This window comes from Eutrigla gurnardus (assembly GCF_963514095.1).
Source record: "Eutrigla gurnardus genome assembly, chromosome: 8".
Lineage (NCBI taxonomy): Eukaryota > Metazoa > Chordata > Actinopteri > Perciformes > Triglidae > Eutrigla > Eutrigla gurnardus.
In genome coordinates this window covers 4076278-4363825 of record NC_139922.1, presented here as the reverse complement: position 1 = coordinate 4363825, position 287548 = coordinate 4076278, and the positions used below count along the sequence as shown (strand labels likewise).

Here is a 287548-nt window from a genome sequence, read left to right as displayed (position 1 = left end):
GGTGCTTGACTGCATTCTCTCTCTCTGCAGCAACTCGGAGAATCTCTGACGTAACAGACGAATTAATAGGATTAAAAGTCGAACCTGGTTTGGTGATGACGTCACAGTGCTTCCCAGCATTTTCTCTCTCTGCAACAACGCGAAGAATCTGTGAAGTAACAGGAGAATCAATAGGATCAAGAGTCGGAGCCACTGGGTTGTCTGCTTCCTCTACCGACCACTTTATGGGGCTGTTGGGCCTTTGTGAGACCTGTGGAATTAATTTTAAATTTGGTGTTGGTCCCTTTGATGTCTTGCAAAGCAACTTGAGCATGTCAAGTACAGAATCACTTTGTGATGTAACACCTTGACTGACACTTGTGTTGGGTGACACGTAGGTCACACCTAGAGAAGAGTTGGTTGATGAAGTAAAAGTCTTTGTTTTGATACCGGCAGGTAGTCCAGATCCCGGGCCTGACTGGACTTGTGCCATCGTGGGACTCTGATGACACCGTCCTCTGGGGAGGGATGGAGTTTTCACTGTGACTGGCTGACTGGGACGTCTTCCTGGGGTCCCACTGTTGGCTACAGGTGTTGCCATCGGAGGCACTATAGCCATCAAATTGACAGTCTCTTGCTGTAGTGGATGCTTGTCTTGCTTCGTGGCAGGAGGATTCAAAGCCTTCGCTTTTGCCATCCAAACATGTGCTGAGGCAAGATTTGTGGTTCCAGCGGTCTGTGGTGGAGGATCCGCTTTGGGTTGGCTATTCCAAGACTTGACTAACTGTCTGTTGACCATTTGTACAGGAATCAGTTTCATTATGTTATTTCCATCAGCTCCAACATCAGGTATTGCCTGGTAGAAGACACTGGTCCCACTAAAAGGAAAAATAAACAGAATCAGATCAGTCAAGAACAGGAACGATCAAAAGATAAAAGGGTCATTCCGTGTCATTTCATCAAATTTCTGAAAATCTTCCCACCTGACCATCTCAGAATGTCCTGAAAAAATTCAAGTACAAAGACACACTTGTAAATAGGACAAATCCAAAATATTAGGTCTCTACTGTCAACAGTTTTCTCATGAAACATCATTGAATGAAGGGTAGTTTAGACAGTTTTTGGCATCATGCTCTGAAAAGCCATTTTTAAACAGCAATATCTGGAAAACTATCTCACCTGTGGCCTTCAAAATTTTTACAGAGTATATCTGTTACTAATAGCCTCCAGACATGAAATATCAGGGGTGTAGCTCAATGATAACCTAGTATGGTAGGTACTTAAAATGTGGCTTGTTGAAATAAAGTAGTACATTTGAAGAGTGGCTGAGCTCCCATTTTTGCAGATAAAAGACTTCTATCACTTCTGCCTCTATCTCTGGTGTTAGCTTAAACATTCTACAAAATATGGTTTCTCTTAGATGATTAGTTTCACAGATATTAAGGCTCAAAAATGGAAGTAAACACATCTTTGCCCAACTTGCCACAGGTGAGATAGTTTTCCAGATATTGCTGTTTAAAAATGGCTTTTCAGAGCATGATGCCAAAAACTGTCTAAACTACCCTTCATTCAATGATGTTTCATGAGAAAACTATTGACAGTAGAGACCTAATATTTTGGATTTGTCCTATTTACAAGTGTGTCTTTGTACTTGAATTTTTTCAGGACATTCTGAGATGGTCAGGTGGGAGGCATTTGATGAAATGACACGGAATGACCCAAAAACATATTTCAATGTGACAAGAATTTATTTTGCAGATGCTTTTGTCCAAAGCGTGAAAACTGTATCTGTCAACATGTCAAACAGGAGCATTTCCTAACTATGACGGGTCGTTATCTTTACAAACAGTTGATCGTTCAACATGAATGAAATGTTTTCTCTCAGAGCGAGATGAGAAGGTTGATATCAGCAGGCCTATACAAACCAGACATTTTAACTCGTCACAGTTGGAAGTGATGTAAATAATGAAAGTTATTTAGCTGCTTCACATTCAGGCTCCTGATACTGTTCATGCTGTCATACTGGAACACTTGAATAGAGGCATCGTTAATGGTATTAGTTACACTGGTGTTGTCAAAATGATTACTGTGAAAAAGGCCTCAAGGGCCGTTTACACGACGTGTTTCTAAATGCATTGCTTTAAATGTAAACCTGCAGAAGGCATGCTCAAAAGCAAGAGCACACAACTTCAACATGCTGCAGCATACGCTGCATGTCATGTGAACGAGAAACAACCAATCACCGCAGGCAGATATCATTTCTTTCCTCTGTAAATATCAGTATACAACAAATATATGGCAGAACAAAGTTAGCTTCATAATTCAAGGTTAACTTTACAGCTAATTGTTAAAGTCGTCTTAGTAGCTAACTGCATTGGTAGCGACCTGTCAATCAGCAGGTAGCCCCGCCCCCAAAGCATCCCCTGCTTTCTGGTCTGTTGGACTCTAAATGGACCATAATGTACTAAATGAACATCATGCTGGATTGAAGAAGACTTGAAACTAGAGATTGAGAACATAAACTCATGTTTACAATGTTTACTGAGATAATACATCAAGAGAGAAGTAGGACCATTTTCTCATAGACTTCCATGCAATCAGAGAGGAGTCGCCCCGACTTTAGCCTTGGCTTCACTTTTCAGAACCGCTGGTTTCCATCTGGTTAGTCCAAAGCTGGGGATTGGACGTGGTTAGCTTATAATAAAGACTGGAAGTGGCTAGTAGAAGCTAGGTTAACCCTATCTTAACTCCAAGCCCTGTTTCAGTATGATCCTCAACAGCACACATGAGGCTGTCTGCTAATCCAGCTGGGTTGCAATGGTGACATTAGGTTATTTTTGTCTGGTATAAAAGTGGTTTTATTTGAATGCACAGAGCCCTGTGATGAAAGGTGGTTCAATCAAAGAGGACCACCTCCATGACACTGAAGACTCCCTTCACCCACATCAACATGAAACGTAGCCTACTTCGTGGTACAACAATCCCCGTGAAACAGACGCTCTATCAGCGGGCTACTTTACTGTAAACGGGGTGACGTCGGGTGTACTTAACGTTACCTGTGAACCGGATCCGTTCCTTTCACTCCGGGATACATAACTCATGAAAACAGGCGGTGATCCCCGTACGGCGTCCAGTGTGTCGAAAACAGCAGCTGGAACTGAATCCCGGGATGATAACGTTATATGAAAGCCACAAAGCGTCACCGTTGCTGTTAACTGACGTCAAAGAAACGCTACTTATCCGTGCAGTAACTTCAGTCCGTCGGACTAAATAAACCACCGTTTATTCGCGTTTATAGTTGATTATTTTCTTCTGACGCTTCGCTTCACGACTTCCGTTTCCGCATCCGTTACATCGGGCTTCCGGTTTGTTACATGATGGGAGATGTGTTCAATAGAGCATCGTTTTTTTTAATAAAACGTCTGTGATATGAATTCGCCAAACAGCCTCTGTGTTTAGCCACAAACCAGCGGTAAAGCCGCTTTGAGATTATTAATATAAATAGAAGACGCGAGGATTGACAGAAACCGTAATGTTTGTGGATGAGTGACAGTGTTGGGAACATAACGGGCAAAGTGAGTGCACGTCTGTTTGCGTGTGACAGAGAAGAAGTCTGGTTTATTACATGTCTCTTCATCAGGAGCTGGTCTCGTTTGATCTGTGTTGCATTACGTGATTAGGTTCGTTGGAGATGAACTGCGCCTCGCCTGGAAAATAGACGGGAGCCGGCGGAGGCGGAGCCTAAAAGCTGCGCTCCAGTCGGACAGTTTCCATTGGCCTTCGAAGTTTCGAACAGGAAGTCATAGAAAAAATGACATCCTGTTGATCTGGAGGCTATCTGTAGTTTGCCCCCACCACATTCACATTTATTTATATTTGTTCATAAATATCTGTGGAAATCAGAATCAGAATACTTTAGTAACCCCTCTGGAAAATGTACAGCTGTAGTTGCTCCATAAGAGTCAGGAAAGAAAGAGTCAAATAAGTATAAAAATATAAAGTATAAAATAATGCCAATAAATAATAATAATGTATATAAACACTATACGGTGTAGTAGTGTATCTTCTGTTGAGGTAGTATCATACAATCTAGTGCACATAAGTAAAGTTGGCAGTTATACTGTATTAAATGTGTATCTGGGTATTTTTTATGTCCGCCTCTTAAAGCACACCATAGGGTAATTGCTCGTTTTGATAAGGTCTATATAAATAACTTATTTTATTGTCGTTATTATGATTATTATTAATATCATCAACAACATGACATATGTTTGTTAACAGATTTAACTTAAATTGCACATCATGAGACTAACAGCCCACGATCTGGTGTTAAATATTAGACTCACACAGGAAATTTGCATTTTCTACTAGACGTGCTGTTTGTTGTCAAAACTAAGAGCCTATTATGACATCGCTCCAAAACACATCAGAACAGCGGACGAGTCTTTAAACATCGTGAGAACGAGGTCAGGTCGCAGTCTCCCCTGAGGGTGTGGGTTAGAATCCCACTTCTGACAGCCAGTCTTTTTCACTGCCATGCTATCCTGAAGACGAAGGATTACCAACGTATCAATCATTTCATCAATAAAATAATAATAATGAATATCAAATGAATACCGAAATAAATAATAAATAATGAATAATGAACAAGTGACAACACTGTTCAACAGTGTATTTACAGGCTGCATACAAAAAAATTATAGTATGACTAAATGACCTGAATATATAAATAATTGATATTATACCAGTTTATATGTATGCATATATCTATTCTTGTTTCAAGATGCTGCTGCTTGTAGTATCTGCACTGAAGTTTTGTACTAATTCTGGTTTTCTTTTATATTAATCAACGGTTTTTGTTGTGAGCCTCGTTTTGTGTCACCATTTTATTATTTTACATTTACTCTTGTATTCTTTTACATTAATTTGTGTATGTTTATTCTTGTTAATTTATTCTTGTACATTTTTTCTTGTATACTTATTATTTTATATCTATTCTTGTATGTTTATTCTCTATTGACAGATACTTTTAAATGTTAATTAAGTGCCATTAGAAAGCATCAAAATATACTGTGTGCACTGTGGTGGAAATCGGTTTATGATGAGAAATAAGAATACTACTCCTAACAGAGATTTAAGTCCCCCCGGGAGACTGCAACCTGAACACATCACCTTAGACTGCTTGGCCATCCTGACTAGGGGATTGTTTGAACCCTTTATTTTCAACTGCAAGTATCTCACTATTGGCTGAATCAATAAGACAAACTAAGGACATAGAAGTAATAAGGGATAAGAGGGGGGTCGAACACAAGATATCCCCGTGTAATGAACAGTAAGTGTCATCTCCTTTGATGACATGTGCAAAAAAAGGCCTGTTGGCCGCTACAAAGGTGAAATAGGTGGACCTATACAAACAACATCAGAGGTGTGACAAGGGTTACCATCTAAACCTAACCTAACCCTCCACTCATATAAGCCTAACCCTAACCCTTGTCACAAGTTGAGCAGCAGTTGCTGAGGCCAGTTGCATGGCGAAATGTCCAGAGCATGAAACTCTGGGGGGGACATCATGAGACTCAACTCGTTCACCTCGGAACGTGAAGATCCGAAACCTCCCACCGATATGGAGCTAGAACAGTCTCATAATTCATAAATGCACACAGAAATTCATAAATGCACAAAAAAGATTTACAAATGTATTTGGGGATTTGTATATACATGTGACTCAAAACACAAATACATTTTCAATGCACACACAAATATGTTTCATTTCATATGTAAGTAAAAAATATTCACATATAAAAAACAAGATTCATAAACATATTTCCAATGCACACACAAATCTAAAAAAAAATCACAAATACATGAATGTTAAAGTATTTGCAATCTTCATCAAATACGCATTTGGGGCTTGTTACATTCATATATGAACTGTTGGACCTGTATTTACAAAGTGCTTTTAATTTGTAAACCTCCCTGCATTTGTGTGTGAAACTTTTGAGACTCCCCTGACGTGACTCCAATCCACAAATGCGTTTTTTCTAAGAGGATTTGTCTGTAGCCAATCAGATGTCTCCCTCCTTTACAGCCAATCACGTGAGTGCGTTGCGTTGGAGGGATATGGGTGCTAGAGCCAGAATCAACCTTATTTCTGGAGATAATTTCCCTTCTTCCTGTGCTCCCTGTCTTTATGCTGTATAGATTAGGTGTACAGTTATATAAATATCTATTTTTCTTTTATAAAGAAGCATTTTATGGAAGTAATTTATTCCCTCATTCTGGGGAAGATGAACCGGTGCGGGCGGAGTTGTGTTAGACTTTTGGGGGAGACACTCACGTGATTGGCTGTAAAGGAGGGAGACATCTGATTGGCTACAGACAACCTCCTCTTAGAAAAAACGCATTTGTGGATCAGAGTCACGTCAGGGGAGTCTCAAAAGTTTCACACACAAATGCAGGGAGGTTTACAAATTAAAAGCACTTTGTAAATACAGGTCCAACAGTTCATATATGAATGTAACAAGCCCCAAATGCGTATTTGATGAAGATTGCAAATACTTTAACATCCATGTATTTGTGATTTTTTTTTAGATTTGTGTGTGCATTGGAAATATGTTTATGAATCTTGTTTTTTATATGTGAAAATTTTTTACTTACATATGAAATGAAACATATTTGTGTGTGCATTGAAAATGTATTTATGTTTTGAGTCACATGTATATACAAATCCCCAAATACATTTGTAAATCTTTTTTGTGCATTTATGAATTTCTGTGTGCATTTGTGAATTATGAGACTGTTCTAGCTCCATACGTGGCCGACTACGAAGCTACTGATGTTGCAGTCCACTTATATCTGATCTATAAACTCTGATATGTGGACTAGCATCATCTGTGATGTCATGGTGCAAACTGATCAAAGGAGCTCATCGTGGAATCAGCAGCTAAACATCTGCAGTCAATACACATCTTTTCATAAGAGTTCAGCTCACCTCCAATCACTGGACCACTTCATCATTCTTTTCTGTTTCATACTTCAAAGTTGAAGATGTACACAAACACCAATATGTTCCATCTTTTACCAAATATTGGTAAAAGATGGAACATATTCAGGAGACAACCTCTGATTGAGGGGTTGCTCCCTCTGCCGCTCACGTTAGGTTGTTTCCTTTCACTGCTCAAATGTCCCCATGGCAGCAGAGTAGAGTTGAACTGGTGATTTCTTCAGTGTGGGTTCTTGTCAGTGCATTAATCGAACTGCTTTTGGGTGAATTTAGAGTGTAAACATTAATATTTTTAACAATGCACCAGGTTTGAGGGCTAATATGCAGCCTTATTTCAGTGAAAATCTCCTTCACGACCAGGCAGAATTGGCATTGAACCAGAAAAATCTCTTTTAACAAGTTTTAATAACTCTTTGTGAGATTCCTCTACGGTTACCGCTGGTGTGCCCCAGGGTTCTGTCCTGGGCTCTCTGTTGTTTTGTATTTACATGCTCCCCCTAGGATAATTGCAGATTTTGGTATTAAGTTCCATTTCTATGCTGATGACACAGCTAAACATCCCACTGCAGCCTAATGACCCCTCTCAAATACAAAATCTGGAAACATGTGTAAGCCGAATCAAGAGCTGGATGACTCATAACTTTCTCATGCTTAACACTGCTAAGACTGATTTGCTGCTGATTAAGCCTAATAACTATAAGCACTTTTCTGAGAGTTTCTGTCTTAACATTGATGGTTGCTCAATCCCTGAAAGCACGCACAACCCTGACTTTCCAGACTCACATCAAGGACATCACAAGGACAGCCTTCTTTCACCTGCGTAATATTGCCAAAATCCGTCCTGCTCTATCCCGGCATAGTGCTGAGGTGGTTCTCCATGCCCTTGTGATCTCCCGCCTCGATAACTGTAATGTCCTTTTTTCGGGCCTTCCCATTTGTTCTACCAGGAGTCTTCAGCTTGTGCAAAATTCAGCAGCCAGACTTTTAACAAAAACAAGTCGATTCTGCCACATAACTCCTGTTCTGGCATCATTACATTGGCTGCCCATTCAGGCTAGAGCTGATTTTAAAGTTCTTCTTTTAACTTTTAAGGCCTTAAATGGACTTGCTCCATCGTATTTAACTGACCTACTCTCTCCCTACATTCCGCCACGTCCTCTTCGTTCCCTTAGCTTAAACCTCCTTGTCATCCCCTCAGCCAATAAAAAATCAGCTGGTGGAAGAGCCTTCTCCTACCGTGCTCCTTTTTTATGGAACGGCCTCCCACTTGACATCAAAGAAGCTACATCCGTTTCAAATTTTAAGTCCCATCTTAAAACTCACTTTTTTACCCTTTGGTTGTAACTAATTCTTCATTGTTTTATCATTTCCCTCTGATGTTTTTATTATTGTTTTATAGTCTGTTATTATTGTTTTTATGTTTTTATTATTGTTTTATAGTCTGTTATTATTGTACTTGATTTGTGGTAAAGTGTATTGAGACCATGTACCATGGTGATTTTGAACTTTAAATAATAAATTGATTGATTGATAAATAAATCGATAGAGAATTGAATAGGTAATCAAATTAAATCAGGACCTTGTGAATCTGAATTTAATACATTCAGGAAATCAGTAGCGATACATACCCAGCCCCATACAAAATAAATGTTGAATGAAATGAGATACAGCTTATATAACTGTCCTTGGAAATCCTATTGGATCATTGGGGCACTGAGGGTGAAACTGGGGAATCATTTGAAGCACATGCTATTCCTTCTAGACTCATGTTTACTGAGATAACAAATCAGAGAGAGGTAGGGTCATTTTCTCATAGACTTCTATACAATCTGACTTCAGATAGAATGCAAGTTTAAGGCATTTCAGCGTGGCTTCACTTTGTGGAGTTTGCCGCCTGGTTGGAACTTGGTGCAGCTTGCTGACTTGTTAGTGAGTGCAGTTTACATCTTCGTGGTTTCCTTTCTCCATCGGCCCATGCAGCCAAGTGAAGTCCAAATAGTCTAACGACGTCAGCGTGAGTGTGAAGGTCTCAGAGTGAGCTCTGACTGTCATATGAGGTTTCCTGGATCGTTGCCTTGTCCTCTACTTGGACACTTAAGTCACTGAGCATCAACATGATATATGGGCATAATGTTACCAATAAAACTTCTTGTTAAGAGATCACTTAAAAACCAGACGTCAGACGGGTGCAAAGCAAAAAAATACATGATTTAATTTTTCATTAATGTCAATAAAAATGGCCACCGGCGGCCTGTTTTATGCAGTAGTATTGCTCGCTCACTCCTTCTTTGTCAGCAGATCATCCAGCATACGCTCGCACATGTACAGGCAGCGAGGCACATGGAAGAACCCTGGAGAAGAGAGGAGAAACACAAATCACTGACTAACAGAGCAAAGCAACTAGTTGGTCTGTTTGGTTTTACTGTCTGCATCGAGAAAGCACAGCGTAAACAGAAATGTCATGCACACATGGGCAACGATAACCTGGAGAGATCGAAGCCATGCCATCCCACGCGATAGTTTCAATGTCTGGTCTATTTTCTCACATTAACCTATGATTGTTTGACACCAACACCCAGGGTTGGCCTTAACAATGCATCATCCCTGCAGTGGGCTCTATGTGAATGTTATTGCTGTGGTCTGCCGTTTTTCATGAGGGGTACATTTGGCATTTAGTCAATTCTTCATTGTCATTATGTTCTTACCTTTAAATGGGCCTCCTTTAAAATCCAGAGCCACTTTCCCTTCTCGTGTCAAATAGCCAAACCACTCGCCGCTCTGTGCATCAGGAAACTGCACAGATAAACACACATACATACACTTCTCACAAAAAGTTAGGGATATTTGGGGTGAAATGTATGTAAAATGTAAAGAGTTCACGCAACAGTGATATTAAATCATCAAGTAGGGCATATAAGTAGAAGCATGCAATAGTGATTTCCTCATCTCAAACGATTTATTGAAACAAAAGCCAGCAGCAGTGGAGGGTATACCACAACAAATGTCAATGTCTCAATAACTTGTCATGTGACCAAAGGACGTCCACTTCTCTGCTTTCTGGGACTCTGTTGCAACCTGCTGATGACAGTCTGTGACTCTAAGCTCAGTGTCCACTTCCCTCTGACAACACCCTGTTTGTCCTGCATTCAAAAGTTTAGAGAAGGTCAAATTAAGTTCACCTGTAAAGGTTATAGTGCATTTTAGGTTCATCCTGAATTTTCACCTGAAAGCCGAATATTCCTATTCACTCCCCCATCCAAATAATTGAAATCAGGTGTTCCATCACTTCCATGGCCACAGGTGTATAAAAGCAGCACCTCGGCATGCACACTGTTTCTACAAACATCTGTGAAAGAATGGGTCGCTCTCAGGAGCTCAGTGAATTCCAGCGTGGTACTGTGATAGGATGCCACCTGTGCAACAAGTCCAGTCATGACATGTCCTCACTCCTAAATATTCCAGTCAACTGTCAGTGGGATTATAACAAAGTGGAAGCGATTGGGAATAACAGCCACTCAGCCAAGAAGTGGTCGACCACATAAAATGTCAGAGGTCACCAACTTTCTGCAGTCAATCACTACAGACCTCCAAACTTCATGTGGCCTTCAGATTAGCTCAAGAACAGTGTAGAGAGCTTCATGGAATGGGTTTCCATGGCGATCAGCTGCATCCAAGCCATACATCAGCAAGTGCAATGCAAAGCGTTGGATGCAGTGGTGTAAAGCACGCCGCCACTGGACTCTAGAGCAGTGGAGACGTTCTCTGAAGGGACCAATCACGCTTCTCCATCTGGCAAACTGATGGTGAGTCTGGGTTTGGCCGTTGCCAGGACAACGGTACATGTCTGACTGCATTGTGCCACGTGTAAAGTTTGGTGGAGGGGGATTATGGTGTGGGGTTGTTCTTCAGGAGCTGGGCTTGGGCCCTTAGTTCCAGTGAAAGGAACTCTGAATGCTTCAGCATACCAAGAGATGTTGGACAATTCCATGCTCCCAACTTTGTGGGACAGTTTGGGGATGACCCCTTCCTGTTCCAACATGACTGTGCACCAGTGCACAAAGCAAGGTCCATAAAGACGTGGAGGAGAGAGTTTGGTGTGGATGAACTTCACTGGCCTGCACAGAGTCCTGACCTCAACCCGATAGAACACCTTTGGGATGAATTAGAGTGGAGACTGAGAGCCAGGCCTTCCCTCCAACATCAGTGTGTGACCTCACAAATACACTTATTTTATAGTATGGGAGAACTGTGGAACCCCAGCACCTCGTTGTGTAAACTCACATGGTTGAAGGTGTATTCATACACTTGAGAGAATCTCTCCAGCAGCTCTGGCTCCTTGGTTTGACTGTAGGCCATCAGGAAGGCGATGAGTGCCTCACAGTGGGGCCACCACAGCTTCATATTCCACTCCAACTGGTCAGGCACACAAACCGTATCAGTCAACCGGATTTGATGCATTTTTATAAAACTTAGTGATCAGCCCAATGCAAAGAATGTCTACTATTAGAAGTGTCACTGTCTATAAGAAAACACAGATGCCTGATTTACCTGTGTTGGGCAATGGCCGTCCACATCCAGGAAGTAGAAGAGGCCGCCATGCTCTTTGTCCCAGCCGTACTGATAAGGAAGCTCCATGAACTTGTTGATGGCGGTCCTCTGGAGCTGCTTGTCATGCTGCTCTGCACTGACCTGCAGCAGGAACCAGCCGGCTTCCAGGGCATGGCCTGAGTCAGCATGAGAGGAAGACCAGAGACAGATGGAAAACGCTGAGGTCAGCAACGAACAACAGGATAACAGCTCCCCCATGCACTCTCTGTGCTAGCTATTATGTGAGAGACCAGTGTTTACCTGGGTTCTGCAGTCGGCCCTGGCAACCAGGCAGCTCTGCTCCCTCCAGGGATACGTTCTCTAAGATAGCTGTGCCGTCTCTCTGGACCAAGTTAGATCAGAAAGATAGAAGAGCTTATTTAAGCTACTGAGGAACTAGCAAGAGTATGCAACATTTAAACATGATCCAACTGTAATCCAGCCCAGTGTTGATAGGCATCACTCGGAATAGAGGACTATGTAGAGGACTGTATAGAGGACTATGTAGAGGACTATGTTAAGGATTATATAGATGACTATATAGTTGAGTACTATATAGAGGACCATATAGAGGATTATATAGATGAATATGTAGAGGACTGTGTAGAGGACTATATAGAGGATATAGAGGACCATATAGAGGATTATAGAGATGACTATATAGCGGATTTATAGAGGATTACATAAATGACTATATAGAGGACTATACAGAGGGCTATGTAGAGGACTATGTAGAGGACCATGTAGAGGAGTATGTAGAGGACCATGTAGAGGAGTATGTAGAGGAGTATGTAGAGGACTATGTAGAGGACTATGTAGAGGAGTATGTAGAGGACTATGTAGAGGAGTATGTAGAGGACTATGTAGAGGACTATGTAGAGGACGATGTAGAGGGGTATGTAGAGGACGATGTAGAGGAGTATGTAGAGGACCATGTAGAGGAGTATGTAGAGGACTATGTAGAGGAGTATGTAGAGGACTATATAGAGGGCTATGTAGAGGACCATGTAGAGGAGTATGTAGAGGACTATGTAGAGGAGTATGTAGAGGACTATGTAGAGGAGTATGTAGAGGACCACGTAGAGGAGTATGTAGAGGACTATGTAGAGGAGTATGTAGAGGACTATGTAGAGGACCATGTAGAGGACCATGTAGAGGACCATGTAGAGGAGTATGTAGAGGACCATGTAGAGGACTATGTAGAGGAGTATGTAGAGGACTATGTAGAGGAGTATGTAGAGGAGTATGTAGAGGACCATGTAGAGGACTATGTAGAGGAGTATGTAGAGGAGTATGTAGAGGACCATGTAGAGGACCATGTAGAGGACTATGTAGAGGAGTATGTAGAGGAGTATGTAGAGGACCATGTAGAGGACCATGTAGAGGAGTATGTAGAGGAGTATGTAGAGGAGTATGTAGAGGACCATGTAGAGGACCATGTAGAGGACTATGTAGAGGAGTATGTAGAGGAGTATGTAGAGGACCATGTAGAGGACCATGTAGAGGACCATGTAGAGGAGTATGTAGAGGACTATGTAGAGGAGTATGTAGAGGAGTATGTAGAGGACCATGTAGAGGACCATGTAGAGGACTATGTAGAGGACCATGTAGAGGACCATGTAGAGGACCATGTAGAGGAGTATGTAGAGGACCATGTAGAGGAGTATGTAGAGGACTATGTAGTGAGTCTCCTAAATGTCCTCACATTATGAAATCTTTTGAACTACATATCCAGACCTGGATGTGCTGTAGAATCTGCTGCACACACCAGCTGCTCAGCTCTGTGTACTTCTGAGCGACCTCCTGACTCCGCCCTTCAGTGAGCTGTTGCACCAGACACAGCATCATCATGGGAACAGCCATACTGTTGGTGGGAACGTCTCCAGGAAGCTGGGGCCGGCCCAGGCCTGACGAGTCCACCTGAACCCAGCAGATCAACTGCTGCATCATCTGTTGGGCCTCGAGCTAGAAACAGAACAGAGCAGATAGCACGTTCAGGGCATGTTTACCCTCTGTGTTACTCATGTAAGCTGAGTCACTGGGGAACTGTGTGTCATTACACACAGCATGCTATCCAACACATCAGCCCCTTACTCCGAAATAAAAACAAACTGTAATACAACATTTATCGGTATGAACTCCCATTATTAAAATATGTACTTACACTGTATCACCACAGAGTCATATTAACGTCATGTTCTCTTACAGTTTTTTACAATTGCTAAAACAAATGTCCTAATCTTTTAACACAGTTATCACAACATCCGTCTGTGTAAGCTGTAGAATTATTACACATTTATTGTTGCTTTGACACAAAATGCATACAGTTAACACAAATTTAAAATGCTTGAACTTCTTTTACACACAAGCTCAACCAAGACCAAAACAATGGATTTTTACTGCCAAATTTACAAATGCTTTCACACTGTATGTCAGAACAGATAACATCATGTTAAACAACAATACAGACAGGCTCTAAGCCAATACCCATTCATAGTTTACCCACCTCTGATTTTACCACTACAGCCCTGCATTGATTTGTGGACTACAGTTCTGAAGCATCGAGTTAGGCATTTTGGTCACCATCATGGATTTTTGCAACCAGTGATGGAAGTGAGCATATTTGGACTGTGGAGGAGCGACGGGTGGATCTGATAAACACAAGCAGCAGAGCGGCACCCCGAGCAGCAACCTTACAGATCTGGATCCATCTGGATTCTGGTGTGAAGCTGCTAACAAAGTTAGCTTCATAATTCAAGGTCAACTTTACAGCTAAATGTTAAAGTCATCTTAGTAGCTAACTGCATTGGTAGCGTTTGAACTCTAAATGGACCATAATGTACTACATGAACATCATGCTGGATTGAAGAAGACTTGAAACTAGAGATTGAGAACATAAACTCATGTAAATGTTTACTGAGATACCGTAAATCCCCTAATATAGGCCTGGGCCTTTATTTACTCAAACGCATCGCGGCCTACGCCTTTATTGGAAGGAGGCCAGAATTAGAGACAGGCCTCTATTTCCATTTGAGCAAAACGGACTACCAGTAGAATGAATAAAAAACAGATTTTGTGTCTATTTGAACCTATAAAAATACTAGGTGCTCCGCAGCTGCCATATTATGGTAAACAACGTTTACCGCTTGCCAGTATTGCAGGCTTGGTGGGCTGCCACTAGGAGGATGATTGACAGGCGCTCTCCTTCATACAATCACGTGCACACTTCATGGCTGCACCTGATTGAATGAACGTTTTCACTGCTGTCCTGTCTGCTCCCTGATTTCAAACCGACCAACATGGCGGCTCGTTTGGAAACTTTCTCTTATTTTACGACAATAGTTCACCGAAACGTGTTTCTGAAAACATTTTATGCGAGAAATAAGCTATGCAGTTGCTGAATCTGTCTTTATTTTAGATCGACAATGGTCAGTTTAAAAGATTTTCGAGAGCTTGCAGCGCCCCGTCTCTCGAAACTCGCCGCGACGCGAAGGCATTGCACGGCTTCTTACATACCGTAAATTCTCTAATATAGACAATGGGAAGTGTGGAAATAACGCTGCCTGTGGACACTTGCCCCGGCCTCCATTAGAGACCGGCCTTTATTTACCCCCCCCCCCCCCCCCGGCAGCGAATGTTAGAGACCCGGCCGGCAATAGAATACAGGCCTAAATTAGAGGATTTACGGTAATAAATCAAAAGAGAAGTAGGCTCATTATCTCATAGACTTCTATACAAGCAGCAACCAGCAGAGAGAATAACATTTTATGTCACTTCAGCCTGGGCTTCACTTTTAAAAAAAATCAGGTGTTGCTGTCTGGGAAGCAACGTAACGCACAATTCAGTTTTCATTATTGCTTTGTACCTGCATGTCCTTGTCACTGGTGACGCGGCTCAGTTCATCCATGGCCATGATGTAGAAACACTCACTGAATATCGTCCTCTGAATCTTGACAGCTTTACCGTCTCTCGTTAGGCAGAAGGCACACTTCCACTGGCCTCCCCCGCCACTTGAGACGCGAGCAAACTTTCTGAGGAATGCTCCTCCTGAGATGCAAACACAACAATATAACATTAGCACATGATGAAACACATCAATATGAGCAAGAAGTGTAAAGCACATTTTCACACAAGAAAACATCAAAGTGCAATATCAAAGCGTCATATATCATATGTGCAATAATGTAAACTCAACTTTCCTCAACAGTATTTTGTTTCTGTCTGTTTAGTTATTTATAATATATTTATTCTTTACATACTTAGATACTATACTTCTTTGAAACTGATGCCTCTATTTGTTGCACTTTCCCCTTTGCTGCTGTAATACTGTACATTGAAAAATAATTGTTATTCAAGAAAACATTTATTATTATTACTCACTTCCAGATTCATACTTGTATTTTGGGTTTCTACCTGAACATGTTTACATGATTAAACCGTTAAAGACACATTTTTTCAGGGGGCCAGAGGATCTGTAGGAGGATATATCAGGTCAAATCTGAGAACCTGAAGATAAATTTGAGCTCAGCAGTGTGTCAAGTTGTTCTAGTCATAAATCAGAAATAAAAAATAAAAAGAAATACTATTAACATACACAGGTTAACATACACACAGGTGCTAAATGTAACCGTTTTATTAAGTTTCAAAAAAATGTCCTCACTACAATGTGTTGGGACCTAACCGTTAGGACTACACAATGCGGCCAGACAAAGGGACAAAGGAGATAAAAAACTACAACCACCATTTTAGTGTCACCTCCACCTGGTCGCGAGATCTGACGTCACACAACTGGGGCCCTATTGGCTGACAACTGCATGGGACTCCAGGGGGTCCCCCGGACCAGCCGTGAGCTATAAATCCTGCGGCCTCCAGAAAACTTTCTCTCTCCAAAGTAACTCGCGTTACGCCAGGAGGTGAACATTACGTCTGCAGCGTTTTCCTTTGTCCTAGGCCGCAGTCTTTTCCCCCAAACTCGCTGGACGAGCAACAGACTGTTTTACCCCTCTTTTTCTCTACTCGTTTTATTTTTATTTTGTTTATCATTTTGGATCCCGAGGAGACCACCGCGACAGCGCGACTCTCCCGTTCCCCGCGGTAAGAAGAAAAACTTTCTTCGTCCCAGCTGCCAGCAGAACGGATAACTCGACCCGTCTTTGTCTGAAATCAGCTGACTAAATCGCCGAAACGGTTTTCTTCAACCAATTGGATCCGGCGCTGAACGAGCGCCCACGAACTACCGTCCGTTGCCAGCGTCAAGGAACGCCATCACCGCACGGGACGAAACCCTCACATCGACGCATCTCACATCGACAAAAGTAAGAGGCTTTGTCTGGGCAGAAGCAGAGATTCGATAGTGTAGGACATGCTTGTAATTCTTGTTAATGTGTTTTAAGTTCTGATCACGGACCGCCGAGTCCGTTTGTTCATGTGCTGCTGTATGTGAATGCTGATCGTGTACCCACGCAGCTGGGTTGATTTCTGTAACAGTGTTTTCGACTTACCTCCGCCATATTCGCGAGCTCAGAAAGCCTCTACTATCAGTTAAAAGACCGGTCTCGCGGAATAAACGCCAGTTCATTCACGCGCGCCCGGGTGATAGCGGCACGCTTTCTGTGCCTCAGAATATCGCTCGCGCATTCTCTCTCTCTTTGTTTGTGTTCCGCTAACACACACACACACATACACGCCGCACACACGTGTCCTAAGCCAGCTGTTCCCGGCGGATGCTAGGGACATAGCTACATCTGGTGGCTACATACGGCTATCTCTCTCTCTCTCTTTCTCTCGCTACTCCATCGGACGTCAGTGGCTCCGTCCCTGAACGCTGCGAGGAATAGCTCCACCTCTCTCTCTCTCTCTCTCGCTACCCCATCGGACATCAGTGGCTCCGCCCCTGAACGCTGCGAGGAATAGCTCCATCTGGTGGCCGCACATAGCCATCTCTCTCTCTCTCTCGACACGCACACGCACGCACATGCACACGCACGCACGCACACACACACATACGCACACACACACTCCACGTGTGTCTCTCCCTTTGTTTAAGCTTAGCTTTGTGTGTTAGGTAGTTAGGTAATAAGGCTTTGTTAATTGCAGTGTTATTGATTGTGATCATTATTACTGATTTTAATAAATCTTATTATATTATAACTAGCGGTCTCTTGTGCTTGTTGTGTATATGTCACTGGATAACAGCAGGTTGTGAAGGCTAGTGCTTGAATTTCACGCCCTTCTTAATTGTTAGATTGTTTTATGCTTCCATGCCAATGATCACGATGATTGGCATGTGAGGATAAAACCTTTATATTGAGACTGAATACAGTTTTAGGTTATCTTTTCCCTGATCCCAGGGTGGTGCCCCGTTTATTCATGATTATATCATGATAATATATTAAAAATAATTATTAATACTGATAATCATATTGATATTGATAGTTAACTGTTGATAACCAAATCTGCTCCTGCTACAACCCCAACAAATGAAATTATTATGTGGACTTACATCACCACTTGAATTAAATTGGGCTGAATAGGAGACAACAACTTATTTATACTGCATGCCAAAAGCTACCTTTTATAGACATGTCCACTTCAAGACTCTTGGGCATCCATAGAACCATTTTCATTCACATTTCACTAGGTCAGAGGTCAAGGGATCCATCCCCATGCTAGTTTCCCTGGACTTTTTTAATCCTCAAGTTTGTAATTTTGGCAGTCACCATCTTGGATTTTTACAACCAGTGAATGAAGTGACCATATTTGGACTGTGGAGGAGCGATGGGTGGATCTGCTGAACACAAGTGGCAGAGCAGTACCTCGAGCAGCAACCTTACTGGATCTGGTGCCAACTTGCATTCTGGTGTGACAAAGTTAGCTTCATAATTCAAGGTCAACTTTAAAGTGCTAATGTCATCTTAGTAGCTAACTGCATTGGTAGTGTGGTAGTGACCTGTCAATCACAACCAAATAAGGACGGCCAGCAGAGAGAATGCAAGTTGGAGATAAGCATGGCTTCTTTTAAATGAGAGAAAAGAAGCCATGCCTGCTTAAAGCTTCCAAACATAAATGGTGCTCTAACTCAAATGCCGTTTCTCTTAGTTCCAGTAAAGGGAACATTTTGCACCCGACAGCGACGATACGTTGTGCACATTAACATTCGCTGATGATGATGATAAGCAGAAAGTGCAGAGCAAACACTATCATGATTATCATTAATCATCCGAGTGTACAAAAGAGCAGTACGCTGCACCATCTGTTGCAGAGATGAACCCGTGGATGTGTGAGGTCATGTTTTCTAGATACTATGTTCCCCCACAACGACCCTGCATTGTGAATTACATTAACACGGAAAATATTTTTGTAGTGGATAACTAATTTGCTTCAAAGGCGTTTTTGGTTCAATGTCATAGTAATTTTAATTACTTTTGTTGCCTGAACCTAAATGTAGTTTTGTCGCATTTTGCGATATGTTTCCCTGTAAACATAATTGAGAGTGTAGTTTAGTTGTTATTTGGATTGACTTTAAGGAAAAAGTACACTGGGGTCCTTAAATCTGAATAAACTGCAAAGAAATACTGAACGTATGTATGAACACGATGAGTTTCTGGTGGGGGTTGGCCTCCACCAGGGCTGTGCTTTTTCACCAATCCTGTATTCACAGACAGGATATTGAGGTGGTAATGAACTTCAGCAAAGCCAACAGAAAATCAAATTTAAAACATTTACAACACAAAACATTAAAACGGCATGGATATTGTGTTTGACAATGTGGCAGCAAAGTTCATTGAGTCAGTGAAGGAAACTGATAAGTGCCTCTTGGTTTATGCTTACAAACTGACCAGTTGGTTGCTGGTTAATGGCTGTCGGGCAACTGACACTCCTATTGGGAACCTATGAATTATTATTAATTGTCCATTGATGATGCAGCCGAAGAGAACAGACAACTCTGAGTAGTGCTGACTAACAGGTTGAACTGAATCAAGCTTTACATTCACACACACCAGCTTTTGCTGCGTCGAGGATTTCCGGCTTGTGGAAGCGGTCCATGGTTCGATAGAGGCGACAATACATCCACACCTGTGAAAGAAATGACCCAAAATATCTTCACATGACTTCTAATAAGCACATTTCATACCGTGGATTATTTGTGAGACTCACCTGTCGACCCTGCAGCCAGACGTACTTCAGCTCATCATAAACCTGCCCGTCCCTCCCGATACAAGTGAAGAAGCCTCTGAAACAAGAAGCAGAGTCCAGTTCATCACAACACACACTGCATGCACACTACAATCAGCTGAAAACAACACGTTGGTTGTATTACTTATTATTTTGCTATGGTGATGGAGGGGATTTTTTGTTTTAATTTTAAACTCCCAAACGACTCCTAAATGGCCACCAAACAACTACCAAACGACAACCAAATAGCCACCAAACAACTACCAAACGACAACCAAACAGCCAACAAAGGTCGGCGAAAGAAAAGTCAACCCTCGTAGGAGGAACAGGCGAAGAGCTGAAGTGGAAGGTAAGGTAACTTAACTAGGACCTAAAGCGACTCCACTTCCCAGCATGCTCCTGGCTAAGGTGTAACGATTCATTCGATGCATCGATGAATCGATTGTCAGTCGATTCAACTAAATTGATCTGCTAAAATAAATAATAAATGCGTTTAATCATATGAATCTGATTCTTACTTATGATTAATGTTTTAATACGTTTAAGACACTCTCTCCACTGCCAGCATGTAGACTATTGAAAAATGTCAAAATAACTGGGCATTACATTTTTGTATTCAGCATAAAATATTATGCAGGACTTTTTTATACTTTTTTATAGAATAAATATGTTAAATAAGTAATTGTTTGGTCTGTTTATTTTTTCACCTTTCAGAAGAATACAGATAGTCTCACATTACATCGCATTATTGCATGTTTATGGATTCAGATTTCATGGATATAGAATTTTGGTGGAATAATGAATAATCGTGGTTTAAAGAATCGAATCGTTCAAAAAAATAATAATTGTCCTTGAATCGAATCGTCAACTACTGTATCATTAATCGAATCAAAGTGAAGCCAAAGATTCACACCCGTACTCCTGGCTAATGACTAGTTGCAAAAACATAAGATGGGTGGAATAAGTCTACAGGCTAGCCCAGCACAGCCCAGTGGTAGACTGGTTACCTGTCCAGGGTGTACCCTGTGATGCGCACACTTTTAATTATAACACTGACAATTACGTGGCTGCCACAGTGTGATGGGAGGAGCTGGGTGGTTGTCAACCAGACAGCATAAAGGGTGACATCATAGGATGGAGCGTGGCCGACGGGAAAACATGAATCAACCGCATGCGAAAGTGAAAGGAAAAGGATTACGTGATTCTGGATTGTCCGATAACCCTTCATCACACCCTCCCAGGTATTTATTTATAGTTATTGTCATGTCAATTTAAATGAACTGAACTCGGAAGTTGGATAAATAACTGGCAGGTATCGGCATCTCCACCCAAACACGGGCGGACTGGGAGCCGAGGGCGGAACGTCGGGGTGACGCTCGGGCTGTCGGCGAGAGCGAGGTAGGCTACGGAGCATCACACAGTGTGGTGGCCATCTTTGAACATTAAAATATGTGCATTGTCCTCAACCCTGAAGCCTAGATAATTAGGAGCCTGTTACACCAACAGACAACACCTGCCTTTGCCCAATGTCAGCCCCCCGCGACCCTGAATACAGGATAAGGGGTAGACGATGGATGGATGGATGGATGGATGGATGGATGGATGGCTAACCCAGCAACGGGAGGTCACTGATTGTTGGTCTCATTTACAGAAACCTGGCTCCATCGTGGTTCCCAGCTCAAGCTGACCTTGATGGGCAGATTGCAGGACAAAGTGTCGGACTCAGTGGGATGACAGGAGGTGGACTCTATGTTTACATTGTAGACTATCAATTAGAAGTGGACATAGTCATCATGATGTCACCCATTGGTTTGTGGACTATGGTTTGGACTGTGGAGGAGCGACGGGTGGATCTGATGAACACAAGCAGCAGAACAGCAACCTTACTGGATCTGGATCCATCTGGATTCTAGTGTGAAGCTGTTTACAAAGATAGTTTCAGAATTCAAGGTGAACTTTATAGCTAAGTGTTAATAAAATCCTTTCTGACAAGGGTGGGGCCGAACACCGTATCGTCTCGTCTCGCCTCTGATGCAGCTCTGTGACGACCTCCGTTGCAGTCTCAGAGGCGTAGTATTCTGTTACGTCTGTATATATATGTATATGTGTGTATATGTATATATATATATATACACACACATATTTATATTCATAATATTTCAGTTAAGAAGCAAGTGTTCTACAGTACCCATATGTTGTGTCATGAGAGTATTTGAGCCAGAAATCCACGGCGTTGTCCAGTTCTTTACGAATCCGCTCTCGACACTCCTCCAGCTTCACCACAGACATGGTTCCTTTAAGAAAAATGTGAAAATCAGTTTGTGGTAGGAAGGTATAATTATGACATTCCCTAGTTTAATAGTATTTCCTTAGTTACAACTTGGGATGCACTGATACCATATTTTTCAGTTTTTGGTGCTACTTAGAACCCATATAAGTACGTAATAACACCATTACAGTTTTAATGACTTTGAAAACTTGTTTTATTTCATCAGATGTTCCTCACTTTACAATCAGAGCATAGTTTGCAACAAGATGTTAATAATTAACAGTGTTATCAGTTAAAAGAAAGAAAAATACTGAGCAAAAGTCAGAGGAGCAGGTTGTCACAGTGCTGGTCCCCCTTAAAGGTCAGTCCACCTTAAAGACCCAGTGAATAGGATTAAGTAGCGTCTAGTGGAGAAGTTACATATTACATCCAATTGACTATTCCTCCACTCACCCCTCCCTTTCCAAGCATGTTGGAGAACTATGGTGGCCTTTAGGTAACGTTTAGTACAGCGTAATTATTTTTTCTCTAGTCGCGCGATATACGGCCGTTAGCTTTGGTTGCTAGTTAGCTAGCTAACGTCTATGTCCCATGCGCAAATATGACGTTATCTTACCGGCTGATAAAAAGAGACACTGGATAAAACACATCAGCTAAGATAACTTTACATTAATGATGGAACGTAACTAAGTTATGAAGCTAGCTAGCAAGCCAAGCTAACGGCTGTGTTGTTGGTGTAAGTTGTGTGAGACGAGAGATGTAGTTCACTGAGCGGTTTCACATGAACTAAATTATATGATGATAAAGATCAAATATGTAATTCATTGTAATATTCACATGGGATCAAAAAATGATATGTCTCACAGTTGACTACTGAAATAAGACCGGAAGGGGCTATGGACCTGTTTTTGTGACTGGTTGACTGTGCTGGAAGTACACTATATTGCCACAGGTGTATAAAAGCAGCACCTCGGCATGCAGACTGTTTCTACAAACATGTGTGAAAGAATGGGTCGCTCTCAGGAGCTCAGTGAATTCCAGCGTGGTACTGTGATAGGATGCCACCTGTGCAACAAGTCCAGTCATGAAATGTCCTCACTCCTAAATATTCCAGTCCACTGTCAGTGGGATTAGAACAAAGTGGAAGTGATTGGGAACGACAGCAACTCAGCCAAGAAGTGGTAGACCACGTAGAATGATGGAGCGGGGTCAGCGGATGCTGAGGCACATAGTGCACAGAGGTCACCAACTTTCTGCAGAGTCAATCACTACAGACCTCCAAACTTCATGTGGCCTTCAGATTAGCTCAAGAACAGTGTAGAGAGCTTCATGGATGGGTTTCCATGGCGATCAGCTGCATCCGAGCCATACATCAGCAAGTGCAATGCAAAGCGTTGGATGCAGTGGTGTAAAGCACGCCTCCACTGGACTCTAGAGCAGTGGAGACGTTCTCTGGAGTGACGAATCACACTTCTCCATCTGGCAATCTGATGGACGAGTCTGGGTTTGGTGGTTGCCAGGACAACGGTACTTGTCTGACTGTATTGTGCCACATGTAAAGTTTGGTGGAGGGGATTATGGTGTGGGGGTGTTCTTCAGGAGCTGGGCTTGGCCCCTTAGTTCCAGTGAAAGGAACTCTGAATGCTTCAGCATACCAAGAGATGTTGGACAATTCCATCCTCCCAACGTTGTGGAACAGTTTGGGGACGGCCCCATGTTCCAACATGACTGTGCACCAGTGCACAAAGCAAGGTCCATAAAGACATGGAGGAGAGTCTGGTGTGGATGAACTTGACTGGCCTGCACAGAGTCCTGACCTCAACCCGATAGAACACCTTTGGGATGAATAAGAGTGGAGACTGAGAGCCAGGCCTTCCCTCCAACATCAGTGTGTGACCTCACAAATACGCTTCTGGAAGAATGGTCAAAAAGTCCCATAAACACACTCCTAAACCTTGTGGAAAGAGTGGAAAGAGCCTTCCAGAAGAGTTGAAGCTGTTGAAGCTGTTATAGCTGCAGGACCAACGTCATATTAAACCCTATGGATTAAGAATGGGGAGTCACTTAAGTTCATATGCGAGCCAAGGCAGGTGAGCGAATACTTTTGGCAATATAGTGTCAGTATTTATCAGTGAAGGAAATGCAGAACAGGATTTAAACTGACACAAGACAAAAAGCTGAGAGCTCTAACCTCAGTGAGTGACAAGAAGAGGCCTTAAAGAGACAGGCGCTCCTTTTTATAAACACTATGGAAACACTTTGTAGCAGAGCACCGACATTTAAAAGTATCCACCTGAAAATGTGCATAACATGTTTATGTTAAACGCTTTAAACGCACAACGCAGATATATCTGTTCTTCTTTATCTTTCGCCATGAAAAATCAATAGTGAATATGAAGCGAGACATATTTTGGACATAGACTGTTTGTTCCTTGGTGTCATTTAAAAGCGAGAACAGCAGCTGCTCCGTGTGCCAGCCGTGTGTGTGTTCACGTCCCTAATCCAGCCGCTCGGTGATCCGTTCAGCCGCAGGGAGAAGAGGACGGACGCTCCGGAAAAGAGTGCAGGTGAAGCGGTCTTACCTTCGGGTCCGAGCGGCGACAGACGGCGCAGAGTCCGTGTGCTGCGGCGGAGTTCAGCTGGCTCTCTGACGGGCTGTCGTATGTCATGTGACCAACGGGGCTCTGGGAGAGGAAGTGGATCCAACAGCCGCTCAAGTCAATGTAACTGCTGGAAAAAAACATTTTTATTTTTTAATTATCCTTCTTATTGTGAATATATCCATAACCGCTTGTCTATGATAACATTCCGTCATTCACCTAAAATTACGTCATTTATTTAATGGACAACCCGGATGCTAGTAGGCTATTCCAGATACTCTACTCTTGTGGTTATTTTAAACAAATATCATATTCAAGTTAACTTGACTTCCTGTCATGTGTTCATTGATAAGGACATTATGCACTAGGAAGATATAAAAGAATACCACTTTTTTTTTTTACATGAAATCCTATTCGTAATTGTGTCCCAGACAGCAACCCTCCGGTTCTGAACAGTGAAGCCAAAGCAGAAGTGCCTTAAACTCTCATTCTCTCTGCTGGTCATTGGAGCTCAAAAAGACTATTTTCCCTGGATGAATACGGAGGTTTTCAACAAAACCCAAGTTGTTTTTATTCATTTCAATTTATTGAGGATTGCAAAAAAAATACTCACAATAAGTTGATAGTTGTGGTTTTCCATTATCAGTATAATCATAAATAAAAAGTTGTCTTGATCGCTTTCATGGTATAGAATTTAAAAAATAGATCCTGATTTTAAAAATACAGAATACTAAAATGCATTTAGAAAGATATTTATCTATGCAGAGATACCTTATGATTAATAATAATCTAATTTAAGATTTTTAATTGTTTTTCACTAAACAGGATACCAACAAAAATGTGTTTTTTATATTTCTTAATAACACAGAGAAAGTGATAGCAATATGTCTGGGTACCATTTTAAGATTTTTAAAGATATTTTGTTTTGACTCGTGTATATTTATATTCAATATTATTTTGCTGTTGACATTTACTTCTTCCTTTTTAAAACAGAATGTAAATGGTTACTTTGCCTTATTTTTTGCTTCATTTTTAAGGCATTTAGCACCATCTAGCTATAAAAACGTGACAGTGCACGAACAGAAAATGCAGCTGTCATGTCTAAACCTTCTAACACATGGTTGTCAGAGTGATCCTAAACATTCACTTGAAATGATGGATTCTGCAAACTTGGAGGATGTTCATCCAGTTTTTAGGAAATAAACAAATCACAGATCTGACACAAAGCTATTTTTGTTTAACAGCTGAACGTTTCATGAAACATAGCTCAAATTAATTGAATATATTTATTTTAACTCATAGGATATTTTTTTCCAGATCAAGTTGTGATGGGAATTGTTTAATTTAATAGTTTATAATAGTATAATTAGTAATTTCAGTAGTTTTTACATATATTATTCCAGTGTCACAAGGTTACCTGTATTCTGCACTTATGTCATGTCATGTGTTAGAATGGATCTTGTGACACCAGGACAGCTGGCAAGTCAATATGGATCTATGGACACTGATGAGTTCAAACACCACATTCTGGACAAAGTTCTCCGTCTACACAAACAACGGAACAATGCTTTTCTAATGACATCACAAACAACTGTATAAAAGCTTTTCTCAAGACTCTTAAGGAGTCTGCCCCTATCTGGCCAGGTAGTTTGCTCTGAAGCTGTATGTCGGTGATGCGGTCCGCTTGGACACCCTGTTTGCGAGGGCTTTGACTTATTAGACTTTGTCTGTTTACAGTCTGTCTGTTTACAGTCTGTCTGTAGCGACTGCTAGCCTGTTTTGGTCTCTTTATAGAATAAATTACTCAAAGCTCTGTTAGGAGTTGTATTCTTATTTCTCATTAGGTGATCATAAACTGATTTCCACCACACAAGTAGGGGAAAGAAATATTAAATCACTCAATGTTTAGGAAAAAAGCATCATCATCATCATCATCATCATCATCATCATCATCAAAAAAAAAAGAAAAAATTCCAATGAGTATGTTGTTGCTCCTCCTTTTATGACAGCCTGAATCCTTCAAGGCATCGACCAATGAAGAACAATATTCTCCATCAAGCTGGTTCCAACTTTTCAACTTTGCAGGATGGAGCCTTGTCATGGACCGTTTTTAGAAATTTCCAATGAGCACCACAGCCATGGCTTGGAGCAAATCTTCTTCTGTGCCGCCGTCAGGGCCGAGGCCCTGTCCTCCTAGCTCACACTATATCTCCCCGGAGGCATTGGATAGTATACGTTGCATCAAGAAGTTCTCTTAACAAACATGGTCTGCTGGGTCCATTTTCTGGCTTGTTCCTTCTGTCACAGGTATAGGTCTACGGAGAAAAGGAGGTTTGGGGATACAGAAAAAAGGGAGGAAAACTAGACAAGAGGTAAAGCATGAGACAACACAAGACAGAAGGACTACAACATAAAAATAAGTAAATAAAAAAAACAACGCTACAAGAGGATACAAACCAAGATTGTGTCATTTTTCTTTCTTTCTTTCTTTCTTTCTTTCTTTCTTTCTTTCTTTCTTTCTTTCTTTCTTTCTTTCTTTCTCTTTCTGTCTTTCTTAACTCTTCAGATTCTGATTTGCACAGATATTTACCAACAAATAAATGAATGCAAACTACAGGTAAGCCTATGACATGTAACAGGAAGTAACTAGTTCTGTGATAGACTGCACCTTTCTCTCCGCCTGCTGATCATCTACGGTCCAGATGAACCAGCCTCATATATTAATATCAAGATTGAAGCACTTGCAGTTTGTTTTTACCTGTCGACTGCAGCCTGAGGTAAGCTGACAACAGGTGTTGTTAACTTTAGATGACAGACTAATATGTTGCTGCTTGTGTGGTTGCTCCATGATGTGGTTCACGTTAGTGCTGGTTTACATGAGCTTCACGTGTGTTCTGTGTGTTGTGTAACGTTGGCTGGCTGTGTCTGGAGATAACATGAAATACACAGATGAGTCAGAAGTAGCCTACACTCATTCTCTACTCAAGTAGAAGTACTTGTCTACTTGATACTTGTGTTCAAAAAGACTCTACAAAACTTTAAGGTTCTACTTATTTACTCAAGTCAGAGTGTAAAAGTACTCTGACATCAAAGTAGGAAGTAAAATGTATCCCTATGAAGGACATTTCTACTGGCTGTTCGTTTAAAAAAAACAACTAACGAGCAGTAACGAGCCTGTTTTGAAAATGTGATGAGTAGAAAGTACAGATATTAGTTTTAAAATGTAGGGAGGAAAAGAACAAGTTAATGAAGACGAGCTCTTCTTTTCCTGTTTAGCTGGTTCACCAGCTGTTTGTGGTTTTACTTGACCCACATACAGTGAATTGGGGTAATGTGGGACACGCCTAATCTCCAGTCTTTTTATTTCCTGTTGTAACTAAATCTAGTCATCGGGAATTTTACTAGGTTTAGCTACACATCATGTGACTGAAATGACGTGACTTCAAGGGGGTGGGGTCACGCCAATGGGACAGGGTCAATGTCAATTAGAAGCTGTCGTTGACATTGGATTCTAACAAACATTAATATGGATTTAAAGATATAAATCAGTCATGAATAAGACAGTGTTCCTAATTGTCAAGCAACAAAATATGCATTGAGTTGTTGAAAATGTATTTTAGTTTGTTGTTTTTTAGTCGTCCCACTTTCTCAAATAAGGTTTCTAATGTGGGATAGCATGCTGTGGGTCATCTGGGTCATGTAGTTCTCTAAATGGGGAAATGTGTATTCAGGGACTTCCTGAAGTAAAACCATACATATGCTCCAACCAAAGGGATGGAGCATATGGCCTGCAGATGTCCGACAGGGCTTCATTAGACCAGTTAACTACATGGTCTAATGCTGAGAAAACTGGTTAATGAAGCTTAACTAGTGAGAATCTTAATTTGTATTCATTGTATCAGAATGCAACAGCAGAGACCAGACTCCCCTGGACCTGGACCAAGATGTATGTCCATAAAGATTGACCAGTCTATGGGTATCCCTGAACACTTTAAATCTGACCAAGCTGCTGATGGAAGGTAAGAACTGAAACTGAACTCTACTTAGAGGATGAATCAGGTCTAGACCAGCCAGAGAAAAGTTAAGTGTCAGAGAGAAGCTAACTTGGCTAATGCCATACAAGTGGAGCTATACTAAGCTAAGCTAAACTGAGCTGGGTTTACATTGGAGCTACTTAAAAACCCAGTGCATCAGCATCAGACGCCAATGGGCTCTGACCAAACTACGTACTTGATGCATGTGAGTGAGACCAGTTTGGCCCCAACAGGTAAAGAAATCCAGAGGAATCCGGAACAAGCAAATATCAAAGTCCAGGAACAGGTTAGAAGGGTGAAACAGACACATATCAGGTACTGCATCAGGCCAGGATTCAGGTTTTCATGGGAAGCAAAGTCATAAGCAATGTAGGAACTTTGATCTTTTCTGACTTTCATCCCACAAGAGGCAGTTCAAGGCAAGCAAGCAGAAATCAGAGAGAGAGGGGGCTACTCCTCTCTGACGTTATATAGAATAATAATAGAAGTCCATCCATTGTCTACCGCTTATCCTGTATTCAGGGGTGCGGGGGCGGGCAGAAAGCAGGGGATGCTTTTGAGGTGGGGCTACCTGGTGATTGACAGGTCGCTACCAAGCTACCAATGCAGTTAGCTACTGAGATGACTTTAACACTTAGCTGTAATGTTCCCCTTGAATTATGAAACTACTACAGCTTCACATCAGAATCCAGATGGATCCAAATCCAGTAAGGGTGCTGCTCGGGGTGCCGCTCTGCTGCTGGTGTTCATCAGATCCACCCGGCCCTCCAAAAATACCAGGATGCCGCTGGCCAAAATGCCAAACCAGAGGCATCAAAACTATAGTCCACAAACCTATGGGTGACATCACCATGACGACATCCACTTCTGATCTACAGTGTGGGTTTAGTTACTCTTGGTTTTCTCCACAGAGTTCAGCAGATCTCAGACGTTCCGTTTACCCAGCCGCATCAAACACACCTGGACTCCATATTTATGGTGAGTACATACAATTAACCACATCAACTACAGTTTCAATGCTGAACAGGTTCTAGTCTCCATGCTGCTCAGATCGACACGTGAATTCCATGTTCATGTTCAGTTTATCCTTCTGTTCCAGCTGCTGGAGGAAAACATCGTCACTTTCGTGAAGAACGAGCTGGAGAAGATCCAGAAGGTCCTAAATCCAGATTACCCAGAATGCTTGGAGAGTGAGTACGAGGAGCTGTTGGGCGGTGAGGATGAAGAGCAGAGGAGGAGCAGCAGAGAGGCGTTTCAGAAGATCACAGTACACTTCCTGAGGAAAATGAAGCAGGAGGAGCTGGCTAACTGTCTGCAGATCAGTAAGAGGATTTTAACTGATTTAACAGGGTGGAAATAAGAGAAGGATTCAACATGGAATAACTTCATATTTCCAAACTCTTAATGGGCTGCATACAACTTTGATGTTTAGATTCTCTGGTTGTCCACAGACCCGATTACAGCTGACATCGTCAAAATTATGCGTACGCATGTTGCCAATGTTTCTGTCATTTGACCTAGCTTAGTGAAAGTCCAGTCTTTCCCTAAATCCTGATGAGTTCTCCTTGTCATCTTTCCTTCCCCTCATGACTTTTTTCCTCACGGTCAAGGGAAAGTGATGGGGAAAAGACGTGAGGACCTTTCATTGACCTTTCGACCTCAGTCGTCGAGTTTCCATCTTTTCTCACCTTAAAAAGCTGATAGTTTATCGTCAGTTTTGATGAATTTTCCTTTCAAAACCAAAATGGCAAATTGAGCATTACAAGAGGCTCTTACTTTCTACTCCAGCGTTCCACTGACATACTTCCAGTTCTGTTTGTCTTGTAAATGTATTTATTTTATATTCTACTTGACTTCATTAGGTGCAGCTGATTCATTTTGTCTCCAATTCTGATTATAGGAATGCATGGCTCTAATACATGGCTTGTTCATAGACTTTAAACTGGTCTGTAGGATCCACTAACTGGTTTCATTTGTTGTTTATTCAGGAACCGCTGGTGCAGTGTACCAACATAAACTCAAGTCTAGCCTCAAGAAGAAGTTCCAGCGTTTGTTTGAGGGCATCACTAAAGCAGGAAACCCAACCCTTCTGAATCAGGTCTACACGGCTCTGCACATCACAGAGGGAGGGACTGCAGAGGTCAATGACCAACATGAGGTCATACAGATTGAAATGGCATCCAGGAAACCAGACATACCAGGAACAACCATCAGACAAGAAGACATCTTTAAAGGCTCACCTGGAAGGGATGAACCAATCAGAACAGTGATGACAAAGGGAGTGGCTGGCATCGGGAAGACAGTGTTAACACAGAAGTTCACTCTGGACTGGGCTGAAGACAAAGCCAACCAGGACATACAGTTCACGTTTCCATTCACTTTCAGAGAGCTGAACCTGCTGAAAGAGAAGAAGTTCAGTTTGGTGGAACTCCTTCATCACTTCTTCCCTGAAAGCAAAGAAGCAAGAATCTGCAGGTTCGAAGGGTTCCAGGTTGTGTTCATCTTTGACGGTCTGGACGAGTGTCGACTTCATCTGGACTTCCACAACAACAAGATCCTGACTGATGTTACAGAGTCCACCTCAGTGGATGTGCTGCTGACAAACCTCATCAGGGGGAAACTGCTTCCCTCTGCTCGTCTCTGGATAACCTCAAGACCAGCAGCAGCCAATCAGATCCCTCCTGGGTGTGTTGACATGGTGACAGAGGTCAAAGGGTTCACTGACCCACAGAAGGAGGAGTACTTCAGGAAGAGGTTCAGAGATGAGGAGCAGGCCAACAGGATCATCACCCACATCAAGACCTCACGAAGCCTCCACATCATGTGCCACATCCCGGTCTTCTGCTGGATCACTGCTACAGTTCTGGAGGACGTGTTGAAGACCAGGGAGGGAGGGGAGCTGCCCAAGACCCTGACCGAGATGTACATCCACTTCCTGGTGGTTCAGTCCAAACTGAAGAACGTCAAGTATGATGGAGGAGCTGAGACGGATCCACACTGGAGTCCAGAGAGCAGGAAGATGATTAAGTCTCTGGGAAAACTGGCTTTTGAGCAACTGCTGAAAGGAAACCTGATTTTCTATGAATCTGACCTGACAGAGTGTGGAATCGATATCAGAGCAGCCTCAGTGGACTCAGGAGTGTTCACACAGGTCTCCAGAGAGGACAGAGGACTGTACCAGGACCAGGTGTTCTGCTTCGTCCATCTGAGTGTTCAGGAGTTTCTGGCTGCTATTTATGTCCATCTGACCTTCATCAACTCTGGTGTCAATCTGATGGCAGAAGAACAAACAACCTCCTGGTGGTCCAAAGTCTCCAGACGAAAATCTAACCTAACACATCTGCACCAGAGAGCTGTGGACAAGGCCTTACAGAGTACAAACGGACACCTGGACTTGTTCCTTCGTTTCCTTCTGGGTCTGTCACTAGAGACCAATCAGAAACACCTACGAGGTTTGCTGACACAGACAGGAAGTAGCTCACAGACCAAAGAGAAAACAGTCAAGTACATCAAGGAGAAGCTTGGTCAGAATCTGTCTCCAGAGAGAAGCATAAATCTGTTCCACTGTCTGAATGAACTGAATGATCGTTCTCTGGTGGAGGAGATCCAACAGTCCCTGACTTCAGGACGTCTCTCCTACAATAAACTTTCTCCTTCTTATTGGTCAGCTCTGGTCTTCATCTTACTGTCATCAGAAAAACGTCTGGATGTGTTTGATCTGAAGGAATACTCTGCTTCAGAGGAGGCTCTTCTGAGGCTGCTGCCGGTGGTCCAGGCCTCCAGCAAAGCTCTGTAAATATAGTTTTTCTTTCAGAAAACAATGAACCACCTTGGAATGACAGGGTTCAATCTATCGATTTGATTGGTTTGCGAACTGCAAAATTTATGGAACACCTCTTTTTCATACATAAAAGTGACACCCTAAATGTAATCAAAATCCTAATGCATTTTAAAAGTTTGTTGTCGAATGCAAATCGGACTTTCTAACCCAGAGATCTTCAACAGGGGGTCCTAGAGTTACTGCAGGGGGTCCCCAAAATTAGCTAATCCCAAACTTCTTCCAAAAAATTTAAATGTGTACATAAATGCAACCTATATTAAGCAAAGTAAATCTTCCTCGTTGTTTAATATTATGTTGTGAAATTATGATGTAGAAATCCAAAAATAGAATTCAAATATTCATCTGTTAACAACTATTATTTTAATGGCTTAGCAATGTATCATTACAAAGTACTGTTATACCTGGCACTAGCTGCACTTCCTGGTTTAAAAACACACACAATTTTATATGATATGTAATAGGGGGTCCCTGGGTGGCAAATGACAAATGCCACAAATAACACCACACGTACAAGGAAAATATGCTTCATTCACACACGTTGAAATATTTCACCTCCGACTAAAAGGAGGGCGTTTTGTTTCCTGGCGTATCTGGTACTTCACACCATGTACAAAGCAGCAAAAGCATTTTTTTCAGCCAACATTTCTATTAAGAGTTACCAGTCTGATGTCTGATAATGCTAGCTTCTCTTCATTCCTAATGTTGTCATAGACACCAGTGTTAGCTGGCTAGCATGGTAGCTAACAATGAATCATAAACTAATAAATAAACTCCTTAGCAAGTCTGAACTTGCTGTTCAGCAACTTCAAGAAACTTCAAGATCAAGGTCTTGTCATAGACGTCTATGACGACCTTGATCTTGAAATTTCTTCAAAGCGTTGCGTTGGCAGGAGATTTCCTCTGCTCCTTGTAGCTGCTGCCACTGAGCAGTGCTCAACAACATGACAAAGAAGCAGAACCCGATTGGTCTTCCTGTGTGCATTTGACATGCTGATTGGAAATAGAACCTTTTTGTTTCCTAAATAAAACACCTCACATAATGTTACTAAGTTGTCACAGAATAAGAATACGTGAATAACTCAATTATGACAAAAATGTTAGTTAGAACCTCATACTTCCAACGTGACGAACAGTTGTTTGTTGTTGTTTTATTACTAATTTCTGATTCCTCTTCAGACTCAGTGGCTGTAACCTCTCAGAGAGAAGCTGTGGAGTTCTGTCCTCGGTTCTCAGCTCCCAGTCCTCCAGTCTAAGAGTTTTGGATCTGAGTTCCAACGACCTGCAGGATTCAGGAGTGAAGTTGCTGTCTGCTGGTCTAGAGAGTCCACACTGTCGACTGGAAACTCTCAGGTCAGATTCAATTACGTTGAGAAGTTTACCCATTAAGCTTTCAACGATACGTTTACATTCACCAAATATTAAATTTGCTCTTTCCTAAAAAGACACTTTTGCTACTAGTCTGTTTACATGGCTGATGAAACACTGTTTCTGCTGGTAACGACTTGATTGGAATATCAATTCTGACAACTTAAATGGGACAAGATGATGGCACTGGCCTTCAGGGCCATCAATGGAACGGCACCCATCTACCTTCAAACACTGGTCAAACCACACGCCCCGAAGCGAGCACTTCCCTCCTCTACTTCAGCTGGCTGGCTGGTACCACCATCGCTGAAATCAAACAAATGTCGCTCAGCAAAGTCCGGACTCTTCTATGTTCTGGCGCCTCAGCAGTGGAACGAACTGAGCGCTGAGAGCAAGCGCAGTGGAGAGCCAGCGTAGCCCGACAGTGGAGAACAAACGCATATCGAAAACAGTGTTGTTGGACCTCTGACAGCTGTGTGAAAAAACAGTATAATGTGTCCCCTTTAACATGAACCAACCAGACATTTCGATGCTGCTAAAAGTTTTAATTCAATGTTTTAAGCTTGTAACTTGTCCGGAAGGTTAAGACAAGACATCATTTTAATGCCAACATGTGCACACACATTTTTGATTACATTGGCTGTAAAATGCTCTATAGCAATGGTCAAACTTGAGTTTCTGACAGTCACGTTTCTATGGTGACGAGACTCACTGACAGCTGACAGACAGATCAGAGAGTCGAGGCGAGAATTACAGCCTTTTTTCTTTGCTAGTTAGTTTAAAATCAATAGCCAGGCCTTTGTTGGCACACCAGGTCTGAAGACAAACCACATAGATGGTTTCAACTTTTGTTTCTTGACTTTTCTAACACTTCAATTTCTTTCTCAATAATTTCAGTCCATTTTCTTTCTTTTATCTTCCTCTCCTATCCATCTGTGTGTGTGTGTGTGTGTGTGTGTGTGTGTGTGTGTGTGTGTGTGTGTGTGTGTGTGTGTGTGTGTGTGTGTGTGTGTGTGTGTGTGTGTGTCTGTCCGTCTGTCTTTAGCCTGTCAGGTTGTCTGATCACAGAGGACGGCTGTTCTTCTTTGGCCTCAGCTCTGGACTCCAACCCCTCCTATCTGAGACAGCTGGACCTGAGCTACAATCATCCAGGAGACTCAGGAGTCAAGCTGCTGTCTGCTGGTCTGGAGGATCCACACTGGAGACTGGACACTCTCAGGTGAGGACAGATGGACAGACATCAGACTGGACTCTCAGGTGAGGACAGATGGACAGACACCAGACTGGACACTCAGGTGAGGACAGGTGGACAGACATCAGACTGGACACTCAGGTGAGGACAGATGGACAAACATCAGACTGGAAACTCTCAGGTGAGGACAGATGGACAGACATCAGACTGGAGACTCAGGTGAGGGCAGATGGACGGACATCAGACTGGAGACTCAGGTGAGGACAGATGGACAGACATCAGACTGGAGACTCAGGTGAGGACAGATGGACAGACACCAGACTGGACACTCAGGTGAGGACAGATGGGCAGACACCAGACTGGACACTCAGGTGAGGACAGATGGGCAGACACCAGACTGGACACTCAGGTGAGGACAGATGGGCAGACACCAGACTGGACACTCAGGTGAAAACAGATGGACAGACATCAGACTGGAAACTCCGTCCCTGACTGAGGAACTGGGGTTTATGTTTAATGGTGGACCTGATTGAGGTCTTTGAATGTCTTCCTGCAGGGTGGACCATGGGGGACAGCAGAGACTGAGACCTGGTCTGAGGAAGTGTGAGTATGTTTTAAGTAACTCAGCTGCACCAGATTTGAACGTGTTAATGACTGAAATACGATTGTTGGGGATGTAGCAGTAGCAGATTTGGTTTGTCAGTTTACGGCATTTGGCCACATCCTCCTCCAGCGCCTTTCTTTTTTTCTCTCTCTCCCTCTTGGCACCACCTTTTCTTTTTTTTTTACCCGGGGGGTTGGGGTCCATGGTTTACAGTACTAGTCGAAGCCTCGACTCTCCCTCTCTGCTCGGCGCTCGCTACACACACACCCCTTCCTCCGCACGCTGTCTGTGTGGTTGATACGGACTGTTGGGGCGGGTGTTAATCAAAACAAACCAATCGCCTTGTCCTCCTCACATGCTACTGGCCTGAGTGGCCTCTGATTGGCCAGGCCTGCATCTCTGACTTAGAAAAAAAAAAGTCAGATAGCCGCGGCGCCGGCTGACCGGCAGACTTAAAAAAAAAAAGAGAGAGAGAGACGCAGGCCAGCAGGCCAATCATAGGCCGGCGCTTCGGGAAACCTCCCGGTTCTCCCGATGGCCAGTCCGGGCCTGTTGTCAGCCAATAGGGGACCAGTTGTGTGACGCCAAAATGGTGGTTGTAGTTTTTTAACCCCTTTTTCCCTTTGTTCTGACCGCATGTGAAGGCTTCTGGGCCTGTGTAGGCCGCTCTGTGTAGTACTGATGGTGAGGTCCCTACACGATGATCACGTTACAATCAGTACGTAGCGTTAGTTTCTTCGTGGCTGTTAAGATGTTTTGTTGTGTTCACACCAAAAGCCAAATTTTCACACTCAATTACATACAAAGTCAATGCAGAGATGCAAATGGACACGAATTCCTGCCAGATGGCCACAAAGTCGAATACGCAAAATTCATATCATCGCCGTGTTTGTGCGAGTTGAAATATTTCAACTCAAGAGATAAATTCTTGAGACTCTGTGGGCTAGATTTACATGACTGTGCCCATTTGAGGCCTAATTATATATTCCCCATATTTACTTTTTTGCAAGATCCATTTTTGATACATGCAGGCACATTCATTGCTCATTTAAAGGCGCGTTAATTACGCTAGTGGGTGGAGTGTGCGCTGATTGCCCGATGGGTGTCAGGTTTGATAAATACTACGTGAAATGAGGAAGCACAGCATGCACTGTTTGCGAACTCACAATAACAAACGCGACGTAAACTGCGCCAGTCTTAGGTAATCTACCCCTGTGTGTCTAAAGAGTCTCAGCGTTGTCGTCCTTCTGTTGTCCTGACATCCCTGAATCCTAAATAGAGGAACCAGATGTTGTCTCCTGGGTCTGTGATCCAGAGACCAGACCAGAGTTTGGTTTGGTTTCGATCTTTAGTCATTTTAGGCAAAACTGTGATATTTTACTAACTATGTCGTTTTGTAGCATTTTTGATTTGTACGTTAACCACGTTTTTTTCAAACTGTTTCAAATGTTGACTGTTGGGTTCAGAAAACACGTTGTTTCCCTGGAAACATAATAGAGAGTGTAGATTAGTTGTATGGGGACGTAGTTTAGTGGGAGACAGACATGGTTGATAACCTTTAGCTGTATTGTGTTGTTCTCTCCATCAGATTTCTGTGAACTGGAACTGGACACAAACACAGTCAGCAGAAAGCTCAAACTGTACGACAACAACAGGAAGGTGACAGGTGTGTATGACTACCAGTCATATCCAGATCATCCAGACAGATTTGTCTCATATCCTCAGCTGCTGTGTAGAGACAGTCTGACTGGTCGCTGTTACTGGGAGGTCGAGTGGGAAGGACATGTTGATATATCAGTGAGTTACAGAGGAATCAAGAGGGGAGGAGACGACTCCGTGTTTGGATGGAATGATCAGTCCTGGAGTCTGGTTTGCTTCGGTGGTGTTTACTCTGTCTGTCACAAAAGCATATCAGCAGACATCTCCTCCTCCTCCTCCTCCTCCTCCTCCTCCTCCTCCTCCTCCTCCTCCTCCTCCTCCTCCTCCCCCTCCGGAGTGGTAGCAGTGTACTTGGACTGTTCTGCTGGCACTCTGATCTTCTACAGGGTCTCCTCTGACAAACTGATCCACCTCTACACCTTCAACACCACATTCACTGAACCTCTTTATTCCGGGTTTAAAGTCTTGTCTGGATCAGTGTCATTGTGTCCTCTTTAGGTCTGAAGCTGTGTTCACACCGAACGCGAAGCTATTTTCACACGATGCAATTACAAACAGAGACAATGCAAAGATGTGAATGACGCAAATTGCAAAACATAGTCATGAATCTGTGCATCTAAGTCTCTCAGTGTTAAGACCGTCCTCCAATCGTCCTGATGTTACATGGAGGAACCAAATGTTGTCTCCTGGCTCTGGGTTCCCCAAAGTTCTACCATAGTAGCTCACATTAGTCCAGCCAGAGACCAGACCAGATTATGTGGAGAAACCAGAGACTGTCTGTGGTCCCACAGAGGTCTACGATAGTAGCTCACATTAGTCCAGAGACCACACCAGACTATGTGGAGAAACCAGAGACTTTCTGTGGTCCCCCAGAGGTCTACAATAGTAGCTCATAAAGTCCAGAGACCAGACTAGACTATGTGGAGAAACCAGATACTGTCTATGGTCCAAACAACAAGGTCTCTGCTGTATTTATGTCTGGATGACCTTATTAGGAGTGTTGATGGAGCAGCTACAATGTTAGCATAGCCTAGCACCCATCAACCAGACTCCATTCAGAAAACCATAATTTTAAAAGTAGTTAGCAACAAGACGACAAGTCTTGCAGACAGACCTAAAACAGCATGACTTCAGACTTTTTTGATCATTATTGAGTTATTTCAGCATCATTTTCATATTTTTTCACGTTAGTATTGTGTTGTTTAAAAATGAATATGAACTTGTTTTTCTTGTTTTGCATTACTCGAGGTCTGAAAACACTGGATCTTTTTTTGCTATTTTGACCAGTTGTTATTTTCTGAAAATAAATGCTAAATATTTGGATTTGGGATGAATTGTTCTAATATACAGCTCTGGATAGTTCTTTCTCTGGTTTTACTATTTACAAAACCAGAGAATGTGTAAAATGAACATTTTTGCTTCATTCTATAAACTACTGAGTTTATAATTGTTTACATGGACTAAGGGTTGTGCACTAACTTCCTACAGAGTAATGTAAACATTGTTTGGTGTTGAATTCAATAAAGTAGTTGAAATGTAATATAATTCTGTGTTCTGTGAGATCCTTTAACCCTAGTGATGCTGAGTTAACATGAAGCTTCTTAACGTTATAACTATGAGGAATTTGAAAAGTTAAGTTAAGTTAAGATGAGTGTTGCTGGATTGATCAGAACGTCATCATGCGTTCTTCTCTTGGCTGCTGGGAATCTTTTTCACTTTCCTCCTGAAATTCAGCACACTCTTGATTCTATTTTTAAAATAGCTTCTTGGAATAAGTATGTCATGGATACATATTTAATGAGCCAGAGAACACTTGTTTTAATTTAAGTCATTAGATCAGAGGTCTTCAACATTTTTCAGGCCAAGGCCAAGACCCCTTGGCTGAGAGTGACATGGTGGAGGGACCCCCTATTATCGTATAAAATTGTGTTGCTTATTAAACCTGGCCAATAATAATGTATAGTGCAGCCAGATAGTATATGCCCGAATCAATCAGGATTCATAGAGGATGGCTCTATGTCCAAACCCTGTTCTCTGGAAACGGGTGTCCCTCAAGGCTCAGAATTAGGACCGCTTCTGTTCTCACTATACACCAGATCACTAGGCCCTGTAATCACATTACATGGATTCTCCTACCATTGTTACGCAGACGACACCCAGCTATTCCCCTCTTTTGCCCCAACCTCTGACACTCACATTGCAACTCACATCTCGGACTGTCTCTCTTCATCCCGGGGAAAGACTGCCCTTGCATGAACCTGTCGTTCACTGTCGAGGGCATCACAGTATTTCCTTCCTCAACTGCGAGGAACCTGGGTGTAATCCTCGATGACCAACTATCCTGCACCCCCAACATCACTGGCCCGATCCTGCAGATTTGCCCTCTACAATATCTGCAGTATTCGGACCTTCCTCACAGAGGATGCAACGCAACTCCTGGTCCAAGCACTGGTCATCTCCCGCCTTGACTACTGCAACTCTCTCCTGGCTGGACTCCCGGCCTCTGCGACTAAACCATTGCAGTGTATCCATAACGCTGCAGCACGCCTTGTCTTCAATCTACCCAAATTCTCCCATGTGACCCCCCTCCCCCGTGACATCCACTGGCTCCCTGTTGCAGCACGCATCCAATTCAAGACGATGGCACTGGCCAAACACTGGTCAAACCTCATGCCCCGAAGCGAGCACTTCGCTCCTCTACTTCAGCTGGCCAGCTGGTACCACCATCGCTGAAATCAAACAAATGTTGCTCAGCAAAGTCCAGACTCTTCTCTGTTCTGGTCCTCAGTGGTGGAACGAACTCCCAACCAATGTCAGAACAGCAGAGTAATTTGCCATCTTCCGAAAAAGAAAACTCACCTGTTCAGACTTCACCTCGAGTCTACATAGCATGACCCACTAACACCCCCCCCCCCCCCCCCCCCCCAAAAAAAAGCACTTCTATGTTCTTACCTATAGCACTTTGATCATAGCACTGTTGTTCTTAAGATATGTTTGCTGAACAGCTACTACTTTACTCAGACGAGGACCTAACACTTGTTCATATTTTTTAGCTCTTACTTTTATCGGTAATGATGTTGTGGTTTCTTTCTTTTGACAAATGTACTTATTGTAAGTCGCTTTGGACAAAAGCATCTGCTAAATACCCTAAATGTAAATGTAAAGTAATTTGTAATGATGTATGTATACAATGCTAAGCCATTAAAATGATCATTGTTGACAGATTCATACACTTATAGAACATAATTCAATTGATTAGATACACCACAACAGAAATGTACATACTACACAAAATACAATACAAAATGCAAGACAGGTCATATGTAACCTCACATCAGCATACAATACAAAATAGCGTTAATCCATCCATATGAATATGCACATGCATAAATAAACTATGAGCAACACTGCTAATATGCATACAATTTATACTTCAAGGCACAACATTTTTACAGAATAACTTCATATCTCACATATGAGATGGTTGGTAGTTGGTATAATTAATATAATATGTAGCTTAATCGCGATATATTTTTACTATTCATTTTATATTTATTCATCACATTGCAAGAAAAGAAACAAAGATCTGCCAAACACATTTGAAAGCCTGAGATAGCTTTATTGACCATTACACCTGTTCTCTAATCCTTCCTGTACACACACACACACACACACACACACACACACGTAAGGTTGCTGACATTGCAGTACAACTGAGGCAGAGGTTGTTAGTTTGTTGATTACTTAAGGGCATATCAGCAGGGATGGCATTAGCCCTCACAGCTCTCTTGTCTGGCAGGATCATCATTTTGTGGTCAATGATGATCCTCATCCTTTTGTGGTCATCATTATCATCTGTCTGCAGTCCAAACTTTCTCCTGTAGTAGGTTGAGAACCACCTCTAAATAGGGGTGTATGGACTCTGTTGTTGGTGTTTCGTCCCCTCCCACCGCAGAGTACAGCTGGGTATCAGTACAACTGACGGAAATAACCCTGCACCAAGAAGGATTGAAACCACCCACTTCTTCAGCAGCTACAACCAATACATCTTGAACACAGAGATGTCTAAGCCAGCGGCAACGGCAGCAGTGCTGGCAGAGAGTTTTAAGCTGAGAGAGAACTGCAGGTTGAGCGATTAGCATGAGCATTAAGCTGGATTTATGCCTGATGCATCTGCATCACATCAGTGAGTGCCTGCATGGCCAAAGTGACATCACAACATCAGACATAGGCCGTTCACAGGGGTTCGACGCAGCGGTTTAGTTTGTTAAACGATCCCCTGTCCTGCCTTTTTGCTGTCATTGCCATCCGGGCCTCATAGATAGCCCAATGCAGAGCTTCTCCGGCTGGTAACTTGGCAAAGCCTTCCTCAGAGATATTATTTATCTTTAGGAAACGGCCCGGTCTGTGCAAAGCCACGCCATGGAGGTGAGAGAAGAGCATCTCTAAGTCACTTGTCAGCAAGTAGTGAGATACCAGCCTCAGCTCAGTGGGGATGTCAGTTTCCTCCGAGTAATCAAAAATGGCTGCCATGTATTTGGACAGGTCCTGGCCTGTGGCTTTGGCTCGGCCAACTTCCTCTCCAATGAGTTGGACGACTGTGTCAGAGCGGAAGGTGTCAGATCCAAAGTAGAGCCGTCTGTCTACCTCCTCTTCTTCTTCATCATCACCTTGTGGAGGATTAGGTCTGTGGTTGAGGCCGTGAGAACAGATCACCAATATGAAGTCACTCTCCCGGATCTGCCGGCAGTGCCAGGCCATGCTGCCCTCCTCACCCACGCTCAGAGAGTCCCAAAGGTCCAGGCACACCTGGGAAGCAAAATAATAATAATAATAATAATAATAATAATAATAATAATAATAATAATAATAATAATAATAATAATAATAATAATAATAAAAATACAGTACACAGTTACAACAAACTGATCTAAAAGTAAAAGTATCTATTTATTTAATAATTAAGATGTGGGAAATATAATAATTCGATTTGTAAGATGTTGCAAAAATATTATTTTTTCCATATTTGTTTAATTTGCTTCTGCCTTGAAACTGTATAAGAGCCAATACAGTTCATGTCCAATACCTGAGTGGCCATGTGTTGTTGTATGAAGGCCCCTAACTGCATGACGGCTTTGACATGAGCGGGGCCATCATTGCTGCTGTAGCAAATCAGAAGACGAGGAGGGTTCAGTCTGTTATTGGGCAATGACATCACTTCCTCTGGAATCTCACTCTCTTGGTGCTGCTTGATAAAATCTGAATGGATGACAAAAACAAATATGGCTGCATTTCACAAGATGCTGGTAATGCCAAAGGGACAGATTGGAAATAGAAGAACATTTATCACAATTTACTCAATGAATCACAGACATTTATTTTAGTAGTACTTGGTTTGCCTTTGCACCTGAGTTTATGTCAAGTTTCTTCATGTGCAGCACAGACCTCCTCCTGGTTAGAGCAGTCAGTAAGACTACAACCATGGCTACCCCGGCCAGGCACAGTGGAAGGATCAGAGCCAATGAGGGAGTGACAGAGAGGGGGGAGGAGCCTTCTGAGGACGAAGGGAATAGTCAGTGACAATTTGAGAAATATGATTATGTAGTGAGATAGGTGAGAAGATTGATACTACTGTCATGTCGGCTGATTACAGACCCCAGAGGAGGAGATTATTTTATATTCCTGTAAGAATTTGAAATAAAAGATCTTTGATCTCTCAGAGGACCAAAAAAAAAAAAAAGCAGCACCTGTAAAACCATCCCAGGTCGTCAAAAACAAATAAAGTTACAGCTCATAACTTTTTGTATAACCACATACTAATGATGTATTCCTGTCTGTGTGCTTTAAACAAATGAAACACTACATGTTTTTAGCTGTGTTTTACAGGAGTTGGTAGTCATCATTTTCAAGTTTGGGGAGAGACAAGCAAGATGAAGCTAATCGTCTCCTGGCTCAAGGATAAAAGACTGATGGGATTGATCACACATGCATTCAACATTTTTTGTTTTATTGCGACAGACACTTGATATCTCCACAACAAAAAGATAAATTACATGGCTCAGCAGCAACATACAACCTTCTACCTTTTTGAATGGGGAAGACCTGAACATTGAATGTTTTCCTCACTGCATCCACTTCGTTAGCTGCAATCTGTAACACAAACAAATGTAGTTGTTTATTCTTGACCTTGGACATTGTAGTTCACAAAATTCTCTTAACGTAGTATCATTATCTTATAAAGTTGATGTAGTGAATATGTTAGCTAACAGCTACCTATTAATCCGGCAAAGCAACACTTGTATTTTTTGGGAGTCGTATGTCTAGTCCAAATTACTCTCCATCAAGTCTTGAGGGTGTCCTTAGCTGCTTAATGCTCCACTATGTTGACAAGCTAAATTGCTACCTTTGATTGAGTGTGTGTGTGTGTGTGTGTGTGTGTGTGTGTGTGTGTGTGTGTGTGTGTGTGTGTGTGTGTGTGTGTGTGTGTGTGTGTGTGTGTGTGTGTCTGTCTGTGACATAATGTGTATTCTGTTCATCTGCGCTAGAAATGATGTTGATGAGAGCAGAACCGAACCAGTGAAGTTTCTGGCAGGAAAACCCAAACAAAGAGTTGAAAGACATTAAAATGCTCTGTAGAGGGGAACCGTGGGTTGGGTAATCACGTGGATTTGTCACCATGAGTGACATCTTTGACATTACACTTGTCATTTCAAACATATTGATTAGTATAGCTTTAGCGCATCATATAAGATTTGGAGGATTCAACATTGCGATGCGGTTCGCAGTTAACATTTCTAGCAGCGCTTACAGTGCTAGCAGTGCTAACAGTGCTAGCAGAGCTAACAGTGCTAGCCGCGCTAGCAGCGCCAACAGTGCTAACAGCGCTAACAGTGCTAACAGTGCTAGCAGCGTTAACAGTGCAACAGCAAAAGTGCTGGCAGGGCACCTGAGAGGGAACCGGAGGGTGGGTTCCCTGCTTCAATAGAAACCATGCTGGTCGGGAGGGCTAATTAGCTGACACTACTACTCCACTATGTTTTAATGCTCTGAATGTCGTATTTTGCTCCTATAACGCAAGGTCCATTTTATTTCTGTTCCATAAGCATGTGAAATAATGCACTGGAGAAGACCAAAAAAGTCATGTTGTTTCAAAACAAAGAAAATTAAAATACATAAATTAGGAAAGCCCAAAACATACACACAATATTGGACACAAAGCTCCCTGAGGATTTACTTAATATCTCATCTGTCAAGTATAGATTACTATTTTGTATAATTTATTTTACCTCACAGGTGTAATTGGTTCCTTCTTGAAGGTCATTCAGCTGATAGCTGTGGTGAGTTTTGTTTGGGCTGGAATTCTAAGGAAAGTAAATGAATACCAAATACAATTATTAAGGTCACATGATCATATTTTTACAAAACATAACAGAAGCAAGGTGTGAATCCATCAAGCCAGCAATCACCGCATATCCCATTAAGGGTCTGGGGGGGCTGGAGCCGATCCCAGCTGACATTGTATGAAGGCAGGGTTCACCCTGGACAGGTAACCAGACTATCACGTGGCTGACGCAAGGCCTTTTTACACAGACCATTCCGCCATAATGGCGGAAAGGCGAGTCAAAATACGACGCAAACCGGAGTGTTTATAAAGACTTTTGCTTTGCGGCGTAACACATCCCGGCGTTGTGGAACGAGTGAGACGTGATTATCTGATTAGCTCTAGAGCATACAAACAACAAAAGTTGAACTTTTGCTCGTCTCGCATATTTACACAAGTCTTCAACAAGCTGTGCATCATAAACATGTCGCGTAGAATGGCGGCCTCGTATGAGCAATTATGGCTTTTTATCTTCTTTGGATCTGCTTTGAGCTTGTTGAATCCACCGGAGGCGCGTCGCACTGGTAATACGTCTTCACGACGTGTTACCAGTGCTCCGTTGCCGTCTCAGAGGCGTAATATTCTGTCACCCCTTTCCGTCTCAGTGAGCGTTTTTAGACTAACAAGGGGCCATAAAGGCGTGATAATCCCGTAACGAAAAGGCAGACTACAGAGACAGAAAACATTCACGCTCACATTCACACGGGCAATTTACTCATCACTTAACCTATCCCCATCCTGCATGTCTTTGGACTGTGGGAGGAAGCCGGAGAACCCGGAGAGAACCCACGCTTACACGGGGAGAACATGCAAACTCCACACAGAAGGAACCCGGACCTAGACCCGAACAAGGGCCCTTATCGCGGTAACAGAGCTACCCACTAAACCACACAACAGCCAAATATAAGGCAGCAGAGGTTAAAACCACTGACAGGTGTGATGTCTGTGTATGTCTTCATGCCGTCTGCGTAACACACTGAGAAGTAGCTTCTGATGCCCAGGTTTGGAGGAGCCAGGTTAAAGGTCACAGTGATAGCAGTCCCTTCCTGCTGGACGTCAACATGTTGGGGGTACCAGTCTACAACAAAAACAACAACAGAAGCCAAGCTGATCATTAGAGGAAACCTTTAATGACAACGTGGCACTGCTATGATGAGACTTACTGAGAGAAAGCCTTTCTCTCACCTCTTTTACACTGCTCAAGACCATTCTTCTCTGCACATGCTGCAAAACCACAACGTGCACATTATTTTACATTTGACATTGTTTTGTAGTCTTATATATGAGGAAAGTGCAATGTTCAGAAGCATGACAGAGCATGATATGTCTACTATAACTAAATGAGAATGTATTTGGAATGTAAAGGTTATCCTGAAGCAACCACAAACTATGTGATCCCAGTGGAACGGTGTGTGCGCCTCTTCTGAAATATTATGAAGATAATATGTAGCTCAGAGATTAAAGGGGTCTCACAGCGTGTAGAGAAGATCTTGCTGTCGTAGAACCTCTCCCACTCCTCAGGCACTGGCAGAGCCATGACGGTCACAGCATACTGGGATCCAAGGGAGAGGCCGGGGAAAGGGTCCGACTTGTACACCTGCAGGACACCATGGCAACCATAACCTTGGATTTATTAAAACACATTGCACAGTTTTATCTGATGAGGTCACATTATTCATGGTTGAGGGAGAACTGCTTTAATATGATGTGTTAGGAGGATCACCATCTCCAACTTTAGTACAATTTCTTTACTTTTTAAGATATTCAACATTCATTTATTTCCTACTTTTTATAACGTAAAATTCTTTTCTGTTGTAAAGTCTCTTGTAGGTTTTCAAACACTATTTCGATACACATATGTGTAAAATGTATTTTAATTTATCATTAAATGGATATCACTTTCTAAACACAATCATTTTTTAATACACCAAGGTGTTCCTTTGATATTGCATTCATCAGAATGGGACATGAGGTCAAACTGACCTTGATCTTTGACCTCCAAAATCTCATCAGATAATTAATAATTTTTGAGTCTTAGTGAAAATGTGTGCAAAATTTGAAGAAATGTCTTCGAGACGTTCCTGAGGTATCACGTTTGCCAGAATAGACCACTGTATGAATAAACAGTATGGGCGGACGTATGGATAAACTGAAAACATAAGGCTCTGAAGCTCAGGATGAGGATGTGTCAGAGAACTTAAAGAACGTAATGGAAAATAAGTATAAGTATACAGCATTCTGTTGCTTCATAATGGACAAATGCAAAGCAATAAACAAATAATATGTAATAAAACCTGTCAGCTTGATCTCCTGTCAGACATCAAATACATTGTTTTCACATGACCATGACTATCACCTGTTAAAATGCAGCCTGCATGTCTACCTGTGCCATAGTAGAGCGTATCCTGGTGCGTGATGTCATAAAGTCCTCCAGGATATTCTCGTTACAAAAAGCTACATGAAATAACAGGCTTCCCTTGACGTGGTCTCTTATCATATTTACAACTTCTGGGAGAAAAAATGTGCAGCTGTTTCCTCTAAGGGTATATTTTATTTTTTGGGGGGAGGATGATGTCACTATGATCTGATATATATCTAGCATAATTCACAATCACCAGGTTATAATTTGTAAGTACTCAAAGATAATGGCCACTTGTTGGAGAATTTAACACATAGGATACACTCTCTAGTAAAAATAACCAAATAGAAATGTATTTATATGAAAATTACTATTTTCAGCTGTGAACATTCCTGTGAGTTAAAACAGTGGGAACAAGCATTTGGATCAAATACAACATACCAGACACAAGAAAAAGGTCAAAGTAAGTGGGGCCCTTCCTACCCTTTGAGCATGTGAAGCCAGGAGCGAGAGGTTACGGTGGAAGAGAAAGAGCTGACAGGCAACACTCGACCCTCCCAAAGCCTGGAGGGACACCTGAAAGCCTCGCAGGAAGGCAATTCCTGCAGACAACACAGAACGGACAGCGTGAAATCCAACATCCAACTGGCAGATATACTCTAATGTTCAGATCATGGTCAGTCCAATTAATCAAACAAGCTGTCTCTTACACTTTGAAACATTTTCCTCATGCGACCCGCAGGGCATTTACCTTTCAATACTAACTGTATTTCATCTGAAATAAGTCGTGGTAACGTCACCCTGATAGCAGAAATCACTTTGGGGAGGCAACTCGTGTCACAAGTGACATTGTGACATGATAAATGACTTTCAAAAGTGCAGAGAGACAATCAAAGGACTTTATGACCTCTGTGACGTGAGACATGCTGCATACAGAAATTGGCTTTGTCCATCGATATCAAGATACCATAGTAGCTGGGCTTCCAGGAGACAACAATGGTGTCCGATGTGGGGTTTAGGTCGTCTACAACCTCAACCGTCACATCATTTGGTGCGTGGACGTAGTGCTGGCAGATTTTGGGGTCTTCTTCTCCTAGCAACTCAAAACATGGCCAGGGAATACAACCTGAGGAGAAATAACACATAGAATGTCAGCCAGTCTCAAGGCACTAAGACGCAAAACATTGTGGGAACATCTCAGGTTTCTCTTGTTGTATTGTGATTTGTTCTGACAGGCGTCACTCATTTTGCTTACGCTCTTGTCATGAGGAATTTACCTACCGGCCTGATAGAGGCGGGGCTAGAAATATCAAGGGGGGAGAAAGCGGTAGTGCTAGGAAGAGGAGAAAAGTAACACGCTACGTTGGTGGAAAAATATTGTTAAATGAACAAAAGTGTTATCGTTCTGAAGTTATGACACAGAGGTTAATGTTAGTTTGTAAGAGGGAACTGTTTCCATTGAGTTTCAACAACGCGCCAACACTAGTAACACAAAGCAGAAAAGAAATGATAAATCTATTAGTAAATTGATGATTATTATTGTTTATTGTTGGTGTATGTTCCCTGTGTTGTTGGTCATTAAGAGAAAAGGGAGAAAAGAGAGCGGAGCCATGTGGTTTTGAATTAAGTTGTTGCTGCTCTCAAATCTTTGTGATGAAATGTTTGTTTCTGCTGATGCTGACTTACAGTATATGAGGTCAGAGCTATAGTCAACTGCATGGGGCTTTAATGCTCATAATAACAGTATGACTACATTGATAAGCTAACCTCTCTCCAACTGAGCCAGAATCATCTTTCAAGTGTATTTATTATTTTGGACATCCAATTTTAATAAATACGTATAGCTCTCCCCAATTCACCTCTCATACAATTGGATTTATAAATTAAAGGGACATACCATGAGAATGAGGTCAAACAGGCCATAAAGCAGGGTATGCTTTAGGGCGTGGCTACTTTGTGACTGACAGGTCGCTACCACACTTGCCTGGTCTGGGAGTTGTCTGTTTTCATTACACAGCCTTCTTTAACTTGTGTGTGTCCTATGCAGTGTACTTAACTCCACCTTCTTGTGTCACTTCTACTTACAAAAAAACAAGATGGTGACGGCTAAAATGTTCAACTCAAGGCTTCAACACCTTAAACAAAACACAAATGGGTGACACCACAATGACAATGTGAACTTCGGATGTATACAGTCTATGGCCCACAGCAACTTGACAAATATCTGAAATGTACCTTTTTCCCTCCTGTCATTAGGTCATGATGACAATTATAGTCAACCCTTTCTGTATTTGCCATTAAAATCCTAGTATGATGTGCAAACAATTTGGCATTTGTTCTTTATGTTTGCAAATCATCAGGTTACGTACATGCAGGAGAATATAACATATCATGGGCTGCCAAAATCTGTTTGTGCAATTAATGAATTCAAAGCTTTTCAGTTTTTCAGAACAATTTTCCGGAAGTCACACAGAATTCAAACTTGTCGGCTGTGAGTTGCAGACTTACTCCCAAACGCTTCTATCGATTTAAAACCCAGAGCCTTCTTGACATCAGTTCTGGTTATTCTGCAGTATTCACATTCAGTTCCTCCCTGCAGAGGAATAATGGAAAAAGCAACAATGAATTCAGACTCAGCACATTAAACTGCATTCTCTTCAAGAAAGTGGAAGAACATACTCTTACTTACTTATATACTTGCATATTGACACCTTTAAACGCACATCTGTATTTTGTCTGAAGCCTCTGTTTGTGTTCTCTTATCTTCATTGTGTGACCTTGGCTGTGCATACACCATCATTTACAGAAAAGTCAGATATTTTCCAAAATGCAATAAAAACAAAAAGTCAGACACATCAGATTTTTTTGGGCAGTGAAAGCCCTATTGTAATTTTTAATTGCATTTTGAAAAAATATCCCAACTTTCCTGGAAATGGGGTTTGTACGGAAAGGTGAGTATGTGTATACATTCCATATGCATACAGTTCCATCCGAAAAAGATGAATATAGAGAGACAAGAGATCAGCTTTTCAACTTATTTTTCCAGGTATTTACATCTCGATCGGTTACACAACTTAGGAGATCATTTATAATGGAAAAACACATTTTTAGGTGCGCAAAATCACAGGAACAGATCAACTTAAAATTGATTAATGTGAACAACACTTAATATTTAGTTGCAAATCCTTTGCTTGCAATAACAATGTCAAGCCTGTGATCTATTGACATCACCAAACTTTTGCATTCTTCTTTTGTAATGCTTTTCCATTTCCAGGCTTTCACCGCTGCCTCTTTAGGCTGTTATTGTTTCTTTAGCAGGTAAAATCAAAGTCAAAGTCAGCTTTATTGTCAATTGTACAACATGTGCCAGACATACAGAGGAATCCAAAATGCGTTTCTCTCCGACCCACGGTACAATATTACAAAATATATGTACAATAAATAAAATAAATTCTCAATAGTACAAGAGAAATAGAAAAACACAAAAAACTGAATAGTGCAAAGAAATAGAAAAACAGGAGATGAAAATGTGCAATGTAATGTACACACTGTACAATATATAAACTATTGCTACTGTTGCTTTGCAGGTAAGGTGGGTTCCATAAATGTCCAGTAGTGAGGGGAGGGGGCTCAGTAGGGTTAAGTCTGGAGATTGACTTGGCCGGTCTAAAACCTTCCACGTCTTTCCTCTAATGAACTTCTTGGTTGTTTTGGGTCGTTGTCTTGGTAGCATCTCTCTTTAAATTGGCAGACAAAATGTTTCTGTAGAATTCCAAGTTAATTTCATCATATGTTACATCATCAGTGAATATCAATGAGCCCATCTCAGAAGAAGCCATGCAAGCCCAAGCATGACATTGCCTCCACCGTCTTTCCCAGACGCGCTTGTGTGTTGTGTGGGATCATGAGCAGATCCTGTCTTTCTCCACACATTAGCCTTTCATCACTTTGGTAAAGGTTCATCTTTGTCTCATCAGTCTCCCTGAACTTTTGAGCCTCGTCTCTGTAAATGTTTGGCAAATTCCAATCTGGCCTTCTTCATATTGCTCATGAGGGGTTTTGCATCTTCTGACGTAGCCTGAGTACTTGTTCCTCTTGTGATACCTTCGTCCCTGCCCTCTGGAGGTTGTTGGTGATGTCACTGACAGTACTTTTACGTTTTTCTTAACACCTCTCACAATGTTTGTCATCAGCTGCTGATGTTTTTTCCGTGGTCTACCAGTTTGACATCTGCTGCTCAGTAAACCAGTGGTTTCTTTCTTTTTTCAGGACGTTCCAAATGGTTGTACTGGCAATGGCCAGTTGGTGGTGCGGTGGCTCTGGTTGTTCTTCCATCTTCTCTCAGCTTCAGAATTGCTTGCTTTTCTCCCATAGACCGCTCTCTGGTCTTAATGTTGGTTACACCTGTTCAACTGTAAATGCAGTCTCCTCAGGCTAAGGCTGTAGCTGAGTCAGTGCGCTTTATTGTTTGAATAATCAACGTAATAGGACACACCTGGGCAACAAAACACACCTGTCAGTCACATGTTCCAACCATTTTGCTCACTTAAAAAATGGGTGGGTTCGGGCGCGCAGTTGGCGGAGTGGTTAGAGCGCATGCCATGTACGAACGTACATACGCAGCCGACCCCGGTTCGAATCCCGGCCGGAGGTCCTTTGCTGCATGTCACATCCCCTCTCTCTCTCCTCATGTTTCCGATCTATCCACTGCTAATAAAAGGCGTCTATGCCTCAAAAAAATCGTAAAAAATGGGTGGGTTCAAACAAAAGGAGCTACGTTGTGTAACAGATCTAGATGTAAATACCTGGACATAAAAGCTGAAGAGCGGATCTCTTGTCTCATATTCTTCTTTTGATGTCCAAATGTTAAAATGATGTGTGTGAGAGAAATGTCCATGTGGAATAGCAAAACTTTCTGAGTATGGGACGTGAGCATGGGCTGTAGTATATAAGAAGTGGACATAGTCATCGTAACATCACCTATTGGTTTGTGGACTATGGTTTGAAGCATTTTGGCAATTGTCATCTTGGAATTTTTGCAACCAGTAGCCATGTTTGGCCTGCAGAGGAGCAATGGGTGGATGTAAACAACACAAGAGGCAGAGCGGCAACCTGATTGACCTTCCATCATTCAAGGTCAACTTTACAGCTAGATTGTATTGTGAAGTATTCGTAGCATCTAGTTACATTGGCAGTCTTGTGAGCTTACTGCGTATACTCAAGTGGACCCACAATGCTTTGTGTCTTGAGACTGGCTTCCACAAGTTAGTGCCTGTGTTCACATAGTACCTTTCTTTGAGCGTACACTGCTGCTTTCAATAGTTTTCTCTCTCTTTGCTGTAAAAGACACTTGAACCCAAAAGGAATAATAACCTATATAATGAGTCAAGTATAGACCACAGGTTATGGGAAGTAATAAACCATAAAATAAATAAAGTCATAGTTTCACCCGTTGCTGGTTTCTCTATTTAAATGAGCGTTATCAAAGGCTATAATCATCAACTGTATTATGATTAAGTAATAATAGAATGTGTATTTCAAACTTTTATTTAAAAATAAAAAAAACTTAGAGACCAAAGAGCTATTGCCGACTCACCCTGCAGGAGAGACATAACTAGACTAACAGGCAAGAAGATTAAAGGGGAAGAGAGAGAGAGAGAGAGAGAGAGAGAGAGAGAGAGAGAGAGAGAGAAAGAGAGAGAGAGAGAGAGAGAGAGAGAGAGAGAGTGTGTGTGTGTGTGTGTGTGTGTGTGTGTGTGTGTGTGTGTGTGTGTGTGTGTGTGTGTGTGTGTGTGTGTGTGTGTGTGTGTGTGTGTGTGTGTGTGTGTGTGTTTAACACAATGGTAGTTATCCTGTCAGTTTGAATACTGGCCGTCAAAAAGTCTGTCTAAATACGTGATTGCACGCAAGCTGAAAACATAATCAACATTCTTACATGACAAATGGTAAGTCCACAGCTGGCTGACTCACAATGTGAAATACTTATATACAGCACTCACATGGATAATTCAATCTGAAGACTCCATCAAACTGAATCTTGTCAACTAAAAATGCCAAAAAACAAAGGATGTCTGTAAATGAAAAGCTCTGCGGTAAGACTCACAGAAGAGATGAACTGAATGTGATTCAGAAGGAGAGAGGTGCCTGAGTGCGTGGTCCATCAAGGGGACTGTAACACACACTTCCTTCTTTGTCCTTATGAATGTTACCAGATCTCGGCCCGAGGCCGACAAACAGTGCAACGAGGCTCCAAGCTCTGATCATAATCCTATTGTCCAAAGCTACCATTTTGACTCGATGTGTACAATAATTATGACATTTCACAGAGAAGTGAAGCAGGCCAGTCCTGGACATGTTGAGCTAACGAGAAGGAGCTTAATCTGACCCTGGAACAGTTCAACCAGCCCTGAGCCCCCTTTTTATTTTTTCCTTTTCTTACCTCATTTGTGTTTGTTTATAAATTATTTGTCATCTTACGTTTTGAGACGTCATACTGTAAATTTGTTTTGGTTTACTTGAGAGATGGGATATTGTTACATTGAATTTTAAAAAAGAATACTGCTTTGGGGAAAAGCTTGCTAAGAATGACAGTTTCTGTCTTTTAGGACGGTGGTTCCAAATTGTTTTATTGATGACCCTTTAAATAATATTTTATGTGATTTTTTAACGTGATCTCTTCAATAAAAAATCTATTTCCTTCTCAGATTGTTACTTTTTTTTTAAATGTTAGGGGCTTTAAGACATTCCATTTTACAGCAATTGTCAAGCAAACACACAGAACTACTGTATGTCAACAGATGCAGCAGGTTCTACAGCAGAGCAAACCTCAACAGTGGTGTGTGAGCATGTGTGAATGTTTCAAGTCAGCTGTCATATTGTAGTCGTTTGACATAAATATCCCCCGACCAGAAAAGAGGAGATAGAGATAGATACAACTTTGCTGCAACAGAAGAAAAGCCTGCTTGCATAGTCAACATAACACCAAACAGAGGCAATGCAGGGCAATATTTTGGATTATCCGGTTTACCTGCCGTACACAGTCCAGGCTGCAATCCTGAGGAGTGATATCAGCAGCTTTGACGTCATCCTGAGCCCAGAGTAGCTGACAAAGTGCAAAGAACCAGTGCAAAACAAGAGCAACAGCCACCATGGCACCGGCTGGCAGCACCCAAACTCAAACCCACACACAAACACCCTCACCGGTTGGTGATACAGGTGAAATCGAGTGTCCTCAGTTGTGCGTGAGAGTGAATGACAGGAACCGGGGAGGAGGAAGGCAGAGGACGAGGGGAGTGGTGGCTGGAGGCTATGGGTGGAGGTGCTGCCGGGTGGCCGTACATGTTTAACACTTACGCTGCCAGACTCGTTCATGTTGTGCTCTTGGCCAGGAGGACAACAGTATTGTCATGTTCTAGACAGAGCCAAGAGAAACGCTTTTACATTCAGCAGAAACACATGGAAAACAGGAAAAGTGAACATCTTTCAACAAGAAGCAAAGGAGCTGGTGTCCAGAGTCATAGCCAGGTTCTTTTTATTAAGCATAGATGCTCAGAGATATTTATGAGGTATACACAAATGAATACAGAGTTGTTTTCATGGGAAACATTGCATTGGCAAATTAAAATACATTTGAGAAAACTAGTATTTGAAATACCAAGTAAAATTATGAATCAATACTTTATCAAATCTTAATAAAGCATTGATAACATACATTGTAAATAAAGAAAAATAAGTTGGAAATGAAGTTGTTTTCTTCAAGGACTTCAGAGACGAAGACAGCCGTTTCACCGGATCTGAAAAACAAACAACATCCACGATTCAAAATAGGGATGCCCTGATTTTATCAGACCAAGTACAAGTGAAAGTACTTACATTTGGCTACTTGCCGATACGGAGTACCTATATGAGTACTTACTAATGCCATAACAGTTCTTAGAATAACTGTGTGTGAGTCGTTCCAGCTGTGAATGTAGCAGTAACAGAGAGGCTCAGACGGCGTTACAGCGTGAACCACGTCACGGCTGACATGCTCCCGCTCCCCGCTGACCTGATGTCACTGCCTTAAAGTATCGGGGTGGTAGTATCGGAGCATCTTCATGATTACAAGTACACACGCAGTATCAGACTGCATCAATAATTAAAAATCATGTTCAAACTAAATAAATCAAAATGTAATCACAAGCAGCTATTCCAGGCTCAACCCAACACAGGCCGTCGACAGCTGCGGGGTCTTGACCTTTACGGATTTCTGACATCGCATTAAAGATAATAGATCTTAGGATTACCCCTCAAATCAATGCCCTTCTTTAGCAATGCTGTCACCCTTATTGGTCAATTCTAAAGTCATTTTCAACAGCTTAAATAAAAATATCCACAGGCTTGGAGATATTTGCACCACGCTCAAGCACATTTGGAACTGGTGGTGCCCACTATTGGACAATTTAAAAAGTTATTTATGGTTCAACGTGTATAAATATATCCTCTTCAGTTTCAGAATGAGTGGAGAACTAAATTCAGAATGTATAGGTTATATTGTTGTTTAGGTCCGAGCCATGCCCTTTTAAAGTTCACTGGTCATCAAAACACAATGAGCGGTCACCAAGCCTTTGATAGCTTTGATAAGCCTGGCCCTGTAATGATCCACAGAAACATTCCTGTTTCACACTCTTGTGTAAATAATCTGATCCCATCCGTTTTGGGATCATTTTGTTACCAATAAGTGATTGAAAAACTTCTACAAACATTTTTGCGCGGCATCTGGATGGACCAGAGGTATGCCATAGCGTGCCGATGCAAGAAAAGTTGGCAGCTCCACCATGCTGGGAAGTTCTTCTGTGTACACATACTGCATGCACACAGAGCTGTTCAACCAGTTTCCCTGGAATCATTACGGTTCATACTTTCAATACTTGTATTTAGTTTGGAACATAAACACAACCTGTGAGTGTAGATTGATTTCAGCCTAGCAATAAAAGCCACATGCATTTTCTGAAAACATGTTCTTATCATTGAATTCCAACACTATAAAGTTTTGAAGTTCTTTCCAATATCATAATTTGATTTTATTTGAAACAGATAGGCTACCTTGTTCTTTACTCACACACACTACTTGAGACAAACTTAAAGTGATCGTTTGAGTGTTTTGAAATGGGGTTGTATGAGGTACTAATACAGCCAGTGTTACTTACAGTAAATGGACTTTTGACCCTTAAACCTTTTCAACAGACGATGCCACACACTGTAGAAGTGGTGTAATGCTTCTGAAAGCTTTGAGATGCAGCTTTGCAGTGTGTGTCAAGTTGTTCAATCAAAATTAATTATACAATATATTTATTTATTAATTATTTAATATAAATTGTGAAAGTATAAAATGGCTGAAAAAATAATGATGGACGTATATGATGGCTTCCTATCATCATATTCTATGATCAATCAGTGATTGGAAACTGTTCACAAATCCCCTTATTGTAAAGATATCTAGTAAAGACATCCGTCCTCTGAAAAATCCTCGATTGCTAGTTTGTGGGTGTAACATTCCATGAGGCTGTGATTACCATAGAGGTCACACCAGGGCATTTTATTCAGGGACTGCAAGTTGCTTTTGTTTTTAAATCACACTGGAATGAAATGGCAGGAGGGGGGCGAACATCATCACACATTCATTAAATTGGGCTTATTGGACAAGATTCTCCACTTTCTGGTCACTTAATGCAGGTACAAGAGTGTTTAGGGACCCCTGTAATATTCACTTACACCATTTTCCAATAGGAGAAAATAACACATTTACACCGAATGCAAAAAACTGCATGGCTTTTGACCCACGCTGCATGACCGTGGGTTCTGATGGTACCTTTACAGACACTCCCAGTCTCCCCTTTAGAGACATGTCCACTTTGGGCTCAAGACTTGTGTCCCCATAGAACCATTTTCATTCACATATCTTGAGGTCAGTCAAAATTGTAGTGCCAGTTTTCACTCGCCAAAATTTAGCCTGAATTTGGAGCACCATTCAGCACTCTTCCTGACAAGCTAGCATGCTATGGTTGCTACCAATTGATTCTTTCAGTTTTCTTTAGGTTACCAGAAGACCGAGCCCGCTGCAGCCTCATTTAAACCATCACAGAACAATAAGAACTAGCTCTTTAATTCAAAATGTATATTCTTCTCATAAAAATGGTATCAGCATCATCATGGCTGCTATGCATGGTAGCACTAGACCAACACTGCTGAGTTCTGACAGCAAGAGCAGGAGCTCTGTGTTATAAAATACTTCTTTCCCACAAACCGAGTAGAACAGGCTGCCTTATAAAGGATGGTAACTTCAGAGGCATCGTAACTTCAGACAACGCACACATTCTCATGAAAAGGTGATATTTATAAGGCTGACACAAGACATAAGGAATGTGTGCAGCAAAGAGACACTGGTGAAGAACTTAACAAAAACTAAACTAATGAGTTTTGAATTTTTAAGGTTAATGAAGTGAAGACACAACTGTGTCACAGCAAACGTAAAGCAAATGTTTGCCTTGCGCTACTCACACGAGTTTGACCGGAGGACCGGAGGAGTGGGGCTTACCTCGACACTGACAAGGTTTAATCAATCATGAATATAACCACTATTGCTGCTTTGTACATGTTGTGGAAGGCGGGTAATCAATCTGAGCCGGCGTCCCGTTATCTGCAGCGCTTTACAAATTATTTTCTGACGGGCTAATTACTGCCTCAGTTATGAGATAAGTTAAGCTAATCCTTTATAAGTCCCATTCCTGGGAAATTTACTAAGAGTAAAACTAACTTTACAACCTTTGTCGGTAATGAGCCTGTTTAACAGAATTAGCCTCCTGTGAGAACCTGCTAACCCGTCTCAGTATGCTAACGCTAAAAGATGGAAGTCGAGGGCTGTAAAGACAAAGTGCGACGTCGTGGCTTTTCATCTCTTTATCTTGTCTGACATAAGAAAATAGGTGGGAAATCGGAAAATAATTCATTTTGTGAAGTATTTCTGATATCATACTGTGAATGTTTTCATTGATTAGAAATGTATTTCCTCTCTGCCTCTCGACATCGTACACAGCAAGTCCAGTTGTCTTTGACATGCTATTAAATATGCATGGTCAATCTCTTAAAACACGTTTTTACTATTTCATATCAGCCTTTTTACTTGTTTGAAAGATGAGATTTAAGATTGCGATTCTATTTATGGGAAACATGGACTCTCACCGTATATTTGTCCCATTTCTTCTCAGGATCGTACGGCTCCCAGCGACTAGCAGGGAAGATGTGCTTGTTCTTCTCATACCAGCTCCTCAGCACCACTTTACCTGCATGAGACTTTCAGCACAATAGCAGAACTAAGTTCACTTGGAAATGGACGCCTACCAAAGTTAAAGGTACCTGGTTAGCTTCATAGTCATATCAGTACATGTCTCGTGAATATGGACAGCAGGAGTCGGGTTAGCAAGAAAATGACAGAATAAACATCAATCTTAGATCATGAAGGACCGGCTGCAGCAGCTGATCGTGAAATATAAAAAAACAAAACAGCAAAATTCATCAATTGCTTCCAGAATGCCATTCAACAATAAATCCAGTAGAGATATTTAAGTACTTCATGCTTTAAGCCTTAAAAACTGCATTTCTTACGATATCTTTCATATTGTATTGGTCGTAGCTACACTCGTCTTTTCAATGTGACTTCTGTGACTGCATTCACCAGATCAGAACGCTGTGTTCACATGTGTGTGCTCACACCACATAGCAGCTCTAAACTGTGGCTATCACCCATTTCATTCCTTATACATTCTTCATAATAAAAGTCCCCTGTGTTTTTGCAGTTTACTCTTCGTCACTGAGGTATTAAACTTAATATGTTATTAACTAACAATGAATTATTAAGTATTATTATTAACTGAAGAATAGCTGCTTACAAAGATCCACTAATTAAATGATCAACAAATGTTCATATCAATTCATCCTGTTACCCTATTAATTAAAAGCTTTTATTTGGGCGAACTAAACTCACTCAAATCAGATGTTGTAAATACAGTTTCCCTCCTCTCTTCCCTTTGCTCTCCAGATGATGGAGTCCTACGTTCAACAGCTCAGTGAGATCCAAACTCAATGCAAGCGAGTCCACCTGAGCATTTGGTCTGGCTGATGGCCTCTCAAAGCAACCATAATTAACTTAATGCATACACTGAAGGTGTAAACACGGCCTTTGATTCCTATAACTGGTAAGAAATTGGTCATTGCAATTCTTTTGACATTATGGTTGACACTGGCTCACATCAACTGAAGAATTCTGTTCTTTTCCTCCAACAATCTCTTGTTTTAGCTGCAAAACTAAATGGTTACCTCATCTTTCTCAACAGTGGCGTCGTTCACCAGTCGAATGTCATCGTGGACGTCGAAGCTGAACAGAGGGCCTGTGAACAAAAAGAGAAATGAGTGAAAAGGCAAGAAACTCAACTAAAAATGTAGTCTATGACAAACAAATCATATAAGGCATATGTGAATGGAAAGCTGTTGTTCACTTACCGGATTTGCCTCTGGCTTTGGTGACAATGAAGTCGTAAAAACTGTGGTGCTGAATGACACAAACAGATAAAAGTATGACAAATAGTAAAACGTGTCACAACTGCTGGATATGTACAGGTGCAACCGGAAATATTCCAACCCCCCAACGATTGTACGGATTTACCTATGAAAGTTTGTTTCAAAGAGCTACATTTGACTTTGGATGATAGTAATGGTGTTAGTGATACATACAATCAGCAAAGAAAACGTATGATGTAGTATTCGTGTGTAACAGTAGTATGTAATAAAGCCAAGTCACAATTATTCAACCCCTATGTAATATTGCTGTTTTTGAGACCTTTTCTAGGGTATAAGAAGATATACCAAACATGTGACAGAGACACCATTGGGAGCATTATAAGAAAGTTAGAAACTTATGGCACTGCTGCAAACCTGCCAGACCGCGGGGTCAGCGGATGCTGAGGAATATAGGTCACAGAGGTCACCAACTTTCTGCACAGTCAATCACTACAGACCTCCAAACTTCATGTGGCCTTCAGATTAACTCAAGAACAGTGTAGAGAGCTTCATGGAATGGGTTTCCATGGCGATCAGCTGCATCCAAGCCATACATCAGCAAGTGCAATGCAAAGCGTCGGATGCAGTGGTGTAAAGCACGCCGCCACTGGACTCTAGAGCAGTGGAGACGTTCTCTGGAGGGACCAATCACGCTTCTCCATCTGGCAATCTGATGGACGAGTCTGGGTTTGGCGGTTGCCAGGACAACGGTACTTGTCTGACTGCATTGTGCCACGTGTAAAGTTTGGTGGAGGGGGATTATGGTGTGGGGGTGTTCTTCAGGAGCTGGGCTTGGCCCCTTAGTTCCAGTGAAAGGAACTCTGAATGCTTCAGCAGACCAACAGATGTTGGACAATTCCATTTGTCCTTATCCTTTTGTATCGAGCAGTAAAGAAGTTTTAGTCTGACATTGAGTTAATGTGCCGATATAACACATACTAGGTGTAGCTATTGCACATGAACATATCACAATGTCGATACTGATACGATGTTTCATGCAGCCCTATTGGTGACAGACTTCCAATACTAACTACCTTAATCTCTGACTTCCTCTCAGTTCAACCTTCTTCTAGAATAATACTAACGTTTGAGCTCATGAATCTACTACTACTTGCACACTAAAGAAAGTGAAATTAAACCAAATATAAACAAACGTCATGGTGAATCAGTACTTACATGTGGGATTATCAGATCCTCTTTGATGTACATCAGCTGCTCTACTCCAGCAGACCTGCACAGCGAAGAAATTCAGTCCAACTCATTTTAACATGCAGGGAAAATGAATAAAGGGTACCGATCACATATTTCAGGTTCAAGCTTCTGTGTGTGACCAATCAGGATCTCACCTGAGCTCACTGAAGTCCTTTCTGAGGACCTCCAGGGCCCTCTGCAGAAAGTTCTGGATGGTATTTCCTTTCTTCATCTACAGGTGAAATGAACACACATAATGAAAGCACAAAGACAGTGACAGAGACAGTGTCCAGTACACTGTTTGACTACTTTAATTCCCCTATAAATGTCCCTGTTATCAACGCTGTGTCGTAGCTCATCATGCTTTACCTTAACCGTCTTACGATGTCCGGAGCCATCCCAGTAGCTGAATGTGATCTCAATCTCTTCACCTGAAGACAAACACACCTCATTACTTTGGTGGGAGACCATGTCTGTATGTTTATTTATAAAGCAGGGAAATGACAAAAAGGTTTTCCCAAATTCTCCCAAGCTGTGACATTTGACCAAAATGGGACACTAAAGACAGAATGTCTGCTTGTTATTAGATTTACAGGGCTTCAAGTAAAAAACAGAACTAAAAGAACTGTGTAAACGGTAACAGTGCAGCAGCTTTAAAGTGCAAGCAACTTTGAAAAACAATCATATTTATGGTACTTCAAAGAGACCGGATATCAACACAAATTCCAGAAAAATACATTTCCATAGGACCGAAAGAAATAAGTATTTGATCCCCGACCAAAACATGACTTACAGCCATTTAAGAGGAGTGGACTAACATTCCACAGGCCACAATAAACAACCTGATCTACTATGTGAAGGAGATGTGTTGCAATGTGTGTGAGGCAAATGGGGGTCACACCAGATACTGGCTGGTTTTCTAACCCCGCCCCTTTCAAGGTAAATCTGCACATTAGAGTGGCCATTTAGGACATCTTCACCAAGTTTCATGAATCTGTTTTCCATTTTGAGACGGGCATAACATGCTAACATGACATCGCTAGACCCCACACTTCAACAGCGTTGTCGAGACCAGCCCTACTCTGCTTCTGATTGGCTCCTAACGTTGGCTAGGTCGAGAGCTGCGTTACTTGCATACAATTGGTAGATGAACTCCATTGATAATAAATTAAGAACTGCATCAACAACAAATTCCCACGCACATTTATTTGAATTCTTTCTGCTCACAGCTTCATGCTGGAGATCCGGCACGGTGCCGGGATACTTGAAGCCCTGATTTATAGCGACTTGGATAAACTAGAGAATTTAAATGACTGGACACTCACTCTTAATCTTCTCCTGTTTGAGCTCCCATTCCTGCCTGAGTTCCTCTCTGAGACGATTCTCCTCCTCCTGAACACAAGAAGCAGATCAAATCAATGTAGTGAATAAAGAGAGTTGAGAAGATGGCCATGTTGCAGTAAAAGAAAATTAGACATATGAATGTCACAATTCAATCATGAAAACTTTACCTCTGAATTAACTGGATGACAAGACTCACTCAGTAAGGTGCAAAATGCCACCAGCTACTCATTTTACATGGTTATTATTTGAGGGTGCTCCGATCAATCAGCCACTGATAGTTATCGGCCAATATTCCTTTTAAATAGATCTATAAAGGCTGATCCGAAGATCAGAACAATAATACTCCTATTATACCTTTTCTTAACAGATCCCATATACTCTGGTCATTTTTTAACACATTATGTAAATGACTATCGAGACTGAAATAAATGTTTTTTCTTCTCTTTTCTTCAGAAAATCGACCTACAGCTCTTCATTATGTTGCTCTAGGAGGAGAAGGATAGCCTACAGTTCTCCGGTAGTATGTTAAGCAGTGGCGGCTGGTGGATTTTAGTTTCTGGGGTGGCACACTATTTTGGGTAATCAAAAATGTAGTGAAATAATGCAGGAACACAAGAAAAAGTCCTAATTGTGCTATTACTTACTATCACCAGTAGGGTGCGCTTAAGCACTCATGTAGAAATTGTACATGTTTTATTTTTTATATGTGAAATTTGCCCTTTGTCCTTGAGACGTGGCCTTGTTTTCCATAGAGAGATGGCCAGTGACATTGTGTTCCTGAGAAGTCTTGATTATTATCAATGTTAAACGCATCGTTCAGATTCAGCTGTCATTGGAGTTGTGATGAGGCTCTTCATCGGAGCCACACGCTTATTCAATACATCACATTACCGTTGACGCCCACCTGTTACACTCATGGCCTTTTGTAAAAGGAGACACGAGACAAAGATCGTTCTAAATATCAAGGGTCCTTCTTTCTGTGATTATGTAAAACCAACGTAGACTGAAGAAGTTCCCTGTGAAAAGCTGGTACAAGCTAGTCACAGCACAACTGCACTATTTCTCAACGTTCCACATGACTCGCCTGCTATTTCCTCCTAGTCGCTGCATTCAACATTAGTAGCTTGTCGGTTTTTATGCAGGTCGATGAACGAACCATTTGCCATCTGATGCATCACAACAGAAGTTATCTCAGGACACACATTGAGCAGGGCCAGAATATTATTTTCAGAGTTTATACATTTTCAAAGTCCCAACATCACCAGGAACAAGCGTTACAGCGACAGTGACGAGGTAAAGGTCTGCATCTTCATTGAATATAAACGTTCAACTTCATGTGGGACAGGGGACTTACAGGGCCCAATGAAATACGTTTTCATTTTGTTTGATTTATTCCCCAAATTCCGTGTTTTCTGTTTTATTTAGCATTTTTCCCATCAAATGGTGTCTAGTCATGTGGTTGATGAGTCAAAATTAAGAAATTTACTGAAGAAACATTCTAGTTTCCATGTGTTCCCGTTAATTACACTAAAACACATTAGAGACTCAACAATGTGTTATTTTTCCCTTTTTATGCTTAGGTGCAGTGACAAACACTTATAATGTGAAAGAACACAAAGATTTTTATAAATTGTATCCAGAGTTTGAAACATTCCACAGAATTCCGTGTTTTACAGTTGATTCCATTTTCATTGTCAGATTCGGTGATTTCGTCTTTGGGCCTCATAGGGCCTCAACTTATACACTCTGCCTGGTTATTTTTCCCTACCAACATTCAGCTTCAACTTCATGCCCTAATTATTGCTTGGTTTGTGGTCATTTACATTCACCTCACCTCTCTGTCTCGATCAGGAAGGAAACTTGTGTCCACGTCTGGATTTTTCCCCAGCTTCTTCTTCTTAACTGGAGAGTCTGAGACACAGTCAAACATTGTTAGACAAACTTCCTTGTGAACATGTTCTATCATACAAATAATACTATGTATGTAAAAGACTCCTAGAGGCAGGACTGAAGTCGTGCAAAGCCAGAAAAAAAGCATTTCATAAATGAGAAGCAAAGACGAGCCAGGCTGAGGTTGGGACTGGGCAGCATCTTCTCTGATGAGTCCACATTTCAGCTTTGCCCAACACCTGGTCTCTAATGTTAGACGGAGACCTGGAGAGGCCTACAAGCCACAGTGTCTCACACCCACTGTGTTATTTGGTGGAGGATCATGATGATCTGGGGTCCTTGGGAAGGATGGAATCAGGCCCGAACAAGGTCCTCATGGAAGAAACCTCTGCTCTGAAAATGTTGCCCAACACTCATGATGGGTTCTTCCAGCAGGACAATGGTCCATGCCACACTGCCAGGTCCATCAAGGTGTGGATGGAGGACCACCAGATCAAGACCCTGTCATGGCCAGCCCAATCTCCAGACCTGAACCCCTGAAAACCTCTGGAATGTGATCAAGGTGGGGGTCATAAGCAAACAAAGCCCGGCTGGTTTCATGTTGCACCAGGAGTGACATGAAGTCAATGTGAGAGACTGGTGGAGAGATGCCAAGATGCATGAAAGCTGGGACTAAACATCAGGGTTATTCCATCAGATATTGATTTATGAACTCTTCACACTCATCATAGTATTGTGTTGTTTAAAAATAATATAATAATAATTATGAATTTATTTTCTTTGTATTATTCGAGGTCTGGACACAGGATCTTTTTTTATTTCCTGAACATAAATGCTGTAAATGTCAATTTATTTGGGGGGATTTTGGAAGAATTGCTGTCAGTACTTTATAGAATTAGTTAATTAATTTATCTTGAACACAAACCTTTAAATAGTAAAACCAGAGAAAGTTTTGCAGTGGTGTGTGTGTGTGTGTGTGTGTGTGTGTGTGTGTGTGTGTGTGTGTGTGTGTGTGTGTGTGTGTGTGTGTGTGTGTGTGTGTGTGTGTGTTTTACTGGACTGACAATATGCTGTTCAAGGGAAACTTGAACAGGAAAAACAGATCACATTTAAAAAATGTGCTTTCACATTATTGCATACAATACTCACATTCCTGTTCTTCCTCTTCATTTTCCTCCTCTTCCTCTTCTCCTTCATCCTCGGGGTTAAACGATAAGCTGGCTATTTTCCTTTTCTGTTCCTCCTTTCTCTTCTTCTCTTTCTGCTTCTCAAGCTTTCTGCACAGAATAAGACACAGCGAATGAAGAAAGAAGGCTTACCACAGAGAGCAATGATGGCCGTACAACCATCAGTGCATATAGTGCTTTCCCCCCGCCCTACTGAAATGTGTTTTCACTATACAGTACATCTGCATCCAGTGGTAAGCTGCCATGGTCATTTTGGCTGTGATTGTTGTGACAAGTTAGACATCGCCCAGTGTCTTCATTCATTATAGTTTGATCAGCTGCATCCAAGCCATACATCAGCACTTGCTGATGTATGGCTTGGATGCAGCTGATCGCCATGGAAACCCATTCCATGAAGCTCTCTACGCTGTTCTTGAGTTAATCTGAAGGCCACATGAAGTTTGGAGGTCTGTAGTGATTGACTCTGCAGAAAGTTGGTGACCTCTGTGCACTATATGCCTCAGCATCCGCTGACCCCGCTCCATCATTTTACGTGGTCTACCACTTCTTGGCTGAGTTGCTGTCGTTCCCAATCACTTCCACTTTGTTCTAATCCCACTGACAGTTGACTGGAATATTTAGGAGTGAGGAAATTTCACGACTGGCACACAGGTGGCATCCTATCACAGTACCACGCTGGAATTCACTGAGCTCCTGAGAGCGACCCATTCTTTCACACATGTTTGTAGAAACAGTCTGCATGCCGAGGTGCTGCTTTTATACACCTGTGGCCATGGAAGTGATGGAACACCTGATTTACATTATTTGGCACCTCTTCATCCTGGCTTGGCCTACATGAAACGTATTAAGCCAGGATACACTGAGGAGACTAAGTTCAAGCCTCGCTTTTTGGGTTATCCTGTTTTTTTTATTTTTTTGTGAAATAGCCCCCGTGTCTTTTGAGCGGTTTCCGTTTACTTCTGTAACGCTCCAACATTTTCTGACGTCTAGTTTTATTTGACTTCTCTGATGTGCACCCCTGCATGTGTGCTGCTGCCGGCTTCTTCTCCTCCGCTCCACGTGCCTCAACCTAACTTGACATGGCTGTAACTTTATTCCGGCCACATGATTGGTTCGGCACAGCACTGTTCTCGTTATCAGTTGCTGTTCGTATTGTCTGTCAAAACACGGCAGGAATGAGTTCCATCGTCGTTCTATCGACCGTGTCTTACATTTAGTAAAAGTTGTATTGCGATAATTAGCACTATGGTTTAATCGCCCTCATGCAGATATTACCGATCACAGCTAACGTGTGAAATAACTCACAGCTGGAGTTCCTTGGACTGCTCCTTCTTGGCCAGCTGTTTCTCTCTCTCCTTCACCAGGGCCTCTTGCTTGGCCTTCATGTCATTCAGTGTCACCAGACCTGATCAAGACACACACACACACACACACACACACACATTAATCACATGTACATTTTCTCATAATCATATACAGAATACAGATAATTGAAATATATCTGTGATATGATTGTCCATGATAAAAAATAAGTTTCTTTCGTGAGCAACAGCAAAGACTTACCAACTGTGCTGGACTTCAGCTCTGCCTCCACAGCATCATAGTGAGCTGAGAACTTCTTATCAATGTTGGACTTGACCATGTTGTCCTGTGAGGAAACGGACACACACGAAGACACAGAGAGACGTTTCTTTATTGGGTGCCTATACGGGAGTTAAAGTTAGCCAAACTAACAGGCTGATATTCTGTTGTTATCCTAATACTTGGCTAAAACGTTCACGTTACGTTGATAAGATTTTAAAAGAACTGTTCTGCTGCATCAATGACCGTCGGGGCCTTTCAAGTTATAAGTAGGCAGACACGGGGCATGATTATAATATATAATAAATAACCACTTTGTAATGTATGGAAAATGGTTACAGACCTCTGCAATCTTCTGCTTCAGCTGTTCGAGTTGCTCTCTTTCTTTCTCTCGTTTTTTCATCAGCTGCATGGCTCTCCCCGCCTCACTGGCAGCTCCTTTGTACTGCGCCATGTTGCTGTTATTGTTTGGTTGTTAACGTTTAATATAAAAATAATCAAAACAGAAGTTAGTTAGAAAATAAAACAGATTTTCCAGAACCGAGAGGTGAGACGCAAACCACCACAACAGGAAAAATGGCGACGACGAAGTGCATGCCGGGTACTTAGGGGATAAGTGTGATGCCTTCACGGACTGCATGAAACCTCGTAAAGATGAAAGTAACAGCAGCGACCGAACGCATTAATGCAAAATTGAGAAAGATGAAAATACAAAAATTATAAAAACCCTGTCAGATTTGCCAGAGAAGGTTCGTTCGACATGAACTGCTCCTCCAGCAGGGTTTCCATCGGCCTTCAAAGCTTTGACAGAAAGTCGTAGAAAAAGTTACATCCCTTTAGATGTGATATGTAGGCTATCTGTAGTTTCAGACCACGTTCGCATTTATATTTGTTCATAAATATCTGTCTGTATAAGTCAGAATCAGAATAATTTACTTATCCCTCTGGACATTATAAAGCTGCAGTTGCTTTATAAGAGTTAGGAAAGAAAGAGTCAAATATGTATTAAAATAGTATAAAAGTATAACATAATGCCACGAAATATATGTAATTTAGCCGATGGTCACGGGGGGGGCTGACATGTAGAGACGGAGAGGTAACCAGTCTATCACAGGGAGACATGTAGAGACAGACAGGTAACCAGTCTATCACAGGGCTGACATGTAGAGACAGACAGGTAACCAGTCTATCACAGGGCCGACATGTAGAGACAGACAGGTAACCAGTCTATCACATGGCTGACATGTAGAGACAGACAGGTAACCAGTCTATCACAGGGCTGACATGTAGAGACAGACAGGTAACCAGTCTATCACATGGCTGACATGTAGAGACAGACAGGTAACCAGTCTATCACAGGGCTGACATGTAGAGATGGACAGGTAACCAGTCTATCACAGGGAGACATGTAGAGACAGACAGGTAACCAGTCTATCATAGGGCTGACATGTAGAGACAGACAGGTAACCAGTCTATCACAGGGCCGACATGTAGAGACAGACAGGTAACCAGTCTATCACAGGGCCGACATGTAGAGACAGACAGGTAGCCAGTCTATCACAGGGCCGACATGTAGAGACGGACAGGTAACCAGTCTATCACAGGGAGACATGTAGAGACAGACAGGTAACCAGTCTATCACATGGCTGACATGTAGAGACAGACAGGTAACCAGTCTATCACATGGCTGACATGTAGAGACAGACATGTAACCAGTCTATCACAGGGCTGACATGTAGAGACAGACAGGTAACCAGTCTATCACAGGGCTGACATGTAGAGACAGACAGGTAACCAGTCTATCACATGGCTGACATGTAGAGACAGACAGGTAACCAGTCTATCACAGGGCTGACATGTAGAGACAGACAGGTAACCAGTCTATCACATGGCTGACATGTAGAGACAGACAGGTAACCAGTCTATCACAGGGCCGACATGTAGAGACAGACAGGTAACCAGTCTATCACAGGGCTGACATGTAGAGACAGACAGGTAACCAGTCTATCACAGGGCTGACATGTAGAGACAGACAGGTAACCAGTCTATCACAGGGAGACATGTAGAGACAGACAGGTAACCAGTCTATCACAGGGAGACATGTAGAGACAGACAGGTAACCAGTCTATCACAGGGCTGTATTACATGTATGTGTGTGTGTGTGTGTGTGTGTAACTGGCGTTTTTTTTTTTTTTTTCACGTCTGCCTGTTAAAGCACACCGTTGGCTAATTACATTTTGATAACAACGTCGGGCTGTGAAGCCCTATTGTAATTTAAATGTTTCTTCTTATTATTCTTTTAGAATTCGACGTGCCCTCAGCATTAAAAAAAAACTCACCAAATTTGGTGTGTCCATGCGGCCTGGTGAAAAATTTTAGAATTTGGTGGTTTCGCATTCGGCCACGAAAAGGTAGCGCCACCCAGCGTGGCCATTCACCAGCCCCGCCACACTGTAACGCCAATTGACATGACATTTTGCACACATGTGCAAACAACTGTCCTCTACAAAAAATCCTCTTGGACCTCCATATTGGAGTACCAAAGTCCGTCTACCTAAATCTTCCGCCATCTTGGAATTGATGAAAAACCAGATGTTGCTAATTTCTCCAACATCGTTGATCCGATTTGGACGAAATTTGGTGTGCCTATTCAATATACATAGGTGAGGTCATGGTCCAAAAGGTTTTGAAAATATGGTTGTATTCAGAAGATATTTGCCAATGAACATAAGAGGGTTGTGCCACCAAAACGCAATTAGCATAACTCCATAACCTTTGGGCCAATCATCACAAAACTCAAAACCTATGTTGACATACCTTCAAAGAAGGTGTTGCCTCAGCCTAAACAAGAGTGTGTGTGTTTGTTTGAATTCACAGTGTAAACCAAGAGTTTACTGTGACTGTAGTGGTGCGTTATAGTTTGATACCCAGCGTGTTAGAAAGTAACGCCGAGGGGTCCAGAAGAAGCATCAGTGTTTATCGAGTTGGGAATGAGAATGTGTTGACACGCAGAACACATTAGGATCAGAATGCGATCAGATGCCAGACCATATTGTACTGGATCTCAGCCCGAGGTGATACCTGAATCTCTGCAGCATGATGACACTCGGAAGAAAACATGTCTGTCAACTTGAAAGGTCACATCACTCTGAGTCCTCCTGCCTAGCCGGCAAAAGCTACAGGTAGCAGTGGTCTTCCCTAAAATATATGATTTTATTTTGTACACTGTATTTTCCCAAAATATTACTGCCTATTCTGGGGAAATGCTGTGCCTGCTATTCACAGGCCTATGTATGATTTATTATTATTACACAGTAGCAACACAGGTGTCAGGCATGTAAAAGAGAGCAAGATGGACTTTGAGGATAATAATGTGCTTTTGAAGCAATTTCAATTTTCATCAAAATCGAGTAATCTGGGGTGCTTCCAAAAAAATTGGGGTGCTTCCAAAAAAATTGCCATTTTTGGCCATTCACAGCGGTTGTACTTGATCTAACTTGGACTATACCGTTGATCTTTTGCCATTACCTTATCATCTGTCCACCTGCTCTCTCAGCTGCAGCTCATCAATCAGCCCTATATTTAAGGTGCACTCACTCACTTTGCCGATTGTTCTTTGCCTCCATGCCAGACCTTCCAATACTTACCCTGGGATTGATCTCCTGGTTTCAACCCTGCTTGGTACTCCTCTCAGGGTCACTGTACTGGACAGCTTAGTTACATGAATATTGCATTATGTTACAATTACAGTTTTAGGAGCCACACAGCTTTGCACATGGGTGAAGCTTGCCTTCAAAGCTTTCTGCCAGAAAGTAGAACTTCAACACAAGCCCATGATCTTTTCCTGAGTACGTTTGTGGCCAAGGACATTTCTGGCAGAAAGCCCTGAAGGCAAACTCCCATAAGGGAAAGCTCTGGGAGCAAACCCCAGTAGGACCGGCAGCTGCCCCCACACGACCCTTAGAGATCTGCCTCCTGCAGTTAGTCAATAACCCCTGAATCATTCATAGATTTATCATTTTTATTGATTTCATTTTTTTCACCACATATACAATTGGACACAGTAAATTTAGTGACATCATCAAACAGTGTTTTCTTCATAGAGGCAGAATCAATTGAACTAGGATTCTACTTCTACGTTTCCAATACTGAACCACGACATAGGGGAGGTGTCATATGTAAGAACATAACAAATGCATTTGGAGTCAAAGTCATTTTACACCTCACTGCAACAATGGGACCTTTGGATGGTACCAGATATAGAGGGGACAAAATGTGTGGATGAATGAGACAAAAGTTTCCATATTCACAGCTTAAACCAGAGGAAATAATTGAATCCTCAGATATGAGGGCCATTTTGGCTCTTGAAGTTAGGGCACAGTTCTCAGTTTAAGAGCAGGTCAACCAAAGTCCTGAGTGAAAAACTAACTTATTCCTTTCGAAGCCAAACCTGAGGGAGCCCGGCTCTAACTCTGCCAAAGTCCTGAGTTTTAGCCTGCCTGTCAGGCCATGTATCACATATGTAGGGGAAGGTGTTCTCAGTCCTTGTGAGTGTCCTAACGCTGCATGCTGCTATAAAGTACCGACCACTGTTTACAGTCTTATGAAGTATCATCAGAGCATAGTATTTCACATTAGACATTATTTCAAAATGCCATTTTTTAAAAGTCTAATCTTTTCTCACAGTAGCAGCTTTCCCAATAACACCGTTTTGTCACGTGTCTTCATTTGAATAAAGTCACTTAATAGTGTCTTTGGTGATGAGTAATAGGTACCAAGCTAGCTTGTCCTAAAACTATGTGCTGTGTCTTGTTTATTCCAAATAACACTGGCCTTGTTGTTGCTCTAGCTAACTGGTTACATGTGGTAGCAATTGTTGAGTTTGCCAGCTTAAGAGGCAGGAAAAGGGAGATGGCAGGGCCTGTCATGAAACTGTCATGAAAAGTGACATGAAATAACAATGATCATAATGAAAAACATTATGAAATGAAAGGACACTAAATTAAAGTGTCATCGGGGGCGAATTAAATTATGAAATAAAAACAGGCCACTTTGATGTAAGCATGTATAATGATTGATGTTCTAAAAATGTATAAAGAAATCATTTCAAACGGTGTAAAATATGTTTCACAACATTTTACACAGTTTATTTGTATGCTCATTTATTTCATAATGTTTTAAAAGCTGTGAAGGTTCTCAGGTCCTGGATCAGTTTTCTTTTTTAACAGAAAAAGTAGATTTTGTATCATGACAACCACTAAAAAAAGTAAGTCCGGTGATGTCACATCCCTGATTCCCCTAAAATTACAAAAGCCAGCAGAACAAAAACCGACGGGAACATAAAGACCAAAACCAGTTGGAAACACACACTGGAAGTACAGTAATACGGCACCGAGACTAGTGGCACAATGAGATGGCAGAGATGCATATATTATACACATGTCAAAAATATGAATCAATAAGATCTTCACCAAATGTATCATCAGCATCATCGTTAAACAATAAATCAATAACTTCAATTATTCCATCCTCTTCTCTCAGTCCACCGGTCAGAAAAGGGCCCGTCCTCTGAGGCCAAATCCTACTTTTTTGGCAGCGGGGGCCGTTTGAGGGAGAGAGGAAGAGGAGATAGAAGAAGAGGAGGAAGAGGGAGCAGGGGCGGCAGGGGTGGTGAGGACAGACGGCGGCGCGGCAGGCTGGCGAGACAGGAGCTCCTTGAACACAGAGTTCATCTGACGGCTGATCATGTCCTGCAAGAACAGGAGGACAGTGAGGAGGAGACACACAGAGGAGAAAGAGAATGTAGCCGCAGTGACCTAATGACCTCTCCCGCTGATCAATGTCACCAGGAGGACTCTTCAAAATCTGAACTCATCACTGATCAGCCAGATTATTTAGATCATTTCTAATTGAAGTTCCTTTTAGCACAAGGAAAGTCATTGTGGTATTAAAACTACTCCTTCATCTGTTGGGGACATATGTTCTAGAATCCATAGGTATTAAAGTCATTTTAGTTTTGCTTCCGTTGCACAGGTTAGACCCCGCACTGTCGCTGGCCACAGCCCCTCTGTGACCCCTGACCCGGGGGTTTCTCTGGCTGAATTTGAGCTGTAGCTGCCAAGCTACTGAAGCTGTCGCGGTGACCCTTAATGAAAAGGTTCTAAGAGATCTTGCAAATGTACGTTCCTCCCACCTTCATGTCCCTCCTGGGGCTCCATTCAATAAAAACAACTTTATTTATCCCAGAGGGACAACTCTCAGAAGGTAGACATATTAAAAACAACTTAAAGTTTTCTAGTAGATGAATCAAACCTGCTTCATGGAACAGAGCTTATGTGTATAACGTGCATCCTTCCATAAGTAGGCTGACAGAGTTTCAGTTTCTCATGAGCCGTGGGCCTCGGCCCCCAGAATCCAGGACAGTCTACTAACCTTGTCGACTACTTGTCTGTCTGCCTGACCAAATGGAGGTCTGTCTGTGGGTCTGAAGCCTCCCTGTCTCACAGTATCCAATGTGTGTCTTCGCTCCTGAGACCTAAAACACAAAAGGTAACAAAGGTTAGAGGAAACATAACTGAAGATAGAGGGATATAACTTAACGTGAACCTTGTTTATGTTTTGGCAAGAGAAGCATTTCACTATCCTGACTACAAAGACAATTCATATCATATCAGAGGGGGTGGGGGGGGGGGTTCCCTAACTTCGGTGAGAGAGAACTGTGAAGTACAATTAGCGGAGAGACTGGTTTTGCTACATGGTGATGCTGGAGTTGCATATTGATGGCTGAAAAGCAAAACCTCCGATTTGCAGGATTTTCTGATTGGCGGATTTCATTTTGGATGATGAGAACAAGAAAGGTTAACTATTGTATTGTTAACACATAATATAGTTAAATAGTCCAAAAACAGTGTATTATGCATTGGGTATCCTTAACAAATAGCATTCTCCAAGAAAAAAAACATTTTAGTTTTCTCAAAAAAGTGAGGTTTGCGTTTCAGACATATTCAGAAGATTTCCCTCTGGAAGTTGTTCAGATGTTTCTTTGCAGCCGGCCCCCTGAAACACTGCTGTTGTGTAAATGAACATCCAGAATGTAAAAATTCTAAAACGTTAAGTAATAATTCTAAATGAATATGTTATACAGCACATGCATGTCTCCGAGGTGAGTGTCAGTCTTACACTGGCAGGTTTCTTGTTGCAGGTGAAGTTGGCGGCTTTCGATTCGGGCTCTCCTCACTTACTCTCTGTCTCCCAGGCAACGAAGCGCTGTCGCTGTTCACCCGCATCCTGTCCATAGGAAAACAAGGAAATGATGGTGACTATTTCTGTCTCTGTATTTTGATCTGTTGTGCTTTTCAGTGTAAATACTCGATACACTGCAGTGTGAACACATGTGAACATGTGTGTGTGGGTGTGTACCGAGTTGTGTTCTCCTTCTGTGGGTCCTCTGCTGTCAGGTTTCCAGTGCTGCCGCCGCCGCCTCCTCCTCCTCCTCCTCCTCCTCCTCCGTCCTCTCTTTTCCCTCGCTCGGACCTGAGGGAGGAATGAAGAGAGACACACATTAACAACTTTTATTTCACTACAGAAATATAGGGTTAAAGTGAGTGGCATAACTTTAGGAGGGAGCAGGAGTGATATTTAAGGTCACAAATTATACTCCTTTTTAAACAAGTTAACACTGAACATAAACACTTTTTTGCTCCAATTTTCATGAGCTTGCTGGATAGCCTGGCGCTGGCTGAATATAAATATTCTTTATCTAACCTGCCTTATGGTTAATGTTCCAGAAATTATATAAGATGGAAATGCAACATTTAATTTCCTTAATTCAAAATTTAAATCAAATTTGAACGGTAATGCGTGTTATATTTCTATGAGTGCATCAAACACATGATTTGATTTCTTCTTTTATAGCAGAGAAGGCAGAGAACGTGCATATAGCCTCCCGGCAGTTCATAAAACCCAACTTATTTGCTCTTTGCAAACAGAAATGATGTTTGTGTCTATTAGTATATGGAGCAGTGGTGAGATTTGATCACAAGTCATTACTCCCTGCAGTGGTTGCCTGAATGATTCTGAAGTGTCAAATGTCACTCACCCTTCCAGCACACTGATGTACTTGTGAGGGATGAGACCCTTAACCCCTCCCACTTCACCTCTCCACCAATCACAGGAGGCCTTGCTGTGAAGGATAAGAAGCTCTCCCTGTCTGAAAGACAGCTCTGCTGGAGATCTCGCCGTGTAGTCAAACATAGCCACCGCCTCCCACTCTGTTCACACATGCACAGTCACAATCAACTCAGAGCCTTCAGGCACAATCTCAAACTGTAAACTGTGTGTGTGTGTGTGTGTGTGTGTGTGTGTGTGTGTGTGTGTGTGTGTGTGTGTGTGTGTGTGTGTGTGTGTGTGTACACTACACATACTCACCATCCTCACTGGGCAGATGCTCAGTATCTCCATCTCCCTCCTCTGTGATTGGTTCACTGCAGACGTGCAGAAAAGTGAAAGTCATTGCTCACAGTTCCTCTTGTGTTTGACATACAGACCAACTGTTATTTTGCCAGCTCTCTTAATACAATTCCTCACAATTTCACATATAACATATGTGCTATGAGATTTCTCAAATTACTCTGAAACCTCCAAAATCTCTGATAACGATCTGACAAATGTCAAAAAGCATATTGTATAAATGTTCATGAAGAAACAGTTCATTTCAGTGAATTAGCTGATTTTGGCATGTTGTAGGTTTCCATGAACACTGTCATTAGGCTGGAGGCTTGTGTTCAATTTTAGTGAGCAGCTTATAGCATTAAGCTGTTTTTACACAAAGAATAGCAATCTGCACAGCCTTTGGCATGAAATTATGTTTGGAGAGGATGAGCCATAAAAAAGGCCTAAGAAGGAAGCTCCTCTATGTCATTGGAACCATCTCTGTCTTAAACTCTATCATGACCAACAAAACTCTGGGGCAACGTGAGGCTGTTTCCCAGTCATTCATTTACAAGGACTGGGCAACAGGAGAAGCTGGAGATGACATTATGTTTAAACATGAATGATGGAAGCAGTTTAATCACATATTCAAGTTTGATTCATTCAACCATTCAACCAGATTCAATCAAGCAAGTCTAAAATATTACACAATAAAACATCTACATCAACATATAAAAGAAACAAATAATATCAAGGAATAGAAAGCTTCATACTTTTAAATCAACTTGCAATCAGATGTTTCAAAAGCAAAAAAAATATATTTTTCTCCTTGCCACGCATTAATTAAAACTTCCAAGTAGCATTAGCTAGCTAACATTGTTAGTGTTAACTTGCCAGCTAAAATAATTAGTAGCTAAGCATTTTATTTATGTATTTTTAAATACCCTCCAGGTTAACAGGATAAGCAGTTGACGATGGATGGATGGATGGGTGGGTGGGTGGGTGGATGGATGGATGATGGATGGGTGGGTGGGTGGGTGGGTGGATGGATGGATGGATGCTGGATGGGTGGGTGGGTGGAGGGATGATGGAAGGATGGATGGATGGATGGATGGATGATGGATGGATGGATGGATGGATGGATGGATGGATGGATGGGTGGGTGGGTGGGTGGAGGGATGATGGATGGATGGATGGATGGATGGATGGATGGATGGATGGATGGATGGATGGATGGATGGGTGGGTGGATGGATGGATGGATGGATGGATGGATGGATGGATGGATGGATGGATGGATCGGTGGGTGGATGGATGGATGGATGGATGGATGGGTGGGTGGGTGGGTGGAGGGATGATGGATGGATGGATGGATGGATGGATGGATGGATGGATGGATGGATGGGTGGGTGGATGGATGGATGGATGGATGGATGGATGGATGGATGGATCGGTGGGTGGATGGATGGATGGATGATGGATGGGTGGGTGGATGGATGGATGGATGATGGATATTGGATGGATGGATGGATGGATGGATGGATGGATGGATGGATGGGTGGGTGGGTGGGTGTTTGATGGATGGATGGATGGATGGGTGGGTGGGTGGGTGGATGGATGGATAAGTGGGTGGGTGGGTAGATGGATGGATGGATAGGTGGGTAGGTGGGTGGGTGGAGGGATGATGGATGGATGGATGGATGGATGGATGGATGGATGGATGGATGGGTGGGTGGGTGGAGGGATAATTGATGGATGATGGATGGATGATGGATGGATGAATGGATGGATGGATGCTGGATGGATGGGTGGGTGGGTGGGTGGGTGGAGGGATGATGGATGGATGGATGGATGGATGGATGGATGGATGGATGGATGGATGGATGGATGGATGGATGGATGGGTGGATGGATGGATGGATGGATGGATGGATGGATGGATGGGTGGGTGGGTGGGTGGGTTGAGGGATGATGGATGGATGATGGATGGATGATGGATGGATGGATGGATGGATGGATAGATGATGGATGGATGATGGATGGATGGATGGATGGATGGATGGATGGATGGATGGATGGATGGATGGATGGATGATGGATGATGGATGGTTGTGGGGTTCCATGATTTTGGCTGAATATTTGCAGTCATGTTTTAGTTATTTTAGTTATGTTATATTAACATTTCATCACAACACATAACACATTTACATCAATGCTGCCCATCTCTCACCAGTACTCCTGCTCCAGAGTCATGTGCTTCTCGTAGACGGGGCCTGGCAGTTCTGATTGGCTGGGATAGACAATGTCATGTTGGATGATCATGGTTTTGACAAGATCATTGACCTGCGGTTGCCTAGCAACGGCGTCATCGGAATCTATCCCCCTCAGCAGGCTCGGGCCGAAGCAAACGGCCAGGTTGTAGGGTTGCATCATGTTCTCGTCGCTATACTGAGACACACTGGGGAAATATGCACACAATGAGTTGTTAGTTTGATGAGCATAGCAGATATTTCAAGTGATACAATATCCCAAACTGGGTTATGTTGTAGCTTACTGATTGAGGAAAGCAAAAAGGTAGCGCATCACGATGAGCAGAGGCCTTGGGAAGGTGGAGACAATCGCTTTAATCTGGGCAGCTTTCTCTGTCACCCCCTCGATTTCTGATCATGGCAGAAAGGAAAGGAGCAAGATGATGAGATGTAATTACAAGGGGTAGATATTGTATGTATCCAATATATTGTATTGTATATATTGGAGTTACAATTTATCCACGCTTACACTAAACTGTGTCCAATGCATAAATGACTCAAAGTTCTGAATAAAGCAAATGTGAATAAACTACTGATTGCCGGATGATTTAGTATGCCACTTGCAGAAAGCATTCATGGGCAGTAAGAAACCTGTAGGCATGGTCTCAACAGCAAATTGTAACTCAGATGTTCTGTCTTGGAATCAGGTCCAGTAGGTACATAACAAAAGTAGTTCTGAAATTAGGTAACAAAAGTAAGTTCAACTAAGTCTAGCTTCACTTTTGGTTTGAGATGCTTAGGGTTTTGGCTTTCACTAGTCAGTTAGACTGAAGAAGCCTCTTGGATGAGGGGCGAAACAAACATGTCCAGTTGCCTATGATGAAGCTTTCAAAGATTACCGTGACCTGGATGAATAATAACCTCAACATTTGACAAAAAGTTTGTGAATAGAAGTGAATGCATAGACACTCATTTGACTGAAACAAACATGGAAATAAAGCCTGGCTACTAACAATAAGTCAGAAGCCCCTGGGCATTCCTGTTCTATGTAAACCAATGATCTATGGGCGTTCCTCTCATGTGCCACAGGAATGCCCTGGCACAGCTGTTCAATCAAGATTCCTGATTATTCATCTACAATAATGTTGTACACAAAGATGCAACATTCAGCTAAATTGAGGTTGAATAGCCTAAATAACGGAGTAACAAAAAGCAAATATGAAAACCTGCACAATCTGAAAACAGAAACAGGTAATAGAGAGGGACTTACGGACACACTCCAGTAGCTGAGAGTAGCTGCCATAAGGGAAGAGAGGAGGCTCGAGGCCCCTGAAGTAAAGCTTCAACACACCGGCCACAGAGTCCAGGTCACACTCACTGTCTGACAGAGGATCCTCACCTGAAACCGACACGTGAGATGAATGTGTTCAACCGACAACACAAAATTGGTTATACCTCTTTGTGCAGAAAAGGGTTATTAAATCTACAAATGATTACAGATTCGTCTTTAACAATTAACAATGGATTAAATGTGTAATATGAATTATGGCCATTCTGCGCTATATAGCATAATTTAGCACATTGTTTAAGTTCTCTCTCATCGCTCTCATAACGGTTTGTATCAGATGTTTGGGAGTCTTCATCCCTTCACTTACTTAATATGGAAGGTAACTACTGCCAATATCAACTTTATTAAAATACAATATGTCAGTGTTGTGGTTACAGCTTCAAGTGGCCAGAAGAATCAGTGGGTTTAAGAACCCATTCATTTTTGGAGATGATCTGAATAGTGCAGATACAATCAACAAACTGTGTATAAGAAGTAGACATAAGCCCCTTTTACACGGACGACGGCGGCCTCGTACGAGCTGTGTTTTTTCTTCGGATCTACGCTTTGAGCTTGTTAAATCCACCGGCGGCATGTCGGCCTGTTAACACGTATTCACTCCGACACTTCTTTTCCACCTCGGGTCCTCGGAGCGTTTAGATAGCACGCCGTATCACCCTCTGATGCGGCTCTGTGACGACCTCCGAGTGTTTCAATGATTACTGAGCTAATAAATCAATCAGACTTCAGGCTTCTTTTTTGGAGTCACCCCCTGATGGCCATTAGAAAGAATGTCAATTTAAGGCACTTTAGCATTGGCTTCACTTTACAGACCAAGAGGCTGGCACCTGATACATGCAATATAATTTTTTTATGGAAACAACCTTAGCAGAGGCCTCTGATGTCCAAATGCCCTTATAGTTATGGCACACTCTCACTAGACAATCCGTACCGTGCCCAAGCACGTTTGACTGACTAGTGTGAGTGCTCCTTACCATGCTCAAGCACGGTGCACTTCCTTGGCCCTGGCATGGTTGGAGGAGGTGTGGTTTGGCACGGTACAGTTGCTCATGCACAAGAACAGGTAATCAATAGGCTGGTCCTTTACTTAAGTCCTCGAAGGTATGTGCAGACGCGACTTGATTGCCATGTTCTCTGTGTTGTTCTCCATTGGGATGACTCTGAGACGATGCTTCTTGGAAACTACGTAAGCCCATGCATGTTGTATTATGACGTGATGACATGTATGTACAAGCAGTAACCATGCTTAGGCCCGGGTGGGCCTGAAGCAATGTGAGTGCAGGCCAGCGGGGGGAGTGGGGAGTATTGTGCTTCGGCACAGTACAGAGCAACTGTGGCTAGTGTGAGTGAACCCTTACTCACTGTGCAAACAATTAGTTATAGCCTTCTATTGATCTATTATAAAATATAAAACTGAAACACAGTTATTCAAATATTAATTTAAAAAATGATAAAATCAGGGAACATAAACTTCAATTTCAAAATCTCATTTACCTCTCTCAAACGCATCTCTGATGAGGTTAACCTCCCTCTGTGACCCAGGAACTCTGAAAATCCCTTCATGGTGAAGGCCTGAAACACACACACACAATCATTTCACATGTTCATAGATGCATACTGTTTCATAGAGAAACATGGAGGACTGCATACAATACACACACAAGTAGATCAACCTTCTCATTGTCAGTGTCCAAGCTCTCTCAGCAAGGCTCTTTCTACAGCGTTACAACGGACTCACCATGAAGGTTTATGAAATGGATGCAGCTCTCAACCACCACAGGGATCTGCTGCCCAGAGCTCTGTAGACGAAACATGAGTGGAGAAAGGATGGTGAGAGATGAGAGGCCAGATAGAGATGCAAAGACAGATGACATGGTCAGACTAGGAAATAACAGTCATATCATCAAGAAAATGGGTACAGTGCAAAGCATACAGTAATTATACAGAGAAGGAGAGTTACAAGAGTAAAGGCTGAGGGAGTAATGCCACTAAGTGTTACAGCCATGGCTGAAACCAGTATGTTTGAACTGCTGAGGTCAGAGTCAAAGACACCAAAGTGAGTTTCAAATATTGATCACTACAAGCGGATAATTATTATAACCATTTTGGTTCTTTATTTATTTATTCTGCAGTTTGCCATCTTATTGACATTTACATATGTATTAGGTGATTATAAAATGAAGACACTGAATGCTTCCAGGATTAGCCACGGGAACCTGAGGAAGACCAAGTGTCGCTGTGGTATGTAAGTTTGTCACAAGCATTGAGGAGACTACATTTTTCATCAAGAAAAATAAACTTTCTTTTTGCTGTCATGATTTCAAAACGCACAAAGCACAGCCTCATGTAGCCAGTCAGAAGCAGACTACCTGGAGACAAAGTAAGATGGGAGTAAAGTAAAGGGGATTTTTTTTGTCATTTATCGAAATACCTAAAATGAACATTGCAGACTTCCTGGTTGCTCGTAAGACTTTACCAGCACTGGGTTCCAGTTAAATAAAGAATCGTTTTTAACACCCTGTGTATTTTCACTCTGTTCTGTAGTGGTGTAACGGCTTTCAGTTATTAGACTGCCCACAGCTAGGAACCAAAATATACTCTATTGTATTGATGGTGTCTGACACCTGGGTGCTAATAGTGTCTGCCATTATTTAAAAATAATTTGTAGAGGAACTACAACAGTAGTTTCTGATCACTGTAACCATTAATACTGTACTTACCACATTGCATAGTTCAATATAAGGCAATTGTGAGCATGAAAAACAAACTTTAGTGGAGAAATTCTGCATTGTGTTTTTGCATTTATTTTGTTGTCCTTGAATTCAAAATTCATTTATGAAAAGGTTACTGATGGGCTTCTTCACTTTTTTTGTTGCGTTAGAAGATGAATACCTCCGATATCTGTCTATTAAATGTGAAGCTAACAACAGCAGCTCTATTTAGCAGATTTTTTAAGGATCGCCAAATAAGAATTTCTTCCAGTCTTCCAGTTATATTTGCAGTACGCATTTCAGCCACATGGCTGAATGTTGCTGATGTTCTGAGAATTGTAGCTTCTCTTAACATTAAATATATTATGAAAGACTATACAGTTTGTTTGTTTAACTGGTTAGAGAAAAGGAAAATATTGCCAGCTCCCCTAGGGTTGCTAAAGCCCACATTTCCAGAAAAGAAGGTGATTTCAGAGATACAGTCCTGCATGGTCACTGCAGGAAAAAGCCCACCGGCCTACATGCAGTCCCAAAGCAGTCACAGATGGGGTTTTCTACCTGTGTCCGAGACATTCTCCTTCTTCTTCTGCACCAAGCCAAGCACACCAGAGAGGAGACAGAAAAAGCACAGAGAAATGCAGAGTAAGAAATAAGGCGAATAAAGATTTAGAAGCGGGGGGAAGAGGCGCACAATAAGCACACACACTCAAAAGAGGAGCTGAGAGAGGAGGCAACAAAGAGGCCAGTGCATTTTTAATCCCTTTCACAAGAGAGGAAGAGATAAAGGGGGTGGACTGAAAGGAGAGAAAGCCAGCAGTAAATGATAAGTATCACCATACAGATAAAGGCACAGAGGGGATGTCAGTGGTGCATGTGCTGCAAGAAGCCCCCACCAATTTGTTTGCTTCAGTGTGACAGGATTTTCTAAATCTTTCCCTTTGGAGAATTGAACAGCAGTGCAGTGCAGCAAGCAAATCAGAACAAGGTAAAGACAGGGGTGCATTTCAAAGGGATGTTTTATATTGTATTATTTGCACATGTTTGTGTGTGTATGAGTGTTACCTGTATGTAGGAGATTATGTCTGTGGTGAAGAGTGTGTGACAGAATTGGGAAACAGGTCTGGACTTCCGAACACGCACTGACCGTGCACATTGCACTCTGGGAAATATAATAATAAAATGCATAATGCAATTTTACATGTGGGTATCAATACGCATGATCAATTATGTCTGCTAATTGCTTTTATTGGTTATACTACACTACACATTTCCCCTCCTCTGAAAAACAGCTTTTTTTTACGTAATAGAAAAATTGTCTTAAATGGCATTTTGGTTCATCTCTTTCCTCTTCTTCTTGTCCTCTCTGTTCTCTCCGTGTCTCTATGCATCTCTCAGTCATACTCAATGTATTCTTAGCTGTGTGAATGTACTGTTTACCTGGAAGGGTCACTGTCGACAGCCTCGGCTGGAAGAAAGAGAAAACAGATGCAAGAGTAAGGTTTGGTTGAGGGCAGAGGCGCTGTTTGTGAACAGGCAAGGCAGGCAACTGCTTGGGGCCCCGAGTTGCCAGGGGGCCCCCGAGACTCGGCCCGAGGGCTGTTTTATGAATGTTTAAAAAATAAATTTGATGCCCCCAGCCCCCCGCCGCTGCCGCTGCCGCTAAACACCACAATGGACATTTTGAATATAAAAAACGTTGGTTTCATACATCTTTCGTTGGCGTCAGATTATTTAGAAGATTATTATTGTTATTGTTTAGTCAGAAGGGCCCCACTGAAAATTTTGCTTGGGGCCCCAACAGACTCTAGAATCGCCTCTGGTTGAGGGTCCTGATGCAAAAACAACAACAACAACAAAATGTGCAGGATTTTTAAAGGGGAACTGCACAGATTTTACCCCCAGAGCCTAAGACCTCCCACAGGGTTATCTTGAAAAATGCAAAAAAGTTGACAAGGAGCAGTGAGATGAAACCAATCCCACTTCCGTATGACGAAAGCCTCTATGTCGACAGAAATGACAGCTATAGTGGATTGGAAAATAGCGACATGGCATGGAGCACTGAATTTAATGGACAAGGACGTCGTTGAAAAGACGGGTCCGAGGAATTCGCTGGTGTGGAGATATTTTGGTCCAACAAAAAACCGAGTAGTGCAAACTGTGTCCAAAACATGTTCCCACAAAGTCAAGACCAACACCGATCTTATATTTATTTAAATTCAGTTTTATCTTCACATCTCACTTACAATAGACACTGTGTGGTCGAGGTAGGAAAAGATTAATCTGCTCACAAATGTATTAATTATATATCTATTTATATTGTGATTACTACCTTTCTGTATGGCATCTTGTAGAAGGTCATGTTTGGCCTGAAGTTTGAAGGTCAAAGAACTGCTGATGAGGAAGTCTTTCACTTTCTAAGACAAAATAAAATATGAAGTATTATTAGTAGTTTTGAAGCAGCCCTCTGAGAGTCTTTAACAGATTGCAGCAGCTCAGTTTTAAAGCTGAAGTGAAGCTTGATGGGAAAGAGGCTAAACAATGCTCAAAACAGGCTTGACCATATTCACAGGGTTCTCTTGACCTCTCACCTTAAGATATGTGAATGAAAATGCACATATCTTAAGGCGACATACCTTTACAACCACACACTAAAGACCAAGGACAGTTAGGCAATGGATGGTTTTCCTACGTATCTTGCCATTAATGGAGTTTTCTGAGTTTCCAGAACAGAGGTTGTCGTCCTCCAATTGCTGAAAAATGCAATTCTTCCTAAAATCTTGAAATGTCAAAACATTTTCACACACAGCCTGACTTCTTCTATGGTGTTTCTCAAGGTCTTGGTATCTTAATGGGGTATTTTAGGGATGTTTGATCATTTTTATAAATTCTGGAGTGGTAAAAGATGTGTTTAGCACCAAATGGTATAAACCCAAAACTTGCTGCAAAAACTTATGAGCTATAACAGAGCATGGGCGTAGCCATCATATACTCCCATCATAATGTTCTGAGCTCTTGTACAAAATGTTTATTAATTAAAAAGTAATAAATCAATGGCTGTGGCTCAGAGGTAGAGCGAGTCGTCCTCCAAATTTGCTCCCGAAGGCAAGTATGTGTGTGAATGAGTTTGATGCGATCCTGATAGGCTCCTCTGTCATCAGTTTGAATGTGTGTGAACGGGTGAATACAGATAGTAGTGTAAAGCTGCTGACTGGTTGAAAAGACTAGAAGAGCACTGTAGAAATACAGGATCATTTAGCATGAATTATTATTTCCAATGACTAGAACAAATTCACAGACAGTCGTAAGCTGCATCTGAAATAAGTGTTCAGGACGTTATCAGCTACAGGGATACAGTCCATATATATACTATATCTTATAACATATTACAACGACACCTATAGCCAACAACTCACTGTAAAGTAGTAGGTCTCTGTCTCCTGCTGATTGGCTCGGCGCTTGGCAAGGGTAAGTTTCGGGGCAGGGTTTCCTCCAGGAGGCTCATGTGATAGGCTGCTGGTCATGTCTTGGGAGGGGTTACAGTCGCTTTCGCATATATTGTCCAGGAGGGCTGTGAGGGTGGCCTTCAGCGTTTTACTGACCTGAGAAAAGGAATGGATTCATACAGTTCTTTAACGTCATACATTACGTGAAAGCAACATAGCCAAAGAGTAGTCTTATCCAAGAAGGGCCGGTGTGGGTGCAGGGTTTTGTTTTAGCCCAGCACCTGATTCAACTAATTAACTAACCATGGTCTCCAATCAACACCTCGATGAGTTGGATCAGGCCTTCTTGTATAAGATCGGACAGCCCTGCCATAGACTGTCTATAAGAACTTGATAGTCATTGTGATGTCACCCACTGGTTTTTGGACTACAGTTTTGCACACCTTCAGTATTTTAGCTGTCATATCTTCTTTTTTTGCAACCAGAAGTGACACAAGATGGGGGAGCTAAGTACAATCTTACACCAACTTAGATTAGGGATAAAAAGGTTACAATTAACTTTCTAACCAACTTTACAGCTACCTATCATGAAGTGAAGGGTTAAAGTTCAAAGATGAAAACACGGACAACTCCCAGACCTGACAACATTGTGGTAGTGGCCTGTCAATCACAAGGTAGCCCTAAAGTCTAACCTGCTTTATGGTCTATTTGACTCTAAGCGGAACCACAATTTCCATGCTGGAGTGAAGAAGACTTGAAACTAAGGATTGAGACCATAAACTCATATTTACTATGTAAACTGAGATTATAAATGTGAGAAGTAGGGCCATTTTCTCATAGACTTCTATACAATCAGATAGGCCCCCTGATGGCCAGTAGAGAGAATGCAGTACTTTGCTTTACATCATGGACAGATAGATATACCGATCATCAATGAAACCAGCAAAGAGAATAATTTGCACACCTCTTCTGTTTCCAAAGTAACTGCAGCGAGTCGAGACTGAAGCTGCTGGAATCTGGTCTCCAGTTCGTACCTCACCTGGTTCTCTGCACTCACTTCACAAACCTGAAATACACAAACAGTGGTCATCAAGTTCAAATTACTGGGATATTGTTCGGAGTTTGATGGGAAAACACAAATTAGTTCAAGGGATAGTTTGGATTTGTAGTAGCAGCAGCAAAATGTACTTTAGAAACCTAAAAATATCAATATCAGTCTAAGCGAACACTATGTTTAGAATATTTTCACTGCTTGCCAGACAGCTTTCCTGACAGGGAACTAAAGCCCTTATATCCATCGATGCTCTCTTCAAAGCCAGGAGACTGTTATGAGAGTAAAGCTACTGCTGCCTCGATCAGGGTTGATTGTGTGACTTTGGTCTTTTAAAGGGTGAGTTCAGATTCACACAATGACACAAACAAACATGAAGTCTAGTGGCTTTGAAGAAAGCATAGATAATGGCTTTAATTCCCCACTGGAAAAGGCTGTCTGCCAGCAACTAAAGGGGTGGAAGACGTGATTCCAGGTCATTCATTCCGTCTGCTATCAGACTAACAATCTGGACATAAGCTGGGGAAATTAATTTATTTTTACAATTGATTGTGGGTTATTAATTAATGTGCTATAATACTTGTGTATTTATTCTGCATCTTACACTGTGGACCACATGTAGGCTATGTATTTATTATCTTGGTCAATAAAACAGTGGGTTTTATTGTTTATGCACACCTTGTAGTCTCAGTGGAAGACACAGGAGGGCACCTGCTGCTCTCACTGACATTGTAAATATATGCACTGGTATATACAGTATGTATGTATGTGTATGCATGGGAGTATGTAAGGGATGTGTATGCTGAACAGAATTGCCCTCTGGGAAAGTTGATCAAATAAAATAAAATATTCCCACATACATTTGTAGTTGTTTTTTTAAGGGTGTCTAAAATCCGTTTTGCTCCAGCCGTACATTGCTTTGCTCCCATGCCAGTCAGGAGCCTTAAACTGTGTCAAACCCATATGGCTGTACATTTCAAAGGGTTAGTAGTCACATTATGATACTGTAGCACACAGAACAGAAGTTTTTAGAATCATGAGCGTGTTCTCCTCGTGCTCAACGTGTCCTGAAATAACTTTTGTCGTGACATGACACTTTAAATCAACTTGAATTGAAATTGAAGGGATGTCTACTTATTTCCCACTGATCCATGTGTAATTCTCCTTCTTCACCTGGTCTCCCTCATGGGGATGATAGTTGAATCTGAATGGAAGGCAGAAGGCGACGTCATGTTGCTGCAGCAAAGCATCCCTGTCTCCACCCTGGTCCAGGGACGTCACGGCAGCCTCCAGCTGCTTCAGACCTATCTCCTCTGTCTTCTGGATGTGCCACCTACTGGCCAGGTAGCACTTCATCACCCTCTCCACAGACAGATGGAAACCCAGGTCACAGCACTGCCAGGAGGGAGACACAGGATGGATGGGGGGAAGAAGGCGGTGAGGAAGGAGAAAAGAAATGGGGACGGAGGGACAGAACAGAGATGAAGACATGAAATGATAGAGCAGAGAAGGCAAGAGAGAGAGAGAGAGAGAGAGAGAGAGAGAGAGAGAGAGAGAGAGAGAGAGAGAGAGAGAGAGAGAATTAAAAATATGGTAATTGAGAAAGGGAATCTAAGAGAAAGGAGGCTTTGTGTTTTGACAGGTAGTTCTTCAGATATCAAAACTTTTTAAATTTTTTTTATTATTAATATTTCAGTATTTCTTCAGATAATAGCAACTGAAAACCACTGGGGCCTTTCAAATAAGCACAAACAAACGATCGCACAACTCAAATAGCACATGTCTTACATCGATGAGAGTGCTGATGTCCTGCAAGTAGTACTTGTTCATGGCTGCGTTGGCTGCTGCCAGATTCAACAGGTAGTCGTTGCGAGCCTTGGTGCACTTCAGCTGGTTCTCCTGCACCCTGCCATGCCTCTGTTCACACACACACACACACACACACACACACACACACACACACACACACACACACACACACACACACACACACACACACACACACACACACATTAAGAAAGTAAGGATAAGAACATAAAACCACATGTGTTGAGAAAAGACACTACTAATAAATCAATGCATTCAATGACCATGACATAACTCACTCATGAAATATTGTTAAAGGAGACGATTTTGAGGTTTATGCACTTAAACACACTCAGACAGAACAACAGGAAGAGGAAGTGGTTTGTTTCGTGGAAAGAACAGTTCAAGACTTCCTGTGAGACACACACACAGACAGACACACGTCTGACAAACACTCACTTTCTCCATTAATCTCTCCATCTTCTTGACGGAGCTCCGCCTCTGCCCTCCTGATTGGCCAGGGCCAAGCTCAGCTGACTTGCCGGTGTGTCTCTCCTCCAACCGCTCGGCTTCCTTCAGTTTCCCCTCAGCTATCAGACAATCTGTGTGGTACTGGTTATATGTCTTCAGAGCCTTTATTAACACACATGTCAAATGATGGAAAGTCCTCATCAGTCGATGTCAGATGCATTATAACATTATTATAAAGACAACATCATAACACATGCTCACCGTCTGCAGTTCAGTGGTGACCTTCAGCAACTCATCCTGCATCTGGATGCCAACCTCTTTGCTCTACAATTTACAGAAGTAGATTGTCAAAAACAAAACAACAACCGGTGGCAGCCCTCAGGAACATTTTACGAGGTCCCTAAACATCACATTAAATTCACACTGATCATCTGCAGACCATTTCAATACTTTCACATTCAAAGGTCTGCATTTAATATACTCCTCGACTACCGCGTAAAACTACATCCACGATGAACGATAACTCATGTCCATTCTAATTAAGCCGTTATCACTTGTGTTTGTACAAAGGCAAACTGCTACCTTGACGACAGTCACAACAGATTCAATATAGTGCTGACAGGGATTTTAGAAAAGCTAAAACGGTCTAGCTGTGCTTGGTGTTGGGCCTAAACTCTTAGCTGCTGTGAAATCACTGGAGTGGCGAGGAGCTACAGAAGGCCAGATGGGTCTGTGTACTACTGTAGTACCGGGACAGATAAGAAGACTTCATTGTCTTTCCAAGGCTGGCAACTAACAAGAGGGATCATTCACGTTTCCTGCATTAGTCTAAAGATTCAGGTCGGATGGCCATGGTGTGGCTGGCCTGAGCCCTTATTTGAGCCAGTCCATCTGATATATTCTTAATTTGGGTTCATGGTTTAATTTGTGTTTACTTTAAATAAATACTTTTTTTTTCACTTTGAACCCGTTTCCTTTTTTATATTATTTGCCTCCTGTGACCTTTGACCTGGTGGCCGTAACAGGGGGCCACTGCCGAAAAGGCACAATCTGGTTTTCCACCTGCTATTAGGAACGATGAGAAAGAGCTGCTCGGGGGACCTCAAAGACTTTGAGGGGGTGTAGACATGCAGGAGGTCAGACATGTATTAAGCTGCTAATCCATCAAAATATTTAAAAACAAACAATGACATCTTAAAATGGATCATACAATGAACAGGGAGCCAGAGGGACGCCAGGATGGGTGATATGTTCACGCATGCCAGTTAGAGTTTCTCTGCCCGAGCCCGACCCTAGCCAGGCCGACCCACGGGCCGGCTCAGGCCAAAATTTCCCACCACTACCCTCGGGCTGTTTTTTTTAATTATTTTTTTTTATCTGTAATCTTTAATCTCTATTGGCCTAATCTGAGGAGAAGGCTAGGCATAAACATTAAATATTATTGGCTATATGTTTAGCAGAGTAGGTCTACGTAAGAAATGTGTACAAAGTTACACAAAGAAGTTACGCTAATGTGCAACATGGAGCTTGGAGACATAAAGGATCAATTAAAAACAGGACAATTAACGTTGAAGTCATCAGGAAAGTCCGAGGTACGGGATCATTTCACGTGACTAGTGGGAGGAGGCGATAACATACGTGTCGGCTTTGTCCAGTCATATCCTAATCGCGGCACTAACGTAGCCTATAAAATCATTTGTATATTTTTTGTGAGCAGCCGCACCCCCACTTCCCACGGATATGCACATACAACAGCCTCATGCATGAAAAAGAATTGTCGGGTTGAAATTGGGCTCGGGCTCTTAATTACAGTTAATGTGTCGGCGACTCGGGTCGGTCCGGTCCGGGTCAGGCTTGATTTTCTGGGCCCAAACTAAGCTCTAATGCCAGTTAAAGGACGTGCAGCAGCATTTTGGATTAACTGTTTCAGGGAAGACTCGAGTGCAGAAGTCCAAACGGTTAGAAATAAAAGCATGCGTGACTGGCTCAAAATCATTAAGAGATAAAACAGGTTCTTGGATCGCCCTCTGGAGGCCTCAGATGAAAATAAGCTGTTAATTAGTTTAAAATATCTAGTTTAAAATCAACATCAATTTTCACTCCTAGGTTACTGACAGTGGGCTTAACATATGCTTGTAGCGAACCCAGGTCCATAAGAGACATCCAAACACAATTACTTCCATTTTATTTGAATCACAATTTCAAAATCTTAAAGCCATTCAGCCTTTGATGTCATTCAGTCCAACAGCTGCATAAATATGGTTAGCGATGGCATGCTTTCTAAAAACCAACCCTATAGGAAGAAGGTACAGGGAAAAGAGAATGGGTCCCAGCAGACTCCTGTCGCCCCCTGTTGCCCCAGCAGACTCCTGTTGCCCCCTGTTGCCCCAGCAGACTCCTGTTGCCCCCTGTTGCCCCAGTAGACTCCTGTCGCCCCCCTGTCGCCCCAGTAGACTCCTGTCGCCCCCCTGTTGCCCCAGCAGACTCCTGTCGCCCCCTGTAGCCCCAGCAGACTCCTGTTGCCCCCTGTTGCCCCAGCAGACTCCTGTTGCCCCCTGTTGCCCCAGTAGACTCCTGTCGCCCCCCTGTTGCCCCAGCAGACTCCTGTCGCCCCCCTGTCGCCCCAGCAGACTCCTGTCGCCCCCCTGTCGCCCCAGCATACTCCTGTCGCCCCCCTGCCCGGCCTCCTGAGCCCCTCCTCCAGGACCGCTCCACCCACCTTGCATGTCCTACCTACTGTAGATACAGTTAAGGGCACTTTATTATGTTTTATCTAATGTATGTGATTTCACTAGTATGATTATCCTATGTCCACATACCAGCATTGAATATGATCAGTAAATTGTTACAACAGCTGAGAGGAGTGATATGAGGATGACCTCCAAATATAGGAGTAATGACCTTGAAGATTGGATTCTGAGAGCATCCGACCTAACATAGAGATCAACCCACCCGTTTGTGCAGACGGTGTGTATCCTCGGTGCTGTGTGCCAACCTCTGTGTGAGTGTATTGCAGCAGGTGTCACCCAGCACTGCATGTTCCCGGCTCTCCAGACGGGTCTGAGTCAGCAAAACAGACCAGACCTGACACACTGACTGACCCCACTGCTCCTTCCTGTAGAAACAGACATCCTCACTGAATACAGCCTCATCTGAGACAAAGAAAACTTGCACACTCACTCACATACTCTTTACTCGACACAAGCTTACTTCTTAGTTTTGTGGGTGAATCGCTCGGTAAGTTTGTCGAGGGCTCGCGCATATTCAGCCTCGATGTCTCCTCGACGCCGGAGAAACTCAGAGAGGTCAGAGAGCTGCTGCTGTTTGACCTCCACCTGAGAGTCTAAAATCTTTATCTGGTCTGTCAGCTGGGCCCGCAGGTCTGACACACACACACACACACACACACACACACACACACACACACACACACACACAGAGAGAGAGAAGACAGTTATTTCTTTATAACCCTGGACCCCTGACATCGAACTGTAAAACAAACGCTGTCTGTGTGTATTTGAGTGTCCTACACACATCCTGAGAATTGTTCATCTGTTCTAATTCACACTTGCCGGGTGTATTGGTGGGGAGCCAAAGGAGTGCCATGTCAAATCTGGTGCAATTTGGACACTAAACTTTGAATAAATGGGCAGAGCTTCAGGCCTCTGCAGGCTGGTGCTTTAGTTCAGCATGACATCAGTTCACTGCACTTTTCCTTTTTGAGGTACTTGTACTTCACTTAGTTCAACTTCCATTTGATGCTGCATTATACTTCTACTTCATGTCATTTAGTTACAGATTGGCACTTAACATAAAAACACACGATAATCCTATGTACAGTAATAATACATCATGATTTGTATAATAATACACTGTATTGTTCAACTGTTTTTCCCACCTTTTTGTCTTGTGACCCTTTACAAAAGAGATGAGTCTAACTTCTTGTCACATTTCACATGTATGATGATGCAAATGTGGTGTTAGCGGTTAAACCAAAGAATGATTTGCCCTGATATTGCAACAATATAATATTGAATGTCACAATTATTAATAATCAGCATTGAGCATTTTAAAAGCATTTTGTTGACACGTAGACATGCAGTCACAATGCAATGAAATGTTGTCAACCGGTCAACTCACCATACATAACATTAGTGAAAACAAAAGTGTGCAATACAAAAATAATTTAAACATTTAAAAGAAAATCTAAACATTTAGAAACAGTGAGTCACGGTGGTTCATGGGACCAGTTGTTGTTTCGGACTACTTGCCATCCGACTGCTGCAGTGACTCAGACCATAAGAAGAACCGGTCCCATCCACCATTAGGAAGTTTTAATGTAGTAAATGAAGCGGCGGAAATTACTTTGTAATACATAAGTAAGTGGGGTTTGGGGGGGTTTAGCTCAGGAGGTAGAGCGTTGAACTGGCAACCGGAAGATTGCCGGTTCAATCCCCGGCTCCTCCTGGCTGAGTGCCTGGTGTCCCTGAGCAAGACACCTCACCCCAATTGCTCCTGACGAGCTGGCTGTCACCCTGCGTGGTTGACTCCGCCGTCGGTGTGTGAATGTGTGTATGAATGGGTGAATGTCAGTCATTCCTGTAAAGCGCTTTGGAGAAAAGCGCTATATAAGCGCTATATAAATGAGGCCATTTAGTTAACTTTATATGTATAGCACATTTAAAAACAACAGGAGTTTTTTAAGCTCCTATGAAGGTAAGAATTGGACTGTTGGTGGCAGATGAGATGATTTTATTCCAGGTTTTAGTGCACAGTGTAGTTTGTTAATGTAGTGGTAGATATGACATTTGAATGGATAGTCAAGTCTAATAACGTCAGATTCGTTGTATAGCACTTTAAAAACAACAGGAGGGACTAAAAACAAAGGGACTTTTCGTTGCGCTGTGAGTGCTGTGTCCGTATTCTCAAACACTCAAACACATTCCCAGTGTTGGGCTCCACCAGGGTTGTCCCTTGTCATCAATCCTTCTTTGCAATTTTAATGGAAAGGATTTCGAGGCACAGCCGGGGGGAAGATAGCATCCGGTTTGAGCATCCCTGCTTTTTGCAAATAATGTGGCTACTTCAGAGCTCCTGTGGCGATTTGCAGCCCAGTGTGAAACAGTTGGGATGAGATACATTACCTCCAAGTCTGAGGCCATGGTGTTCTGAGTCACAGGGAGTACTTGAAGTAGTTTGCATTGAAATGGGGGTGGCTGTGACGTGGAGTGAGTCGTTCTCCAATAAGAAGATTGGGTTCCTCCAGTCCGCATGCCGAAGTGTCCTTAGGCAAGATACTGAACCCCAAATTTCCCCCAAACGCTGTGCCATCAGCGTGTGAAGGTGTGTAAATTAGTGAGATGTGATTTGATTCTGATGGACAAGCGTCTCCTCTGCCATCAGTGAATGTGTATGAATGGGTAAATGTAGACTGAATCTAGTGTAAAGTGTCTTGAGTGGTGGAAAGGACAAGAGAAGGACTATAAAAATGCAGGTCCAAATGGGCCAGTTGAGGTGGTTTGGGCATCTAATCCGGATGCCTCCGGGTTAGATGGTGTTCGTGGTTCGAACCACCGTTAGAGGTGTTCTGGGCACGTCCAGCCCGCTGCCCTGTGACCCGGCCCCAGATAACCAGATGATAATGGATGTAGCCTATGGTGTGAGAGCCATTTTTTTATTACTTTTTTTTTGTCTGCTTGAACCTCTCACTTGGCGGAGTAGAGCGCTCATTATAGGTTCAGAGGTGTGAGTAATCTGTTTGCGAGACGCCCAAGTGTGAGACGCCCGAGAGGCACACAGATTTTTTACCGCACGGATGTGATGAAGTTTGTATGTTGGAGCTTTATTTTGTCTTTCGAGGAAAGTATTATTTGGTTTTAAGTAACTATAATAGGGCTGTAGCACTGTAGCAATGTCGCCTCGCAGCAAGAGGGTCTGATTCCCGGGTCGGATTCGGGTTCCTTCTGTGTGGAGTTTACATGTTCTCCCCGTGTAAGCGTGGGTTCTCTCTGGGTTCTCTGGCTTCCTCCCACAGTCCACAGACATGCAGGATGGACCTGTCTGTCTCTACATGTCTCCCTGTGATAGACTGGTTACCTGTCTGTCTCTACATGTCAGCCCTGTGATAGACTGGTTACCTGTCTGTCTCTACATGTCGGCCCTGTGATAGACGGGTTACCTGTCTGTCTCTACATGTCAGCCCTGTGATAGACTGGTTACCTGTCTGTCTCTACATGTCAGCCCTGTGATTGACTGGTTACCTGTCTGTCTCTACATGTCAGCCCTGTGATAGACTGGTTACCTGTCTGTCTCTACATGTCGGCCCTGTGATAGACTGGTTACCTGTCTGTCTCTACATGTCAGCCCTGTGATAGACTGGTTACCTGTCTGTCTCTACATGTCAGCCCTGTGATAGACTGGTTACCTGTCTGTCTCTACATGTCAGCCCTGTGATAGACTGGTTACCTCTTTTGTGTATAATACATAACCTTGTATTATACACAAAAGCCTGTGGTTTGAAAAGGCTAATACAAACATGACTCTTTCAAATATCTATGTGATACCCCCCCCCCAACCCCCAACGGTTCCGCCCACTCCCTCTCTCCCCTCCTCTACTCCGTCTCTGTACACAGTACACAGCCTGGGGCTGACTGGATGTGAAGAGACAGCATCACTAATACTGGCTATAAATACACACTTGTAGTACAGTACAGAGAGCCACCCAGCCACAGCATAGACCCTCCAAAAAACAGTACATGACACTCACATACTGCTGTCATGGATCAAAATTTGGTCATGCCCACACTTTTACTGATTAAAGTATCTCAAGCTCTCCTGTTGGCTTTAACAGACTCTGGATGGAAACAAGGGTGATTGTATCTGTTTGTGTACATACATGTAAACCCAGGCACGAATACTTTCAGTGAGTAATACTTTCACTATGGCTGGATGACTGTGTAGAGCAGCTGTACACATTTGTACGTGAGTACACATGTGCTTCCTTGGATGCATTCATGCATGCAGTTAAGCGCAATACAGGGCACAGACATACATGGAGACAAGCACACACACACACAAACACTGACTTACCCTTCATCTGCGATTCATACTCCGCCAGACTTCCCTTCTCCCTGCGCAGCTTTCCATGTGATGTCATCATCTTTTCCCCCTTGATTGTCGTCTGTCTCTTAGATCTTCCTTTCTGAACAGTGAATCTTCTTGAAGCCACTCGACCCCCTCCAGCAACCTTTCAACCTCAGTGCCTGCTCTGTCTCTGTCGTCTGTGACCTTTCACCCCTGACCCCTTGGCCTAACTGCTCTACAGCTGCCGGCAGCGCATCGGCATCAGTGTTGATCGGCTGCACTCTGTGGGGATGTCAGTCGTTTCGATGTTTTCATGGAATTCCGTAGGTTTCTGATGTGAATGCTGGTCCATAGGTGAACTGGCCTGAACAGCAGAGAGAGAGAGCAGAGGAAAACGGTAGGTGAAGAGGTGCATACAGATGACAAGAAGGAAGGAAAGGGATTCATTGAGACCTGATTCAGAATGGGAAAATGAAAGAGGCAGCGGACATTGAGGCCAGGGTGAGAAGGCAGGAAGGGCAGTGACACCATGGAAGTGAGGGATAGAGCCAAGAATGGACAGTAAGAGGGCAATGTATGAAGTATGGGGGATGGGAAGAGAGGTGATGAGTAACGGCAATAACGGAGGACATTCAAGGCCTCATGGTTGGAAGTTGGCAATGTCCAAAAGGGTAATAGTCAAATGAACAAGCAAATGTCTTTTACACATTCTGTACTAAGCTTAGATCCTAAAAGTATACATGTCAAATATGAGAATCCACAGTCAGTAGGATGTAGTAAATATTCTTTGGAAACCCACTTAAAACTGCTCTGTGACCTACATTGGCTCTTGTTTCTTGATCTATTAACAATTTCTCACAGTTGCTTTGAAACCACCTATTTCACACATCAGTCAGTTTACTCATCATGTGAAGTACAACTCAGGACAACAGTTGTATCATTTATTTTGCTTCAGCCCTGGAGGAGCATTGATGAGGTTCAAAATAAATCCAGTGATGTCATGAGTAGTACGACGGCATATTAGGGCCACCGTAGCCAAAAAAAAAAAAAACGGAGCCGACAGAGATGGGCAATATTCAGAGAAAAAAATTTGCTACTTTAATACGATGCTAAAAACCTGCATCTGTGCTCGCTAACTTCCCATGAATGTCACATTTATTTTTCTAATTAAGCAACGGCAAACATCCGGTCAAGCGTGTTTACTTTCTCTATTACTGCTATAATATAGTACCAAATCAAATCTACAACTTTCTTTTCTCGTATTATTGCCCCCAAAAAATCACACAGCTGTACACATTTATAGCTGTACAAATGTGTACAGCTACTCTACACAGTCATCCAGCCATAGTGAAAGTATTACTCAGAAGCTAGTGTTTCTGTCCAAGCCTGACCCTAACCTGAAACACAGTGGCAGTTTTGGCCCCAAGCCCAATAAAAACCCAGGAAATGTCTGGGAACCTGACACGATTCAAGGCCGGAGGAGTTTAGAGAAATGACTTTGCTCATGCGGGGCAACCATGAGGGATTCCTCAATCGAGTATTTTAACCTCACTCTTAATTCCTATTTCAAAGTTATATTTTAATGATCTCCTCAATGTTACTCAACATACAATCTATCAGATAATGCAATGAAATGTATGATAGGGCCACCAGATTAAATTATTTCTGCTTCTTTTCATGGTGGATGGGTTTATACTACAATACCCAGGAGCCTCTGCTACTGTTCCTATGAAGAAGGAAATTCCGAACTTAAAACACTTTTTTGTTGCGTTTGTAAACAAAACCCATCACCAAATGTCTTCAATTTAATTTGGGGATGTTTCTAAAAAAATAACCAGGGAAGTTGTATTTCTTTAATATGTAACTAAGCTTGTACCTCAGAATTGTATTTATCATACAGTCACATATTCTATACCACATTTGTTCATCTTTTGCACATTTTGAGGCAGCACAATTGTATACAAAATCAATATACAATTAGTCAAGAGTCCCTGGCGAGTTCAATTTCAGTCAGAGGCTGAACACAAATTCACACAAAGGCTAACAGCTAGCGTCCAAAGAGATGCACAAAAATAGCTCCTACCACTTTGCAACTCTATTAGGGTTTTAAATGGAATACATGCATGAAAGACTTTGGGAATGTAATTTTTTTTTTTTAAACATGGTTGTTTACCAGACAGGGAGGGTGTAATAACAATATGCATTGAGATGCATGAGTGGGAAGCGCGGGACAAAACTAGGGACTAAAATTGAGGATGTCATGGTCTCACCTCACTTCCAAGTTCATGAAAGCACAATATAAATCACCCTTTAAAGGCAGATTATGGCTTCTTATAGATGACTGAAAACGTGTTTGATGCTGGAAAGAGAATTAATTCAAAATATATAACAAGGTTTACAGAAGGAGTTGCATTAGACATAAACTAGAAGATGAGTTCAAACACATTGTGTCTTGCTTTTTAGTTTCACACAGACAGACAAACACACACACAAGCACATACAGAGGAAACCTCCCACATCCTGTGTCAGTTTCTCAACAGGTTTCAACACTCTGCAATGAGTGCTGCTTTCACTGGAAAGACTTTTCATCAATCAGCCTCAATGAAACACTCCAGATTTAATGTGGCCTTAAGGGGCGTTCACAACAAACGCAATGCAAATTTTCCGAGCCACCAAATTACATGTGAAGTCAATGCACAGACCTGCCGCATATTTGTGCGATTTCTGCAGTGTGAATGCCGCGTTAGACGCGGATGAGGTGCAACACTGACCTGGTTTTATGTGGTCTGCTGTAACTAAAAGTATGGTTTGGGAAACGTAAAATTGTGAATGCAGGTATGAAAGGATTAGTGCATTGTTTAAAATAATTATATCTAAGTGGAAAACAAATGTTGACTTGTTCAAACATGCCGCTATCCACATATATCCACTGCTGCTTTTATCTTTAGTGATAATCATTTAATGAGGGGAATTCCTGCACATTTCTTCTGAAAGAAAAAATGAAGCATGAAGCAGATTTTGTGTGTGATGTTATGACCAATATCCTATGGGGATTTCCTGACATTGCTGAGAGTCAGCTACGTTGACCCAGTTACTGTACAGAATGTTATCACATGTCATATTTCTTGCAAAAAATGTCCTCATTTGTCTTTACATTTGAACAGTTGCATTGTTGTTCAACAGCTGAAATCATCCCTGATCCCTACAAACCTATACAGAGAAAAAATAAACTTTTGGGAAAGATGAAGTATTGAAACATTGAAGTATCATCCAGTACAATCACAGGTTTGATCATTATATTATGCTACTCTGTGCTTTCAGGCATGCTACAGTTGTACATTCATTGCTCAGAACACCAGTCAGGTCAAGTGAAGTGTGACGCTCAGTCAGGTGTGTTGGTAAAGGCTCAATAAGCATGATTGCTATTTACACTTGGTTAATTAATTGAGTCTGAGTGTCAGCAGCAAATAAGTCAGCTCTTAGTCAAATGTATAAAGTTTTTCTTTCATCATCTGTCCCTCTAGTGGAAATACGCATCCTATGCTCTTACCAATCAACTACCGGGGTAAAAAGCATAGGGTTAAGGCCGCAGTAAGCTCCCACCTGCTACACCCTCTAATTGTGGGCACAGATTGGGCAGGGTTTAACAGTCTAGTGGGTCAATGTGTGGGGGTGCGTTCACGGCTGACAGGGACATGGGATATGTGCTCTGTGCTTAGCGGTGACGTGAGGTCATCCGACGCTGCTGACGGGGTCAAAGGCGGATGTGCGCTGTGCTTAGCAGTGACGGAAGGTCGCCCGACGCTGCTGACTGGGTCAGGGAATTGGCAGAGCCGGCTCCCGTGTTTCCTTCCATGGAAGATTTTTCACTGGAGCAGTCTCGTGACGACACTCTACGCTTTGCCTTTGACCAAGTGATGGAAATTGATGGTCAGCTGGTGCGCCCTGACATAACCACGGACATAACCATTTTTCAATGATCAGGGACTGTTTGTACCGAGTGAGCCGTGACACTCACACACACATGAGCAAATCACCCAGTTGTTGCCACAGGGAAATTACTTTCCAGGGGGCTCACTTTAACCCAAAGGCCGGTCATATGGCGTATAAGAAAAAACAACAGATTATGGCCTGTTTCTATTGGCCAGGCATTCGGGGAGACGTACAGCGTACTGTGTTGCACAGACGCTGTTTCAGGTCATCTCCTGTATCGGGATCCCAAAAGAGATTCTGACAGAACAGGGCATGAAGTTTATGCCACAGATACTGTAAGGATTACTGGGCATCTAATCTATTCAGACCAGTGTTTATCACCCTCAGACTGACAGTCTAGTGGAGCATCTGAATAAGACTTCAAAGTCCATGATCCGTAAGTTTGTGCACGAGGATGAGCGTAATTGGGAGAAGTGGCTAGATCCTTTGTGGTTCACAGTGCGGGAGGTTCCCCAGGCCTCCACGGGATTTTCTCCTTTCCAAGCTGCTGTTCAGCAGAAAACAGAGGGGTGAGGAACCTAATTAAGGAAAACTGGGAGGATGGTCCAAGCGCCAGCAAAAATTAGGTTCAACATGTCTTGAAACTGACAGCAAAACTCCACACATTTTTAGAATTTGCTCCAGGGCCAGGAACGTCAACAGCGCCTGTACAACAGAAGAACTAGACTGAGACAATTCTCACCGGGAGATAATGCGCTTGTATTGCTCCCTACTTCCAGCTCCATTACTCGGCAAGTGGCAGGTCCCTTTGTGGTCTCACGGCAAGTGGGTGACATCGACTATGAGGTTGTGCACTCGGACAGAAGCTGGCAACGCAGATTTACCACCTCAACCTCCTCAAAGCATGGGTGGCAATGACAGCACTGGTGAAAATAACAAATTACCTTCTAATTGCTTCTGACAAAGGACTGTCTCTTGTTGTGCTAGATCTTAATGCTGTGCCCTCCTCAGCAGAGTCACTTGCCATCTTCCGCAAAAGGCTCAAGACTCACCTGTTCAGAGTTCACCTCGACTCTGCATAGCATGACCCACTAACAACCCCCCCCCCCCCCCCCCCCCCCAAAAAAAACCTTCTATGTTCTTACCTATAGCACTTTGATCATAGCACTGTTGTTCTTAAGGTATGTTTGCTGAACAGCTGCTACTTTACTCAGATGAGGATCTAACACTTGTTTTCTATTTTTTCACTCTTACTTTATCAGCAATGATATGTTGTGGTTTCTTTCTTTCAACAAATGTACTTATTGTAAGTCGCTTTGGACAAAAACGAGAGGGTCGTTTCCCTGCGCCTTCGGGTCGGGGATAGGTCTCTCACTGTTGTTTCAGCCTACAGGCCAAATGGCAGTGTAGCGTACCCGGCCTTCTTGGAGTCCCTGGGAGGGGTACTGGAGAGTGCTCCAACCAGGGACTCCATCGTTCTACTAGGGGACTTCAATGCTCACGTGGGTGACGACAGTTTTACCTGGAGGGGCGTGATTGGGAGGAACGGCCTCCCCGATCTGAACCCCAGTGGTGTTCTGTTATTGGACTTCTGTGCTAGTCACGGTTTGTCCATAACGAACACCATGTTCAAGCATAAGGGTGTCCATCAGTGCACGTGGCACCAAGATGCCCTAGGCCGGAGGTCAATGATCGACTTTGTGGTCATGTCATCTGACATCCGGCCCTATTTCTTGGACACTCGGGTGAAGAGAGGGGCTGAGCTGTCAACTGATCACCACCTGGTGGTGAGTTCGATCCGCTGGCAGGGGAGGAAGCTGGATGGACCCAAACGTGCTGTGAGGGTCTGCTGGGAACGTCTGGTGGAACCCTCTGTCGGGGAGGTCTTCAACTTCCACTCATGGACATCTTCTCCGCCTCCATTGTTGACGCGGCTGTTCGAAGCTGTGGCCGTAAGGTCTCCAGTGCCTGTCGTGGCGGAAATCCCTGAACCCGGTGGTGGACACCGTAAGTAAGGGATGCTGTCAAGCTGAAGAAGGAGTCCTACAGAACCTGGTTGGCTCGGGGGACTCATGAGGCAGCTGACGGTTACCGGCAGGCCAAGCGTGCTGCAGTGCGAGCGGTCGCTGAAGCAAAGGCTCGGGTCTGGGAAAAGTTTGGGGAAGCCATGGAGGAGGACTACCGGTCAGCCTCGAGGAAATTCTGGCAAACCATCCGGCGCCTCAGGAAGGGGAAGCAGGAAGGTAGTTAAGAAGCTCCCCGGTGGCAAGGCACCGGGGGTGGATGAGATCCGCCCTGAGTACCTCAAGTCTCTGGATGTTGTGGGGCTGTCTTGGCTGACACGTCTCTGCAACATCCCGTGGCAGTCAGGGACAGTGCCTCTGGACTGGCATACCGGGGTGGTGGTCCCTCTATTCAAAAAGGGGGACCAGAGGGTGTGTTCCAACTATCGGGGATCACACTCCTCAGCCTCCCTGGTAAAGTCTATTCCAGGGTACTGGAGAGGAGAATTTGCCGATAGTCAAACCTCGGATTCAGGAGGAACAATGCGGTTTTCGTCCTGGCCGTGGAACACTGGACCAGCTCTATACCCTCTGCAGGGTGCTCAAGGGTTCATGAGAGTTTGCCCAACCAGTCCACATGTGTTTTGTGGACCTGGAGAAGGCATTCGACCGTGTCCCTCCAGGCATTCTGTGGGAGGTAGTTCAGGAGTACGGGGTCGGGGGCCCTCTGTTAAGGGCTGTACGGTCCCTGTATGACTGGAGCAGGAGCTTGGTTCACATTGCCGACAGTAAGTCAGACCGGTTCCCGGTGCATGTTGGACTCCGGCAGGGCTGCCCTTTGTCACCGGTTCTGTTCATTATTTTTATGGACAGAATTTCTAGACGCAGCCATGGGCTGGAGGGGATCTGGTTCGGGAGCCACTGGATTTCATCCCTGCTTTTCGCGGACGATGTGGTCTTGTTGGCTCCTTCGAGCCAGGACCTCCAGCATGTCCTGGGGTGGTTTGCAGCCGAGTGCGAAGCAGTTGGGATGAGGATCAGCACCTCCAAGTCTGAGGCCATGGTTCACGACTGGAAAAAGGTGGCTTGCTCCCTCCGAGTTGGGGGAGAGTTCCTGCCTCAAGTGAAGGAGTTCAAGTATCTTGGGGTCTTGTTCACAAGTGAGGGAAGGATGGAGCATGAGATTGACAGGCAGATCGGTGCGGCAGCCGCAGTAATGCGTTCAATGTATCGGTCTGTCGTGGTGAAGAGAGAGCTGAGCCGAAAGGCGAAGCTCTCGATTTACCGGTCGATCTATGTTCCTACCCCCACCTATGGTCATGAACTCTGGGTTTTGACTGAAAGAATAGATCCCAGATACAAGCGGCTGAAATGAGCTTCCTTCTCAGGGTGGCGGGGCGCTCCCTTAGAGATAGGGTGAGGAGCTCCGTCACGCGGGAGGAGCTCGGAGTAGAGCCGCTGCTCCTCCATATCGAGAGGAGCCAGCTGAAGTGTATAGGATGTTCCAGGCATGCCCCACCGCGAGGAGACCCCAAGGAAGACCCAAGACACGCTGGAGCGACTACGCCGCCCGGTTGGCCTGGTAACGCCTTGGGATCCTCCCGGAGGAGCTGGAGGAAGTGTCCGGCGAGAGGGAAGTCTGGGTGTCCCTGCTCAGGCAGCTGCCCCCCTTGACACGGCCCCGGATAAGCGCAAGAGAATGGATGAATGGGAAGTCCTATTCATCCAATTAATCTCAGTTTGTGCATGTTCATGAAAAATCCTCCACGCGCATAGACGTTACATATGGTGTTGAGGTCCTGTGCTAAGACAAATTATTTTCAACTTATATATGCAATAACATTCGAAGAAACTCTATCAAGTTTTATTGTTATGCAGATGATACTTGACTATTGATCAAGCCCGAAGAAACCAATTCAAGTTCAACTCCAAGCATCAACCTTTTTGATGACAATTTCTTGATGTTGAACTCAAATAAGACGGAAGTTACTGTACTTGGGCCCAAAATCTGTTAATGCTACCAACGCCAAATGGAGATGGAACCCAAGACCCTGTTCTGCTCATGATGTCTGCTTAGAAAGTCTGTTAAGTTTTTTCTTGCCACTGTAATGCTTGCTCCAGGTGATCTTGGGACAGTGAAAATTCATTGACTATGATTGACTTTTGTTGTGACGACACTATAAATAAATAAATCAATTGAAAGTCAACTTTATTTGTATTGCAAGCATATTTGGCCAGTTTTATTCCATATTCCAGGGTATAGTGCACAGTGTAGTTTGTCAATGGAGGTGTATATTTACATAAAATTTGAATAGTCAAGTCAAATTGAACTTGTCATGAGATAGGCTCCAGATTGATCACATCACTGACAGGGTTTGTGTCTTGCCAGAGACCCTGTCCACATTCTTCTCAAGAGCTGCTAGTGCAACGGCTGCCATAGCAAACAGGAAACCATATCATAAAAGGCTACCACAGGTTTTTACCATCGTACCATCTGCCAAGTATAACCCTCTACCTGCAAATCACACAGAACGTTTCCAGCAGCTGCTTAATCCTGGTTCTCATCACTTCCAAAACACACACTGCAGGGACAACTAGTTTCGAGGTGGCAGTGGAGAGCTGCACATAATGCATCACAGAAAACTATGTATATATACAGTATATATATATATATATATATATATATATATATATATATATATATATTAAAAACAAAGAACAAACAAACAAAAGAAGAAACATTTCCACTGCTGTCTATATTTGTATGGTCCTGCCGTGGTGGAGTTTTATGTATCGGATCAGTTAGAGGTAGTGTTTGTGGAATACATACCTGTGAGTCCTGGCACAGAGCAGGAATGGGGGGAAAAAAGGGAATGAAAAGTTACGTCTGGGACAGTCGGGCACTGTGAGGTTGGAGAGGCTGTAAGGTTGGCCGCATCCAAATTCCCTGCGACAGCACTTATTAGAGTATGATTTTGAGGTACTTCATGTACACAATTCCATTTTATGCTACTTTACACTTACATATAATGGCTTTAGTTACCAGTTACTTTGCATCTTCAAATTGCTTTAAGTTGACGTACTATCTTATATCGCTGTCAAAGTTAGATGAACAAAGTCATTTTGAATGGAATTCTTCACCCACACAGTGAACATTTGTATATCAATTACTCAACCTGTGTTGCCTTGAATTCTTGAACATAACTTTGTTTTCCTCACATGCCTCCAGGAAGAATAAAACAAGACTGGGTGATCAATGTGCTAAATCTCAGATAAACTAAACTTCTCCTTTATTGTTTTATTAAACACCATACAAAATAAAACCCATGTATCTCTCAACTCAAACCATGAGTCCTTCAGTCACCAGGGCAACACTGTTGCAGACAACGCCATATGTCACACACTCCTCACTGCTGCAAGAGTATTCTGCATGTTTTGTTGTTTGCATTGAGCTGCATTTGTATGATTTAAAAATAATCTTACCACAACCATACTGTGTGTTTAAGAAACTGCACCTGATCCTCAACTTCATTCAAGGGTTAGGCAAACTAAAACTCACCAAATTTGAAAAACCCACAAAAGCTTTCAACGTTACAATGTATTAGGCAAGGCTGCTCTCTTACATTACCATCTAAATGTGTTGCACTGTAAACCAACAGCACAAAGGAAATGCTACATTGTAGATGCCTCTGAGGAGGCTGTTTGAGCCAATCTTCATTATATAATAACCGAGAATGAGCTGTCAGTGGTATTAAGGCTCTACAGTTCTCACAGCACAGGATTGTTGAGTTATATTCTACAACGGCTGTAAACCAAACCCATGGTCAAGGTATTGTAGCACAGCTCCACACAATGGCCACACAAACAGATCAGCATGCTTACAAGAGCTTGTAAACACACACACACACACACACACACACAGAGAGAGAGAGAGAGAGAGAGAGAGAGAGAGAGAGAGAGACAGAGAGAGAGAGAGAGCATCAACACTGCAAATGGTGCACAAATATTACATAATTTATAGCCTTAACTGTTAGTAGCCTACATCCATTTGTCAATAAGAAACCCCCATGTGAATACAGTGTGCCTTAAAAAGACTGAACTATATATAAACACACCGACACATTCACTTTAGTCACATGTATGCAACCACTTTTCCATAACTCATGTACTCATGTACAGTAGGCTCTACTAACACATAGGTAGTTGATTCATGAGCAGCATGACAGCCGTACATACCTCACTTTGTGGTCCTCTGCTGTCTCTTCATATCTGTTCCTCAGCTCCCCTCCTCTTCTCATCTCTCTCTCTCTCTCTCTCGTTCTCAATTCAATTCAATTCTGTCTCTCTCTCTCTCTCTCTCACACACACACACACACATACACACACATACACACAGAAAGAGCAGTATGTTTGAATTTGACAGATTTCTCTCAGCTCAGTTTCCTCCTCCCTCCCTCTCTCATTTCTCAGGCACACACGCACTCAAAAAAACAGCCCTCCCTCCTTTCTTTCTTCCGTCTCCTTCCAAATATGCCAAACAGCCTCCCCCTCTCTTTCTCTCACGCCAGAGCTGCCTCTCTCCTCCCATTCCCTCCCTCTCTGCCTTGAGAGGCAGCATGAAAGCCACTAACCAAGCCACGCCTCTGCTCTCCCCTCTCCTCGGGGCGGCTATAAATACCGCTGCTGCTATGAATATACTGCCTTTCTCCCTCAGCATCCCTTGCTCCCGCTCTCTCCCGTGCCATCCATCCATCCATTCCTCATCTGCAATCCCCTTCCCTCCTTCCCCCCTTTCGCTCCAACCCTCTATCCCTTTCTCTATTGAAATGTCTTTATAATGACCTTGTATTTTTCGCCCCTTTACATCGCCATCACATGACAGCATACTTAACGCACACATGCGTGCTTCAGACACATCCTCAAGCAAATGCATGCACGTGCAGCAGAGACTCCACAAACACTTGCATAAACGCAACCGTAGCCCGTCTGCTATCTGCTTCCTGTCTGTAAATGCCAGATGCGGTGCATTTTCCCCCTTTTGACAGGTATACAAAAAGCATACTATGATTGAGACGTCGGCAGCGGATCACATTTTACTTCCCACATTACTTCACAAAGCAATCTCATTCACATCATTTATCCTATCTACACCTGCTGGGATGAATCAGCGATGAATGTATCCGTCTTTATAAAATAATGAGTCGACAATAAATATTAGGTACTTTCTGCATGCAATTTATGAAACATCCAGGTTGATTTCTCAAACTCAATGCAGCGTAATAAATCAAAGGTAAATATAGTATTTTGCTGCATTCATTTCACCTGCAAAAAAAAAATAAAAATTGACATTTCACACTAACAGGTATCATGAACATTAGAGAGCATCATATCTCTGCTCTTGCTCACTGCCAGCAACATTGTCTGGGAATGAGGTTTCTAACATCTGGTGCAGGCGTCTTATGTGCAACAAGGGTAAACTTAACCAGAATTAAATGTCCGCCTGTATGCAATTCATTCTAGGATTGCACAGGTGCCGCTGCAATAACATCATAAATGAAACCAGCAAAACGATGTCTAGCTGATTGAAAAAAACCTCTCCTCTACCCCCTGTCTACCAGTGACTATGCATTTCCATATAAGGAAGCATCGCCCCGAATGTCTGCGTTGACTTTTTATTTTGACTTGTGGCCTTTTTCGCCTGTTATTTTGTGTACTTCATGTTTATCTGAATTCCTGATAGAATAACTCAAATATAGTCTTCATCATTGCACTAAGACCCCTAAATGTTTGATGGAGTGTTGGATTACCAGGCCAGTTGCTTGTACATCTTATAATTTGTTTTTCGGTTTAAAATCAGGAGTAACAGGAGTACAAGTGGACAGTGAAATAGTTTTATTTGCATTAATGGTTGAGCAGTTGATAATATTTTCTTCAAACAGTTCGATGAATGAGTCACCAGCTCAAAATCAGTATGACAGTGTGTGTGTGTGTGTGTGTGTGTGTGTGTGTGTGTGTGTGTGTGCTGGTGCCTATGTGGTTTACAACCGTTTCCTCTTTGCTTCTGTCAGTGCCAGGACCGCCTGCAGGTCCTCTGCGGTGTGTGCATGCATCTTCAGGGAATGTGCGAGGGCTTTGCACAACTCCTCGAGGGCGACCAGGTTGAAGCGTAGCAGAGCGTCTGTCAGCTGGGAGCGAGCGTTGCCGACAAACGAGTGCGACAGGAACGATGCGAGGCCTCCCTCGCCTGTCATGGTGTACAGAGGGACTCTGACCATCCCTAACACCTGGGAGGGGGACAGGTGATGAGTAACAGAGGATAAATGGCTGCAATCAGTCCAGAAGGAAAGGACACGCACACACACACACACACTACCTCCTGTCCATAATCTGTTGCAGTGGATGGAGCGGACCTCTCCACCGCCCTGATCTGCTCCTCCTCCATCTTCTTCACATAGAAGTGAGTGACGAGACGGGAGGAGGGGGAGGAAGCAGGGGCATAGCAGGAGTCCACATGATCTTCTACTAATATAGGAAGGGCCATTCCCAGCTCCTCCAACAGTTCCCTGCTAAGCCCCGCCTCCAGGGTCTCCACTGATGCATTGACGAACCTGAATTGTGGGAGGTGGGTTTAAAGGTCGGCATCAGATATGAAACTAGATAAACAATGTCAGCTGTAGTGCTCTAATGAGACTCCATAATGCAGAAGCAAATACAATCAAGCTGAATGCAAAGGTCATCCAATTGTAAAACCCAAACACAAGTTTGCTGAGGTGGTGTTGAGCCCCTTCTGCCTAAAGTCACTATTTAAGTCTTTTGGTTTTTGACGTCAAGTTGAAAATGGTCACATTCTGAGACATCTCATAAAAGGCAAAAACAAATCAAGCTTTTTAAAGTAAATATACAGAGTTGAGCCCATGTCATGAGACAAAATAATAGAAATCGTCCTCCTCTAATCATAATACTAACACTATTCTAAAACTGTGTGTGAGAGGCTTTAGTCAGTCGGTTACTGAATAATGCTAGGAATTATGTAGCGTGTTCACTCAAACTAAATTCAGAGTCCACAGCCATGCTAGAAGCTCATTTGACCTAAAGTATAGAACCATGTATAACCTTCACCTTCTCTCTAAGATGAAGAGAAAGCAGGTGCCAATCATGCGAGTACAAGACTTTGTGAATATCAGAGCAACTTTGTTTTAAAGACTTCCATGCATTAGGTGGCGCTATGGAGCCCACTGAACAGATATGAACCCAATCACTGTTTCTTGTGCTTTTGAGTATACCAAGGAAACTTAAAATGCATTCAAACGCTAAAAGTGATTAGAGGGCGCTACAGAGCCAATGTGGCACAGCCAAGCCAAATTGTAAAAACAAATTGAAATAAGTACTAGTTTGAACATGGGTCCACCGCTTCATGCGTTCTTTGTGCATCCTTAAGTCCTCAAAAATGTGTTCTTAAAAATTAAAGGACAAACTCAGAGATGGCTGACTTCTTTCCAGACGAAAAATGTGAACAAAAAAAGCTAAATGTTCCTAAAGATGAGAGCAATCCTACTATATTGTGTCAATATGAAAGTAACTTTTTCCCAACCATGACATGTGTGATTGGGGGCGCTATGGTCGACGCACGATCCCCATCACAGAATTTTGACATTTTTGCCACTTTTGACCTGTGTGCCAGGTTGTGTGAGCTTTCGAGCATCCCAAGCCCCTCAACATGTGATGATGTTTGCCATAAAAGGCTTTTTAAGGCTGACTTCTTGTCAGTCTGTGGCGTGATGACTCAATATGGCCAAGTAGATGTCCTGAGGTCTGAACTTGAATTGGACAATGTAAAGTTGAGTTACAGCAACTACATACTATACTTGAGCATTCCACTGAAAATGTGGGATTTTTTTGTGTGCCTTACAGGCTCATCGGAGAGACTTACAAACATAAGCTAAACATACCTGTGCTCATAATAGGATCAAACAAAAGCAGCCCCAGGAAAGACTCACCCGCCAGGGAAACCTAGCAGACCGTCAAAGCGCATCTGCATCTGTGGGAAATGACAGAAGCTGGTCACACACTGGTGCATCCACACGGAGGCAGAGGTACTTAGGCACAAAAAGGGAGTGAAAAACACATGCTTATTGCCAGAAACACTGAGAGCAAAGGTGTTTATCACTTGTGTATTCAATCAAAGAACATGCATGTGCACAGACACACAAACAGTGTTCTTCCTCACCAGTACGATATGTCTGATGGGAAGTTTCCCAAACAGCTGACTTTTTGTGTCACAATAGAGCATCACATGACATGCATGCCTGCAGCCTGAGCACGCCAGCGCCTCCGCCCTCGACAGTTGCCCACTCGCCATCTGCCTACTTGCCATCTACAAGTATATGTAGAAACAAGCGTGGCTACCCTTTCGTCATCTAAATACAGATCTCTTTGTTAACGCCCCCTCCCCCCTAACGAGTTAACATACCTGACTGAAACCTACAGATTAGCTTGAAGGCCTGTTGACCTGCATGCAGAAAGGCTTATGAAAGGCTATGGTGAACCAGGAAGCTAAAAGGATGGGTTTTGTGACCTTGTATTAAAAAAAGCTTTAGCTCCCTCTGCTGGCATGGAGTATGCTGGCAAATGGGGGACTATGCCACAGACTGAACTTTTCTTTAACAATAATTAATGTATTTCAAACTGCATACATTGTTTTAATGTGTTCTCATATATATTCATTTGATTAAAATGTGAAAATATTGCCATAACAAAGACACTATAATAACAAATCCATATATATATATATATATATATATATATATATATATATATATATATATATATATATATATATATATATATATATATATATCCCTGTTACCCCAAAACGACTTTCAATTATTCAATTATAGTGTTTGACATTCACCCCTCTCTCTCCTGCTGTCATCCCCAAATTATCAAATTTCATATCCATCCACTATATTTATGTTTGTGATAGACATTTTAAAATGATTTAATTCTTGTACGGATATAGTATGTATTTGGCAGCTAAACTAGCATGTCATAGCTTCTTCAGATAGCCTACATATCGCATCTAACAGGCTGTAACTTTTTCAATGACTTCCGGTCAAATCTTCGAAGGCTGCTGGGAACTGTAGGTCTGTGTAGACCAGCAGCGGGTAAATAACAGCCAGGCTACTGCTCGCGTGACGATTCGCGTTTTCATACGTTTGCGTCCGGTGGGAATTCGTCAAGAGTATTACCTGCAATGGGAACGCTTGTTCATACGTAGCGTGAGCCGGTGAACTGCTGTGTCATTCAGGCCACATTCATTATTCAGAATCCTGCACGTTGACTTCGGCGGCGGACACGCTGGTGACGTTGTGAGCACTGATTGGTTGAACAAGGTTCTGTCCAGCCAATAGCAGCCCAGACCGACCAGTCAACCGGAGCCTAATGTATGGAATTCAGCACATCCGGACTTTGGTCGTTTACGGGCGGCTCTGTTTAGCATTACGGTGTGTGGAGCACTAAAACAGGTGATAGTAACTGTTTAAACCCGGCGTTCACGCTGTGCTTCAGGAACCTGTCGAGCAGAACACCGACTGGAGAAACCTGCTAACCTGAAGGTAGATCTATTCCAACTGTAATGCTGCTCTTATTGCACTTTTAATGTGTAACGTCACTTATTTTTGTAATAACTTTTTCTGCCTTTGTGTGAGTCATGCTACTCCTAATAACCGCTCTCATGTCAAGAACCCTGGAGTAAGTTTGCCTTTAAATTTGACAAACAGGTCCGGCCAGTTGTTAAATCCAGCTTTTCCCGCTGCGACTCCTAGCCAAGAGTCCTGTCTATAAATATTTAGAGAAGCTAATCCATGTTTTATTACTAAGCGGCTGGTTTACTATAACTCTGTGTATGTTGGTCGTTGCTTCGTCGCCTGCAGCTTGTACACAACGCAGCGGCTCGTCTTCTGACGAGTAAGGATTGCTTTTAAACTTCTGGTATTTGTTTTCAAAGCTTTGAATGGGCTAGCACCTGTATATTTAGCTGAACTCCTACATTGTCAGACTCCAGCTCGAGCACTGATAGGCAACTGCTGCTGGATGTCCCCAGGGCTAGATGAAAACCCAGAGGTGAAGAGACTTTGAAGAGGCTTTGGAACAGCCCGCCCCCCATATTTGATCCCCAGACCCTAATTAAGTCTTTATTGAAGACCCACCTTTTCTCATTGGCTTTCAATTCAGGCAGAGCAAGACACACCTGTATTTTATGTGTAATTTTCTTATAGTATTTTATTGTTTATTGGCTTGCACAGCACTTTGATTGACCATTGGTTGTTTAAAGGTGCCATATTATGAAAAACAGGTTTTCTCTGGTCTCTACACTTATAAACTGGTCCTCCCTGAGCCTGTCAACTCCCAGAATGAGGGAAAACAAGTGACTCCTGGATGGTCTCTGCTACACAGAAACCGGGATCTTACATAGTCATTTTGGTGCATGTAAGTTGTTATTGTAGTCGTTGTTAAGCGACAATCGTACAGTAGTCATGTCCGTAATGTGCTGTGATTTTTCCTTCAACAAGAATGGCCCAGGGGATTCCAGAGCAGATCAGGATGAATACCACGCTAATTAAAGACTTAGCAGATGTGGCAAAAGACGCAGCACTTCTTCAGGGCGTCCTTATGAGGACAGAAGAGATGTCCAACTCATCAGAGGTAGGTAGTGGAAACAGACCCTTTTGAGTTGACCTGCTCAGTTTATAATAATGTTATACATGTCAAAAATAGAATTGCCTGGCATTGCCATCTGCCGATTCAGAGACCTTCTCTGCATAATTCAGTACATCAACAGCTGCCTTGATGCCCCCTGATCACCCTTTAAAGTGCAGTTTGGATGTCAGTGGATTGCTTTTAGTAAGGTAAGGAATTGAAAAGGTCACAACTGTTACATCACTTTGCATGTGTTGTATTAAGATGTGATGACGTGTTTACAAGTGTTAACCGTGCGTAGGCCCGGTTAGGCTTGGAGCAATGTGAGTGTAGGCCGGTTTCTGGAATGGGGGGGGGGGGGGGGGGGGGGCACTGTAATTATTAAAGGAATATCTCTGATATACACACAACATGAATAATGGTTTTAACAGGAAAACTGTGACTGTGCCAATTTAACTCTTTTCTTTATATATTGTTTGGGCCATTTTGCATTTATTTGAGGACAGAGACAGAATGGAAGGAGAGGAGATGACATGTAACGGGTCATGCACAGGTCAGATTCCAACCTGGGACCACAACCTTGGTACATGGGGAGCTAACCCTACAAAGTGCCCCAGATGTGAACATGTGTTTGTGAGCACAGCCAGTGAGAGGAGGAAGCTTCCATACCAGCGGGCTGTGTTCAGTGTGAAGTCATGTTAGGAATTTGTACCGCTTTAGTGCACAGGATTTGGGACAGATCTGTATTGAGCCCGTGTTTGCAGTTCCAGTGATCTTTAGCTGTGGTTGTTTTCATTCCTCACATGCCATGCCAAGTCCTCTGTGATGAATAGTCATTTGGTGTCAGCATTCTTTTCTTAATTGTTTTTCAGCTGGTGACATACGCTCCGATTACCCTCTTCCCCACACCTGTGCCTAAGGCTGTGTTCCTGCAGGCTCTGGCGGTGCAAACGCACTACAACACACTGGTTGACAAAATCAGCCAGGATCCAGACTTTCTACAAGAGGCTCTAGCTAGGTATTATATGATCCAGCAATAATAGTGGGATTATCTGTCATTTGGAAATGTGGCTACGCTGTGTGTGGTTTCAAGTAGCTGGCAAAGCATGTTAATAAATACTTTTATTGATCTCAGTGGGCCTCATTCACCAATATCTAGTTTTTTCTTAAATGAGTTCTTAAGAAAGTTCCTAAGAAAGACCTACCCCAGAATCACGACGTGTTCTTAAACCGCAGAAATGTTCGCATCTGAGTTTTTATCTTGATGATTCCCACGTAAATTGAAAGCATGTGCCGGTTCGTCCTAATAAGCTTATGTAAAAGCAAAGCAAATGCCCATGAAAGGGGCATGAAAATACAGGGCCGTGTGCACAAACCAAAAAAAAAAATTGAAAATGCAAAAATGAAAATTTCAAACGGTGATCAACCGGACTCGTAGGAAAACGTCTTCGTTAACAGTGCGTTAATGGGGTTTAAGAACAAATTGCTTGGTGAGTGAGGCCCAATGTTGTTAATTTCTCTGGGTGGGAACTAATGTAACCTTTTGATGAAGTGGTTTTTGTGATTTTAACAGGGTGACATTCTTCTTCTTCTGTTTATAGCACCATTGAAGTGGATGATTTCACTGCAAGGTTGTTCAGGATCCACCAACAAATCCTTAAAGAAGGAAGGTCTCAGGTATGTCAGCGTTGTTGACAAATGGCCTGTGTCAATCTGTCGAATCCCTGGCAATCTTCTGAAGATGATTCTGTTGATTTGGGGTCAGAGACCGTGGGCCCTATCTTGCACCCAACGCATTGCACTTTCATCACCAACGCAAGTATCATGGCTATTTCCTGTCCGACGCACAGCGGACCTTGGTGCTATGTTGGTGGTGTTTCAGAAAACAAAGCGTCACAGAGCAGGTAAAACCTGGTTTAACGTCAGTTATTTGGATGCTATTTTAAGGGCGCATGCTTGGCCATATGGAGCGTGTGCATCAACTCTCTCATCCACAGCAGTTCACATTGATGCAAACCATAAATAATTACAAGAAAAAAAGTCATTATTTTATTGACATGAAATAAATGTAACACAGCCAATTAATACAAACAAGTCTCCTCTGCAGGTGATTCTGTCACTATAATAGCAATCCGCCATGGAACAAGCGCCTCTCGCTCTTAAAGGGAATGGGAGATGACGCTCTGATTGGTTTATGGCATGTTATGCCCCAAAACACACTTTTTTTTTTAACCACCCTTTTTTAGATTTGCGTCAGGCACAAGAGTCATTTATCCGCCGTTATAACAGCGTCAGGGTCTGAAATCTGCCCACAAAGACCACTAAGATAGGGCCCTTGTCTTCTCACCACAAACCAAAAAAGTAATTTGTTTGCGCTTTATAGAAAAATATGAGTAAATCACAAAAAAGCAAGCATTTGTAAATAGAATTATTGTTTTGAGAGAATGTTGCAAGAACATTTGGTAGTTTACTTTATATATTAACTCCTCGAAAAAAGTTTGGAAATGTTCTTTCGGTCGATTAGTCCTCCCCTTTAATAATACCAATTGGTATTGTATTTTACGTTGTTGGAAAGCCTGATTGGTCACCTTTACAACGAGGTACAACTTGTAAGGATCATACATTCATGGAATGAGCAACACAGATAAACGTGTGGGTAGTGACACAAAAAAAGTGCCAAAATCCCCAGCAATGTTCTTCTGTTGGTATTCACTCTCATTTTGAGCTTCAAGTGCTGGCAGGTGTCTGCCAGTCACAGGTGTGTGATTTATGAATTTTGATTTGGGTAAGGAAGCCTCTTATTGATTAACCTATTCATTTTGTTTTAAACTTTGTTTCACTAAACAGAGATTTGTTTTTTAACTGTGCAACAGCTCTGCTTAGTTTTAAATCTCTCTCTCTCATTTTAAACCTGGTGTTGCCACACTCTGATTACAACTATTCTAATAATACATCAATTATTGTTGGTGCAACCCAGCCCAAGTGTGATCATGCCCCAGTTTATCTACATACATAGAAACCAAACTATAATGTTGCCTGTAATACACATGACATCTATCATTTATTCATTTTAAGTAAAGACTCATGGTCATAATAGTTCTCTGCCATTGCAAAGTGGTTTTTCCCCAATTTCCCTAAGCCGATAAAGCATTGATGCTCTTGCTTACCATGGTTTTACAGAAGCTGTGGTATTTCAGCCTTAAAGTGCAGCATTGCAGTATGCATCAATAAAGCATCAGAAATACAAGCAGGACAAAAAAGCTACATGCACACACAAGGATTGCATGATCCTCCTGGTCGAGAAGTTTGGAGCCTGCACGCTGAATGTTCAGCCACGTGACTTGATCATTGCCTTTTAGTCATCCAGGTAGTCTGAGTTGCATTCTTTGCATTCTTCGCAGTCTATTGTCTTGGGTCTCAATCGGTCCGACTACATGCTGGACCAGGGAGAGGATGGCTCGTCGTCTCTGAAGCAGATAGAAATCAACACCATCGCTGCCAGTTTTGGAGGTCTCTCATCACGCACAGCATACGTTCACCGGTAAGTCAGTCGTAAATCACCCGTACACTTTGCTTTCATTTATTCAAGGGGGGGTTTTTGAAGTGTGATGAAATGAATGAGGCTGGTGGGCCAACTGAAGTTCATGAAAACATTTTTTCTAGTCATGAAAAAACATTCTTTGGTGATCCGAGTTTTTCACTTAAAGTGGGTCACCTGCCTGGTTCAACAGTCACAGAGGCAGTCACTTTTGTTGAAAGATTCCCTCCGCTCAAAAATGTGTTTACTGATTGTACTGACTTGTATCTGTATACTAACTATGCTACCTATAAGCTAATGCTACTTGTAGCCAGTGCTGATTGACATAGTGTAGCATTTCCGAGCCGTCCCCGGTAAACCCTGAGCAGCCGGGAGGCTGGGTGTCGGAACGAACGCTTCATGTTTCAAACAGACATCCCCCTACTCCGGGACACGCCTGCAGGGAAGCCGGCTAACTGTCGGCAGCTCCATTTTTGAGAAACGTGAAATTAGTGGCCCCAGTGCCCATAGTCATATTTGTCCCCACCATAAATAAATTATAATTATACATGCATTTCAATTAATTTACAATCTATTCATAGTGTCATATCACAACAGAAGTTATTTCAGGACACTGAAATAACACGCTCAAGATTTTCAGAGTATGTGCAGTCATGAGGATTCGTGGGATTACTAGCGAAACAGACACTTTTATTTGAATGCAATATTCACTCATTTACTGTCTGGCTCATTTAAATAGAAGTATAAGTAGTTTGTTATCAGGCCACCAGACACAGACTGTGACGATTTTAGACGGTCGGATTCACAGTTTTGTATTCATGTCTCCATATGTAATGTATGTATGTAATATGTAAGAGTTAGATTCTCATGGATTCTCATTCACACACTGATGGCGGCTCCTCCGCCATCAGTGTGTGAATGTTTGTGTGAACATGTAGTGTAAAGTGCCTTGAGTTGTTAAAAAGACTAGAAATTCAGGTCCATTTAGCATTTACCAAAACATGGATCTCTTGCCGTGTTTTGCCACGGCACACTAGAGGGAGTTATTGCTTGAAATGGTCAAGATGAAGAAATAACTGGCAGGCAGTCAAATAAAGTTCAGTAACAAAGTAATAGCTGTGATTAACATTGCCATGTGTATTATTCATCTTGTTTGACAGACATGTCCTTAAGGTGGCTGGCAAACTGGAGGAAAGCCAGCGGATCCTTGACAACAATCCTGCAGCTGGTCTGGCAAGGGCTGTTGCCAAAGCCTGGGATCTCTATGGATCAGAGAGGTAGGAATGAAATGGTGGGGTAGGGACGGGCTTGATTTTCTGGGCCCGATCTAAGCTCTCGGCCTGCACCTAACAATTATTTTGTTAATCGATTAATTTAACTTTTTTTTTTTTTATTCTCAAGATTATTTTTTGAAATTCTAGATTAATACAACAATGAATTAACAAACCCCCTCCCAAAATCTAAAATGTGTCTCATTAATTCAAATTCTTTATCATCATCTTCTCTTAAATAAAACACATTTAAGATAATAGATAGTATATATCGGCCGATACGCGAGTGCAGGAATCCGAAACGGTACCAGGAAGGAAACACTTGTATTGGAAAACCTCCAAGGTGCCATAATGTCACTGCTGATCACATGTGACACCAGACTGATTTAAACTGCACGGCTGCATTCTGAGTCAGTTAGGACACCGATATATTAAGAACGTGCGTATTGAGAATGTTTTACTGGAGCAATTGTTTGTCATTACAGAGCAGTTGTCATGTTCTTGGTGGAAGACAGCCAAAGGAACATCTTTGATCAACGATACATTGAGGGTGAACTGTGGAAAAGGTATGTGTGAGTGCACATGAGATGCTTTTGCAATTGGATTAGCGCAGACATGGTAAACTGGAATGTGCTGGTTCACATGTAGCTTCCATTACCTTATAAGGCGTCTGTTTGCATTGTAATCATTAGGGGTGAGTATTGGCAAGAACCTCACAATACGATACGTATCACGATACGATACGTAGCACGGTATTGGGATTATAAATAAAGATGAAAACACAAGTACCTGTATGTGTACATCAGATGATACTGGTCAGAGGACAAATTGAGTCAAAACTATTTCATTCAAAAGAGCCTCTCCATTTTATTAATTCCCATGAAATTCACTGGACTAAATATTGAAAATAAAATGAAAAGGGATAAAGTACAAGCATTCACAACGCGTCTAAACATGAATCTTTTTTTTTTTTAATCAATCTTAGGTTTATTATATTGTATTGGGCGGCAAAGTATCGCGATATATTGCCGTATCGATATTTTTACCCACCCCTCGTAATCATGTGAAAAGTAAGTCCATCATCCAGTGTAAAATGCTCAGGTAATTGGCCTGTATTTGAATGGTGTGAAAAGTGTTGCTTTATGTAACCAGCACACTGTTGTGTGTTTCAGAAACATTCCCACAATAAGGAAGCGCTTTGATGACGTTTGGACAACAGGGACCCTGGATCAGGACAAGAGGCTCTATGTGTAAGACGGTCTCAATGAATGACTGGTATACAATAGATTACTTTAAAGCTTTATTTTATACATATATACATAGGTACAGCTGTGATATTTATGGGTATAACAATCATACCTACTATGGATTTATTACTCTCTTTTCAGTGATGGCCAAGAGGTTGCAGTGGTGTACTTCAGGAATGGCTACATGCCTCAGAACTACATTTCTGAACAGGTCTTTCCTTCAAACTTTAGTCCGAGTTGTTGTTCCTGACTATGGGAATGTGCAGTGAAGATGGAAAATTATGTTTTATGCAGACGCTACTGCAAGTTGTGAATGAATATAAAGGAGTAAAAACCCACTGTAGTGTAATGTAACGGATGCTCTTCTTTATTATAGTTCATACGTGCACCGTTAAAGCTCTATGCCATGTGATGATAGTGGACAGCCAACAGTCTGCATGTTGTGTCCATTATTGCTTCAAAGTACTTTGGGATAATCACCTTGAGGATACAAGCCGAGCCTCATTCAAAATATTCTGTATAAAATCAAATAATATTCAAAGGAAACTTACAATACTTATGGTTGATTCCTGTTGTGCCAAGTTCAATAAGCGTTAAGTAAATTAGAGGACCAATGGTTCAACTTGGACAAAGATACAGGTTTCTAGGTGAAATTAAGGGTTAAGTAATGTAAATATTCACTTTGGAGGTCAATATAAATCCTATTCCTCTTAGGTTAACTTACACATACGCACTCAACTAGGATACAAGCGCCGTCTAACTTGTTCCCTCAGTGAAGGGCTTTTATATCTCCAACGTTACTATGGATACAACCTTCTATGAAATATAAATATAAAGTCAAGGCATAAAAATATGAAAATAACACAAATGTAAACATATTACTACTATGAAATCAAGTTTCAAATATTTTGAAATGTAAATGATATATTACAAAGCAATGAAAAGCTCTTTGCTAGACATTAGACAAGCCATTAGAAATGAAGCACATTGCATTATATCATATGACATGCTATTGCACTGCATTGTAATCTCTTGGGGCAGGTCTGAATGCAGTATATTGCGTCATTGGTTAGTTATATAAATGTTCTGGGTGTCTTAGTGTCTTCATTAGTGTCTTCTTGAATTGTAGGCTTGGGATGCCCGTCTGCTGATAGAGCGCTCTCTGGCTGTGAAATGTCCAGACATCAGCACTCACCTGGCTGGAACCAAGAAGGTCCAGCAGGTGCTCTCCAAACCTGGAGTTCTGGAGAGGTTCTTTCCTGACCAGCCCCAAGTAGTGGCACAGATTAGAGTGACGTTCGCTGGCCTCTACACTCTGGACATGGTGAGGAACTAACATGCTGCACAGTTGTTATGGTGTTTGTAGTGAGGAGTTGTATATCAGTCACACAAACATCATAATAAGTATTAAGACGATGCACAACTTGTGCTGCTGCTGCTTCAATTTACTCATGTTTAGGTAGAAGTGACGTTGTTTCTCTATCCATGAGAAAGGATGACTTAACTCTTTGTCATTGTTGTCTTGTATGCAGGGACCAGAGGGTGACAAAACGGTAGCAATGGCTTTGGCATCACCGGACCGCTTTGTGCTGAAGCCTCAGCGTGAAGGAGGAGGTACAATTCAATGAACCATCTGATGACATGAATATTCCCCTGCAGCAGAGTGTGTGTGTTTTCAAATCCCTGGTTGTTTCTCTAGGTAACAACATCTATGGGTCGGAGCTCCGCCAGGTTCTGCAGCGGTTGGAGGAGAGTACAGAGAGGATGTCCTATATTCTGATGGATAAAATCCATCCCGCCCCCGTACAGAACTACCTGTTGAGACGAGACTGTCCTGTGGAAATCTGTGACTGTCTCAGTGAACTGGGAGTGTTTGGAGTATATGTCAGGTGTGTAATCACTACTTCATTGGCACAGCTTGCTTTTGTTGGGAACATGGGATCTTTGACATGTTGGTACTTTTAGGATGATTTCATTCATTTCAGCTTGAGCTGCTGTTCGATATCTCAGAGCTGCACTGCAATCAGACAGTATTTATACCAGGATACATGAAGAATAATACAGTTAATCTTGGTTTTATATTCACTTATCATAAGTTATGAGAGGATACTTGCTCTTCGTAAACAAACCCGGACTCTTTAGTTGTCCGTGGCGATTTTAACAAAGGTGACCTCAGCCACGAACTCTCCAAATACAGCCAGTTCATTGAATGCCTGACCAGGGAGGAAAACAGTTGAGATCACTGTTACAGTGCAGGCCTGTCAGGCTGTCCCTCACGCTGCAGTGGGTCCCTCTGATTCCTGCACACAGGCAGACATTAAAGGACCATGCCAGTGTTAAGCATGTCATTGTCCATTGACAACAACAGCCGCCTATCTTATATAAACATGGACCATGTTTACCAAAATTGCTTGATTGTTTTAGATACTGTAGTTTGTTTGGTTACATTTTATCCATATTCAATAAAGGTTTCAGAATGTACCTGAAAGTGTTTGTCAAGGTTAGTTCAAATTCACCTCATTGTTAAAATATTCCTTCTGGCTCAAATTTGAGTTCCAAATTCAGTTTTGGTAAAAAACTATTTTTCCAGCATTCACAGACTTGGCTCTGTTGTGATTGACAGCTCAGAGGGCGGTACCAAAGTATAAATAAGCTTGGGCTTGTTTGAATTTCAGGCTCGTACTGATACGGCTCAAAAGTTGTGCCATAAATGAATGATTTTCAACTTCTCCCAGTACGTCTTCCTCATATTCATACTCTGATCAGTATCTTCTTCTCTACATTGAAATGCGGATCGTAAACCGACGTTGAGCGCTATCTCAAACAAGCATTGTTAATCTCACTGCTTGCTGGTTACGAAGTCCAGTCAGAGAACTTTTGGCCAATGGGATGCAGCCGAGTGAACGTGTGTTCCTTGAGCTGAGTGTGTGCTTGTAATTGAGGTCAGCGTTCGCCGAAATGAGACTCTGGAACTTGATATTAAAGGCTAGCACTAACTTACTGGAATCAGCCGGACATTAACAACAAGTTCACCCAGAACCTGCTTCTAGTTTCAGAGCAGAGGTGAGGTAAGAGGTAAGAGCGGTTCAGAAACCCCCTTATGAAGAAAAAACATAAAAGGAAGTGTACGTCGCCCGGATTGGCGTCACCGGGGCCCCACCCTGGAGCCAGGCCCGGGGTTGGGGCTCGCAGGCGAGCGTCTGGTGGCCGGGTCTGTGCCCACGGGACCCGGCCGGGCGCAGCCCGAAGGAGCGACGTGGGCCCGCCCTCCTGTAGGCCCACCACCCGCAGGAGGGTCCATAAGGGGCCGGTGCGGTGGGATTTGGGTGGCTGTCCTGGGCGGGTGCCCCGGCGACCCAATCCCCGGACGGTGACTCTAGCCATGGGGACATGGAATGTCACCTCACTGGGGGGGAAAGAGCCTGAGCTAGTGCGGGAGGTAGAGCGCTACCGGCTACAGGTAGTTGGGCTCACCTCCACGCACAGTCTGGGCTCTGGAACCCAACTCCTTGAGAGAGGCTGGACTCTCTTCTACTCTGGAGTTGCCCGCGGTGAAAGGCGCCGAGCTGGTGTGGGCTTGCTTATAGCCCCCCAGCTCAGCCGCCATGTGTTGGAGTTTTCCCCAGTGAACGAGAGGGTCGTCTCCCTGCGCCTTCGTGTCGGGGATAGGTCTCTCACTGTTGTTTCGGCCTACGGGCCAAACGGCAGTGCAGAGTACCCGGCCTTCTTGGAGTCCTTGGGAGGGGTACTTGAGAGTGCTCCAACCGGGGACTCCATTGTTTTACTGGGGGACTTCAACGCTCACGTGGGCAATGACAGTGTTACCTGGAGGGGCGTGATTGGGAGGAACGGCCTCCCCGATCAGAACCCGAGTGGGGTTCTGTTATTGGACTTCTGTGCTAGTCACAGTTTGTCCATAACGAACACCATGTTCAAGCATAAGGGTGTCCATCAGTGCACGTGGCACCAGGACACCCTAGGCCGGAGGTCAATGATCGACTTTATGGTTGTGTCATCTGACCTCCGGCCGTATGTCTTGGACACTCGGGTGAAGAGAGGGGCTGAGCTGTCAACTGATCACCACCTGGTGGTGAGTTGGATCCGCTGGCAGGGGAGGAAGCTGGACAGACTTGGCAGACCTAAACGTGTTGTGAGGGTCTGCTGGGAACATCTGGTGGAACCCCCTGTCAGGGAGGTCTTCAACTCCCACCTCCGGGAGAGCTTTGACCAGATCCCGAGGGAGGCTGGGGACATTGAGTCCGAATGGACCTTGTTCTCTGCTTCCATTGTGGACGCGGCTGTTCGAAGCTGTGGCCGTAAGGTCTCCGGTGCCTGTCGTGGTGGCAATCCCCGAACCCGGTGGTGGACACCGGAAGTAAGGGATGCTGTCAAGCTGAAGAAGGAGTCCTACCGAACCTGGTTGGCTCGGGGGACTCCCGAGGCAGCTGACGGGTACCGGCAGGCCAAGCGTGCTGCAGCGCGGGTAGTCGCTGAAGCAAAGGTTCGGGTCTGGGAAGAGTTCGGGGAGGCCATGGAGGAGGACTATCGGTCGGCCTCGAGGAAATTCTGGCAAACCATCCGGCGCCTCAGGAAGGGGAAGCAGCCCTCCACCAACACTGTTTACGGTGGAGGTGGGGAGCTGCTGACTTCGACTGGGGATATCGTCGGGCGGTGGAAGGAATACTTCGAGGATCTCCTCAACCCCACTGACACGTCTTCCATTGAGGAAGCAGAGGCTGGAGACTCGGAGGTTCATCCACCCATTACCCGGGCTGAAGTCACCGAGGTAGTTAAGAAGCTCCCCGGTGGCAAGGCACCGGGGGTGGATGAGATCCGCCCTGAGTACCTCAAGTCTCTGGATGCTGTGGGGCTGTCGTGGCTGACACGTCTCTGCAACATCGCGTGGCAGTCGGGGACAGTGCCTCTGGACTGGCAGACCGGGGTGGTGGTCCCTCTATTCAAAAAGGGGGACCGGAGGGTGTGTTCCAACTATCGGGGGATCACACTTCTCAGCCTCCCCGGGAAAGTCTATTCCAGGGTACTGGAGAGGAAAATTCGGCCGATAGTCGAACCTCAGATTCAGGAGGAACAATGCGGTTTTCGTCCTGGCCGTGGAACACTGGACCAGCTCTATACCCTCTGCAGGGTGCTCGAGGGTTCATGGGAGTTTGCCCAACCAGTCCACATGTGTTTTGTGGACTTGGAGAAGGCATTCGACCGTGTTCCTCGTGGCATTCTGTGGGAGGTACTTCGGGAGTACGGGGTCGGGGGCCCTCTGCTAAGGGCTGTTCGGTCCCTGTATGACCGGAGCAGGAGCTTGGTTCGCATTGCCGGCAGTAAGTCAGACCTGTTTCAGGTGCATGTTGGACTCCGGCAGGGCTGCCCTTTGTCACCGGTCCTGTTCATTATTTTTATGGACAGGATTTCTAGGCGCAGCCGTGGGCCGGAGGGGATCTGGTTCGGGAGCCACTGGATTTCATCCCTGCTTTTTGCAGACGATGTGGTCCTGTTGGCTCCTTCGAGCCAGGACCTCCAGCATGCCCTGGGGCGGTTTGCAGCCGAGTGTGAAGCAGCCGGGATGAGGATTAGCACCTCCAAATCTGAGGCCATGGTTCTCGACCGGAAAAAGGTGGCTTGCTCCCTCCAGGTCGGGGGGGAGTTCCTGCCTCAAGTGGAGGAGTTTAAGTATCTTGGGGTCTTGTTCACGAGTGAGGGAAGGATGGAACGTGAGATTGACAGGCGGATCGGTGCAGCGGCTGCAGTAATGCGGTCGTTGTATCGGTCCGTCGTGGTAAAGAGAGAGCTGAGCCGAAAGGCGAAGCTCTCAATTTACCGGTCAATCTACGTTCCTACCCTCACCTATGGTCATGAACTTTGGGTCATGACCGAAAGAATAAGATCCCGGATACAAGCGGCCGAAATGAGCTTCCTCCGCAGGGTGGCGGGGCGCTCCCTTAGAGATAGGGTGAGGAGCTCCGTCACACGGGAGGAGCTCGGAGTAGAGGCGCTGCTCCTCCACATCGAGAGGAGCCAGTTGAGGTGGCTCGGGCATCTGTATCGGATGCCCCCTGGACGCCTCCCTCGGGAGGTGTTCCAGGCATGTCCCACCGGGAGGAGACCCCGAGGAAGACCCAGGACACGCTGGAGTGACTATGTCACCCGGCTGGCCTGGGAACGCCTCGGGGTCCTCCCGGAGGAGCTGGGGGAAGTGTCCGGGGAGAGGGAAGTCTGGGCGTCCCTGCTCAGGCAGCTGCCCCCGCGACCCGGTCCCGGATAAAGCGGAAGAAAATGGATGGATGGATGGATGGATGCACACATTTTAATGGCTTTCATTCCTTTCTACTTTCATCAAAATCCATGAGGCTCCTAGAATCACTTTTGCTTCCATGTCTGTTATGTTGACGAGGAAAGGACGGCACATTTCTCCACATTTGCTTCTGATTCAGGAAAAGGTTGGAGACAGGAAGGGAGAAACTCAGGGTTTGTTGAAGAAAACCTGCCAGCGAGCAGGTTAGGTTCACTCTCTTTCTGGAACGGAAAACTCAGACTATTCCTCTTCTCAGGGTTAAAAAACTCAGTTTAGCAAAACCTGCTTTCCTTCAGGAGTGGGTAGGGACAAAAAAACAACAAATAGAGAGTGAATGTTGGACTTATATTTTCCCGGTGAGCAGAAAAATGACTCCTAATGAATGCTACTGCTGCTCTGTAACGACTTGATGTACGTTTGCTAACAGATTCACCAAATCTACTTATAAGCCAATGAAATGTCTATCTTTTTCACAACTGGTCTCTGCTGCCCTCAGCTGGCCAAAAATCAGTTTGCAGGCTTAACTCAGTGCAGCAACTTTTAATGAAGACGTAATAATATCAGTCAGTGTACATTTTTAATCCTGTCAAGTCAACGTGAATTATGTCTTATCTGCTGTCTCTGGTTTCTTCCCTTACAGGCAAGGTGAAGACATGGTGATGAACGAGTGTGTGGGTCATCTGCTGAGGACCAAGAACTCAGACTTCTCAGACGGAGGTGTAGCGTCGGGAGTAGCTGTGCTCGATAATCCTCTCCTCTTCTGAGAATGAACATGCTGGGCCTTTAAGAATAAAATGGACAATGATGAAGTGTATCTTTGAGTCACGGGTTCTTTGGCTGCTTTACCAGTGACTTTATTCAAGAGCGGCTGGACAGAAATACCAGCAGTATTGACTCGAGAGAAGCCTCCATTCCTCCAGGACTCCTCCTGCTGTTAGATGTGATGCTGTCCACAAATGTCTTTGTTGTGATTCAACAAGGGGTTATGAGGACCATGTTTGTTCATGACAATTGTGTTCAGGTTGATTGCTGCTCTGAAATACACACTCAAGTTTAATGATAAAAACATACATTTAACATAATAACATGTTCATTGTATAGAATACAATAAATCCTGCAGCCTTCATTTAACTCGAATGAAGGAGGACCAGTTTAGATCCTAATCTATAATTTGTCAATAATAGTATATCTTTTAAATATTCAGATTTTTAAAAAGCTTTGCCGTCTCTCATTTAGGGAGTCACTTTTCTTACTATGGATGTACCGTACTAAACATTTGAATTTGTGTTTTGATTTTGCACAAAAACCCTAAACCCAAACCGGTGTGGGGCTGACCACCACGTCGTTTTCTGTACGACGACAACAAGGATCCCTTGGATGCATTGAGAGGGTCTGAGTTGCTAACGTTTGGGGAGCAGATTGCCCTGTATTTATAGATGCACATCTCTTAATAAAACTTTCAAAATAAATAATGAAAATAAATAAAAAATGTTCTTGGACAGCAGTTGTTTGTATTTGTATCATTATATCAGTAGAACTATGCTGAGTGCTGCATGTTTTTATGATTGAGACAAGCAGCTAATAATAAAAACATGCATACAGATGTTTTTGTGCCATTTTGCTGTGATTTCTTGAGTCCACAGTCTTTCAACTAAAACATTGGCTCAAATGAAACCAATCCTTTTTTAGTAACGTTTGCAGCAGTTCCCTCTTCACATTTAAGAATGCTGTAGACCAAACATTAATGCTCCAACTGTGACGACAAATCATTCCAATACTACTAATACAAATTTAATTTATTGTAATTATTTTAAAGCACTTCTTGTAAAAGTATGTCAAGAGCTTTAAGGGGAAAGAACAGCCAATTGCAATTCTACAGTTGTGATGTTGTGTTTGATGGCCATTTTAAGATTTTGTTTTCATTTCTTCCACTGGGGTTAAAGGGTATGTCACGTTAGCCTATTAGCTAACGCAGTTTCTATCCGCTCAGAGATACACAACACCAGACTGAAATGAGTTTACACACTTTATTGGAAGCCCAGCAGCCACAAACACACACACACACACACACAGAATGAGCAATGCCTCAGTACCCCATACAATGGCTAACGCCCACCCACATATACCCACCCAGGGTTACTTAAAGTGGCATAGGCTAGTTGGTAGTTATCAGCATTTAGGGACAAGCCACAAGACAGGCAAAGCATTCAGCATAAATCAAGACAAAAGAAAACACACCAATTAGGCTACAAAATAAACCAAACAAATCACACAATCACTGCACCCCACTCAGGGCAAACTCCAGGAGTTACATAGCAATTGCAACCCACCACACAATTTAGAATCAGAATCAGAAATTTAAAGGTTATTGCTGCAAGAAGCAGTGGAAATTCGTCTTTGACGTGTTCACAGATGTACATAGAAAAAAAAAAAAACAAGTTAAAAACACAGTTAAACATAAAAACAGCAACAAAATATAATAAAAATAAACAGAGTGCAATACGTACAATGAGGACATTAAAAAAGATGTTTGTCCAAGCTAGTGGGACCCTGTAGCGAAGGCCTGAAGGAATGAGTTGGAATGAGTTGTGGAGTGGATGTGAAGGGTCATGTATGATGGAGGTGGCTTTACGTCTGACTGCCTGTGTGTGGAGGTCTGAGAGGGAGGACTGTGTGGTGCCTGTTATTTTACTTGCATGTTTGATGATGCGTGACAGTTTGGATTTGTCTCTGACGGAAAGAAAGGTGTACCAGGATGAGATGTTGTAAGTGAGGACTGACTCGATGAGTGATCTGTAAACAACTGTTAAAATCTCTTTGCACACATTAAAACTCCTCAGTTTCCTCAGCAAGAAGAGACGTTGTTGTGCCTTTTTGTAGGTGTGTTCAGTGTGGACAGAGAAGGACAGGTTCTGTCCACCTCAATGCCCAGATACCTGAACGCCTCCACCTGCTCCACCTCCTGCCCTTTGATCTTCAGTGGCTGCAGTGGCCTGCAGCAGCAGAGCTCCTTGGTCTTAGAGATGTTAAGCTCTAAGAAGCTCTCCTCAATGAGAGTGATGAGTGAGTCCACCTGCTGGTGATATGCTGTTAGGCTGTTAGAGTCCGTCAGGTGAGCCACCAAGGCCATGCCATCAGCATATTTGAAAAGTGTCATATTGTCCAGGTTGCAGGTTATCTTGTTTGTGTAGATGGAGAAAAGAATGGGTGATAAGACACAACCTTGTGGGACCCCTGTGTTTATGATAATGTTGGTGGATATTTGGCCATTGACCGTTACATGCTGTGATCTGTCCTGTAGAAAGTCTCTGATCCATTTAACCAGTACCGGGTTGACCTGTAGTTCAGTGAGGCAGTCTGATAAGGTGTTTGTGTCCTGACACACTGTCCTGCCCCCCGGCTCTCCCAAATGCAGACACCCCACAGCAATGTACATAAATAAGGGGGCGTGTGAGGTCCTTGCCCACCCTCCCAGGTAGGTGTGCTGTCTGGCCAGGTGGGGGAAATAAGTCCAATTAGGTCACAGTCTACACTCACAAAATCCCAATAGCACAGAATGACTAAGAATCCCCTACAAACCCACTTCTATCATAATACCGGGCCCCGCATTAGAAAACTACAAATCCCAACATCAAAATCCTACAATCCCCAGCACGACCAACCAGCGTCCAATCAACGACCAGTCCGTTCCCAAGTGGGCGGGGGAGACCCGATCGCCGCTCCACGCTCCTAGGCTGGCTTCTCTGTTTCCTCTCACCTCATCAACCTGACAAGACAAACTTGATCTTCATGTTACAGTGGGTTTTTTCTCAGCATCTTTGACAAACTTATTTTCTAATAGTTTTCTCGTGTGGCATACTTTTTTTGTTATTTACCTGTGTTCTGTATTCCAACATTTAACAGTCGGGAAGTTTTACAAATGAAGATGCTTCATACGAGTCAGGAAAGAAAGAGTCAAATAAGTATACAAATATAAAGTAGAGACTAATATCCCACCATCTAGCATTTTATACAATCACACAGGACATTTGCATTTTCTACTAAGCATGTGGGGTTTGTTGTAAAAACTAAGGGCCAATCAGAGGCAGGAGCCAGGTGTTTCCCATCATGCCCCGGTCTTGCTGTGGTTAAGAGCAACTGCGACGCCTGGCTCCAAAACCTGTGGCTGCCTTGATCTCGTGAGACATTGTTCATGAAGGGAATTACGTCAGGATCACGTTGGACACAAAACTAACTGACCTTATTCCATAAAGACATTGTTACTGTTCTTTATATAATTCCATATTGGAACAGTTTAATAGACAATGGAATGGAAGAAAGTTTGGCCTTTCAAATATGTGCTTACTAATAAAGTGAGAGAAGTAACATTTAAATTACTTAACAGATTCTACCCAGCAAAATGTGTATGTGTATGTGTGAGGTATACACTGGATATGAATCTGAATGCTCTTTCTGTAAAAGCTCAGATGAAAATATTTCCCATGTATTTTGGAAATGCTCCTATACAGAGAAGTCAGCTGTCTTTGACTTCATCTAAACTCATCTGTTTTTATGTTGTTGCTGTGGTCTGTGTGTGTGTCTGTGTTGTATGTGTATGTATTTGTCAGAAAAATGACAAATGTCTTCAATAAAGTTATTACAAGTTATACAAAAAACACAAAACTAACCAGCATGCATTGTGCGGCGATCACCGACGATCGATTCTGTGCAGGCCCGACTCATCAAAAAGTAACCGGGAGGGAGGGGGCCAAGATGGCACCACTGTAAGACGTATTTTCGGTGCTCTGGCGAATTCTCCATTCAAGATTTGGACTTAACTGCCCAATGCCAAGAGACATGTAAATTTTTTTTCTACCGTTAAAATATATTGGAAATATTGGGGTGTTCTAAAACTTTTGACCGGTAGTGTGCGTGTGTGTATATATATATATATATATATATATATATATATATATATATATATATTGAAAATTTCTTTTTATTGAAAATTATTATTATATTACCATCTTGTTCTTTTTTCCTGAGGTAGTTCTATATATATATAAATTGTTACATACAGCCTCCAGACGTTTTTGTCCCATTGACTTAATATAATAACTTAACTATAACATTTTTTCATCCATGGATGCTGCACCAAAAACATAATTTTTCTCGTTTATAAGGCTTTCAAACTGAAGCTGGGGCTTCAAAATTGTAGCTTTTATTACCTCTCAGCTTATTTTATCCTTTTTGGTCATACATGCATTTATATCGTTTTCCCTTTTTTTCCTATGGAGAAATTACACACAATGTTTCTGTTTTCCCTTCCCACTGTGTTCTAGAGCACTGCAGGCCAATGGAATAAATGTATTCGACTGAAATGGTGTTGGCTTGTTCTTATGGATGTAGAGTGTGGTGTGAATCTGTGAATTGAGAAATGAGTGTGTGTGTGTGTGTGAGAGAGAGAAGAAAAGTGTTTCCCATGACCTTCCCATTCACTTCATTCAGTAACAATCTAAAGGGTTAACATTCTATGAATTCATTATTATTTGGTATTCATGAGGAGAGAAGTCGGTTAAAAGATTTAGCAAAAAACAAGTGAAGGATTTTATTTATTTTATGGTGAAATTTCACATGGACACTTTTGTCCACGAGGGGTCTTTTTGAGGAGAGTATAAGTGTTAAGGAGAAATTCATTTTTAAAAAGAGCAGCATTGTTTTTTCTTACAATGGAATTCTTCTATGTTCCTATTTTTTATTTTCACTTCTGTATCATGACAACGCTGCACGGTGGTGTCGTGGGTAACACTGTCGCCTCACAGGTAGAACACCTGAACCACAGATCACATAACTCAACTGTCCACAGTAGTGGGGCTTCCATAAAGAGGTAACGGCACATTGCTGTACCCTGGAGTTTTGCTCACATTGAATTGACACTATCATTTTTCTATAGCCATACCTCCTTTAGGTTTAGGATTTAGGGCATGAGCTCCATCAACTTAAGAGATGATTTTGAGCTTGTTAGACTGTGACAGATTGCTGTAACCCTTCCTGTAAGCTCAGCCTCTTGGGAAGTTTCTTCACACTGAAAGTGATCAATTAAATAGGAAATGGCACATTGTTGAACCCTTTGTTGTACCCTGGAGTTTCATTCACATGGTTGACACACTGTATTTGTACCCTGTACTGTAGTTTTCATTTGTATGACCCTCTCCTGCACTTGGTCCCGCTCTTGTGTAAAACAAATGTTTATATGTGATTTCGATGACTTAGGGCATGATCTCCATCAATTTAAGAGAGTGGACAGAAAAATACAGTTGTGAAGTGAAAACTCTTGTACAAATTAAATGTTTATATGATTTTAAAGTAAAATGAAGTTTATAATCTTTAAATATCATTTGTTGCCATTTTTATGTGCCCCTGTGGCTAAACACTGGTCCCTCCTTGGCCGAGAACTGCCACTGATGCCGGCTCATTAATATACAGATCAGCATGCATGAGGTGCTTTCATTGGCCGTAAAAATGGGCGTGTACAGGGCGGGATAAGAGGCAGATTCAGGTACGAACACTTGTAGGGAGCATTCCTTACAGTTGTGCGCAGGCATGGTTTTATAAATGAGATTTCTTTTGGCGTACGCCAACTTTGGCTTTTGGGCGTACATACACTTTTAGTAAGAATCCTACGCAGTTTTATAAATGAGGCCCCTGGATCCAGTGTTGCCAGGTGTACGATAATTATCGTATTTGTACGATAATTTTGCCCTCTGTACGATGTACGATCAATAATCCCAAAAAAGACCAGAAATACGATAATTTCACCATTCCGTGAATGTGTGGTTGTAATTGGTTGTAATCAGCCTGTCGCAACTGTCTGTCGGAGTTTTTTTGTGAATCTGAAGGCATCTGTTTCACGATTGGCTGGAAATTCCAGTCAATCGTGCTTTTCTAAATGTGAGCTACGAGTGACGTGTATGCGTTTGCCTCAGAACAACGGCCATGATTGGCTGAATAGTCCGCTGCACCCGCCCCATGAGTGAAGGAAAAAAAAAATTAAGAAGAAGCAGAGCCAGTCTGGAAGAAGAAGCGCTGAAAATGAGTGAACATGTTAGACGCTATTCAACACTAGAGTGACTACAGCGCATCAATAGACTTGTTATTTTGGTTATGACGGGTGTACGATAATTTCCCTCAAAATACGATAATTTTATGTCTCTGGTACGATAATCCTACATTTCTCACCTGGCAACACTGCCTGGATGGCTTCCGGCTCACTGTGGGCTCCAGGGAACCCATCTTGAGGGGGTCCTCACATATCTGCATATTTACCGATGGGGAGCATTTACAGTCCATATTGTCAAGTGATAAGAAGCCCAAACTAATTAGTTTGGTCCTGTAGAGGCTAAGCTCCGCCCCTTCCAGAGTCCCACCATGGGGTCTTCTCTTTGGACAGAATATGAACAGACGACCGAAAAAATCGGTTTGAATCATTCAATGAATTTCACACGTTTATAAAATGATTTTACACAAATCACTTGTTAAAAACTTACAAAAACATACTTAAAAACATCAAGTCAGTTCAAGATCTTTTACAGGTCCTGAGTGTGGGACCAGATCCTGGATGATGAAGTGATGATCACGGCTTCACGTAGTTCCAAGAAGCTCCGTCTCAGAGTCGTCAGGAGAACAAGAAGAACTTGACTGGAACTTTACTGCCGAGTCTGCACATGTTTCTAGTCAACACTCGACATCCTGAAATCCACCTCTTCCAACCGGGTCAAGGAAGCTACCGTTCATAAACTCGGTACGGAGCATAACACTAGTCACACAATCCGGAGTATGGGCCCAATCCTGCCTGGACCCAGATCGGATAGTCTAGGGGGAGTGCAGTGTTTCGGGCGCGCCGCCGCTGCTGAATTTTCTCCGCCGCAATAAAAATCCTTTAAAAAAAAAAAAAAAGAAAAGAAATTTTTTTTTTTTTTTACGTAGCTCCTTTTAGAAAATGTACAGCGCGTAACGTCAATTGCGCAGCACGCGGCACATCGTCACGTAACCAACATCAAAGAAGAAAAATACACAGCGAGTGTGGCAGTTGTTGGCAGTAGGCTACCCTACACGGTTGCAAAGTTACATTGATTCTAGCAGTAGCGAGTGAAGCGGAAGATCGAAGAAAGAAGGAAAGAGTGAGACAGACAGAGAGAGAGAGAGACAGAGAGAGAGAGAGAGAAAGTAAGTTGCTAAAATGTGTCGCTACATGACCACCAGTGTTAAAAACCCTCTGAGCCCAATCATTTTATTGTATCTATAAACCGCAACCTCCGTGCCGTTTTTCCTCTAGTATTGTGTGTGTGTGTGTGTGTAGGCCTATGTGTGTGTGTGCGTGTTGTCGCTCTTTTTGGGATCACTCATAGCCTTTACAGGAGCTTATATCCAGTCAGGAATTTATAGCCTAGGTATTTTCGGGAACTTTGAAAAATGAATCCATACTGTTAGATCCGATGTTTTTCTTTATTGCCATATAAAATCCGTTTTCATCGCGTATTTTAGTTAGGGATTTATGCTAATCGCCTGTAAGCATGTGGTCATTAGCATAAATGCAGGGAAAAAACCTAAGGACTTCTTAAAAGATCATGAATAGTTTCTATTATGTATAACTTATATTTATTTTATAATTTTCTCATCACTTTTTGACTCCCAAGACTAAGAAGAAGTGTTTTAAGCAATAACAAGCTTAATCAATTTGCCTTTTTTGTGTCATATCAATAAATAATTGTGAGATATTATTTGCTTTTTTTTTTTACTGTCTAATTGATAATTTCCTACATTCAAACGACATCACTGCAGCACACATATTCTGATAGTCCAGGTTGTGACCCAAATAAATGATAGCTTGACAGCTATGCATTATAAGGGTGATGAATGCAATCTTAATAAGAGAATAAATCCAGGCGAACCAAAACATCTAAAAAATGGCTTAGGGCTCAGAGGTTAAAAGGCTGGTACAAGCTCTTAAGGGATGCACTGTGCACAATGCACAATGCATATATATTTTTATATACAAAAATATAAAAATCTGTAAATGAAGACACAAAAGGCAAAGTTACAACACCAATAATCCCATCTACAGTAATACACAGGACTGTTTGAATAGGATTTAAGTGCATATTCTCCTCTCAAAGTGCACCAGATTCATGCATTCCAATGTAAAGGGTACAAAAAAAATCAGCCGGGGGGGCATGCCCCCGGACCCCCCTAGAGGGTTCGGGGACCACACCACCGCTGCTAAAAAAAATCCTGCGGGAAACACTGGAGTGACCTTTAAGTGTTCCCTTAGTCTCACCGGGTCCCGTACCTCGCTGGGTCCCATACCTCGATGGGTCCAGGACCTCCCTGAGTCCCGGACCTCGCTGGGTCCCGTACCTCGCTGGGTCCCATACCTCGATGGGTCCAGGACCTCCCTGAGTCCCGGACCTCGCTGGGTCCTGGATGTCACTGGGTCCCTTACCACGCTGGGTCCCCTACCTCACTGACTCCCGGACCTCACTGGGTCCTGGATGTCACTGGGTCCCGTACCAAGGCGAGTCCCGGACCTCGCTGGGTCCTGGATGTCACTGGGTCCCTTACCACGCTGGGTCCCCTACCTCACTGACTCCCGGACCTCGCTGCGTCCTGGATGTCACTGGGTCCCGTACCTTGCTGGGTCCCGTACCGAGGCGAGTCTCGGACCTTGCTGGGTCCTGGATGTCACTGGGTCCTGTACCGGGCTGGGTCCTGGATGTGAGTGTTTCTCTGCGTGTTGATTGGACGCTGCAGAGGTGTCTGGTGGGATGAAGGGATGAGGCGTTCCTTCATCTAATTTTCCATCTGCCAACATGAAGTGATCGATACATAGAGGGAGAAACAGAAGAGACATTAAATAAGACGCCTGTTTGAGACACATTTACCAACAGAGAATTTAAATCGACGTACGTACCTGATATATTCTTACCCAGCGTCGACATCCTGAAATCCAAAAGCCAGAAAAGCATAAAAACAGAAGTGAGCATCGAATGAGGAGAAACAAACGTTCCACTAATGGATGCAGAAGGATCACGAACCTGAGATCACGAGGACAACAACTGCAACAAGGAACAACGAGAAAGGGATAAAGCATAAATGTTTTCTTAGAAGAGCTCCACAGATGACATCACTGGTCGTACTTCCTTCTGTCAGCTCTACTTGGGATTCTGGGCACCTGAAGACAAAAGACTTTAGGCTTTAGGAATCTAGAGGTCGTTAGAGCTCCAGGGCAGAAGAGCCGGCGGTTAGAAGAACAGTCTTACTTAGTCCAAACAATGCAGTCCACACCATGGAGGGAAAAGGATCCTGGCTGACAAGGTTCACACACCGTATCACTTCTGTTGGTTCCTGAAACACACAAGATCCACAATAATCCTCATCACCTCTCACACTGGAACATTACATGAACACTGGTTCCCTGTTCTCCTGTCAGACTAGTCTGAAGGGAAGCTTTCTCACCAGGTTCTTTGATCATGTGACCAGCTGGACAACCTGTATGCTTCTGTGCCAAACTACATCCTGTATCTTCCATGAAGGCTTTGCAGAAATATCCTGCTGTCACATCACACACGGTGTCAGCTGTTGGCGTGCACTCGTGCAGGGCGAAGAGGCCGCGAGCTGAAAGCAGAAACACCGCCGTTAAATGTTCATGCAAACACGTTCAGGCAAACTTAAAGGGCCAGCGTGTCGGATCTGGAGGCGTACAACTCATCAGCATGCTGGATGTTTCCATTCACAGCCTGACACCGTGGAGCATGGGGTGCTACATGGGGGTGAACAGTTCATGGGTACAGGAAGGAGGTACCTTGGTCACAGGAGCTGCAGGGGAAACACTTATTCAGGCTGTTGGATTGGTTCATGAAGGTCTTGTTGTCACAGAGCTGGCAGTCGGTCCCAAAATCTACTGTGCAGTCTTCTCTAACGTAGGAACCTGTTCAGATGCAAAAAGAGGATGAGATCCAGAGTCAGCAACCAGTGTTTCCCACACAAAGACCAATGTCACAAAGTGAAGCAATAGAGCTGTATATATTGTTCAGCAATTTGTCACAAAGTACTTTGTGGCAAAAGTCAGATTTTGTGTGAAGACCTGGGGGCAGAATCCAGATCTCCAGATAAATGACTGAACTCAGTTCAATGTATCCCAACGAGACCAGTCTGGTTTACTGGTAGCACAAAGGCCAAACCAGGATGAAGAGTGACGTAGCTACGTAGACTACAATGACAACGTTGACAGGTACGGTGGCTGAGGAGGAACATACACTATATTCAACTGTTCCACAAAGTTGGGAGCATGGAATTGTCCAACATCTCTTGGTATGCTGAAGCATTCAGAGTTCCTTTCACTGGAACTAAGGGGCCAAGCCCAGCTCCTGAAGAACAACCCCACACCATAATCCCCCTCCACCAAACTTTACACGTGGCACAATGCAGTCAGACAAGTACCGTTGTCCTGGCAACCGCCAAACCCAGACTCGTCCATCAGATTGCCAGATGGAGAAGCGTGATTGGTCCCTCCAGAGAACGTCTCCACTGCTCTAGAGTCCAGTGACGGCGTGCTTTACACCACTGCATCCAACGCTTTGCATTGCACTTGCTGATGTATGGCTTGGATGCAGCTGATCGCCATGGAAACCCATTACATGAAGCTCTCTACGCTGTTCTTGAGCTAATCTGAAGGCCACATGAAGTTTGGAGGTCTGTAGTGATTGACTCTGCAGAATGTTGGTGACCTCTGTGCACTATGTGCCTCAGCATCCGCTGACCCCGCTCCATCATTTTACGTGGTCGACCACTTCTTGGCTGAGTTGCTGTCGTTCCCAATCACTTCCACTTTGTTATAATCCCACTGACAGTTGACTGGAATATTTAGGAGTGAGGACATTTCACGACTGGACTTGTTGCACAGGTGGCATCCTATCACAGTACCACGCTGGAATTCACTGAGCTCCTGAGAGAGACCCATTCTTTCACACATGTTTGTAGAAACAGTCTGCATGCCTAGGTGCTGCTTTTATACACCTGTGGCCATGGAAGTGATGGAACACCTGATTTATATTATTTGGATGGGTAAATTCTTTTGGCAATATAGTGTACAAGGTGAACTCACACTTTACAACAGCGCCCCCAGCGGTATATCACAACATTACACCAGAATCACAGAGATAGCTAGGGAGGCTCACAGTCTGGTTATCGGACCGCCGGTCCAAAACTGATGAACCTTTACTGAACAATATGAACAGCTGAACACAATTATAACTGTTACCATGACGATCACATGTAGAATTTAATTACATGTATGAATATAGGCTGATTGAATGTAAAATAATGATCACAGTGTTTAAATAATGACAGCAGGCTACTTCCTGGATGGTAATATGTAACGAGCAGTGGAATAACTGGAATGAACATGTTGGTTTCCCAATTAAGATACTGAGATACAAGACCAGATTGATAGATCCTGGATCTGACCCTGGTCTAGAGCGAACTAGCTCCACAGCATAAATCTCCATGGTACATTAGACCATAACATGTGACATGCTTTCATGCTACTGGATCACAGTTGACTTCAGCCAGGATGAAGGGAAATCCAGGTTTAATCCTTATCAAGGTTTTGTGCAACAGGCCTCCGGTCAGCCAATCAGCCCTGAAAGCCTCCACAGAGCACAGTTAGCTAACTATGTTGTTGTTGTTTACCTTTTTTGCACATCGGGCAGCACTGTCCTTCCATCGTTGTATATTCCTTGGAAAGACAGCAACGTCCTGCTGCCAGCAAGGCAGCAATCCAACCTTTTAAAGAAACAGTGAGTGTTTACGCTAGAAAATTGATATCTTCACTTTAAAAATATGGCTTAGCTAAGGTTAGCTTAATAGGCAGTAATGCTAGTATCAGTGTTCAGTTCAGTGAAATGGGTGTTGGCAGCAAACGAGTCGGTTCTTTGTCAAATGAAGTTTTCAGGAAGCTCGTCTAGGCCGTCACCTAAAATCCAACCACTTCCTCTCACAAGACAACATGCTTGGTATCAACATGAAAGACATAAACAGTGACTTGATTTTAAACAACCTGATACTTTTGACCAAATTCTTCATCCAAACTTCCAAATGGAGGAAAACTAAACCTTTTCTGTTTTAAAAGGAACCTTAAGGCCAAATCACCTCATAGCTTTGAGAGTAGGGATCTCCCGATCCGATACCCAGATCGGATCAGCCCCCGATACTAGGTTTTTAAGGTGGATCGGGATCGGCCGATCCAATTAAATTTTATGGCCGATCCATATTGTAAAAAAAATGCTGGCCGTATAGTGGCCGATATGAGCTGCCCTCTCATCTCCACGCAGCAGTGTAGACTTGCTCCGCAAGGCGCGCTGCCACAACAATCCTCACGGCGCGCTCCCGCTACGTTCTTCTTCGTGTACTTTAAGCGCATGATGTTGTTCTGATGACATTCCGCCTCGTTGAACCACCACAATGTCGCTTTCTACTTTGAAAACTCGGAAAGTTGACACTGTATTTTGATAAGCTGCTGCACTCTTCAGACTCGTGGTGTGAGCGGAACCGGACTGGTACTTTTATAATAAAAATTAGGGATAGACCGATTATCGGCCGGGCCGATTATCGGCGCCGATATTCAGCATTTTGACGCAAATCGGCATCGGCCTTTTTCTTTAATCCGGCGGCCGATAAGAGATCAATTTAAAACTGGGTTATTTTGGCTCTGATGGAGCCGCGCCGCTCTGTCTGCAGCCACTACTCTGTCTCCAGCATTGTCCCACCCACAGCACCATCTGATTGGTTACACACAGAGCCACGGCATGGGTAACAGCCAATCAGCAGTGAAAGCTGTGCATGCTCAGTGCTGCTCACACACGCGGCGGCGAGGAGAAAAAGTTTCGCCGAGTGGAGAAGCTGCGGAGCGCAGATATACGTTTCGAAGATAAGTTAACGCAGCAGACTCTCCTGAAATTGTAATAAACATCCCAGTCCTTTACAACTCACAACTACTAGTAACGTTACCATGAGCCCAAAACACAAACATAAGCGGCTCCTCAGCTCGCTCGCAGTCCCTCCAGAGGTGTCTGTTAACGGAGACCCATTGTAGCGTAGACGCTACAAAATATCATGTTGTCTTTAGAGCGTCATAACTCCGTAATGGTTTGCGCTAGAAACATGCGTTTTTTTCCCTCTTAAACTAGAGAAACGGGGCTAAACAACGGTACCCTGCTTGTCCATGTGAGCGATTTATTTCTGACAACAAAACGAATGCGTAAAGTTGTAAAATATGTGACTAGATGTCTCCTCGTCTCCGTGGCGCATTTCTCCGTTTGTTTATGTATATCGATCATTATTTTCATCCGCCATCTTGCTAGTGACGTATAGAGTCACGTTTATGTCTCGGACACTCCTATTGGCTCCCGTAGCGGCTTTTACAGCCAATCGGAAAGCCTGATTTACGCTTGGCCGTGAGTTGTTGTGTTTGCCCAAACGGGAGACACGGAGGAGTTCACAGCAGAGCAAATGACGGTCAAAGAGTTATTGTAGTGATAGAGAAAGTTAAATACATAAATGGCACAGAAGAAGTACACTATATACACACATATTTAGGGCAGGGAGAGGAAAGGACCATTTCTGGCAAAACAAAACGCCCATGGACACTACTCAAAAGAATATCCATATTTCATAGACAGAAGCAGCTTATTATTATAATATTATTATTATTATATTATACATGTTATTATACATACAATTCTGAAAAGCTGTTTAATAAACATATGCTTAAAGGCATTTAAAAGAAGTTAAGTGTTGGTGTTTGTATTATTCAAAATTTTGACACCAGTATTTTCACTTTTACTGCAAATGAATATCGGCTCCGAATATCGGTTATCGGCCTCCTTGACTACTAATAATCGGTATCGGTATCGGCCCTGAAAAAACCATATCGGTCTATCTCTAATAAAAATGCTGTGTGTCTCCGTCCAAAATCTGCTGTGCTCGCGCTGCCTGCTCACACAGATCCGCTCGTGCTCACATGCGCTGATGAAGGTCGAGTGTTTACTAGAAATATGCAGAGACGGCGCTCCTTCAAAACAACATCAAGCCATGCGTGTGTAGTATTAGGACGTGAAGACGTACAACCAGCTTGGGCTGAAGCAGTGGGAGTGCAAAGCGGCAGGGGACCCCCTGTGGGGGGCGATCGTGCCGAGGCACGCTACTGATCGCACCCTAGCCTATGTTAATTAAATAAGGTTTGTTTTTTGATAAGCTGTGGAACTCTGAGACACTAAACACTAAAACAACATAATGTAACTGCAAGTCAATCATATTTCTGAGATATCAGCCTGTCCATTTAGGAAGCAGCACTGATTGGGAATCAATTTCACCTGCAGTTGTGCAAATGGAACAGACCACAGGTGGAAACGAGTGGCAATGGGGGGGGGGGGGGGGGGGGGGCTGCTCGGCCAAACCCCCCACCTGTCCCGGTTGTGTTTCTGGTGCTTTTTAACAATTCTGAACGATGACGCTCTGACAGTAAAGGCAGCATTCCCAGCCTGCCTCTGGTTGTACTGCACAATGTCGGCCCGCCCGCGGTGATCCGGAGACCGAGGGGCGACAGTGAGACAGGACCAGTATCTTATGGCGCGAGGGGAGACAGTGAGACAGTGAGACAGGACCAGTAATTTACGGGAGGGGAGACAGTGAGACAGGACCGGTATCTTACGTTGCGAGGGGAGACAGTGAGACAGGGAGACAGTGAGACAGGACCGGTATCTTACGGGAGGGGAGACAGTGAGACAGGACCAGTATCTTACAGGAGGGGAGAGAGTGAGACAGGACCGGTATCTTATGCGAGGGGAGACAGTGAGACAGGACCAGTATCTTACGGGAGGGGAGACAGTGAGACAGGACCGGTATCTTATGCGAGGGGAGACAGTGAGACAGGACCAGTATCTTACGGGAGGGGAGACAGTGAGACAGGACCGGTATCTTACAGCGCGAGGGGAGACAGTGAGACAGGACCGGTATCTTACGGGAGGGGAGACAGTGAGACAGGACCAGTATCTTACAGCGCGAGGGGACACAGTGAGACAGGACTGGTATCTTACGGGAGGGGAGACAGTGAGACAGGACCGGTATCTTATGCGAGGGGAGACAGTGAGACAGGACCAGTATCTTACGGGAGGGGAGACAGTGAGACAGGACCGGTATCTTACAGCGCGAGGGGAGACAGTGAGACAGGACCGGTATCTTACGGGAGGGGAGACAGTGAGACAGGACCAGTATCTTACGGGAGGGGAGACAGTGAGACAGGACCGGTATCTTACAGCGCGAGGGGAGACAGTGAGACAGGACCGGTATCTTACGGGAGGGGAGACAGTGAGACAGGACCAGTATCTTACAGCGCGAGGGGAGACAGTGAGACAGGACTGGTATCTTACGGGAGGGGAGACAGTGAGACAGGACCGGTATCTTACGGGAGGGGAGACAGTGAGACAGGACCAGTATCTTACGGGAGGGGAGACAGTGAGACAGGACCGGTATCTTACAGCGCGAGGGGAGACAGTGAGACAGGACCGGTATCTTACGGGAGGGGAGACAGTGAGACAGGACCAGTATCTTACAGCGCGAGGGGAGACAGTGAGACAGGACTGGTATCTTACGGGAGGGGAGACAGTGAGACAGGACCGGTATCTTACAGCGCGAGGGGAGACAGTGAGACAGGACTGGTATCTTACGGGAGGGGAGACAGTGAGACAGGACTGGTATCTTACGGGAGGGGAGACAGTGAGACAGGACCGGTATCTTACGGGAGGGGAGACAGTGAGACAGGACCGGTATCTTACGGCGCGAGGGGAGACAGTGAGACAGGACCGGTATCTTACGGGAGGGGAGACAGTGAGACAGGACCGGTATCTTACGGCGCGAGGGGAGACAGTGAGACAGGACCGGTATCTTACGGGAGGGGAGACAGTGAGACAGGACCGTTTCTTACGGCGCGAGGGAAGACAGGGAGACAGTGAGACAGGACCGGTATCTTACGGTATCTTATCTCTGTATGCTGTGGGGAAAAAACATTATGCTACACACATAAACAGACCAGCTGAATGTTAGGAGCACCGATGCGACCAAGGAACATATTTAGCTGCTCTTAACTGATTTTTGGTCGTATGTGCGCCCTATATGGTCGCACTCTAGAGCCCTGGCTTCCTCAAAAAGGGTCCGTGTAGAACAATGTTCCCTGCTGAGCATATTTATTATTATTATTATTATTATTAATAATAATAATAATAATAATAATAATAATAATAATAATAATAATAATAATAATAATATTATAATTATAATATTTGACGTCAGAGCAAGTCGGGATCAAGTCAGACACAAATCTAATTGGCATGTATTAGGCATTGGCATGTGCGGCGATCGATTCTATGCAGGCCTGGCTCATTGCTGCATTGAGGCAGTAGTTCATGCAAAAAGGGCCCAAACCAAGTACTGAGTTCATATGCATGATTATACTTTTCAGAGGGCCGACATATTTGCATTTAATGTTTTATTTTTTATTTTATTGATTTCAGGCAATATTCTAATTTTACAAGATTTTGAATATGGGGTTTTCATAAGCTGTAAGCGATAATCTAAATTCTAACAAATAAAGGTTTCACTTTTGCATATAATGATTTTATATAATATATAAGGCTGACCCCCCCATCTCAGTGCCAGGCAGCCACAAACCGAAGCAGTGAGGAGTCAGAAACATTTAACAGTGTTTATTATATCACCAAAGACGAGCATTTTAAGTTTATTTTGAAACAATTTAGGTTATTTTGATTTCTTGTTTGTCTTGATTTGTGTGTGTGTGTGTGTGTGTTCTGTATGTACACCTTGTGAAACGACATTGGGGCACTTTGAAATGGGTCACATGGCCTCGCACCAAAGTAGGAACAGCGTCCGTAGACTGAAAACACAGTCATGGACAGTTGCGGGGGTCGCTCAAGATGGCGACTGCAGTAGACGTGCTAAGCTCTGCAGCATTAAACGAGTATCTAATGGTAATTTAACGAGGCCAACGGTTTGTACGGCTTGCTAAAAAGCTAAACATCCACCAAACAAGGATAGAAGAGTTTTGATGATAAGTTGAAGTTTCCGACGACCTACGAACATTGTTAACTCTCCGACACGTGCGACAAAGCTACAAGCTAGCCTACGAAGCTAACGTCAACATTGCAGCAGTGAGCCGAAATGACAAAGAGAGACGCAAAAAAGATCAACAAAGGAAATCTGGTGATGGACATGGAGCCAGAAGAGGGTTTTTACGGCTTGTGTTCTCCTCTTCCCGAGACTCCCAGCAAAAGTCCAAACCCGAAGAGACTGTGCGGAGAAAACATGGAAAGGACACGGTCTCTAACTCTGACATCCTCCAAGCCATATGTGAGTTGAAGCGGAGTTTTTCCGTCTTTGAGCAACAAATGAAACAAAACACAGCGGACATTAAAGAGGCAAAAGAAGTGATGAAAGGGCTCAGCTTTCAAGCTAAAGAAACGGAGGATAAAGTGACAACGCTGGATAAAAGAGTGGACGAACTGAAAGAAAAAACCGAAGAAGGAGAAAGATACAGCAGAAGATGGAATCTGCGTCTCATCAACCTCCCAGAAAAAGAAAACGAAGATGTGAGACAAGAAGTCCTCAAAATACTGAGCCAGATTGCACCGGATGAAAAAAAGGAAGGTGGGATTCTTGGTTGACACGGTACACAGAGTGGGACGCCGAGAGATGACAACAAACCGCGTCCAGTCATCATCCAGTTCAACATGCGGACCTTCAGGACCAAGATCTGGAGAGAATCACGCAACGCTGACATCCTGAAGAAGATGAACCTCATTTAATTTATATATTGTTTTGTTTATGTTAACTATGTCTTGATGCCATACTATTTGTATTTGTATTATATACGGTCATTGTTCTGACTGTGGTTGGAATCTATAAATAAAGTTTCTATTGAGGGAAAAAAAAAAAAAAAAAAAACACGGTCATGTGACCCTCGATTCAACCCAAACACACGTGCAGGTGTCGCTTAGAGGCGCAGAAACAGTGAGACAAACCCGGCGAGATGAAAGAGGGCGATAACTGCTGCCCTCTCTACCTGTGGGAGGAGTGTGTATATATATATATATAATATATATATATATATAAATGAACTTTTGCAAGATATTCTAATTTTTCAAGTTTCACCTGTATTTGAGGACCCCTAGCAAATGTGAAAGAATAGAAACTCACTACTAATGTTTATTATTATATAACCCATAATATCCTGTAAAATCTGAGGTGTTTAACATTCGTCTCCTGGTCCACTAGCACCTTTACCGGCGTTATCGAGCCGTCGCCACTCACAACTCACCGTACGACTCCTGTTGTTTTAAATAGCTGTAATGCACATAAAGTCGACTTATATATTACAGTCAGTTTCGCCGAAACATTGACTGCAATGGCGGATGGGATCGTTTGTTATTACGGTCTCACCGCAGTCCCGACTCTATGTGGCTAAGCTAAGGTTAGCTAAATAGACAGTAGTGTTTACGGTATGTGGCTAAGCTAAGGTTATCTTATTAGACAGTAGTGTTTACGGTATGTGGCTAAGCTAAGGTTACCTTAAGACGCATTTCGTTTACCGTAATATACTCACCTAAGACGGATATTGTAGAAAACATGATGACTCCTGCGATCACGTAGTTTCAACCATTAGTATTCCATTTAGGAGCCACAAATGTACAAATTGAACCAAGTTTTTTTCATAACTTGCAAAGTACCTAAATGACGTCAGCAGGACTCGCCCACCGGCTTCTTCCTGTTAAACGGCGGGTGGCAACTATCGTTAAAGGTGCATTACGCCTTTTAACGATAGTTACGCATTACTATGATTGTGAACCAGAGTATTCTTCCCATTAACTAAGAAATAAAAAGAAACAAATAAACAAATAATATACACCAACATAAAATGAAAAAATAAAATAAATATATAATAAAATCAAGTATGCGCCCATACATGTCATGTGACTGTTTATGGTTTTGTTTTAACAATTCTACATTGAAAAAGAGTACACAGAATGTCATACAAGGCTAAACAGATAAGAGCAACATTGGCAGATCTGTATTATGTAAGGATATTTAGAGAGGTCCATACGTTGAAAGAGTTTTCAAAGCCTTTTTGTTATTGGATTCATAAATTACATTTATATAATGTTTAACCTCATGGAAGAAAAGTACAACATTATACAAATTTAGTTTTTTTTTACTACTACATTTTTAATGCATAGATTTTGGCTGCTTGTGGCCAACTGACATGTTGTCTTTTTGCAAGTTTGGATGCACACAAATTCATTTGTGGCCACTTTAAGGCAACGCGTGTGTTGTTTTGTCCCAACAGGAGCCGAGGTGGTCCAGATTAACAGCCTGAATGTGTCTGGTCCAGGTTTTCACGTTTCACTGTTGAAGGTCATCAGGATACAGCATTAGGCTTGTTTGAGATGAACTGAGGTAAACGAGATGAACTGACTCGGTGAACTGACTCGGTGACTCGGTGACTTTTTAGATGAGATGGATGCCCTCCTGAGCTGCTCCCCTGATGATGGCACACCACTCGTCGTCCTCAGTGACTTCAACATCCACCCGGGAAAGCTGCACTCATCTGACTTCATTGACTTCTTCTCCACATTTGACCTTACACTCTCCCCCTCTCCACCAACTCACCGGGCCAGGAACCAACTTGACCTTGTCTTCACAAGATCCTGTGGCATCTCGGCACTCTCTGTTACCCCGCTCACCGTGTCTGACCACCACTTTGTGACTTTCTCCCTCCCCATGAAGCCCACCACATCCCTCCCCTCTACGCCTCGAACGGTCACCAGCCGCCACAACCTGAAATCCCTCACTCCCTCCGCTCTCTCCTCAACTGTTATCTCCTCGCTACCATCCTCAGAACAGTTCTCCCTAATACCTACTGAGGAAGCCTCCTCCATCCTGATGTCCTCACTCTCCTCTTCTTTGGACACTCTCTGTCCCCCAATCTCACGACCTGCGCGATCATCTCCCTCCCCTCCCTGGCTGTCTGAACCTCTGCGAACCAACAGATCATTGTTGCGAGCGTCGGAGAGAAAATGGAAGAAATCGGGCCAGCACGAGGACCTTGCTCACTACCACCGCCTCCTCTCTGACTTCACCTCAACTGTTTCGGCAGCTAAATCTGCCTTCTACCTGGCAAAGATCAACTCTTCTGCCTCCAACCCCAGGAAACTCTTCTCCATGTTCTCCTCCCTCCTCACCCTCCTACCCCTCCCCCTCCTTCCTCCCTTACTGCCGATGACTTTGCAACTTACTTTACCAAGAAAGTAAATGACATCTGCTCCTCATTCACGCCTATTCCCTCCCAGAAATCATCTCCCTGAACTCTCAACTCTGATGGTCTAACCAGCTTTAGCCCCCTCACCTCTGAAGACGTTCATGCACTTGTTACATCTAACCGTGCCACCACCTGCTCCCTCGACCCGATCCCCTTCTCTCTTCTCCAGGACATCTCACATTCAATCAATTCAATTCAATTTTATTTATAGTGTCAAATCACAACAGAAGTCATCGCAGGACACTTAACACATTGAGCAGGACTAGAATACGCTCAAAATTTCAAGAGTCAACACAATTTCAAAGTCCCAACAACACCCAGGGGCAAGCGTTACAGCGACAATGGCGAGAAAAAACTGCCTTAATAGGCTTTTAGGCAGAAATCTCCTGCAGCCCAGGCCCTTGGGTTCCAACTGCATTTGGTGTTGGTAGTATGGTAGTAGTAGCATTAACAGTAGTGGTGGTATTAACAGAAGAGATAGTATCAACAGTAGTAGTCCATGGCAGCTTCGTTATTTCCACCCTTCCCATTAATTCAGTCAGGTTAGCGTCGCGAAGATTTTGGCTGAGTTCTATATTAAAGGATTTACGGTATGCCCTGCAATGCATTCGACTCGAAAATCTTTTAAACTGAATGTTATCCATGTAAAATAAAGACAGATTCAGCAACTGCATAGCTTATTTCTCACTTAAAATGTTTTCAAAAACACATTTCGGTGTCGTAAAATAAGAGAACGTTTTCAAACGAGCCGCCATGTTGGTCGGTTTGAAATCCGGGAGCAGACAGGACAGCTAGAAAGCGATCGTCCAATTTCCATTTAGGCCTCATTGTGAGGCTATTTTGGTGCCAATGCAATTTCCTTTAGATGTGTAGGCCTTCATGAATAATTTCAAATAGCCTACCTATCCATGTGTTGAGTCAATGTTTGGCCTTCTCAGTCCGAAAGTGTAATCCGGCCCCCTGAGGTCTCACTTGAAAAAAATCTGGCCCCCTGTCCAATTTCACCCTGGCATCCCTGCCGTAGACCAGAAAGCAGGAGTAGTTGAGCAGTCACACAGCGGGCAGGTGGAGCTACAATGTGGTGTTTCCAGCGTCAGGCCAGTTAGCAGTCTGCATCAGTCATGACCTCAGTGGACTCTGCTGGACCAGAAAGCATAGCCAGACTCAAGTAAGTTAGTCACTAACTGTAGAGATGCCGATTTTAGTCAATTATTTTAATTAAAAATACTGGCGGTAAGAGGCAAACAAGGCCACAACATCGGTGCTGTCCAGATCAGGTTCCACCACGGTCCAGGGAGACCTGCTAGGCAAGAGAGCACAGGGACTCTGGGGAACATACACAGAGAGAGAGAGAGAGAGAGAGAGAGAGAGAGAGAGAGAGAGAGAGAGAGAGAGAGAGAGAGAGAGAGAGAGAGAGAGAGGCTCAGTGTGTCACTATAATCCCCCAGCAGTCTAGGCCTATAGCAGCTTAACTAAGAGCTGGCTCAGGGCAAACCTGAGCCAGCCCTAACTATAAGAGTTGTCAAAGAGAAAGGTTTTAAGTCTACTCTTAAATGTGGGAAAAGTGTCTGCCTCACGAACCAGAACCGGAAGACGGTTCCACAGAAGAGGAGCTTGGTTTGATGGTTGAAAGCTCTGGCCCCTGTTCTAATTTTGGAGACTTTAGGAACTACAAGTAACCCTTTATTCTGAGAGTGTAGTGCTCTAATAGGACAGTAGGGTTTAATGAGCTCTTTAAGATATGATGGTGCCTGACCATTAAGAGCCTTGTAAGTGAGAAGAATGATTCTATTCTGGATTTTACTGGCAGCCAGTGCAGAGAAGCTAATACAGGAGAAATGTGACCCCTTCTTCTGGTTTTAGTCAGAACACGCGCTGCAGCATTCTGGACCAGCTGGAGAGATTTAAGAGATTTATTAGAACAGCCTGATAATAAAGAATTACAATAGTCCAGCCTTGAGGTAACAAAAGCATGGACGAGGACTCTTTAGTTGTCCGTGGCGATTTTAACAAAGGTGACCTCAGCCACTAACTCTCCAAATGCAGCCAGTTCATTGAATGCCTGACCAGGGAGGAAAACAGTTGAGATCACTGTTACAGTGCAGGCCTGTCAGGCTGTCCCTCACGCTGCAGTGGGACACTCTGACCCCTTCATGGTCACTCTGATTCCTGCACACAGGCCGACATTAAAGGACCATGCCAGTGTTAAGCATGTCATTGTCCACTGACGACAACAGCCGCCTAGCTTATATAAACATTGACCATGTTTACCTAAATTGCTTGATTGTTTTAGATAGTTTGTTTGGTTACGTTTTATCCATATTCAATAAAGGTTTCAGAATGTACCTGAAAGTGTTTGTCAAGGTTAGTTCAAATTCACCTCATTGTTAAAATATTCCTTCTGGCTCAAATTTGAGTTCCAAATTCAGTTTCGGTAAAAACTATTTTTCCAGCATTCACAGACTTGGCTCTGTGTGATTGACAGCTCAGAGGGCGGTACCAAAGTATAAATAAGCTGAAAGTTACACCTTGGGCTCAAAAGTTGTGCCATAAATGAATGATTTTCTACTTCTCCCAGTACGTCTTCCTCATATTCATACTCTGATCAGTATCTTCTTCTCTACATTGAAATGCGGATCGTAAACTGACGATGAGCAGTATCTCAAACAAGCTTTGTCAATCTCACTACTTGCTGGTTACGAAGTCCAATCAGAGCCAGTCAGAGAACTTTTGGCCAATGGGATGCAGCCGAGTGAACGTGTTCCTTGAGCTGAGAGTGTGTGCTTGTAATTGAGGTCAGCGTTCGCCGAAATGAGACTCTGGAACTTGATATTAAAGGCTAGCACTAACTTACTGGAATCAGCCGGACATTAACAACAAGTTCACCCAGAACCTGCTTCTAGTTTCAGAGCAGAGGTGATTTCATATCAATGCACACATTTTAATGGCTTTCATTCCTGTCTACTTTCATCAAAATCCATGAGGCTCCTAGAATCACTTTTGCTTCCATGTCTGTTATGTTGACGAGGAAAGGACGGCACATTTCTCCACATTTGCTTCTGATTCAGGAAAAGGTTGGAGACAGGAAGGGAGAAACTCAGGCTTTGTTGAAGAAAACCTGCCAGCGAGCAGGTTAGGTTCACTCTCTTTCTGGAACGGAAAACTCAGACTATTCCTCTTCTCAGGGTTAAAAAACTCAGTTTAGCAAAACCTGCTTTCCTTCAGGAGTGGGTAGGGACAAAAAAACAGCAAATAGAGAGTGAATGTTGGACTTATATTTGCCTGGTGAGCAGAAAAATGACTCCTAATGAATGCTACTGCTGCTCTTTAACGACTTGATGTACGTTTGCTAACAGATTCACCAAATCTACCTACAGTGGGTACGGAAAGTATTCAGACCCCTTTAAATTTTTCACTCTTTGTTTCATTGCAGCCATTTGCTTAAATCAAAAAAGTTAATTTTATTTCTCATTAATGTACACTCAGCACCCCATCTTGACAGAAAAAAAACAGAAATTTTTGCAAATTTATTAAAAAAGAAAAACTGAAATATCACATGGTCATAAGTATTCAGACCCTTTGCTCGGTATTGAGTTGAAGCCCCCTTTTGAGCTAGTACAGCCATGAGTCTTCTTGGGAATGATGCAACAAGTTTTTCACACCTGGATTTCGGGATCCTCTGCCATTCTTCCTTGCAGATCCTCTCCAGTTCTGTCAGGTTGGATGGTGGACAGCCATTTTCAGGTCTCTCCAGAGATGCTCAATTGGGTTTAGGTCAGGGCTCTGGCTGGGCCAGTCAAGAATGGTCACAGAGTTGTTCTGAAGCCACTCCTTTGTTATTTTAGCTGTGTGCTTAGGGTCATTGTCTTGTTGGAAGGTGAACCTTCGGCCAGGTCTGAGGCCCTGAGCACTCTGGAAGAGGTTTTCTTCCAGGATCTCTCTCTACTTGGCCGCATTCATCTTTCCTTCAATTGCAACCAGTCGTCCTGTACCTGCAGCTGAAAAACACCCCCATAGCATGATGCTGCCACCACCATGTTTCACTGTTGGGATTGTATTGGGCAGGTGATGAGCAGTGCCTGGTTTTCTCCACACATACCGCTTAGAATTAACGCCAAAAAGTTCAATCTTAGTCTCATCAGACCAGAGAATCTTATTTCTCATAGTCTGGGAGTCCTTCATGTGTTTTTTGGCAAACTCTATGCAGGCTTTCATATGTCTTGCACTGAGGAGAGGCTTCCGTTGGGCCACTCTGCCATAAAGCCCCGACTGGTGGAGGGCTGCAGTGATAGTTGACTTTGTGGAACTTTCTCCCATCTCCCTACTGCATCTCTGGAGCTCAGCCACAGTGATCTTTGGGTTCTTCTTTACCTCTCTCACCAAGGCTCTTCTCCCACGATTGCTCAGTTTGGCTGGATGGCCAGGTCTAGGAAGAGTTGTGGTCGTCCCAAACTTCTTCCATTTAATGATTATGGAGGCCACTGTGCTCTTAGGAACCTTGAGTGCTGCAGAAATTCTTTTGTAACCTTGGCCAGATCTAGGCCTTGCCACAATTCTGTCTCGGAGCTCCTTGGGCAGTTCCTTTGACCTCATGATTCTCATTTGCCCTGACATGCACTGTGAGCTGTAAGGTCTTATATAGACAGGTGTGTGCCTTTCCTAATCAAGTCCAATCAGTTCAATTAAACACAGCTGGACTCCAATGAAGGAGCAGAACCATCTCAAGGAGGATCAGAAGAAATGGACAGCATGTGAGTTAAATATGAGTGTCACAGCAAAGGGTCTGAATACTTATGACCATGTGATATTTCAGTTTTTCTTTTTTAATAAATTTGCAAAAATTTCTACATTTCTGTTTTTTTTCTGTCAAGATGGGGTGCTGAGTGTACATTAATGAGAAATAAAATTAACTTTTTTGATTTAAGCAAATGGCTGCAATGAAACAAAGAGTGAAAAATTTAATGGGGTCTGAATACTTTCCGTACCCACTGTATAAGCCAATGAAATGTCTTTTTCACAACTGGTCTCTGCTGCCCTCAGCTGGCCAAAAATCAGTTTCAGGCTTAACTCAGTGCAGCCACTTTTAATGAAGACTGATAATATCAGTTTTAATCCTGTCAAGTCAACGTGAACTATGTCTTATCTGCTGTCTCTGGTTTCTTCCCTTACAGGCAAGGTGAAGACATGGTGATGAACGAGTGTGTGGGTCATCTGCTGAGGACCAAGAACTCAGACTTCTCAGACGGAGGTGTAGCGTCGGGAGTAGCTGTGCTCGATAATCCTCTCCTCTTCTGAGAATGAACATGCTGGGCCTTTAAGAATAAAATGGACAATGATGAAGTGTATCTTTGAGTCACGGGTTCTTTGGCTGCTTTACCAGTGACTTTATTCAAGAGCGGCTGGACAGAAATACCAGCAGTATTGACTCGAGAGAAGCCTCCATTCCTCCAGGACTCCTCCTGCTGTTAGATGTGATGCTGTCGACAAATGTCTTTGTTGTGATTCAACAAGGGGTTATGAGGACCATGTTTGTTCATGACAATTGTGTTCAGGTTGAGTGCTGCTCTGAAATACACACAAGTTTAATGATAAAAACATACATTTAACATAATAACATGTTCATTGTATAGAATACAATAAATCCTGCAGCCTTCATTTAACTCGAATGAAGGAGGACCAGTTTAGATCCTAATCTATAATTTGTCAATAATAGTATATCTTTTAAATATTCAGATTTTTAAAAAGCTTTGCCGTCACTCATTTAGGGAGTCACTTTTCTTTACTATGGATGTACCGTACTAAACATTTGAATTTGTGTTTTGATTTTGCACAAAAACCCTAAACCCAAACCTGTGTGGGGCTGACCACCACGTCGTTTTCTGTACGACGACAACAAGGATCCCTTGGATGCATTGAGAGGGTCTGAGTTGCTAACGTTTGGGGAGCAGATTGCCCTGTATTTATAGATGCACATCTCTTAATAAAACTTTCAAAATAAATAATGAAAATAAACAAAAATGTTCTTGGACAGCAGTTGTTTGTATTTGTATCATTATATCAGTAGAACTATGCTGAGTGCTGCATGTTTTTATGATTGAGACAAGCAGCTAATAATAAAAACATGCATACAGATGTTTTTGTGCCATTTTGCTGTGATTTCTTGAGTCCACAGTGTTTCAACTAAAACATTGGCTGAGTCAAATGAAACCAATCCTTGTTTAGTAACGTTTGCAGCAGTTCCCTCTTCACATTTAAGAATGCTGTAGACCAAACATTAATGCTCCAACTGTGACGACAAATCATTCCAATAATACTAATACAAATTTAATTGATTATAATTATTTTAAAGCACTTCTTGTAAAAGTATGTCAAGAGCTTTAAGGGGAAAGAACAGCCAATTGCAATTCTACAGTTGTGATGTTGTGTTTGATGGCCATTTTAAGATTTTGTTTTCATTTCTTCCACTGGGGTTAAAGGGTATGTCACGTTAGCCTATTAGCTAACGCAGTTTCTATCCCCTCAGAGATACACAACACCAGACTGAAATGAGTTTACACATTTTATTGGAAGGGCCAGCAGCCACACACACACACACACACACACACACACACACACACACACACACACACACACACACACACACACACACACAGAATGAGCAATGCCTCAGTACCCCATACAATGGCTAACGCCCACCCCCATGTACCCACCCAGGGTTACTTATAGGCTAGTTGGTAGTTATCAGCATTTAGGGACAAGCCACAAGACAGGCAAAGCATTCAGCAAAAACCAAGACAAAAGAAAACACACCAATTAGGCTACAAAATAAACCAAACCAAATCACACAATCACTGCACCCCACCAGTGGCGTGCACAGGTAGACACTAGGTGGTGCTAAAGCACCTGCCCTTGCCCTCTGGACCAAGCAAGTGCCCTTTTGAAAGTTCGTTTTTTTCACACAAAGAAACACGAGACAATCCGGTCAATTTTCAAAATAAAAGCAGTGTGAACGCGCCTCAGTTGCCAAGCTGCAACTTGAATTTATTTGTCTCTGTTGTGAAGTAGCCGGTCTCAACGCCACACAGCTGGGCATAAATTATTGGCTGCTCACCTGCTTAACAAGCTAGACGCTACCCAAAATCAGTAATAGATATGACATGATGATGACCACCAGTAGAGTTTGTCATTGGTCTGATTATCAGACATAACTGCTCGAATTTTGCAATTAGAACTGGCATACTCAAGCTCCCCCTCACCTGACTTATTGAAGGAGCTTCTGCTTGAGAGAAATAAATTTGACACTTTATCAACCAGTGAAGCAGAGAATATGCTCTGGAGATCCCGACATACACACTATGAATTTGGTGACAAAGCCAGTAAGATTCTTGCCCATCAACTTAGACAAGTGGCTGCCTCACAACTTATCACAAAGATTCAAACAGCTGATGGTTATACACATGACAATAAAATAATAAATGATATGTTCAGGGACTACTACAGTTCAATTTACTCCTCTGAGCATGACTCTTGTCCCACATTTGACGTTTTTTTTCAAAATTTGAACAAGCCCACTATTAACGAAGAGTCTAAGAACATATTAGAAAATCCCATCACCGCTGAAGAACTGAACGTGGCTATTAAAACACTTCAGAGTGGAAAGAGTCCGGGGCCGGATGGGTTCCCATCCGAGTTTTTCAAGAAATTTTCCACCCACCTAATCCCTCACATGCTAAACATGTATAACGAGTCTCTTGATTTAGGTGTACTGCCCCAAACGCTAAGAGAGGCATCTATATCCTTGATACTGAAAAAGAATAAGGACCCTAATCATTGTGAATCTTATCGCCCCATCTCATTACTGAATGTAGATGTCAAGATTTTAGCCAAGGTGTTAGCATTGAGATTGGAGAAATTCTTACCCCAGATAATTTCCCCTGACCAAACGGGATTTATAAAAAATAGATTTTCTTTTTTTAATATTAGGCGACTTTTAAACATTATTTATCATGATTCAGATCCTACCACCCCAGAGCTTATCATGTCCATGGATGCTGAAAAGGCCTTCGATAGGCTGGAGTGGGGGTATTTGTTTATGCATTGGATAAATTTGGCTTTGGAAAACAATTTATTAATTGGATCAGACTTTTATACAGTATGCCAGTAGCCTCGGTTTGTACCAATGGGATGCACTCTGAGTACTTTGCAATTTCTCGTGGAACAAGGCAGGGCTGCCCTCTATCACCTCTACTTTTTGCATTGGCCATAGAGCGCTTAGCAATCGCAATAAGACAGGACACGACAATGACTGGCTTATTCAGGAAGGGAATAGAGCAAAGAATTTCACTTTATGCAGATGATATGATTCTGTATGTTTCACACCCGGACATATCTATGCCCAGGATCCTCTCCATCCTCGAGAGCTTTGGTAAAATCTCAGGGTATAAAATAAACCTTCAGAAAAGTGAGGTGTTCCCTATTAACTCCCTGGCCCGCTCTTACTCTTTCCACACATTTCCCTTTAAGGTTACTCTTGACCAGTTCACATACTTGGGGGTGCAAATTACAAACAGTATAGGCAGACTTTTCAAAGAGAATTTCAACCCACTAGTAACCAAGGTAGAGCAGAATTTTAAACGCTGGATGCCTCTACATCTGTCACTTGCTGGTAGAATAAATGCTATAAAGATGAATGTTTTGCCCAAATTTAGCTATCTTTTTCAATGTCTTCCAGTATATATTCCCATGTCTTTTTTTAAACGCCTGGACACTCTTATATCCAGCTTCATCTGGAATAATAAGAGTCCACGATTGAGCAGAGCCTATTTACAACGTCCAAAGGTGTTAGGTGGTATGGCTCTGCCCAACTTTCAATTGTATTTGACGCTATTGACCAAAAACAATATTCCATAGGAATTTTCATAGACCTGAAAAAAGCATTTGACACTGTTGACCATGATATTTTAATGGCTAAACTGGAGAGATATGGCCTTAGGGGTGTAACATTACAGTGGGTCAAGAGTTATCTACACAAGAGATCCCAATATGTTAAAATTGGAGATAACACATCAATGAACTTGGACATAGTCTGTGGGGTACCTACAAACTAGTACCTACACTGGACTTTATTTTTTATCTTTATTTTTACTTTTCTATTTTTAATTTTTACTTCTCTTTTCCCTCGGACCTTGTCTACATGTTGAGACTGTTGCTCTATTGTGATGAACAATATGGACATGTGTGCAGACACACACGTAATCTGTATGCACTGGACTTCAGCTCTCTGTACCACCTACTGCTGTAACATGTTATGTCAAATGTCACTAGGAAAAGGAAAAGTTATGTCAAATGAAAAATGCAATGAAAAGAAAAGATTCTGATTCTGATTCTATCCTGTGTGTAATGGGGGCGGGACTAGATAAGCCTTGGCTTCTCCCGCTTTCCCTTTCGGCCATGTGTATTTTTTGTTACTATGTGAAAATGATGTGTGATGATGATTTAACTGACATGCCCGAAATAAACAAATAAATAAAATAAGTATTATTGGGCTGCTAATATTCGACCTATTCTTCATTGGCTACATGAGGATCCAGGTGCTGACGCCCCCTCATGGTGCACTCTTGAGGCTAGATCCTGTGCCCCGTCCTCATTGTCAGCATTAATCCACGCTCCTCTAGCCTCAGACACCGCCCTGTATACAAGAAATATCATAGTCAGAACAACACTTAGAATATGGAAGCAGGTCCGCCGGCACTACGGATGGCATAGTTTTTCACTGAGATCCCCTATCCATGCAAATCACATGTTTCCCCCCTCTCTTCAGGACAGTGTGTTTCTGCAGTGGCGAAACAGAGGGCTGCGCACACAGCAGGACCTCTTCATAGACGGCTCCTTTGCCTCCTTTCAACAATTGCGCACTACATTTTTTATTCCGCATACACAGTTCTTTCGATACTTACAATTGCGTGATTTCATCCGCAAACAGCTGCCTCATTTCCCAGAACGTCCCCCGAGCTCTGATATAGACTCTCTTTTGGCACCTGTGCAGTCATTTAAAGGTATAATATCTAACCTATATAGTGCACTTTCGTCCCAAAAAAACGTATCCCTTGACACCATTAAACATAGATGGGAGCAGGATTTAGGTGAGACCATACTTAATGAAACTTGGGATGCAATATTAAAAAGAGTCCACACCTCCTCTATCTGTGCAAGGCATGGACTAATACAATGCAAAATATTACATCGAGCTCACTGGACCAAAGAGAAGTTATCAGAGAAATTCCCAGACATAGATCCAGCGTGCAACCGTTGTAAAGGTTTAGGTCGGGGTAGGTTTAGGTCGACGTGTGGGGGGGGGGGGGGGGGGGTCTCTGCCGATGATTGACGGGGGGCGATCGTCTGAGACACCGGAGTGTCGATATTTACTTGACCGCTAGAGGGCGCGCTATTTTGAAACGTAACATATGGTCGTAATTCGGTGCTTGACACACGACCTATGTGGTCGTTTTCTCGAGGAGGACAGTCTGGACTTTCTGGCTTTCTGTACCCTGCTCGCCCGTCGCTTAATCCTTCTGAAATGGAAAGATGCCATCCCTCCATCCCACACACTTTGGATCAGAAATATTTTATATTATATGAAATTGGAAAAAATAAAATACACGCTTAGAGGTTCAACTGGTAAATTCAATAAGATTTGGCAACCCTTTCTGAGATATGTGGAAGAGAAATCACAGCTGGATGAATCAAGTTAATTAGGACAACCACTGACTTCACTATGTCCAGATGACAACCCGCTTAAATACTATCCTGTATGTACTGTACTTAATGTTTTTTGTTTTCTTGTTTTTCTGTAATATTCTTTCCTTTTCTTGTTAATATGTCCCTTATTATGACATGCCTAACATACATTGTCTTAGATTTACTCATCTGTTTTTTTTTAATTTTTTTTTATCGTTATTATTACTATTTATTTATGTATTCATTTATTTTCACTTCATGGGGTGGGGACTCTGTTCTGAGTGTTCCTGTATCTATGTGTTTTATTGTGAAAAAACCTTAATAAACAAAAACAAAAAAAAGAGTTTGTCATTGGTATCCTACAGCATGTGAATCTATCTGTATACTTACTTAAGATGAATATTTAGTAGGCTATTGTGTAGGTTTACATTAGGCTAGGCCTACATAATTAACACTTGCAGTAATGTATTTGCTAAATGACAAACAGGCAATACCCAATTGCCTGCAGAAAAAGTAGCCCTGTGCCTTGTTGAAATATAACCAAACAGTCTTATTCATATGAATAAGACTGTTTGGTCTCTTTTTATTTACCAATTGCAGCATAATGCCTAGAAAGGAGAGGATAAGAAGGGAAAAAGAAAGGGAGCTACAGCAGGCAGCCCAGGAGCAGCTCTGTGGGAAATAAAACAATAGCATATAACGTTCAACATGTGCCTGTAATGTTTATTTATTTTTTAAATCTCACACTGCTATAATAAGGCAGCCGTCAGTTCTACATGCCGCATAAAGTGCCCTTATTTTTCACTGAGCACCTGCCCCCCAAAATGTCTGTGCACGCCACTTCACCCCACGCAGGGCAAACTCCAGGAGTTACATAGCAATTGCAACCCACCACACAATTTAGAATCAGAATCAGAAATTTAAAAGTTATTGCTGCAAGAAGCAGTGGAAATTCGTCTTTGACGTGTTCACAGATGTACATAGAAAAAAAAAAAAAACAATTTAAAAACACAGTTAAACATAAAAACAGCAACAAAATATAATAAAAATAAATAGAGTGCAATACGTACAATGAGGACATTAAAAAAGATGTTTGTCCAAGCTAGTGGGACCCTGTAGCGAAGGCCTGAAGGAATGAGTTGGAATGAGTTGTGGAGTGGATGTGAAGGGTCATGTATGATGGAGGTGGCTTTACGTCTGACTGCCTGTGTGTGGAGGTCTGAGAGGGAGGACTGTGTGGTGCCTGTTATTTTACTTGCATGTTTGATGATGCGTGACAGTTTGGATTTGTCTCTGACGGAAAGAAAGGTGTACCAGGATGAGATGTTGTAAGTGAGGACTGACTCGATGAGTGATCTGTAAACAACTGTTAAAATCTCTTTGCACACATTAAAACTCCTCAGTTTCCTCAGCAAGAAGAGACGTTGTTGTGCCTTTTTGTAGGTGTGTTCAGTGTGGACAGAGAAGGACAGGTTCTGTCCACCTCAATGCCCAGATACCTGAATTCCTCCACCTGCTCCACCTCCTGCCCTTTGATCTTCAGTGGCTGCAGTGGGCTGCAGCAGCACAGCTCCTTGGTCTTAGAGATGTTAAGCTCTAAGAAGCTCTCCTCAATGAGAGTGATGAGTGAGTCCACCTGCTGGTGATATGCTGTTAGGCTGTTAGAGTCCGTCAGGTGAGCCACCAAGGCCATGCCATCAGCATATTTGAAAAGTGTCATATTGTCCAGGTTGCAGGTTATCTTGTTTGTGTAGATGGAGAAAAGAATGGGTGATAAGACACAACCTTGTGGGACCCCTGTGTTTATGATAATGTTGGTGGATATTTGGCCATTGACCGTTACATGCTGTGATCTGTCCTGTAGAAAGTCTCTGATCCATTTAACCAGTACCGGGTTGACCTGTAGTTCAGTGAGGCAGTCTGATAAGGTGTTTGTGTCCTGACACACTGTCCTGCCCCCCGGCTCTCCCAAATGCAGACACCCCACAGCAATGTACATAAATAAGGGGGCGTGTGAGGTCCTTGCCCACCCTCCCAGGTAGGTGTGCTGTCTGGCCAGGTGGGGGAAATAAGTCCAATTAGGTCACAGTCTACACTCACAAAATCCCAATAGCACAGAATGACTAAGAATCCCCTACAAACCCACTTCTATCATAATACCGGGCCCCGCATTAGAAAACTACAAATCCCAACATCAAAATCCTACAATCCCCAGCACAACCAACCAGCGTCCAATCAACGACCAGTCCATTCCCAAGTGGGCGGGGGAGACCCGATCGCCGCTCCACGCTCCTCGGCTGGCTTCTCTGGTTCCTCTCACCTCATCAACCTGACAAGACAAGCTTGATCTTCAGTATTCTTACAGTGGGTTTTTTCTCAGCATCTTTGACAAACTTATTTTCTAATAGTTTTCTCGTGTGGCATACTTTTTTTGTTATTTACCTGTGTTCTGTATTCCAACATTTAATACTCGGGGAAGTTATACAGATGAAGTTGCTTCACACGAGTCAGGAAAGAAAGAGTCAAATAAGTATACAAATATAAAGTAGAGACTAATATCCCACCATCTAGCATTTTATACAATCACACAGGACATTTGCATTTTCTTCTAAGCATGTGGGGTTTGTTGTAAAAACTAAGGGCCAATCAGAGGCAGGAGCCAGGCATTTCCCATCATGCCCAGGTCTTGCTGTTAAGAGCAACTGCGACGCCTGGCTCCAAAACCTGTGGCCGCCTTGATCTCGTGAGACATTGTTCATGAAGGGAATTACGTCAGGATCACGTTGGACACAAAACTAACTGGCCTTATTCCATAAAGAGATTGTTACTGTTCTTTATATAATTCCATATTGGAACAGTTTAATAGACAATGTGCCTTGGAAGAAAGTTTGGCCTTCCAAATACGTACTTACTAAGCAGAGAAGTCCGCTGTCTTTGACTTCATCTAAACTCATCTGATTTCAGATTTCTGTTCTTGTTTTAAGGATGGTTTCGTTGGTGTATTGGAGTTAAGAACTGAATGTAATTAATTTTGTCTGCGTATTGATTAGCCTAAACGATCTCTGTCGATTCCCTGGTTTATGAATTGTTTGTTATTTATGTTTTTATGTTGTTGCTGTGGTCTGTGTGTGTGTCTGTGTTGTATGTGTATGTATTTGTCAGAAAAATGACAAATGTCTTCAATAAATTTATTACAAGTTACAAAAAAAACACAAAACTAACCAGCATGCATTGTGCGGCGATCACCGGCGATCGGTTCTGTGCAGGCCCGACTCATCAAAAAGTAACCGGGAGGGAGGGGGCCAAGATGGCGCCACTGTAAGACGTATTTTCGGTGCTCTGGCGAATTCTAACTCCATTCAAGATTTGGACTTAATTGCCCAATGCCAAGAGGCATGTAAATAGTTTTCTACTGTTAAGAAGAACGTTATGAGGTTTGTTTGTGAAACTTTGACCCATTTTTGACTTTTCTGTGAGTTTTTTTCTGAACTTCGTCGTTGAGATAACGTTGCTAAGCTAAGTTAAGTGACTGACGATTAGCTTGACGTCTGACTGTTAGCTTGGCCTCCTTAATTAAAATATAACTCACTCTGCTGACATGTCGACTACTGAGGAGAAAATGGATATAGAAGGGACAGTGGACAATTTGAAACGAGTACATGACTATGCCAAACAACAAAATGTGGATGCTGACGAAGACGTCCCACTGACTCAAACGCAGCCCTGCTGCAATTAATAAACTGTCTGAGTCTCAGCACTGCTTCATGGAGAAACTGGTATCCATAGAGAAGACTGTTCGCCAAAACTTGGAGAGTATCCAAACTCTCTCCACCTCCCTCCAAACTACAGAGAAGAAGGTAGAGGAGCTGTCATTAAGAGTGGATCCTTTGGAGCCACAATTCAAAGCTCTGTCGGCTGAAAATAAGAAGCTGACGGAAAGGGTGAGCGACATGGATGCATATTCCAGGCGATGGAACCTGAAGATATCCAGAGTTCCTAAGTGCGAGGATATGAATATATATATATATATATATACACATACATACACACACACGCAATATATTAAGTTTTTAATCTACTGTATAATCAAAATTGTTACATACAGCCTTCTCTGGACGTTTTTGTCCCATTGACTTCCAGTATAATAAAATTTTTTCATCCCATCGATGCTGCAGCAAAAACATCTTTATTTCTTTTTTAAGGCTTTCAAACTGAAGCTAGGGCTTCAAAATTGTACGGTAGTTTTTATTATATCTCAGCTGATTTTTCCTTTTTGGGCATACATGCACTTCATATCATTTTTCCTTTTTTTTCCTATGGAGAAATTACACACAATGTTTCTGTTTTCCCTTCCCACTGTGTTCTGGAGCACTGCAGGCCAATGGAATAAATGTATTCAACTGAAATGGCGTTGGCTTGTTCTTATGGATGTAGAGTGTGGTGTGAATCTGTGAATTGAGAAATGAGTGTGTGTGTGTGTGTGTGTGTGTGTGTGAGAGAGAAGAAAATACTATTTCCCATGACCTTCCCATTCACTTCATTCAGTAACAATCTAAAGGGTTAACATTCTATAAATGAATGAATATTTTGTATTTATAATGAGGAGAGAAGTTGGTTAAAAGAAAAAAACAAGTGAAACACAAAATGATCAATATACAAGGATTTTATGGTGAAATTGCATGTGGACACTTTTGTCCACGAGGGGTCTTTTTGAGGAGAGTACAAGGGTTAAGGAGAAATTCATTTTTAAAAAGAGCAGCATTGTTTTTTCTTACAATGGAATTCTTCTATTTTCCTATTTTTTATTTCCACTTCTGTACTTCATGACAACGCTGCACGGTGGTGTCGTGGGTAACACTGTCGCCTCACAGGTAGAACACCTGAAACACAGATCACATAACTCAACTGTACACAGTAGTGGGGCTTCCATAATAGGTAATGGCTCATTGTTGTACTCTTTGTTGAACCCTGGAGTTTGTTCACATGGTTGACACACTGTATTTGTACCCTGTACTGTAGTTTTCATTTTGTATGACCCTCTCCTGCACTTGGTCCCACTCTTGTGCAAAACAAATGTTTATATGTGATTTTGATGATTTAGGGCATGAGCTCCATCAATTTAAGAGAGTGGACAGAAAAATACAGTCGTGAGGTTAAAAAAAAACAACTCTAACAAATTATGTACAAATGAAATGTTTATATGATTTTCAAGTAAAATACATTTACATTTAGGTCATTTAGCAGATGCTTTTGTTCCGACTTACAATAAGTACATTTGTCAAAAGAAGGAATCAAAGAAACCACATAGTATTATTGCTGACAGAGTAAGAGCTTAAAAAATAGAACAAGTGTTAGGTCCTCGTCTGAGTAAAGTAGTAGCTGTTCAGCAAACATACCTTAAGAACAACAGTGCTATGATCAAAGTGCTATAGGTAAGAACATGGGGGTGTTAGTGGGTCATGCTATGCAGAGTCGAGGTGAAGTCTGAACAGGTTAGTCTTGAGCCATTTTCGGAAGATGGCAGTGTCTCTGCTGTCCTGACATCGGTCGGGAGTTCGTTCCACCACTGAGGACCAGAACAGAGAAGAGTCTGGACTTTGCTGAGCGACATTTGTTTGATTTCAGCGATGGTGGTACCAGCCGGCCAGCTGAAATGAAGTTTATGTCGATGAATTTCACACGTTTATAAAATGTTAACGTTTACACAAAAGGAGTCGCTGGTTAAAAACATCATTAATAAAAAAACATCTCAAAGAAATGAAGTGAATTCTGAACCACCAGAGTCTGTGACATCAAGTCAGTTCAACATCTTTTACAGGTCCTGAGTGTGGAACCAGATCCTGGATGATGAAGTGATGATCACGGCTTCACGTAGTTCCAAGAAGCTCCGTCTCAGAGTCGTCAGGAGAACAAGAAGAACTTGACTGGAACTTTACTGCCGAGTCGGCACATGTTTCTAGTCAACACTCGACATGCTGAAATCCACCTCTTCCAACCGGGTCAAGGAAGCTACCGTTCATAAGCTCGGTACGGAGCATAACACTAGTCACACAATCCGGAGTATGGGCCCAATCCTGCCTGGACCTGGACCGGATAGTCTAGTGGGAGTGACCTTTAAGTGTTCCCTTGGTGTCGCCGGGTCCTGGACCACGCTGAGTCCCGGACCTCGCTGGGTCCTGGATGTCACTGGGTCCCGTACCTCCCTGGGTCCCGTACCACAGCGAGTCCCGGACCTTGCTGGGTCCTGGATGTCACTGGGTCCCGTACCTCCCTGGGTCCCGTACCACAGCGAGTCCCGGACCTTGCTGGGTCCTGGATGTCACTGGGTCCCCTACCTCACAGAGTTGCGGACCTCGCTGGGTCCTGGATGTCACTGGGTCCCTTACCATGCTGGGTCCCCTACCTCACTGAGTCCCGGACCTAGCTGGGTCCTGGATGTCACTGGGTCCCATACCTCGCTGGGTCCCGTACCGAGGCGAGTCCCGGACCTCGCTGGGTCCTGGATGTGTGCGTGCTGATCAGACGCTGCAGAGGAGTCTGGTGGGATGAAGGGACGAGGCTTTCCTTTATCTTACTTTCCATCTGCCAACATGAAGTGATCGATACATAGAGGGAGAAACAGAAGAGACATTAAATAAGACGCCTGTTTGAGACACATTTACCAACAGAGAATTTAAATCGACGTACGTACCTGATATATTCTTACCCAGAGTCGACATCCTGAAATCCAAAAGCCAGAAAAGCATAAAAACAGAAGTGAGCATCGAATGAGGAGAAACAAATGTTCCACTAATGGATGCAGAAGGATCACGAACCTGAGATCACAAGGACAACAACTGTAACAAGGAACAACGAGAAAGGGATATAATGTAAATGTCTTCTTAGAAGAGCTCCACAGATGACATCACTGGTCGTACTTCCTTCTGTCAGCTCTACTTGGGATTCTGGGCACCTGAAAACAAAAGACTTTAGGCTTTAGGAAGCTAGAGGTCATTAGAGCTCCAGGGCAGAAGAGCCGGCGGTTAGAAGAACAGTCTTACTTAGTCCAAACAGTGCAGTCTACACCATGGGGGGAAAAGGATCCTGGCTGACAAGGTTCACACACCGTATCACTTCTGTTGGTTCCTGAAACACACAAGATCCACAATAATCCTCATCACCTCTCACACTGGAACATTACATGAACACTGGTTCCCTGTTCTCCTGTCAGACTAGTCTGAAGGGAAGCTTTCTCACCAGGTTCTTTGATCATGTGACCAGCTGGACAGCCTGTATGCTTCTGTGCCAAACTACATCCTGTATCTTCCATGAAGGCTTTGCAGAAATATCCTGCTGTCACATCACACACGGTGTCAGCTGTTGGCGTGCACTCGTGCAGGGCGAAGAGGCCGCGAGCTGAAAGCAGAAACACCGCCGTTAAATGTTCATGCAAACACGTTCAGGCAAACTTAAAGGGCCAGCGTGTCGGATCTGGAGGCGTACAAGTCATCAGCATGCTGGATGTTTCCATTCACAGCCTGACACCGTGGAGCATGGGGTGCTACATGGGGGTGAACAGTTCATGGGTACAGGAAGGAGGTACCTTGGTCACAGGAGCTGCAGGGGAAACACTTATTCCGGCCGTTGGGTCGGTACATGAAGGTCTTGTCGTCACAGGGCCGGCAGATTGTCCCAAAATCTACTGTGCAGTCTTTTCTAACATGGAAACCTGTTCAGACAGAAAAAGAGGTCAGCAACCAGTGTTTCCCACACTTTGGCTGTGTTCGAAATGCCATACTAACGTCCTACTCTTACTTAATTGTGACGTAAATTTGAGTACGTAGTGCGTTCACATACAATAGTATGTGGATTTGTGTACGTGAGAAATGCCCGGATGTATACTGCATTGGCAAGAATTTCTGAGTACAGCGGACCTTGGTTAAACTACTCAACTTCCCCAAAATGCATTGCGGCTCGTCTGACTTCACAAGTTTTGGATAATGGCGGACGATTGCGGTGATTCTGGCGACAGCCCGACACAAACCGCGTACACATGTAAGTATACTGTAACATGACTTTTATGTTTCCAGCTGACTTTTAAATCGTATTGATAATGAACGTGACTTTATTGTTGTTGGAATTGTACGCTAACGTTACGAATCGAAGGTCCTGCCAGCCGGCTAGCCTACTGACGGTAATTTACCATAGAGGTTAGCGAGCGTAGGCGGATCGGCAAATGTGCCGTTTTTACCGACGTTAACTAAGAAGATGGTGCTTATGTTAAAATGTGGTTATATATTTACAAACGGTGGTTAATAACGCCGTGCACCGTTGTCCGTTAAAGGGACGGATGCAGACACCGGGCGCCTCATTCAGTGGGGGGAACGATGAGGAGACGTTCACCGGCAGGAGGAATACTGCTCTGAGAGGCTTCACTTAAAAAATGTGGTGTTAAATGTTGTGATTCTCATATGCAGGGCTTAACTGCTACTGTTGCATATTTAGCTGCTCAATGATATAAGGTTGAACACCAGCGTATATAGATGGGAGATGTCCTGCTCTCCTGAGATGTCTACCTGAAACGTTCTGTTGAACAGCAAGAAATCATCAATGAACTGTAACACTTTTCTACGTGCTGTTCTTCATATAGGATGTTTATTGAAGAACATTAGATGGAGGGAAGGTGGAGCCAGATGGACAAAGAAGAAGTGGGAGAACATGAAGCAGAAATACAAGGTGAGTTGGAAGCAGTTTAAAGTATGGAACACTACATTCTTGATGTGAAGCATGAAATAAACAAGATGATATTGTTTCCAGAGAACGTCTCCACTGCTCTAGAGTCCAGTGGCGGCGTGCTTTACACCACTGCATCCAACGCTTTGCATTGCACTTGCTGATGTATGGCTTGGATGCAGCTGATCGCCATGGAAACCCATCCATGAAGCTCTCTACACTGTTCTTGAGCTAATCTGAAGGCCACATGAAGTTTGGAGGTCTGTAGTGATTGACTCTGCAGAAAGTTGGTGACCTCTGTGCACTATATGCCTCAGCATCCGCTGACCCCGCTCCGTCATTTTACGTGGTCTACCACTTCTTGGCTGAGTTGCTGTCGTTCCCAATCTCTTCCACTTTGTTCTAATCCCACTGACAGTTGACTGGAATATTTAGGAGGGAGGACATTTCATGACTGGACTTGTTGCACAGGTGGCATCCTATCACAGTACCACGCTGGAATTCACTGAGCTCCTGAGAGAGACCCATTCTTTCACACACGTTTGTAGAAACAGTCTGCATGCCGAGGTGCTGCTTTTATACACCTGTGGCCATGGAAGTGATGGAACACCTGATTTATATTATTTGGATGGGTGAATACTTCTGGCTCACAGTCTGGTTATCAGACCGTTGGTCTTAACCTTGAACAACAAATAACTGAACAATATGAACAGCTGAACACAATTATAACTGTTACCATGACGATCACATGTAGAATTTAATTACATGTACGAATATAGGCTGATTGAATGTCAAATAACGTTCAGTGTTTAAATAATGACAGCAGGCTACTTCCTGGATGGTACATGTAATGAGCAGTGGAATAACTGGAATGAACACATTTGTTTCCCAACTAACGATCACGGTAAACATCAGCCAGGATGAAGGGAAATCCCGGTTTAATCCTTATCTAGGTTTTGTGCAACAGGCCTCCGTCTGTAAATCAGCCCTGAAAGCCTCCACAGGACACAGTAAGCTAACTATGTTCTTGTTGTTTACCTTCTCGGCACATCGGGCAGCACTGTCCTTCCATCGTTGTATATTCCCTGGAAAGACAGCAGCGTCCTGCTGCCAGCAAGGCAGCAATCCAACCTTTTAAAGAAACAGTAACGTTAGTATGAGTGTTTATGCTAGCAAACTGATATCTTCACTTTAAATATATGGCTAAGCTAAGGTTAGCTTAGTAGGCAGTAATGCTAGTATCAGTGTTTACGGAATGGGGTTTAGGCAGCAAACGAGTCGGTTCTTTGTCAAATGAAGTTTTCAGGAAGCTCGTCTTGTTCTATGGTGCCTTCTTGGAGGATTTACAAGCCGTCACCTAAAATCCAACCACTTCCTCTCACAAGACAACATGCTTGGTATCAACATGAAAGACATTAACAGTGACTTCATTTTGAACAACCTGATACTTTTGGCCAAATTCTTCATCCAAACTTCCAAATGGAGGAAAACTAAACCTTTTCTCTTTTAAAAGGAACCTTAAGGCCAAATCCTCTCAGAGCTTTGAGACTTATGAAAGCGTAAGATTATGGTTACTCCTCGTAAGTGAAATATGCCGCTCCACTGCCCGTAGACCGATCCATGTTTGTGACTGGTCAAATGCTGCAACGCCTCCTCTTTCATGTACACGCACTCATAGCTGGAGAGGGAAACCCTGGGTTGACTTAACGAGTTGATAACCAGGGTCATGTGACCACTTATCTCTGATCGCCTTGGTTAGGGTTACTTAAAGTGATGGTTCGGAGTGAAATGCACCCTAGGTCATTTCCACCATGACATCCAGCCAAACACCCCCTCGGAAGCATTTTTAGCGATGGTCAGCATTGGTCAAGATAGGGCGATCAGCCGAATGGCTTAGTACTAGCGCTATAGTACATAGTGTATATCTCGTAAATTACCCCACTAATAATTAGGGTTGGGCACCAGGATCCGGTTCCAAATAGGAACCGGTTCCTAACGTCAGGTTCCGGAACCGTTACGAAGATGTTTGAATTTAGATTATTTTTTTCGGTTCCTAAATGCCCGCACTAGTTTGTTTATGCGGTTTGTTGCCAGTCTGCTGAACGGAGAAGAAGAAGCCGCTGAACACCAACGAAGAAGCGTCCACTGGAAGTGTTTGCATAACCGAGCAAGTCGAGCATGGATAGCGTGCTTCCGAGGGGGTGTTTGGCTAGCTGTCTTGGTAGAAATGACCTAGGGTGCATTTTACTCTGAACCATCACTTTAAGCTGGATAACTGAAAGATACCCTGGTATGTTGAACTCGCTTCGTTGTACAGTACGGAAGCCCTAAAGGGTCATGCATACATACATTTTATTTCCTCCGTTTTCCCGTGATAATGAGACAATTTTTATCCACTTTTCCGTGATAATGAGATAATTATCATAGGAGCTACTGTAGTGGCTAAGGGGTTAATTATTTCTGCAGCCTAAGGATATATCTAAGATATCTAAGTTACCATGTCAGGCTGTGATTTAAAGGCCCTGCACCTGGGTTCATGAGTCCACACAAACTGTGTACACCATTATGTCATAATGGCCTTGAGGCCTGCTGCAGTGAGGAGAGGTTTAGGAACGCTTTAGGAAGCTAATGGGGAAAAACCCTGCCAAAGTGTGACAGCTGGGAGAGTTCCAAATGATGGGTGGGGAAATTATGACAGTCATTGTTTTTTAGGAAAATAAGATCCTGATTTGTAGAAAAGGTGAGGGTGGCAACCTGACATGGGCGTGGAAATCCTGGGTTCAACAGCATATAAACCGAGGACACGGGGCTCTCGGGCGCTTACCCCGGGGTAACCCGTGATGTTTGGATCCTGTATTGGCTAATAAACATCTCTTTTTCTTTGGATTAAAGACTGGCTGGACTTCTTTTCATCTGCGACTACAATTGTGAGACTATCTGTTAGATAGTTAGTTTATCTGAAATGGACCTAGAAATTATGTAGTTGAAGGTTTTTCGCTACAACACTACAAGGACCAAAACCCTGATTTTTTACAAAAATAAGCCGTCCTCAGAGCTGAACGGAGAACATTGATCTCTATGCACAGCCGGCAGCCAGGCGAGTGCACAGGGACCGTCTGCAAATTGCAAGACAAGAGCAAGACACTGCAAACAAAAATCAATAACTCCACTGTTATAAAGTACAGAGACTCCAAAATCACTACACACACCAAGGTCTCCTCATTGTCATACTACAATAGCTGTTCTGTGCAATGCAGACTGAAAAAACCCTAAAGCATGACACCAGAGACAGGCTATTATGTTGCAGGAAACTATTTAATTTAACAGAAAGAGTGAGACAAATAAGATTAGTGTCAGACAAGAAACCTAAATTTAAGATCAGAAGAACTTCAGATCAAGCAACAAGCAAAACTGTCAGTGGAAGTAAAAACGTAGAATGTAGACCAACACAAAAACAACAGAAACTATAGTTAAGCCTCTCAATAGGTCTAAGACTTAGGAATACACAATTTTTCAAGTGATTTCTTCAATTATTTAAAAAAAAAATAATAAAAAAATAACCATAGAGACCACCTGACTGTCATAAGAGGACGTTATGATATGTCTTGGACATGTAGCCTGTCAGTTTTGTTATTTTAATTTCTGTCTTTCTCTCTGTTTCTGTCTAATCTCTTGCTCTCTCTAACATAATAATAACAACAATAATAAATATAGCCGCAAGCAGCAATCTGCGGGTTCTAACCTCTTTCGCCCAAAACCGGCCAACCTGACCCTCAAGGAGACCCTTGATGTATGTAGTGATTTTGGAGTCTCTGTACTGTATAACAGTGGAGTTATTGATTTTTGTCTGCAGCGTTTTGTTCTTGTCTTGCAATTTTGCAGACGGTCCCTGAGCACTCGCCCGGCTGCCGGCTGTGCATAGAGATCAATGTTCTCCGTTCAGCTCGGAGGACGGCTTATTTATGCAAAAAAAATGGGTTTTGGTCCTTGTGGCTCGTAGTCTATGATATGACGGTGGGACAGAGGCATCATTTGTGTTTGCACAACGTTTCACTTCTGATTTATTGATCCCGGAAGTTCGAATCTGTGAATATCGAAGTTCGAATCTGTGAATATCTTTCCAACTTTACCGAACTTGAAATTATCTCGTTATCACGGGAAAACGGATCAACATCTCGTTATCACAGGAAAACAGGAAAATTATCTCGTTACAGGGCTGCCAACTTTTCAACAAACCTTGGAGTGAGATTTGGTGGGCCAACCAAGATTTTACCGCATACACGGCCATATTTTGTTTGGCCCATCCAGCATCATTACCATACAGCAAAAACATTTTTTAATACTGTTTATCAGTGGTTCTCAATGTATTAGCCTAACTCAGAGTACAAATAGAACCTATTGACCCAACAGTAAGATACAAGACACAACATGGCTCATTTTGTGCACGTTTACTTTGGGATTCTGTATAAAAAATAAAGTAATCAAATACCAAAATCAAGTCCTTGAGAGCTGTGTGCTCTGTTGTACTTCTGTACTTGTTCTGTTCTCTGCTCTATTGCTTCTTTTAATACTACCCCTACTGCTACTGCTACTATACTACTTCTAACACCAAATGCAGTTGGAACCCAAGGGCTGCACCAGATTTCTGCCTAAAAGCCTATTAAGGCAGTTTTTTCTGGCCACTGTCGCTGTAATGCTTGCCCCTGGGTGATGTTGGGACTTTGAAAATATATTGACTCTGAACATCATGAGCGTATTCTAGTCCTGCTCAATGTGTTAAGTGTCCTAAGATGACTTCTGTTGTGATATGACACTAGAAATAAGATTGAATTAAATTCTGACCATAGACAGTATGTTCCAACCAAAGAGTAGGCTGAACAGGGCGAGATCCGAGCTCCACCCCTTCTGAACTATGAAATCCGTTTTCATTTTTTCCAGATTCTGTGTTTATTTTTTCCCCAAGATCCGTGTTTTCTGTTTTATTAATGCTGTGTCTTAAAATGAGCATTCTTTCCATCAAATGGTGTGTAATCATGTGGTTGATGACTAAAAATGCAATAAATCAATAAGAAAATATGAAAAATGTTTTGAAGAAAAATTCTAGTAGTCCTAATCCCTTGTGATTCACAGAAAAATGTGCATAAAATATGTAAGTGTATGTTCAATCATTTATGGAGGAGTCACAACATACCACCCACTTTTTCAAATCCCCACAAGGATTTTCACCATGTCTTAAGTCTGCGCATGTGTAGATCCACTCACCGCTATTTAAGTTTCACTTTCAGTTGTGAATCAGTTCATTTCTGACTTTTTCTTCTCTTTCGGCTGAGGCGCGGTGACAAACACTTATAATGTAGAGAAGACGCTGATGCTCCGAGAAAACAGATAACACAATAGATTTATTTTGTTGCTGGATGGAAACTTCAGCGTGAGAAACCAGGGTTGTGGCGTGAGAGAGTGTGAAACCAATCTAATACGTGTGTCTCACGGCCAGTGCGTGAGAGTTGGCAGCCCTGCCGTCGTTATCACGAGAAAACGTAGGAATTATCTCGTTATCACGGGAAAACGGATCAACATCTCGTTATCACAGGAAAACAGAAAATTATCTCGTTATCACGGTAAAACGGAGGAAATAAAATGCATGTATGTCCTTTAGGGCGTAGAGGCCCCTGGGCCTTAACTTAACATGTGGCTACGCTAATGTTAGCTTAATAAGCATCACGTTTATAAGGTGTCCGTTTACCATGTACTCACCTAAAACGGATAGTGTCGAAAACATGATTACATGCCATCACGTCGTTTCAACCTTTAGCATTAGGCTCGTTGGTGAATGTGATGGACTGACTACCCTACCTTGTCAGGTATGAGAGAAGGCGGAGCCTAAAAGCTGCACTACCTTCGGCCTTTGAAGATTTGACAGGAAGTAATAGAAAAAGTTACCATTATCATGATTAAGTTAGACGCGATCTGTAGGCTATATAAAACAACAACAACAACAACAAAAAACGCCAGGAATACACATTAAATATAGTAGAGTATAACTGTCAAACTTTACTTGCATACTTACATGTGCAATAATACTTAGTGCACTAGATTCTATGATACTGCCTCAACAGCAAATACACTAATATACCATATAGTGTTTTATATACATATATTATGTTCATACATTACATATATTTAGTGGCATTATTTTATACTTTATAGTTTTATACTTATACTTAGTTTTATACTTATTTGACTCTTTCTTTCCTGACGCTTATGGAGCAACTGCAGCTGTACAATTACTAAAGTATTCTGATTCTGATTTCCAGATATTTATGTACAAATATAAATAAATGCGGGCTGCAAGGTGGTGTAGTGGATAGCACTGTTGCCTCACAGCGAGAGGCCAGCCGTGGATACCCGTAGGAGACTTTTTCTTGACCAGAGCCTCTTCAAAAATGTCAGGGTTCGGTTCCCTCCTTTACCAAACACAACTTCCCATATTTGGTTCAGGATGGTTTGCGACAGGATGTGTGCAGAATACAAAACGTTACATTTATCTCTTAAAAGGTTTTCAGTTAAATTAAATCATATGGAAAACAATCATGTGCAAACAATTAGTTTGTATTTAATGATAATGGTAATAGTAATAATAACTCAAGAAAAACCCTTCAAATAATAAGGCAAAAAATAACATATACATTTCCAATTATATTGCTCAAGGTTTTACTTACACTAAGGTACAACCATATATGTTTATTGTAGAGATCTGTAAATGTACAGCTGAGCATAAAAACATAAATGTCACAGTCACAGTGATGCTTTCACACAAAGTCCAAACTGTTATGCCCCTTAACGTCATACATAAAACAAATTAACAGTAAATTAAATACACAGTAAATATACAGTACATTGTGTAGTCATTTACTATTTATATATCATTATGTTAATGCTTTTTTTCATCTTGAATGACACCACTGTCACTGTAGTGCAATAACATTCATTCTAGTACAATAAATATATTTATTATAGTGCAACTAATGCTATATTATTCTTTATTAACTATGTGACCTGTTGGCCGCTGCACCGCTGACGTCCTCGTTGCCCTCTCTTCTGCCACCTTCCTCCACTCTGCACCTCTTTTATTGGTGACCTCCAGCTCCCGCTCAAAGAACGGAGATGCAGCAGAGTCCTCAAAAGACCTCCAAGGGTTGTGGAGGCCTTCCTCTGCATAGGTCTTAATACATACTGTTCATATTCCATGTCTTCACAGTATGGTACGGGTCAATTTTGACCCCAGCCAAGAATTTCATCATAATAAGTGTCAATACCCATTTTTTAACTACACATCTTGTTTAAATAGCCTGTCTGGTATCAATTAATGGAGTAATCCCCCCCCTCCCTAATACCTCTTTTGACCCCTGTTTTGATCTCAGTCAGCTCAGAATGAATGGATTCTAATTTTTTTAATTATTTTTAGATTAGTTTGTTACATTGCGGTGAGCTTGAGTTTGAAGGTAAAGATTGCATGTTAGTGTCGGGCACCCTCTGACCTCTCCTGTGAATCATATATCACTCCTATAATCACTATATGCTGTTTTCCTCTTTCACTGTTACGAGGTATCCCCATGACCCTTCAAAGAACAGCGGGTGCCGTCTCTGTGGGAACCTGGGCAAATTCTTAAATTGACTTTGAAAATCATTGGCTTTTCCTGCGCATGTGTATCATTTCCTGCAAGAACCTTTGCCATGTTGTGACACTATAAATAAAATAAATTGAAATGTGATGGGAACACACAGTTCTCATGAAATGATCATGAACTCTGTCACCATTGTCCCCTAAAAAATACACACAGACATGGCTTATACAGTTTTACAGTTTAAAAATGACCTTAAACCACCATTTCCCTTGATTTGACCCACACTAGTGGATCTAAAATCCATTGTAATAGAAACAGGTCAAATTTGATAAAAATGATCAAATTTCAGGCTAAAAGAATGACATTTAGGGCGTCTTTACTGCTGTCAAATGTCAAAACGCTCAAATTTCCTTATTTGTATGCAAAAGGGTAAAACAGCGCCCCCAAAACCCCCCTTGTGGACAAAAGTATATTACATCAGAAGTGTTAAGGACTAACAGAGAATGAATGGGAAAAGTTAAAGCTGTAGTCTATGATTTGAATGGTTTAAAAAAAGCATCCCCCCCTTTAACACACCCCTCCCCTCCCCTCCCCTCTGTGCTCCTCCTCCTCGTATCGTTCTCCCCTCGCAGCCTCCCACCTTCCTCTTATTTTATGAAAACAGTTCACCAAAATGTGTTTCTGAAAACATTTTATGTGAGAAATAAGCTATGCAGTTGCTGAATCTGTCTTTATTTTAGATCGACACCAGTCAGTTTAAAAGATAATCGAGAGTTTGCGGGCGGCGGCGGCGTCTCTGGAAACTCGCCACTCCGCGACGGCATGCACGGCTTCTTACATAGACAATTCCTCCGGGTAAAGGTAAACTCAGGCAGGACGTTGAGTTTCCCGCCGTTGTGTCCGGGACTTCCACAACATGTACAAAGCAGTAATAGTGTTTATTACGGCCACGCATGATGAAACATAATCGGTGTAAATGCAGCGGGTGCCGGTCGGATTTCTCTCTCACACCGACTGCAGAACGTCCCCGATCCAAAACTGCTCAGCGATCGCTCGCCACAATCCCCCCCCACCCACCCTCCCCTCCCCGCTGACGCTGCAGCCTCAGCCAAAATCACGTGAGAGCCCCGCTCCATACCTGAACTGATCAGGCCAACAAGAGTCTCGTCTGCTCGTAGTTTCAAAGTGAGTCGGGATGAGTCGTGAGCAGGAGCAGGAGAGTGAGCGAGGATTGGCTCGGAACATTTAGCCAATAGTAGCCATGCGGACCGGACGGCCCCTATTGGCTAAAGTTTGGCTCAAGTTAAAAATCGTAGACTAGAGCTTTAAGAGAGTTAAGGACTAGTATACACCACCCCTGTGCGGGGGCCAGGGCCGCAGCCGGTCCGGATTCCTTCTGTGTGGAGTTTGCATGTTCTCCCCGTGTCAGCGTGGGTTCTCTCCGGGTTCTCCGGCTTCCTCCCACAGTCCAGGTGAACCCTGCCTTCGCCCAATGTCAGCTGGGATCGGCTCCGGCCTCCCCACGACCCTGAATACAGGATGAGTGGTAGACGATGGATGGATATAAATAAATGTTAAGGTGGCCGCAAACTACAGATAGCCTACAGGTCGCGTCTAATGTAACTTTTTCTATGACTTCCTGTCAAATCTTCTTGGCCGATGGAAACTGTCAACATGAACGCAGCTTTTAGGCTCCGCCTCCTGCCGCCTGCTCTGCTCTACTTTCCAGGCGAGGCTCAGTTCACCTCCAACGAGCCTCCTAACTTGTAAAGTACTGTTCGCTTCGACCTAAGTATACATTCATCAGGACATATGCTCACTGCTCTCAGCCAGAAAAACACGTTTTAAGTGTTGAATAAATATCTCAACAAAATACTACACAACCATAATTTAAAGTTTCGTAAATACCAAAAGTACCACCATATATTACAGTTTTACAGTATTAAGCATATACCATTTACATTTCGCAGTTCAGTGCAAGATGCCGGTTTTCCCGATTTTAACCTAAACGCCACACAAGAGAAACGGTTTGTTTTCGTCACGTGACAGGAAGTAAGTGTTCGACGTTCAAGCTATTAGGAAGTGTGTGTCTATTTACGATGCAGCGATACAGAGCTCTCAAGTCTCGAAATACAACAATCACACACGTATTCTCGGAGGATTACAAGTGTTTTAAATGAAAACGCACGCGGTCGTTGGCGTCTTTTGTCCGTTTTACCGCCAACTGTCTCTTTTTGGGCTGTGAGTAACGTTACTCAACCTTCGCAAGCTAGTTTTAGCAAAGTGGCTAGCTAAGTAGGATCACAACCTTGCCCCGTCCGTCACCACAGTCCCGCTGGGTTTTGTCCTGTGTGCTGATGGTGACAGCTTCTCAATACACCCGTTGTCACCGTCACTGGTAGTGGATGCCGGAACTCTGCCCGGTGTTCGAGATTAACTGGTGGCTGAATTAACTGGTGATATTCTTTATACTAGGCAGATGTTTGGGAGGCGTGTCCTTCTGAGGACCCCTTGTTGACTATCCAGGAAATAAACATTTGATCGCTTCTTGTCTTTATCACGTTCATGTGTCGGTGTGTTTGGAAACATTACGGTCCGCTGTAACATTATAACCGTTCGCCAGCCCGTCGGTGAGCTGCCGCTGTCAGGACTCTCCTAGCAGGACTAGCGAATGAGACAGTAGGTGACTGTCCCGATGCCTGTTCAATACACTGCTAACGTTAATAAATCTGTTGAAATGTGTTCTTGTCGTCAGTCTCATATGTTTAATCACACATGGTTAGTAAACTGCTGTCCAGACGGCCCGATAGCTGGTTCTGCTTTAACCCACCCTGCAGGAGAAGCAGTTTCCAGCCCGCTCAGAGCGGTGAGGAGACTGTGGTCAACTGTGGTCTGCTCAGATTAACCTGTGATACAACATCTGCTACCTACCTGAGCGCTCTGCTCAGCTTTCTGCTCAGCTTTCTGCTCGGTCTAGACAGAACCGCTTGGTACCATCAGACATCTGGGCTGTGGAAATATGTTGTGTGGCGACAGAAAAGAAACAAAGACATGTTTGGCGGAGTTCAACGCGGCACATGTGAACACGACTTGGCTGTCAAGTAGCGTCAAGACCCGCAGATACCAGCGCACTGACCTGTGTGGACCTGCTCTGTCATATAAACACTTCCAAATAAAACATGATGCAGCTAAATGTGAGTTTACACACTGTAGTCATGCAGCACACTGCCAGAACTACAATCAGTCATTACTGTAGCAGAAGGAGACACAATGGATCAGTAACAATTCAGAATCACTTTTATTGTCCAAGTATATGTAGACATACACTAAAAATACAAGGCAGTAGCATGTCCTTAATGTACAGAAATGTGACAGACATATCTCATCTGCCAGTTGAGGTGTGTTCCTGTCCTGTTTGAATCCAAACCAGACTGAATTAGTCTGTATGTGGAGTCTGTTCTAATGTTCTTCCAGCGGTTCCAGTGCCCTCCAAAAGTGCAGAGACATGCAAGTTAAGTGAATTAAACTAGACATTTTCAATATCTGTTCAATTGTGACTGTTCACCCGGTGATGTTGAGGTGACCCATCCAAAGTGCATCCCAGTCTTCCAATCAAACTCTGGGCAGGAGTTAATCAGGAGTTACAGTTAATCAGTGTTATTAAATTAACCTGTGGGTGGTTGGGAGCAGGTTTCATTGGTACATGGTACAGACTATATAAACCCAACTGACATGCCCCAACTTTGTGGGTTTGTGAGGAGACGGAGATAGTGAGAGATAGAGAGAGATAAAACATATAAGTCAGACATAGTTAGGTGATTGGTTAGTAGCTGAGTGAGTGAGTAGTCGATAGTTGAGTGGTTGCTGTGAGTAGTAGAGTGTGGCTGTGTGTGTTTGAGAGGTTTATTTGTCTTTATTGTGGTTGTCCTGTTTGTATCTTGTTGTGTATCTGTTTGTGTGTGAAGGGGTGAGTAGGTAGGTTGGAGCAGGTGAGACAGGTGGAGGTAGGAGCTAGGGACAGATAGGGGTGATGGATCCCAAAATTGTGCAGGAGGTGCTCAATTTCAAGCTCCACAACCAGTATCCTGAGGGGTTAACGGCCAAACAAAAATATGTTATCAAAAGGAGAGCGGACACCTCCCGGATTAAAGGTAAGAATGCTTGCCATCTGAAGTTCAGAACACAGTGATCATCTGCCATGGTAAAACTAACAAATGTAGCATTATGTTATTTAAACACCAGATGGAGATCTGCACTACATCTGCAGGCGCAGAAAAAATAAAGCTGAGCACCTTGCTAAGGTTGTATTAAGTGCAGAGGAAGCAAATGATATATTTGAAGAATTCCACTGCAGCCATTTTGGAGGACACTGTGGCGTGGAAAAAACCCACAGTGCCATCATCAGCCGGTATTACTGGCCTGGCATGGAGGAGGACATTCGCAAGTGGGTAAGTTTGTATCTTTAAAATGAGGTGGAACACTCATTCAGCTTGTACAGTAGAGTGTGATGTGTTTGTTCATATACTGCTAGTATGTTTTATTAGTTTTCAATATAATGTATCATGAAATCATTTGTGTGAACACATTCATCATGCTGTTGGAACTCATGTTATGTTTAGATTGCTCAGTGTCCACAGTGCCAGGCCAAGAGAGCGAACGTGAAAGAGAAGAGGGAATACAACCCGATAGAGGTAAGGGAATCAATGGCACATTTTGTCAGCTTTCAATCACAACACTGAAATAGAAATACTATAATGTGTTTTTTTTTTTCCTCCCAGGTAACTGAGCCTCTGGAGCTCGTAGGGATGGATCTAGTGGGTAAACTCACAGTAACCAATGGTGGCAACCAGTACATATGTGTCATGGTTGATTATTTCACTAAATGGGCAGAGGCTTACCCACTAAAGAGCAAAACAGCAGATGAGGTGACCAGTTGTATTCTTGATTTCTTTTACAAATTTGGTGCACCTAAACGACTGCTAACAGACCAGGGCTCAGAATTCCGCAACAAGGTACCATGATGAAGCATTATGACTGCCCGATATGTAACTGCTGCTGTGCTCACCTATTTAATGTTAGTCCAACTGATCATTTCAAGGTCAACTACGGCCTGTGCAAGAAGCTGGGCATAAAAAGGAGCCTCTGTTGCCCCTACCATCCCCAGACCAACGGCCTAGTGGAGAAGCTTAATGGCACCATACAGAGGTATATTTGTGTTCAATAACTTAAGCTCTTCATGAAATATTGAGCTAAACTAATATGTGTTTTGTCATACTGTGCATGAGTATCTAAATTCTTTCCTGTCTCCTTTTTGAGGTCCCTGAACAAACTGGTGGGTGAGAAACCACAATCCTGGGACCAGTTTCTGCAGTCAACTATGTTTGGTCTGCGGACAAAGAAACAGTTGACGACAAAGTATAGCCCATATTTTTTGATGTTTGGGAGGGAGGCCAGGTATCCTTCAGAGGTACCAAAGGAGTATGAAGTAAGTTGCTCTAATGTTCTCATCCTTAAAAAAGGGGCTCATCTATGTCCTCTACATACTAACTGTGATTTGTGCCAGGTAACCGAAGAGAAAGTAGAAAGGCTGGTCACAAAAGAGGAGCTTCCAGAAGGACTAAAAATGCAGCAGGACACGTACAGAGAGGTCAGGACCAACATCGCAAAAAGCCAGGAAATGGTGAGAAGGAGAAAGCGCGAAAGGGGCCAAGATGACCAGTTCAAAATTGGAGATGTAGTTCTTAAAAAGAACATCAGACGGGAGCAACGGAAAGGGGGCAAGATGGAGAGTGACATGATGGGTCCATACCGGATCATGGAACTCGAGGGGAAAAATGTGGTCCTGGCCTCTGAAAAGGGGAAGGCCAAACTTATGTCGAATATAGACCTCCTGACACATTACTTCCAGCCAGAGGAGAGGATCCCTGCCAAATTAAAAAAGGTGTTGGATCCTTCTCCTCTGGCTGGTCCACAAGACCGTGAGATGCCAACCACATCCAGTGCCCTGCCAGCAAGACCACCTTCATCCAGCAAGGCACAGGATGACTGTAATCCTGCAGAAACTTGTCAGTAACCTGACAAAGTACATATAAAATATGAATTTCACAAATGACTGGTATTGCTATGTTTACAGTGATCAGAGACATATGGAGTGGGAGGAAGAGGAAGACGCTGTGGTCCAAGATCGGCCCATACAAATTGTTCTCTGAAGATCTGCTGGTCTTGGCCCCAGGAAAGCTGCTGGAGGGAGAGGTACATTTATATTGGCCTGATATTTGTCTTTCACATTGTCACGACTAATTATTATTCTCATAGATCATAAATGCGTATTTGATGATGGTGGGCCAGAGAGCTGGGGCACTCATCATCGATTCGTATCTCATGACCTCACTCTGGCAAGGAAGAAATACAGGCAGTTTAAGATCGGTGAGTCTCTTTGTCTGTCAGTTTCCCTCCACAGTACATGCATAATGTTTGTTTTTATGTACTTTTTTGGTAAGCTGGACCTCTTAAAGTATGCTGTGGCAGCTGGAGCGGTTTGTCACGGTGGACACTGGACACTCATTGTAAGTAATCTTAAAGTTAACAGATGTAGATGAAACTATGAGACCATCTGATGTATGAAGGCTTGGCTGTCATCTTGTTTGCCTCTCCATAGATCATGTATCTGAAGGAGATGAGGTCCTTGTACCTGGACCCATTTGGGGCCTCTGCAGAACACATAAATCACTGCAAAGATGTAACAAGGTGAATTAAATGCCAACTGGCTGGTCTTTAGGTAGCAACACGAAGCCTTTTCACCATTCAGCTGATCTTTAATTGGAAATGATCTCTTTGGGGCTCATGATACACTTGCCAAACTGTAATCGTTCTGTGTGCAGGGCACTGGTTCGCAAAAAACGACCCGCTGTAGGAAGGTGGACATGCTCGACCATAGAGCATCCAAGACAGACTGATGGGTCCTCATGTGGAGTCTTTGTGTGCAAGGTAACAATTTGATCATGCATGTTCTGACATAATTGGAACCCCTTCAGAATTGTACTCCCTGTTATCACTTTAGCTTGCAGAGCAGATACTTCTAAATGAAACTGTGCAGTATCGTGTGGACCAGGAGGGGGTGGCGACACTACGGCTTAACATGGCACAGGCTCTGGTGGAAAATTCAGGTATTCAGGATTGTACCAGCTACACTGAAATGTGTCCATACTGGCACTGCACTACATTAATGGCTTTTCCCCCCTTAACAGATGACCTATCCCAGCTGTGCCGAGCTTGTGGGGAGCTCAGCTCGGGAGCTGACATTGACGACTGGGTAAGAAGTTTAATTCATATCCTGCCCAGAGTTTGGCTGGAAGACTGGGATGCACTTTGGATGGGTCACCTCAACATCACCGGGTGAACAGTCACAATTGAACAGATATTGAAAATGTCTACTTTAATTCACCTAACTTGCATGTCTGCACTTTTTGGAGGCACTGGAACTGCTGGAAGAACATAAGAACAGACTCCACATACAGGCCCACAGCTAAGAATTAACCCTAGTATCAGGATAAATGTTTGTCGATATTTAAACATCTATCTCTTTCCCTTTCAGATTGAGTGTACCACATGCAGTCTGTGGTACCACACAAGTTGCGTTGGAAGTCCCCCAGCAGACCTTAACTATTTTTGTCCTGCGTGTGTACTTTGATTGAAAATTATAAGGAAGCTACAGACCCGTGTTGGCTACTTCTGGAGGTCCAACCTGCCTCCGGAGCTGCTGATCCCATTCCACACTGCAATAGTCCAGTCTGGAAGAACATTAGAACAGACTCCACATACAGACTAATTCAGTCTGGTTTGGATTCAAACAGGACAGGAACACACCTCAACTGGCAGATGAGATATGTCTGTCACATTTCTGTACATTAAGGACATGCTACTGCCTTGTATTTTTAGTGTATGTCTACATATACTTGGACAATAAAAGTGATTCTGAATTGTTACTGATCCATTGTGTCTCCTTCTGCTACAGTAATGACTGATTGTAGTTCTGGCAGTGTGCTGCATGACTACAGTGTGTAAACTCACATTTAGCTGCATCATGTTTTATTTGGAAGTGTTTATATGACAGAGCAGGTCCACACAGGTCAGTGCGCTGGTATCTGCGGGTCTTGACGCTACTTGACAGCCAAGTCGTGTTCACATGTGCCGCGTTGAACTCCGCCAAACATGTCTTTGTTTCTTTTCTGTCGCCACACAACATATTTCCACAGCCCAGATGTCTGATGGTACCAAGCGGTTCTGTCTAGACCGAGCAGAAAGCTGAGCAGAAAGCTGAGCAGAGCGCTCAGGTAGGTAGCAGATGTTGTATCACAGGTTAATCTGAGCAGACCACAGTTGACCACAGTCTCCTCACCGCTCTGAGCGGGCTGGAAACTGCTTCTCCTGCAGGGTGGGTTAAAGCAGAACCAGCTATCGGGCCGTCTGGACAGCAGTTTACTAACCATGTGTGATTAAACATATGAGACTGACGACAAGAACACATTTCAACAGATTTATTAACGTTAGCAGTGTATTGAACAGGCATCGGGACAGTCACCTACTGTCTCATTCGCTAGTCCTGCTAGGAGAGTCCTGACAGCGGCAGCTCACCGACGGGCTGGCGAACGGTTATAATGTTACAGCGGACCGTAATGTTTCCAAACACACCGACACATGAACGTGATAAAGACAAGAAGCGATCAAATGTTTATTTCCTGGATAGTCAACAAGGGGTCCTCAGAAGGACACGCCTCCCAAACATCTGCCTAGTATAAAGAATATCACCAGTTAATTCAGCCACCAGTTAATCTCGAACACCGGCAGCCCCCGGTGTGACGTTCATGTAACACGAACGTCCAGTAGTCCTGTCCTTAGTGGTTTAGACCAAACACGATCGCCTATTGATCGTGGCTTTTGACCGGCATGGACTGAACAACGCGGGGTCGATGAAGAGCTACAACTGTCGTCTCTGACGGTAAGTAAGGCGGCTGTTTGTACATTACGTTAATGCGCTGCGTTTACGGTCGCTGGAGTAAGGTCACGTTACGATGCCGCTTGAATGCTAACTTTAGTTGGTATACGGTCACTCTGCCAACGTCGGATAAGTGAGGGCAGTCTTCTTTGGTAAGCCATTAGACACAGTCACTGCTTTCACTCTGAACTAACTGTAACACTGTCACTGACGACACGGAAGCTTCACTTTGGTGTCTGCCGCCAAATTGTTGCTAATTAAATGAGTTGCCTACCTCGTGAAAGTAAGAAGAGTATAATGTTATCCACGAACATTCAATTTCCTCACAAAACATCGGCACGTAAATGCCTCATAGAAGTAGACTGGATTCAGTAGAAATGACAATCCTCCCAAAGTCAGCATCACGTGGTAACAGCAGTGTAAGGTCGAGGTTGTCCACAGTGACTCTGAACGTGCTGCTGCTTACTTGTGGCTGGTAACCATGTGATTTTCTAAAAGGCTCGATATTAGAATGGACTTTGATGCAGATCAGAATATTTGAGATAATTTTGTAATTTACTGCCGGTATGACATCTCCACAGATGAGTAAACCCCATGTACTGTGTTTGTTAGACGTTGAACAGCTCCCCTGTGAGGGTCCTGCTTTCCATCCGATTTCCCTCCCACACGTCGGAGTAGCGGCCATTATCTCTGAGCCACCAGGATGTTGGAGGGCCTTGTTGCCTGGGTGCTGAACACATACCTGGGGAAATATGTCAGCAACCTGAACACAGATCAGCTCTCTATAGCCCTCCTGAAAGGTAATCAATCACACATGCAGCCATCTTCCTGCTCAGTGAAGATGATTGCTGATCATTTTAATATTTCCATTTTTCGGTCTAAAAATCGGCCTGCATACACTCAACACTTGGGTTAAGTAATCATCAATGCCTGAAATCGAGAGCCAGCTTGGCACAGACGTCTGTTTCCTCTCGTCCCTCAGGTGCAGTGGAGCTGGAGAACCTCCCTCTGAGGAAAGATGCTCTTCGAGAGTTTGACCTGCCGTTTGAAGTTAAAGCGGGTGAGACACACTGACTGATGACCTCGCAGAGTTTAAACACAACTAACCGAAACTAAAACCAAAGTGGAATAGAGACCTCTTTTAAAAGGCATTGACTGCATGGGTCTGAACTGTTCTCACCAACCCTTTATGACTGGAAACTGTGTAGGAGGGGAGCTGTATTTTTTTTTGTTTCAAAGCTGATGGAGTGATGAACTAAAACTTAACTAGTCTGAAATAACATGATATCTAGCTCAGGACTCAGCAATAAGTGTCGCCCGACTGCCCTTTGCAAGTAAAATACCACGCTGGGGTCGCCTTCTTGGGAAAGTGTTTAAAGAGAATGATCATATTGTTTTTATCCAGTGATGTTGATGGAAGTAGCTACGGAGTGAGCCATCTCGCATCCTTCTCATCTCTGTTGAGAGTTGCACATGTGCAGCAACGATCGAGCACTGAAATAACGGTGGTGGGTAAAGACAACGTTAATGAGCTGAAGGGCAAACGATCACTTTTACTCTGTATGTAATAATGTAGATTTAATTTGTCCGACCAGGCAAGTGAAAAAGAATAAAAGGGAAAAAAGGGGCGAAGGCCAAACATGTTTGGTGAATAAAGAAAAGGTATGTTGGAGAAGAGTTGTGCAACATGTTTTAAGTTTGACAGACTAATCCCAACAAAGTATTCACTGTCAAGTGATGTGGTAAGGTGAAAATGTCTTAAAAGGTCAACTCATCCAAATGACAAAGAAATCCTTCAAATGGGCGACAAACATAAGGACGAGCAGAATGGTAGAAAGGTATCGTTTTCTACTGGAGGGATGAAGACTGTTCTTCAGATGCTGGAAGACGATCTCAGTGGAGTGTTTCTTGCTTTTGTTTCATGGAGCCAGTCGGTGCATGTTGTCCATAACAACAGATCTGAGTCAGGATTTTCCTGTCTGTTGACATGTGCTGTGAAGGAATGAGGACCGGGCGCTACGTCGCCATGACGATGCTGTCGGTCGGCACGGCGTCTGCGTATATGAGCCGCGCGTCGCCAGCAGCTCCTTGTTCGAGGTGCAAACCTCCAGAACTGTTTAGTAATATACAGGAACGGATGTTAGTCTTGTGTTTTGTTTTATTTTAAAAGGCTGTAATGCTTTGTAATATAAGGCTATTACTAAATGAGCTGTTTAAATGTCAAGACAAAACCTCCCCCACATTAAAATACATTATCAACCTTTACGAAGACCATGTTATGTGGCTCAGGAACACCTCAACAAAGATGGCCGACAAACTCCTATTCAGTCCGTTCCCCTGCCAAGCATTGTGTTGTCTTTCACCAGGCTTCATCGGGAAGATCACTCTCCAGATCCCTTTCTACCGGCCTCACAGTGACCCATGGGTCATCTCCATGTCCCAGCTCAACCTGATCATCGGCCCCGCCCAGCTGCAGGAATATGACGGGGAGAAGGAGAGAGAGGAGGAGAGAGAGCGCAAAGCACGCCTCCTCAAGGCTCTTGAAGAGAAATTCAAAGTAGGTGGATCGACATTTATAGAATAAGCTCTTTGTTTAGCCCACTAATAGTAAAAAAAAAAAAAAAAAAAAAAAAAGTCTTCTCTCATGTTACTCCCATCTAGCAATACAAATGTCTGGTCTGTTCATTCATCTTCAACTGTCTTATCTTTAACTAATTATCAGGAGAACAGACGGCAAAGTGCAGCTCGGCGTTCTTTTCCTCATCTGTGTTCAATGCCTCCTTTCACTTGTATCTTGTACTTTTTGACAGTGTATGTTCTATAAACTGTGTGTGTGTGTGTGTGTGTGTGTGTGTGTGTGTGTGTGTGTGTGTGTGTGTGTGTGTGTGTGTGTGTGTGTGTGTGTGTGTGTGTGTGTGTGTGTGTGTGTGTGTGTGTGTGTGTGTGTGTGTGTGTGTGTGTGTGTGTGTGTGTGTGTGTGTGTGTGTCTCTCTCCAGTGTGAGTGTGAACAGAGAGGAGAGTCGTACTGGTACTCTGCCACGGCCTCGGTGGTCACCAGGATTGTGGAAAACATTGAGGTAAGCCGTCCAACGTTAGATATTAGAATCTTGGACTGTATCAAAAACAATCCGGATTATTTTTGGATGAATAAAGGTAGACTAAACAATAGAAACGGATGTGTAGAACAAAGTACAGTTCAACAGCATCCTCCAAAACGATCACACAGTAGAACCAACACCTCTTGACTGAACATTAGAACTCGTAGTAGGATTTATCGCAGGGCTGTTGTTTACGACTCAGCACAACTTGATTCATAAGGATGTGAAAAAAGAGACATGTTGTTTACCATTCAGTAAAGGAACTAATTGAAGCACATTTAACTAAAGCAAGTAGGAAACAAAATGGAAAAAGAGCATGTTGTGTGAGTGGCTTGTGTATGGGAGTGGCTTGTGTATGGGAGTGATGCTTGTGTATGGGAGTGATGCTTGTGTATGGGAGTGATGCTTGTGTATGGGAGTGATGCAATAAAAGGATGTTAAGCAAATGGTGAACTGGTAACAGCATGCGTTGCCTAGGGATGGGACAACATAGGATTTTATCACGGACCGTAATAACAAACTCTCACAGGAAGATGATCGTGGTGAAGTTCTATTACGGGGATGATCCTGAATATCATCGTCTATCTCGCTACCATGGTAAAGAAGGGAAACGTAGAGCCTGATTTAAAAACTATACAGGATACAAAATATTATTTAAGATCTCTTCCTAAAGTGACCTCAATGTAAGTGATGGTGGGCAAGATATGAGGCGGCAGCAGTCAGAATCCTATCAAGGGCAGAGTATCTATCTTCCAACATGCATCACCTAGATGGGAAGTTACAGCACGTAAACCCTGACTCAAAGTAAACGGGCAACTGAGTGTCTGTGATGCAATGCAACTCTCCACAATGTCAGGACAGTGCACTTCCTGTTGCTGCTGCTTCCTAAACACTGCACCAATCAGGTAGATGTTATTGTTGAGTTTCAGACTGAACAGTGATTTTTTAAAATGTTTTGGCTTCTTTGTAGCTGAAGATCCAAGATGTGCATCTTCGATTTGAGGATGACTTCTCCAGCCCAGAGAAGCCCTTCTCCTTTGGGGTTTGCATCAAGAATGTCTCCGCTCAGAACCCCTCCAAAGAGACTGTAAGTGACCGTGACGTCATTCCTGTTCATCTCAGCCTTCAGCTTTAGTGCAAGCAGTAGGTCAGTCACCACGCTCACCAAAGGAAGTTTTCTGGTAGTGGGAACTTCAATTCTTTATCTTTATCTATCTTTATATTTATGGTAATGATGCTTCAGGTGATATTGGGTCTAAGTAGTTTGATCGGTACTAGAATACTAGATGACACAAAACACACAAGAATAAAAATGCCATTAAAAAGGCTCCGTTGTGTCTCTTAGAGAGAGAGAGAGTGGAACACACACACACACACACACGCACACACGCACACACACACACACACACACACACACACACACACACACCTGCCTATGATAATACTAGAACAACTGCCAATTTTACATATTATTATAATACTGTGGATATATGGCTGCATATACAGTGCTATGCATACGTTTAGGCACCCCATGCTAAAGTTGACTAAAAAGAGGAATAAAAATATTTTTTTTGTGAATTGATCTTAATGCCTTAATTAAACAAATGAGGAAAAATCCTACCTTTTAGGACACCAATTTTCTTTGTGAATGAATAATGTATGGTAAAGAAATACATGTTCTTCATTAAAATACAGGGTGCATAAGTATGGGCACCCCTATGTTAAACTCCCAGAGAGGCATTTTTATTTTTACAGGCCAGTTATTACATGGATCCAGGATACTATGCATTCTGATAAAGTCACCTGGGCCTTTGGAGTTAAACTAAAATCCAAATCCTCACATACCCTTCACAAACCTAGAGACTGGCATGGTGCTTTTCAGTTATGTACTTTGCAATTCATACTCCTTTCTGATTCTGATAATGTTAAGAATAGATTCATGAATAAATAATGCTACATGTCAGCTGATACTGCTCTCAACTAATGGATGCAACATTCCCTGATCGGAGTGCCCTTCATTTACGAGCTCCATATGTGGTATTATCTTTATATTCATTGTAATCCTTGTAAGTGATTCAGGGTGACCACAGGTCTGCAGTTTGGGTCAGCAGGGACTCTCTTTGTATTTGCAGGTCCAGAAGCTCCTCCGACAGAAGCAGCTGGAGATAGAAGACTTCAGCGTCTACTGGGATACAGAGTGTGAAATGCTGGGAAAGCTGCCTGCAAGTCAGATCCAGGTCAGAGACTCGGTGACTTCAACAATTAGGAGCCGACCAGAGTTTTAGGGCTTACCGACGCTCCTTTCATCCCAATGAACACCTGACCACACCTTTCCTGGCGTCGACAGCGTGGCACACAGCACTGAGTGATAGGGATTTGTCATTTCAACTCGTGACTAGAAGTGACTTGTTGTACTTCCAGGTGTATTGAATGATTTAATGCCCAACTGTAACTGATGATTTTCACTAATGAATTAAATCATGAACCAAACATTCGGGCTTCTTGCTGGAGTGCTTGTACCGTGAGACTAGGAAACCTGCACAGAGATAGAAGTTCACGAGTGCTGTGGTTTCTCTGCTGCTGTCCAGGATGCGATGACCCAGTGCATGCAGAGCCGCGAGCATCAGTACATCTTTGAACCGGTGTGTGCCTCCGTGCTGCTCCGGAGAAACACCTCCAAGGAGCCCCTGAGGTCCCGACACACCCCACGGATTGAAGGCCAGGTGCAGCTGGAGCCCATGTCCTTACGCCTGTCCCAGGTCTGTATGAACCCGACAACCTTCCTTGTCAACCAATGGACTGTGCACAAGTTGGTTTACTGAGTTGATGACCACTGCCGAAGCACCGTGTAGCAGGATCACAGCTGTGTCACAACTGCTGACTCCACGCTCCTTTAACCGGCTGGGAGGAGCCAAACGTGATCAGCAACAGCTTCGTTTCCGGCTAAAACAAGGCTTCTTGTTTTAGCCGGAAACGATCTTTTGAAGGATGCATTTTGGTTTTGTTATGGCTCCAAAACGGCATCCATAGAAAAGTTTGGTCTCGTTTTTAAAGAGTATCTGCAGATGGATTCCATATCCGATATGTTATGATCCACTAAAGTTAAGCCCCAAACGAGAAGAATAATGCCAGTGGTTTTTCTCAAAGCCGCCATCTTGACTGTACTGTACTTTGCTTGGCAGGCGAGAGCAGATCTCTAGCGAGCGTTCCTCCTACCTGCCTCATGTAACGGGTGTGTGTTTGTGCTCCTGTAGGTCCAATACCAGCAGATCATGGCGTTCCTTAAAGAGCTCGACCGTCGGGAGAGAGAGATGCTTTACCGAAGGTGGAGACCAAAAGTGCCAATTTCTGGGAAGTAAGTTGTTACTTTATTGTAGTTGTAAATATCCGCCTTAAGGACACGCATCCTATTGCACTACACAGAGTCTATGTAATACACCTTCCACCATTGCTTTTCCCTGCAGCTGCCGGCAGTGGTGGATGTTTGCCATCCAGGCCAACCTGAGTGAAATCAGGGAGCAGCGGCGGCGAGGCAGCTGGGACTTCGCCCTGCACCGGGCACAGGATGCCCAGACCTACACCAGCCTCTACTTCAGAAGGCTGAAAGGAGTCCCGCTGAGTCCTCAGGAAGAGGTACTGCACCGCACCGACGCATCAGCAGACACTTAAGTCAATAATACTATTCCGATAATATTAACATATTTTGAACACACACCACTGAACTGATGTTTGAGCTCGTCTTCATCCCCTAGAGTGAGCTGGAGCGCGTGGAAGAGGAGCAGATGGTGGAGGAGCTGCAGAGTCTCCGAGAAATTGTCCACGACTGGTTCCGAAAGCAGGAAGAGATCGCAGAGGTGAGCCGAGAAGATTCATTCACGCCCACAAATGGATGGTCTTTAACTCAAACACACGCTCATTGATCAAACGGCCGCTGATCTCCTCAATGAGTCGTCTAGCTTCAGCCTGTGCTCTTCCTCTTCCAGAATGTGCGAGAGCCCAGCAGTGAGCCCCAGCCCTGTTCACCAACCACACCCATCCCCAAGAGCGGCAGCTCAGGGATGATCCAGTACCTGCAGTCCTGGTTCCCAGGCTGGGGGGGCTGGTATGGAGAGTCCCAGGACCCAGACAGGCCTGAAGAGCTCCTGTCAAGTCCATCCTCCTGGGACATACTAGGTGTGAGGCTCAGGAATGGTTTTATTTGGATTACATGTTCTGCTCCATCATATATTTGGTGGAATGAGTCTAGACTAAAATCGATGCAGTATGATGTGGAGTTGAAATCGTATTCCTGCAGTGTCGCATCCTCTCTCACCCCGTGATGTAACGCTTCTCCAGCAGAGACAGAAGACTTGTTCGACCCGTTGGAGGACTCGCACACTCTGAACACATTCACCAGGCGAGATCACCTGTTTGCCCGGCTGGAGTTCTTACTGGAGAAGGGGGCAGTGACGCTTTTCCACCAGCACAGGAGGGGAGGCACACTGCAGGAGAGCGGCGTCATCCAGTTGGAATTCTCAGGTAAACGGTGTTTAAACACGTGGAAACAGGCTTCTTCTTTCAGTTGAGTGTTTTTCTTCTATACGCTCGTGTGATCCAGATCACCGGATCAGTTGTTAATGAAGACAAGTTTCACCTTTTATGTATTCACATGGGTGTTTCCTTTATCCTCAATGTTCCATTTTGATAATTGATTGATCTATTATCAAAGGAACTAGGCATGTGATGATATGAAAATGTCACGTGGTGATTATCCTGGCCAATAATAATAATTTCACGTTATTAATATTTTCATTATTATCCTGATAATTATCATGTGGTTAAAACTATAACAATGCACTAAATGATCCTGTTATCACTACACTTTTTCAAGATTTACAATATCAAGGTAAACTGGTTTGGACTGTGATAATGAACAGATTAATTGATTAATGGTTAGTTACAGTCCAAGACATTCTACAGGTCTATTGGTTGAAACAAAGATGAGTCTTTAAAAATGTGTAGTTGTTAGAGTCAACGAGCTGCTGCGATCGACCTGACACTGAGTCGTGTCCACAGGGGTGAAGGTCACCGTGGAGTCTCTCCCTCGCTCCGAGTCCTCCCTGCTGGCCGTGAAGCTGGGGGGTTTGTTCCTGAGGGACCTGACTACTCAGGGCACCATCTTCCCCGTCCTAGTGTCTCCCAAAACGGTGAGTCGAGGTGGAGACAGCTGGGCAGAGAGCTCCTCGTGTGAAGGAATGGGTTCTTTTCTGCTGTGTGTTCTCACGTGTCTCATACTCTCACCTTCTCTCACTGGTCGTAGGACAAAGTGATCGTTGCCATGAACCAGCCATCCGGTGGGTCCAGCAGTGCCTCTGGTAGGTTGTCTTTTCTCTTTTAATAATAACACTTGTTCAGAGCATAGCCTCCCTCCTTTACCCCCCTCCACCTCTCCTACCCTTCCCCCAACAAAAATACCCCAAACTTCTGCATTAACTTAACTTAAAAATAGTACTTAGCTGCTAGCAATTGGAGTGTTTGAAACTTGTTCTAGTGACATCCTGACTGTACCGACAGCCATATATTGCCGTTTCACTTCCTCCTGACAAATGTACTGACTGGAAGTCGCTTTGGACAAAAGCATCTGCTGAATGCCCTAAAAATAATATTGTTAAACTGGTGCAGTATTACGTTTTGTAATCTGTACTCTGAGCTTGTGGTGTTGTGACTATCAGATACTCTCGGGTTGATTTGTTCAAGCCATCAGAGGTGTACCAATCTGATTTTTATATACGCCTCATTATAGAACGTTTTTCTTAGGCTTAGATCATATCATCTGGTTGTCTGGTTCTCGGGTTCCTTTGGAACAAATGAGCATTACATATGAAGCTGCTTGTCGTTACATATTTTTCTGCTCTATTTTTAAATAAAACATTCATCCCTAAACCACTCTTAGAACTAGAGGTACTAACTAGAACCCTATCAGGTTATTTGGCTTGTCCCCATTGGCCTGGTAGAACACTTGAATAAAGGTTCCATCTGGAACCTGTCAGAGGGAACCCAACATAAAGGGGGTGAGGTGATGTTACACTTTACTATCGAACATGTCGCTTGTTCAACAACCAGAATCCAAAAAGCACTCTCTTGTGTGCAGACAGACAGACAGATTGTAAAATGTTCATCGACATCCTAACATCACAATGTTCGGTCCTTCTGAAACGATCATATGTTGTGGTGTAACGACAAAGCCATTCTCTACAGTGCATACAGGTTTTTGACTCTCTTCTCTGGACAGTATGGATGTGGTAATATTAATAATAATCAGAATTTAGTAGCGGGTAGTCTCTTAATAAATGCCATGCTGTGCTTGTTTCTGTGTCTTCAGGGGGCAGTGCAGAGTGCTCCTCGTCACCAGTGTTTGAGATGATTTATGAGCGTAACCCTGTGAGGTGTAAGTTTGAGAGGAGACTGGAAGTAAACACGAGTCCACTGAACATCATCTATAACCCACAAGCCATCAAGAAAGTGACCGAGTTCTTCTATAAAGGAAGAGTTCACACCTCAGGTAAGGAATGAAACCGGCTGCATTCCTTCTGGTCTACCAAAACCCTTTCTATGAAGTTTAGTTATATAATGCATCATAAGCACATTTCTAACACATTATAATGCAATTATGAGGCTTCATAAAGTTGTTATACATGTTTATAATCATCCATAACACCTTATAACAGGGTTTACAAAGTATTATAAGTGGTGGACATAATGTATGATAAGTCCAGCATTCATAACGCTCTGCATGTCCAAGTGAGCCCAGTGTTTGACAGAAGAGTCCTGGATGTTACTCAGCACTCCATTTCAGAAGGCTTTCATGAAGCCTAGTAAATGCATTATGATGTGTTATAAATGTGCTTATGATGCGTTACATGCATGACCTTCACAGAAAGTGTTCCCAAAAAAGTTAACCATGACCGCTGAACCCTCACTGTGCTCCTCTATATTGTGACTTCCTGATCTGATGACCTCAGAGTGAACATGCAATGTAATCCATCGATGTCTCTGCTGAGCTCAGTCAGACAGATGCTGTTAATTCTTCTGACATGAGTATAGCCGCTCTTCATTTCAGACCAGGCGTCTCCTTCATGGTGTGCTGCAGGAAATCACACATTCTGGGCAAACGTCACTCTTATGCAGATTAGGGCTGGGACGACTTGCCCACGTAATCGACTACATTAATACGTCGACACAAATAATTTGCGTCGACACGTCGTCCCAAACAACTAGATGCCACATGCCAGTCTAGTGGTGGCGGGAAGTTTCCTGCTGCTGGCCTGAGTTTTTGTTTCTCTTAAGTAATATGAACAGACAACCGTAGACGTGAGCGGCGCTAACAAGCGATCATTAAATCCACACCGACTCCAGTTCGTCAGCTTCTCTGTCCGTCTATCAGCAGCAGCTGTGTGGGGCGGAGAGTCCCGGGACAGCCGCCCTTCTCCCCTCTGTGAGGCTCATCACGTCTGAGCAGCTAAGACGTTTAAAGTCTCTATGTTCTGCTCTCAGGACTTTGTAACTTCTAACTGGAACTCTGTGCTCTGAAGTTTAGTTTTTCTGGTCGTACTTTCACAAAACGTAATTTCTTGTTTTTTCAGCTGAATAGGACTTGTGTTAAATTACCGCTCAGGGAAACCAGACATACCGTTTCTGCACTGACCCCATGACAACGGGTTGAAGACTAGCATGTGCTTCACAGCATCACTGTAGCAAACATCACAGACCCAGATACACATTCCTTTTATTATTATTATTACTTGTACGAGGTCTGTTAAATCTTTCACCACCGCTTCAAAGAAACATTTCCAACCATGTAGTACTTCTGAGCAGATTCTTGTATTTAAGGCGTGTCTCTGTGATCCTCCAGGTTTTGGCTACCAGTCAGAGCTGGAGCTGAGAGTGGCCGAGGCTGCCAGGAGGCAGTACAACAAGCTGAAGATGCAGACCAAGGCCGAGATCCGACAAACCATTGATCAGCTACTCGTGGGCGAGTTTATTGTAAGACTCACAGCATGGTGACATGAAATAACCGGCGACTGAATGGTTTGTAAATGCCACTGATGTGTGTGTTTGTAGGAAAACGGGAAGCGTTGGACCATGAAATTGGACATCTGTGCACCCCAGGTGATTTTCCCTGATGACTTTCAGTCAGAGGACCCGATGCTAGTTGTTGTCGATTTAGGCAGGATTCTCCTCACAAACTCTCAAGGTAAAACATCAACTCAAAACTAAAAGCATACACCCCAAATATCTTCTAGCTTTCTAACTTGGCTCGTACCTGTTTTCTTGTTCCCCTTGAAGATGACACTAAGGCCAGCTCAAAAGCCACTCAGCCTGAAAGAGAAGACTTGAGTGATGATGAGTACCAGACACCCCTCGCCACCCCGCCGGAGTCTCCACCACCTGAACTAGACATGCATTTGAAAGAACACTTTAAAAGCCCTGACCTTCCCAGCTTCAGATCCCCTGAAGGTATACAGGCCTACAGCAGAAAGCTCTACGAAAAATACTCCTTGTCCTTTAAGGACTTGCAGATAATGGTTGGTCGCTGCAAGGACAACTGGAAACACCTACAGGAGAGCGAGGTGGGGCCTACTCACGTGGTCGAGAAGTTTAATGTGTTGCTGCAGCTTGAGCAGAGACTGCGCTACACATCAGACCCCCAGCTCCCCGGAGCGGTCCTGTCAGGAACTCTACCGGACCTCAAGGTCCACATCAACCTCGAGAAGATGACCGCGCTTAGGAGTTGCCTGGCTAGGCTCAGCAGTCCATCTGCGAGCGAAGGTGACAAAAGCCAAGAGAGAGGTCCAAATATAAGGTCTCCGGATCCACTTACCCTTCGCCATGACAAGATCTTTCAGAGGGAGGACAGCTCCTGGAAGCTGCATGGGTCCGCCAAGAACCTGACCCAGAGCGTGATGACCTTAGAGCAGCACACACGGGAAGTCTTGGTGGAATCCCGTCTGCTGTTGGCTGAATTCAACATTAACTACATGCAGCTTGGTGTAGAAAGTGATGGCCGCTACATATCTGTTCTCAAGGTGTTTGGCACAAATGCTCATTTCGTCAAGCGGCCTTATGACGCTGAAGTCTCTCTGACTGTCCACGGTCTTCTGCTGGTGGACACCTTGCAGACCTATGGCTCAGACTTCGACCTCCTTGTGGCTTCCCATAAGAACCTCAGTTTTGACATACCAACGGGCAGCCTCAGAGAGAGCCAGCCCTCGTCTCCTGTGTCGCCCGGTGGCAGGTCTCCCGAGCACACCGAGTCGTCCTCTGGTGTTCCCGTGGACAAAATCTCCCCCTTCAGTTCCTTCCTCAAAGACCAGGAGGCCCTAATTAAGCTGGAGTACCAGTTTGTGAGCTCCGACTGCCCCTCCATGAACCTGGACAGTTCCCTTCAGGTGACAAGCATGCAGGTCAATAACTTGGACATAATTCTCAACCCTGAGACCATGGTGGAGCTGCTCAAGTTCCTCCAGAAGTCTTTCCCCAAAGAAGAGAGCACCTGGACGCCATCAGTGCAACAGCATGCAACGAAGCCTTGCGGCGAGGGAGAGGAGGGCACATATCAGGCCACATATGACCAGAACAAAGAGCTGACCGTGGAGATTCACCGTCTAAACCTGCTACTCCTTCGGACCGTGTCCACTGGCACTGTCCTGGGCGCTGAGAAGAAAGGGTTGAAGATCGCCACTGCCAGCATCACCGGCACCAAGGTCAACGTGTCCATGGGCGGCCGGTTGGACATCAATGGTTCACTGGGATCCATGCAGTTGGTGGACCTGACTCAGGAGGGAGGCCGAAGCCAGTTTGTGGTCAGCATCGGTAGTGCTGACAGCTCCTCGACTCCGGGTGGACTACCGTTCCTTGCTGACGCAGGAGCTTCTCCCTCAGAAGCTTTGGACTTTCGCCTAATGGAGAAATCCCACGGGGAGTGTTCCTTGCAGCTTCAAATGGCGTCCTTGCACTACAACCACTCAGCCAAGTTCCTGAAGGAGCTGAGTCTGTCTGCCAATGAAGTAGAAGACAATTTCCGCACCATGTTGAAAAGTGCTGCCACCAAAGTGTCAACAGTTCTAGCCACCAAGACAGCAGAGTACAGCGGTATGGTTTCACTCTTTGAGACTCCCTCACGGAGAAGTCGGACTCAGAGTCAGAGCTGGGCTTATCCTGCCTTTGACGATGAGGAGGATCTCCCCATGGAGGAACCTGAATCCACCTTAGATACGTTCTTGGTGAAGCTGACCCTTAATATCAGCATTGAATCACCAGTGGTGTCCATTCCACGTAAACCTGGACACCCGGAGCTGTTGGTCGGTCACCTGGGAAGCATAACAATCCAGAATTTTGTTACTGGGCAAGACTCGGAAGGAGAGAAACTACAGGTGTTGGTGAAAGATATTCGGCTGTATTCAGTCAACCTGAGTCACTTGGTTTTGAAGAGGGCACCCAGAGGGGATAATGCCAGCAACATGTCCCCGTCGCGCTACAGGACCACCAATCAGGATGAACCACAGTTCACACGGGACGACTTCTTTGAATCCCTCAGCCGTGGGAAAGGTAAGAATGGCGAGCACCATTTCATCCCAATACTGTTCGATGTGTTTGCATGCAAGCATACCATAAGCAGCTTGTGACTCAAGCTCCCCCGATTTATTTTCATCATCAGCTTTCCATATATTGAAAGACACCACGATACAGTTCACCCTGGAGAAAGTTCCCGTTGATGAAGACACCCAGTTCTCCTTCCTCACTGCGGAGGAGCCCTGCAAGAGCACAGGGTTACTGCGAATCGAGGGCAGATTCGTCAACCCTGTTCAGGTATACGGCACATTAATACTGTCATTTCTTAATTAATGTCCACGTCTCAAATAGTGCTGTGTGTCATTTGAAAATGTTCAACAAGCGATACCACAACGAAACATCAGAGCCTGATTACTTCATGTTTCTTTAAATGACTGCAGCTCAATTCTCGACTCCATGTAAAATAGTTTATTATGTAAGCGTTCTGTTTTCTTGAAATGACAATTCATTATGTTAACAGTCTGGCAAGAGGTTCATTGGTAACCAACATGTTGGCAACTTCAAAAGAAGGAAATGTGCATTGTGCCACCTACTGCCCCACTCTGTTCTCAAATGTAACTCTTTACACTTTCTTTAAATATTTATCAGTTGATTTTCTAAATCCACCTGAACATCTCTTCACATCAGTATTAATAAGAGAACTTTCAAAAGAAAACGCGTCACTTTTAAAGCTGGTTGTGGATGTTTGTTGACAAGCAATCTAGCATATAAAAAGGCTATTTTTCAAATGGAGTCTGGTGCAGTGCTCACTCCATGTGAAACGCACCGGGGTGACATCACTTCCTGTAATCTTCACTGAGAACAATGAGGATCTCTGATCTAGCTCAGACTAAAAACACTGAATCTGTGGGGACGTGAGCCGGTCTGTCACAGAGTCTGTTTGTGAACGGTGCATATTAACTCCACCCGTCTCTCCTGTGCTCCACTGTACTCAGAAACACCAGAGCAGAGCATGTTAATGATTGTGTCAACTTTTATCAGCGGTGCATGAATATAGAGGACACACCGTCCATACTTTGATCACACATGTTGAAAGGTTTCTGATGTTGCTTGTTTGCTTCGCTTCTACAGCAACGGTGCTACTACCGAAAAGCATTATGGCGCAGTTTTCCTCAAAGTTTAACAATAATAATGCAAATAATGCAGATAAATCTATGAACAAATACACCCTTAAAACAGGAGCTGTTTGGAGTGTGGAACCGTCTGTTTTAATTCTGTCAGATATTGCCTTGATCCCACCGGTCCTAAAGGACACTGGATTTGTACTTGCACCAAAAAACATGCATTCCAAATACAGGCCTCGTAAAAAGCTTGATATAATCGCTCTCAGAATAAATGAAGTAAACCACAACATTAATTCCATCAGTACAAAACACTTGTGTCAGATTCTCGCCACTCTGCTGCTCTTCTCTTGCAACTTCTTTACCGTTCTTTCCATCACTGTTAAACTTCTGTTCTATGTTTCATTCATGTTAATTTAACACAAAATGGGGAAAAAATGATCAAGTAGAAGAACTGGAATGATTTAGGAAGTGATTGTTCAGATATTACAGTGGATGTGAACGTTATCCTGAATGAATGGAGACAAGACCCCAACGTGAAGGATGTGTTGAGTTTATTTGAACAGCAAAACAGGAAGTTTCGATACAAAATCAACACCCTCCAACATAAGCCTGTCTCAGACAAAGGCACTGTTCTCCTTGTAGCTGAAGTCAATAAATACTCTAGACATGCTTTGATCGTTTTAGCTGCAGTACAGTATAGTACCGTAGAATACAAAGGAACTTATAGTGGCAGTTCATAAGATTTGAGCTACGTTGCTTCTAGCGGCCTCTCTGGTGGTAGATGGTACTGCAGGCGAGCCTCTGGCACTCATCTCCCTCACTAACAGTGTGACTGTCTCTCATCTGTGTGATGCCTTCAAATGCTCCACACTGAAAGGAGGTCTGTGGTTTCCCCTCGTTGGCGTCACTTTGCTTCTTGATGACTTTCCTTCTTCACTTCCATTAGTTTGTTGTTTCTTTTTCTTGGACTGGAAGTTGAATGGTCTTCTTTCTCTGCCGGTTGATCCTCCATTGTGAGTCAGCAGTAATGAAATGTACCTGGTCAAACACTTTAGACTAGAGGGAGCCTGACTCAGCAGCTGGAAGTTACTGATTTCCCATTCCAAGTAAACGCAGCATACTTCGGTGAGTAGCTCCACCTGCAGACCAACCGCTGCTGACGGAAAAAGATTATACTCATTTAGAGTTTAGTGGGAGAAATAGGATCAAAGTAGCAACAAGCACTTTCATTAGTGGTCACATGATCAACCACCATTCTTTTAACTCACTCTTTGATAGATAGGAACTTAAAAGACAATTACATAGATGAACATGTTATGGAGTTTTTTTAAAGGCCTCATGGTAAACTACATGGTGACCAACCAGCTTAGCTCCTCCCCCTCTAGCTGAGCAGAGGTCTAATCAGCCAGAATATGGGCCTTTAAATGACATTTTTGATGTGGAGTTATTGATTGCTTATTACTAATGATATCTGTGTTTGATGCTGGTTATAGGTGTTCCTGTGCAAGCCTGTGTATGAGCAGGTCCTCCAGACACTGGACAATTTGTCGCTGATTGAGGAGCAACGTGTCACACCCAGCCAACCGCCCACACCCCCTCCACCAACCCCTTCCTCCACCAGACCTCACCGCTTCCCGGACCCCCAGGGAGGCCTGTTTGCAAGGGACCCCCCCTACATCAGCTTTTCCCACGCGTCACTCTCCTCCCCTCTGCCTCTGCAGTCTCACCAACCCGCTCTTCACACCTCATTCACTCAGTTCAAAGTAACCCTACACGTGGCAGAACTGCAGGTCCAGCTCAGTGCAGACCTGACCCAGGGCTCCCAGGGCCTGGTCAGTCTGCGCTTCCAAGACCTGGAGGGAGACTTTAGTAAAGACCACCCTCATCTACTGGCAGTCCAGCTGGCTCTGCGCTCGCTGCTGATGGAGGACCTCCTGGAACAGAACCCTGAGTCTAAATACAAACATTTGATGGTGTCTCGTGGAGCTCCTAAGCCCTCCACCTTCAGTCCAAAGGAGTACCTTTCCCAAAGCTGTCCATCAGCATCGAATGCCCTGTACCCGGACATGCCCCGCTCACTGCCTGCACACATGGAGGAGGCTCAGAATGTCTTCCAGCTCTACCAGAGGCATCCCAGTACCCCAGCTAGCAGCCGCAAGTCCAAGAGGGACCCCGACTGTCCCAGCACTCCACCCCCCTCTCCTACCCACCAGACACCGTCCCCTCAGCCCCCCCCAGACTTCGACGACTCCTTGGTTCATATCAATGTTCTGCTGGTGGATCAGAACCACCCAGAGTTCAAGACGCGCTACGGCAGAGTGGGGCGGAGCGTGGACGTGGACTTTAACTGCCTGGACGTGTTGATTACTCTGCAGACCTGGGTGGTTATCCTGGACTTCTTTGGTATTGGCTCCACAGCCAATAATCATGCAGTAAAGGTGCCCCCTATGTCACCTCCAGCTGAGCCAGGACATCCTCTGTATGAGACAGACATGGGGGAGGAGGAGACAACAGAGGCCGTCAACACCAAAGTGGACCTGAAGGTAGGGCACTGGACTGTCTGCATCCTGTTCAAACGATGCATGTCAAGTCACATGTTCATATACAAGAGGGGGAAAAGTTGTAGATACTTTGTGAAAACTGTTTTATTTCTATGATTCTATGAAATCTATTTGTTTTTTGGTTCATGGTTCGGTCTAATAGGGAAAACATGCGGAAATGCATGGTTATAGGGGGAACACTGTTAGATCTGATAGAGACATGTACGGTGCCCAGATGGTGACAGCGACTGTAACACAGGAGGTGTACAGTTCTGAGTGAAAAACAATGAAAGTAGTTGTTAACTGTATCCCAGTATATTCTTCACATCATAAAAGACAGCAGCTTTGCATCCATTGTGTATAGTTTGTATTTCACAGCATTTAAGGAGACGGCTCTGCTTCGGTACAACGCTGCACTCTGATCAGTGTTGTCTGTGTGACTGTAGTCATTCTGTATCATTGTCATCTGATTATTGGATGATGGTAACTACTCATTTATTCCTCCGAACACGTTTCTCTCTGCCTTTGTTCTTTTATCAGTCTGAAGGGTTTTGTGATTGAACCGGTCCATGTTTTCATCCTCAGGTTCATTCTTTGTCTCTTGTCCTGAACAAGAAGCTCAACGAGCTGGCCCGAGCTAGTGTGTCCAAATTATCTGCTCATCTGGAAATGTTGGGTGCGTATGGAAAATGTGACCAGAACCTCCACACATGCACAACTGTCTGTTAAACAAACATGTAGACTCATGAAAAAACAAGTTGACGTCTTATTTTACCACATGTTGTCTTCTATCTTAGATGGCAACCTGGCGTTACAGGGCAGTCTAGGGAGTTTGTCCCTGAGTGACCTCACCCCACATGGCGATCTCTACCGAGAGCGTTTCACCACACGAGGAGGGGAGGCTCTTATATTCAACATCCATAAGTATAAATCACAAAAAAGGCATTCTGATTCTTGATACGGGAAAGTCTTTCTGTTCCTCATGTTTGTTCCTCTGCTCCGCTCAGGTACGGCCAGCCTGATCCCTACCTGGAGCGGGACTGTGACATCAAGGTGTCTTTGCAGATGGCCTCGGTGCAGTACGTCCACACCCAGCGCTTCCAGGCCGAGGTGGTGGCCTTCATTCAGCATTTCACCCAGCTGCAGGATGTCCTCGGCAGGCAGAGGGCTGCGATGGAGGGCCAGGCTGTGAGTGCTGCCTGCAGGGCCCCTTCATCACTGTCGGGTCTCATACTGTAATAAAGATGACTTTATTCCAGTTTGCCGAAATCAATTGATTGTATGATGATGCTTTATTCAGATAGCATGCATACAGGTCTAGGACCGACTGTAAGCTTGATTGTGTCCAGTCAGAAGGCTGAGAGGATTACTCTATAGGTCTGAATGGTCCTGTAGAAAGTCCTCTTCACAAATAGATTTGATTTAGTTCAGTACCTGGACAACAAAACGCTGTCCGATGGTTCAACCAGACAAAGATCTCTGGAGAAACAGTTGAATGAGAATAGAAGAAAGAAACTGGAAGCTTCCATTTAAATTGGAACAGATTTTGTGTTTCACAATGATGCATCAATCTGTTACACACTGTAACAGATTGATGCATCATCACGAATCATCTTAAAGGTCTGGAATCCCCCATCATAGTTTGACAGAATAGGGGCCCCCAAACAGAATCTTGCATAGGGCCCCCAAAGCAAGAAACAGCTCTGGTTAGCAGGACTGGAATGTCAGCTGAACATAATCACAGTTCTTCAATCAGTGGACTTGATATTTAGAGCAGCTGTATTATGGTAAAGGTTAAGATACGATACATACAATGATACTCCTTTAGTCCGTTCATTACTCCTTATTGAAGAAAATAAGAAACACACTGATGTAACAGCAGATTCCAAACTGCTGTGCTATATTGGATATTAATAATAGGAAGGAATATTTTTGATGTCAGAATAAGCATTTTTTGCTGCTTGCTGCTCAACTCGTTGGTTATATTTAATTTACTCCTACTCTTCCCTCAACTGTCTTTTCTCTCTCTCTCCCTTCTCCTGTCCATTCCCTCCTTCCTCCATTACCTGTCTCTCCCTTCTCCATTACCTGTCTCTCCCTTCTCCATTACCTGTCTCTCCCTTCTCCATTACCTGTCTCTCCCTTCTCCATTACCTGTCTCCTGATTCTCCCTTCTCCATTACCTGTCTCTCCCTTCTCCATTCCCTGTCTCCTGTTCTCCTGTCTCTTTTTTCCTGTCCTACTGTCTCCTGTCCTCCCATCCTCCTGTCTCCTGTCCTCTCGTCCTCCTGTCTTCTGTCCTCCCATCCTCCTGTCTCCTGTCCTCTCGTCCTCCTGTCTTTCCATCCTCCTGTCTCCTGTCCTCTTGTCCCTGTCTCTTTTTTCCTGTCTCCTGTCCTCCCGTCCTACTGTCCTCCTGTCTTCCCATCCTCCTGTCTTCTGTCCTCCCGTCTTACTGTCTCCATGTCCTCCTGTCTGTCCCTGCAGGTGCGGGATCATCCCCAGCGGGCTTCCAGGGTTCTGCTGGACATCGAGGCAGGCGCCCCTGTTATCCTCATTCCCGAGAGCTCGTGCTCGTCGAGGGTCATTGTGGCCAACCTCGGCCAGCTGAGGGTGCAGAACTGCTTCCTGCCAGCTGGGGCTCATGGGACTTTTTCCCTCCGAGACAAGGTAGAGAAACTCACCATGGCACATGCCTTTTTCCCTTCTCTGGTGAGTCACGCTGCCCGTTCCTTCCATGTAGTGCACCATGGCCATCTCTCTTGGGTCTAATTTGACTGTATTCATTCATGCATTGAATGGTATGTAGTTTTGACGTCCAGGTTGAACTTATTTCACTGGACTTTTGATACTACTGACATACAACGTACCAGCAACCAAACCCTGCACAGATGATTTCTCATCACGAGGGACTGACCTCATTATGTGAACCAGAAATGCTCAATGAATACAGCATCGCCTGCCGTTTACTACCCAAACTAAACCTCATCGATGTCTCTGATTGTTTTTGGTTTTTGGGTTTCATTTGTTTGAATGTAAAGTTTGTTAAAGAAAGAGTCAAACATGTTGATAACTATGCTAGTTGGCTCTCTTACCTGGTTCAGTCCAGGGCCCTGTTATTATTACAACGTGGCTCAAGTTCATCTTGAATAGCAGATTTATTTAATGAGGGAGATGATGGAGATCTTTGGGGTATTTGACCTTTCCGGTGCAAAAACCACAAATGGCCGTTCCCATCAGAGAAGTTTGATATGTCTCTATGGATTAAGAATGGGATGTCACTTAAGTTCATATGCGAGTCCAAGCAGGTGAGCCAATACTTTTGGCAATATAGTGTATAATTAGTAAAGTATTAAAGCCACATTTGAAGGAATGAACGTTTATGTTTAACCTCTGTTATTTGTTTGGGAGAGAAGTGTTTTTGGAAGGAGAACACCAGCTAAATGTTGTATTTAGTCTTTCATATGCATCTTGTGTTTTTTTGTGAAGAATTTTATATTGCATGCAAATTCATACAAGGATCCATCCCATTACAAGGTACACTGGCCTGCCGCTACTTTCGTGTGGAGAAGGGTTGTCATCATAGTTTTACCGTGACATTTTCATCCTATACATCTCTCTCTCTCTCTCTCTCTCTCTCTCTCTCTCTCTCTCTCTCTCTCTCTCTCTCTCTCTCTCTCTCTCTCTCTCTCTCTCTCTCTATAAAATATCTAGCTAAGAACAGTTTAATATATTTCACAGAACCCTAAACTGTCACATTACAAACAACCGTTGCTATGCATCATTCTTAAAGGTGCAGTGTGTAGAATGCAGGTGGATCTATTACAGAAATGGAATATAATACTAATTATGTTTCATTAGTGTATAATCACCCAAAAATAAGAATGTATGTGCTTTTTTTTTTTTGGACTGAACCATTTATATCTACAGCCAAATCCTACACACTAGACCTTGAGCTTCATTTGGAAGCAGTTTGAACTTTGTGAGAGCGTTTGGTTTGGTTTTTCATTCATAATGCTTGTATTTGAATATTACATCGCTTTAGTTGGAATGAAATATTTTGCAGATCTGGTTTGCAGTTTGTGTGTTTGCAGTTGGATATGCGATGGATGAGCTTTCCACAAAGTGTGTTGCATGTGTTGTTTGAAGGAATACACCAAGTTCCTTGACTGTGATGTATGACTTTTCATAAGGTTTTCTTTAGATTTCTCAGATTACTATATAAGGCTTTACATGCTGTGGTGTGGCATTGTATTCATACTTGTCCCTATAAAAACAAGCTCAATTAAAGTAAATGCTGTACATTAAAGGGACAGATGTGATGTTTTGCTGTGTGGTTGTATGCGGTACTACATAGTCAGTGTATTATACCTACAGGAGATAAGATACACGAGAGTTTGGAGCAAAACAATGTACTGTTTTGGAAATATTTAGACAACTAAAACAGTCAATAACAGTTAACGTGTACGCTATATTTACAATATTTTAATGGGTTTGTTTTGGGGGGGCGGGTTCTTTGACCCATTTTAAAAAGTAATCATCTGCTTTTGTGTGTATGTAATGTTCATATCGCTAGCTGGACCTAATGTACAGTTGTATGTCTCCTCTCTTTGGTTTCTCTTGATAAAGGAGCGTGTCCGGAGGGCAGCAGGGAGGAGTGGTGAGCAGGAGAAGCCTAGGACGCCCCTCTCCAGCTCCACAGGGTTTACCCTGGGTAGGCCACAGGCCCCAGCAGACACATGGAGGGCCCCCGGGGGGGATGAACCCCACAGCTTAGGTTTGCATCGCTGCTTAAATCAAGAAAAGCCATACAATGCATCTGCAAGTACTCGATGTAGGAGATGAGCCACTTAAACAAGTATTTAAAAAACATGATATAATATTTTTTCCCCATCAGAAGACCATGTGTGCCTGCTGGACTGCATCGCCCTGGACCTGCAGGAGATGGATATCTTTGCTGCCGAGCGTCTGCCCTGTCAGCCGTGGGACAGTGGTGGTAAACCTCCAGAGTCCTCAGACCTCATCTTTCCTTCCTATTCTGTCCGTCGCACCGGAGACAACTTGCTGAAAGATCGCTGCCGCTTGCAGCTCAAAGTGGAACGCAACCTGGACAAGTATGCTCTGCTTTTTGTGTTACTGGTGGGAAAAGATGAGGCCTTTTTTCTTCTCTCTTTTTTAAATGTAATCATAACGAGCACTGTGGTGCTGCACATGAACTATCTATATGTGTGCCTCCTAGAGGGATTCTGTTTTGTGTATTCTTACACTTCATACATACTGTAGGCCTAAGCCTGCCCCCTAACAATCTATCCAACCATTAACCACCATTGTGGTCACATATACACATCGCTAAACACTCTTTAGCATTAGTTATCACTTTGTATTGGTGTGACTCTGCAGTGGGAGGAGCCTGAACATGGTGGGGAGGAGGACTCGCCCTCCGGTCTGTTTTGTTTCATTATGCTTATTGACACAAGCGTACTCGTGATCCGTACTCGTGATCTGTACTCATGCTTGTGTCCATGAATGTTGCCAGGGAGCTGAGCCATGCGGTGCCCGACATGTCCATTCACGGCAGCTTGTCATCGGTCCACTGCTCTCTGGACCTGGAGCACTACCAGCTGATCAGAGGGCTGCTGGAGAACAACCTGGGAGAGCCTGTTGAGGATTTCCTCCGACCCTATAACCTCCAGGACCCCAGCACCTATGTGAGAACCCAGTTTACTACAGCCTGTGCAACATGTTGACATGTTTGTAGCAAATGGTTTCCCTGCCAACACTGATATCTTTAATCCGTCTCTCTATAAAAACGTGTGCAAACTATTGTTTTTTTCATCTTCTACTGTTTTTGATTTAATTGTCAATCTTTAGCACAGGAGTCATCTTGTATTATGTCCTGGTTCATGGACCGTGTTGTCTCTGTTCAGACGGTGTTAAGTGGAGACGTCTACACCACCATGTCCTTCCTGGTGGACATGATGGATGTCAGCCTGGAGCTCTTGGACAGTCCCACCTCCACTCAGCATAAACGCTCATTAGCAAGGTGGGCCTTTTCTATACATAAAATATAGTGCCGTAAGAAAATGTCAATACGCTGTATCGATTTGTAAGATGAATAGTTCACATGCAAAGATGTGTGGCATTCACTCTCTCACACTTGCTCGGGGGCTAGGGGCCGACTCTTGTTCCCACTTTCCTGCTGAGGCAGGTTGTGCCTGACATTGCTAAGCGACCATAACCAGCGAACCGCATCACTGAGGCCATACATTCATAGCAAACAAATCCCATTTTAGAGCTCACCTTCTTCCAGGCCTTGTTGTTTAACTGTGTTTTTAAAATATGGTTGTACCTATCCTGTATCCAAAACCTTTGCAGAAAAGTTGCCAAATTTCTGTGTTTTTAGTAGTTGCTCCGTTCCCTTAAAGTGGCAGTCCATAACACTTTAATCTTTTTAATTGTCTTTTAAGTTCCTACCTATCAAAGAGTGAGTTAAAACAATGGTGGTTGATCATGTGACCACTAATCAATCAATCATCAATCTTTATTTATAAAGCACTTTTCATACACTGAGTGCGCAGCACAAAGTGCTTTACACAAAAATAAAAACAATAAAGTAGACACCTCCCACCCTCCATACGCACACCCACGCACCCACATACACACACATGCACAATACCGGCAACAGGGAGACATGGCAAGGCACTGAGAATTGAGGAAGCGCCGTCATTGGGGCCATCCACGCTGGGAGGAGTCACAGATCGTGCCACGGGGGGCGCCAGTGCCAAGGCCCTCCGACCCTGACAGACAACAGCTGGTCAGGCCGAAGGGACCCGAGGACAGCACCCCTAGCAGCAGCCCGGACTCAGCTCCCAGCGTGGAGGACCCCCCTGAGGAAACTCTGGAGTAAAACCTTAAAAACTAAAGACATTAGATAGGATAAAAACCATGACAAAAGATAAATAAATGAAGTGAACGGTTAAAAGGATAAGAATAGGTAAGATAAGAAAGAAAATTAAAAATTGTACCATAGGTAAATAAAAAAAATTAAATTATTTAAGATTAATATCGTCTAAAAAAAAAATAGGCTAGAGGAACGACATAAAATATGACTACATAAGAATGGAATAAAAATGCAAATATTAGTTAAAAGCCTGATTAAAAAGGTGTGTCTTTAACCTGCCTTTAAAAATGTCAACAGTCTCTGCAGACCTGAGGTTCTCCGGCAGGCTGTTCCACAGGTGGGGGCCGTAGTGGCTGAAAGCTGCCTCACCGTGGGTTTTGGTGAGGCAGCAACAAGCACTTTTTAATGAAAGTGCTTGTTGCTGCTTTGTCCAGAAATAGGTTCTCCGTGTCTGTGGCCACATTCCCACTAAACTCTAAATGAATATGATCTTTTTCTGTCAGTCAGCAGCGGTTGGTCTGCAGGTGGAGCTACTCATAGAAGAATGCTGCGTTTGTAGCCATAATTAACTTCCCTCGCAGCTTCTAGCCAGTTCATCTGAAACCTTTGATGTACTACTTGTAGACTCCATTTCTTTCGTATTTCTCTTGCAAAGGTTTGACTTCATGAAATCCAAGCTGCTCTTTGAGACTTTCTCCAATGGATCCAAGTCTGTCAACTTGGTGTCTCACTCCCTGCTGGCGTATGACACTCGGTGCACCCAGCCCAATACAAGCCCTGGTAGGTCTGGCGAGGCAACGCACAATGTCTTCGACTGCATCCTCCAGCCGTCCAAAACAGGCACCAACCGGGCAACACTGCAGCTGGAACTGCATTACAGGTATGAGCGAGGGCTTTTCAAGCCCACGCCCAAACATATGTCGAAAGAGAGATTTAAAGTGGTGTTTGATAGTGAAGAGTTTTGTTCCATCTTACCACAGATCCACGCGTGACTCTTCCTGCTTCACGGTGGTCCTCAACAACCTGAGGGTCTTTCTCATCTTCGACTGGCTTCAGCTGGTGCGAGACTTCCTGCGTGTGCCCGTGGAGAAAGCGCCAGGCGGCGCCGAGCGTCGCAAGCGCTGGCCCAGTAATACCAGCACCGACTCAGGCCCCACCGCCAGCAGCACCAGCACCGTCACCGGAGCCGTCATGCCCAAGACGGTCAAGAGCGGTGTGGTCACAAAGAGGTCCACGGTGCCGGTCACCCAGGACCGCTGTCTGGAGGTCAAGATCAACGTCACAGGTCAGAGAAGAGAGAGTACACTCTGGCTTCAACGGCTTTGATTGATTTTAAAGGGGATGGGGGAACTAAATGTATCGTAATATTATATATTATATCGAAATGTAGTTGGTAGTCCATTTTTGCTACATAAGAAAAATACACACAAAAATAACAAACTATATTATGCTGTGAAGGGTGGAGGATGAGTTTAGGAGTCTCTCAGAGGAAAGAAGCTGCTCTGAAGTCTGCTGGTTCATCAGATACTTGTGATTCTCTTCCCAGAATGCTGCAGGGTGAACAGGCTGTATGTGGGTGGGCTTTGACCAACACTGATGCTGGTAGATGGTACCAGTAATGAGTTTGTAGAGTCCTCCTGTTCTGGACCGTGAACATCCCATAATAGTTTGTAAGAACTTGGCCCAGGACTTTAGCCTTCTCAAGTTCCCTGAAGACCTCCAGGTCTGATGAGCTTGTTTCACAGGATGGAGATGTGTGATGACCATGTCAGCTGGGTGGTGACACTAATTCCCAGGAACTTAAGAGTTCATCCACCTCAGCTCCACTGACGTAGACGGGGTGTTGGTTTTCCTGATGTAGCAGCAGGTTGTTCTTACTGTAGTTTGTAGTTCGGCTGATAACTGTGGTGTCATTATCAGGACATTTTTGTCTTCATGTCGGGGATAGCAGTCGTGGGTGTACAGGGTGAACAGGAGGCTGCTGAGCTCGGGCTGGGCGATTTTTTTCAATTTAATTGATTAATTAGCATTTTTACCAATTAATGAGAATACTTCCAAAAGTTTGCGATCTCCGTTTACTGCTCCTTGGCGATATCCTATCTCTCCTCTCTCTTTTCTCTTGGGTCTTCCCGCCCCTCCTCCTTAAGCCCCGCCCCTCCCAGTCTCTTCCTTAACGATGAATAAATGAAACATGAATTTTCTTCCACTGATTGTATGTATAGCCTTTTTTCTTTTTAAATATATATAAATATGTCATTAAGACGTTCTGTGACAAAATAAGATGTTGTCCATCTCCCGGATGTGTTACTCATACGGGGACCTGCCCAGAATAATAATAATAAGAAGTGACCACAGTTCATGCGTGTGTCTACAGGCACGGAGTTCGTGGTGGTCGAGGACTCGTCTTGTCTGGATACCAACGCCATCATCCTAAAAGGCACCACTGTCCTCACCTACAAACCCCGTCTGCTGGACAGGCCCTTCTCCGGCAGCCTCGCGGGAATAGAGGTGATGGTCAAACACGACTCAGACGACGAGCACTACCACAGCAGCCATTCATCAGGATTCTTATTCTTCATACTGCCCTATACTGCTACCATTACACTACTATACTATTATTTCTACCTGATTCTGTCACTGAAAAGACTATAGTACTATCGCTAAACCAGTACTTCTCCTCTCCATCCTCCTAACCTTGACGCTCAGTACATAGTGATACTTACTACTACCTTCTGATCCATAGTGGCATCATACTTTATCCACTTCTTTGTCACACCCAGGTGTTCTCGTGTCGGCTGGGCAGCGAGCAGGAGACGGCGCTGTCCATCATCGACCCGGTCAATATTCAGGTGGAGATGTGTGGGAGCCCCACCTACCAAAGCAGCTCAGGTCTACTGGACGCCTTCAACGTGGAGGACATCCCCCCTCTGCTGGAGGTCAGGAGTTTATACTCAACCACAATAAGGCGCATGATTGTGGGAGACACAGCGGGGAAATTTGGTATTTGGTCTTGTGTACTAAGTGACTAAGGCGCTCCCTTGTTTGAAATGGTCCAGCATTGAGGCAGAACGAAGCAGAAGGTTCTAGTCTCCAGGCTGTAATGTAATCCTATCTGCCAACTCGTCATCCTCGGTGTACTTCCATGAAACATGTAGATGCATAGGTTTCCTCGTCACGATGCCATGTCCACTCATGTCGACCGTGTTTGTGGAAATTCTAATTGAGGCTTGAGACGGCCGTGCTGCTAGAGCTGAGATCTCCAACAGAGGGTCCCGAAATGATTTGATCCCAAACGTTTTTCTTCCAAAGATTTAAATATGTCCAAAAATACACATTAACATGAATACAACCTATTATAAGCAAATATAAATGTGTTTAATATTATGTTGATAAATTAAAATGTAGAAATTCCAAAATAGAATTAAAATATGAATCTATCAATTATTATTTTGATGGCTTAGCATTGTATACATACTGTACATCATTATTACTGTTATACATGGCACTATAAGCTGCACTGCACATTATTAATGGCCTGGATTTCATAAGGAACACAATTTTCTACGATGTGTAATAGGGAGTCCCTCCACCACAGAAGACATGAAGCAGCTGTTTTCACAGGATGAAGAGCAGTGGAGTGAGCTTGGCGTGTAAACCTGCTAGTTGCCTCCTTCAATTGTGATGTCATTCTCTGGCAGATTCAGTTTCCTACTCTGGACATCCGTCTCTCCTACAACGACATTCAGCTCTTCTTGGCCATCGCCAAGTCCATCCCGACTGCCAGTTCCCCACTGCCCTCTGACCCTGATGGCAGCACTGAGCCAGCAGCTGCACCTAAAGACAGCTTCAGGCAGAAGACGGAGGCCCTCATAGGTATGTAAAGACCGCGTATACACCGATTCAAATCTTCCATGGTAGATCAAAATCCTTTATAATTACTATCAGTGTTCAAAGTACATCAACTTCTTGTAGTCTCTACATGTTGAATCTTAATTTGGCTTCAAAGTTGGCTACAGTTCAGTTACAGTGATGGCTTACTGCTGTTCTCAGAAAGAATACTGATGGATGTGTATGTTGTCTCCACAGAGGGCCAGCTGACCCGTTTACAAGACCTTGGCTTCAGGAAAGAGGACTGCAAAAGAGCCCTGATCCACTGTAAAGGTGAGTGAGACCCCACTCCTGACAGGTTTTCACCATTACTTCTTAAAAAGCTATGTAAAGACGGATAAGAGAACAGGAAGGACCTGCAGCAGGTGGTGAGAGCAGCAGAGAGCATCATCTGGACGACACTACCCCCTCAAAGATTACCCCCCATCTACATCGGCCGAGTCCAAAAGAAAGCCAGCTGTATTGCTAAGGACCCCCCTCACCCTGGACATCACCTCTTCTCCCCCACCCTCTGGGAAAAGATACAGATCAATCAGATCTAGAACAGACAGACTAAGGGAAAAGCTTAGTCAAATGCACATAACCCCTCCCCTTCACCCCCTTCCCCTCGTGGACTCAAGTATTTTTATTTTATATTTTGATTTCTTTGTATATTTTCTGTATATTGCCAAAATTGAGTGCTGCTGAACGTTTTTTCATTGTCCTAACGATGACAATAACTTACAGAATATGCTCTATTCTATAACGTGTCCCTACAGGCCAGCTGGACCAGGCTGCCACGTGGCTGCTGGAGAACGCTGAGAACATGGCGGGCCATGCCAGAACCAGGACTGAGTCGGGCTCCAGCAGCCACTCAGCTCCTCTGTCCGGGGTGGAGGTGAAGGCTGAGAGTGTGTGCATCTGCTTCATCGATGACTGTCTGGACTGTGACATACCGCTGGCCGAGCTCACCTTCTCCAGTAAGTCTCATGTACACAACATGCATCTCTGGGAAATGATACTTATTATAGTGTGATCATTATATAGAGTGTAGACGAAAGTCTCTCACTGCATAACGATCAGTGATTCACAACAAAACTCAAGTAATGTAGTAGCTGAATACCTGCTGGTACAGGAAGTTGAGCTTTGTTTATTGTTGTTTGTTATTGCAGGGCTTTACGTGCTGCAGCGCATTGGTTCCACTCAGGAAGGAAACGCCAGCTTCACTCTGTCAGGAGACTACTACAACCGAGAGCTGTCAGGTACATTTGGGACAATTCTGTCATTACTTCCTGAGCATGAGAGGATTCTACCTGTTTGTTCACATCTATCAACACCTTAAACCAGATTTCTGTTCCCAATGTGAGTACCGCCCTCCACTGTGTTAACACGACACTGTAAAAAAGGATGGGCTTCCTCAGTTTGCCACACTGGCTGAACACTTTTGAGATCCTCCAGGAGTTCTCATCAGAGGTGGGGTAGTTCATCAGGCCCCGTGAGGACCCCCAGCAGGGTCAGGAACCATGCACTATCCTAACCTGTCTGAGATTCCTCAAGGAAGTCTCTTATTGCTACCGCTCCTAGTTATTCAAAGTTTTCTTTTGTTGTATTACATTCAGATTTAAAAGGTTCAATAATGCAGTGTCTAAAGAAAAAAAAGTTAAGTTAAGTAAACAAACATGAATATTTGACACATGGCTCACAAACAAGAAATAAACTAGTAGTATTGAAATTACTAAGAAGAAAAATACAAGAGAAATGACAAGAAATACAAAATAATGTGTCTGTAAAATGAACTTCAGTTAAACTGTTTATGGATTTCAAGTCAATATCAATCAACTAAAGTCTGACTACTGTATCGTCAATAATTCTATATTATATCACGTCTGATTAAACATACTTAGCATATTAATGTCATGCAAATGTTCAGTAGTCCTACTTAACAAATGCTTCTTAATATAAGCTACATTGAATAACATTATAACAAGTGTGTGTGTGTGTGTGTGTGTGTGTGTGTGTGTGTGTGTGTGTGTGTGTGTGTGTGTGTGTGTGTGTGTGTGTGTGTGTGTGTGTGTGTGTGTGTGTGTGTGTGTGTGTGTGGGGCAGGCTGGGAGCCCTTCATCGAGCCCTGGCCCTGCTTCCTGTCCTGGCAGCAGCAGGCTGCCGGCCGTCTCCACCCTCCACGTTTCAAGATGGGGATCCGAGCCAAGCAGAGGCTGGACGTCAACATCACTTCTGTCCTGCTGGGTGAGTTCCAGGCTTCCACACAGCTGACTGAGCAGCACGTTCTCTAAGATCATTCAGTTCCACTCATCTGCTCCTTCCAGAACAATACAACACCACCAAGAGCGCCTGGATAGCAGACTACTGTAACAAGGAGGAACAGATCGCCCAGTCCTCTCCACCCCTGTCCTGGGTAGGCTCTTCAGTCGACCCACCCAGCTTCGGACAGAGTGAGTACACACACACACACACACACACACACTGGGGAGTTCTCTGAAATACTCTGTCAAAATGGTGAATTGGTTTAATGGAGGGCCAGGTGTGGCATCCTGGATAACGCACGTTAATTGATTCATAGAAAATAAAAATGAGGTAAAGAGACCAGAAGCTCCAGGCGACTGTTAGGAATATTTAAACTGAGATTAACTCTTCATTTTTATCTTTGTGCTAGCACATTCCTATTGTCTTCAAATTTTAAGCAATTTCTTTAATCAATAGTCGGTTGCCTTAATAAAAGTAGCACTAAGCGTCGAACAGGACCACGGCAGTCTGGATCAGGTTCCACCACGCTCCAGGAAAACCTGTGAGACCAGGTTATGTCACTTATAAAGCTGGTGAATGAATCTAGCATATAAAAAGCAGTTTTTTTAATGGAGGCTGGTGCAGCGCTCACTCCACATGAAATGCACCGGGGCTACATGACATCACTTCCTGTAGACTTCACTGAGAACAATGAGGATGTGTTTTAACTGAATATTTTCTGGTCTAGCTCCTATAAATCATGGTGGTTCATAGATATAGATAAACCGTTTCTTTCATACTTTGAATCACATGTTGAAACGTGATGTTTGTCTTGTTTTCTCCACTTCTAAGGCAATGACACAAATACTGTAAAGCACTGAAAGGTGGCAGCGTTTTCCTCAAAGTTTTTTATTCTATTCATCTGTGTTTAACGATACCCATCCCTACTCTTTATCATGAACACACACAGTGTAGTCTATTTAGACTCAGACCCACATACACTGTCCTGCTGCCATAGATACTCCCTAGAGGACGCTTTCTGGGGACTTACTTTTTAAAGATGGCAAACCATCGTGATCCAATTCCCAAAAGGCCCAACTATAAATCACGACTAGAGTGAGTTTGTGCCTAAACGATCCCTAAACCCATCATCTATCGGCCTCTAGGGGGGGGGGGGGGGGGGGGGGTCATTTCTGTGGTTCTGGTGTAGCCATCGGATATCTGGGCCAGGATTTCCTTCTCTGTGTGCTGCTCATTGTTGAGACTGGAGTTTGAGTTGAGAGACGACATGTACGATGGCTTTCACAAGCAGCCGGTTGACAAGCTCATTTTATACCAATTGAAAGCTAAATCCTGGTCAGGTGATATCGGATGTTCCCAACGATTTTAATCAGCATACAACCGTGCCTGCTCCGACATGATTGACCAATGCTACTCCGACTACAAACGTCAACCTGAACCTAAATCTCGTGGCGTTACCTACAGATTCTTACATTAACAGGCTATCTCATCCTTTTCATTTCCTCTCATCAGTTGAACAGAATGAACGCTAGCCTTTCATATGAGCCTTAATGTAGCTACGATGATCAGAACAATAACAACATTCAGACTCCCCCATGTGGCGCAAAGGTGAACTGTTGATAAAAGAAGATGGAGGAAATCTGGCTCGTTTATTTGAGCACCTTAATAAAATGTCCTTTGACAAACGTTTGTTGTAACGTTGTTATATTTTTGAGCTGTTTGACAGATTTCCATGTTCAGTAGTAACTGATTCAGTTCAGAGTTCAGGGATTTGTCGATGATGAGAAACCCTTGTGTGGCTGGTTTAGCAAAGGGCTTCGGATAGTTCCTTTAGTTCTCAGTGTTGGTCCTGAGAGAAACTTGGTTGATGGGTTGCTCTTCTCAAAAGAGGCTTAGCCATACGAAGCTGCTGCTTTTCTCTAGCCTTTAAAAATGTTCTGTTTATTTGACAATATTAGCATCAACCAATCAAATGAAGGACAAACCTGTGACTCATCAGCCAAGTTCTTGTGCTCCCTCAGTTGAACAGCAGCTGAATGGACCTGTAATGTGTTGGTTGTTATGGTGATTGTGGTGGAAATCAGTTTATGATCACCTGATGAGAAATAAGAATACAACTCCTAACAGCGCTTTTAGTAATTTATTCTATAAAGAGTCCAAAACAGGCTAGCAGTCGCTACAGACAGACTGTAAACAGACAAAGTCTAATAAGTCAAAGCCCTCGCAAACAGGGTGTCCAAGCGGACCGCATCACCGACATACAGCTTCAGAGCAAACTATCTGGCCAGATAGGGGCAGACTCCTTAAGAGTCTGACCAAGTCTTCAGTCTTAAAAGGGGCTTTTTATACAGTTGTTTGTGACGTGTCATCAGAAAAGCATTGTTCCGTTGTTTGTGTAGACGGAGAACTTTGTCCAGAATGTGGTGTTTGAACCACTCATCAGTGTCCATAGATCCATATTGACTTGCCAGCTGTGCTGGTGTCACAAGATGCATTTTACAACTCATGTAACACATGACATGACATAAGTGCAGAATACAGGTTACCTCATGACACACATGGAATAGTATGAGTTTAAACTACTCAAACTACTAATTATACTATAATGAACTACTAAATGAAAAATTCCCATCACATTGATCACATGTTAATGGAGGGGAGCATGAACCGCAGTGTTAAACCTATTGAGTCCAGAAGGATGATGATGATGATGATGGTGATGGTGGTGATGGTGATGATGATGATGATGATGATGGTGGTGGTGATGATGATGGTGATGATGGCTGTGGTGGTGGTGATGATGGTGATGAGGATGGTGATGATGATGATGATGATGATGATGATGATGATGATGGTGGTGGTGGTGATGATGATGATGGTGATGATGGCTGTGGTGGTGGTGATGATGGTGATGAGGATGGTGATGATGATGATGATTGTGGTGCTGGTGGTGGTGATGATGGTGATGATGATGATGATGGTGATGATGGCTGTGGTGGTGGTGATGATGGTGATGATGATGGTGATGATGATGGTGATGGTGATGATGGCTGTGGTGGTGGTGATGGTGGTGATGATGATGATGATGATGATGATGATGATGATGATGATGATGGTGATGATGGCTGTGGTGGTGGTTATGATGATGATGATGATGGTGATGATGGCTGTGGTGGTGGTGATGATGATGATGATGATGGTGATGGTGATGATGATGATGGTGATGATGGCTGTGGTGGTGGTGCTGGTGGTGGTGATGATGGTGATGATGATGATGATGATGGTGATGATGGCTGTGGTGGTGGTGATGATGATGGTGATGATGATGATTGTGATGGTGATGATGATGATTGTGGTGCTGGTGGTGGTGATGATGGTGATGGTGGTGATGAGGATGATGATGATGATGATGATGATGATGATGATGACCCTCTGCCCCGCTGAGTGCTCCCTCTGCATGTTGTGTAGTAACTCTTTCTCTCTCTGCTGTCAGGTGCTCTTCTCGCTCACCTTAGAACTAGGAGCACGGCCACCTTGACCTGCCTCGAGCAGCAGACTCACTCCAGAGGTACAGTCCAGAGTCTAGTCGCTCAGCAGCACAGTCAGCGTCAGAGCACTCAGTCAGTCATCATGGATGGAGCCTCAAGGGGGCTTCGGCATGGCTCAGCGTTGTGAGGCGATACAGATCCATTCAAGTAGTCATGAGTCTTGAATGTTTCCTGCCAGCTGAGTGTTTATAGATGTAGTATGCGTCGACCCTGTTGCTAAGGAGACAGAACCACAATGCTCCCCGGGTGAAGTCCAACCCGGACCCGTTGCTGTAGGTTCAGAATGACTCGGCCTCTGAATGAGTAAGCAGCAAGTTCTAGAAATGACAACCTGCTCAGCTCTCCATTGGCCTAGACTTTGTGGATAATATCAAATGAAAGACAGCACAACAATTTTACCTTTCATTGTGCCTCAATGACGGTTTGGGCAAGATGTCCTTCTTCAGTGTGTTTCCAACACGTTCTCACATCAAACACAGATTGGTCAGAGCTCCAAAGCTTCAAACTATGCCGCTCTACGTTCTCCTCTAGCGGCGGCGTGTTAATATACACTCGTTACAAAGTGTCTTTTCAAAATAAAGGTCTGTCTTCACAGGAAGTTAGCTTTAGACAACAAAACCACCACTAGGTTTAGAGAAAGTGGTTAATGTTAACTTCACTGACTAAGAAGTCAAAACTAATGTGATTCACGTAACTATGTCTGGCATGACAACGTTTACTTTGAGTATTGCACAGGACCTGACCAGCAGTCTCCTGGGTGAAAGTCCTGTATTTATTTGATCAGTTTGAATGCGTGAACTAGGCTTGAACTTTCTGGAACCACTTTGGTTAATTCTAGCCAGGTTTTGGACTTCCTTGAAAGATCGTATTCAACAATATGAATGTATTATATTTCAGCTACTGCTAACATGTCATCATGTATTCACTTACACACTTATCTCTCTTAGGACTTCATAGTGGAGCAGCGTAAGCACATTGCTCTCACTCAGGCGTTGTGCAGCTGGACCACAGTGTTGCACTAGTTGTAGTTTTAAAGTTGAGAAGCAGCTGCAGCAGGCCTACATCTCCCAGCTGAGGAGGTGTTCTCCTGTCTAGATGAATCAGCTACACAGCTGAATGATGACTGACGAGTTATTGTGTGGTGCTGCTGGTTTGAGTACTGATGACTACAGTCTGATAAGTGTTCACTGAGATATATATATATATATATATATATATATTCAGAGTCTAGCCTCTATCTATCTCGTCCGTCCTCCTCTTCCTGCTTTGCATTTTGCCTGATCAGCATGACTAAGTTGTCATTAGCACTGCATGGCCATAGTCGTGAATCCATTGTGAAAATGTGCTTTTGTAGACTGTTGCACATAGAGTGGGATGTACTGTAGTGTAATAGTATGCTTTGGTGCATTTGAATACCGTATACTCTCGCTTACATTGGCAGTTCCTTTGTGTTCTCCACCTGCTAAATTCATGAGCTGGACGTGTGTGTGTGTGTGTGTGTGTGTGTGTGTGTGTGTGTGTGTGTGTGTGTGTGTGTGTGTGTGTGTGTGTGTGTGTGTGTGTGTGTGTGTGTGTGTGTGTGTGTGTGTGTGTGTGTGTGTGTGTGTGTGTGTGTGTGTGTGTGTGTGTGTGTGTGTGTGTGTGTGTGTGTGTGTGTGTGTGTGTGTGTGTGTGTGTGTGGCCTTTCACCTGCTGTATTAACTGTATGTTCAAGAAGGCAAGACAATTATAACGTTAGTCTGTTATAATTGTATGTTTACAAGAATTACTTTTTTTCATTTCTAAACAAGTGTCCTTTTTTAAAAGGGCACTTCAGTGATTTCTCTAAAGTTAGGAGCAAATTAACACACCGGTCACAATCAAAGCGGCAGCAGCACAGCTTAAGGACCGCCGGTCCCTGGTATGGATCAGGCTCCAGGAACACGGCTCAGAACGGCCCATAAGGCTTTGTGTTCCAGATTAGTGGAGTGCCCCTTTAAAGGACACAATTATCTTCTCTGCCTGTTGGCGCTCAGCTCAAGAAGAAAGCAGGTGCATGACTGTTACAGTTGACTACACTCCACAACGTTGGTGCTGATCGATCCTCTCTGATTCTGTTTTCATTTCTGCTTCCAGCCGAAGTCAAGCTGTCCAAGAGGAGGCAGCCGTTTGTGCCGTACGCTCTGCGCAACCACACGGGATGTACTATGTGGTTCGCTACTCTGACTACAACCCCCACAAGGTAGGCGAGGCTGGACTGGATATCCATCTAAACTCAGATGCACTGACCTGGGCCAGTTAAGAACAACCTTTTTCCCAGATGATCAGTTCTCCCCAACAGGCTGATTGTTTACTGTGACAGTACTATAGTGCTTGCTATCAATATGACGTACAGGCCTGCAGTTCTCTTGTTGTGGCAGACAAAACATTCTGGCAAAAGCTAGTAAACCATATAGTTAACCATATGAGCAAGCATCCTGCTGTTGATATGACACACATCTCCTTGAGGCCTGCTGAAACCTAGAGTTTAATACCTTCTCCTTCATATCACTTTCATACATGGCATTGCAATGAAACACAATAAACTCGACATAGTAGATAATACTCATAAGTAGGTACACATGATGTATAACTTGCTCACAATTGCCCCCAGAAATAACTCACAAGAGGCCAAAGCACTTACAAATATGCAACTCAACTGTCTACCTGTACTTAAGAGGAAAACATTGTAGTACGTTTTACCCGACAGAAATGATACTTGTAAGTTGTTAGGTTGCAAATTAAATAAAACAATTACATGTTGCTGATGTTGCTGATTTCACTCTTCACTTGAAGTAAACATTTGAATGCAGGAACTTTACTGTGTGGTACTTTTAATAGTTATTAACTTCAGGAACATCTTTTACAACATTCCCAGTTAGAGAGGAAGAGGGTGAAAAGTACAGCAAGGCAGTGTTAAACACACACCGAGGTCAGGGTCACTCAGGCGTAGACTTAAAATAATATACACTTACAGGAGATCATTTCCAAATAGGCATAGTTGCTTTAATATAAATATAAATAGGTGGTTCTTAAACACATTTTCCTATGATTACCACCACAGTCATATTTTCTCCAGGTCACTTCGTATAACTTGAGATGATTGTGTGTTATGCTTCTAACTGTGATGCTTCTGTTTGCATTGGTATGTCATGTGGAAAGTGACACGAACGTTTAAACCTGGTGTCCTAAAAATGTCTCCGCATGTCCCCCACAGGGTGGCGCTGTCCCACAGCAGCAGTGCAGACTCCATCTCCGACGTCCACGGTCCGGGGACCGATGACACTCACAACGTGAGCCAGTGGAGAGAGGTTCTGCCCGGGGAGGAGATTCCCTTTGAGTTCGAAGCCCGCGAGAAGCTCCGCCACCGGTACAGCTCTGTTCACAGCCTCAGTGTTGTTGTGTTTCTGAAGCTGTTGGGGGGTTTGACCGTCATCCTTACAGCTTGACTGCAGGAAGAGACGTGTCAACTACACATCAACTAACAGTAGAAGTAGAACAGGACAACTCTTGGTCTGGCATTCATTCTACTTTGAAGCTAACAAAACCAATGGGAGCAATGCTTAAGGCAGGGGTCTCAGGGCTGCTGATGGTCTAGTCTTCTGATGGACGACCACGTCTACTTCTCATCCTGCTCTCCATGTTTACACCAGTGATGACGTTTAATATTGTATTCCTTAGAACCGCCACTCTTTCCTTACATATCAGACACGTAGCATTTCCACTGAACGCCACAACAAATCCTGCAGCATCCATCTTTGTTGAAACAGTGTGTGTTCCCAGCCCACCTTTCTTTCTGCTGGGAAAGACACATCTTTGCTGTTTGTGGTGAAACAAAGGAAGATACAGCCCCGCACGCTTCTTCAAGGCTGGACATGCAGCATGACCTCTTTGCCATTGTATTGCACAAAGTCAAAATCATTTTTATATAACTTTTTTAAATGAATATAATTGGGTTTTTATTACAAGGGGTAGTTTAAATTGATATGAAACAAGTATAAAATACTAAAATAGTTTAATGTAAGAAACATGGAGAGGGGAGATGGGGGGATGGAGAGGAGGGGTGGGCCGGATGTGGCCCCCCTGGCTTAAAGCTTCTAAAGAGTATATTTCTAAGTATATGTTGTGTCTTCTTTCCTGCAGTTGATAATTGAAGACTTACATGAACAGTGATGTGGTCCTCAGTCATTAATCATTATTCAGTGCTCTGGCTTGTATGACTCCACAAATGCGTTCAGCAGATGATGATGATTGTGTATCACCGACCCTCCAGACACACTCATGAGCTGAAGCTGCACCAGCTGCTGGTCCGGGTCTGTGGATGGGAGCAAGTCAAGCCGGTGTCCGTGGACAAAGTGGGTGTTTTCTTCCGTTATGCAGCTCCGGACAGAAACAACTCATCCAACACTGTGAGCACGAGTCCACACCTCCACAAGAAAAAGGAATGTTGATGATGTCAGGCTTCTGACTGGAGATTCTGTTTGTCTTCCACAGGTTGGCAGTCCCATCAGCAGAACCAACATCATCCACCCGCATGTTTATGTAAGTCTGCTTTCTAAATCAGTGAGCTGGAACACTCATTATACAGCAGGACACAAAATATGTGGAGGCATGAAGAAGGGCGAACAATGTTGCGAATGCATAAATGAAAGAACATGAAAATAAAAGCCGTTTTTCAAATAGTGGCCAGCATGAACAATAAAAGTGCACTTAGTGGAGTCACACTTACCTGTCTTATTAGAATTTAGCCTGAAGTCAAATATGAACCGTCCTGAGGGTCAATCATCACCGTTCTGGTGGAACCCGTCCTGTGATAATGTAGACTATAGTGAATGTATACAGCCTTGATTGACAGCAACATCAGAAAACAGCAAGGCTTCTTGTTAGAGCAACATTTGTATGCTGATTTTCATGCTTTGACTTGAGTCGAGAAGAGAGGAGCCCTGTAATGTTGCACAGTATAATAGAAAGGAAGGACACTAAACCTGAGGGTTAGGGTTAACTAACGTGTGATGACACATCCTAATAACACAGGGACTGTCTCTGATAACGGTGATTAGCCTTGTTGGATGTTGTGTAGCACACATGCTCAACCTGAATCCCTTGGACCCCTCAGTTCTCGGCCCTGCCTCCAGTCAGAGTGGTCTTCTCCATCACGATGGAGGGCAGCGCCAGGAAGGTCATCACTGTCCGCTCCGCCCTCATGGTGAAGAACCGGCTGGATGTTCCTATGGAGGTCAGACTGGACAGCCCCTCTGCTCCTGACAGTAAGATGCTGCTTCACTTTCATTTATTAAGCACTAACACGATTCAAAAGTCAAGCACATGTAGTGCTTTGTTTTATTTTTATCCTTTTATGTCATATTATTTTATCCTATGCTATGTTATACTGTCTCAATGAAGCCAAATGTTTTGCCAGAACCAGTGGTGTTGCCGCCTATCCTCCCTGGCCAGGCCTTGGCTGTTCCCCTCCACCTCACGTCCTGGAGGCTGCAGGCCCGGCCCAAAGGCCTGGGCTTGTTCTTCTGTAAGGTTCCCATCCACTGGACCAGCGTGGAGCGGCCTGGAGATATCAGCAGCAGCAAGAGGGAGTGTCAGTCAGCAGACTTTGAAGAAAGCCTCAAGCGCAACTTCAGGTAAATTCCGTCCGTCAGACATTCTCCTCTCTGTTCTTTGTCGTTCTCATCTGTGACGCTGTTCACCCTCATCACGCTTCCTCTCGCAGGTTCTGTGTGGTCATCAAAAAGGAGAACTACCCGGACCAGCAGCCCGCCAAGAGGGTGTCTGGCAGTGCAAAGCAGATCTATCGACAGCCAGGCCACACCATCTACCTGCTGCCCACCATGGTGCTGGCCAACCTGCTGCCCTGCGACCTCAACTACTACATCAAAGGCTCGTCCATCAGGGGCTCTCTGAAGCCGGGGAAGGAGGCCGTGCTTCACGCTGCTGACACCTCACAGAACATGGAGCTAGGTCAGGATGCTAGGTCAGGTCACTGGCTGCAGTTGAAACGCGTTCCTTGTGCTCACTCCTGGTGTTCATGGTGTGTCCTCCAGGAGTCCTGCTGGAGAGCTTCCCCGTGTGCAAAGAGCTGCTGATTCCCCCTGGGACTCAGAACTACGTCGTACGCATGAGGCTGTACGACACCAACAAGCAGCTGCTCTGCCTCACCATCCGCATCGTCCTGAGAGCACAGGGGGCGCTGAAGATCCTGATTTCTGCCCCCTACTGGCTTATCAACAAGACTGGTAATGTTTTCTCTGCTGGTGTGAACTCGACTTTTACAACCACGGCTTGTCTGTTATCACTCCCTAAAGCCACGTTTCTCCCTCAGGTCTGCCCTTAATTTTCCGCCAGGACAACGGCAAAGCGGACGCTGCAGGCCAGTTTGAGGAGCACGAGTTGGCCCGAAGCCTCAGTCCGTTACTGTTCTGCTACACTGACAAGGAGCAGCCTGCTATGTGAGTTTGCCAGGGACCGGACCACTCTGATCCTCTCTCCCATCCGGACTGAGCATCTGGACTCTATGTAGAGCGATGCACTACCTCGGCTTTATTGTTGTAACTGACACACACACACACACACACACACACACACACACACACACACTGACACACTGACCTGTGTCCGGGGTTCAGACACTCACTGACGTGTCCACATGATAGATCCCCAAGCCTTTGATTAGCGTGGGACCCGCTCCAGCCGCCCTGCTCCTTACATCCATCTCCTCCCCGTCTGTCTTGATCCCAGGTGCACGATGCGGATCGGGAAAGGGATCCACCCAGACGGAGTTCCAGGCTGGTGCCAGGGCTTCTCCCTGGACGGAGGCCGTGGAGTCAGGGCAGTGAAGGTCATCCAGCACGGGAACAGGCCTGGCCTCATATACAACATAGGCAAGTTGGCACAAACAGAAGAAATGGAATGCATTGCAATGGAACTGAACTAGCAAAATACTAGCAAATAATAGCAAATACTATATTCATATTCTGCTGTCAAAAGCACTAAACAGTTGTTTTTAAATGTGCTATATAAATGAAGTTATTATCGTTGTTATAAGCTTTCTTCTGCTGTACTGCAGAACTCATGACAGTGCAGTCGTACTGTACAGTATCTCATTTTGTAAAGGCATATAGGAACAGGAATGAAAAGCTGAATTGGAGTAATCTACCGGTATTTAGATTTAGCCTTTTCATCAGGACTCCAGTAATAATTATGGAAGGTCTTGTTCATCTGCAGCTTCTCTTTTGGCTATTATTACAAAAAAATGTTGCACTGAATCTATAGTAATCGTGTTGCATCAAGCAGCACTCCCTCACCGTCACCCTGCTGCACCAGGTTTCCCTCTAACTCCGATGCGTATAGCAGAGATGTGCTGACATTTGCTATTCCAGCAGAAATGTCTCTGGCACATTATTTACACCTGCTTGTCAGGCATTGACTGTTCCCCGTCTGTTCAACACAGGTATCAGTGTGCGGAAAGGAAAAGGACGCTACAGGGACACTCACATAGTGACCTTTGCCCCGCGCTACCTGCTGGACAACCGCTCCAACCACAAGCTGGCCTTCGCTCAGAGAGAGTTTGCCAGAGGAAAGGTGAGAAGTTCACTGAGAAAATTACATTTTCAGTTCAATTCAAAGTTTCATGGGAAACACACATGGCCAAAGCAAGTGTAAAATAAAGCCGATCATCATTCAATAAGTGAGGATCTACCAAAAAACAGAAATGTGTGAACAGAGCTGTGTAGCATTCCAACATTGTAGTAAAATCTATAAATACAAATTTAACTTTACTAGTCCCATGTCGGGGAAATGTACAATATTACATCATTAAAGAGGGAATTGCAACAGCAAAAATTGAATTCACATTATTGCATTTATGGAGGAGATACTGTCTACTGGTACTAGTGTGATGCTACTAGCGTGATGCTACTAGGGTGATGCTACTAGTGTGACGCTACTAGGGTGACGCTACTAGGGTGATGCTACTAGGGTGATGCTACTAGGGTGATGCTACTAGTGTGATGCTACTAGTGTGACGCTACTAGTGTGACGCTACTAGGGTGATGCTACTAGTGTGACGCTACTAGGGTGATGCTACTAGGGTGATGCTACTAGGGTGATGCTACTAGTGTGATGCTGCTAGTGTGATGCTGCTAGTGTGACGCTACTAGGGTGACGCTACTAGGGTGATGCTACTAGGGTGATGCTACTATCTTGATGCTACTAAGGTGATGCTACTATCTTGATGCTACTAGGGTGATGCCAATATTTACTGCACATGTGTTATTTGTATCATATTGAGTATATGATCTCATAGGATGTTCCCCTAACACAGCAGACTCTCATGCCAAATTGAACCAAAAGCTCTTCTTTTAAATCAACAAAGCAGGAGAATAATGTAGTTTTGTTGTTGTTTATTGGTTTGTTAAGTAGTGTGTTGGGAGTGATCATGTGGTCTGTTGTACGATAGTTTGGTAAAAAGACAATCTGGGATTTGCTCAGTAAGGAAATGTAGGAGTCTGTAGATCCCACAGTATTTATTGGGATCGAATGTGTGTCTCTCTCTCCTGGACTGGTGTTATCAGTCCTTGGATCCACATATTGGGGAAGATCCCTGAGCTAAGGACATTGTTAAAGAGTTTTAGAATAGCCAATTGTAATTTGAGGTTATGTAATACTTCCAGTGAGACAGCTCTACGTTCTTTGTTCTACAGGGCACAGTGAACCCTGAGGGTTACATCTCCACCCTGCCGGGCTCCAGCGTTGTCTTTCACTGGCCCCGTAACGACTACGACCAGCTGCTGTGTGTGCGCCTCATGGACATCGCCAACTGCACCTGGTCTGGAGGCTTCGAGGTCAACAAACCCAAGTCCTTCCACGTCAACATGAGGTGAGCCACATACACACTGGAGTCACGTATGGTATTCTCCTCCTAACTAGTACTTGATTGTTCTGAGTATATGATCTTTGTTTGAACAGGGACACACTGGGGAACTGTTTCTTCCTGCGGACAGAGATCACCCTGAAGGGAGCCACCTACCAGATCTCCTTCTCTGACACGGACCAGCTGCCACCACCCTTCCGCATAGACAACATCTCTGAGGTAAGACCATGTTATTGCTGCTGCAGTAGCATGACCTGTCACCGAATCCCTTACTGGACCCCGTTCTGTCTCCATGAATGAATGGCTTCAGTACAGACTACGATGCACACGTTCAGACCTTCAAAGACCTTCATGGTGTTTTAATCTGCTGTACATCCCTTCAGGTGCCGATCCAATTCTGGCAGCACGGTGTGGCTGACATCCGTCTGCACACTGAGGTGAAGGCCGGCTCAGTGCTGGACTTCGCCTGCGATGAGCCCACACTGCCCCCCTACCTCACCTTGACTGTGAAGGGAGCCGGATCCTCGGAGGTCACATCCGACATGAACTTCTTCAGAGAATACAACAAGCTGTACTACGAGAACTTCATCTACATCGCAGCCACACACACTTTCTCACCGTATGGACCGACATACTTTAATATCATTATGTTTCCCTTTATAAAAGTTCAATTCATGAAGGTAAGCAGCATGCTTTTGTCGATGCAGGAATGTTGAGAAGAGACCCGTCGGGAAGAAGCGTGTGGTGAGCCGTGCTGAACTGGTTCTAGATGTAGACACCAAGACTCAGCGGGTCATCCTGAAGAAGAAGGTAGTGTTTTCGGGTTGAAATGACCCGGAGTGACTTTGATTTAAGGATGGAAAAGCTTGGACTGTTAGATTAGAATTGTGCATGTTTAGACGGAAAAAGAGAAGACAAGTTGTTGACAAAAAGTCCCCCATAAAAACATACAATGTCAGCGTGTGTTGATGAGGACAAAGTCCACCAATGAATGTGTTGTCACATGTACTCAGGAACCAGGGAAGCGCTCCCAGCTGTGGAGGATGACCGGGACCGGCATGCTGTGTCACGAAGGCTCCTCTCCGCCGCAGAGCAAGCCGGCACAGCCCCGCCCACTGGACTCCTCCTTGGTGCTGGACATCGCCGGGCTCGCGGCTGTCAGTGACAATAGGTTGGTGCTGCAGTGTGTCTGTGAGCGCAACACAACAGATGCTTCTCTCATGACAGTCGGGTGTGGACATCTTTCATGGACGACTCTTCTCTGTCCCTGTTTGTCTCTCCCAGTTTTGAGCCGTTGATGCTGAGGAGGCCAGACTCCCGTCGCAGCACCACCCAGACTTGGTACTTCAGCTCAGGCATGCTGACCTGTGGCCTTCCCCGGCTGGTGGTGCAGGTGGGTCCACCAAGACACTCATCACCTTTTAAAGCACTGCTCTTCTATGAGCGAGACACAGCCTCCGACGATCCTCAGGCAGGGCTCTGCTGGCTGTTCCTGAGTCCTGGCTCAAGGTCAAAGCTGACCGACTCTGGAACTCCCTGCCTGAGTGAAGGGAATTATTTTCGTGGCGCGATTGCTTGCAAAGTCGATGCAAACACACAAATAGACACAGGGCGGCCTGAATGAGGTGAATTACATCTATGAAATAATTCAGCTCAAGAAAGAAATTTGTGTGACGCTGTGACACGAAAGCATATCAGCTTAGAGACAAAAATATTCTAAATGAAAGAGGTCTATGATAGTAGCTCACATTAGTCCAGAGACCAGACCAGACCATGTGGAGAAACCAGAGAGTGTCTGTGGTCCCCAGAGGTCTATGATAGTAGCTCACATTAGTCCAGAGACCAGACCAGACTATGTGGAGAAACCAGAGACTGTCTGTGGTCCAAACAACAAGGTCTCTGCTGTATTTATGTCTAGATTACCTTATTTGGAGTGTTGATGGAGCAGCTAAAATGTTAGCATAGCCTAGCACCCATCAACCAGACTCCATTCAGAAAACAAGCATTTTAAAAGTAGTTAAGTCGTCGTCTTGCAGACGGACCTAACAAAGCATGATGTCACACTTTTTACTGATCAAGTCATCATGGAGTTATTTCAGCATCCTTTTCATCTGGTTATTGATATTAAATCATAGCTAAATAATTTATTGTGGGTTCCTCCAGCTGTGTTAAACCAGTTGACGTGTGTCTTGCTAGATCCAGTGAATCCAGCACCTCTGGACGTGTCATGAACTCAGACAGGACGGTGTTTGGTTTCCCAGCGTATCTGGGACTTTACAACATAAAGCAGCAACAGTAGTGATTTCAGAGGCATGAGGCGGGAATTCACTTTGCATTCAGTATTGGCTTGCAGAATCTTTAAAGTAACTTATCTTTTCCCAAAAGCTGTTAAATAATTTGAATGCACTGTTTCTGTTGTTAATTTGGATGCTTTTATATTTAATGTTTTAACTTTGGTTCAACAATGTAAAGCCCTATGTAATTTAAGCTTTATAAACAGTTTATTATTATTGTTATTATTATTATTACTATGTTGTTGTTGTTTTTGAATGTCGATCTGGCTTTGTCTCCTCTGTGGAGTTCAGAGTCCTGAGATCTTAGTGTTGGTGCAGTTGACCCTCACACTGAGAGACATGTACCGTTCAGGTGAAGGGCGGGGTGGCAGGTCTGTATGATGGAGCAGAGGTGGTGCTGGGACCAGACTCCGGGCTGCTGGATCCTGGCCCCGAGCAGCAGTTCATCAACCAGAAGATGAGACCTGGTTCGGGTGTGCTGTCAGTCCAGGTGCTGCCAGATGGACCCACACGTGTCCTGCAGGTGAGAACCAAAACCATCAAATCTCCATATTCAGGGATTAATAATCATTTGACTCGAACAGCACTGATACTGAGCCTCTTGGTGAATCTGATGCTGTGTTTCATCTAGCGGGCCTTTATCAAAACCTCCTGTCCTCATGTAGGTCATGTCATATCATGAAATAATCACGTAGATTTGCATACTCTTGTTTGAATAAAATACTTTTACTTTTTCTGTGCCATCATTTAGACAACTTTGGTTCAGTAAAAACTTAATGTAATGTAAACTTCAGATTTCATGTTTTATGCTTTGTGATTTTGAATATTTCTTTGGTTTGGTTAGAGGTGTTGAGACTGCAACACTAGTTCCTCATGTCTTCAACCCGCCTATAGGGGGCAGCACTGAGACTACAGACCTGTTACAGACCAGTGGTGGGACCCACTGAGACTACAGACCTATTACAGACCAGTGGTGGGACCCACTGAGACTACAGACCTATTACAGACCAGTGGTGGGACCCACTGAGACTACAGACCTGTTACAGACCAGTAGGTGGGTTGTGGAAGAGCAATTTCTCTGGTAGGCGCTGTTCTAGATCAGTCGGAGTGGCCTGTGGAGCTGTGCATTGTGGGAGTTGTTGTCTTCCATCCACATGCACCAAAAAGTCACCGTCTGCCTTTTCTCGGTCAAGAAGGCACCGAATTCAAAATGTATTTTGCATTTCGACTACATATATGACCCATTTTCAATACAGATCCATGTTTCCACTGGTGAAGTATGCCTTTAAGATTTAGTGTCATATCACAACAATGTTATCTCAGGACACTTTACACATAGAGCCAGACTAGAACACGCTCATGATCTGTTCTGCTCACAGACGTCTGTGTGCTTGTAGATCAGCGACTTCAACCAGAGGAGAATGATCCGGAGCTCCTCCAGCACAGAACAGGAGAAGGCCAAAGAGGAAGTAAAGAAGAAGGAGCCTGAGCAGGAGCTGGAGGTACCAGTCACGTCCTCACATGCACCGTAGTTTGTCTATGACAGGCCGAAATCACCTGACACGTTCATTCAGTAGATTTCCCTTCATATGTGCTACTTAGAGCACATCTGTATCTGGGAGCAGGTGAAGCTCACTATCTGCTGTCTGCTTGGTGTTCCTCCCCAGGTGTTGGTGAACTTGGAGGAAGGTGTGGGCGTTTCTCTGGTCAACAAGGTTCCTGAGGAGCTCGTGTTCACGACACTGTCTGGTATAGATGTCCACTTCACCCGCACTGCCGCCAACGAGGTGTTGGAGCTCAGCATTCAGAACATCCAGGTGAGCTTCACCACGGCTCTGAAACCGTTTCCTAGAAAACAATGTATTATTGATAGAAAAAAAACTCCCTTTCACTCCTGAGCCACTAGAACGGTGTGGGGGTGTCTGTATAATAATAATAATAATAATAACTTTAATTGATATAGCGCCTTTCAAGAAACCCAAGGATGCTTATATCTGCCCTCTGCCTGGATCTTCTCTTCCAGAGGCTTCTCGTGAACAGACAATATGATTAATACTCATGCAGATGTATTTTCTGCTCGTTAATGAAGGACTATTTTTGATTCATGGCTGGTGACCCTTCCCTCATGGAATTATCCGGATAAGCTAGTGATCCACCATCAGCTAACAGCACAAAACATAAACATCAACCCAACAAAAACATAACCCCCCAGCAGATACCCCATGATGGAAAAACAAAAAGCACAGCCCCCTAAGCAAAAGACATAAATCACAAGATCCATATTAGATCCATATTAGTTCCATCCATACAAAAGGATGTGTCTGAGGATTTATCTGTCCACGTCAAGCTGTTCAGAAAATGACATTTAATTAAAGCTCCATTCTTTATACCTTTGGGGGGAAGTAATAAGCTTTTTTAAACAGTAGCATTAAGTGAAGTGGAGTCTGTCATGTTGTGGTCCTCAGGTGGACAACCAGCTGCTGGGTACCACCCAGCCTGTGATGCTGTGTGTGACTCCCAGCTCCAGTGACGGCAGCGCCAACGACAGCGGCCCGGCCCTGCAGGTCAACTCAGTCAAGGTTCCCAGCAGCCTCCAGCTCACCGATCTCTTCAAGGCAAGCGTCACACACTGAATCCCTCACATTACATCACGGGATGGAAAAAAATGTGTTAAATGTCACACTTCTGTTGACAGATCAGTAGCAGATACAAATGTTGGTGTTACTGAAGTCTAAACAATCCTGAATAGTGAAAGAAGTTTCTGGTCACTCGGGACCTCAAACTGCCATCTGGCTTCTTGTACCAGAGAATACTAGAATCTGCTGACTCATGATGTAACCCGGATGTGTTCACAGCACCTCATGGTGACGGCGCGGCGCTTCACAGTCATCATCGAGGAGAAGCTGCTGCTCAAGCTGCTCAGTTTCTTTGGATACGGACAGACAGAAGCCGGTGGGTCATCAGTTAAAAGTCATTCTGAATGTGTGTGTGATGCTGTGAGTAAGAAGGCTGTTTTTAAAAACCCTGTGGTGAATGTAGAGCTGGAGAAGCTGGATGAAAACATCTATGAAAGGAGCAACGAGGATGCAGGCCCTCCCAAACGTTACTACTTTGAGAACCTGAAGATCAGCCTCCCTCAGGTCAAACTGAGTGTCTTCACCTCTCACAAGCTGCCTCCTGATCTCAAGGTAACCGAACAGGACATGACATCATTCTTTCTGCTGCCTCGCTTCTTAGACCTGCACCAAGCTGAAGCAAAGTAACATCACATCTGATAGAGAGCAGCTTGTCCTATCAGGGGGTCAGGTCACAGACGGGAAATCACGTGTTCTCTCTATACCTGAGAGTCCCAAATATATGAATGTATGGTTTATTCCATTGGGGCTGGTACAGTATGCAGTCAAACTGAAAACAGCTATCAGATGTATCAGAGCACACCTGCACATGTGGAGTGTGTCAATTAGTGAGCATAGACGCGATGATGTAACCTTCACACATAAAGAAATGATAACGTTAACATCCAAACTCCCCTAAAATCACTCTCCCTCCTTTAAAACAGCCAGTAAAATCACTTCAGAATCAGAAAGGAGTTTATTGTTATGTTATAATACCTTTTCACATATAAGACATTTGCCTTGGTCTTCAGTGTGCAAGATATTTACAAACAATAAACAGTAAACAATAAAGCATGCACTGCAGTCAGGAACATAAGGAAAAGTAAAAAAAATGAAAATAAGACCATTTCTAAAAATAAAACATAGAATAAAAAGAGACACTATATACATATACATCTGTACCGTACTAAGATCATATTTACAATTGGGTCAGAATGATGCAAATTATGCACTTTAATTAATGTACATGTTCTAATATGTACTAATATGTCACTTGACATATATATATATATATATATATATATATATATATATATATATATATATATATATATATATATATATATATATATATATATATATATATATATATACATATATGACATAATGTCCACAGTGAAAACTCACTGTGGACATTATGTTAACAAGAGTGTCCACTGAGTTTCAAATGTTAAGGTATTCTAATAAGAATCTAAATATTATTCAATGTATCTGGACATGATTTCTAAACTGCACTGATACTAACAGGAGGTTCTGGTTCAAATAGATTTCAGTTCTCAGCATGTCCTGCAATGACTTCCTGTTATTACAGCTGCTCTGCCACCACAATGTGTCATCAGGCAGGAGCAGAGTCGTGTCTGCCCTGGTGAACGTATCTCAGCGGGATGCCAAATGTTTGCTGTTTCGACGTGTTGTCACACATTGTGGGTGTTTCCTTGTCATAGGCTCTGAAAGGCACCCTGGGCTTCCCTCTGGTTCGCTTTGAAGACGCCGTCATCAACATGTACCCGTTCACCAGAGTGCACCCCTACGAGACCCAGGAGATCATCATCAACGACATCCTCAAGCACTTCAGAGAGGTACGAGGCCTCCCAGTCACAGTCTGAAAAGAGTCTTCACACGATGAGAAACACCGTTGTTTGGCCTCCTCCCTTCCACAAGTCATCCCAAATCATTTCTCCAGCTGTCACTGCTCCATTAACTGCATCCACCTCTGCATTCTGGGTCAATTTCACAACTAAATCATGATTTTCTTTCTTGCCTAATACTCTATTTTTATTATCTCAAATCTACACCCCACAACCAAAAAACTGGCATTTTATCACATGCTCTCTTCTCCGGTCGGGGTCCTGTCGATAGCCGGTGGGGGTCCGGTCGGGGTCCGGTCGGGGTCTGGTCGGGATTCCGGTCAGTGCCCGGTCGGGGTCGGTCTTGGTCCGGTCCGTGCCCGGTCGGGGTCCGGTCGGGTCTGGTCAGTGCCTGGTCAGTGCCCGGTCTTGGTCCGGTCCGTGCCCGGTTGGTGCCTGGTCGGTGTCCGGTAGGGATCCGGTCGGGGTCCGGTCAGGGTCCGGTCGGTGCCTGGTCAGTGCCCGGTCTTGGTCCGGTCGGTGCCTGGTCGGGGTCGGTCTTGGTCCGGTCGGTGCCTGGTTAGTGCAGGTCATCACTGTGAAATGTTTCCTGTCTGCAGGAGCTGATCAGCCAGGCGGCTCAGATCCTGGGCTCTGTGGACTTCCTGGGGAACCCCATGGGCCTCCTTAACGACGTCACCGAGGGCGTGTCTGAGCTCATCAAGTACGGCAACGTGGGCGGTCTCATACGCAACGTGACCCACGGCGTGTCCAACTCTGCTGCCAAGGTGATTCTCTTTCTGTGTTTGTCTGCTTTTGTTTTTACAACATTCTTTCATCACACTGGAACATAGTGTTTAAGTGTATTGCTTGGCTGTTTTGTATAGACATGAGCTTAAATCTGTACAGAGGAATTGTGAGCATTAAGAGAAGAAGCCTTGTGGTGTGAACAGCCGTCTGTCTGTCAGTTTGCAGGGACGTTGTCAGATGGGCTGGGGAAGACCATGGACAACCGACACCAGAGCGAGCGGGAGTACATCAGATACCATGGCGCCACCAGCGGAGAGCACCTGGTAGCGGGGATCCATGGTCTGGCTCATGGTAAGACTGGTCCACGTCTGTGTGTGGTCACAGCCTTTACAGATCAGCTAGCGGGCGACAGAATCATTTAGTGGTTACTAGCACAGGATGATTTCACGTCACGTTATCCTGTCCAACAATTCAGATTCATGAGATTAACCTGATAATCATCAACATATGCTTTAAACTCTTAAAATAAGTCTAAAACATACTACACTTTCATTTAGTTAAGTAACAAATCATTTATTGAATCACAGATAAGACACAAATAATCAAAATGTTTACCTGAACAATATTTGTGTATATTTATCACACTAGGCAGTGTTTTTCACTTGTTCAAGGACAAGATTGACAATGATCCCGATAATGGAGTTTTGTGGATGTATTTAATTCTATAACATCTTAATATCCACCTGTTTCACAGATGAACAGAAACATTAAGAACGTTGAAAGATTATCCTGACAAACTCAGGATAGAAAACAATTCAGATGAGAAAAGGATCTTTTTTATTTTCTCTCATTTACCTCTCCCATTCCCGTCGCCGTGGTGATGCATGTAGTGTGTGAGCGTGTATAAACGTTCACATGCTAATGTTGTGTGTGTTCGGGGGGGTTGTGCTTTAACCTTGCTGTCTGTTGATGATCTGAGATACTAACTTTATAACTTTATACTTTTAAATATCTATGAATAAAATCATAGCATTGAGTTTTCTTCCTCCCTGCTGCTTGTGCATCCCCAACTGATTCAACGGGAAATGACCTACTCATGGGAAAGTGTCTCCTATCAAATATGAAATCAACAGTGGTATTGCTCCTTAACTCGTCAGGACAAATATATACATACACTATATTGCCAAAAATGCTGTTCCATCACTTCCATGGCCACAGGTGTATAAAAGCAGCACCTCGGCATGCAGACTGTTTCTACAAACATGTGAAAGAATAGGTCGCTCTCAGGAGCTCAGTGAGTTCCAGTGTGGTACTGTGATAGGATGTGTATATATATATAGATATATATCAGTGTTTCCCCTAGAATTTTTTTCAGGCCCGGTGGTACCCACCGAAAAAACCCTAAACAGACGAGACGTGTGGGATGGTGTATTGGTGCAGTTGGATTAAGTCAGGTGGCACAGCAAGCAGTCTGCAATTCTGCAATTATTATATTTGCATTCAACATTTTTGTTCAACCAGAGTGTATTCAAGATCACAAGGAGAGAGTGACTTATTAAGGTGCCGGTTGATGGAAATTATGCAAAATTATGGGCCGGAAAAATATGTCTGGAAAATGAGGAGCATCACATTAATAGCTACAGATACTGTAAAACACTATAACGACATATGAGTGCATATATTGTCTTATTTTATCAAGTAAAATATAAGTTATAGGTTTACTCAACAGCCTAATAGTTCATAGAAATTCAGGTAGAAATAGGTTAACTCAGAGTTCCACAGCTTATCAAAAACAATCCTTATTTTATTAACATAGGCTGCCTAAGGGCGCGATCAGTAGCGTGCCTCGGCTCCAGCCCAAACGGGCTTTGGCCCATTAGCCGGTTGTACATACGTCATCACATCCTAATACTTCACACGCATGGCTTGATGTTGTTTTTAAGGAGCGCCGTCTCTGCATTTATTTCTCGACAATACTCGACCTGCATCAGCGAATGTGCGCATGAGCGGATCTGTGCGAGCAGGCAGCGCGAGGAAAGCGGATTTTGGACGGCGACACACAGCGGCATTTTTCTTATAAATGCACCGGTCCGGTTCCGGGTCCGGTACCGGTCCGGTTCCGGTCCGGTCCGGTTCCGCTCACACCACGAGTCTGAAGAGTGCAACAGCTTATCAAAATACAATGTAAACTTTCCGTGTTTTCATAGAAAGCGACATCGTGCTGGTTTAACGAGGCAGAGCGGCATCAGAACAACATCAAGCAAAGTAAACGAAGAAGAACGTAGCGGGAGCGCGCGGCGTGGATTGTTGTGGCCGCGCGTCTTGCGGAGCAAGTCTACTGTGCTGCGCGGAGGCGCTCCTAATGTAAATGATTATTGATTTATGAATGAATTGATAGGTGGCTTATTTTTGGTTTATTGATTTTTTTTTTTGGCCTGGCGGCAGGTCTCCTGTACAATGGTAGGGGAAACACTGTATATATATATATCCTGGTACTGTGATAGGATGCCACCTGTGCAACAAGTCCAGTCATGAAATGTCCTCACTCCTAAATATTCCAGTCAACTGTCAGTGGGATTAGAACAAAGTGGAAGTGATTGGGAACGACAGCAACTCAGCCAAGAAGTGGTAGACCACGTAAAATGATGGAGCGGGGTCAGCGGATGCTGAGGCACATAGTGCACAGAGGTCACCAACTTTCTGCAGAGTCAATCACTACAGACCTCCAAACTTCATGTGGATCCCATCCTACCCATGAAATGCTGTGGAATGATTCTGGGCCTCTTGTGTTCCTGCTGTGTCAGCACTCAGGGATGAATCAGCTCCGAAGCTGCCGCCGTGTTTCTATGTGTTCTCGCCATCACTGTAAACATGTAGAGCCTGATGCCAATCTTCCTCGCCCTCCTCCCCAGGTATCATTGGAGGCATGACGAGCATCATCACTTCCACAGTGGAGGGGGTGAAGACGGAGGGCGGAGTCAGTGGCTTCTTCTCAGGCCTGGGGAAAGGTCTGGTCGGCACGGTGACCAAACCGGTGGCTGGAGCTCTGGACTTTGCGTCCGAGACTGCACAGACGGTCCGGGACATGGCTAGTCTCAGTAACCACAGGTGGGTTGGATCTATTGACTGAATTATATTGGAGTCAAAGAGGCTTTTACATCTCTATGGCGAAAAAACATTGAAAGCTGAATTTTTCTGACTTTCAGCATTTTATATCATCTATGGAAAGTGAGATGACAAACCTGTATGTTAAATAGGTGTCTGTCTCATATGGAATATAATGACTGGATTTAATTTGCTTAACCCATTTATACCTCCCCTCTCACCGGTTGCTGCGTAGCGCAGCACTGAGATGTCATGAAAATGACGACGAATCAACAATGCAGCCGGCGGGAGGGGCAATGTTGGCAAATGTTGTCCGCCTCCTAAAACATGCAGAGTGGTTTCTTTCAGTGGAGCCCTGTCTGTTGAACAAGTCTGCCTGCTTGTTTCATCTCAGGCTGAACATGCAACATTTTATTTTTTCATATATATATATATATATATATATATATACAGTACAGACCAAAAGTTTGGACACACCTTCTCATTCAAAGAGTTTTCTTTATTTTCATGACTATGAAAATTGTAGATTCACACTGAAGGCATCAAAACTATGAATTAACACATGTGGAATTATATACTTAACAAAAAAGTGTGAAACAACTGAAAATACGCCTTATATTCTAGTTACTTCAAAGTAGCAACCTTTTGCTCTGATTACTGCTTTGCACACACTCTGCATTCTCTTGATGAGCTTCAAGAGGTAGTCACCTGAAATGGTTTTCACTTCACAGGTGTGCCCTGTCAGGTTCAATAAGTGGGATTTCTTGCCTTATAAATGGGGTTGGGACCATCAGTTGTGTTGTGCAGAAGTCAGGTGGATACACAGCTGATAGTCCCACTGAATAGACTGTTAGAATGTGTATTATGGCAAGAAAAAAGCAGCTAAGTAAAGAAAAATGAGTGGCCATCATTACTTTAAGAAATGAAGGTCAGTCAGTCCGAAAAATTGGGAAAACTTTGAAAGTGTCCCCAAGTGCAGTCGCAAAAACCATCAAGCGCTACAAAGAAACTGGCTCACATGAGGACCGCCCCAGGAAAGGAAGACCAAGAGTCACCTCTGCTGCGGAGGATAAGTTCATCCGAGTCACCAGCCTCAGAAATCGCAGGTTAACAGCAGCTCAGATTAGAGACCAGGTCAATGCCACACAGAGTTCTAGCAGCAGACACATCTCTAGAACAACTGTTCTGTTGGAGACTGTGTGAATCAGGCCTTCATGGTAGAATAGCTGCTAGGAAACCACTGCTAAGGACAGGCAACAAGCAGAAGAGACTTGTTTGGGCTAAAGAACACAAGGAATGGACATTAGACCAGTGGAAATCTGTGCTTTGGTCTGATGAGTCCAAATTTGAGATCTTTGGTTCCAACCACCGTGTCTTTGTGCGACGCAGAAAAGGTGAACGGATGGACTCTACATGCCTGGTTCCCACCGTGAAGCATGGAGGAGGAGGTGTGATGGTTTGGGGGTGCTTTGCTGGTGACACTGTTGGGGATTTATTCAAAATTGAAGGCATACTGAACCAGCATGGCTACCACAGCATCTTACAGCGGCATGCTATTCCATCCGGTTTGCGTTTAGTTGGACCATCATTTATTTTTCAACAGGACAATGACCCCAAACACACCTCCAGGCTGTGTAAGGGCTATTTGACCAAGAAGGAGAGTGATGGGGTGCTGCGCCAGATGACCTGGCCTCCACAGTCACCGGACCTGAACCCAATCGAGATGGTTTGGGGTGAGCTGGACCGCAGAGTGAAGGCAAAAGGGCCAACAAGTGCTAAGCATCTCTGGGAACTCCTTCAAGACTGTTGGAAGACCATTTCAGGTGACTACCTCTTGAAGCTCATCAAGACAATGCCAAGAGTGTGCGAAGCAGTAATCAAAGCAAAAGGTGGCTACTTTGAAGAACCTAGAATATAAGACATATTTTCAGTTGTTTCACACTTTTTTGTTAAGTATATAATTCCACATGTGTTAATTCATAGTTTTGATGCCTTCAGTGTGAATCTACAATTTTCATAGTCATGAAAATAAAGAAAACTCTTTGAATGAGAAGGTGTGTCCAAACGTTTGGTCTGTACTGTATACATATACACACACACACACACACACACTTACATTTATACACTACCAGGTTTACTAGGTGTACAGACATTTAGCAAATCATACATAAGCAACGATAAGGATATTTTTAAGTGCTTTTGATTCTAACTTCTCCTATGAAGACAGAATGTACGACATTGTCAATTGTCAACCCTTTATAAAGCAGCCTGAGCCTTCATTTTATTTTTTACAAATGAGCTTGATAGTCTACTACATAGTCCTCTACATAGTCCTCTACATAGACCTTTACAATGTCCTCTATATAGACCTCTACATAGTCCTCTACATAGACCTTTACATAGACCTCTATATAGAGCTTTACATAGTCCTCTATATAGACCTCTACATAGTCCTCTACATAGACCTTTACATAGACCTCTATATAGACCTGTACATAGTCCTCTATATAGACCTCTAAATAGACCTTTACATAGACCTATATATAGAGCTTTACATAGTCCCCTACATAGACCTTTACATAGACCTCTATATAGAGCTTTACATAGTCCTCTACATAGACCTTTACATAGACCTCTATATAGACCTTTACATAGACATCTATATAGACCTCTACATAGTCCTCTACATAGACCTCTATATAGACCTCTACATAGTCCTCTACATAGACCTTTACATAGACCTCTATATAGACCTGTACATAGTCCTCTATATAGACCTCTAAATAGACCTCTTTATAGAGCTTTACATAGTCCTCTACATAGACCTTTACATAGACCTATATATAGACCTTTACATAGTCCTCTATATAGACCTCTATATAGACCTCTACATAATCCTCTATATAGACCTCTACATAGTCCTCTACATAGACCTTTACATAGACCTCTATATAGACCTGTACATAGTCCTCTATATAGACCTCTAAATAGACCTTTACATAGACCTATATATAGAGCTTTACATAGTCCCCTACATAGACCTTTACATAGACCTCTATATAGAGCTTTACATAGTCCTCTACATAGACCTTTACATAGACCTCTATATAGACCTTTACATAGACATCTATATAGACCTCTACATAGTCCTCTACATAGACCTCTATATAGACCTCTACATAGTCCTCTACATAGACCTTTACATAGACCTCTATATAGACCTGTACATAGTCCTCTATATAGACCTCTAAATAGACCTCTTTATAGAGCTTTACATAGTCCTCTACATAGACCTTTACATAGACCTATATATAGACCTTTACATAGTCCTCTATATAGACCTCTATATAGACCTCTACATAATCCTCTATATAGACCTCTACATATTCCTCTATATAGACCTCTACATAATCCTCTATATAGACCTCTACATATTCCTCTATATAGACCTCTACATAGACCTTTACAAAGTCCACTACATAGTCCTCTACATAGACCTCTACATGGTCCTCTACATAATCCACTACATAGTCCTCTACATAGACCTCTACATGGTCCTCTACATAATCCACTACATAGTCCTCTACATAGACCCCTACATAGTCCTCTACATAGTCCTCTACATAGTCCTCTACATAGACCTCTACATGGTCCTTTACATAGACCTCTACATAGCCCTCTACATAGCCCTCTACATAGACCCCTACATAGTCCTCTACATAGTCCTCTACATAGTCCTCTACATAGACCCCTACATAGTCCTCTACATAGTCCTCTACATAGACCTCTACATAGACCTCTACATATACCTCTACATAGTCCTCTACATAGTCCTCTACATAGACCTCTACATGGTCCTTTACATAGTCCTCTACATAGACCTCTACATGCTCCTTTACATAGTCCTCTACATAGACCTCTACATGGTCCTTTACATAGTCCTCTACATAGTCCTCTACATAGACCTCTACATGGTCCTCTACTGAACATATCCCTGAACGTTGAAATGGGCGGGCAGACAAAGACAGCCATCCTATGAACATGGATATTAACTGTAGGGCTGAACGATTTTGGGAAAAGATCTAATTGCGATTTTTCTGACAGATATTGCGATTTCGATTTGATTCACGATTTCCTTCAAATCAAGCTTCAGTGCAATATTCACAATGTACAGTAACATTAAAACATTGAATGCTATTACTCTAATGCAAGGACTAAAGTTAAAAATTGCTTCCAAATGAATTTATTAACAAGAAACATGCATGTTCATTCTTTAAAGTCCTTGACCAATGGCAGTTATTACAAATGAACTAAAAGAGCCATCTTTGACTGTCTAAAAATGTGCAAAAATCCTTAACTGTAATAATTTAATTGTAAATCAAATACAAAAACTGTTATTGAAATAAAATGACCCTTCTAAAAAATATGTCAGACATTAAAATAGGTGGGTCATTAATTTATGGCTTACCACTTTTTCTTTACACTCCGCGTATAGCTGTGGGACGGCAACCTGTTAGAAGTCGGTGCGGGAGGGAATTGTATATCTTCTGTCCAGCGTGCGGAGGAGGTTTTTAAATCCGTCTTTCCGGTGTCTTCGGCTGCTCTTATCATACAGAGTTACACTGGCAAAAGATGCTGTAATTGTAGTCTGTTTGCTACAGTGGGCCTGATCATAATAGTCACCAGACTTTTCACCGGACTTTTTCGTCATGCACGCGTCATGCAAATGTCTGTGGTGATTTTTCAAGTGCCGGTGTTGTGCCGTAATCAGCGCCCCTGCCGTGAAATGCACCCTCTCGCGGGAGATTATATCACCGGTATATATTGGTTGTGTTTCCGCTGGATGTCGCAACTTTAGCGCGACAGGTTTTGCACAGTACCCGTTTCTGGTGCAGGTCTGCAGCCTCAAACCCGAAATACTCCCAATGACGGACGTGCTGTTTTTCGTGGCGATTAAATCCCCTAAACTCTGCTTCTGGTCCAGTTGAAGTAATTTCTGACTAATTACAAATACGGAGCAGGTTAATACTGATTGGTTAGCGTGACCTGTTCACGTGTAGTCTGATTGGTGAGCTTGGCAGGATGGTCGGAAGACGGCATGTGTAAAATAGTTGACAACTGATCCTGGGTGAGTCAGGAGCGCTGCAAAAACCGCAGCTTTGGCGATCACATGATCGCGTTGTCTGAAATCGCAATTTCGGTCAGAAAACGATAAATCGTTCAGCCCTAATTAACTGTGATGTCAGAGCTGTGCTCGGTACTAACATGATGAATGCTCATTCTGTGTGTGACGTGCTGATCAGGCTCGGTGTGCAGCGAGTCAGGAAGCCTCGCTGCTGTAAGGGACCTCAGGGTCTGCTGCCCCGACACTCCGCCACACAGGCTGATGGCCAGGAGCAGCTCTTCCGCCTCACTGATAACATCCACTCTGAGTTGTGAGTTTCACTACATTATTATTTTGATATGTCCTGATCATCTGCGGCTCCATCACACTCACAGTTTGCCATCTCCTTCTGTACCAGCTTCATCGCCGTGGAGGCCATCGACAGCTACTGTGTCCTCATCTCGTCCAAGGTGGTCTACTTCCTGAGGCCGGGGGAGTACTTGGACCGCGAGGCCATCTTCCTAGAGGTCAAGTACGACGACCTCTACCACTGCCTGGTCTCTAAAGATCATGGGAAGGTTTATGTGCAGCTCACCAAGAAGGCTGAGGGCACTGGCAGTGGTGTGGCTATCCCTGGCCCCTCCCACCAGAAACCCATGGTGAGACACTGGGACTCAAATTACACAAAAACACCTCAACCACAATACGTTTCTACCTCAACCATGATAATGTCACTTTTGCTGCTTTGAAACAATTAAAAAGTTCAGTTTAGCTTAATTTACGTCATCATGTATTCTCTGTTTCTATCGCACTTTGTTACATTTCGTTTTTATGAATTCACCAACTTTTCCATCAACCAGCTGGTGATCCTGTTATGGTTGGGTGGGTGAGGGTGGGGGGATAGCACTGCCAACTAGGTTGATGTGGCTCTGCTGTGAAGCTGTTTGATTCCTCTTCTCACCTGCGTTTCTACCACACGAGTCCCAGCCGTACCTGTGATGTCAACCACTGCTCATCTTCCCACAGCCTGAAAGAAAAGCCCACATAGTGGATTATGTATGGAAACTTAGACTGATCAACTCAGTAGTGTAGACTCTCACCAGCGTCACACTTGACACACCGAGGCGATAAGACAGGAAGTGCTGGGAACAGGAACAGTGGGGTTCATGGAGCACGTGATCCAAGTTCAGGATGCACACGTCTGATCACAGCGTCAGTGTTTCCACCCATAGTAATCAACCTTCCTCTCCACAGGTCCATGTGAAGAGCGAGAGTCTCGCCATCAAGATCTCTCAAGAGATCAACTATGCCAAGAGTCTATACTACGAGCAGCAGCTCATGCTGCCTGCCACTGAGAACGAAGACTGTCTGCTGCTGGAGTCCTGAGAAGTCCGGAGTATCACACAACTTTTCAGAATTTGATGGCTTTTATTGATTTTTGTAGGCCTGGGTATTTTAAAGTGTTTGACAAACTGCAGTAAAGGGAATAGTCGGAGCACATACATGCACATGACATGAAAACCCGATACAAGGCAGTGCTAGTGTGACTGTATAAGTAGGAAACACTGTTCCTCTGTCTTTATATGACTGCTGATGATCCTGCAGGTGTTCTATATGTTTGTGAATAGACAGAAATGTAAATAGAGCTACATACCAATACTATAAACCAGTGTACATACTGTATTAATTATGAAGTATGAAGATTAACAACGGAAGCTGATAATGTGAAATGTAACAAACTGCCTTTGCAACTCTATTTTGTGTATAAGAGACTATAAGTTGAGGGGTCAATTGCACTGACACGGGGTGGGTTGGGGGTGGGATGCGGGACCCTGCAGCCTTCCTGCCTCGCACACACTGAAGCTGCCTTTTCCAATCACAGACCTCCAGGTCTCATGTCTCTATTATTTAACAACCCTTTTTTCAATGAGCCTGGTTCTTTCTATCCAGAGTTCCTTCTCTAGCTTTGAACCAGGCTTCACTCCTAACTGTACAAGACTTCTTAAAAAGTGTTGGTGTTTGGGATTTGGTTTGGTGTCGGATGAGATTTTTTTGAGTTCAGTTTGGGTTGTGTATCAGAGAGGAGCTGGAGACGGGCCTGTCAGACTGTGGTGGATGTGCGGTCCTGTAAAATGATGTTCACATGGACGCTACTTCTAATAAAGCACCACGACTGCAGCACTCGCTGGGTGGGACCTGTGATTTCCTAACTTGAATGTACAGACCAACAGTATTCTTTCATCGCACACACACAGCTGTTTGGGTGAAGGTCACAATGATTCTCAGGATATTAAATTCTGAGAGAATCATGAGAGTAAAGTGATAATCCTTATATATATATAGTCCGCTGTGTTTTCTATAGTGATCAGCAGTAATAACAGATTTCAGGTTGAGGTCTATGGAGAGGACTATATTGAGCTCATCTGTAAAATAATATAATAATGTTAACTGCTTTGGGACACTACTACAGGTAATCTTATGGACCGTTATTTACATCACTGCTGTCACACAATTAAAACATTTTATTTTATTTAAACTTTATTTAACCAGGTAAAAGCCCATTGAGATCGAGGATCTCTTTCACAAGGGTGACCTAGCCAAGAAGGCAACAGCACAAGTCAGAGCCAGTATACAAAGACATACAAACAGCAAGACACAAGATTAAATACACAGACAAGACAAGAGATCAAATACACTGTCCAAATTATTAAAATTCAAGGTCCTTCAAGATCATATCAAAGTCATTTTTTGGGATCATTTGTTTGCTCTAAAGGAAAAGACTTATTTCTGAAATAGAAGCCTAACTTCACCTTTAGCTTGGAGAGATTTTAAATGTGCAATTTAAATGATAGGACGATTTGAAGGTAGTTCACTTGCTGTTGAGAACAGCATCAGTTTGGTTTTGTCAGAATTCAACACCAATTTTAGCTTCAGCAGGCTAGACTGCACAGCATCAAATGAAGACTGCAATACATCAAAAGCCTTTACAATAGAAGATGAACAGCAATAAATTATAGTGTTGGGGTAGTAGCAGGAGCAGATTTGGTTATCAACAGCTAATTATTAATGTCAATATGATTAATAATTATATTTAATATATCATTATGATATAATCATGAATATACGGGGCACCACCCTGGGATCAGGGAAAAGATAACCTAAAACTGTATTCAGTCTCAATATAAAGGTTTTATACTCGCATGCCAATCATCGTGATCATTGGCATAGAAGTACAAAAACAATCGAACGATTAAAAAGGCGTGCAATTCGAGCACTAGCCTTCACAACAATCCAGTGACATATACACAACAAGCACAAGAGACCGCTAATTATAATATAATTTTTATTAAAATCAGTAATAATGATCACAATCAATAACACTGCAATTAACAAAGCCTTATTACCTAACACACAAAGCTAAGCTAAACAAAGGAAGAGACACACGTGGAGTGTGTGTGCGTGCGTGTGTGTGTGCGTGTTTGTGTGCATGGAGAGAGAGAGAGAGAGAGAGAGAGAGAGAGAGAAAAAGAGAAAGAGAGAGAGAGAGAGATGGCCGGGCGCGACCACCAGGTGGAGCTATTCCTCACAGCGTTCAGGGGCGGAGCTGCTGACGTCAGATAGAATAGCGAGAGACGGAGAGATGGCCGGGTACAGCCACCAGATGGAGCTATGTCCTTAGCGTCCGGAGACGGAAACAGCTGGCGTAGGATACGTGTGGGGGCGGTGTATCTGTGTGCACATGTGTGTTAGCCGGAACAAAGAGAGAGGAAATGCGCACGTAACCTACAAAGGATCAGTAAGCTATTACCATCACACGAGAGCTCGTGAATGAACTGGCGTTCGTTCGGCGGGACCCCGGTCCTTTAACTGATGGTAGATCACTTACTGAGCTCGTGAATGTGTCCGAGGTTGGACACACACTGTTACCGAAATGAAACCCAGCGGCGTGGGTACACAATCAGCATTCAAATACAACAACACAGAAAGCAACGGACTCGGCAGTCCGTGATCGAAACTTAAAACACGTTAACAAGAATTACAAGCATATCCTACACTATCAAACTTATGTCTCTGCCCAGACAGATAGCCTCTTACTTTGTCGATGTGCGTAAGTCCGTCTTGTGCGGCGGCGGTGCTTCTTGACACGCCGGCGGCGGGATGTGGTTCGCGAGTCCTCGGTGGCAGCGGGGGACGCGACGAGTCGGTTGAGTCCAGACGAGAGTGGGGCGTAGCAGTTATGCTTCTCGATGATCGACTCAAATGAAGAAAACAGTTCGTGTTCCTTCCTTCCGCAGGAAACAATAGAATCGCATGGCTTGGCGATTTAGTCAGCTGACTTCAGACAGGAGCGGGGCTCAGAGGTTATCATTCCTGTTGGTCGCTGAAACAAAGGAACCGTTTGTTCCTCTTCTGCAGGCAAACAAAGAATCGCGTGGTTGCGGCGATCTCTCAGGATCCAAAAACGAGTAAAAGAAAAGGGGCGAGTCGCGGAAAATGGGGGAGAACAGTCTGTCGCTCGTCCAGCGAGTTTGGGAAAAGACTGTGTCCTAAGACAAAGGAAACGCTGCAGACGTTAAAAGTTCGCCTCCTGTTGCAGCGGTGTGCTGCGGTGGAGGAGCTCACCCCCTGTTGCAACGTGGTGTCGCGATGGAAGAGAAAGTTCTCAAGGCGGCGCCAGGTTTTATACCTCACGGCTGCTCCCGGGGACCCCCTGGGGTACCCGTGGTTGTCAGCCAATAGGGCACCAGTTGTGTGACGTTGCCACCAAAATGGCGGTTGTAGTTCTTTATCCCCTTTGTCCCTTTGTTTTGACCGCATGTGAAGGCTTCTGGGCCTCTGTGTGCATTGTGTAGTCCTGATGGTGAGGTCCCTACAATAGTGTCATCAGCATAGAAATTATTCATTGCAGTTGATACATTTTCACATAACTTATTGACGTAGATGGAAAACATTATAGGTCCTAACACAGAACCCTGGGGCACACCCTTTGACACTGTCAGAAAAGAGGAGTTGGAACCAGACATCTGAACACATTGTGTTCTATTAGACAAGTAGTTGCAAACCAGGATGCTGCATGCTTAGATATGCCAATATGATGCAGCATATTGATCAAAATACTATGGTCAACTGTGTCAAATGCCTTCAACAAGTCAATAAATAGAGTAACACAATTTGTGTGCAGTCTAATGCCTCGATGACATCATTTATCACCTTGAGGAAAGCAGTTATGGTGCTATGCTGTTTTCTTAAAACAAGATTGATATTTGGATAAAACATCATTAAAATCAAGAAAGTCCTTGAGTTGATTACTGACAAGCTTTTCAAATACCTTTGCCAAAATGCACAGATCGGTCTATGATTATTAACATTTGACGGTTCACCCCCCTTCAATAGCGGAAGAATGAAGGCAGATTTCCAGAATTGGGGGATTTATTGCTAACAAGGGATCAAGTTTATCAGGGCCAGCCACTTTCTTAATGTCCAGCCCAGGCTGTAGCTAGCAGTTATGACAATCTTTAGCTCGCAGAGGTCAGATAGTAGCTAGCAGATGAGGCCAGGTTGTAGCTAGTAGAGGAGGGCAGGCTGGAGCTGGCAGATTAAGCTGTCAGATAAAGCCAGTTTGTACCAAGCAGAGGCCATGCTGGAGCTAGGAGATGAAGCCAGGTTGTAGCTAGCAACCAGATGAGGCCGGGCTGTAGCTAGCAACCGGAGGAGGCCGGGCTGGAGCTAGGAGATGAAGCCAGGTTGTAGCTAGAAGAGGAGGCCAGGCTGGAGCTAGAAGATGAAGTCAGGTTGTAGCTAGAAGAGGAGGCCAGGCTGGAGCTAGAATATGAAGCCAGGTTGTAGCTAGTAGAGGAGGCCAGGCTGGAGCTAGAATATGAAGCCAGGTTGTAGCTAGTAAAGGAGGCCAGGCTGGAGCTAGAATATGAAGCCAGGTTGGAGCTAGTAGAGGAGGCCAGGCTGGAGCTAGAATATGAAGCCAGGTTGTAGCTAGTAGAGGAGGCCAGGCTGGAGCTAGCAGATGTAACTGTCAATCCCCCTTGGTGAAGTACAACAGGTGGCTTCCATGTAGGCCAAGGCCTCAAACAATCCAGATTTGGAATGCCTTGACAATCCAATCAAATCTTATAAAAATGTGACCTTTAGCGATCCCAGACTGAAGGAAGACATAGAACTTGGAATACTCGCCTCATTCAAGTCCAAATTCCATAAAATATAACACTTAAACACATAAAATGTGAGCCTCAGTCACAGACAAACAAACACAGGACTGACATGGCAGCCATCTTGGGATGCAGACCATCCATAATTAACAGTGATGCTGCGTGTATGTCTAGGGCTTTTACTGTGAAAGTTGAGTGGTATATGCTGTCGTCGTCAATGTGGAATGGTCCTCATTTATATAGCGCTTTTATCCAAAGTGCTTTACAGTAATGACTGACATTCACCCATTCATACACACATTCACACACCGACGGCGGAGTCATTCTGACATGTAGAAAAGTACTTTGTGACAGTCTGTGATATGATGCTCTGCTCATATGAAATATAATAAGAGTGAAAGAGGTGGCAGAGGAAAGGCACACAAACACAAAAAATAAATATCAACTTGTTTCAGCTCCATCTACTGTAGTAATAAGCTGACTGTAAAGAATGATCTCATGCAACCCCACTCGAAAAAACATCAACAGACATTTATTTATTATATGTTATTACAGTTGAAATGATTATTTTTAAATCATAATAGATTCACCCCTTTGCTACCTGGGCCTCCAGATTCTTCAAGCTGAGATGCTCAATCAAGTGTATTGATGACTTGGCTGTAACAGAGGGAACAAAGAAGGCAGACCTTCCTTGGAAAGTCAGGCAGCCTTCTAACCTCAGATAAGGTTCGAAGTGATGATCATCCCAGTCAGACAATATGTCCCCCCCCCCCCCCCGCGAGCTTGAATACAGGATAAGCGGTACACAATGGATGGAAGGATGGATGGATGTGGTTGACGCCCTGAATCCGGGGAGCGGGTCATGTGCTCACAGGAGTTTCAGTCCTCAACCCCAAAACACATCTACTATAACTATCTCAGACAAGCAGTGCTTATTGCCAGAGCTGGAGTGGTAAAATCAGCGGTCTCTCATGCCTTCACACAGTCATCACATCCAATTCTGTAATATAGAAGAAGATTCCAGAATGAATACATCTATTATAGTTTCAGTGTTTATTTAATCAAAATAAAGCAGCACAAAACATATCAGCAGGCCTACAAAGAAAAAGATCAACTGTGTCCTCATACAGAAAACAAAAAGGTCAGAGCAGGTCTGTTTAGAAAAACAAAACAAACTAAATCAATGGCACCTCTCTGGGAACCACTAATGTAATTACATTACAGAAGCATGCTAAACTTTAGGCTTTCCTCTTCTCTCTGTTCCTCTTCTCTGTTTCTCTACATCTGTCACTTCATTCTCTCTTCCTCCTCTCTCCTCTTCTCCACTGTCTGGTGCATCTCTTTCTTTATTTCCTCTTACTATCCTCCTCTCTTTGACCTCCTGTCCCTCCTGTCTCACCCCTGCCTGAAAAATCCATGTACAAGTAATTCTATTGGAGAACTCTGCCCCGGGTACAGCTGCTAGGCATCCTGTCATGTTATTTAGCCTACTAGCTGATCTCCCTCTTGCTAAAATATATATTTTATATATACATCTTTTCAACCCCCTTTATGTCCTGTGGGAAACTAAAACGTTCACATTTTATCACCAGAGTCGTTGGTGTTGTTAGTAGGTCGTACCGAGTGCCAAAGTTGACAAGTTGGGAGTGAGAATGTGAATGAATGTACCGGTAGTTTGTATTTTGTTCTGGTCGTCAGCCTTTGGGCACTCGGTGTGTATCCCTCACACATGAGCAAGTATCCAAGAAGAAGTTACAAAATATGCTCGCTATAGCGAGAAACGCCTGAGGGGCAGAGCTTGTTCCAATATGAGAGTGAATGTGGGGTCGGCCTTGATTTTTGCTGCCATATGTGATGCGTCATATCTCGCCAGCTAAGTCCGTCACTTCCTGCCGCTGTGTCCTTACCTCCTGTGTGATCACTGTTTGATTACCTGTGTACCAAACCCATTTTTGGATTAAACCTTTGTCTTCTCTTTCCTGCATTTTGGGTCCACCCCTGCTCGGCCTTGACACGATGCCACAGGTGGGACACTGTGATCATGGAACTGCGGTGGAGGTAAGCTTCTGGTGTCATTGAGTTGGAAGGAGGAGGGCCTGAATGTTGTGTTAACAAACATTAAGCAACAATTTCTGCATAATATACCTTTAAAAGACAGCTAATGGCGGTGACGTGTCCCACATGTGTCTCTTGGTAGCTCATATACCTGGCGTCCTCAGACCCGAGGTCCTCAGACCCGAGGTCCTCAGACCCGAGGTCCTCAGACCCTTGTGCAGCCTCACAAAGCTGCTAGCATGGCTGTAGACGATTTGTCTCGTTCAAATAGTCTAGAAGGATACATTCATTTGGAAGCAAATGTGTACTATGAATTATACACCAAATGCTAAATATCTGAAGGTAACATGGAGCCTTTTAATTATTTCCAGTGACACATTTGGAGATTCCCAATTTATCTGCTATCATTTACACAAGGAAACACTGTGCCTTTGGCACAAAGTCCTTTTACTCTCAGAGAGGGAGGGAGTTATCCTTCAGTATCGGTAGGTACAGTACATTATGATCCCTGAAAAAAAGACTGAAAACACTTGTTACCGAAGCATTGTCAGAGACGCTGGAAGGGGAGTAAAGACATGACCCTAGTAAACCTGCTCAGCCACTCTGGAGCTACGAGTGATGCTCTTTTCCAAATGTGTCAATTTCCGAGAACTCTAAAGCCGAGTTCACACCGGACCGAAAATCGGCGTCTTTGAGAGAGTCGGCGTCCGTGACATGAGTCTACTTGGTGTGGTCGCTCGAATCGGCAACGTCGGCGTTCATTTCAGCCGACTCAAATGTATAATCCGCCATTCGAGTCAGTCATTCTTTTACCATTCTGATTGGTGGAGGCTAGCAGCTTGACTAGCGAATCAGTGAAGCCCGGAAGTAACGATGGTAAACATACCAGATACCAGATTGTATCCACGGCTTCACCCACTTAGTGCGCCTAATAACTGTTCTCTTTCTTTTTCGCTTACGACTGTCTTCTTCCATAAGAATAAGTGCGAGAGCTGACAAGGCCAGTGTCTCCGTATCGACATCATCCAACATTTTAGATTTTTCCGTTCAGAGAGTAATCACAACTACAGTCTACAACCTCACTCTGCTGACAACAGACTGGTGAGGACAGCGTGCTCTGTGTTATGGTCTAGAGAGGACCGGCTACTTCCGGTTTTCGTGTTTTTTGGCCCACAATACAGATTAGCGCCGCCTGTTGTTTTGGAGACATTACATCTCGCGCAAGCGCGGAACGTATGGCGTCGGCTGTAATCCCGTAGGTGTGAACCGCCCATGTCGTTGTTGGAGTCGGCCATATTAAGTAGCCCGACTTCATTTACCGACGCGAGTCGGGCAGTTCTTCCGGTGTGGACTCGCCTTAAAATTCCTTCACCAGATCCCATAGAATACCAGCCATGACCAAGCGATGTCTGATGGGTCTGAGCAGCCCTTGTGGGATCACTGATCATTGATCACTTTCTCGTGGGTCTATCTGAGCTCTGGTGATTCATGATAATATCATATTTCTGTGCAATTGGAGTGAAGCCAAGAGATGCCTTTATAGTTGTAATATTGCTTCCAGTAGTGTCCCATAAAGGGCACACTGGTGATAAAAATGTCTTTGTCTGCTCTGGTGTCTGCATGAAATCTGGCTGTGCTGATTGGCCAGCCTTCAGCCTATGATGACTACCATTAGTCAGCACCTTTTGTCCCTGGGATTTGGTGTAAACCCTGCACACAGTTACAGGTGACATCAGGCACTCTGCATTCATTGTTTCCCTCAATATGATGCATTAAGTGTCTCTTCCAAACTCTTAATCAGTCAGGGTGCAGTAACACATCAGTAAAGTTGTTAACAGTGTGATGGCCGGCTGTTTCAGTGTCTCTCTTTTCTCCCAGGGATGAAGTCCTACTGCACCTTTAATGTTCAGCGCTGCTGGAACGGCTGGATGGGGGTGTGGCTACTGCTGGGGCGCCTCGGGTCGATGTGGATTCGTGGTTTGTGGTTTGTGGAGGGACAGCAGAGCCTCTGGTCACGTCATCTCGCAGGTGAAGCACAGTAGCAGCAACATGGAGGTCAACGTGAAGGAGCCCTGACCAACTGCTGCATCGATGGCTGCACACAAACAAGTCAGCATACATCACAGGACAATCTGTATATATATATAATATATATATATATATATATATATATATATATAGCTGTACATCCTGAAAGAGGGATCCTGGGGAAGACGTACTGGGAGAAGTTGAACATCATTCATTCATGCTCAATGTTATTACGCCTGGAAAAGTAGTTCCATACAAGAAATTAATTTCTAATTGGAATTTAACAACGAGGTGAGTTTAAACCTCGACAAACATTTTCAGGTACATTCTAAAATGTTTACTGAATATGGACAAAATGGAAACAAACAAACGATCAAAAAAATAAATCAATTTTGGTAAACATGGTAGAGGTCATCTCCATCTTCACCTTAACATGAGTTGCATTAGATCTTGTTCTGATAATCCAACCAGGAGAGATTCATGTCCATCTCAGGACTCCGTCCACACAAGCCTCTTTGTTCAGCTGTTATCAATGAGGAGAGAGAGAATGTGGCTGTCTACTTTTTTTTCCTTTCTTGAAAATCTCTGAACTTTTCAGAAGAGTGCTAGTAGAACATGGAGGAGAAGCTTGTTTTGTCAATGTCTGTCTGTCCTGAGCTTTATATCAGACAGACACGCTCCTAACAATGAAAAGCTTGTTAATGAGAGCAGATTCACTGAATGTAGCTGCGGATCGTCCTCCTTCTCTAACGGTATAGTCGTCAGATTGAGCAGCGACCAGCTCCTCCATACAGAGTATGAATCGGCATCCTCCGGTTGGTGTTTATAGTGAACAAACAATGCCAAACAAATAGACAGCAGCACAAATAGAAGATGACCAACAAAGGAGCGATGCTAGTCTATCACACAACGGTATGCCATGTTAAGACATGTTTGTATCTTGCTATTGTGCTCAAAATAAACTAAAGTCTCTGTTATGTAATTAAGTGATGGAATTAAAGATTTAGTAATTTCTCAAAATAGCTCACAAATTATAGTTAGATTTATACATTTTACACAATTTATTAATGCGATTATTTCATTTCCTTAATTCATCCATATTGAATATTTTGGGGCTATAAAATTACTATAATTATTCACAAGTGTTAGAAATGCTCAGACACACTGTGTTTATTACATTAATGCGATGCTTCCACATGAGAGTATCAGTGCCAGGACGTTATAGGTTAGAATCACTTACCAATCAAATGTTCTCTTCCTTTCTTCAGACTTGGGTTGTCTGTTGAAACACCAAATGATATAACATGTACTATGAGCTCACCAATAAATGATAAATGATTGGAACACTTGCCCTCACCAAACACGATGAGACGGGTGTGGGTGTCGGTGGAGCCCAGAGGATTCTGGGCCGTGCAGCGGAACATGGAGCCATTGAGCTCAGCAGGAACTCTCTCCAGGACAAGTTCCCTTCCGTCATGCTCCTCTCTGCCATCGAGCAGATGCCCACCCACCTTGGTCCAGGTGTATATAGGTTCAGGGAAGACCTCGCTCTGTGGATGTGTACACACACACACAGTGTGTGAGCAGAGTGTTGCAGGGTCAAGTCATACAATGAGCTGAGTGAACAAGGTGAAAACCTGATCTCCAGAGCCATGTCTAGTCTGTAACATTGCACAAGAGCAATCATATGTCGAGAGAAATGATTAGTTTCATATCAGAAGCTTTTTGTAATGAACACTTAACTACTGTGGCACACCCTTCTGAAAAACTAATGAATAACTGAACATTCTACCCACTAAAGCTAATGATTTACTGTTACAATGGTGTCTTTGTCACCCTCTGAATCTATTTCCTCTCTATATCTATACCCTCTGTATCTATACCCTCTCTGTTTATGCTCTATATTATACCCTCTATATCTATACTCTCTGTATCTATACCCTCTCTATTTATACCCTCTGTATCTATACCCTATCTATTTATACCCTCTATATCTATACCCTCTGTATCTATACCCTCTCTGTTTATACTCTCTATATTATACCCTCTATATCTACACCCTCTGTATCTATACCTTCTCTATTTATACTCTATTTCTATACCCTCTGTATCTATACCCTCTCTGTTTATACTCTCTATATCTATACCCTCTCTATTTATACTCTCTATATTTATAACCTCTATATCTATACTCTATATATCTATACCCTCTCTATTTATACTCTATAACCTCTATATCTATACCCTCTCTGTTTATACTCTCTATATTTATACCCTCTATATCTATACCCTCTGTATCTTTACCCTCTCTGTTTATACTTTCTATATTTATACCCTCTATATCTATACCCTCTGTATCTATACCCTCTTTGTTTATACTCTCTATATCTATACCCTCTCTATCTATACCCTCTCTACACATCTCTATTTATACCCTCTCTATGTATGCCCTCTCCATACCCTTTATATCTATACCTTCTCAATTTGTACCCTCGATACCCTCTGTATCTAGACTCTCTATATCCCCACCCTAATATCTCTACCCTCTCCATCTACACCCTCTCTATTTATACCCTCTATAAGTATACCCTCTCTATTTAAACTCTCTATATCTATACCCTCTCTACACATCTCTATTTATACCCTCTCTATGTATGCCCTCTCCATACCCTTTATATCTATACCTTCTATCTGTACCCTCTCTATACCATCTTTATGTATATCCTTTGTATCTAAACCCCTTCTATTTATGCTCTCTCTAACTACACTCTCTCTATGCCCTCTCTATCTGCACTCTTTCTATTTTTATCCTATACATCTATAGCATCTCTATTTATACACTCTACATCTATACCTTCTCTATTTGTACCCTCTCTATACCCTATTTATCTATACTCTCTATCTACACCCCCTCTATCTCTACCTCAACCTCTGTCTTTTCCTGTATCAATTACAAATTAAAAGCAGTATTCTAGTGGACAGAATCCCTTGATTTCCTAACATTTCTAGCAACTTCCAAAAGCAAATTAGCAAATTCAGTCAGTGGCACCTACTGCCGTATTGTGACTCTTGTATGTCACTGAGAAATACTGTTTTTCTGGCACATTAAAGATGGGCTTCCCATTTCAATCAAATGTGTTGTGGAATACCTTAATTATCATAACAATGTTAATCCATATAAATTGTCTTTGGGTAGACTCCCTGCTGATGCTCCACTCTGCTTTATTTAGAAGGAAATACAAAACAAGTCTGAAATCAGTCTGTGTGAAATCAAATCTCTTCAACTTGTAATGTGAATGTATCAATCTCAAGGTTCAAGGAGAGACATTCATCCAAACCCTTTCCCATACTGTCACTGTCAGTCAGAACTGAAGATGCCTATTGGTTGACAGGATACATGTAATGACATTTTCAAAGTTGCTCCCCCAGAACACCAAACGAGTGCTTGAGATCAGCAGAGAGCATGCAGTCAGGAAGTAAGCATTGATAGACAAGCAGGCCGCCCAATTATTTTCTCCGGCCATACTGTTTTGATCGGTATGTTACGAGGTTTCAAGTAATATAACAGAAAGTGTTTCTGAATAGAATCACCTACTCAACCTTAAAGGAAAAGTTCAGAATTTTGGACATAGGACCTCATTTCCAACTTACCCGAGGTGATATAGGTCGGTGGAGACCGTTTTCAGCACAATTGGTCCAGTCCTTATAGTTGCACAAGTCACTGTTGCTAAACTGGTGTTGAGCTAGCGCACGTCAACGGTAACATCCAGCCTGTCACTAAAAACAGCTTTAACTGCTCCGCAGAACACCCGAGACAAATGTATTATAACGTCGGACTATCGATGTACATGTCAGTGTTGGTAGAATAATTTTAGAAATTAAACCAACCTTGCATTTTCAATGATAAAACATTTTGAGGGACTAGTTTCTCAGCAGCAGCGGAATTTTACTTTGCGTGTTAGTAGTAGTGCGTAAAAACGAAACCTAAGCGCCCTACAGTCGTGACAGCTAGTACTCGTAGCAGCGTTATAAACATTTTTAAAATTATTCTACCAACACTGACATGTACATCGATAGTCCGATGTTATAATACATTTGTCTCGGGTGTTCTGCGGAGCAGTTAAAGCTGTTTTTAGAGACAGGCTGGATGTTACCGTTGACGTGCGCTAGCTCAACACCAGTTTAGCAACAGTGACTTGTGCAACTATAAGGACTGGACCAATTGTGCTGAAAACGGTCTCCACCGACCTATATCACCTCGGGTAAGTTGGAAATGAGGTCCTATGTCCAAAATTCCGAACTTTTCCTTTAAGGTACACTTTTAAAAACTTTTCAAAAGTGTGTCTTTTAAACTGCCTGTTCCCTATACCCTTTGGTGCCTTTTAGGAATTCACAAGTGCTCCATGCTCAAAGATCCACTGTGTTGGAAACTCACTGCAGAAGGTCCCAGCTGGAAGCCCTGGACTGTGATCCGCACTGTGTCTCCCACCTTGGCTTTACTGGGGCTCATGGACAGCTTGGGTCCTTTAGGAGCAGCTGAAAGTAAAACAGCACATTGTACTCCCGTTGTACAGTAACACTTCTATATGTCTGAATAATAGGAAACATTACTATTATGACATAGTACATATTACCTAAATGCGGATGCTCTCATATATCCACCTACTCGGAGAACGTGTCCACCTCCTTTCCATCTAACTGTGGTATAAACCAGTTGAACTGAAACAGTGTGAAGCTTCAGGATGACCCACTTTCTGTTCATTGTTCTCATGAATTAACAGATTCAGTGGCTTTCCCCTGTTAATTCACCGGAGCCTGAGTTTGTCCTCCACAAAATGTGGTTGTGTTGAAGTTGAAATCTCAACAGTTCTCATTATACATCTCATTAGCTCTCTTGAAACTCTTGTGAACTGTGTCAAGGCTCCCGGGAGTACTCTGACTTCAGTATTTACAGTATATTCTGTAAATACTTACTGACACCAAAGCAGTGGTTCTCAACCTTTTGTAAGATCCATTTCTAATAAAAAAATTTCCAAATAAATAGAGCAAAACAAGCTGATGATGCGTTGTGATTGGTCTGGTAATATTCAAATATAATATTTTGTTTGAATTACTGTGTTTTTATTTTAATTATTGAGATACAGACATATGCAAATATATATTTGTCAGGAACTCTTTGGACCACTAGATGGTCCTCTGAGGCCCACAGGATCGATCTGTCCAGCCCTACTTTCCATCACGGCTCCAATCACAAGAACTGAGACTACTTTGGACCACATCCCTGGAGTAAACCTAATTTATCAGGGAGTTGAGTCTTACGGATTTAAAATCACTTTGAACTATCTCAGCAGACATGATGGGAAATTGTCACCACAACTGCATGAAAGTAGACTACACTTACTGGAATGAGTTACTAATGATTCCATCAATGGCTGGCAGTTATTGGTAATATATTAAGCCAAGGAGAAGGTGAGGGCTTTTGTCAATGCTGGACTCACTAAATATAATATCACTAAATGATGCGTTTGTCCATGTTTTCTCTGCACTAAACCAGGAGTGTGTTTGATATCAAAGGGTCTTTTCTGCATTAAAAGCTGACCTGATAACCACATGATCCGCAGAGAATTCTGTGTTAATGTCAGCTCAGCGAGTGTGTCGGTGCATGACTCACCCAGCGTGACCTCAGCCTGCATGGGCATGGACAGAGCCGGGTGGTTGACCTCACAGCTAAACAGAGCTTCATTATCCAGCTGGGGGTTGAGGCTCCAGGTCAGCATGGCTCTCACCTCCATGGTGCCGTCACCTGCCGCCTGCTGTCGGTGCTGGAAGTAGTAGAGCGGATCGCTGCTCTGGACCCAGCGGGGAAACTCCCGGCTCACCACCGTCTCAGGGATCACCTCGGTGGTCGTCTCAAGGTACGACTCGGACCCTTGCTCTCGGCCCTTTTCAGGGGCACCGGGGCCATCTTGGCCCAACCGAGCCAGCTTCCCGTCTTGTTCCAAAAGAGACAGGGACTTCTGGAGTTTGGTGTCATCAAGGTCTCGACTTGTTAGAGCCTGAGTGCTCCGGAACCCCGCCCGTCTCCCATCCCGACTCCTATCGCGGCTCTCATATCGGCTCCCATCTCGGCTCCCATCCCTGCTCTTTTCTAGACCTGGTCCTTTGGTTTGGTCTTCCACTGAAGAGAAAGACTGGGCATTTGGCACCACATCGATAAGCTCACCATCACGCTTGAAGTACACCTGAAAGGCCAGGATGAAGGCAGGTGAGCTCAGCAGGATCACAGACACTCAAAATTACATAATTGGAGGACAAGTCCAATGTTTTGTCACAAAATAGCGCTGGTTGAAGGTTGAATATATATATAGGGCTATCTTTTCAGCCTCCCTCCTTTCCCTTAGTGTACAATCTGAGAGTGCTGAGGAGTGAGGAGTTTTCTTGTCTTGATATCATTGGCCTCTATCTCTTACTTTAGCCATATTAAACCAGCAGGGTACCTGATGACTGGCAGTGCATATGTGTTGACTCTGATCCTGTCCTTACCATTCAGCTTTTCCTTACTCTGTGTAGGTATTTGGCTGTGATTGACTTTGTTGTGGCCTCTTCATGGTTTCCATTTGTTTGCGGGTTAGCTGTCCTGGACATCTGCTATGTTGCCTTCTGGTAATTCAACCCCTTCAGTTTTAATCAGCTTGACACTCTTGGATACCATTCGACCACACTTGTGTCTAGAATGACATCTGGATGTAATGCTGTAGATCCTGGTGATGTGGATCAGTGAATCAATACTTCATTCCTAGCATACAGTTTAACGTCATCCATGTAGAGAAGGTGGCTGATGGCTACACCACTTTGGAACTGGTATCTGTAGCCACTCTTAGTGATGATCGGGTTGAGGGGGTCCAGGACTATGCAGAACAGCAGGGGGGGACAGAGCAACTCCTTGGTAAATGCCACAGTTGATGGTATCGTGTGCAATTGGCTTTGAGTTGGTGTCGTCTTCAGTCCCACTGATGAAGGCTCTTAGTGTCTTGTTGATGTTACAGTTCCAAGCATTCCAGTATCCGTGTGTTTGGCATCGAGTCAAAGGCTTTCTTATAATCCATCCAGGTGTGCACTGGTTGGCCTGTCTCGTCTAATAGTCTAGAGTGACTACTTTGTCCACCAGCAGCTGATGTTTGGCTCCTCTGGTGTTACTACCAACTCTTTCTGGGCCCCGCTCATGTATTGATCCATGTGTGGCTGTCTGACCTTGGGTTAACCACTCTCTATCAGCAGCTGGTTCATTCATGCTGCCAGGTGTTCATGGAGTGCAGTTATATACATTTTCTGATATACAAGTTCGTGTTGGCTGCAAAAGCAGTTCAGCAAAACTCCTCAGATGAAGATGGCTACGGTCTCTGATGCGGAAGTCAATGGCAGCATGGAATAACACACGGGGAGAAAACAGTTCAGGAAACTGGAGAAAACTGGAGACTGCAATGATGACAGAGGAATCCACCCAGAGAAAGTCTACTAAAGTCTCTAACGGTGAACAGATGGCACTGAAAAACGCCAGGCAGCTGAGTAAGCTGGCAAACAGAAAGCAGGGAACACACAGGCAGGAATCTTGGTCGGGAACAGAAGGCTGAGGTGACGAGGAGGGATGGTCGGGACAAAGCAGAGTCGAAGCCGGGAGATCAATCCGTAAATGAGAGCTGGAAGGTCAGGCATGGACGTGAGGACAATCTGACACCGAGTGAGTGAACAGGGGCAGCTTATATACTGTGTTGATTAGATGAGCTGCTGCTGTGTGAACAGGTGAGAGAGTTGGGCTGATGAGGTGGGAGTGGCTGACTGAGCAGGGTTGAGTTGAAAATGGGATGAGGAGAGCAGACTGACCTTTTTCATTACATTATCTGTAGATATCATCTGTTTTACATAGCATCTGGATCGCAACGGTCATTTAATGTTGTGATTTAATATAATCCAGGCGGAGAAATTAAAATAATCCACATTAAAAATCAATAAAATGTTCTTTTGCCTGACATACTGTATTGTTTTATGTCTTTGTGTCTGTGAGTTGTCTTGTTTACTACATGGTTGTGTGATGTGACCAGAGAGGTGTCCGGCCTAATTGTTTAATAACGCAGATGTGACTCGGTTAAACAAAGAGAGCTGTTGAACATGCAGTCCAGTTCTGTAGATAAAAATAGATAATTACATAAAGTGGTGTTCTATCAAGATTATGTTTGCATATGGCGTTGCTCATTTTCATCTCACTCAGGACATGCTAAACAACCCCAATGGACTTTTATTTTATCACATATGCTGCTGTCCTCTAATCCACTGAGACCAATCCCCAATACATTTTCCTAAGAGGTCACGGAGTGTACAGAGTGTTTTGTCTGTGAGCATTAAACATTTTAATCCCTCAGTCCCTCAGTTTCACATTCACAGTGAACGTACCAGTATCCTGTTCTCAACTTTACAGTTGTTTTCAAATTATTAGTAATGATTGGATGGATTTGATTATGGAGTCTTTGAAGGGAGATGAAGAGTAAAAAGGCTCCATCTCACCATGGGAGCTGGTTTTGCTCCTGTAACGATGCAAACCAGAGTGAAGTTCTGAGCCTGGTAGCGGCTGAAAGGAGCCGGGCTGTTGGCCGCCACCACAGAGATAGACCTGGGAGGTACTGCAGAGAAAATACAGACGAACATCAAACATGGAAGTGGTTTTGATTAATTGAAAGAAAATAAATATTCAATAGAAGTTTCAGGTATTTATCAGTGGTGAGTCATGATGTGTGAACATTTCAAATCAATTCACTTCTAATTTCAGTACATTTGCTTTCTTATGAAGAGTCCGATGTTCAGATGGATCTAACCTGATGTCAATGTGTTTATTTCAGAGGCAAAGTTAGGGTGTAATAAGCCTAGTTTAGCATAAAGACTGGAAGTAGGGGGCAACCGCAAGTCTGGTTCTGTCAAAAGAGAAAATAATACGTCAACCATAACCTCTGAAGCTCACTGATTAATGTGTTGTATATTGTTTGTTAAACACTGGCAAATAATGTAAATGTTTCCAGAAGTGTCTGTGATACGTCTCCTGTGACAGCAATCCTCAAGAAGTCTCCCATTTCTGTCCATGAACAGATTCAACCATCAAGGTACCAACAGTGTATTTTTAACCTATAAGGATGCTCCATAGATAGAAACGTCAGTCCACGACTTTGCTCCACACAGAAATATCTCAACAACTACTGAATAGATTGTCCTTAAAATGTAGTACAATGTTTGGCCCACTGGATGAATCCTCTGACATTCATGAGCCTTCCCTCAGAAATGGACACATACCTATGACAGTGAGGGTGATGGTGCCAGAGGCTAGAATCACTTTGCCTGTGGAGCTCCGGTCATAGATGCCCACATGGCACTCATACAGGCCGTCGTCCTCCATCTGGACCTCAGGAAGCCTGTACAGGTATCACAGAAGGTGTTTCACTTTTAACATCGTCTTCAGACTCCAGATCTTGGAATAATCCACCTGGGTTTGCTGTAATCTTAACTCTCCTGAAAGCACACACACACACACACACACACACACACACACACACACACACACGCACACACCTTCCTGTCTTTCAAAGGATATGGTTATTGTCCAGTAGTAGTGGCCTGTCTCACCGCACAGTAGACTGGTAGACCAGGTCCTCTCGTCTGCGGTTGTCCTCCATGTGGGAGTAGCTGGTGTTATACATGGCATCGTAGGTGAAAATCTTCTGCTTGGCACTGCCACCGTCAATCACCTGAGTGGCAAAGGTGCATTAACATCTCTGAGTGTAGCTGTGAGCATGTAGATATGACTTAACAGAGTTTACATGTCCATGTGTGGGTTTTCTGTGGTTGCTCCGATTTCCTCCGACAGTCCAAAGACATGCTGGTTGATGTTGTTTGAGACCCCAAATAATCCGTAGGTGTGTCTGTCTGTGTGTCATCCGTATCAAAGACCGGAGACCTGTCCAGAAAACCCTACCTCCTACAAAATTACATTCATATTTTCCTGAGTAAACAGTCACAGTCCTGAGTTTTTTGGCTCCTCCCCCACCCAGACCTCCCTGTGTACTCCTATGGGCTCGTTTGAAACTGATTTGTGATACGTCAAGAGCAAACATAAACCACAACAAAATATGTTTTCCTTGAAACGGCAATCACAATGCAGTGTAGTTGTGTGGGAATATTATTTTTAAGAGACCATGCTGGTCCAGATTGTACTTGCCTAATGTCAGAGACACTGGGTAGGATAAGCGGATACAGATCATGGATGGATGTTTAATACTTGATTTATTCATTAGCCGAGTTGTTGGTCGATTATGTACAATCCACAATAAACTTGACTTGACTAAACTTCAGCTTATGATGAAAAACCTAAAAAAAAACGAATGATTTATCCATCAGCCTAAACTGTATGTTGTGTTTAGTCATCCTCTGTTTAGACCTATCATGAAAACTGCATATCAGACTGCAAACCAAATATATACCACTTTTACCAATAGTCAACCTTCATGTTTTATAGTAAAAAAAAAGTAATGATAAAAAAGTGTAGTAATTGACCATTTATGCAGTTGTGGATGTTGTGTGAACACTTTTCAGACATCTGATTTATAATGCAAGGTTATGGGGAAATGCATTTAGGGCATTATATTGTGGCACTATAGCCTTTGGCTGCATGGTGGTGTAGTGGGTAGCACTCTCGCCTCACAGGAAGAGGGTCCTGGGTTCGATCCCCGGGTTGGCCCGGGTTCCTTCTGTGTGGAGTTTGCATGTTCTCCCCGTGTAAGCGTGGGTTCTCTCCGGGTTCTCCGGCTTCCTCCCACAGTCCAAAGACATGCAGGACTGATGACTCTAAATTACCCGTAGGTGTGAATGTGAGTGTGAATGGTTGTCTGTCTCTACATGTTGGCCCTGTGATAGACTGGTTACCTGTCTGTCTCTACATGTCAGCCCTGTGATAGACTGGTTACCTGTCTGTCTCTACATGTCAGCCCTGTGATAGACTGGTTACCTGTCTGTCTCTACATGTCGGCCCTGTGATAGACTGGTTACCTGTCCAGGGTGAACCCTGCCTTCGCCCAATGTCAGCAGGGATCGGCTCCAGCCCCCCGCGACCCTGAATACAGGATAAGCGGTAGAAAATGGATGGATGGATGGACTACAGCCAGTGAGGCAGCAAGGCTGAATGAGCCATGTATCCCTCCATGGTTGAGGCTGCAGCTTTAACATGTGACGCCAGTGTCCAAGACCCCTCCCCCTGTCTTGGACACTGTCCTGGCCAATCAGCTGCCAGTTGGCTGACGAGGGAGGGTCGTCCGCTTGATTAAACTCACCTGGGCCTTCCCAGCTAAAGAGACTGGTCCATGCTCCCTGTGTGCCTCTCTTACAGCAGACATCCACGTTGCATAGTTGTTTGGTTTTGCACCATCATCATCACAGACACTGGACACACATCCTGATCTGCAAACTCCATTGTTCTCTTTAGGGTTTAATCAATTGTTTGGTTTGAAGTGCACCTTGTGTGGACTCCCACCATGACACATTCCCTGTTTGTGACCCATGCAGATTATTGATTGGATTAATTCATGAATATTTTGGTCTGTCTGAAACTGAGCTAGTCTTCAAATAGCTTGTGCTGGAAACAATCCAAAAACCATTTTACTTCATTCACTCATTTTCAAAACAAATCAATAATCCCAGTCCTTTGTAAGGCGCCCTCACCATGTTGGGGTTATGGCCACTATGAAGTCCATCACGCTTATCATGAATCATTTAGATTAAATATGATTTAATTTTAATCTTTGAATCTATGTGGATGTACTTCTAGTTTGACAGTTGAAGACAACATTATGTTTGAGATCCTGAACTCTAAGAGGGGGAGGAGGCAAAATATACATTTATGCTGTTATTGCATTACGTTCACCTGCGTGCTCACCCGAAACCACACAATCTCCCGGAGGTTGCCATCCGTTTGGAAGTTGCACTTGAGTGTGACTGTGTCTCCAATCACAACAGGAGGAAGAGGCTCAATGGAAACGGTTAAATAACCTGCCAAAGAGAGAGACATGGTAGTGAACGGTGATGTCAGACGTGCTGTATTTGTTTTTGCATTTACAAAGCAATCCACTGTGAAAGGCAAAGTATTTTGAGGCTGGTGGGAATTGTCATTGTGATTGGTTGAGCAGATGAGTTGTCATTGCACAACAAATGTAACCTTCACTTCACTGCTGTATCTGTATGGAGCAAAGCAACCTGGAGGATAAACTAAAATGTTCAGGCCTTCATTAGTCTATTCAGAGATACAAAACTCAAACCAAGCAGGACAAATTAAGAAAAAAAAAACATGTTTAAAGACAAATATAAAGGATCACAATGTAACTATGAACTCTTGGCTGTATTTATGTAGAGTATCACTGGTTCACCTAGCCTTTTGGCTACATTTAGCCAAATTCCAACCAATCTACCTGGATCCAGTAAAGCTTCTCCTTCTGCTATTTTTGGTTATAATAAGGCCAGTTATCAGCATTTCGGGGCCTTCAGAAGGACACACCCCGGCGCCTAGTACCCTGCATCTGGTTTTGGACTTCTTCATCCTCGGAAACCTTTCTACTAAGAAAAATTGAGACGGTCATATCATCAACTTATGAGCTCCAAAGGCATAAGCGGCATGAGATACACAAAAGCCATCCCTAATTATCACTATGCATTTACTACAAAAAAGTAGGGTCAGAGCCAGGCTGGGAACACTGCTTTTACTGACAGAACATCGTAGATCGAACATTTAACACTGCTTATAATATCACCATAGAAGAGCATTATTGTTATTGTGACCAGCCTGTTATGTTGTTCATCAAATATTAATGGTATCATTCATTCATTTAGAAGAAGAATTGAGGAGGATTTTAGGATTATTCAAATAGAAATGGTAGGAAAAAATGAGTGAACTGCTTTATACAGGCACGGCATCACTGACAGAAAAACGAAGAGCTGAAACGCTGTGACTTGTAGCGAAGGAAAAATAGTACAATGTCATACTGAATATGTAACACAGAGACATACCTCAAAGCGAGGTGAGATCACAACACAAACCAAACTGTGAAAGTGAGGAAGGTCAGAAGCAAAGAGAAATATGGAAATTGCAGAACGGAGAGATGAAAGAAATGTAAAAAGTAGATCTGCAGTATGAGGGGGAAACGTCCAGAACCAGCAGGCTGCCCAGGAAACAAGAGCATCACAGGACACAAGTCAGATATTCCTGACTGGTAATATTCATTCACTGATCCACCCGTGGGTTTATCGTTTCAAACACTTTCTGGTCAAACTGTTTAAATCCACCTTTTTTTAAATTCTAGTTAATGATGTTTCCAAATCTGCCACAGTGAATCTCTGGGAAATGTGTAAAAAACAAACTCAAGACATTTAGAATATTTCCATGATATGATGTACCAATAAAAGTTTGAATATTTAATTGAGTGTTAACATCAAGCTACAAAAAGATAACATATATATTAATATATATGACTTTTTCAGACAGTGGAGAATAATATGACTTTGGCGACCTTAAAGCTACTTAAGAGGACACAAAAATGCAAAACCAGTGGTTCGCATTTCTGTAGTGCTTTTCTAGTCTTTTTGAAGCACTGAAGGCACTTTACACTACATGTCTACACTCACCCATTCACACTCACATTCACATCCATACATTGATAGCAGAGGAGCCACCTGCCCATCAGGATCGAACAAAAAACCCATTCACACGCATTCACATCCCAACGGCTCAGCCTTCAGGGCAATTGGGGAGCTGGGAATTGAACCACTGATCTTCCGATTAGAGGAGGGCTGCAGTCGAATAGTCTGTTTTGCTAACTGAAGAAGTGACCCGGAAGTAAACAAGTGCAAAGGAAAGGAGCTCCAATGCTTCCTTTCAGAGCTCTTTTAGCATCGGATGCAACGGACCTTCCTATGCGAAAGGAAAGGAGATCACATTTAAAGTGCCACACACCTCGGCCGTTCATGAAAACAAACGATATGTGTGATGTGCATTTGCATATTTAACAATTACTTTCATGCAGACATATTGTAATTGGAATTGTGTTGATAAATGTATGTGGGCAGTGATAATAATTGAATGGTATTTTTATTTATTTAAATCATGTTACAAATGTTTGATAGAAATGTAAATAAAGCAAACAGTTAAACAGGAAGGAGGAGCTGCTGGACCTGAAGGTCAGTGAACCAGCTGTTTATAAAACCAACATGGGGAGAAGTAGACGACGCGTTTTTGTAGTTCATTATTGTAGTTTCTCCAGTGCAGACGCGTCAATCACCCGTGCCGATCATCAGCTGTCAATCATCAGCGGCCGCGTTATAATGACGTAGCCTAGTGAAAGTACGGTCGGATTCTCTGAGCACCGCGGCCGACTTTTCCTAAATCCTTTTGAGTTATCCTATCGCCTTTCCGTGACCTTTTCCCCAGAGGTCAAGGAATAGGAGTTAGGACCTTACTTTTTGACTATTCGATTTATCGGTGTGGTTTAACCAGATTAAACGATCAAAAACAACAAAACAACAAAAATATGTGTCTTGTGATGACAGCAGCAGCGTTTGGGTTGAAGCGCTCCAGATTTCTTTCCTGACACTTGAATATTTAATATGGACTCCATCCGTGGAGAGTACGGGATTAAATGAGGAAGGAATGCACATCTGCTGCATCTGAATTTCTTTACGACTCTGTGGCTTTTGTGTGTTAGCTTAGAAGCTTAGCACCAGTCGGTGCTGTTTAAGCAGCAGAGCGTGTTAATGATTCCATCCATTAAGGCCAGCTGCCCTGCAAGTGTACTGGGCAGCGGACTAAAGGCGGAGCCTGACCTCAGCCAATCTAATAAAACACATCTGCACACTGCTTAGAAACAATAATCCCCAGGAGCACCAGTATTTACACCAGCCGCCACATTTACAGATCGCTGTGCTGTGAGCGCTGGGATTAAATGGGTTAATACAAATATCAGCTTCAACTAGGACCTATATGTTCTCATGTTGATTACACACAGAACAATGTTTCATATATGAGAATATATGTATTAGATGTGATTTCATAAGTGAAATGCAAAACCACACATACACACAAAAACATTTCACATTATAGGGAATTGTTATTGGACACGTGTGGAAGTGTTTATCCTCTTCAGACACCAGCATGTGAAACATTGATTTCACATTTACTGCACATATAGACACACTTGGTTTTGCAGATTCACATTTTGTTGGCAGATACAAATTGTTAGAAACTGTATGAAAACTTTAAACTGTAAAGGTCACATTGAATATCAAATGGGTTTCAAATGTAATGGACATGTCACATGTGAAAACCAAATCATGTGATGCAGGCACGTGTGATTTTCAGATACCTCACTTATGAAATGCAAGTAGCGAGGACTAATCTGTCTTCACAATAAATAAGAACATGGAGAAATGAAAGCCTCAATTATGAAATGTACAGTGAAATAAATAAATATACTCCCTTATTTTAGTATTCATTTAATTTTATAGTTCATTATTTCTCATTGTATTATTTTCTATTTAAATTGATTTCCCATTGTATATCTCTTTATTTCTTCTCCATATGCAAACTAATTCCCATCCTCCCCCATCCTACATTTTCAGTCCCAGGATGATTGCTGTCCTAAAGCCTAGTCCGGTCCAGGGGCCGATCCTCCAACAATGTGTTGGGGAGAAGGTTCTGGCTTCTTGTGAGAGATTTAGATTCTTGCCTCTGTAATACACCAACGTACAACAGTTTCATGTGGTAGCAAACTATTTAAAGGTATAGTATATCGGTTTAATATACAACCACCAGACACAGGAGCAGTCTCCTCCCACTGGCTGTCACTGTGATGAACAGTTAATATCAATAGTGTATCCATAGCAACCTGCTTCATTAATAATTACATATTTATTCCACAACTGTTTGCACCATTGCACTATCCTCATAGTGTTTACAATGTCATGGTCCTGTGCTTTTATATATACTTATATTTATGTGTGTACATAGTAGTCAAATATTTATGTTTACATTTGTTCGTTTTTGTTCAGAGAGCAGCTGTGGTGGAGCGAGCTCGAGTACAAATGAGGAGAGGGAGGGAGAAGAAAGCCGTGAATCAGAAAATATCAAAAATACATTTCTGATTGTTTCACAAATAAACACATCCACACCTTCCTCACGGGAAGGTTCTGGCTTTGGAACAGCTCCATCCTGCAATTTATTACATAAACTGCAAAAATGAAATGAACTATAACAAATACTATTCATTAAGAATGTATTCTTATTTTGTTGAAATTCAAGCTGTTGCAATTTCAAAGCCAACTGTGCTGTGTCACATATTAAACCTCACATAGATACAATATAACACACACACCATGTGTTCTTTTGGACATTTTGTGAAAAGATGAATTTCAAAATTGTAAGGGACTGAAACAAAGCCCGGGGCTGATGTAGTCTTTGTGTGGGCTGCCTTCATGGACCAGGACCAAAACCAAAGGCACCTTGTAGAGCAGCAGCCCGGCGCTGCTGGGAGGCGCTCTGATGCCCTCTGTCATCAGTCAGCCTCACCTCCACAACGCCGGCCTGGCCTGCATGACGTCAGCCTGCCTACAGATTATTATTCCCATGTTTTCCTTTTAATCCTCCGTACAGCTTTTCATCCAAAGAGCCAGCATTTGCCAAAGTCTGGCCTCCACACACACACACACACACACACACACACACACACACACACACACACACACACACACACACACACACACACACACAAGAGATTAACACATATAAGAATAACACTGAAATCAGGGGGGGGGGGGGGGGGAAACAGCATGATAACTGATTCATAATGTCAGCAGTCATTAAACTGAGAGAAAGCATATTCAGGAATGAGATTAAGGTTAGTGAAATGAGATGTATCACTGACTGGCTGCTTTGTGCTACTTTAATGTGACAAACATGGAAAGGACAAAAATGGAACAGCTCAGTCTACAGAGGGCTGTGAACTGTGAAGTGTTTGATTTTCATGCCTTGTGTTGTCTTTGCTGGAGATAAAGCTGTCTTATGCAGCCAATTCTCTCCCTCTTTGTACATTTCTGCCCTGCTGTCAGATAAAAGACTCCACACACATCAGCAGAAAGACGACAAAACCTGATGCATTAGGAACGGTGGACGTCAGGCGAAACAAAAGAGGGAAATATAGGAAGTTCACCTCATGCTAATACCGGTCTTTGATCACAGAGCTCAGTCAGTTCCATATTCAAGGCGACCACATCTGTCACCTGGCTAACAAGCTGCCAACCTTCAGGCCAAGATAGAAACTCCTTTCATCTTCTCAGTATCACTGAATGTTCTGCTGACCAGACACATATTGAGTTAGATGTTCAGACCAACGTCATGTCTGTGAGAAACAAACCTTTTAACTCCAAACGGGATGATTCATTTGTCGAATTAACGCATTTTTTTTTAATGCAATACCGCTGTTGGCTCTCTGGATGGGACGTTCAAGTATAAAAAAAACAAAATGGACAATCGATGAAGACGCAGCCTCATAGAACTACTGAAATACAACGGCACCACTGCAGCAACGTGGCATTAACCATTGAGCCTAATCAGCCACCCAGCTGCAACAATAACCTGATGAACAGACATTTTTCAGCAGCTGCAGTAGTCTAGTGAGTCTCCACCACATCACTTCATTTAGCTGGGAAGGTGTCAGCTGTGTGTCTGCTGATAGAACCTGCCAGGGTTTCACCGATGTACTACAGCTGTTAGGACGTCACGCTAGAGAGTGTCTAGGAGAGAGAGAGCGTGTGGCGGCGTTACAGCTGTGAATGTAGGAGTGTAGTGTGTGTGTGTGTGTGTGTGTGTGTGTGTGTTTGTTGGTGAATAAATGCTAGAAATAGACACAAGCTAAGTTCCTGTCTTGTTGTCAGCCAGCTGATAATGAAAGTGAAGGGAGTTAGCCCCAGTGTTAGCAACAACTGTGGTTGCTTCGGCTCAGTAACACTTAAGGTGGGATGACCTTTAAGGTGGACCAGCGCTATTCTCCTTTAAGTGACTAGCTGCTCCTCTTAGATTTCATCTTTAATATTTATTTTTCTTTTATTTTCTTCTGTGTAACTAAATGTTAATTGCTAATATCCCTGCAAATACTCTGTGTCTGTATCAGGAAAGGCAGAACGTTGAAAGTTTTCAAAGTTATTGTTAGAACTGTAATGGAATATTATTATTTAGTATGCATATCGGTCTTGGCAAGTACTGCAAATTAAGTACTTGTCTAACAAAGAGTGATATTGGGCTTCAAATTCTGGTACATGCCTTGTCATCTATCTTTCCATTCCCACAATAATATACAGAGAACATCACATTTTTTTCTACGGATGGTGATTAATCGTGATTAATCCATAGCTACCCTGTGGTTTTAATCGTTTGACAGTCCTAATTATTATATGAACAATTAGAAGTTATTTCTTCCCTCTATAAAAAAGGGCACATTGCACTCAGTTGTGTAATGTTGTGGACGCTGTAATAATAATAATTAGTGCAATATCATTTGTCAATTGGACCTTGAGCAAGGGCAGACAGTGGTCATAAATGACTCATGGTGTGATTCAGCAGGTTTGATCCATTCTTTGTGAAGTCTGCAGCCTGATAGAGGATCTGTGAAGCTGTACACAAACTACAGCTCAGGCTGGTGGAATTGTCATGAAGTTACATTTTTGAGTTACAGTTCATCCTGAGGGAACATGAATGTCAGAACCAAATCTTTTCAAGAAGTTTCACTCCAAACCACAAATGTAAACTTCATGGTGGTCAATAGATCACCAAAACTTCTGGCGACATAAGGGTCTGAACCAAATTTGGACCAAAGACAACCTACCATGAATTGTTGAAATATCAAAGGTTCAAAGTGGTCACCTCTCCAACCAATAGAGAGACAGACGTTGCCATTCACAGAGCCATGACACTAGACACAAACAGTTTGTTTTATGTCTTCGAACTATATCTTGCCTGTTCTCCTTATAGTTTCGTTCCATCAAAACGAAACACAAATTGTGAATGACATTTTGATTTTTTAAATTTTGATTTTGTTTTATTTTTATTTCAATTCCTTTGTCATTTAAAGTCAAACAATGACGTTTTTGATGACATCTGCCCAAGTAGTTGTGTAGCATGTTTTCTTTTGTCTGGTTCATTGTCCACATGCTGCAACTGTTTCAAACTGCAACCGTTTGGTTTGGGGAAAAAATAATTTACCTGGAAATGTAGGAGCGTGCCTATGTTCCCACAGCCCTATGTTCCAACACTTCCCACATTTCTAAGATTTCTTTTCCAAAATTAGGCCCTATGTTCCCACAGTTCCCAGATTTCTAAGATTTCTTTCCAAAATTAGGCACTATGTTCCCACAGTTCCCAGATTTCTAAGATTTCTTTCCAAAATTAGGCACTATGTTCCCACAGTTCCCAGATTTCTAAGATTTTTTTTCCAAAATTAGGCCCTATGTTCCCGCATTTCCTTTCTCATAAATTTCACATTTGATCCCCGTTTCTCCCAATTTGGTAGCCAATTACACCCAACCTATTATCCAGTAGCAATGGACTACAGATGGAATGTAGCTTTTAGCTAAACATGGTACACCCATTTCATTTGTTTATTGCAAACATTTAATGTAAATGCACATTGTCCTTCTAAATAAACAAACTAAACTAAGTAGCACAGAGGCCTCATATTGACTAGCTTCCGGTCAGATCAGTCGAATGAAGTGCAGCAACTGGACGTAAACCATAGTTTGCAGTGCATCAATACCTCAGGAAAGCCAGGTTGGCGTAGAGGGGGGTGCTCCTGGGATGCTTGGAGTCACTTTCCAGCCCTCTGGAGGCGTCCTAGGCTAATGGAGGAAACGTTAAGGAAGGAGGATGCCTATTTGAAAACTCCTCTGTGTCAACCTGTCAGTGTCATCAAGTCTACTGCACTACTCTTTTGGTGAGTGTTTTTGGCACATAAAGCATATTTACATCTTGTCCTGTGTTTTGAAATCAATTGTCCCCTGGTAATTGAGGATTTCGCCACTTAATCCCACGTCTGGCGATTTGAAGGAGAGAGCTAGCTTCCAAACTATCTTGAGCTCAACACCGTTACTCCAACATGGGTTACTGTGGAGTGACGAACCCTCATACCGAAATGAACCTCACCTCCATCAGTTATTGCAATTTAGACACAGTGCACATTTAACTTTCTATAATTCTTTAATGAACAGTACACATTCAAACAATCTAAATAAGTAAAACGTCTCACTATTCGTGCGGTTCACTTAAAACTGGAAAGGCCTCTAGTACTGCTCAACCTTTTATGTGCCAGGGACAGGCAATCTGTAAGTGCTGTGACTGCTGTCCTGCTGAAGACTGAACAATAGTAATACGTTTTTGCTTATTATTATTGTTGCAATGTTGCAAATAAAAAAAAATGCTGCACTATTTATGCAGTTCTCTCACAAGGCTTTAGTGCTTTTCAACCTTTTATGTGCCAGGAACAGGCACTCTGCAAGTGATGTCCTTAGAGAGGAGACTATTTCAAGAACAAAAAAACACAAAGCCAATTTACTATAATGAGCTTACACTGTATCATTCATTATCCGGTGGTAAGATTGTGGTAAACAATTGTAGAAAGACCAAACATTAAAATGACTTGTACATAGCCATTTTGCAACAGCACACATTCAACATGGTCATTTTGCAATAACGCACATTCGACATGGTTGTTCGTTCTTTGGTCCATGTCCCTCTGAAAGACATTCCACATAACTGGTGGAAAGGTGGATCCAGGGCAGATGTATGTGTTCCTCATGTAGGTGATGAACTCTTCCATTGCAGGGTAGTGTCTCACAAGACGTCTACAGCGTGTGTTAAAGTTAATCTGAACCAGAGCAAGCGGTAGGTAACCTAGTGCCATGAGTTTGCGGATGACCCGAGCAAGGGTGCGGTCTTGGTGGTAGGGAACAGCCAATCCAAGCTCTTGGATCTTCCTCTACAGGGATTGTTTGAAATGAAAATAACAACCTCCAACCGTGGCTTGAGGGAACTATGTTTCCAGTGCTGTCTTCAGGGCATTTTCAAAGTCGCAGACGATAAGTTGAGGGCACCAATTGTGGTGGGTTACTTGGCAGATGGCCACTTTGACAGCTTGGAGTACTTGCTTGTAGTGTCCAATGGTTCTCTGCTCCATAAGCACATTAACAAGAGGCAGTACAAAGCCATGATGGTTTCCCAATATGGTAAAACACTGTCTGTATGGTCGAGGGCAACTCCTAAAGGTGGCATCCATGTTAGTTGTTCTACATTGTTGCAGCAGGGTCAGATTCTCATTTGTTGCAAACACCAGTATGCTCCAATCATTGTCAGCATGGAGCAAAAAAAGGTCTTGGGCCCATGTTTGGGCCCATGAGCCTTTGACCTCCACTTCATCCACAGTGGCTGGGATCTCTGGCATTGCCTTAGACCTGGCTCTCTGCATTGGTGAACGGATTGACTGAAACACTGGTAATGGTGGTCTATCGCCTCCTCCTTGGACTACCCGACAATGTTGCACAAATTCTGCATTGTAAACTCGTCTCACTGGCACCATTGGATCCTGCCTCACTTGAGCCACAACATCTTGTCGGAACTGAGCTCTGCTGACCTTGCCTTCATCCTGGCAGTGAGTATGGTCCTCCTCATGGAACCCAATCACTCTGATAACTGGATCGTCATCCTCTTCATTCAGCAGGTTTGTGTAGACCTTTGCTCTGCAGTTCTGGCGCCAGCAACGCCAATGAATCTTTTTGTCTCTTGTTTAATGTCGGTGGAAACAGAAGTTCCGAACAACTAAAACCTTTCCTCCACGATTTCCAGGGATCAAGCTTCCATGAATAGCAGCCATTTGAGCAAACACTGTGGACCAGGGGGTTGGTCCTGTTCACTATAGCTCTTCACCAAATATCGTGGAAATCTGTGTTGTAGTATTTAAGCAATTGTGCAATTGGTTTTTCAAACTGTCACAATAATAACATGCGCACAGAGAAAAATCTTCGAAATCTTAGAAATGTGGGAACATTTTGAGAAAGCACGGAAGCACTTTATAGTAACCATCCATAATAAGTAGTTGGGAACTTATAAGCCCAAAAGCGAGCTATATGAATAGTTTATAATGTGGGGTATTACGAGCACACCAATGCATTGTTTCTAAAATCAAGGGCATTGAAGTTCAAAGACCTGGTTGTCTGCAAAATTGTACAAATTTTGTATGAAGTAAGGCAGAATTTACTTCCAGGAAATATAAAAAAAATGTTTGGGGATAGAGATGGTTTTCATACCACATTGAAAAGTAAGTGCATATCAGTCTATGGAGTGAAACTGTGGAATAGTTTACCAGTGGATACTAAAGAGAGTAAGTGTCCATTTAAAAACAAAATTTTGTTACATAGGTACATTATGTACGTACATATTTATGTTTATGTATGCAGGTGCATATGCATGTGTGTATACAGTATGTATGTATATACTGTATGTATGTATGTATGTATGTATGTATGTATGTATGTGTATGTAGGTATGTACTGTATATGCATATAGCATGTGATTGTATTACATGTATATACCGTATGCATCCTTTTCCGTTTTTTTTTGTCTGACATTTAGGAAATGAAAACAAAAGTTCGGCATCTATAAGCTCTGCTTCAGCCGAAACCCATTTTGATCAGCCTATTTTATTTTTTCTTGTACTGATTGAGATTGTACGGAGCCCTGGAGGTGACATGAAGGAAAAAAAAAAAACGAAGGTAAAAAAAAAAAAAAAACGAAGGTTAAAAAAAAAAAAAAACTGAGAAGAGGTATGTACTGGGGACAAACGCGAGATCTCGAGAAAGAAACTTTCAATAAATCTTTATTGAGTGTCTTTTGGGGTCTGCAGCCTTCGGAGGACCCAGCCTACGCGGTCTACGGAGGCAACGGGTCTCCTCCTCCGAAGGCTGCAGACCCCAAAAGACACTCAATAAAGATTTATTGAAAAAATAAATAAATAATAATAATAAAAAAAAAAAAGAACTCGAGATCTCGAGTTTCTTTCTCGAGATCTCGAGTTTCTATCGCGAGATCTCGAGTTTCTTTCGCGAGATCTCGCGTTTGTCCCCAGTACATACCTCTTCTCAGTTTTTTTTTTTTTTTACCTTCGTTTTTTTTTTTTTTTTTACCTTCGTTTTTTTTTCCTTCATGTCACCTCCAGGGCTCCGTAAAGATTGTGACTGTGATTGTGATCAAAATTAAAAATACTCATTCATTCATTATCTATAAAGTGCTTCCAAAGAATCTTGTGAGAGGATAGGGCTTAAATTGAAGAGAAATGTAGGAACACAAGACTTAATTTTTAAATTGGCCTAGAAATGTGGGAACATAGGGTTTAATTTTGAGAAGAATCTTAGAAATATGGGAACTGTGGGAACATACGGCCTAATGTAATTGAGAATGTAATTGAGAGTGCAGTATAGTTGTATGGGAACCTAATTGTATCGAGGGCAGAGTTGTTTTCTAGAGGAACAACAGTGCTGATCGGCGCTCCAGGAAGCTACACACAGCTGTGGATTCCCAAGAAATTATTTCAGCACATAATTGCTGCTTTTTAATTGTCTGCATACAAATTCATCAGAAAAGCTCAGAAACACAACGCTTTTCTTCAGAGAGCATGTGGATGTTAAAAAGCCATCCAATTAGAATTTAGAATAATTATGTATTCAAAGGGATGGAGGAGAAATTACAACACATCCCCAAATGCCAATGAACTAGAGCAAATAATGTGGATTAATCAGTTTAAGTAATGGTTCTCTAGTGGCCATCCTGTAACAGCAACAACAACAACAACAGCAAAGCTGTATTATGGTATGGTTTCTTGATTACATTTGGTTGGTTGTCCACCACCACGGTATCCAGTTGGTTAGACATCCCCAGTTTATCAGTGTGGATCTGGAAGTCCCACCGGACCTTAGCTTGGTCATTCTCAACCACCTTTTGGAGGTGTCTTCCATTGTGACCTCGGGACTTCCAGCCCATAATACTCAGCACAGATGTTCCTGTAAGCTATGCCAGCCACTTGGTTATGCTGCCCATTGTACAACATTCCTGCCTGCATCTTACACCCTGCTGTTATATGTAGGACTGTCTCAGGGGCATCTTGCACCTGGGGTCCTGTCTGGTGTGGTAGACCCCAGTCTCTATTGACCTTGTGCTCAGCGCCTGTTCTTGTGCTGCCATGATTAGTGCCTCTTTGCTGTCCTTCAGACCAGCCTTTTCTAGCCACTGGTAAGATTTCCCCATATTACACACTTCTTCTATCTGTTGGTATATATGCTGTGCATCTGGATCTTGGTTGTTTCATCCTGGATAGTGGCTCTGATGCTCAATAGTCCTCGGCCCCCCTGTTTCAGCTTGGGGGGCCGTACAATCTCAGAGTGCTGGACTTGAGGTGAAACCATCCATGCATGGTGAGGAGTTTTCTTGCCTTTGGCCATGTTATTTTTCCAGCTGGGTATCTGATGACTGAAAGCATGATATGACTGATATTTCCATTCAGGTAACTTTTCAGGACTTGTCTTCTTCTGCGTGGGTATTTGGCTGTGGCTGAGTTCCTTGCGGCCCCTTAATGGTTTCCATTCATTTGCGGGACTCCAAGGTCTTTGTAGCTGTCCTGGACATCTGCTGTGTTGCCTTCTGGTAATTCAACCCCTTCAGCTGTGAACATCTTGCCTCTCTTACAATCCGACCACTAATCTAGCCCGAATGGCATTTTGTTGTCATTGCTGTATATCCTGGTGATATGGATCAGTGAGTCGATGTCACGCTCATTCAGCTTGTTCATACAGCTTGATGTAATCCATGTAGAGGAGGTGGCTGAGGGTTACTCCACTTCAGACCCAGTATCCGTAGCCACTCACATCACAAGTAATAAACAATGGATTCAACATCAAGTAATGATGACCTGGTGGTCCTTTTTATTCAATAAGAAGGGGAAAAACAAAATACCTGGGGACATGTGCTATACAAATAAAGTTGCCTTGCCTTGCCTTACATAATTATTGAAAAATAGGAGAATTGGAGAACCAATAATTTTCTTTTTTATAAATTTGATTTAAGGAAAGTCCCGTTTGTTTGTGAAATGTTCCAGCCGTATTCATTGCGCGATCCACTATGTTAAATGTTTTTAAAGTGATGTTGTCAACAACATGCCTTTTGATTGGTCCATTACGTAAAGGTCAGAGATGTAAACTCTACTATGGTCCGAAAAAATAAAAGGTGCAATAACACTAAATTCTGTTGCTGATGTGAAAGCTTGCATTGACTGGATTCTAAAAATAATATTAACGTGCAAATTAATCGAAAAAGAAATCTTGTCCAGTGTGCAAAGACCTTGAGTGATGATCTGGCTGAGGGGGTCCAGGTCTATGCAGAACAACAAGCGGGGACACAGCATCTTCTTGGTAAATGCCACACTTGACTTGTGCAATTGGCTTTGAGATGGTCGCTAGATTCGTCTTTGGCAGTCCCATTGAGTTCTTGATGAAGGCTCTTAGTGTCTTGTTGATGTTACACAGTTCCAAGCATTCCAGTATCCATGTGTTTGGCATCGAGTCAAAGGCTTTCTTATAATCAATCCAGGCATGCACAGGTTGGTCTGTATGATCTACCAGTATCGAGTGATGGCTTTGTCGACCAGCAGCTGGTGTTTGACTGCTGTGGTGTTACTACCAACTCCTGTCTGAGCCCCGCTCATGTATTGATCCATGTGCCTTCTCATCTTAGCCGCAATGATGCCTGACAGGAGCTTCAATGTTGTGCAAAGGGAGGTTATTGGCTGGTAATTGGAAAGCATTGCTCCCTCCTGGCAGTCCTTTGTGATCCTGATTGTCCACCCAGAGCTTAACCCTGGGTGGGTCCCATCCACGGTGGCCAGGCATTCATGGAGAGTTTTTTAGCCAGTAGGTGTGGATTATATCTTGGCCTGGTATACGTGTGTGTGTGTAATCAATAAATACTAAAGTATCATTATGGTTGTTGTTATTATTATTTAAACCTGACACAGTTGACTGTATAATTGCTCCACATAACAGCATTGAAAGGCTCCATGCTGTCTCAGTGCTGAGAACAAAGCTTCATTTATTATCCAAAATCTAGACAGAAGCTCCCAAGATCATAGACAGAAAATCTGTGAGTTCTGCTTTGGGATTAAAATCCATGCACTTTGTGGTTTGAATAGCCACAAACATTTAATCATTTTAAAGTACAGATTACCTTGAGCAATATGGGTCAGACAATGGGCTTTTTATCCCTGAGAGGAAAAATCTCCCAACATTAGGTGACTGTCATTAACAGGGCCATAAGTTGGACTGGACTGCTGGGTTCATTGTATTAAATATAACAGCAATGTCATTGTGTGTTCTTGAATACTTTTTCTGAAGCAGATGTATTGTTTTCTGTGTTTCTTATGTTTTCTCATCTTCCAACAGCCACTGCTTTGTATCAATTTCATCATGTCCATTTAAAACCTGTTAGAAGGCCCTGGGACCACAATCAGCTGTCCTGCCTTACTGCAACCATACTACCAAAAACAAAGGTCGATACTAGATAATACTACAAATCACATGTAATGTGTTGCCTTCAAGTGCAGTACACAGCAGAACACAGCAGCTTTACTACTCACCCAGTCAGTTTATGTTAATTTGATTTAGCTTTACCTAGGAATGCAAGCGCTATGAGCACAAAGTCAAATTATAAATGTCAGAATCCGCTGTATTGACTAAGTATGTGTCCACATACAAGGGATTTGACTCTAGTTTTTCATGTTAAGATCTTGACATAGTGGCCTCCAAGATGATATCGGGTAATACTGCAGGGCCACCTAAGTTCATTTCATACTTCAGCCGTGTAAATCTATGAACAAATGTGCAAATAATCAAACTACTGAAAGAGTAATTGTCACACAGCTGCTGTGGCCCCTGGAGGTGAGGCCCCTGGAGCATTTGTCCGCTTTGTTTAACTTTTACTGTCACATTTACTGTTTGTAAAATACAGTTTTGACAAATCTTCAATGAATTGCCACACAACAATAATAAATAGTATGACAAACGTAAAACCTCACATGATGTTTAGTGTGGTGGATTGAAGTCTCTGCCAGTTGATTTTTGTCCCGAATGGAAACTAATGTCAAATCCAGTCAAGGTTCACTTAGCTTTTTCTTTCTTTGAACATCATCTCACGGTCTCTCTAGGAGGAGTTTTCCCAGTTGATGTCTCGAGACCAGTATAAAACGTGCACCATGTATTACGACTCTTTTTTGCATTCACACTTGGGTCAGGTGATGACAACTGAGCAAACTCCATTTGCTGATGAAAACCATTAGATGTGCTTGAAAGATTTGAAATCAATTGGCTAAAATGTGCAAAAACACTGGTATAGCAAACACACACACACACACACACACACACACACACACACACACACATTCACTCACACAAACTTTTCTCTGCTCTACTCTTCCCGTCGTTGGACCAGCGCAGACAGAAGCTGCTTGTTGTGGGTGGTGTCCACTTACCAGCTGTTAGAGTGACAGTGAGAGCAGAGAGGAGCAGGCAGCAGAGTGTGAGCGGAGCAGTCATCCTGCTGGCTGCTGCTTCTCAGGACCAACGAAGCTCCGTCTGTCATGTGAGCGCAGCTCGACGCTTCATCTCCCATCATCCTTCACACTGAGGCTGCACCGTTCTGACGCCCGGTTTTATACTCACAGGATTATAGCTGCTCTCTCTCTCTCTCTCTCTCTCTCTCTCTCTCTCTATTACAGTATGTCTGTCGCGTTCTCTCTCTCGCTCTCTCTCTCTTTCTCCCCCCCCTCTCTCTCTCCCCCCCCCCCCCCCCCCCCTCTCTCTCTCTCTCTCTCTGTGAGAATGGCGGAGGGTGTGTGGAGCTGAGGGCGTGGTGTGTGTGTTTTGGCAGTGTGAGTGAATTTCTTTGAACTTTTTCCTCTAATTTCTTTGTCTGTTTATGTGTACATGTTTTCTTTCCAGTTAGTAGTGTGTCTTAGTGTGGTGGCGTGGTGGTGTTTGGTGGAGGGCGAGCAGAGGGCCTGGTTGGCACCATGCCGGTGGCAGAAGTTGTCGCAAAAAACTGGTCCCGGCGATGCAGTGTTCAGTGGAGGAGGGTGGTCTAGCGGTGGGAGAGGTGGTCGGGTACGGTAAATGCAGATTGAATTGTTTCTGAACATTCAGATTAGAGCATCCTCTGTGTGAAAACACAGCCACACAGCTCCACAGGGGGTCTTTCCCAATCTCCCATATGCCTGCAGGCCTGTGTCACTGAATCTGACACGTACCTGTGAACATCAGATTCCATTCTGATTGGTCAACTGCAGTAGAAGTTGGCTTCCTACCAAGCAGACCAAGTTAGGATGTCTCTCTTCCTACTGAGATGACCTGAACACAGGTCTCCCTCCCCTCCTCTCTGGGACTTCGCCTGAGACTCAAGCCCGCCAAACAGCCAACAGCTGTTGGAGCCTGTTTTAGCCTACAAGCCTACAAGGAACGGCTAAAGAGACCCAGCTCAGCTGGTCTCCCCCTTTCAAGACACAAGATCACCTCTAGTCGAGACGCAGTGCTCACTAGAAACTCCTCCATCCACACAAAGGAACTCCAAGGACCTGAAGCGCCGGGAGGTGGCCGGCTGGCGCCGGTCATCGCGGTGGCCGTCCCGGTGGTCGTGGCTGAAAAAGTTGCACCGTTGTATAAAATGATGAAAGCAAAGAAAGTGAAACTGTTGACACTAACACAAATGAACATGTTTCAACGTGTGTGGATCTGATGGATAACATGTCTGATGATGATCTGTTAAAGGTTTCACAAAAAGAAAAACATCTGAATCAGGAAGCCTGGAGTCAACGTCCAAAACCAAATGAACAGCCAAGTCAGAGTGTTTTCTGCCTGACTCAGGAGGAGCAGCAGAATCTATACTCTCTGGCCAAAATAAAACGTTTTTAGGAGTTCACCAAAGGAGCCAGACTTCCTGTTGTAGAGGAGCACTTCTCCAACCTAAAGCTGTTCGTCCAGTCAGCTCGCCCTCTCACCACCAGGAAGTCTGGCCGGTCTGAAGAGGTGCTCTTGGATCTACCGGCTCAGGAAACTAAAATTAAGTCTGAGCGGAGGGGTGGGGATTTTATTCACCAAAATGTATTGACCAGTTTCCTTTATCACTGACGAAATAATCCCAGGTGTTTTATTGAAAGTCCTTCATGAATATGAGAAGATGAAGCTTGTGTTTTTAAATGTCCGCGCCCACCAGTGGGGTGGATAGGGTGGCATTTTTAAACATTTTAAGTGATACCGTTAGAGACTGTGGAGGGGATGATTTTCTGTTTTTATGGGGTGATTTTAACTGCACAGTTGATCCAAACCTGGACAGGAACCATCCTGAGCCATATGCTGCTTCATCCCACAGGATCAGACAGCTGATAGAAACTCAGTACACCTGGAGTCATATAAGGGGGACCCTTTATCTCTGTCCAGACTGGACCGCCTCTATTGCTTTATTAAACACAATTTAAATGTTTTTAAAGGATGTTTTATTCAACCTGTTATTCTCCTGCTCCATTTTTTATCAAAAATGTTAATTTAAAGAGCACCTATTGGCATTTTAACATGGCTCTTTTAACAGACCAGGCTTTTAGAACTGCTTTTAAGTGTTTTTGGTTTCCCCACAGGGAGAGCAGACCTGTCTTCACCAGCATTCAGGAGTGGTGGGACTTCGGAAAAACCCAAATCAAACACCTTTCACAAACAAATTGACTTGCAATGTCACGAGAGACTTAAGCCAGTCTATGAAGGATCTGGAGAGTCCAGTAGAAGAACTACAGTCTCTAGCAGCTTCTACGGGAGGCCGAGGGCATTTAAACTCCCTCAAGTCCAAACAGTCGGCCATCACCAACCTGCTGGGTTTTTCAGCACAGGGGGCACTGGTCAGGTCGAGGTTCCTGAACATATCACAGATGGACGTCTCCTCCCAGTTCCGGGGATGGACGGCCTTCCTGCTGATTTCTACAAGTCCTTCTGTCTTCTTCCGTCCATTATAGGACCAGACCTGCTCGAGGTGATCAACAAAAGTCTCCAAGATGGAAGACTCCCTCTGAGCTCACCCTGCTGCCAAAGAAGGGAGACCTAGAAGACCTGAAGAACTGGAGGCCTGTCTCCTTGCTGTGCACGGATTATAAAATCCTGTCCAAAGCTCTGGCCCTGAGACTGAGAGAGGTGATGGTGTCCATCATCCACCCTGACCAGCCCTACTGTGTGTCCCGCTGGCTCATCAGTGACATTGTCCCTTTGATTCAAGATGTTTTGGCCCTCTCCAATGCATTGGCGGTAGAAACTGGTCATATTTCCATAGACCAGGAAAAGGCTTTTGACCGGGTTGAACACCAGTACTTATGGCAGACTCTGTCTGCCTTTGGGTTCAACCCAGGCTTTATAGCCATGATCCGGGTCCTCTATAGTGACATTGCGAGTATCCTTAAAGTAAATGGCGGGTTGACTGCTCCTTCTGGCGTCCAGAGGGGGGTTAAGCAGGGCTGCTCTCTCTCTGGCATGTTGTACTCTCTGGCCATCAAGCCTCTGCTTCACAAACTAAGAGGTCTTTTAAATGGTGTGTACTTCCCCCAGTGTGATAGCCCTTTTAAACTGTCTGTCTATGCAGATGACCTCATCGTGATGGTAAACACACAAAGACACATTGACATTTTAACAGAAACTGTAAGGGACTTTGGTTTTATTTCTTATGCAAAGGTGAACTGGGGGAAGAGCGATACTCTGATGGTTGGGGAGGAGCTGGGGGATTGGCTCAAGCTGCCCGGTGCTCAAGTACCTAAGGGTCTTTCTGGGGGATGAGACCTATACAAGTAAGAACTGGGAAAATGTGGTTGAGAAGCTGAAGGGGCGCCTCTGGAGATGTAAATGGATTTTGCCAAAAATGTCCTAGAGAGGTCACACCCTGATCCTGAACAACCTGGTCTCATCCACCCTGTGGCACCGTGGCCTGTGTAGATCCACCAGTTTCTCTCCTAACAGAGGTACAACGGGTTTTAGTGGATTTGTTTGGGGGACAGCACAGAGTGTCCTGTTCCTTCCTAGGGAGGAGGGGGGCAGGGCCTGGTCCATCTGGCCAGCAGGGGCGCGGCCTCCAAGGGATGCTGACTGGGCCAAAGGACACTCTGTGGAGACCCCTATCGCAGTGCATCCTGAAACATTTGAACAGCCTGGGTCTAGAATTTGAACAGCCTGGGTCTAGAATTAGAATTAAAAGCAACACGGTAATGGCACCCTCTCTTCCTAGTTTTTATACAAGTGTTTATATTGTTGCTGATATACAGGGAGCAGAAGCAGCAGGGGGACTCCCTGCACTGGCTGTTGCAGGAGTCCTGTACGGGACCTACATCAACCATCCCAGTTGGGCAGGCGCCACCCTGTCCAGACTGCTGCAGACTGCGGGGTCTCCACATTGGGCCAAGTGGTGGAGCTGGTCGGCCCCCAACTGCACAACCCTACTGAGCTGGCAAAAAGACTGGGAGTAACATACCAGAACCAGCGGAAAAATCCTGGACCACTGGAAGCAGCAGATGACCGGGCACAACATCCAAATCTTAACAGGTTTTTCAGAAGGATCCATCTCCCCTGATCCCGAGGACCCCTTTCCTGCCACTCTACTAGCTGTGGATTTTAAAGACTGCTCTGGCCTCTGTTAGAGCCAGGACACCTGGTCTCCCTGGAGGGGCCCCTGGGACGGTTCTATACAAGCTCATGGTCCAAACTCTGAACCGGAAAAAACTAAATGAGCGGGCAGACACTCCCTGGAGGGGCTACCTGAGTCTGGAACCGGGATCCAGACCTCAGTGGAGGTCCTTGTACAAACCTCCACTGTGCAAAAGACACGGGGACCTACAGTGGAGGGTCCTGCATGGGATTTTAGCAGTCAACTTGTTTGTATCCATAATAAACACCACAAGATAAATGTCCAACAGTTTTTTTCCACTGTTTTATGAATGTCATCGTCTGTCAGCACTGTTTCTCTTTTTACAAACTGTTGTGATCAGTTTTAAAGAGATTTTATCAAGCATGTTTTTATTTATGGTTTTAGATACACTCGCCAGCACAAACAGAAGAGCCAGCTTTTAAACTTTGCTTCAGGCTAGGCCAAGGTGGCAGTGTACATAAGCAGAAGAAGACCTCCATGTCGAGCCAGTCCCAGTCTGTACAGGTCTTATTAAATCCAGACTCCTCATTGATTTTAACTTCTACAGAACAGCAGGCGACCTGGCCTCTGGTGCTGGCAGAACGCTCTGTGCTCCATAGAAGCAGGAGAAATGTTTTATGCCAGTTACCTGTTGTGATTCTTTCATTTATTTATTTGTGTTTTTATTTGAACTAACCTCTTTTAGGCTTTGTAAAAAGTGAGTTGTGAGCAGTGTTAAAAAGTACAAATAAAAGTTGGTTTCAAAAATCAAAATCAATCTCTCTCTCTCTCTCTCTCTCTCTCTCTCTCTCTCTCTCTCTCTCTCTCTATAGTATTTTTGTCTCCCTTTCTCCCACTCTCTCCCTCTCTGTGGATAACAATCGTTAACTTTGCCAAAGCAATTGAGCAACACAAAATAAATTTACAAACACAAGCGAATGTAAGATTTGCCATTCCAAATACAGTATGTACACATATAGTCACAAAACTAGCAATCTAAACTAAACAACATGGGCTGTTTTCTGTACAGTGTGTTTGTGTGCCTTTTTATATCTGTGTGTGTGCGTCCTGTTGTGTGTGTTTAGGACCCAGAGAGTCTCCTCTCAGACAACCATTGGTGATGTACAGATCCAGTGTGCGACAGAGTTTTAGCAAAACTACATGTGTGGGCTAACTCAGAGAGGTGTTTGAAACATTGTTAGATTTTTCTCCAGTTCAAGCATTTCAATCTCCACAAGAACATTTCCCAAACATTTAAAATAATTGATTTCCCCCTCTTAAATACAAAAAATTTAGTAACCAGTAAACAATAGTGTTTTCAGCCCTGATGTAAATATGGTGATTCTGGAGTTTCTGCACACCAGTTTCTGGGTATCGTTGCTCAGCTGGGGAGCATATAAACTGAATGCTGCTTCTGATCCTGGGAACCCTGAGTGAACCTGTCCCTGGCTCTGCTTCATACCAAACAAGTAACTCTGAGATGAAAAATCCAGTGCAGTGATTTCAGGTTGTTATTGTTATAAGAATTTTGTATAACCTCATGTCTTAAAGTGTTCTTTGTTCAGGTTACAGCTTTATGTGTTGAACTGTTTATTACTTTAGTATCCCCATGGCTGACCTAAATGTTATCAGAGGCCTGGTAGTCATGATGTCTAGTTCTGCATGAAGATTAACTGTCAATGACGCATTATCTCCTGTGCCTTTAAAAGACTCAAGTCACAACAGTGATTTGAGCACTTCCTCTGTAGCATCCTCACACGTTGTTGCACTGTAACTGCTCCTCTTGTACAAGATTAAAGTCAGACGTCGACTTTACTTATGTCTCCGATCTCCTCCTTGGGTGAATTTATTCGTTTACGGAAAAAATCTTTTAACATTTGGCGCCCAACTACCGGACCTGAACACCTTGCAAGGCGGGCCCGGCTGGAGAGGAGAGCAGTGACGGGGTCCGAACGAAAGAGGAATCTGAGGCATCAAAAACAAATCGGACAAACACAAAATTCCTGAGTGAGAAAGTTTTCACCATTTGGTAAAACGACCGAGATCTAGGATCTCAAAGACTGCGTCTGGTGCCAGTAATAGACAGCCAGGTTTAAAGTCCGGGGGCTACGGTCCGAAAAGCGCGGGGTTTAAAGTCCGGGGGCTTAGGTCGAGGGGGTGGGAGACCCGAAAAACGCAGCGAAGCTGTCTAGGATTGCTCGGTTTAAAGTCCGGGGGCTACGGCCCAAGAAGCAACGAAGCAATCCAGGATTCTCAACTTGCCGAGAAGCGTTTTACCAGATCGGATGAAAAGGTTTTCTACTCATTTAGCAAGACACAGAGAACTGTGTTGACAACAGTTGACCAGTTACAAAAAAAAGGAGAGGAGGGATTCTCCTATCGGGTAGTTTTGATTAGGAGGGAGTCTTGCTAAGTCAGTGAAAAACCCGAGGTCAAACAAGCACCTCGAAGTACTGGGTCTGAGAACAGTATAAGGTACGTCTTTGGAACGACGATACCTACTTTGATCCCTACCTCAAAGTACTGGGTCTTGAGGCCAGTAACACGTCTTTGGAACGACGTAAACTACTTTGATCCACCAGGCTGCCTGAGTTAACAAAAAAGGAAAAGCGCTATCACTCAGGTAAGACAAACATTAGTTTTTGCTGAGCACTTCCTCTGTAGCATCCTCACACGTTGTTGCACTGTAACTGCTCCTCTCGATTTTACTTATGTCTGCGATCTCCTCCTTGGGTGAATTTATTCGTTTAACAGTTATATTGTGTTAGGTTGTGACATATGATCCATTTTCCTGCTGTTGGTCAGGACTCTGGCAGCAGCATCCTGGATGAGCTGCAGCTGCCTGATTGATTTTTTGACTGAGACCTTAAGACACAATTACAATAATTTAACTGAAAATAAATGCATGAATATGTTTTTCCATGTTATGCTTTGACAGAAAGTTGTGGAGTTCAGGTAACAACATTCATAGCCTGTATTGTAAGTGGGACTGGTGATTTTGTTGCACATGCTCAGTGACATTGTTTTTAAGCAAATGTAAGTTGAGCTGCAGGATTAATGTAAAAAGGCAGCAGGAGCACAATGTTAAAAGGGTTTTCCTAAAACAACTCATTGACTCATACAAAGTAATGTTTCTAAATAGACCTGGATTCAAGCCTATATATATATTTATATGGTATGTTCATGCATGCATGTGAAAATGCATATGCACTCATACACGTCATTCATTCTCCATCACTGCTCAGTGCTGGAGTTTCCATGGCAACCTGAGGATGCTCTTTCATTCCGGTAGTGCCAGTCGTCCACCGATCCCGGCTCCTCCAGTCCACATGTCAAAGTGTCCTCGAGCAAGCAGCCTGAACCAGATTGCCACGGAAGGCCGAGTGTGAATGAATATGAGATTAGATCCAAGGTGGCATCTTGCATGTCAGCCTCTGCCATAAGTGTATAAATGTGTGTGTGACTGTATTATATAGTGCTTTGAGTAGTCAGAAGACGAGAAAAGCTCTATATAAATGCAGATTGATTTACCATTTACATAATATCAAGCATGTATGGTAACAATAGTTTTGTTAATTATTTAAAAAGTCAAGCTGAAATGGAACAATGCCCCTTAAACCACTTTAGATCACATCCCTGGTCAGATACTACACCTATATAACAATAGTTAATACAATACAAAAAAATAAATGTTTTCATATTTTAATATCAAAATCCAACCTTTTTTTCCTCCTGGAAAACAAAATATCAGCTAGCACCAACCAATTTCATCCAATATCATGACATGAATCAATCAATCAATCAATCAAATTCCTCTCCAGGTTTTGTCCCGCCTGCCCGTCCTGTTTCACTGGAAATACATCACCATATTATGACAGATACGCTGGAAACAGCTTGACTTAACTATTTGAAAAAGGGCAGTTGTCTTCGCCATATTGTAGAGAGAGAGAGTATCTGTACGGACTTTTCTGTTCCATTAACAGTACTACATAAAGGTGTTGCACCAGAGTGAGCTCAGCATGTGTAACACGTAGATCAGTCTTTTTTCAAGAAAAATGTTGTTTGATTTTCTAAGTTCATGCAGGAGTCATGTCTTTGATTCTAGCTTTTAAGTCACACAATATAGTAATATATGTAGCCAAGATTTTATTCAGGAAAAAGTGATTTAAATACTAGGTATACGTAACACTTCAATGTTTAATGCTTGATGATGACAGTTCTCCGATATGAAATTAGCCATGAATAAAAGATAAGATAAAAGATATATTAATAAGGCATTATCATACAGACACATAAGGGGAAAACAGTCATGAACATGTGAATATATCAGCTATTTAGTTTCTTGGTGGAAAAGCACAAATGAGCAGCAAGACCACAACAACAAAGACATTTTCCTAAACCCAGTGAACACAACTCACCAGCAGTTACTTCATTTGATCCATTTTAAACTCATATAATAATAATAATATTCAAATGTTGTCAAAAGGCAAATGTTCATATCTTCCAAAATGATTAGAACTGTACACTGGTCTTGTACCTATACACCATGGGAGTCATTCTGTCCTAAGAAATCTTCACTTAATGCTTCCAACAACCTCAACGTCAGAGACCACAACACTGAGCTGATGGTCAAGGCATGGCTAAATGACAAACACAGACTTTGACCTATTTCACAACCTGGTTTCATACTCCTGCATCCCCTCCCCATTTAGAGGTAAAACAATCATCGAAAGACAGAAACAATTTAATCATAGACGTGAAACTGTAAAGTCACAATTATGTATGTTATTGAAAGGACATTACCTGGTTAATTAGTCATTTATAGGTTGGCGGTACACCTGGTTTACAAACAAGACATATTTCAACCCTGTCTGCTCTGACTAACCAAACCAACAACAAGCCGTTACCTCGTGTATCTAACAAGAAATCTGCTGGTGATGGCATCAGTGTCAGGCTGCCCGCGGCCATTCCTGAATGCACCATGTTCCAGCACACACTCACACACACACACATATA

The 287548-nt window shown here is 43.4% G+C and overlaps 11 protein-coding genes across 24 annotated transcripts in view; 3 read left to right on the top strand and 8 right to left on the bottom strand.

Moving 5' to 3' along the window:
* The window catches only part of lrif1 (ligand dependent nuclear receptor interacting factor 1), a 7853-nt gene extending 4548 nt beyond the window's left edge, over positions 1-3305 (bottom strand). The window contains exons 1-3 of one of the 2 annotated variants that reach the window (XM_084014884.1): positions 3036-3305; positions 356-857; positions 1-148 (exon numbers count right to left, since the gene is read on the bottom strand). The exon at positions 1-148 is cut by the window's left edge and continues 1433 nt beyond it. In XM_084014884.1, the coding sequence (XP_083871010.1) occupies positions 1-148; positions 356-857; positions 3036-3073 (688 nt within the window). In that variant the 5' untranslated portion in view covers positions 3074-3305. Of the gene's footprint in view, positions 858-3035 lie in introns of both variants that reach the window. The other variant, XM_084014883.1, reaches the window with a different exon arrangement.
* A 5866-nt stretch (positions 3306-9171) lies between these two features.
* On the bottom strand, positions 9172-24675 carry renbp (renin binding protein). Its single transcript, XM_084015843.1, has 11 exons — positions 24596-24675; positions 21933-22038; positions 19727-19802; positions 19570-19645; positions 15435-15616; positions 13307-13534; positions 11831-11912; positions 11531-11706; positions 11264-11395; positions 9688-9775; positions 9172-9333 (listed from the first exon to the last, which is right to left on the bottom strand). The coding sequence occupies exons 2-11, from the start codon at positions 22031-22033 to the stop codon at positions 9260-9262; spliced, it is 1215 nt and encodes a 404-aa protein (XP_083871969.1). The 5' UTR covers positions 22034-22038; positions 24596-24675; the 3' UTR covers positions 9172-9259.
* Positions 24676-27304: 2629 nt separating this feature from the next.
* On the top strand, positions 27305-45193 carry LOC311016666 (NLR family CARD domain-containing protein 3-like). 3 transcript variants are annotated; one of them, XR_014597522.1, is made up of 10 exons: positions 27305-27390; positions 28516-28632; positions 29559-29625; positions 29747-29969; positions 30636-32439; positions 33665-33838; positions 34899-35072; positions 35602-35648; positions 37238-37966; positions 45182-45193. XR_014597522.1 is itself a non-coding variant. In XM_084014524.1 (9 exons), exons 2-9 carry the CDS (start codon positions 28517-28519, stop codon positions 37804-37806), a joined length of 3174 nt encoding a protein of 1057 aa, XP_083870650.1. In that variant the 5' UTR covers positions 27305-27390; position 28516; the 3' UTR covers positions 37807-38809. The 3 variants fall into 3 exon arrangements, 2 of the variants coding, with proteins under 2 accessions (XP_083870650.1, XP_083870651.1); XM_084014524.1 differs by lacking the exon at positions 45182-45193 and having other exon boundaries at positions 37238-38809; XM_084014525.1 differs by lacking the exons at positions 27305-27390; positions 45182-45193 and having other exon boundaries at positions 28571-28632; positions 29322-29625; positions 37238-38809.
* On the bottom strand, positions 40329-54255 carry LOC311016667 (interleukin-17 receptor D). Of its 2 annotated transcripts, none has more exons than XM_084014527.1 (12): positions 54076-54255; positions 49557-49641; positions 48016-48174; positions 47532-47650; positions 46163-46286; positions 45875-45913; positions 45622-45767; positions 44595-44669; positions 43392-43458; positions 42716-42859; positions 42395-42567; positions 40329-42117 (listed from the first exon to the last, which is right to left on the bottom strand). In XM_084014527.1, exons 1-12 carry the CDS (start codon positions 54196-54198, stop codon positions 41545-41547), a joined length of 1827 nt encoding a protein of 608 aa, XP_083870653.1. In that variant the 5' UTR covers positions 54199-54255; the 3' UTR covers positions 40329-41544. The 2 variants fall into 2 exon arrangements, with proteins under 2 accessions (XP_083870653.1, XP_083870652.1); XM_084014526.1 differs by having other exon boundaries at positions 40330-42117; positions 42716-42862.
* Positions 54256-54555: 300 nt separating this feature from the next.
* On the bottom strand, positions 54556-67410 carry fam50a (family with sequence similarity 50 member A). The gene is made up of 13 exons (XM_084014536.1): positions 67179-67410; positions 66818-66902; positions 66560-66659; positions 65217-65344; positions 64012-64088; positions 62159-62225; positions 61203-61264; positions 60989-61065; positions 60819-60873; positions 59586-59634; positions 59403-59473; positions 58269-58379; positions 54556-54841 (listed from the first exon to the last, which is right to left on the bottom strand). Exons 1-13 carry the CDS (start codon positions 67287-67289, stop codon positions 54833-54835), a joined length of 1002 nt encoding a protein of 333 aa, XP_083870662.1. The 5' UTR covers positions 67290-67410; the 3' UTR covers positions 54556-54832.
* Positions 67411-70842: 3432 nt separating this feature from the next.
* On the bottom strand, positions 70843-105818 carry arhgap4b (Rho GTPase activating protein 4b). Of its 2 annotated transcripts, none has more exons than XM_084014579.1 (24): positions 105598-105818; positions 95432-95789; positions 91553-91724; positions 91295-91457; positions 88604-88666; positions 88331-88504; positions 87854-87982; positions 87239-87460; positions 85979-86080; positions 84985-85170; positions 83901-83985; positions 83009-83036; positions 82634-82730; positions 80599-80659; positions 80355-80432; positions 78783-78911; positions 77818-77923; positions 77494-77721; positions 75263-75318; positions 74934-75105; positions 74255-74368; positions 74015-74122; positions 73268-73370; positions 70843-72585 (listed from the first exon to the last, which is right to left on the bottom strand). In XM_084014579.1, the coding sequence occupies exons 2-24, from the start codon at positions 95499-95501 to the stop codon at positions 72385-72387; spliced, it is 2847 nt and encodes a 948-aa protein (XP_083870705.1). In that variant the 5' UTR covers positions 95502-95789; positions 105598-105818; the 3' UTR covers positions 70843-72384. The 2 variants fall into 2 exon arrangements, with proteins under 2 accessions (XP_083870705.1, XP_083870706.1); XM_084014580.1 differs by lacking the exon at positions 82634-82730 and adding an exon at positions 82130-82157.
* Positions 105819-107180: 1362 nt separating this feature from the next.
* Positions 107181-109911, bottom strand: LOC311016698 (U8 snoRNA-decapping enzyme). 2 transcript variants are annotated; one of them, XM_084014581.1, is made up of 5 exons: positions 109832-109911; positions 109589-109735; positions 109359-109399; positions 107735-107969; positions 107181-107645 (listed from the first exon to the last, which is right to left on the bottom strand). In XM_084014581.1, exons 2-5 carry the CDS (start codon positions 109733-109735, stop codon positions 107400-107402), a joined length of 669 nt encoding a protein of 222 aa, XP_083870707.1. In that variant the 5' UTR covers positions 109832-109911; the 3' UTR covers positions 107181-107399. The 2 variants fall into 2 exon arrangements, with proteins under 2 accessions (XP_083870707.1, XP_083870708.1); XM_084014582.1 differs by lacking the exon at positions 109832-109911 and having other exon boundaries at positions 109589-109795.
* Positions 109912-110815: 904 nt separating this feature from the next.
* On the top strand, positions 110816-125911 carry LOC311016670 (glutathione synthetase-like). Its single transcript, XM_084014533.1, has 13 exons — positions 110816-110975; positions 111933-112065; positions 112932-113077; positions 113661-113736; positions 115461-115600; positions 116758-116874; positions 117354-117434; positions 118041-118118; positions 118257-118326; positions 119245-119439; positions 119648-119729; positions 119815-120004; positions 125063-125911. The coding sequence occupies exons 2-13, from the start codon at positions 111934-111936 to the stop codon at positions 125184-125186; spliced, it is 1431 nt and encodes a 476-aa protein (XP_083870659.1). The 5' UTR covers positions 110816-110975; position 111933; the 3' UTR covers positions 125187-125911.
* A 6390-nt stretch (positions 125912-132301) lies between these two features.
* On the bottom strand, positions 132302-171175 carry LOC311016674 (tumor necrosis factor receptor superfamily member 14-like). Of its 4 annotated transcripts, none has more exons than XR_014597525.1 (9): positions 171050-171121; positions 137152-137244; positions 135263-135388; positions 134917-135075; positions 134721-134805; positions 134496-134632; positions 134372-134400; positions 134159-134262; positions 132302-133869 (listed from the first exon to the last, which is right to left on the bottom strand). XR_014597525.1 is itself a non-coding variant. In XM_084014538.1 (9 exons), exons 2-9 carry the CDS (start codon positions 166365-166367, stop codon positions 162682-162684), a joined length of 765 nt encoding a protein of 254 aa, XP_083870664.1. In that variant the 5' UTR covers positions 166368-166426; positions 170558-170588; the 3' UTR covers positions 161231-162681. The 4 variants fall into 4 exon arrangements, 2 of the variants coding, with proteins under 2 accessions (XP_083870664.1, XP_083870665.1); XR_014597526.1 differs by lacking the exon at positions 171050-171121 and adding an exon at positions 144134-144252; XM_084014538.1 differs by lacking the exons at positions 132302-133869; positions 134159-134262; positions 134372-134400; ... (4 more) ...; positions 137152-137244; positions 171050-171121 and adding exons at positions 161231-162782; positions 163072-163165; positions 163275-163303; ... (4 more) ...; positions 166334-166426; positions 170558-170588.
* Positions 171176-181056: 9881 nt separating this feature from the next.
* On the top strand, positions 181057-242664 carry vps13d (vacuolar protein sorting 13 homolog D). 2 transcript variants are annotated; one of them, XM_084014522.1, is made up of 70 exons: positions 181057-181918; positions 182528-182715; positions 182898-182975; positions 184282-184472; positions 184913-184993; positions 185985-186101; positions 187147-187251; positions 187603-187773; positions 188269-188369; positions 188479-188647; positions 188767-188868; positions 188998-189187; positions 189350-189532; positions 190070-190200; positions 190314-190368; positions 191376-191555; positions 192906-193036; positions 193115-193247; positions 193340-195601; positions 195711-195862; positions 198183-199232; positions 199815-199905; positions 200027-200153; positions 200237-200417; positions 201717-201899; positions 203859-204006; positions 204127-204343; positions 204766-204937; positions 205157-205272; positions 206786-207010; positions 207111-207415; positions 208505-208638; positions 208911-209066; positions 209829-210003; positions 210217-210291; positions 210777-210977; positions 211170-211259; positions 212104-212244; positions 212325-212450; positions 215756-215830; positions 217926-218031; positions 219046-219198; positions 220102-220237; positions 220323-220370; positions 220945-221095; positions 221248-221464; positions 221554-221801; positions 221885-222076; positions 222163-222289; positions 222579-222721; positions 223291-223421; positions 224543-224718; positions 224808-224931; positions 225096-225331; positions 225420-225522; positions 225726-225883; positions 225997-226105; positions 227359-227529; positions 228404-228508; positions 228674-228823; positions 229472-229621; positions 229862-229958; positions 230046-230194; positions 231346-231480; positions 232089-232256; positions 232437-232569; positions 235131-235326; positions 240627-240758; positions 240846-241086; positions 241682-242664. In XM_084014522.1, the coding sequence occupies exons 2-70, from the start codon at positions 182619-182621 to the stop codon at positions 241811-241813; spliced, it is 13134 nt and encodes a 4377-aa protein (XP_083870648.1). In that variant the 5' UTR covers positions 181057-181918; positions 182528-182618; the 3' UTR covers positions 241814-242664. The 2 variants fall into 2 exon arrangements, with proteins under 2 accessions (XP_083870648.1, XP_083870649.1); XM_084014523.1 differs by lacking the exon at positions 215756-215830 and having other exon boundaries at positions 241682-242663.
* Positions 242665-250023: 7359 nt separating this feature from the next.
* On the bottom strand, positions 250024-278494 carry LOC311016669 (immunoglobulin superfamily member 21-like). Of its 4 annotated transcripts, none has more exons than XM_084014531.1 (10): positions 278361-278494; positions 262631-262755; positions 260341-260462; positions 260011-260129; positions 259234-259349; positions 256346-256916; positions 255110-255210; positions 252032-252224; positions 251915-251953; positions 250024-250741 (listed from the first exon to the last, which is right to left on the bottom strand). In XM_084014531.1, exons 1-10 carry the CDS (start codon positions 278422-278424, stop codon positions 250659-250661), a joined length of 1533 nt encoding a protein of 510 aa, XP_083870657.1. In that variant the 5' UTR covers positions 278425-278494; the 3' UTR covers positions 250024-250658. The 4 variants fall into 4 exon arrangements, with proteins under 4 accessions (XP_083870657.1, XP_083870658.1, XP_083870655.1 ...); XM_084014532.1 differs by having other exon boundaries at positions 262643-262755; XM_084014529.1 differs by having other exon boundaries at positions 251915-252224.
* Between the last annotated feature and the right edge of the window lie 9054 nt (positions 278495-287548).

What these genes read in the sequence shown, in the direction of transcription:
- vps13d (XM_084014522.1), top strand. Translation starts at nt 182,619, where the DNA reads ATGTTGGAGGGCCTTGTTGCCTGGGTGCTGAACACATACCTGGGGAAA. An exon ending in AGAACCCCTCCAAAGAGACT is followed by an intron (nt 186,102 to 187,146) that starts GTAAGTGACCGT and finishes TTGTATTTGCAG; the next exon opens with GTCCAGAAGCTCCTCCGACA. An exon ending in GCCACACACACTTTCTCACC is followed by an intron (nt 225,332 to 225,419) that starts GTATGGACCGAC and finishes TTGTCGATGCAG; the next exon opens with GAATGTTGAGAAGAGACCCG.
- arhgap4b (XM_084014579.1), bottom strand. Translation starts at nt 95,501, where the DNA reads ATGATGACATCACATGGAAAGCTGCGCAGGGAGAAGGGAAGTCTGGCG. An exon ending in ATCCCCATGAGGGAGACCAG is followed by an intron (nt 86,081 to 87,238) that starts GTGAAGAAGGAG and finishes TGTGTATTTCAG; the next exon opens with GTTTGTGAAGTGAGTGCAGA. An exon ending in CTTTTTGCTTTCCTCAATCA is followed by an intron (nt 77,722 to 77,817) that starts GTAAGCTACAAC and finishes ATATTTCCCCAG; the next exon opens with TGTGTCTCAGTATAGCGACG.
- LOC311016666 (XM_084014524.1), top strand. Translation starts at nt 28,517, where the DNA reads ATGCAACAGCAGAGACCAGACTCCCCTGGACCTGGACCAAGATGTATG. An exon ending in ACCTGGACTCCATATTTATG is followed by an intron (nt 29,626 to 29,746) that starts GTGAGTACATAC and finishes CTTCTGTTCCAG; the next exon opens with CTGCTGGAGGAAAACATCGT. An exon ending in TGGAGACTGGACACTCTCAG is followed by an intron (nt 35,073 to 35,601) that starts GTGAGGACAGAT and finishes GTCTTCCTGCAG; the next exon opens with GGTGGACCATGGGGGACAGC.
- LOC311016667 (XM_084014526.1), bottom strand. Translation starts at nt 54,198, where the DNA reads ATGGTGGCTGTTGCTCTTGTTTTGCACTGGTTCTTTGCACTTTGTCAG. An exon ending in CATACACAGACATCACACCT is followed by an intron (nt 44,670 to 45,621) that starts GTCAGTGGTTTT and finishes TACTTTCCTTAG; the next exon opens with AATTCCAGCCCAAACAAAAC. An exon ending in GGTCTTCCCCATTCAAAAAG is followed by an intron (nt 42,863 to 43,391) that starts GTAGAAGGTTGT and finishes CTTCGTCCTCAG; the next exon opens with AAGGCTCCTCCCCCCTCTCT.
- LOC311016669 (XM_084014529.1), bottom strand. Translation starts at nt 278,424, where the DNA reads ATGACTGCTCCGCTCACACTCTGCTGCCTGCTCCTCTCTGCTCTCACT. An exon ending in GAGCAAAACCAGCTCCCATG is followed by an intron (nt 256,917 to 259,233) that starts GTGAGATGGAGC and finishes CTGGCCTTTCAG; the next exon opens with GTGTACTTCAAGCGTGATGG. An exon ending in AGGAAGAGAACATTTGATTG is followed by an intron (nt 250,742 to 251,914) that starts GTAAGTGATTCT and finishes GTTTGTGTGCAG; the next exon opens with CCATCGATGCAGCAGTTGGT.
- fam50a (XM_084014536.1), bottom strand. Translation starts at nt 67,289, where the DNA reads ATGGCGCAGTACAAAGGAGCTGCCAGTGAGGCGGGGAGAGCCATGCAG. An exon ending in AAGGACTTCAGTGAGCTCAG is followed by an intron (nt 60,874 to 60,988) that starts GTGAGATCCTGA and finishes TTCGCTGTGCAG; the next exon opens with GTCTGCTGGAGTAGAGCAGC. An exon ending in CCACTGTTGAGAAAGATGAG is followed by an intron (nt 58,380 to 59,402) that starts GTAACCATTTAG and finishes TTGTGCTGAAAG; the next exon opens with TCTCATGCAGGTAAAGTGGT.
- renbp (XM_084015843.1), bottom strand. Translation starts at nt 22,033, where the DNA reads ATGTCTGTGGTGAAGCTGGAGGAGTGTCGAGAGCGGATTCGTAAAGAA. An exon ending in TCTGGCTGCAGGGTCGACAG is followed by an intron (nt 19,646 to 19,726) that starts GTGAGTCTCACA and finishes TTTCTTTCACAG; the next exon opens with GTGTGGATGTATTGTCGCCT. An exon ending in TAAAGGAGGCCCATTTAAAG is followed by an intron (nt 9,334 to 9,687) that starts GTAAGAACATAA and finishes TCTCTTCTCCAG; the next exon opens with GGTTCTTCCATGTGCCTCGC.
- LOC311016670 (XM_084014533.1), top strand. Translation starts at nt 111,934, where the DNA reads ATGGCCCAGGGGATTCCAGAGCAGATCAGGATGAATACCACGCTAATT. An exon ending in TTAAAGAAGGAAGGTCTCAG is followed by an intron (nt 113,737 to 115,460) that starts GTATGTCAGCGT and finishes CATTCTTCGCAG; the next exon opens with TCTATTGTCTTGGGTCTCAA. An exon ending in CGCACAGCATACGTTCACCG is followed by an intron (nt 115,601 to 116,757) that starts GTAAGTCAGTCG and finishes CTTGTTTGACAG; the next exon opens with ACATGTCCTTAAGGTGGCTG.
- LOC311016674 (XM_084014538.1), bottom strand. Translation starts at nt 166,367, where the DNA reads ATGGAAGGACAGTGCTGCCCGATGTGCCGAGAAG. An exon ending in CTGCAGCTCCTGTGACCAAG is followed by an intron (nt 163,979 to 164,165) that starts GTACCTCCTTCC and finishes TTCTGCTTTCAG; the next exon opens with CTCGCGGCCTCTTCGCCCTG. An exon ending in TCACATGATCAAAGAACCTG is followed by an intron (nt 163,709 to 163,819) that starts GTGAGAAAGCTT and finishes TGTGTGTTTCAG; the next exon opens with GAACCAACAGAAGTGATACG.
- LOC311016698 (XM_084014581.1), bottom strand. Translation starts at nt 109,735, where the DNA reads ATGGCAAGTAGGCAGATGGCGAGTGGGCAACTGTCGAGGGCGGAGGCG. An exon ending in CCATCAGACATATCGTACTG is followed by an intron (nt 109,400 to 109,588) that starts GTGAGGAAGAAC and finishes CATTTCCCACAG; the next exon opens with ATGCAGATGCGCTTTGACGG. An exon ending in CAACAGATTATGGACAGGAG is followed by an intron (nt 107,646 to 107,734) that starts GTAGTGTGTGTG and finishes TCCCCCTCCCAG; the next exon opens with GTGTTAGGGATGGTCAGAGT.